The 273,751-nt window shown below is 44.8% G+C and overlaps 3 protein-coding genes across 5 annotated transcripts in view; 2 read left to right on the plus strand and 1 right to left on the minus strand.

Moving 5' to 3' along the window:
- The first annotated feature begins 23,948 nt into the window (after positions 1-23,948).
- Positions 23,949-242,635, plus strand: CADPS (calcium dependent secretion activator). Of its 3 annotated transcripts, XM_054387508.1 has the most exons (30): positions 23,949-24,353; positions 68,493-68,606; positions 72,936-73,268; positions 104,057-104,137; positions 108,401-108,637; positions 110,878-110,999; positions 128,121-128,232; positions 132,468-132,607; positions 134,556-134,622; positions 142,996-143,104; positions 144,208-144,420; positions 155,506-155,642; positions 160,838-161,025; positions 171,334-171,435; positions 172,398-172,461; positions 173,237-173,360; positions 176,731-176,748; positions 186,026-186,132; positions 187,371-187,379; positions 191,863-192,019; positions 192,966-193,107; positions 200,173-200,319; positions 203,488-203,643; positions 206,507-206,654; positions 212,359-212,433; positions 213,500-213,583; positions 218,374-218,406; positions 221,531-221,638; positions 240,580-240,684; positions 242,456-242,635. In XM_054387508.1, exons 1-30 carry the CDS (start codon positions 23,949-23,951, stop codon positions 242,633-242,635), a joined length of 4,017 nt encoding a protein of 1,338 aa, XP_054243483.1. The 3 variants fall into 3 exon arrangements, with proteins under 3 accessions (XP_054243483.1, XP_054243484.1, XP_054243485.1); XM_054387509.1 differs by lacking the exons at positions 176,731-176,748; positions 187,371-187,379; positions 200,173-200,319 and adding an exon at positions 175,789-175,857; XM_054387510.1 differs by lacking the exons at positions 176,731-176,748; positions 187,371-187,379; positions 200,173-200,319 and having other exon boundaries at positions 155,506-155,591.
- A 12,507-nt stretch (positions 242,636-255,142) lies between these two features.
- FEZF2 (FEZ family zinc finger 2) lies at positions 255,143-257,141 on the plus strand. Its single transcript, XM_054387451.1, has 4 exons — positions 255,143-255,952; positions 256,045-256,179; positions 256,280-256,412; positions 256,873-257,141. Exons 1-4 carry the CDS (start codon positions 255,143-255,145, stop codon positions 257,139-257,141), a joined length of 1,347 nt encoding a protein of 448 aa, XP_054243426.1.
- An 11,362-nt stretch (positions 257,142-268,503) lies between these two features.
- Positions 268,504-273,751, minus strand: part of C15H3orf14 (chromosome 15 C3orf14 homolog) — an 8,426-nt gene continuing 3,178 nt past the window's right edge. Inside the window, exons 3-4 of the mRNA XM_054387629.1 lie at positions 271,218-271,292; positions 268,504-268,647 (exon numbers count right to left, since the gene is read on the minus strand). Coding sequence (XP_054243604.1) covers positions 268,504-268,647; positions 271,218-271,292 — 219 coding nt within the window. The remainder of the gene's footprint in view (positions 268,648-271,217; positions 271,293-273,751) is intronic.

Below are 273,751 nucleotides of genomic sequence, written 5' to 3' on the forward strand. Positions count from 1 at the left end.
GTTATTTTCCTCTCTGCTGTCAGCTATTTTCTCCACATCATTTACTATTTCAAATAACACTTTGAAAAAGGAACTCTGATGTCTGCTTTCAGATGAAAAATTACAATCCCTGGGTAACCTGTTCAAGCACATTGACAGGAAAGCTGTAATTTCAGGATGGCATCTTTCCTTCTTCAGTCATGAGATTTATTGCAGTTGAATGGAACAACTGAGAAGTTATTTTAGTCACAAGTTTCAATAGATATGCAAGGAAATACCCTGGTAGACTATTGAGGAGATACATTAGATGTAATTTGTGCAAGTGCTCTCATAGCAGTGTATCTGCCTTCCTCCTAGCATCACAAGATACCTTCATCAGTGTATTTCTCCAGGCAATCTCAAAGAGTTGTTTGGGTTTGTAAGATTTGATTGTTTCACTACTTTTTCAGTTAAACCACTGTGTATAGAAAGAGGCTGTCTGTGTCTACATGCCTTTAGGTTACTGCAGACACCCCTGGGAAAGGAGAAGATGTAATTCCTGCTGTATTTCTGCAGCAGCATGTTCAGGGGAACCAGAGGACTAGAAATAAAGCCTAAACAGGTCATGAGGCAAGAAAAGGTGTGAAGCTGTCTTGAGGACTCATGTGCACATGAGGGTTGTCGTGCAGCAAATCCAACCAAAAGCAAGCGTGGCGGCAAATTTCAATCTCACCTTGAGGGTTTTCCTACTTTTTGAGCCAGGCCTAAGTCCCCTCAAATAAGTGGTAACAAGCCTTTGACCAAAAGAAAAAAAAAATAGTGCCTAATGCATTCATAGCTCTTTGGCTGCTTGAAAATACAGGTTCTCTCTTAAGAGGCCATAATCAACCAGGTGACTGGTTGATTGTTTTAGAGAGAAAACTCTGTGGCACACAGGGCACCACAGGAGTGTTGGCAGCCTGTGAGCACGGTGCCATTTATGCCACAGTTACGATAAACACTTTGAAAAGCACTTCCAGTTATTTTAAATTACTTTATTCTCTGCATCCCCGAACTCTGATCACTTGCAAATTGAAGTGCTCTTAAAAACTTTAAGTACTCCATTAATTTCAAATTGCTCTAAACTGTACAAGCCCAGAAACCCAAAGCACTCTTGAAATCTGAAGCGCTACATTTATGTTCAACCACAGAAAAAAAAAAATGTGGGTTCAAAATCCATTTTATGTGTTTATATATTTTTTTCCCCACATTCATATTTTCCCTTGCCGTGAAACAAACAGAGTAGAGGCATAACATCTTCAGCCCACTAGGAAACTCTCAGCATTCTGAGAACAAGTCTTCATCCCAATTGCTAAAATAAAAAAGAAACAACTTTGGAAAAAATCAATAATACACAACAATCACCAGAAAAGGTGTGTGCCACCACACTCCTATCTACCCAAATCTTAGGTGCAGGCAGACATACTATGTTTTTTCCCTGTTACTGATGACTATAAAATTCTTGAAGAGGCTGGTGCTGCTTCCCTGTGCCCACCAGCAACAGACACCCTAGGCTGCTCTCCTAATGCAGTATCTGTTAGCTGCTGCCTGTGAGCACAGAAAGCTTCCTGATTTCCATCTGGATTGATGATAAGCCTCATTCCTGAAAAACAGCACTGAGATTCTGATAAATATTTTATTAAATCCCATGTGAAAAGAAAGGCAGGGTTGATAAGGGCCTGAAGTTATTGGCAGGATGTATCCACAGAGTATTAATGTTCCTATCCTTGGCTATTGCTGGCACAGCCTCATGCTGTGGCTGAGATACCTGATCTCCATTGCCATCACATCTCTGATGAGTGAACTCAGTCATCTAGAGGCCCACAGAACAGCTGCCTGTCCCACAGACACCAGAGCTAGTTGTGGCCATGCAGCTGTCTGGAGGTGTGCACACCAGTGGGGATGTTCAACAACTTTAGAGCTGATGGAGACTTTCAAATTTCACAGGTTTTGATGCTATAATGTCACTACTTTTGGTGTTTCTCCCATCCTGCCAGTGCTCCATCACACCCTGATGAACCCAAGGTCAGGTCTGACTCACCTGGGTATATCAGATATTTGGATAAAGTTTCTCCTGCAAAGCGTGTCCCCCACTTCCATGGTCACGACACTAGGGCATGGGACGAGAAGAACAGAGGTGTCTCTAGACCAGCTCAAGGACATAGTGGTTTTGGTTTGCTTCTTTGGAGAAAGAGGAGGGGTAGAAGGTGCTCTCCCATGACACTTCTTTCATATTAAAAATAACCTAGAGTTAACTGAGATAGTGGAGATGTCAAGCTCAAAAACACCTTGCACTCCTGTGTTTCCAGCTCATATCATCCTTACTTGTCTGCTCAGCAGCAGGAGGTGGCTGTGCTAGCCTCCTCAGAGGACATGTAGTAGACTCATCCTTGGAAATATCCAAGATCATGTTGGACAGAGCTCTGAGGAACTTCATCTTGTTGAAAATGTCCTTGTTCACTGCAGGGTGGTTGGACTAGATGACCTTTAAAGCTCCTTTCCAGCCCCAAACAATCTAGGATTCTTTGGTGTTGCTGGAGAGTTCTGAGCCCTGCCTTCCTCTTGGCCCTAGGAATTGAGACTGCCTCACTTGTCTTCGAGATGATGCAAGATGAAGTAACTCTTGTTCATGTACAAGTGCTCAGCAGCATAAAGCTTTCCACAAGAAAGAACAGCAGTAAAAATAAGTTGAGACTAGCACCCCAAGTTGGCTGCTGGGCTGGCTGGGAACTGTGTATATTTCTTACTGCCTGTGTATCAGATCAGATCATCCCTGGGAGCTGGGACTCCACTGAGACTCTTTGCTGTACACATCAGGTCCCTGGGCTGGTTTGGCAGAGCAGAGCTGGATGCTGGGTGACAATCAGGAGGCTCCTGCAGCCAAGCTGCTCTCTGCTAATATCAAAAGGAAATACCCTTTAGGCAAGGTGTGGGAGGAGCTGCATGGTGCTGTGCTTCACCAGGGACAAGTCACGCTGTGATCTTCAGCTGCTGGAGGAGATTTAGGGATGACTAATATGTAATAAAGCAGCACAACAGGTTTGGCCCCCTGGTAAAGCCTTTGATTTCAGTGGCAGCCTTTGACAGATGAAAGAAAGAAATGCTTCACATGCTCAGATAAAGCTCTCTGAATACTATCATAAACAGAAACTTTAAACAGACTTTTCCTAGCAAAAAAGAGGATGAGACATAATAGGAATGCAGGAAAGCTTTTGGGGATCTCTGTTATTGGTTTTACATTTGTTTTCCCAGAATTTCTTAAAGTCATATTTATCACAAAATAAATATATATATATAAAAATATAATTTTTAATATATTTTATAATATATATATTTTGTATATATTTTATATATAAAATATATAAAAAATATATATATATAAAATGCAATCATACTTCCAAGAAACAGTATCAAATATTTAGATTTTCCCCTTTCTAAAGTTACTGTTTCCATCAGAGGGTTGTGGCCTCCTGTGTGGCTGAGCAGTGCAACACTTTCATCTTCGGTCAAAACAACCATCAAATACTTCTGCAACCTTCTGTGCCATCGGGAAATCTGCTGTTTAAAAGCTCTCTCTACTTTTGGGCTCTGATCTCTCTCTGCTGCGTTCAGCTCAGGGAAAAAAAAAAAAAAAGGAGGAAAAGCATTTTTTCAACTCTTTGGGGAGAGTTTCACTTTGGGAGCTTGGCATCTTCAGTTGCCTTTGGCACAGCCCTAATTCCATGAGTACATCAAAGTCAGACTTTGAGCCCGTGTGCCCTGCAGTGTCCCCATAACTGCATTCAGGGAAAGATGTGCCATCAGAGGACTTGTCCTGGGGGCACCATGCATGGGATGGCTGGTACGTCCCCACACACCTCATAGCCAGCAGGGTTGTTTGGAAGGACTAATGGCTGTTCCAGCTGGCTCTGCCATGCAGGGGCTTAGCTCATGGGATCATGGGGGCCAGCACAGCCAGGATCCCCTCACCAGCACCATGGCTGTACCAGGGGACAGGATGAGGGCAGTTGTCTCTGTGCCCCACAGAGCACCCCATCCCTGCCAGCTCCTTGCTGCACAGGGAGCACAGCACATCCCCAGTAAGGTAAGAGGAAAGACAGTCAGGTTGTTGCAATGATTTTCATCACTACTCCCTCCTTATTAATGCCATGTAATCAGTCAGTCCACAAGTGATTAATAATGGCTCTAATTGCCTTTCTTCTCCTCAGCCCTCCCACTGGCAGGTGCAATCTGCACAGGCTGCCTTTGCTGAAATCCACACGTATGCTCTAAGACAGTGAGTGTGCTACTTCTGCATGGGTTTCATCTTGCTTCCTGGTTCTGTACTGGCACCTAGCATCTGATCAGGAACGGAGATGAGCACCCTATTTGCATTCAGACCTCTGTGTTGGTGCCAAGGACTGATTTGGTTTATTTGTCAGTGATGGTATGGGTTAATTTATGCTTCATTTCAATTTTAATTATCAGGTCCTCACCCCAAAAGGTTCTTTGCTGGTATGAGGGCTGTGTATATGCTTTAGAGATGTAATAAACATCTGCACTTGAGCATTTTTGTTCCCAGAAGAAGCAAGCAAGTGAAATTGAGTTGGCTTCCTGCATGGCACTTGTCAGCACAAGTGGCCATAAAGCACAAGCAATGCAGCCATGGTGTGAAGCCACAGTGAGCTGGCCTCACATCTTGGCCAGGGATTGAGATTCAGCAGCTCCAGAGATGCTCATTGGCAACAGGAAGGACCAGAACTGCTGCTTTTCTTACTGAATCTGGTTGGTTCAACAGACATTACAGCGTGGTTTCATCTGCCACAGCTCAAATGCTCCCTCAGCCCACTCCAGCAAATCAGGTTAAAAATGGTGATCTCAGTGCTGTAGCCTGACACAGGAACACAGCAGATCACCTCAGATATTTCGGTGTGGCTTTTTCTGAAGAGCAGCAAAAAGACAGGGAAGAAAAGGACTGGGAAAAACTCTTAAACTATGATTAACAGGTTTGATCCAAAAACCTGTTTGCCAACATCACCTCAGTTATACGAGTGGCTTCAGGATAGGTCTGTGGCATCCAGACCTTTGTGAGGACTGAACTCCAGATACTTGATATTTACCAAGGCTTCATGGCTCTCAATAGCTTAAGAGAAATGATTTGGAGAAATATCTGGATATGCCATTTCAGAAGGTACTTAATAAATATCTTTTGTCCCCAAAGGAATGATGTGGCAAGCTGATGTAGAGAGCAGGCTCTTCACCTGGTTTGTACCAGAAGTGCATCACACAGGTGAACTTCAGCAAAGATTTTGGTGCTGGGGTGCCTGGACCCCCCAGCAACAACCTGTAGTTAGTGATCCAAAGGCTGCACAACATGAGCTGCTTGGATGTAAGTACATCCTAAAGCACTTTAACTGTGATCAGCTGCTAGAAAGAAAAACAGCTGAAAATCCATCATTATTGTATGGAAGCCAAATGGCTGAAAAATCATTACCTCTGCCAGCTATTAAATGATGGAGGGGGTTCAGCAGTTGATCATGGAAGAGGCAAAACTACTCTATGAAACAGAAGGGAAGGGAAAACCAGAAGAATCTGCTTACACCAAAAAGAACCCTCTCCCAGAGATGAGACACTGGTTTGTTGCACTGAAGTAACTGCTAAAAGAGAAAACCATTGAACTTGTTGAAAAAATGGAGATCTTGGTTCGATAGGTAGAGTCCTGACAGCAGTGGCTGCAGTCTCCAGCTGTGTCTTTGCTCTAATAAAAGATCCTGGGTTTTACTGTAAAGCCTGATGAAAATATTTCCACTATGAGAGGATCCACCTCAGCACTTCCAAGCATGCTGCTGTGGCCAGCAGCCCTCCTAGCACACAGTGGTTCAGAAATAATTGACTCAGGATGCCCTCGTATTTGCCCTTCAGCCACTTTATACCTAATTACCCATCCTCAAACCTAAATCTCTCTCTCAGAAGTTGATTTCCTCAGCACAGCTCGACCATGTCCCCATGCTTGCCAAGTGCAAGTGCCACAATCTCTTTCAGTGCATGGCCTTACCTATGACTTGAAGAAAATGTGCATGGTTTCATCATATTCAACTAAGCAGGACACCTGCCTCTGCATCAGAGACCTCTCCTCTTCACCACTCACCCCAGCACAGGTCAGCAACAAGCCACATCTGATGGGACTTCATGTGATTTTTCCAGGTAACCACTGAAACACTGCTTGCCTGGAGGTCAAGGGGCGATTTCTGTGGAGATCCCACTTGAATGAAACATGCCCACATCAACTGGTCTTTGAGAGGTAATTCTTTCAGCTCCTATTTAATTCACTTGGTGTGCTGTGTTGATTTTTCACTGAACTGGCTTCTTGAATGTTACATTGCAGAGTATAAAGTCAAATATTTTACAGAAGCTTATATCAACACTATTTCCTTTATTAAGAAAAATTGTAATCTCATTATTGGAAAAAAAAGTCTGGTTAGTTTTAGAAGCTCTATTCCTCATCAGCCCCTCCTGATGGGCATTAAAGATATTATCCTTCCCTAGTTTTTAATTTCTGTAATTGTTTCTCATTGTCTTGGATCCATTATCTCCCCAGGATCAAAGCTCAGCAGGTGTATTAATATCGAAATCATCCAAACTTCCCTTAAAAAGCAACTTTTCTTCTATTGCTATAATTTTGCATGTACTCCATGATCTCCGCAAAACCAGTGTTAGTGGTCCAGATAAACACAGTAAGGTCTCTTCAAAACATTTTTATGCAAATTATTTAGACTGCTGCTTTGAAGGTGCTTAGCTGCTGTAACTAGAGCTTGCTACCCCCTGAACTTCTGCTGTTATGCAAATTGTTGTATCATCATCATCTGATGGGAATGCATCATTTGTGGTTGTTTTTCTCCCCTGATGCAGAACCCAGGAATATTTCATTAAAAACATTTGCCTTTCTGCATAATTATTACCATTTCCATAATTTCCATTTGGTAACAGTCCAAAGACATAGTTTGGCTTCTCTTCATCCCTAATATATTTTAAAGATTTTGTTTTCTTACTGCTCTTTTCTCAGTAGCCGTAGCCAGTCTCTTGTATTCTTTTCCTTCCCTTATCTAATTTATCCAGTTTCTAATTTCCATATTACACTAATTGCAAGTTTCCTTTTTTTTTCTTTCTTCCCTGTTTTTTTTTTTGTTTTCTGTTTGAATGCAAACATTTCTCCTTTCATTTGATTTCTGTAAACATCTCATGGCTTCTCTGCCAGAGGAGGGCCTGGGGCTTTCAGGGACTTTTTCTGCAGTGGTCTACAAAGGTATTTCTGTATTTTCTCAGTTCTCTTTCACAGTTTCCCTGGACCACAGTTGTTTTGTGTTGTTAAACTAGCTTTTTCAAGGTACCAAATGGATGTGTAGCTAGCTGAGATTTTTTTTCTCTAACTTTTCATGAGCTATGATCAACACTTGGTCTGGTGCCCCTAGATGAAAGGCTACATCTTTGTTCTAGTGTTAGTTCCTCTCTGCCTGAGAGCAAATATTGTCATGTTGGGTGCCATTTTGTTGTTGCATTGATTGGAATAAATTCTAAACCTTCAGTGGGTGTTGAGAATGCCTGTTTCTGACCAGCCTTCCCTAGGAATTTTCTTACTTTTTCATCCCTAAAGTCCACCTCCATCAGAAGAGCATCCTGAGCTGTACACATTTGCTGGTCTGGGAGAAGAAGTGCACTCAGTTAGCAACTGATCACTGCTAGGATAAACAGGACAGGGCTTTCTGACTTTTCTGCTTGGGCTTAATTTCTCAACTGATGAGCATTTTCTCCTGGACATTTTCACAATTATTTCTGTTTCTGTCTTTAGGTAACAGACATAGGTTATCAGAGGTTATCCTATGGGCATTTTTAAGGATGTGAGTCTGAGCCAGTTTTTGCTGCCAGTGCCATGCAATGTTCTCAGTGGCAGGGTTTTACAAGAGGAAGAAAGGTTGTCAGGAAGGTCTTGACACAAGTAATGATATAGTGGTGTGCTGCCTTCCTTCTGCAGAAGTGTTCACTTCCATTGCAGCACTATCAAAACATGAGTGACACGAGCAAAGAAACCTGGCAGCCCATCCAGCACCCAGATGGGTGCCCTGGAGCTGCTGCTTTCCTAGGGCCACCTAGGCTTGCAAATCTGGGGCTGGATTCACAACGGCTGACATCTGTAATCCTGAACATCTCCTCTCTGGGATGCCACCTCTTCTCTTGCATCTTGTCTAGTTTCTGGGGGTTTAACACACAGTGCCAGCCTTGAGGGAACTGCCTTTTTCACCCCCTCCCTAAATACAAGCATTCCAGATTTTATGAGCGCTTCTCAAATAAGGAGCTCCCAATGCAAAATTCAGCACATCCAGATAGTATGTGAGTTGGAAGTTCACCCTGCTGGCGATTTCAGCAGGAGAGGAAGGCCAGCAAACCATGAAGACAACACTCTCTGATGGAGATGCCTTTCTTTGTATTTTGCACAGATTGTTTAAAACAAAATACATCCATTTCCTTCTCACTGCACAGTCTGAATCTTTGAAAATAACACTTGGGTTATGAAAAAAATGGACAATAGCATGTCATACTCTTGGGAAATTTGAGTCTTTGGGGATATGGCTACCCTCTTTTGTAAGTGCTGGTTCCATGTAGGAGCCAAATAAGTAGTTCTTCACTAATTTATGTCATTAGGTTGTAATTGTTTTCTAGTAATACTCTAGTGCAAGGCTTGATATAAATACAGAATATAAAAAATTCTCATGTGCTAGGAACTTGCAGTTTAAGTGCCATATTAACAAACATAGGATTACAGTGGGCCTTATCTACCCATAGTTAACCATCAGATCAGGCTGATAGCAGAAAAAACACAATTATGTCACAAGCATCAACTCTGCTCAGATTAAAATTCTTATAGAAAGCCACATACATATTTAAGCCAAAAAAACCCACCAACCCCAGAGTCTGAGTTTACTTCAGTGATAAATAGAAAAAAAAAAAAACAACATTCTATTAAAGCAAAGCCTTGCTAACATCTTTCTCATCTTGCACACCAGTCCATGCGTTTCCCAGCTCAGCTCCTCTATTTACTTCAAAACCTTCCATATGGCCAACCATAGCTTGCTCTGCAGCCAGCAGTGCAGAGTGAGGTCTCTGCAGTGACCATTTGCCAGGTGAAGGGTTGTGTGTGCAGGGAAGGAACCACATTTCCAAAGATCATGGCATGTGGGTACCTACAGCATTAAGGTTGTTCCAAACAGACTCTTATATGAAGGTATTTGTTGGGCATTTTTCATTCTCAAGATGATATCAGAATTCAAAGCTGTCTTCTCTGCAGAGAAGATCTTCTTGAATTCTCCTCTACGGAGAAGAAGTAACTGAGCAGCATCTCAAGGAGCCCACTCATAACGATGACCTCTACATACACAGTAAAACTGATTAAATGTACACTTACTTCCCTGCAGCTTCAGCAAGGCCAGCAGGTCAATCACATTAATATCAGATACTCTCTTTTACTGGCAATTTCTTGCGGAAACAAATGTCAGCATGGCCACAGTCCACAAATTTAAAGATTCACTGGGATCATATCTTGTGGTTTGACAAAGCTTTTTCCATTGATATTTCTCCCCAGGCACTTCCAGCTATGGATGCAATACAGGATGTGCTCCATGATTAGGAGAAATGTTTTGTCAGTTGAAGTGTCTTAGCACAACAGAGAAGCAAGTAAAATGCAATGGCTTTGGGGATGTGATACATCTCCCCTGACACTGGAGACATTATTAGAAATATCTCCATCTCCATTAGTGGCATGGGCTCCTTTTATAGCTAAGAAGACAAATCAAGACTGCTAAGGCAGGAGCTATCAGACACATTTAAGGTACCTATCATAAAAGGAGATTGACCATAGCCTGGAAGCACCTGCTGTGGTCTCTGCAAAAGATGGTCCCTGTTTACAAGGGGCCAGCAGTTTTGGTGACAGATGGCTCAGAGATTGCTTGCAGCAGAGCTAAAGAAACAGCCATGGCCCCATCAGCCCTTCCACTCCTTCTCCTTTTGCAGATTCCTCTCTGCAGTTCAGTCTCCCGCTTCCTCCATCACTTTCCTGCCCTGAAACAGCTCCTGTGCTGGGAGCAGTGTCACTGTTGTTTTACCATTGTGGCTACATGGGCTGGAGACCTGGAAGCAGCAGAGCTTGGGGATTTCTTCTGCCTTGCTTCACTACCCCAACACAGACTTGAGACTTCCATACCACCTGCAAAACCCAAAACCTCCAGGGGACTATAAAGTCTACAGTGCAATATATTAGCAACACATGCATTCAAATGTGTATCTTCAAGTATTGTAGAACAAGGTGTAAATTAAAGGTAAAGGAAAAGGCGAGTGCTTCAGTGGTCCTGTTCTCTCCTGCCCCAGCTTTGCACTAGCAATGTGACACTGAGTCTGTCCAAACTACCCAGAAAAGCTTCAGCACCTGTTGAAACCAGTGAAGTGACTAAGACAGGACTAAGACAGTGACTAGCACAGGGGTGTTTGCATGACTGGCAACTGCTTGCTAAATTTCATGTTTTGTTTACTCATCTTCATCCTTGTCAGATCAAATTAGGCTTCAAAATGCTTTAAAAATATGGGACAAATTCAGTATATCATTAAGGGAAGATTCATTATCTGTGTAGCATTATTAAATGTATATCTTATACCCTTTTTATCAGCAGTTCTTTGTAAGTTAATTACCCAAAGCTTTTCTGCACCAAGATCACTAAGATCACTAATGAAAGCTCCAATGGGTTGTAATCAAGCAAGTTTTTGCTACTACAGTAAAATGCTTGGATTTATTTTTAAAGGAAAAAAAAAAAAAAGAAGAAGAAGAGTAGTTCCAGGTCTTTGAAGAATGGATGTTGTGTTTGCATGTCTAGAGGCTGGCTCATTTCCCTGATCACTGTGTCCCGTCACTACTCTTACAGACAGGGTAAATTTGGCTGTATGAAGACAAGGGCTCACCAAAGCCCTCATGGTACCTGTAAATCACAGGCAGCAGCAATAGTTTGTGGTCTCAGCTGTTTCCATGACTGGTTAAGAGCCAAGCTGCCATTTCAGACATCGTCCTACATCCACTCCTGAGCAGCTGAGCCGGCTCGTGAGGCACAGCCAAGCAAGGCATGGCCAGCTGCACACGGGGGGAATTTTGGACCAGCAGAGAATATTTTTTTAAATGCAGGCAAAAATAGAGAAATGACAAGAAAAATGTTCCAGTGCTGTTCTTTGACCAAAACAAAGCAGAAAGTGGAGAAGCTTTCAGAATACAAGAAGATACACATTTTGGAAAGAAAATAAACCAACAAAACCTGAAAATAGCAGCAGTATGGGGAACGTATTGCAATTCCCTGTAAGGGAAATTGTGGTTCCCATCTTTGTTGTGTCCACCTGCAGAACGTCAGCACTGAAATGCTCACCCCATCCCCCCATGCAGGCTGCACACCCCAGAGAGCATCAATCCTTTGTGCACCACCCCAAAAGGGGAGTGCATGAGCATATGAAAGAGTACATCTCAATAAATACTGGGGATGGTGAAGTTTTGGAGCCTCCCATGCATCCATGTGGCAGTGACATTGGGAAGGGCTGCCCAGAAACCCTGCTGTTCCCTGCTCTCTCTGGCTGAAGGGACAATGCTCTGCTGAGAGGAGCAGTAACAGGAGTTCCTCAGTCATGGGAAATTAGATAGCAAGAGACAGTCCACTTATGGATGCTGTGGCGTGCTCCGAGGGCTTGATAAACTGCAACAATATTTACCTAGTCATCCACTTTCTGTTTCAGAGGGGGAAAAGGCAGCAAATATTAAGGAAAGTGGCCTTGTAAGACCTTTCTTTCCCTCACTCATCTACTACTCTAACACTTTTAAGCAGTGAAGGACAGGTGGTAGTCTAGAAATAACCATAGCACCTTTATTGGTTTATATATATTTTAGGCAGCAAAACATGCTATCTCATATGTAGGATATATGACATAAAATAAAATAGTCTTTGCAGTGCTGTAGAGCTTTACACAAAAGACTGCAAGGAAGCTAGGCAAGCATTCAATGACCCATCCTGAGCTTAGCATTTTTGGTACTCTGGTATAATTTATTGCCTCATAAGAGGTAACTTGACCAGAGCCTACACATATCTATGCAGGAGGATCATATGCTGTCACCTAGCAGAAAATGGCACAATGAAATGGGAACTGCACCCAGTCAAAAGGCTGAAAAGACCACACAAAAGTTTTAATAAAGACACTATTCAATAAGCTCTGTAGGCATTCCAGCTTCACCTGCATTGAGATTGGGGATCATGAGCCAAGGCACTGTAAAAGTGCAGGCCTGTTCAGTCAGGAATTACTGGGTGAAATTCAGGTTTGGAAGTTGCAGTCAGTATTGGAAATCCATTCTCATCACTTGTGACAAAAACCGTTTGATTGTATCCTTCGATTTCATCTCAAGCAGTGTCATCATAGGGCAGGGAAGGTTGGCATCTTCCTCTCTCTCTGCAGGGAGGTGTCCCAGCACAGCTGAGGATCACGTTATCTTGTTTGTCCTTACAGTCGAACCATAAAGATGTGGGGCTGACTGAAGCTGTTTTCTTCTACCACATAGCCTGCAGAGCTGCAGAGGAGGCATACAGACCTGGTCCCTCTGCTCTACACACAGTAAAACAGCTGCAGTAAATAAGCTTGCTGGAGATTAGGCCAGTGAGGCCAATAAAGCACCAAAGTGTTCAGACAGTGCTTCAGCCCTGTTCTTCAAAATCCCATGTTTAGAAGAACTCTGTCTTGATCAGCACAATCCTATTGGAGAAATGAAGCCTGGCTCTCCAAAACTGCCAAAGTTTAGGACTCGTGCTTAAGATGTGTGACTGACTGGTGCAGAGAGGGTGAAGAGGGTCCAGGTGGAGGAGCTCCCACCAAAACTAATGGGGAGCTGATGGGTGTTCTGGAAACCCAGCACCCATGTGGCTACAAGCTGGGCTATGCAGAACATATGCAGCCCTTGAAGCAACACTAGATGGGAAGAGCTGCATCAGCCCTGGGAGACTGGAACGGCTGTCCCTGTTCAGTACCAGGACTTTGCTAGTGTCACAGACCAGCTGCTGCAAACCACCTGCTGAAATAGGATTTTTCTATAGTAAGAGCCATGCTCTAATTGAGAGTGGTGGTAGAAGAAACTCAGCAAGTTCAGAATCTGAAAAATTATGTCCTATGACACTGACTACCTGTCACAGCTTGGTTTGCTGTTAAACAGGATCTTTTCTGTTTCTGTGTAACATCTCTGCAAATGGTACTCAGTTCAGAGTGCTGCCCAAAACCAAGGCAGTAAGATGTTCCTGTGAATCCCAGAAACCATGATACAGGAGAATTATTTCTGTTAAGCAATCTGACCATTCTTATAATTTATTTATAATTAGTGGTGTTCTAGGATCATTACAAAAGACATTATCTTTGAAAGTTATAGGCTGAGGCTGTTCTATAACAATTTTGCTGCCATTATTATCATCTTAACCACCACTTACATATGGAAATATTAATTTGTTTGTGTATCTGTGTACATATATACAGTGCTTGATATCAGCCCAGGATCAGGTTTCTTAGTGAAGGAGAAAATTTTGCATCTAACCTGAAAGATGCTGCTTGCAACAAAAAATATATGGGGAGTGGTGGGAAATGCAAATGCTGAACAAATGTTTGAAAGAGATCCAAAATGATGCTTTTAAAACCTACATCAAACCTTCCTGTTCTATTGCTGCTGCTGTGTGATATCATGTACAGAGATGTCAAATTACTTAGAAGTCTGAAGTCTGTGCTACTCAGCAGCTTTCCTATCAGTAAATTAGAGAATCAAAGTGTAATCAAACTATTAGAAGAGGTTTCCATGGTGTAAAGAGGCATATTTCCCTGCATTAATATGCTTTTAAGGGACAAATTCACCCAGCAGTTGCTTTAACAGCTTGTGCAAAGTGCAGCATGAGCCCAGCCAACACAGCCAGCAGAACAGACCCAGACTTCTTGCTGCTCAGGAAATTTGCTTTCTCTGTGCAAACTTCAGGAGCTTTATCAGTCTATAATTTTACCAGGGCTGTATTTGAGCTGCATTTCTCTGTGAGCCTGGATGAGCTCTGTCTCACTCGAGTGAGCACATCCCTGAGGGTAGATGGTTACAAAGGGGTGCATCTTTCTCATTTGCCTTGCCAGGGAAGTCGGAGTCCATTGAAGGAGGGGTGAGGTGACAGCAGGGCTTATGTCTGTGGGCACTCTTCACTGACTTTCCAAAGCTGCTCCAAGCCTCCTGGACACAGCAGCCTCCACCAGCAAGATCACAGCCATGGGCTTCTTTAGAAGCATGGTGTTGCATTCCTGACTTGTCCATAAAAATGTGTGTGTAGCAGAGACACTGAAATATTTGTGTGATTCAAAGTGAAAGGCATAGAGCTGAGTTTCTTTTTGTTGTTCCTTTGTATTGTCAAACTTGGCAAAGGATTGGTTAAAAGCAGCTTTCAACCTCTTTGAATTGGTGAGAGCCTAAATGTTTCCCGGGGGATCTCTCCAGGAGAGGAATTCCTTTGAGAAACCTTAATCACATCCAGCAGTTGCTGAACAACTCTCTCCTTCCAACGGGCCTTGGTGTGTCAAGATGCTCATCATCTTTTCCAAAATAACCATAGGATAAACAACCCTTTCCTAGGTGTGTGAGCTTTCAGTTTGAGGAAATCCCCCACTCTCTACCTCTGCAAACTCTTTTGCTCTTGTCAGCCATGGCCAAGCTCCTGGGTGGGATAGTCAACAGGCTGGGTGTTATTTGCATCCTGTCTGATGGCAACAACAAAGTCCTTACGAGCAGCATCGAATCTGCTTGCAAAATATGAGCCCACCCTTTGCTGAATTAATAGCAGAGACATTTCAAACTGCTGCGAGCCACAGCCCGGCCACCAGCAAGGATGCTCCACAGCACCCGAGAGGTAGCTCTGGGAAGCAAGCAGGCAGCCGGCTGGTATTTGTGTCAAATTGTTGATATGTAAGCAGGGAGCAGGCTGTGCATTTAAATCACTTTCACACTAAATTTGGAACAGAAATCATTAAATATTTATTCTGTGCCTAAAATACTGCTCAAGAGTCCTACTTACTGATATTACATATTAATTCACATAGATTTTGCAGTACTGATAATGTGTTCATTTTAAAATGGTGACTCTGAGGCATTCATGATGATTGGGCTGTTTAATAAAAAGTGAGATTCATGGCCCCAGAGGAATCCCATCTAGTCACTTCTGTAAACCTGAGGAAGTGGCTCGTGTGAAGGGAAATTCAAAGCTTTATAATTACCATGAAAAAAACACTAGCTGGAAGTTTTTAGTGATCTGTTAAAGACCAGTAAAATCATCCCTTTCAGCATAAAGATACTTCAAAGCATAATAGAAATTAGGAGGTATTTTCTTAGCAATGAGAGTACAGTACATTCAGAGAAGTAGTCACTCAGCCAGAACATAATTGCTACAAATTGACTGCTGTCTTCCCCAGGTACTTTCCTGAAATGTGAAGACCAGCTAAAAACTTTTGAAAATTAGAAATAAGTAAATAGATGCACTTTGACTTGCAGTGACCCCAGGGATGGCAATCAGGCACTAAACAGCAGCAGCAATCCAGCCCAGGTTTTATATGAGCCCTGTGCGTGCTGGAATAGATCAGCTGCAATTATTTCCAGGCTGTGGGCTATCAGAGTAGGGTGCATTTAATAAATCTGCCGTGGTCCTCCTATCTTCAATAAGCCACAGTCATTTTTAATTATAGACACCTCAAAAGCTGGAAGCCAGTGCTGATTGTGCAGCAAAATATTGCTACAATCCTCTCAGCAATGTTTGGAAAAGGATTTTGGTGCTGAACCTGACACGGATGTGATGCTGCCAGTCTGGCCAAAAAATGGAGATAAGCAGCTCGCTTGTGGATTTTGCTGAGTAGCTGCAGGCACCGAGGCTGCCCTCTTTCAGGGCCTGCTGGGTCAGGCTAACTTGGTGTTAATTGTTTGAACACCTGGTGTAGTAAACCCTGGGAAGAGGCTTCAAAGACCAGAGCCAGTGTCGGAGCCAAGCACATCCTCGATGGTGAGCAGCTTGTACCCAAGCCCAGAGGAGGAGAGTAGCAGGGCAGGAGGGGCAGGGTATGTAGTATGTTTCCTACCATGGTTACATTTCCATGTCCCCTGCCCTGTGTTATTAAAGAAGACAATTCAACCTTTCCTCCTCCGCCCCTGCCCTGATATGCCTCCCTGATTCATCACCCAATCTCTCCCTGCAGTGTTTGCTCTCCCAATGCCTTGGAGCAATAGCAGGCACCTGGGAGAAACACGAGGGGGATCATCACAAGCATTGGCCTCAAGGCACGGGCTGATGGTGCAGACGGTCTGCAGAAGTTAGAGGCCTGGGGAGCAACAGCATTTCCTTGGGAGGCCAGGGATGCTTCAGGCCCAGCCGCCAGCACCCCACACACAGCCACAGCTGCCATGTGTCTAAATTCAGTGACAGGGTGGAATAAGCATTCCTACCTCAGCACAGACAGCTATTTTTGACTCTGGAGCCTGGCTGCTGTGTGAGCTCTCATTTCCCTGCTGGTGCTAATCAGGTCTGGAGAGCAGCATCCAGCACCTGCAAAGGAAGGAGAGGCGAGAGAAAATGATGGCTCAACAGACTGTTTTGAAGGACTGAAATGCTTTCCCAAAGCATCTTCAAACAAACTGCTCAGAAATAGATTAGGAGGTGACCCCATTGCAAGCCCCAGTTTCCTGGTGGCTCTGGCAGCATGGGGCACTCCATCCCAGTCCCCAGCAAGCAGCTGCCACCAAGCAGGATACACATAACTGGTCTCATCATGGCAAGAGTTTGACCCTCAACTGACTGGAAGCTGCCCTCTGTGATGGCAGTTTGCTAAAGAAAAGAATCTTTCTTGCCCAGGTTGTGATTCAGGGAGCCCTGTGCTGTAAATATCCTGTGTGCTCAGGGCAAGGAGAAGGCTAAGCAAATGCTAGAGCACTATTAAGAGAAAATCCAAACTGCAGCAGTGGCATCCAAGCTCTTGAACTGTCCACAGCTGCACTGGCTGGGTCTCCTGCAGTGCCTTCCTTCTGTATCCCATAATTCCTGTGGTGGTTTGAAACTGTCTTTTTAATTTTTCCTTGCAAAATTCAGAACAGAGAAAGTGAAAGAGTGTAAATAAGTCACTATTGGGTGTAAGAAAGCAAAATAACGATTGTTCTAAACACTTCCATTGGATAGATAGAAATGTTTAAGAACTATTACCCAAAACAAAGTAGGCACTCTGCACATTCTGCGTTCTGCAGTGGGGGCAGTTGCTGGGCTGTCTGGCTGCTGTTTCTTCTTCTCTTCTGGCCGAAGATAACACGTACTGACCCTGGCAGCTAAGTTAACAACTTTCTGCTTAACTAACTCTGCTTCTCTGTCCAGGGGGGTCTGGGGGGAAGCTCCTGGGAGAGGGAGGCCCCTTTGGGAGGGTCCCCTTGGGGGGAAGCAAAGGGAGATCGATTGTGCTTTTCTGTTGATTGTATATATTTGTAAATGTTGTGAATTTTGTATATTTGTACATATTCATTGCATTTCATTGTAGATTGTAGACTCTGCTTGTAAATACAGCTTTTCATTTGCTTCCAGACTGAGCTAGCCTGGTGGGGGGGGGGGAATTTCAGCTCACACCGACACAATTCCTCAATGCTGAGAGGTTAAGTAAGGCCAGCAGCCCTCACTGGCCCCTGATTTGCTCCTAGCCAGCCCTGATGCAGCCAGGATCCCAATGTAAATATTAGCTGAACATGCATGAACAGGTGAAAAGAGCTCCAGTTTAAGCCATTCTGTTTGGAAAACACAGCAATCTATATAACACTGTTACCAAGAAACAAGGATTAGTTTTCTGTGCTATTTAAGAAGATAGTGAAACAAATGGAGCCTAGGACACACCAGGATTTCTATTTCCCCTCTGAAATTAGTGTAATAACAAGCAGCAGTGTTTCACAGTGGCACTCAGCAGACAGACTCTATTCATGCCTAAAAGAAAGGATGTGTTGCTTGAACCTGCCCACTCACACAACTCCCATTATCCAGTGTCCTAACTGCTGTTCTTTAATCTGCCCAGCTGTAAGGTGCAAACTGTCCATCCCATCACAGCATGTGTCCAAGGACATCACAGTCAGTCCTCTGGAGAAGATACTGGTTACTACTTGTTTTACACCCTAAGTCAGGCTGACCCTCTGCAGCATTTCTGCTTCCTTTTTCAGCTGCTGCTGAAATTTCTAATTTTTATGATCTGGAAAATATTTGAAGTAGACTCTTTGCTACTTACTTTGTCTGTTCTTTTTCCCTTCCATTGTTGCCTGTTACTGTACAAAATTCAGACTTGTTTTGTAAAATTGCTTTTCCAAAACAAGAGGTATGACTGAGCAAATACTTCCTGTCAAAGAGCTGGGGTTGTGGTGAGTAACAGCCAGAAGAACAAATGATCACAGATACTGGACTCCTATATGCACTGTGAGCAGCAGCCAGCAGGCAGTGTGGGATTCCTGAGTGACTGGCAATGGCATCCAAAATCAGGAACTGGTCTGCAGTTGGTCTCAAAGTGAGGGTGAACCCCCGCTGAGATCCCTGAACAGCCCTCCAGCATTTTCAGATCCATACACAGCAATACTACAGGCAAATCATCCCTGGCTCATTTACCCCACACCATCTGCGCTGGGTGAGGGACAGAAGGTAGCAGATGTGGCGGGTGACTGGTGGGGAGAAGCAGTGAGCACCCCAGCACCAGCAGTTTACCAGGCTCTCTCACTTTCCAAGCCTCATGTTTAGTGCAAGTGATACTCTGTGGCCATGAGGGATCTCAGAAGAGGCTGAACAGCACAAGAGATGCACTTTACTCTCTCTTTCCCCTTCTAGACCATCCCTGCAACTCACCGCCTTTGGTGCACAGAGATTTTACAAAGAAGATAATTGCTTCCAGCCTTCATAAATATTCTGTTTTAGGCCTATAACCAGGATTAATAAAAAGAGTGCAAGTTTGTTTGTTTTTCATGCACATGAGCCTCCCTGTGGGAGCTCTTCAGTTAAGCTCTCCCAAATGGCTGCTTTAAATGGAGTTTACTCTTTCTGAGGGTTTCTTCCAAACCATCGGATCCTGCCAGCCTGCCTTCAAAGGCAGTGCCACAGCATGTGGTGCCACATACACAGGCATTCTTTTTCCAATACAAGGACCTCCAGCTCTGCTTTTCTTTATAACCATTTCCGCAAATCATTATCTACACCGATTTTCCCCTTCGAGTGGGAATAAATGGAGAGAGGGGCAGGAATGCTACAGCAGTGATTTTTTCTAATATCAGCAGGTTCTTCCCTATGACACTGTACCAAATAGAAACAAATTTGAAACGTTTCACAAGATACCTCTAATACCCTTTAACTGAGGCTGCTTCCAATCTCTGAGGCCACCTGAGACCTACTTTACACTGCCACAATGGTTGCAGTCAAGAGAGGTGAGAAGTGTTATGTTATCTGCAGGGATGGTGCAGGCACTGCGGGGTGGGTGAGTATTTGCTGCTCCTTGTTTGTTGTATAAACAGGAGGAGCAGGCACAGAGGTGGAGTATTCCCACATGGTGTGCTCTGCCTGTTGCTGGAGCCCACAACAGAGCTGGCAATGCAGGTGCTTCAAATCTTATTAAGTAATTGTTACGGAAAGCGCTTTAGAAGAAGAAATTAATTTGTGATACTTGGAACAAACAGGTAGGGGCAGATTTTTTGAAACTCCTGGAGCCTGCTCCAATGTGATAAGCTAGAAAGGATCATGGGTTTTGCAGCTATGTTGCATCTGGAAAACGAACTGCTCAACATTCTGCGTCCTTTTAACCCAAACAGCCTCTGTTTTAGTATCCTCAGCAAACAGCGACATACATCAATACAATATAAAAAATGACTTAGCTAATGCTCTCATTTGTCTACATTTGCCCAGTCATAATGGGTAATTACACAATTACCCACCTTAGAATATAACCAAGTGGAAGTTACGCACACATCATCTTCATGATCGCTTCACTTGTGTTGCTTCTCTTCCTGCACCATGCTGGTTGTTGTGCAGGTGATTTGCTGGCTCACCTAGCCCTGTTTCAGGTCATCTTTCTTGATGGAAAATTCAGGGATCACATGCTGTTCATATTTTCAACAGGGCAATGTTATTTGCGAAGTTTCAACACCATGTCAGCCCTTAGCTCATGCAAAAATACCACAAGGATGGGTACAGGCAGGCTGTCACTGAATGTTATTGAGACTCCTATTCCTCTTGTTGTCATCAGGGGGGATCTTTTTTGCAGCTGGAGGTGCTCTAATAATACTGCATTGCAGTAGGACGCAAACAGATGCAGGAGGGAGATGTTTCAGGGGAATCTAGATACACCTCTCTAGAGAAAAATGTGATTTGGAAACAGTAAGCAAGAGGCCTGAGAATTTTTGACCCTTGTTCTTTCCTTTACTCAGGAAAAAGCATTAATGTTGTAACCATACATTCAGACATAACCATTGGGAAAACATGGCTGTGTGAACTAAGGAAAAAGAGATTGTAGATCATTCTGACGGCAGTGTGTCCCTCTTCCTTTGGACCACCAAAACTCCCAGATGAACCTTGACTAATCTACACCTGGATGTCTAGTCAGGCCCGTTCAAGCATATACAATTTCAAAGTTCTACAAGATCAATATAATTCTGAAAGCTCCTAAAGGAAAACACATCTTTTGGGGTGGTTGCCTGTATCTATTTTGCAACAATTACTTTAAGAAATCATTTCTGACAATGTCAGAAAAGTCAATATATCTCTATAGATAATTATTCAATGTTTATGATGTTCCTACCAGAAGAAGTGGCTTCCTTCATCCTCAGCTGCTTTCCTCTAGTGATCCACCTCTGCAGAGTTACCTAAACAGTCCACAGCAATCACCAATGAAAGAAAGCCTTCCATAAAAAATGGCCCAAGTTTCCTCTGATCATCTAAGAGAGTTTTGTTGCTGTCACATCTGGGACAGGAAAGACGGACAGCCACAGCTTTTGAACACCTCCCTTCTCAACTATGAGAGAGAGCACCTGCAGCCTGAGGTTGCAAAAAGCAATTTCCCCATTCTTCAAAGAGTAAACAGCATTTCTTTCTTGAAAATCCCAAAGAAAAATGCTTCTCTGTGGTGGAATTACCTACAGATAATATCACTACAGGCACTGATGTAATCAATTCTGGTTTTTTCTGGCTCCACAATTGGCACAACTGGACTCCAGACAATGAGTTTTTCTAAGGAGTAAGAGGAAAATGTAATGAAATAAATAAATAAATAAATAAATAAATAAATACTTAAGGAAAATGAAAGAACTTTGTTAAGGAAGAGATCTTTGAGATGTTCCCATCATCTTTGTGGTAGTCCTCCTTGCGTTAGTCATGTTAGGGGCCATGTGCCAGGCAAAATGGCAGTAGGAGGTGCTATACAACCTGCCCCCATTGAAAGGTCTATCACACGACTACATTACATACCCCTTGGGTGAGTAGGATATCATCACAGCAATGATATCATGGTACTTTTATCTATTTGTTTGGGGAGATAGGGAAATAGGGAGTCATGAAGTGAAATGATACTGAGGAAGGCTGTGAGAGTCTAAAATATCTTTTCTAACCCCAGCTTGGAACAGCCTCTGTATCCCAACACCACACCATCCTTTCCTTTCCCAGACTGAAGGGAATATGCAAACATAGGAAAGTGTCCCATTCTGCCAGCCATCCTCATTGTCTTCCCTGCAGCCAGCACTGCAACTCACCCAGCAAACTGCCCACCATCACCATGGCTCAGTTCACATTGTTTATCTCCGAGTGCCAGCCAGGCTGCAGGTTGTCCTGATACAATGCAGGGGTGGCTTATACCAGGTTTTGCCAGCCCATAAGTTGGATCAACAGTATTGGCAGCACCTCCAGAGAAACTGGGTCATAAAGGACCATCTCTGGAAGTGGTCTCAGATGAAAACAGTAGCTGGGCAGAGCTACTGTATGGCTGTCCCAGCTTTCGACTGGTGTGCAGTATTTATTTGGCTTGCTGACTGCTGTTGCACAAAATGCAGCATTGCTTTCCAAGAGTTAACAATGAGTGATGGAAACAAGAAGAACTTGAAGGAGAGACAGAACTGGAGCTGTATCTGCCTGGTATGTTGATGCATGTCAGCACCTGGCACTTGTAGGAGCCCATCCACACCCCATGGGGTGCAGGGCTTGCCTGAGGCAGGCATCCTTGCAGAAGGAGAGGGCTTGAGACTGAACAATAGGCAAAGATTGTACCTTGGAGAGCTCACCCAGACATCCTAGACAGGACACCCTTCAGAGTGCTGGTCTCAACAAGACTGAGCCGTGGATGTTGCCATGCAATGTCAAGGATGCAAGGTATCAAATCCCACTCTTTCAAAACAGGATTCCCAATAAGGAGCACAGGGAAAACTTTGCAGAGCTCTGGCAGGTAAGGCTGACACAAATGGGGAAAGTTGTTTTTAACCCTGTGCCAATTTTTCAGCCACTTCTTGTGGCTTTCAGAAAACAGGGCCCTGAAGTTTTTCCAAACTCATCTGCTACACTGAGTTTTTAATTAGAAGAAGGCAAGAAGCTCAGAGAGCCCAGCTGATGTGACAATCCTGAAGCACGTGGTCTGAAGCAGCACCCGGCTCCTCTCCCGTGAGCTAATCTCACAGCCTCATCACTAGGAATCAATGTTTACCTATTCTCCCCAAAAGTGAAACAAACATTTATTAACATGTATAACAGGTGACAGGTATTTTGACATTTACAAAATAAGCCCTTGCTAATTGAGCAGAAAAACACAAACCTTGAAAACACCCACCCACCACAAATACACGTGCACACACAAATGAAGTCTCAATCAGACCTGAAAAATCACTGAAAAGTAAAATATTGAAAACACACACACACACACATACACATACAATGTCTTCATTGATTCATCCCTTGGAGCTACTCCTTCAGCTCGCTCCAGGAAATCTTCAAAGCAGAACACCACGCTATCATTACATGTGTAATAATTAGTGACTTGTGTGAAATATTTATTAGCAGTATTGCTTTTCAATTAAGATTTTTTAGCTGCGTTGAGGTGCAAGAAGAGCTGCTTTGGCAGAGAGCTAACTTAATGAGAGCCTCAAGTCTGCAGGGATTTGTGTGGCTCACGAGGCTGTGGGGACACTGAGGGCACAATGTCTGTGTGGGGCTGTGGTGACACCGAGGATGCAACAGCATCTGAGGGGACACCATGAACACAGTGATGTCTGTGTGGGATGGTGGGGGCACCGTGGGCACAGTGGTATCTGTGTGGGGCTGTGGGGACACCAAGGACATAGCGGTGTCTGTCTGGAGTTGCAAGAACTCTGAAAAACAGCGGTGTCTGAGGAACACACAATGGGCACTGTGCTAGCAGCGTGTGGCTGTGGTGACACGGAGGACACAGCAGTGCTTGGGTGGTGACATGGAGAAGACAGCGGTGTCTGCGTGTGGACAACCAAGGCACACTGGTGCCCCGGCGGAAGCACAGCCGGACGACTGTGCAAAGCCCTCTGCTGCCACTGGCCCTCCTCAGGCTACGGCCATGCCAGCGCCCCCAGCAGCGGCCGCGCCCCGCCGGCCCCCAGCGGACATGCGCGGAAGGGCAGCTCGCTCGCGCTAGCTCTCCGCCTCTGCCCCCTCCGCCGTGCAGCACCGTGGCCAGCGCCCGCGCGCTCGGGGCGGGGCGAGGGCGGGGTGGGGCGGGGCAGAGCGGGGGCGCGCGCGGGCGCGGCGGCGAGCGGAGCCGGAGCGGGGCAGAGCAGCGCCGAGCCGAGCGGAACCCGCGCAGCCCCAGAGCCGGCCCGGCCCCGGCCGAGCCTAACCGCGACCGCCGCGATGCTGGACCCGTCGTCCAGCGAGGAGGAGTCGGAGGAGTTGGTGGAGGAGGAGAGCGGGAAGGAGTCGCTGGCGCCCGCCGCGGCACGGCTCTCGCCCAGTCGCCCCGGCGAGGGCCCGGGAGGCGGTGGCGGCGGTGGTGGTGGCGGCGGTGGCAGTGGCGGCGGCGGCGGCGGCGGCGGCAGCGCGGGGCTGCAGCCGGGCGGGCGCGGCAGCAGCGCAGCGCGGCCCGCCAGTCCCAGCCCCTCGGTGGCCAGCGAGAAGGAGAAGGACGAGCTGGAGCGGCTGCAGCGGGAGGAGGAGGAGAGGAAGAGGAAACTGCAGCTCTACGTCTTCGTCATGCGCTGCATCGCCTACCCCTTCAATGCCAAGCAGCCCACCGATATGGCCCGCCGGCAGCAGAAGGTACCGCCGTGCTGGCTGCCCTGCCCTGCCCTGCCCTGCCCTGCCTGCACGGCCAGGCCCGGCCTCCACTGCCCGCGCCCTGTCCCGACAGCTCCTCTGCCTGCAACTCATCACCCACCCCTGCCTGCAACTCATAACCTATCCCCGGCCGCTCGCAGGCTGACCCTGTCTCCCTACCTCCTAGCAGCAACATCCCTCCCTGCCTAACCCCAGCCCACTCTCCTAACTGCCCTAGTACCCCTCTGCACGGTCCCTCAAATACCTTGCTGCTCGCATCCCTGCCTACCCCGCTCCCTCTGTCCAGCTCTGCAGTAGCCCCATGGAGGCACTCTCCAGGCCTGCAGCCACCCGGGCATCCCAAGGGCAATCCTGGCACAGGGCACCTTGGGCCCGCACAGGTGCAGTTTGTTGGCAGCAGCCCTGTCCTGGGGTGCAGGGAAGCCCCTTGCCATCCGTCTGTGCTGCTCCCTGCTGTGGTCTCCTTCATGGAGCCGGAGCACTGACATATGGCATTGCTCCTAGTTACGCAACATCAGGATTCGGGAAGTTTGGGTCATTGGCCATTTAAAGGTTGTCGAAAGGAGAGAAGTGGTTTGTGTTGTTGGGAAACACCAAGTGGGTGTCCTTGCCTCTGCAAAGGGACTCTGCAACTCCATGCTCGCTGCAAACTTTGCTTAACTGAGAGTGTCAGCACTGACTTGGGGAGTTACCGAGTCTCATTTCAACTTCTTGCAAGTGTTTATGTTATGGTGAGCTCCCTGGTGCTGGTTTCCTGGTAAAATGTGGCATCAGAGCTTTGTGGTTAAGTCACTGCTACAATCCTGACTCTTCCTCCCTCAGGGTGTCACCGCGGCAGGGCTGTGTGCTGCTCCAGGCAGAGCAGGACAGGAGCCATTCACGTAGGCTCTCCATCCTAAGGAGCCTTCTTGGAGCTCATCTCTGCTGAGGCATAAGCTCACAGGCCATGGCAGAAATTAAGTTTCTCTAGCATGTGAAATTGGGTGCCTTTCAGTCAAATGCAGCCAACTTTTTCCCCTCTGGCAGCCAGAGTTAGGTCTGTGATGGGATGTAGCTCTCTGGAACAGCTGGCTGATACTTTTTTGTTTGTTTGTTTTCAGTTAAGTTTGTTAGACTGCAGTTTTAGGCTTGATGCTGTTCTGTGTTCACAAATGACCTTTCCAGATCAGGCAGACTCCTGGCTGTATTGATGCAAATGACATTCAGTTCTGCTACACCCCAGGACTATTATTAGTCATTGCAACATACGGAGGTAGGAAAGTGTATCCGTACTGTGTGTAGTTTAAAGGCAATATAGGACAATCTGGTGTTGCTGGAAGGTTGAACGATCTGCTTTTGTTTGCTGAGCAAAGTGCATAGCTGAAAATACAGCTAGGTTTGAAAATGATTTTTTTTTTATCTGTATATATTTTTTTTGCCTACAACCCTTTCCAATAGATTATAGATTTTCAGAATCATCCTGGCTTTTCTTTTTTTCCTGTGCATCTTCTTTGTAGTAGAAAAATATGATGGAATTTAAGTAATTGCTAGTTTTGTAGAAATTAAACAAGCTCTGCAACTGTTTCTTACATAAAAGTGAACTGAGATTGAAAAAGGAGTTTTTCCAAAGGACCAAGCAGCATCTCAGCAGTCTGCAAAAGAATGGCTGGGAAGAAGGCTGGATTCATAGTCCTTGAAATCAAAATACTGTGCTACGAAGAGACAGAAAGAAGAGAGGGAAAGAGAAAAGGAGGGAATGAAGTGCAGGTGAAACAAAGTAATGAAGAAAATGATAAACAGGCATCAATACTCAGGGGAATGGGGAAGTTACATATAATCTTGGTAGGATGTAATCTATGCTCTGTGAAATGAACATAAGGAAATGCATCTGACTTATTTATACAAATAGCTAAAATAGGTGTGTTTCTGACACTTACCATCTCCCCTCAAACTTAGCAGTGAGGTGGAACTGGGAAAACTAAATTTAACTTGACAACAAATTAAATTCACCCTTTAAAGGTGAATTAATTCTGGGGTTTGGCCTTCTGTATATCCTTGTTCAGTTTTCATGCGAGTTCCTGGGAGTAAATCCTTGCTCTTTTTCCTTAGCCCATATTTCTATTAAAGTCAATTGAAGGAGTGGAGTTTGTTCCTGGGCTCCATGTGCTTCTCTGCTTTTCTCACACTTCTCTCTGGGAAAGCTCACTCTTGCTTCCTCTGACGTCAGGAGGGAAACCAAAGAATGAAGGTGTGAGAATCATTTCCTCTTGGGCTTCAACTTCTGACATGGTGGTCTGCCACACTGAATGGTCTCTGTGGAGACTTTTGAGTATTGGTGGGCCTTTGGTAATGATGGAAATACCAGGTGCTCCAAGACTCAAGGGTGAAGCAAATGCATTGTGCTTCTCAGAAGAAAGGTGGGAGGAAATCAGGTATCGGTCCTGCTCTGATGAGATCTGTTGCCTCAGTTTCCTTATCAGCGTAAGAGGGATAAATGCACTGCAGAGGTGTTTTGGCAGAGCCGTGCAGTGGTGAGGACTGTCCTCAGCCCTGCTCAGCAGGTCCTGCCTGGTATTGGGAGAGAGAGGTCTGGCTTCACCTGGCACAGCTCTCTGTAGCATGGGAGATGCTGCCACCTCTGAGCACAGCCTGAGTAGAGTGACCATGGCTTTGCAGGTGCAGCTGTCACCCTGCACAGCAGCTGCCTGGTACAATTCAGTCTCTCTGGGTTACCTGATAAGAGCCAGCCCACTTCCCTAGGGCCTGAGATGGGCTGCATTGCTTGCAGCCCTCACCAAGTTCCTGGAGTTTGAGATGCTTCTGTAGCTTCGTCTGTTTTGTAGTTTTCTCTGAGAAGCAAGCAATTGATTTTGTTGCAGTCACAGCACTGAAGTTCTTGCCTGGACTGATGATCACCGTGGTGCCTCCCCTGAGGTGTGTAATCCTTCCTCCTTGATCCTGCAGTGCTGCAGTATCAAAGCTGGCCACTACCCTGAGCCCCAGGGGGGCTGCACATTACAGTGGTGTAAAGCACAGGCACCGCGGGTACCGGGTATGTAGCAGCATGCCTGTGTGTAGTGCTCGGGAGCTGGAACGTGCAGCCTGGTGTTTTACAGCACTCATGAACCACCTTGGAATAAAAGGAAGCACGTACTTAAGGTAGTGGTTGCAAAAGAACGATAATTACATGCTGTTTGATAAAATATAGCATATAGGAGAGCAAAGAGAGCAGAAGAAATGTGTGAATGGACATTGTAGCTGGGTATACACCACACGTGGGCATGACAGCGTTGTTTGTTTACACCCCTAGCAGACTCTGTTTCAGGTTTCAAGATGAATTCAAGCCAATGCCACTCTGAGCTGGTATTTTTCTGATTCTGACACCCCAGAAATTTCAGCAGCAGAGCAAAAATTGGTTTTTAGATCAGTGCATTCAAGGCTACACTTCTGCTTCAGGTTTATCTTGGTATTTATGTGGTAAGGCTTCAGTTGAGTAACTACACATCTGTGATGCCTGCCTGTAAGTCTTTTGTTTACATCTCACTAGTGCTGTTTCCTAAGGGAAATACAAAAAAAGGACTTACTAGATACCTGCCTGTGCTGCCTTCCTCCTTAGATTTGAAGCCAGTACTGAATTCCAGATACATTTGACAAGCAGACAGTGGTCTGCAAGATACTCAGCCCTAAAAAGCTTGGTGCAAATAGAGAGATCCATTTTTATCTCCTACCCAAGGTGGGAGAAAGGTGGCAGTGTGCAGGCAGCTCTTACTGGACACTTGAGAATCTGAGCAAGAGATCTACTGAACATGTGGCCCAGGAGGAAAAGCTCCCATCAGAGCTTACATCTTGGCGGGCACTGAAGGCTCCAGCCTTGCGATGCAGCTAAGGAGGAAGGTGGCTTTGCCAGCTCTGTTGCCCTCAGAACAACATGTTTTAGTACTGCAGATGGCACTTAGCTTGGTAATTGCCTGCCCAGGATGTATTTAGTGTTTTCTCTCACTCATGCTGACTTGTTGGAAGTAGAGTTGAGATGACTGGCCGGGCTCTGTGCCTCTTCCTGCTTGATCCCAACTGTCTAAAGCGTTTGAGAGGAAAGCTGGGCAAGTCAGGCAATGTGTGTATCTGTAGTGATGCAGAACAAGCACCCATTGATGTGGGGTTTACCTCTTGCTGAATACCTCCAAAGCACAGCAACCAAAAAGCATAACACAACCCAGGAATCAATTTTGCTCATTTAAAATAGAGTAAACTTAGAGATCTCCTCCAGAATTTCACTAGCCCTTTGAAAACACTCATTGTGAAAGAGGTAGCAGTAACTTGGTAGGAGATAAAACATGGAGAGCACCTTAGGTCAGGCATCACTGCAGTCGTGATTGCCGTTACCTGTTTTGCTCCCTGCAGAATGAGGGAGCAGGCAGGCAGCATGTGGGAGAATAAATCAGTTCCCAGTGGGATAAATGTGGGATGAAAAAAGTTCCAGCTTAGTTGCAGATTACTGGAGCTACTCCTGGGAGAAGTGGCTTGTGATTTGGGTCCTTGTGTAAGCCTGTGGGATGACGTTGAGTGCATTAGCAAAATTCTCAGTGCTTAAGCTTGTGCTTTGCTGAATAGTGATTGATTGAAGCCTGGTGCTTAATGCAGAACAGGTCTGAGGGATCAGAAACTGATAAATCAGTTACGATGCATCTTAAAATATCAGATTTCAACCATTTTGACATGTAGCCAGATGCTGTGGCAGTTAGGAAGATAGTAAAGGTAGTGCAGCCTTCCAAATAACCACGTACTTCTTCCTTGTCATAGGTTTGGGTTGTTAGTCTCACGCCATAGTTACACAAGTTCTTTCTTAAAATCACTGTCATGTTATTCTGGGATGGACTGTGACTGAGGTAGTGTTAGGACTTGTTTTAGCATCTTTCTTCTGGAGGAACTGCAGGTTTTATGATCAGATTCTGGTCCCCAAGGAACCCTTGAAGGTGTGGTTTCCTCTTCTCTGCAGGAGAGGACAGGTAAAGATGTTGCTCTGCTTGTTTTCTGTCTGTTCCTTGATTGCTCTTTAGTGCTGTTTAAGAAGGAGGTCCAGGCAGATCTCAAGCATGAGCTGGACCCCATTCACAGCTCTGTAATTGCAGCAAAGTTTGCAAGACAATTATTAGTGCTATGCCCAGTGCTATACCTGGAAAGAGTAGTTAGGGGATGCCTTTGCTGCTTAGCTGGCTCGCTGTGGGCATAGGTGTGTGCCACCACCAAATGAGAGCTCTGTGTGTGGCTGGGCTCTCAGCTAGGGCTGCCCCCAGGCTAGCTCTGTGCTAACCCTGAAGTGAAGATGAGCCCACCAGCATTTTACTCTGGCTTGGAAGAGCACTGTCATGAGGAAGGAGGTCTGACAAAACTGAGATGTGGTATTCCCTAGCAGCATGGAGTGCAGAATGTGGCTCACATTGTCTGGAATCTGCAGTAAATGGTTATTTTCAGTTAAAATGCTTATAATTTCTTTTTCTAGTGCCTTATCTTGATTTAATTCTAGCAGATGTTAAATATTTTCATACTTTGGCTGTTTATATACTTGTAATTTATTGGGTTGGGAAGCAGGTAATTAAACAGACTGTGAGCTTGTGCTTTGGCTGTTGTAAAACTTTGCAGCCCTTGATTCAGTTTTTGTGGGTGGCAATTTCTTGGGCCAGAGATGTGTACTGAGAGTAGAGAAGACTCATCAGATTGTGCAGCTCCAGCCCCAGCTAAACGTTGTTGTTTCCATAAGTTATTATTTATGGCCTTGCTTTGCATAGTCTAGACGCTGTCCCTGAAGCACTTTGCCTTTTGAACAACTTTTAATTCCTTCTGATGAATATGAGTCACTTGTTCTGTGTTCACCTAAGTGGGAAGCGGTCAGCAAGTCATTTCTCTACTTAATTTTTTGTTAGCTGGAGAAGTATATAATTTGTTTTTACTGTGGGTTAGCAGCAGGAACCCAGCCATCCTAACACTGCTACTAGCAGTGTATGTACACAAACCCATTACAGCTACTGTCAATGCTTTAGTCCAGGGGGGTACAAGGTAAACATCTTATTTCTATTTAATTATGTAAACCTGATTAGTATGTTAAGACCAATCAATACAGTATAATCAATAAAGCTGTTGCTTAGTTGGTATCGATGTGAATTCAGCTAGGGGCAGCGCCAAAGTTTCACCCACACAGTGATCTCTAGCAACTGCTTATATGTTAGTGTGTCTTAGAAAACTAAAATAGTGGGGTTCCCTTAAAACAGCAGATCAGGGACCTTCCCTGGTGGTGAATTGGTCCTCTTTGTTTGTCACCCAGGATGATGGGTGGTTCCTCAGAGGTGAGATTTCATGGGTGGCCCCTCAAAGGTCTTCCCTTCCTGGAAAAGGATCAGGGTGAGGTACAACAGGAGGTGACACCTTTCTTCCCAGCTCCCGGAGAGCATGATGCAGGTGCAGGAGAACAATCAGAGTTTATCTCCTTGTCTTGGCACCTCTGCACAGCAGGTGGCATCACCAGCTCCCAGTGGGTCAGAATTGGGCCATCCTTCCTGTAGGACATGGTTTGAGGTCCAGAAGCAGCATCTAGCTGTGCCTTCTTGAGGGTGGAAGAGGGAAATGCAAGAGATGACAGGTTCCTGGGGATTTTCCCTGTATTGTTACCTTGTAGGTACTGAAAAAAATACCTGGAGCATCCTAACCTGGTGCTTGCTTTGGGAGGAGTTATTTGTAGGCACAGGATATTGGTGGTGGATATCTTGTGGATTGGGTGGGTATCATTCTTAAACTGTATGCAAGTGCAGTGCCTGAATGTTTGATGTGAATGTGTGAAATTGTTGTTTGAAAAGGTGCTTGTAGCGATAATATTTGGTATTGTTTGTCCATGTTTCAGACTCAAAGTCAAACATTTTCTAGAATTTAAATGCCATGTTTGTCATTGTTCAAAACCTGTCTTTCTATGTCACAATAAGGTTGGTTGCTTGGACTTGTAGTAGCATGAGGTATATAGTGACCCTTGTGAAGAAACATTAGTACAGGCCAGCTCCAGCCTGGAGGGGTTGGAAAACTGCCCTGACACACAACTCAATGACTTGACCCATGTACTTCAGGAAAGTTGTATGGTCATGATCACTTAAGTGCTGAACATCTGCCCCTACTCAAATAATAGTGTTTGATGAAGAAAATTAATGAAATCTAGATGTGCCCATGTTTTATCCTAGCCCAAAGGGTGAGATTTTTCAGAATGACAGTGCTGCAGTGTTCATCTTCTGAGACTGGGGATTTAGTGTGCAGAGCTTGAAGGAACCACACTGACTTTGGTAGGGCTTAAGGCTGAAGCAAGAATACATTGGTGTAAATAACCTGGCAAGAAAGGCTTGTCTGGTAGGGGTCCAGCAGTGGCCTTTTGTGATCTCAATGTGCTAAATTCTGTCTTCAGAATATGATGAGATCAAGCTTTGTGTATAGACTGTTTTCACCTCCTGCTCCCTTCTCAGGTGGGATTTATATCCACACTTGATGATTTAGGATGCGCACCAGGTGTGAATTTGATCTGGTTCTGTAGAAGCATAGAGCAGAGTGACCCATCACCTGCTGTTTGTCTTCAACCAGAAGAAAGATCTTGGGGAGGTGGAAGAACCTTTTGGCAGTGGAAAAGAAACACTTGTTCTGGAAGTTGTCATTGCCTGACTTATTTCTGCAGGAGAAAGAAGCCTTGCATCCAAAGTGGCTGCTGTGCTGTGGTGCACACAGGCTCAGCTCAGTCCCTCAGAGTGGGGCCTGAAGAGGATCATTTGGGTCCCAATTGCTTGTCTGGTGCAGAGGAGGAAAGGCTGGTTTCCAGGCTCACACCATGAGGAACTACTGAGGCTTTTCTGTGAAGAAATGTCTTATTGAAGCAGTCTCACATGTTGCCTTGCGAAGGACCATCAGCAGTGTCTGCTCTAGCATCTGAATTTGATCCCAAGCACCTGCTGAGCTGGAGAGGATGGCACTGGGAGTTTGCAGATCCTGTAAGTTTGCAGTAACCACTGATGTCTGTTAGTGGCAATGTGTGTTTACAATCGATGAGGCATGCAGGGCACGCCAACTCCTGTAGGAAGCAATTCTCCCTTCCCTGGGGAATTTATCATGTTACCAGTCCAGTTGCTGCTAAGTTGGTGTTGCCCTGAGATTCAGGAGAATGTGTGTGGGAGTGCAGGATTTTTCCATTTGAAACACAACATGTGGCCACAGCTGCATTTTGGGGTCCTTAAGATGGTCTTGCAGCCCAACACACAGACTTCCCCACCTCTGTTTCACAGTCCCTTGCTTTCCTTAGAGCCATTTGGAGAGGGGCAGTGATTTGCCTGTTTTGGGAGGGATGCAGGTGTGTGTGCACGGGAGTTGTTTGGGAGCCCAGGGAGTCACAGACAATGTACAGACTTAGCCTGGGAACAGGAGGGGACAAGCTTCCTGGTTAGTGGCACCCTGGTGAGATAAATGGACTTGGGTTTGATGTTTGGCTGTCCTTGGGAACATAAACTGATGCTCCTAAATACAGCATGGTGCTCACTGGAATGGGATATGATTGTTAGTTCAAGAAGGTGGTGGATTTGGGGTCAAAACCTTATGTTTTTCCATCCTTTGTGAAGAATGTATTTTTCTGTATTGTGACCTCATTGTCCCTTCTACAACCCATCTCATTTCCAATGGGTGCTTTGCTTGGAAACAAACTCTTATCCCAAGGAGAGATTCAGGGGAGCCTTGTCCAGCCAGTTGGCCAAATACTGCAGGGAAGAGGTTTCTGGGCTTGCTTTGGCCAGCCTTGGCACATAGCTGGTGCAGTTGGCTGTGGAAGGGAGAATATCCTTCATAAGCAGCCAGCCGGTGTGCTATTCCCTGCTGCCCTCAGATTTCCGTGTCTGATGGGTGGGGACCAGGAAGGAGAAGGGCTTCAGGCATTATATATTAGGCTCAGTGACTATTGAATGATTTAGGAATAGTTAAGTGAAGCTGTTCAGAAGTTCTGTTAAGACTTCTGTTGATGCTGACAGTGGTTAGCTTTTGCAAGAAAGGGGTTTCACTTTTGTGTGCTGTGGGGAGGGTCAGCTGCTCTCACACCTCAGCAGCAGAGGATTTGGACAGTTGGGAGGTGATGCAGGCATCACACAAGCAGAACATCAAGCAAAAGACAAATTTTCCTCTAAGATGCCAAATATCCCTTCCTGATTCATCAAGAGAGCAGGAATGCTTTGCATATTGCACATGCCGAGTTTGCTTTTGTTGCCTACGCCCCTAGATTCCCCCTCCCTCCTAGCAGACGGCTCCCACCCTTCTTGCAACCAGAGACGACAGACTCATCACTGCCTCGGAAGGAAGCTAATGGGGTGACGCAGCAGGAGCCAGCTGCTTTGCTACCTGCTCGGTGACAATGCAAGGATGAAGGAAGGACACAGCCAGCACTTCAGCCACAGGAGAGGCTACGTGACCCGCCAGCAGCGCACACTGCAAAAACCAGTGCTGGGCCTCCCACCGCCAGCACCGCAGACCACCCTCTGCCAGTGAGACCTCTAGGCAGAAGCCATCTGCTGCTGTTATCTGGGGATGTGCAGCTGTCTGAGCTGCACGGGGTTGTTTCTTGGTGCATAGCCAAGAGCTAGCTGGAGTTAGGACTGCAGAGACTTTGTGTGTGCTCAGTCATTTGAGAGGGCAGAGCAGCTCCCTAGCGTGAATCGATGCTGATGTTCTGTGGTGGGAAGGAGCAGGGAGCTAGAAGAGGCACCAGGCCTGGCTGAGGGAACTTGGAACGGGAAGTGATGGCTTGCTCCTTCCCTCTCTCAAGCCTTTAGTGCTTCTGTCTGTAAATTTTCCCTCTTCAAAAAGGTATCTGTGTAGGAGCCAGGGCAGGGTGCTGCTCACAGCTCCAAGATGCAGCTGCTTTTTCCTTTTCCATCTCTCATTTGCTTTGCAGCAGGCATGGCCTGAGGCCTTGCAGAAATGATGGGGAATAGTACTGTTCTAACCTCTAGATGCCTCAAGAGAGAACTTAGGTCCTCAAAAAACTCAGGTTGGTCACACAGTGGTGATTTATGTTGGCCAGGGATCTGATTGGTACAATTTCAGCTCATTGTTGGGTTCCCTGGACTTGAGTGGTACCTTCTATCCTTAAAGATGTCGGTCATGGTGCTGCAAAGACCCTGTCCATATCTTCAGCTAGGATCCCGTGTGGTTTATCTGTTCTGAGGGCTCCTTCTTCTCCAGGACTTCTTGTGGCCTATTCCTCCATAGCCTGAGCTGTGTGTTTGTCAGGGAGAACATCTTACAGCATTGAGTGCATTTGCTTCAGCCTGGCTGGCATAGGGAGGGAAGGTTGGGCAGGGAATGGCATCAGAGAGCTTGTTCTTTAAATGATAAGCTAGCTGCATGCACTGGCTTCCATGAGCCTGTAAAACCAAGACATGGGCATCCCCCAAGGATTACACCACCGTGGGAGGGGTTTACATGTCTGCAGAGCAGTTGCGTTCCTCGCTTTGAACAGAGCAAGCATGCCTGAGGCACAGGTAGGGGACAGAAGGACCATGCTGGTGGCAGTCTGAAGAGCACATTGGAGGATGGGGGAGAGGTAGTTTTGACATTTGAATTCCACTTTCAAACCTCTCTTTTTGCTTGCTGTTAAATGCTGTTACAAATGTGTGTGTGTGGTTATGCAAGGGTTATAAGCTGAGCAGGGCAGGATCTCCATGGGTGCCAGAGAGTAACGTGGTGTTAGGGGGTTTCTCAGTCAGTAGTGGCAGCCACTGAACTGCCTGGATTCCGGTGCCATATGTGTTGCTGGTTGGTGTAAAATGGATGTTTCTTTCTAAGGCTATTTAGTGCCTCTGCTGCTGAACTTTTATTTGGACCTTCAGAGGCTCAGACCTCTGAAGCCTCCGTTGCAAAGTTCCTGCTTGGTGCATATTTCATACAGAAGGATGTGTGTGAGAGAAATTCTTCCTGTAACCTCATCTCTCTGTAAGCTCTCCTCTCTCAGTTTGTCTCACATCAGAATATTCTTCTCTGCACAGAAGTCACCCCAAAAGTGAATCAGATCCTGCTGAGCAGGGCAGTCTTCCCACCACCTATTTATAGTGCATGCAATTACCCTCCATGCATCTCAAAACTCTAATTGCCTTTTTATTGCTGTTTAGCAGTGTGTTAAAGGTTTTTGAATGCTCATGCCTTGTGTTCTCATTAGTTCTATTTATTTCCCTTTTGGCTCCCTTCCTCAAACTCGTCAAATTTACTCTCCTTGCCTTCAGGGCCTTGAGCAGTTCTGCCACTTCTTACTTCTAATCCCATGTCCTTTCTGGTCTTTCTGCTCCAGATGCTTTCTGTTCCCCAGTCTTGCACTGACCTGCTCTCAGGGCCCATCTCCTGGACAGGGCTCTGTGCCCACTGTGATGCCACTAATCCCTGTGCTGAGTAGGGATGGCTCAGACAAGATGCCTTGGTGTCTCCTAAGCTGGTGCTGGGCTGGTTAGCGTGGGAAGGCTGCCCAGGCAATTACACGATCTGGGAATGGGGAGCAATGGTCAGGAGTATGGAAAGGAGCTGGTAATAGGGACTAGGAGTTGGTAAGCAAGGTGGGAGGCAGGCACTGTTGCCTGAGGTGTCTTGTGTGGATTCCTTTTTGTCAGGGTGGCCCAGGAGCTGCTGCAGCACTAGTAGTCCCCACATGACACGGTCCCTCTCTAAAGCCACAGTGTGTTGAGCTGGGGACACTTACAACTGGTATTGGATTTGTGATGCCTTTGTGTATCCTGTACCTGTTTTCATCTGTCTGCTGTCTCTGATGGCCACGACAATGTTTGTGCTCGTACAGCATTTGGCACCCTGCATAGATAACTGGGAGCAAGCAGTTGCCTGGGTTTGTTTCATATAGTCTGTGAGGGCAAAGTCCTTTTCAGTGTTATTTGCTTTATGTTGTAGCCTTGTTGTGTGGCATTTCCATAGTTTGAATTAATTATCCCCCGAGGTGCTTGCTTGCTCACAGTTGTCCAGGACTTTATTGCCCTTCTTTTGTGTGTTGAGGAGCCCACACAACTCTGAATCATCAATAAATGTAATCATGCTGCTTGATGTTTGTTCTTACAAGTCCATGATATATACAATAAAGGAAGCTGGTCTCAATATCCATCTGTGCCTCCCCTTTCAGCACCTGCCGTGATCCAAAACGCTTCCTCGCTGTGCACGGCCTCGCCACTCGATCCTAACAGCATTTGTATTGACCCGAGAAATGAATATTTTATGTAAAATTGTATCAAAAGCTTTTTGCACCCTATAGGTAATTTACGGCCAGAGCTTGCCTGCAACAACCTTAGCACATCTGCTAAGCGTGGCATCAGCTCAGCAAGGACCTGGTGACCAAGCTAAGCAGCCTGTGGCACTCTGCAGCTTGCAGGCTGGAAGCCTGGAGTCCCCAGTGCTGCCAGCCAGTGACCCTGCCTATGGCTAGCATTAGCCTGTGACCTGCTGGTACCTGTGACGTGGGCTGTGCAGAGCTGCCCTAGGCTGGCATCCTCACCAGCAGGCTCTAGCCAAGTGCTAGAGTCTCTTAGTCAAAGTTACTCAACTGAAACAGAACTCCCTGATCTTGGAGGGGTTTGCTGCTTCGAGTTCCTTATGCTCCTGGGTGAAAGAAGAGGCAGAGCTTGTCAGTTCGGATACTACTGGGAACTTGACTTTGGGCTAGGTTGCAGGCTCAGCTCCCTGCTTGCTCCTTTACAACCTCTTGCAATTCACCAGATCTTTCTTAAGCTGCCATCCACAAAAAGGTGATAAGGATTTCTTTTTCCCCTGTGGAATGCTGGGAGACAGAGCTTATGAGATGCTGAGTTAATTGCTTAGCACAGGATGTGCACATCCCTGGGAGCACCAGAACTGGGCCTGGTGACAGTGGCTGTGCTCTAGCTCAGACACACACAGACACTGAGCAACCACAGGCTGCACCTTCTATCCTCTCAGCAGCCTTTACAGCTGCTCCCTCTTATAATAAGACAATTAATAGTCTTGCATAATTCATGCTTACAAATTGTATGCACTTGATGATAAAAGGAGCTGGCATTTAATTTACACACGTGGGACTTCATATAGATCTTAACAACTCTATGCACAATAGCTGTGCACCCTTTCTTTCTCTCTGCATTTGGGAGGGTGGGCAGCAGGCTGCCCAGTGATTCTATCAACAGGGAAGTGCATGGCTTGCCTACAGCTTGCACCTCTGTTGTCTTCTGAGCTTGTCATGGGTGCCACCATCCTTCAGGACAGTGCAGCAGGGAAAATTTCACTGTAACATAGAAGCAGGGCAGGAAAAATCATCAGACATACTGTTCCACTTCTCTCATTGCTTTTAATGCTCTCCAACTCAACTGCTTTATGAAAGTAAGGTAGCCTGGAGCACTGAGCCTGGTTTTTGCATTGCTGGGAGTGTGTGAAGCGAGGCTGTGCTCCAGCCAGGTGCTCTCAGGATGTGCATGCATGTGCTCCCACTGCCCTTGCTTAGGGCACTCTAGCTGCAAACCATGGCCTCCAGATGTTTGTCCTATGGGGATTGCTAAGGCTCACAAGGACAACCAAAATGGGACTAACAAGAGGTAAGGATTTAAATAAGTGTAACAGTTCAGCTGTCCCCCATTTAAGGCCATAATAGCAGGAGAAGAGCAGGGCCCCTGCTTCTTTCTTATCAGCCAAATGCATAAATTTAGTGGTCAGCAAGAGGCAGATGGCTTGCTATTTCTGTGCCCTTGTGTTTGATTGCTGCAGGTCTGGGAGGGAGCTACAGCTGCTCCAGTAGTGTGGTAAATCATCTCCATTTATCTTCTGGTGTTACGCCTCGATGATGTCAGATGGTCTCTTTGCATTGCATATATATTCAGACTAAGCAAATCACAGTGTTTTTTCCATTAAAATTTAATGATGAAAGATGACACTGTAAGTGATTTTTTTTTTCTTTTCTTTTTCTTTCCTTGAACCAATTGTTTCATTTGCTGTATAACCCTCATGCTAATGATGATAATCTTTCCTTGCTATGGCTCAGGAGAACAGATGTGCTTTCTGAATTTATGTTCTTTTACCTAGACAGAATTTTTTTTTTTTTTTTTTTTACCTCTCTGGTCACTTGCTTTCCTTTTTTAAGGTGAAACTTGTGATAAATGTTTGCTTTGGGGAGAGAGGCAAAATCACCTTTTTGAGAAGATTAAGGCCTGTTAGGCAGCAACCCTCATTTCAATTAGACATCAAAATGTAAATCATCTAGTCTTCAGCGTGTGTCAAGGTGAGAGTAGAAAGGACTTTAATCCATTCTAAGACTTGAGTTGAAATCCTCCTGCCATTTAATTGTTCTTGGTCAGTTATGATGACTAGGAATGAGGTGGGGTTAAATCAAAATTATGTGAAGAGGAACCCTTCAGTGACATTTTTTGTCATGTGTTAAAAGGCTTGCTGGCTACATGTGGTGCTTGCTCAAAGGCTTGCTTGTGTCATCCCTCTAATGATACAAAAATTACTCTGAAAGTTGTAAATTGTAAAATTGGAGAGCTCCTCCAGTTTTAACAGCTTGATTGTTATTCATTTTTGCATGAGGTGGTAAGTGGTGAGTGAGTTGGGCTGCAGTGTGTCTGACACAGGGGTACAGGCTGTGCTTTTGGGGTTAGCATCCCTACCTTATATCTGGGAGACATGTGAGGGGGCACAATCTCCCCTCTCCCTGGAAAGCCTCAGTCACTGGGCTGGGTGAGTGCCCGGAGTACACAGTGCGAAGCCATGGGGATGGTGCAGAGGATGTCTCATGTTTTGTGTTCCCATCTGTCTGGTGATGCCATTAATTTTGTGCATTTTGACCAGAACAACAACAAAGCCTAGGAGGTTTTCAAGGCTGACATCACTGCAGTGCATCCTGGTTTGGCATCCAAGCCAGCAGGGCTTTTCAACGTTACCTCTTGGTGCTTTTTCTTAAATCATCTTATTTCATGGGAAGGATCTTGAAAAGCAGGCACATTTTTAAAGAAGAAAAAAAAATCCAGCAAAGGCAAGTGGAACATGGGTGCTGTGGCCATACCTCCCCAGGTGGCCCATAGGACCCTGGTCCCAAGTGCTGGGGTTGACATGAAAAGGAGGGGGAACTTGTTACAGGACAACAGGTCACAGGAGCAGCCCCCCCGAGGCCAGCGACAGCTCCATGACTTGGATGGGGCAGTGATGCTGTGAGGGAGCCAGAAGTTGCTGAGCATCAGCATCTAGGCAAGCAGTTGGACTTTATGATCTCAAAGGTCTTTTCCAACCTCAACAGTGCTATGGTTCTTTCACTAAATAACAGGACAAGGAGTTTTCGCCATGGTGCTGGTGCCTTTGGGAGATGGGGTGCATGGAGCTGAGAAAACGGTTTGCTAAAGCAGAAAGGAACTGATTAGCCCCAAGACTTTGTGGGCTGAAGAGAGGAATCGGTCACATGGATACTTGGTATAGAGCAGGTAGGTGCTTGGGAGGCTTTTCTTCCCTTTGCTGACTTTGAAAGGGTAAATGGGAAGGCTCTGAAATATTTTCATTCTCTCTGCTTGAAGAGCTAAGCTACAGTTTTACAAGAAGTAATGTAAATGAAAGATCTTGTTTCTATTCTCCAGTCTCTCCTTTTCATGTATCTGCTTCTCCGTCTGGCTTCTCAGCACACATTAATGAAAAATTATGGGTGAGAACCAGCAAAAACCAACTTGGCCCTGTTGAAACCCTGTGTACAAGGTCGTAGCTGTTTATGTAGCAAATCTCACAGGACTTGAAAAACGTCCTTGGTGTCATCTTGTGCAATTCATCAGGGGTGTTTATGGAGTCACAGCACTGCTTTGCACCAGATCATACGCTATGGTTGTACATCCTGCCTCTTTGTACTGAGCTTGGATGACTCAAGTTTGTATATACAAGGCTCATAAGCTCAATGGAAAAAAAATAACAAAAATGGGGATTGTGCAGCTATTTTCATAGCAAAACAATGAATTATGGTTGCACATAGACCTTGCATTAGACAACTGCTCTAGACAGAGAAGCTCTATGAATGACCGTGTTCTTGGGAGCTGGAACTTGCCTGAAGGTTATTTGCAGGCATTCCATATCACCCACTTCCTGAGGGTGCTGAGCAGCTGGTGAGGCCCTATGGCTGGCAGGTCTCCCCCAGCCCTATGAAGTTTTTGCAAGGCAAATCTGGGCATTGTTCTTGGCAGCTGCTGGGAGCTGGGGACTGAGCTGAGGTGGGAAGGGCTGGAAACTGGGAGGAAGAGGCAAGGGAACAGCCTCCTGCATCACGAGGGCTGCTGCTGAATCACTGTTTACACTGTTTCTGTACCTGCTGACTTGATGCATGGAAATAGAGTAGGTCTATTTTTAGTTGTTACCTTGTGCATTCATGCACATGCACACTGAAATGAGACTTTTTGTGTTGGAAGCAGTTTCTTGCCTAGACAAGGAAAGTATTTCAGAGTTGTGGCATAGTAACTATTTCTTTCCCTTTTAACGTCATCTGCACGAGAAAAGAGTTGGGGAGAGCTGCTTGCTCAATGTAGTAGTAAAGTGGCAGGGGATGGACCTGAGTGCCTCAGAGCTGCATCTTGTCCTTGGTGCTGTCCAGATGCAGTCCTGCCCCACTGCCTTTCTGGCACCTGAATTGCAGCTGCCAAATTTGATTCCATATCCTGCTGGCTTACTTTTCCCTCTCCTTCAGAGCCAATTTGGTACCTAAATATGATCTATTAACTACTGCATGTGTTTTGGTTTGCTGCTGTCAGTTTTTACTCCTCTGATATGCTTTGCCCATCTCATTGCTCATTAATGCTAGTGGAGCAATATTGAGCTCTATCAGCAGAGAAGTAGGTCCCAAGATAAATCCAGCACATATGCGTTGGCAGGAGCTGTGTGTTGGCTCTTACCTGCTGCTGCAGTTAATTGTGTTGTGAAAATAGGTGCTGTTTTTGCATATGAGCTGGGATGTTGAGGTGAGGTGAGCTGTCAGTGGCCAAAAATCACAGTTTTCATTGGAATCTGGTTTACTTCGTTAGTGCTATAGGAGTGCTAAGGCAGCTGCCGGTGGAATGTTCCAGTGACAACAAGCCCTTCTTATCCTAGTCTTACTGGGATTGACAATGGCACTTTGGAAAGAGAAGAAATGAAAAGTGCTTTTAAATGCCTCTGACATCCATGTGGCAGCAGCTCTGTGACACTGTCTGTCCTCAGCTGCTGTGGCTTCAAAACCTGGATGGGATTTTCCAGAGCTGATGAGATTATTTGATGTACTGGTATTATTTAGGAGATGCATTATTCCCTCATCAGTGTCCTCCTGGTGTGCAGGGTGCTAGTCCCTGTCACCAGAAAGCCTAGGAGCTGATGCTATTGCTCAGATGAGTGAAAGGATGCATGCAGCAATAGCAAACTGGTGTGAGTGCTATGTCTAGTGCGTACAAGGAAGTGTGACAAAAGGTTCATCAGGATTCCTGCCTTAAAACCCCTGTGCCCAAACCCATAATGTGGTATTTTCATCTGTAATGCTCTTCCAACTTCCTTCTGGGGTTTGCTGTCAGAAGAAAGTGGCAGGGGAGACCCTGCTGCTCTCAAGTGCCGGGCAAGGTTTAGCAACAGCTGGTGGGAATCACAGCTTTGCCCCCAAGATCTCTGTAACTTCTGTTTCTGGAAAGTCTAGTTTCTAAATTGCCATCCCCCAGCAGCAGGTCCTGCAGCAGTCTTGCTTTCCTTACCCAGCTTGTTCAGAGAGTCAATATCCACAAACTGTTATTGCCTCCAAGTTCAGATCCATTTCTCAAACAACAGTTAACCATGCTGTGAGAGTTTGTGATGGCCAGAGGAAATGACATAGTCGTTCTGGTACTCAGTCTGGCCCAGCAATGCCTGATGGCTTTTGGCTCCTTGTGCGCCCTCCATCGTTACTGTGCCTTGGCATCTGCACTCAGCAGAGCGCAGCGTCCTTGTGAAACCCTTGTGGGATGGGTTCCTCCTCTTGTCTCGGGGATTTCAGGCATGAAGCAGTCACTTGCTTTGCTGCAGGACAGCTTTCTGCCTCTGGAGCTGCACATGGAACTGCTGCACTGACTTCTCCCAGTATGAAAAGGCTTGTGGAATTATTTTGAAACTTCACAGCAGGACAGAGCTTTGTTTCTCTTGCTTTTTGTGTTTGCCAGCCCAACTTGTGAGCTGTCTGCCAGAAGTACACGTGTGGGTGTAAGTGCATTGGCTTCACGTGGACTGTTTTTCCATTTCCATTTGTGGCTGTCCTGTGGAGGGGCATCACCAGTCTGTCTTGGAAACCTCTGGGGCAAAAGGCAGGCAGAAAGGGAAGAAGGGGACTGAGGAGAGATGAGAGGAAGGTACTTGTTTTGAAGGAGAAATACTGTTAGCTTTTGCTTCACCTGCCTGCAAAGCACTAAGGAGGATCTTTTGTCTGTGCCAGGATATTTCCACTAGCAGCTAGGAATAAGGTAGAGCAAGAGATCAGAACATCCCAAGGATGGGACAGTGATATAGTAGGTACTGAGAGGGAATCCACCGAAATCCCTGTCCCAGGCACTGGATTGTGGTGTCTTGTGCCTGATGCTCTTGGTGCTGTGATGCTGGCATGGAGGGAGATGTTCCTCCTTCGTGGTTATCTCCTTTCTTAGAGAGCACTGGCAATCTTATTAATGTCTTCTTAGAGGAGCAGGCGTAGAGGGTTATTACTAAGTTTGTATTGGAAAGCCTATTTGTTAGGTAGGTTTTCCTAAGATTTTTAGACATGGATCCACACTACTACTCTGTTTTGGGGAAAGAAACACTGAAGGTTTGGGCACTTATGTCCTTTTCTTCTGGACCCCGCGCTACATTGTGAATCTCTTCTCTACAAAGATGTTTAAAGCCAAGCATCACGAGGGTGAAACTATGTGAAAAGAGCCCGAGCTGTCCCCAAGGATTCTGTCTCCAGGATTATTCAGAGACTTGCAAATTAGAAGAGTGCTGAAACCAGTTGCCTTGATGTTCAGTAGAACAGTATTTGATGATATGTGATAGCTTACAGATAAGGCACTATCCTACATTTGTGGTACTTTTCCATTAGCAGTGGTGTCAGTGGCTAGAGCTCTCTGCTTGGCTTATAGCTATGCTCTTGTTTAAGGCACAGAGAAACCAAGGCAAGGGGAAGAAAGGCTGAGCACAGTCCGTGTGGGGAGGATGCTCTTGAATCAGTACTGGGCTCTAGTTCTTTCCCCACCATGCCTGGGAAGATGTCAGCAGTTGTCCTGAGGATGCTCTGGTGCTTGGCACGGGGTACGTGACATCTTGTCAGACACCTGCACAGAGGGCTGGTGGGTCAATACTTCGTTACAGCAAATCCATGTGTCTGGCTTGCCTTTTTGCTCTCTAATTGCTGCCTTCTTGCTTCCTATCTGCATCCAGTAAGCAAGCTACTGTGATAGTTAATTACTCTTCTGGGTCGAGTGCTGTATTATAGTCCGGTCTGTCAATACTAATTGTTTTATAGAAATATGAAGTACCACTTTCTTTTCCCTCCAAGGACTTTGAGATACAATGTGGGCTGTAATGACACCACTTGCCCTTCTGTCCACTATGAGCAGGAGAACACTCGGTGCTCTCTGCTCTGCTTTTTGAGGTCCGTTTGTCTTTCCCGTAAAGCTCTTTCCCTGCCCTGGTTTCTGGACAGTGGTGTGTTTATAACCAATCAACCACAACCCAAGACTTTTTTGTACTGATGACTCCAGACAACCCTTCTTTATGCTATTCCCTTCTTGGGTGGATGTGGTAGTTTCAGGCTATGCTTTGAAAATTTTCCACAGATCTTGACCAGAAAGTGGTAGAATGTAAATCAATCACAATTGCATGTAAAAAGGAAAATAATGATAAGCTCTAAACAATCCCATTGGGTTAGACATAAAATTTAGATCTGGAAGCTGCTTTCTCTCTTTTTGGCTTCCTCGCTCTGACTGGTGCTTCTGCTGGCTCTTTGCTAATCTTGGCTTTGTTTTGGCTAAGGCTAACAAACAATTCTCTGCTCTTTCTCTTGTCCCTTTATGTCCAGGGGGGAGAGGGAAGGGGGCAGGGAAGGGGAAGCTATTAGTAGCTCCCCTGGTTTTTGGCCAGGGGGGTTCTTGTGCTGTTTATAAATTGTAAATACCTGTGTGTGTGTATATATATATATATATATATATATATATATATATATATATATGAGAATAGTGTATATTTTGTATATATTCATTGCATTTCACACAGAATCACAGAATCAGCCAGGTTGGAAAAGACCTCAGAGATCATCAAGTCCAACCTATTACCTAATACCATGGCTAAACCATGGCTCCAAGTGCCACATCCAGTCTTGTCTTGAGCACCTCCAGGGATGGTGACTTTCATTGTAGACTGCAATTTTGTAAGCCTGTAAATACAGCTTCATTTGCTTTCCAACTGAGCTGGTCTGGTAGTTTAACATTGAGGGGAATTTTCAACCCACCACAGTGGATTTCCTTCCTTCTTGCTTTCCAGCCTTTGGCTTAATAAATAGATTGTCCGAAAGAGTGATGAAAATACAAGTCAGTAAGAAGAGGTTGTTATGTGGCCATCTCCTGAGAGTGCACACAGTAGCATTGAAAGGTAACACACAAGGAAAACTTCCTGTTACAGTGTGAGAGCTGCAATCCCCCTCTCACACCAACAATAACCAGGCTAGCTCAGTCTGGAAGCAAATGAAAGCTGTATTTACAGACAAAACTACAATCTATGATAAAATGCAATGAATATGTACAAATATACTCTATTCACAACAGTTACAAATATGGACAATCAACAGAAAAACACAACCAAGCCCCCTGGGTTCCCCCTAGGGGGCTGTGCTTCCTTTCCTTCCTCCCCCTCCCACCCCCGCTGGCTGAAGGCAGAGAGTCAAGAAGCAGAGAGGCTGTTAGACTTAGCTTGTCAAGGTCAGTATGTGTGTTATCTTCAGCCAGAAAAGAAGAAGCAGGCAGACTGAGAAAAGATGGACTGTGAGACTGCCCAACTGCCTGACCTTGTTTTGAGTAGTGATTCCTAAACATTTCTATCTCTGCAATGGAAGTGTTTAGAATAATAATTGCTTTCTTACACCCAATAGTGATTTATCTACATTCTTTCACTTTCTCTGCTCGAACTTTGTGAGCAGAAAAATTCAAGACAGTCTTAAATCATCACACTTCCTTTCTCATGCATGGAAAAAAAAAAAAAGCCAGCTCTTGGTGTTCAATTCTATCTCCACTTGCTTGTGCAGGCTCCAGCGGTCAGCCACTGGTGATGGTTCTTTGCAGGAGGCTTTGTAGTTTCAGTTGCATTTTTATTGCTCTGGAGTAAACCCACATTCATTCATAATTAAGGTAAATTAGAATGTGCCCCATGTGTGTTCAGCTTCAGTTTACGTGGTGTGTTTGTAGTGACGAATGTTGTGGCACTGTGCTCTGGTTCTCTTTGCCTGGCTGGAGGTTTTGCTGTTAGCTTCTGTCATTATCATAACTGCGCAGAGCAGGACGAACTCCCAGGTGAGCAGGAGAGATCTATGCTAAATGTTGTGCAGAGATGAAATAGGAGAGCAGGGAGGGCTTGGTACCTGGTTGTGGGAAAGGCCCTGCTACTGGGGTGCTGCAGACCTCGTCCTGACCCCTTTGCAACTGTTGCTTTGTACAACTTCCTGCAGAAGCCTCAACAATGAGGTATGAGTGTATCAGGGGTGCCAGTGTGTTGGCAGAAGATGGTTGGCAGCCATGTTACCTTGTGAGACAAGGAGGATGAGAGGTGTCTTAGCCCTTCCTGGTGTAGCACCTACTGCTTGGCACATGCCTCTGTGTTGCTCGACACTGCTGCAGGAGCACATCTTGGCACTTAGATCAGGGCTTCATCTGCTCTCAGCTGGTTGAACCAGGCAAATGGAGACAGGCTGTGCAGAAAGAGGGCTGGATGCAAGGGTTGATTCCTCTGTCTTCCCAGGGGATTCATGGAACAGAGCAAGGGTATTCCTCTGTCTTCCCAGGGGATTCATGGAACAGAGCCATACTTAATTGGACTTGCTTTCAGGAAATAGTTGAACTTCTGTTGCTATCAACAGTTTTCAACAGCAAGCATGGCATGGCAAGCAAAGTGGAGATATGTTGACCCACAGGGCCAGAAATACTCAGAAAATGAGAACTGGGAGGCAGGAGTGGTGATCTGTGAGTTGAGGGGTGCTGCCAAATGACTGCTGGCTACTCCCACTGGCATGCCATGGTGCTGGGACTGCCGGACATCCTCAGTGCGTCCTTGTCAGTCTGAGCAATCTTTGTTGAAAGTCTGAAAGTGCTGCATGTAGGGTGAGATTATGTGGCTGCCAATGCAGGTCACAGCCTTTTCTCTGGAGGAGGTGGAGGAGAATGTGCATATCATATAGGATTTATAAACAAAACTTACTTCAGTATGGGCTGAACCTTTCCTTTATTCCATTAAAATATAAGGTTGAGTGGAAATTAGCTTTTAGACTTGGACTTTTCTTCTTGGCCTTCCTCCTGTTGAGGGCAGGGTGTTTTTGTAGCCAGAGATTTGTTGTTTGGTTTGGAGTTTGTGTACAAGGACTTCCTATCCCAGCTGAGTACTCTCAGTGACTTCTCAGCTGTTTTTCTCTGCAACCTTTCAGCAAAGTTTGATGTTCTGCTGCTGTCACATACGGAAAGTCCTGTCTGTGACCTTAAAATACATCCCACCTTCAAACCTGCTCTGTCTGGGGCTTGAGAAAACCTGTGCCCATGTCCTTGCTGCCCTATCACCCAGGCTTGTTGAAGACTGCGTGTAGACTGGTCTCTGAAAACAGTTTTCTGATCCTGGCCACAAATCTGATTATGGTTACATTAGGGAATGTAAGTATGAGAAGCCGAGTCAGTACTTCACGTTTTAGCATTAAAGGTCAAGTTCAGTTGATTTTTAATCCTTTGACAGCAGCAGCCTCCTATCTCATACACCTGCAGCTTCATGTGTGTCTACCAAGGCGTGGGCAGGAGTGCAGAGATCAGGCACCAGCAAGGCCAGGCTTTGCTTCTAGGACTTTTCTGGGGAAAAGAGATGGGAATGTCTTGGCCTTCAGTTTGTCTTGAGATGAGAGCCTGGAGCCACCATCACTCAGTGGGACTTGATGCTGTTGCTTTGTGCCCACTGTCAGTGGGATGCTGGGGATTCAGCCCTGTACTGGGTGTGAGTGATGACACCTTGCTCTTTGGCACCAGCTCTTGGAGATTCATGGCAAAACACACATGGGTTCAGTGGGAGTGGGGCTGGCTTCCAGGCCCTGTGGCACAAGGACCTGTCTTTTGGGAGGGTGTGGGTAGTGTTCTTCAAAGGGGAGTGAGGCTCCCACACATGGACTCAGGGCTGTGCAGCAGCTCAGGATGCCACCAACAATACTGTTGGCTTAATATTAATCTTCTGTGTCTGCAGATCTTGGAGTGAGCTGCAGATTCTTCTGTTAGTATTTTGAGGCTGTTTCCTTCAGTTCCTTATTGGAATGCATGTGGTTTTCCTCACTTAAAAAGATTGTGTGTATCAAAAAGCTGATGATCACAATACCTGCCTTCCTTTTCCCCAACAAATACGACAGCAGTGATATGAATCATTATGTTGCTGATTGTAAAATTGCTACCTTCAGGCACATCTTTATTTTAGGGCTGGATTTTTTGGCTGCCACAATTTATTAGAGAAAGACAGTTGGAAATTTTCTCCTTTGGTATGTAGTTTCCACACCTCTGAAGTTTCTTTATCAAGTCAAGCTGCTTTGGCTGCCAGGCTGGAAGGTGCAGAAGATTAAAGTGCCTTTCTTTTCCCCCCTTTAATATGCAGCTGTGCATATAAGTATATTGTGGCTTTCCTGAGGTAAAATAAAATCATAAAGATTTCCTGGTGGGCTTTTGCCTTGCTCAGCTATTGTGCTACTTCCTGCAGTAGACAATGAATACCCTTTCCTCAAGACATTTTGCTCATCTGTTTTAAGCAGTCACCTTCCTGCAGTTTGTGGCATGGTCACTGTGGGACTAAGGACCTTCCTAGCACTGAGCTGCAGCAGCTCCAATAGGGCTTGCACATACAGGGTTCTGAGAATCTGGATTTAGATTGCTAGTTTTTGGAGTGAAAGCTCAGTGGGATTTTAGTGAAGCGTCATACAGAAATACAAAGAATTTTTTGGTTTGGTTTCTTTTTTGCTTCGTTGGGGTTTGGGTTTTGGTTTTTTTTTTCCATTTTTAGCCTTTTATTTTTTTTTTCCCTCTCACCTCTGTGGGGAGACTTAAATGCCTGTCTAGGAAAATCAGGAGCTGCAGAGAGTATCAGAAATGCCACCACCATCTGCCCACCTCCCAAACAGCTGAGGTCTGTGTGCTTGGTGAATGACGACAGTGAGCCCTATCAAGGGTATGGCTTGTATTTAATTCTGTGTAACAATCCCTTTAATCTAGGATTATATCCAGTTGTTTTCTTCATGCAGGCTGTATGCTGTCAGATAAAAGCAATAGCAGCTGGGAGGAGAAAAACAGCTCCAAAAGGTGGCTGAAAACCTTGAGTATCTGCAAATGCTTTTATCAGAGGCATGAACCTGTCTCACAAAAAAACAGTCCAGGCAGGTGCAGGGGCTGACAGGACCCTCCAGCTCTGACAGATGAAGACCCTGCAAAGGCAACTGGTTGCAAGTGAAATGGTAATTGCTTTCCCCTCAGTGAATGAAATCTTCTCTGAGGCGATTACACAGATTAAAGCTTCCCACTGCAATGTACCAGAATAAATATAGCCTGTGCCTCTTGCGGGGGCTGTTGCGCAGCAGCGTGGGGCTGCGAGGTGCCTTCTGCAAGGTATGGCAGGATAGCTGGAGTCAAGACTAGAAATCTTGTAAAAACAGGGCTGGAAGGACCTCAGCCTATCTAATTGTCTTTATCCCTTGAAGCAGGATTGAGTGTGCCCAGCTCATTCTTGGTGGAGTTTGTCCAGCTGATCCTTCCAGGGATGCAGGGACACAGGCTTCTGGATATCTGCATCCTTACCAGGACAGGGCTTTTTCCTCAGTATCCAGCCTAGCTTCCTTGCTGTAACACATACCTTTAGTTTCTTGTCATGGACACAGAGAATCAATTATTTTCTTCTTTGCAGCATATTTTTCCATGTTTTGAAGGCTCTAGTCATCTCTCAGAAAATGTTCTGTGGTTCCCTTCCCCAGGCTCATGTTTCTTGCCTTGCTCACCTTCTAGGGGGCTCCCCAAGTAGCTGGTGGCATTAGGGTGGATCTGCATTGCTCCAGAAAAAGGAGGATGCTCCCCCTGCCTCTTCCCTTGCCTACCTATCACTTTGTGATGCTTTGGCTTTTTTTTTTTTTTTTTTTTTTTTTACAGTGCAATACAGCTGCCTTTACTTGTGCTCAGCCCATAGCTCTCTCCACTGAGTGCTGAATAGCATCGTGCAAATGACTTAATGCACCTCCAGCCAAGCACTTTACATTTTAAGTTAAGCTATTGCCCTCAATAATGGAAACGTTTTGCCAACTTGATAATTGGTAGTAGATGCCACTTTGACCAAGGTGCAAGGGAGACTTTGCTATGCCTACACAAAATCGTTTTCCTTGCTTATCACAGCATGATTTAACTACCTGGTGTTGTTAGTGTTGCTTGATTAAGTTATGTGCTATGTAATTCCAAGTACAATTTGTGCATGGTAGTCACATAACACAAATTAAACATCTCTGAAGTGTACAGGAGTCACACATGTGAGCATCATAGAAATCCTTTTCCACTCTAATTAGCTCCTTTCCAGAAGAAAAGAAAAAGGCTTTTAAAAATGCAGCTCACTTCAGCGTGTAGCAGAAGATAATGTGTTGTGTGGGCTTGGACAGTGCCACATGATGGAGCATCATGCTGGGTGGTACAAAGCTGTGTCTCCTCCCTGCAGCAGTTTACTTCCACAAAGTCTGACATTTCTAAGGTGGCTGGTGAACCTAATGTGGGCAAGGATGGGTACAGCAGGAGGGGAATATCCTCTGCTGCACCCAGCTTCTCCAGACACCATCAGCTTCAGCTTGGACTCCCTTCCCAAAGCTTGGTATTAATACATGCCCAAGGGATGCAAAATTATGCCCTTTAAACACCACTGTAAAAGGCACTGCTCTTGACTTTTATGGATTATTATGTGAAATCATTTGAGTTACAAGCACCTTGGGGCACAGACAAATCAGGTTTCTTGTTACTTCTATTCTGCACTGAGTGGTACAGGGAGATCATGAGAGTTTGGTTATCACCAGCTAAAAAGAAGCCCTGGAGCTCACCAGGGTGCAAATGGGACAAGGCAGTTCCCAGGGAAGTGCAGGCTGCTGCAGAGACGTTTTTAGCCTAAGAGATTGGAGTGAGCTGTAGGGGAGCACTCAGTAGTGCTTTGGATTGTGAAGGTGATCTCAGCACCTTCACCCCCTAATGACTCAGTAGGGAAAAAAAAGGTTTCTCCAGCTCAGGGCTAGTTAGGGTAATTAAAGGTCTGTTGCTTTGCCAGAAGTTTAGGCAGAATTTGATGTAGTCAGCTAAGTTGTTTGCTTAAGTGATGTAATATCATGCCTGTTTTCCTCGAGCCCAAATTTCTGTGGCATGGAAAACAGGATGAAATGATCTGTGGCTGTCTGTGGAGAGCTGATGAGAAATGAGTGGTGGGGATGGCGGGGAGGCTCTTCAAACTGGCAGGGGATCTGCTGTGAGACCTGATGGTTTTGCTGCAAAAAGGGCCAGGGATGTGCCTACAACCTGCCTCGTGTGGCACGCTCGATAAACGGCCACCGCAGGCTCAGCACCTGCTTATTAAATTGTGCTGAAGAAAATAACCTTGACATCTAGTTTACCTGCTCTCAAAGGACTGTGGTTTGTATCTGGCTTTTTCTCTAAAGAACAAAAATCTTTATTTATATCTTAGGGATGAATTTTCTCTAGGCTTTTACATAACCAAAAAGCCTCAATGACTTGAAGTGTTTGTTCTGTTGATGGACATTTCCTTCAGTCTGAACTGCTGGACCATAATGGGGGAGGTAAAGTAGTAAGTTTAAGGTGGGATTTGTTTCTGTAAAGGTACAATGATTGTATAACTGCAGTCTGCTAAAAAACAATGAAAATATAAGCAGCTGTATTTCCCATGGTATAATGAATTTACAAGGCAAAAGTAACACTGAAGTATCACTCTGAAACAGAGGTAGGCACAGCTGAACCCACCAGAGCATGTGGTGCTGGTCTTGAGCAAGGGCAAGCAGAATCTCTGTCTCTGAGATCTTGAACTTCAAGGTATCTGAAAACCTCAGGAGTGTCTGTAAGAAGCAGAAGCCTGAGTGAGTAGGTTGCACAACAAGGACTTTACAGGCTTCTTCCAAGAAGATGTTATGTACATTTAGCTAGGAAGCAATAATACTTCTTTCTAGTTGCTTGCTCCAGAGCTGTCCAAGTGAAGCTAGGTATTTCCAAAGAAACTTCAAAAGAACACCTTCTGATTTTAAGCCCTTGTTCTTCCATCCCTGTAGAATTTAGCATGCACCATTTCCTTTTTCTTGTTATGCTGAGTCTAAGCCCTTGCTCTTCCATACCTGTACTTTTCTTGTGAACTATCCTACATTTGCACTAGGGATAGAAATGCAGCCTTAGTGCCCCATGCCAAGGGCCTTAGTGGTGTTGGCAACAGCTGTTCATGCAATAGCTGCAAGAAACTCTTTGGTAGCCACTTGGTTCCTTCCAGCTTGTTCCCAAAGTCTGTACCCAACCACCACATAGATACTGGTCCAAGGGTAGGCTAGTGCCATTGCTAACACCTCACTGGCTGTTTGCACCACTCCAGCTCTGACTCCCCATCCCACAGGAGATCCAGCCCTTCTTTGGAGCCTGTTGAACTTGGATCCTGGCTGTTCTCTCATGCACGCAGTCACTATGATTTGTGTGGTGCAGATGCTGGGACTGTCTTAATGCAGTTCTGTACCTATCAAAGGCAATCAACAGCATGGGAGGCTTTTTGGCTTCTTGGCTGCTGCTTCTGTCAGTAGTTCCTATTAACACTAATGGAAATCATACTCTGGCACCAGCAGCACAACACCCCCTGCTCTGCTGGTGCTCTGCTGTCTGACAGCGTGATGCCGCAGGATTCACAAGAATAGGATTGTGGAGGTAATTCCTTCTGTGTCACACAGAGATTTTACTGTGAGGGGTCTTGCTATCACTTCATGCATACTGTGCCAGCTTAATTTTCTGTTATTTTCTTTCTTGAGGAGAGCCCATAAAGCTGAAGAGCATAATGCCTGTTAATGCTGGTTCTGCAGGCACCAAGAATAAGGGAAGTAAAGTCTTACTTCTTTTGAACTCCAGCCTTTGGCACGGTGCTTTGGAAGGTTTCTCTGTGGCTCTGTGTAGCTACAGGGAATTTTGATCTCTCTTCAGCAGCACAGCAGCAGCCCCTGAGCAGGAAAAGCAGCCTGCGTCACCCATTCAAATATCAGCCCATAGGCAAGAGGATTTGTGCAGAGCCTTAGCAGCTAATTTGTATACAGGCTTAGCAGCTACCAAACCAATTCAGAAGTCTCCTTGGTCTGCCAAACAGGCTGGTGGGTGCCTTGCTCTTACTGACTCACGTTGGCTAGACATGAGTCTGGATTGCTCAAGATAAGCACCTTCATTCTGTCATACCCTTAATGCATACATCTCTCTGCTGTTAGCCTTTCTGTGCTGGTTTTATATTTTTCTGATGCTATCTTAAAGTTTGTTACTTGTTTGTTGTAGCTGGATGAATTTGGATTAATTTTTGCTTGCTTAAATCTCATTTCTGTGAAAATTGTCTAAAGGAGTTAATCACATGGCTCAAGAAAAGTAGTGCATGGTTTGAAAAGAAGTGATGGAGAAGATTAAAGGAACAAAAAGTTATTTTTGGCCCCTGAACTTAAGAGGAGCTTAGGTGTGCCCCAGGAGAAATGGGAGAAAGAAGTGAAATTGGAAGAAAGACAGTAACCTGAAAGAGTGACCTGAGCCCAGTACTTCTGCTTTTGGACTTGGGGAGCTTTGTCTACTCCTGAGGAAGACTTTGACTTTTGAGTCAGTGAGGGGAAAATATCTTCTCCAGTACTGGAGCTGGCCCTTTGCTTCCCAACAGGCAGTGATGCTGAAGTTCTCAGGTGACTTTATTTCCAGCTTCTCTGTCTTTTCTTTCCAAGATTTCTTGTGGGGGAAATTTGTTGCTAATTTTTGTTTGCCACAGCATGAATAATCTCTGGCTTTGCGAGCCTGCAGCCAGGGTTGTGGCTGGAACCTGGCAGCTTTCTCTGCTGTGTGGGTCAAGCCAAGTGCTGAAGCCTGGCTGGAAACAAATTTGAGATAGCACAAAGTTTCACACTGCTTTGTCCTTGTCTTCTCAGTGTGGGCAGGATACTTGCCCACTCAAGTAACTGAAGAATCTGAAGTTTGGAAACTGTGGGACAGGAGTGGCTGAACAGCAAACCAGCACTGGCATCACTGAAAACACTCTGCCAGTGGGAAACCACAGCTGTGCTGTGGGTATGGGCTTGGACATGTGTCTTCGCTGGAGCTTTCCTTTCATGCACACCCTAGCCTTGCCCAGCTTTCTGGAAAAAACCTTCTTGGTCACAGCTCAGCTTGGTTCCTTCTTTTTTTTATGGGGTTTGGAGGCCATACCAGATGAGCTGCATGAGCTGATCAAGCTACTGTGGTGATTCTTGCAGTGCCTGCCTTTACTTGTGCCCCCCAAGGACTCCCCCTCGCTCGCCATGCGGCAGCATGCCTCCTCACTCCCCCAGCTGCTAGGGAAGCTTATCCTGAGGGGTGTGAAGGCATTTGTGGTGGAGACAGCCATCGCTCAGGGCCACCTCCTCCTGAGCAGGCTGTGTGGGCCACTTTGGCAACACGTCACAGGGCCGTGTGCCAAGGGAGAGGCAATGGCTGGCAGTGCTGGTGCCTGCCCATCGCTTAGCACCAGCAGCCAAACTCCCAGTTCCTCTCATTCAAATATTTTTTGGGCACTTTCAGGTAAAAGACTAGATTCCTAGATCCTCAATTCTGCAGCTTTTATTTAAGCAGTATTTCAGATCAGTATTTTTCTGTACAATTTCCACAGGTACAGTTATCTCTAATTCTTTGGCGTAGGCTGAGTCTTCTAATAGGGATGTTTAAGTTTAAAAAAAAAAAAGAGTTAAGGAAGCAATCTATGCTGTAGGCTGAGGTGAGCTGGAGTTGCTGGAACTGTGTGTTCATGTACAGTACAGCGTGGGATCTATTTTGTGGTATTAAAGCACACGGGGTCATCCGCTCCAGCTGCCACTGAGCTTTGGGATCTGCCACCAGTGCAGACCTGCTTCCAGGACACAGCCTGTTCCTCATGCTTGCCTGAAGGAGGAAAATGAGAGCAGTGATTCAATGCATTGTGCTCACTTTGGGAGCTTATTTTTCCACTTTTTGTTGTTTTGACTCTTAAGGTTTCAGTGACCTCTTCTAGGGCTTCTGAGAGCAAGAAGTGAAGCTGCAGTATGGAGAATGCTGTAGGCAAGTTCTATCACAGCTGCCTTTTACAAAGAACAATTTGATTTTGTCTTTTCCTCTTTCTGTATGCCCACGTGTTTTCTGCTCCCACAGAAACTCCTCTGAAATTATATGCTTCAGATCTGCAGTAGCTGTGTTGCTTTTTGTGGGGGTTTCAATTTGTACTCTCGATGTGCAGACAAACTCATTACCAGATACAGTCACAGGCAGTTCTTCCCTCCTGCCCTTTAGGATTGTGCTCCACTACTTGTGCACATCTTGCTTTTCCTCCTTGGGCTTCTCCAGCCAGCGATAACGAGGACACAGAACTGTTGGAGTGAGTCCGGAGGAGAGCCACGAAGATGATCAAAGGGCTGGAACACCTCTGCTATGAGGACAGACTGAGGGAGCTGGGGTTGCTCAGCCCAGAGAAGACTCCAGAGGGACCTTATAGCTGCCTTCCAATACCTGAAGATACCCTACAGGAAGGCTGGAGAGGGACTTCTCATAAGGGTGTCTAGCAATAGGACAAGGGGGAATGGTTTGAAGCGGAGGGAGAGCACGGTTAGACTGAATCTTAGGAAGAATCTTAGGAAGGGTGGTGAGACTCTGCAATAGGCTGCCCAGGGAGGCTGTGGATGCCTCCTATCTGATGGGTGTTCAAGGCCAGGTTGGATAAGCAGCCTTGAGCTGCCAAGTCTAGTTGAGAGTTGTCCCAACCCATGGCTGGAGCAGATGATCTGTGAGGTCCCTTCCAACCTAAGCCAGTCTATGATCCTCTGTTGCAGGGATATCGGACTACTCAAGGGAAAAACAAAAAAAAAAAAAAGCAGGAGAAAAGGTACCAGTGTACACAGCAGATGAAACTGGCACCTCCAAATGCAAACTGAAACTGCAGCAACAGGGATGAACCCCAGCCCAGAAACTGGGGAAGAAACAAAAAACCTGGAACAGGAAACTTTACAAGCTCTAGAGTATATTACAAGTCCCATAAACCCCAGGCAACCCCTTTCCTGTCATACAGTGAGCTTGCTGCTAGTGTCTCTGTCTCCAGGCTGACTTGCAGATGTGTGCTGGGGAGGCATGTTGAACTGGGCCAGGTCTGACTGCATTTGCTCTCTGTGCCAGGGAGCCAGCAGAAGATGTTTTTATAATTGGATCCTGCTGCATGGGGCTGGATGACTGGTTCTGGGTCACAGTGAGCAGCTTTGGGGGATGTTGTTTAGCTCTAATTAAACTTGGCAGGACGGGAAAGGCAAAAGACATTGAGTATTCCAGCTGGAGGCACCAAGGGCAGAGGAGTAGTCACTCAGGAAGCTAGGATGTCCCTCTTGCTCCTGCCAGATGCCCCCAGGGGTGGTTTCAAGCACATGTTGGGGATGCCATCGTTTATTTCACTCTGTCAGTGAGTTTTACTGTGGGGAAGGCCCAAGTGCCATGTGTTGCTTAGACTCCTCACCCTGGAGGTCCCTGTCCTTCCAGTGATTCCTCAGCAGATCTCTCTGCATTGCAAGGCTCAGACTGATCACTGCAGCCTCCACAGCCATCAGCCAGCAAATGGCCTTTCTCTTGAAAATCATGCAAGCAGCTAATTGTCCTCTTTGCAGATGCCAGCATGGGGCCTGCACACACTCCATGTGCACCATAGTGAACATGATTTCCCTAGCTACATTTCATTTATATTTACAGACAAAACAGAGAAAGGGCCACTGCTTCCTCCAGCCTCCCCTGCTGAGTGAAAATCCTCTGGACCTGGAAATCTGAGCACTTGCTTGAACTAAACTAACCTTGGTTGGTATGTCCCTGTGAGGCTCACACCCTGTCTTGTTGCTGCAAGATTTGCCTCGTTCATTTTCAGCCTCCTGACATAAACTGGGTCCAAAGACTAAGGCTGTGGAAAGAAATTCGATAATTTTAACAGTGCCTTTGCTTAAAATAAATAATAACAAATTGCCTCAGTGGAACAATGTTATTGTAAATAGTGTTCCCTAATGTGTGTGGTGGATAGCCATTCATTCTCAGCAATTTCAGGTACATTACCATGCAGAGGTCTATTCCCTTGTCTCTGCCTGGCAGTGGGGATGGAAAGTTGTTGAAATGTTCTGTTTTCTTGTAGTAGTTTACTGCCTCAGAACAAACTACCTTTTACCAAACTTTTTATTCCAGCTCCAAACAACATGCCCCTCTAAAATCTGAGATTACTCACTTTAGCAGGAAATGTGAGGAGGAGGAGGAGGAGGTACACTAGAGTTTCACACCTTTTCCCTCTTGCTTTTCCATCTAGAAACAAGTTCTGTTCTGGCTTGACTGATTGATTGAACCTTTTTCAAGTGCTGTCTGAAGGAGACAGCTTTATCTTTTACTGGATCAGAGAAGCGTTTGGCTGTTAAGCAAATTTTCTTAAAATCTGGGATGTTTTCTTGCTTTTTGTTTGTTTGCTGGAGAAATCACAGCACATGCACAGAATAAGGGAAAATTTCAAACCTGACAAGTTGTACTTAGCCAGAACCCTGGTCAGGTCTTTTGATAGGCTCCTTTGAAAATGTGCTTTTTCTTTTTGGAAAAAGAAGTAATGCTCAAACCTGTGTGTGCTTCCCCTTCAAGTCCTGCAGCCCAGTTTCATTTTGTTGTAGACAGCAGCCCTGTGTCTTGGGGGGCCAGTGGTTCTTCCAGCTCCTGAGCAGGGCCAATGGGTGTGTGCAGGATGCCTACAGCAGGGCTCAGTGCTTCATCCATCTCTGACTGGAAACTTCTCTCCATTTATTGATATCTTGTTCACTCTCACCAAAAATATTCCCTCTCCTGGTATCTTTTTCACAGACCCAAACTGACACTTTCACTGAGGCTGAGGCACACTAGGAGCCTTTGAATTTCCATTCATGTCTGTCATTTCTGCTTGGTAATAACTGTTTTTAAAATAGCTTGTGGGGTGGAGGAGAGTCAAGAGTTTAATGATGAAAATGGTACAAAAAATGACTCCAGTGATGGTAGATGTACATTCCATTTTTTGAATATAAGGGACAAGACTGGGTTTTTTGTTTGGAGATCTGAAGAGTCAGTAGGGATTCTTTAGCTCTGGTTGTTTAATGTTTTCAAGTCAGCATGAACCACTGTATACATTAACCAGGAAGGGCAATTAGCTGCTGTGGGATGGAAGCTCTGCCTGGAGTGGGAACATCAGGATGGAAATAGTTCAAAGAGTGATTTAAAAGGGTCTTTCTAAAAGTAGCTTGCTTTTCTTCCTGGATAGCTCACCATCCTAGTCTGAGAGACTCTCAGACTGGTCATACATGTAGCCACTTCTGGAGGGAAGTGAAGTGCTGTTATTCTCCTTTCACAAGCAGGAGATGCAGCACAAAATAGCAGACAACTGGGTTGTTGGAGACCAGGACTTCTCTGGGTCCTGGGACACTGCCCTCCTCTGCTAGAGACTGATCAACACGGACCAGCTCATGTTCCCACCCCATCCCTCAGCCATTTTTAGAATTAATAAGTTTGTGAATATTTAGATGTCCTTACATTGTGTTTGGACCTTGCCTAACCTCTAAAGTAGTCCAAGAATTGAGATGCTTGGGTAGTATTGTCAGCAACGTGGGTTACCAACCTTCTGAGTACTGTATTGTCCAAACAACACTGACCAGGGTGGTGGGAAGAGGTTCTCCACTGTTACTTACTTCGTAGGAAGGGCTGAGAAGGTGTCTCTGGTCAAAGGGATGCTGGCCACATTGATCATCTCAGCAAAACCATTTGTTTTTATACAGTTCTTTCTTTTGGGCACCTGGGCATCGTTTGTGACTGTACCTTTGTAGCACTTGTAGGAGATTTTGCACAAAGCCTTTTTAATGATTAAATAAATAGAGTATCACCAATATCTATTGCAGATGATTGACCTGAGAAATTTTACATGCCTGTCTCTGACTAAGCAGGAGGCTTAGGGTTTTGTGGCCACTGGGTAATAGATGTGCAGCATCTGTACCCCAAACTGACTTTTCTACTTTCCTTGTTGATAAGGCTGTAAAACATCTAAGTTCTGGAAGCTGTCCTCAGAATATTATGAAAGAAATATAAATTCCAGCAGGCCAATGTGTCCCTGACTTCTCCAAGGGCTTCAGCATGGACCATGGAAAGGACCATGTGCACCCTTCCTCTTCCCCATGTGGGAAGTGAGAGGAGTTAATAGTATCTGTTATTTGTAGAGTGGTTAACCCAGCCTTAATCCTTGGATCACCTGTGATGTTCTCCAGCTCCACACCATGCCTTTCCACTATGCAGTATGCCATGGTCTTGAGACACGAAAGTATGGGAGGTAATGTCTTGGAAGCTGTGCTTTGTCAACACTCACAACCTTCAGGAGACCATGTGTTGTTTTCCATCCACAAGAAAAAGAGAAGGAATGAAAATGTTACTTCCAAGACTGCCTGCAGGGCTCAGGAAGAGAAGCCAGATCTCTTGATCATTTTTACTAGTTTAAGGTTTCTTTGAGGTTTCAGAGAAGTAATGGACTGTACCTACCACACATACTGCACTGTTGGAGTAAAAGGGCAGACCAACCCATTTTTATTACATTTCTAGAGGGCTCCTACACCAGTCACAGCAAACATGACTTGACCTGCACCTCTGACCAAGGCCCTTGCTAGCAGAATTTTCTTGAGAAGGCTTTGTAAGTGGTTGTTAATTTTCCCTCAAGACTCGGAGTTAACCAGAGGGGGACTGGAGGGAGCAAAGAAAGTGTTTAAGCTGGAGAGAGGAGGAGGAGAGAAGCCAGCTGCAGCATCTAGCCTGGAGAAGGCTTCAAGGAAATAAAGGAATTTATCTCCTGCCTTTGGGGCACCCAGTGTTGGGCGACTTTACATGTCACCCTGCCTGTCCTAGGCAGCCTCCATTCTATTTGCCTCCTGGTTTTATTTGCTAGCTGTATTTCTGCTAGTATTTTTATGGGTTTGGTTTTTTTCCTGTTTTATTAACAGAGCAGCCACTCTTTTACCACAGGCAGGATGATGCTGTGCTTTCTCCTGAAAGCTGCCAGATCATGATGATGTGTTTTATGCAGCAGAGCTCACCAGGCACAGCTCTTGTCACAGCAGAAGTCACCAGGGAGGTTTCTTAGAGCAGCACTTGCCCCCTCAGCCCATGCTCAATCACTGGCCCAGTATTTCATCATTGCTATTTCTTGCTTATATTTTGTGCTGGCTTCTCCATTCTGAGATCAAAGTGCTATCTTTATTGATTAATAAAAAAGTAGGGGTGTGTATCTGTTTGATCATATAGAGAAAAATACCCAGCAGGGCTAGATTGGTCTGTGGCCTCTATTGCAAACTCACTCTCCTAATAGCTTGTTTGGGTAAAATAAGATCCAAGGTGGGAGAAGTTCCAATTTTTCTGTGCTTTTGTCGGGTGGCTCCATCTTGGGGTTATTTGCTTGCACACCAGCTGCAGAGGAGGAACCAGCCAGGAGAAAAGAGAGACAATCAGGAGATGGAAACTTGCAGAGAGGAGCAGAAGTTCCTGCAGCTGCCAGAGCTGCTTTTTTCAGTAAGTGTGCTTGATCTTAGTAGAAAAGGGACCCTTTGCAGGGGGAGGTGCAGGATTGACATATATGCACTGAAAGGTAGGAAGTGAAGCAGACAGGGGCAAGGTATCTTTTGATGTGCCTACATCTAGGCTTGCCTTGTGGTGGCAGGTTGCAGAAGGAAGGTGTAGCTTGGAAAGCACACAGGAGAAGGTTGTCATGGCAAAGGCCCAGTCCCAAATCCCGTTTTTACCTTCCTCTTTTACCATTGTGCATCACTGTTTCAGAAAATAGGAGCATCTGTAACATTTTAGGTCTTTTATGTATGTCAGAGAACTGCGCCTAGCTGGCAGAGAGAATCATAGAAAAGAGATGCACTTGGGGATCGAGAGGACAAAAAGAGCATCCATGTATTTCAAAGAGAGCATCTTTGAGCCTGTGCTTTGTCTTTTCTGATAAACCTTCTACTGGATGTACTCTGGAGCAGTGGAAAGGAGAGATCTGTTCTGCTTGATCTAGGGACTCTCTGACTGCAGCTGGTCTAACCAAAGGGTTTGATGTTTTTACCTTCCCATTTCTTATCCAGCACTTGAACCTCTTTAAAGAAGAAATGTTCCATCAAGTGCCAAAATCATTCAGCACTCACTGTTCATGCTGCAAAGCTGCTGGAGTTTGCTTGTAATAACAGAGATATTAGAAGTCCCAGCAAGGATTGGAGTTGATGTTGTGGTAGTGCACTGCTTGGGTGGTAGCTGTGCAGCTGGGCAGAGGAGAGGGTTTCCTTTCCCATGCAGGCAGCTCTGGTGGGTTTTCTCACCCCAGTGGTTGTGTTGTTGAAGCAGATAATTACTGTTAGGTTGGGAAATACTATTCTTGGATTGTTGGGTTGCTTGGGTGAGAGGTTGGTTCAGTCTTTGAGCTGCAAATTGGTGCGGGGCTGCGGTGTAAGCTCCCAGGGGCTGTTTGTGTTGCTTGTGCCTGAACCCAGTCTGGCTCAGGCAAGTATTGTTCCTTGGAGGGTCCCTCTTGCTCTGACCCATCCCCATCATTGCAGGTGGACTGAGCAGGCAGAGCATGAGCTGCTGCCTGCAGAAAGGGTTGCGTGTGACTTTCTCTGTCCCATATGTGTAAACCCAGGCACAGTGATAGCACAGTTGGGTTTTTTGTTGTTGTTGTTTTTTGTTTCGTTTTTTTTTTCCCTGCAGCAAATCATCTGGGGACCTCTTCTGAGGGAGGAGAAGGGGTCAGCAGGGGTGGTGGCTGGTGCTGTACAAAAAGGATAAAGCATGGCTGAAGAGAGTGCGGGAAGTGTGGATGCACCAGGGCCTGTAAATCATGGGCAGAGCCAGGAGGCAACAAATCAAGTGCCCATGAAGAAGGAATTGTACAGACAGTGGTGGATCAGTGGGTGTGAGCACAGTGATCCACGTGTGGGCAGACCGTGAGAGCTGGCTCGGTATTCCTGAAAGATATATTGTGGCTATCAGAAACCAAAGCACAAGGAGCTCTCTATAGCAGCAAATCTTAAACCTCTCTGAAACAACAAGAAAATACACTGCTGGGTAGCTGGGAAAGGTTCCTTGAGACTGGCAGTTAATACTGCTCACTTATGTTAGCAGTGCAAAGCCAGCAGTGCTCAGCTGTCTGCAACACAGCCACCTCTGCCCAGGAGAGATTGCAATGAAGCCCCCAAATGTCACCCCCAGTGTGGTCCTCTCTCCCACTGAGGGGAAAACAGCATCAGTGCAAGGAGAATCTGATGTGTTTTCCCAGTGCAAAATAACCTGAAGTTGTTTGTTTTGTTTTTTTCCTAGTCTCATGCCTGTTGCTGGGGCTTCTGGCCTCTCCCTGGAGGCCAGCACTCAGCTGCTCTGATACCTCTGTCTCCTTCCCACATTATTCTTGTCATGGCTGGTTTTCAGACTGTGGAAGCAGTGATGATGAGGGATGCTTGTTAGGCTGGTTTAGCTTCTTCCTAAATCACTCGATGCTGAGGAATAATAAAGTATTTATTACGTGTTACAAAACCAAACCTGGAAGAACAGCAGAGTGAGCAGTTAAATGCTGCTCCTTGGTGGTGGTTTCTGCACAGCAGGTGCCCTAAGGAGGAAGAGCTCTGTGCTGCTCTTGGTCATGTGCTGCAAGCTGGTCTCTCTAGACAAAAGACAGAGGTGCTTCCCCTGGGAATTACCTGGAGGCCCCAGCTGAGCCAATTCCTTTGAGACGTGGGTGACACTCATGGGCTGAACCATCAGGCACTGGTGTGTAGCACTTTGGTGCATCCTCATATCCTGGCTGCAAGGCAGACCCTTCCAGTGGGATGCATGGATGCAAGAGCATCAGTGCACCAGAACACCTAGTCCTCAATCAGAGGTGTTGAAGCATGGCAGTAAAAGGGATCACCTCTCCACCACAGGGGTGCTTTTGCTTGAAAACCTCCTTCTACAGAGTTCAAATCTGACTGCTATTCCAGCAGCTGTCACATTGATGGATATGGCTTTGTTAGCTGGTTTGAGTGTATGTGTGCACAGCTGTGGATGAATTATTCTGTAGCTTGTCACTGACAAATCAATGGTTAGCCCTCAAACATTTGGCAGCCTGCAACCTAGGATGGCCTCTCCTTGTAAGTCTTCTGTTGGGTATGGTATTACCATAGCGTATTGCAGGTAATTCTGGGGGTCTCTGGCCCTGCTTTTAAAGCAGAGCTCCCTCCAAAACCAGCTTATGTCATGCAATCAGGCTGTGAAAACTTGCAAGGCTGGAGTTGCTACAGCCACTCTGGGCCCCTGTCACAGTGCTGGACCACCCTCACTGCAATATTATGCAAAAATTCTTACAAATTCTTATGAAACTCTCCTATCTACTGGCTTTCAAGGCATGTAATCTGCAGCTCTAGGACACTGCATGCTGTTGATGTGCATCATACAAAGCTTGGAAAGACAACATTCCTGCGAATGCAAGTCATCTTGTTTTCTTCACACATTCAGATTTGAAAGTTTGCTTGAAAAGAGTGAAAATCTGCAGAAGTTGTTCTAGTTCTTGGAAGTTCAACATGTGTAAATCTGGGAGCCTGCTTTGAGGCCATCCACGCTACAGCGTGGCGTAGATAACTCAAATCCAGCTAGCATTGTGTTGTGTGATGTAGGCCCTAAGCTATGAGCTGTGCAGCTGTGCTTACTCCAGTGTGCTCAGACACAGCAAAGCATTCTGGAGAGAGGATGGGTTAGTGAGGCACATTGCCATGTGTAACCTTTTTCAGGGAACATTTCTGTGGCAAGCAGCTGCTCTTTGCAATGCTCACGTTCCCCTGATGCAGGCAAAGTAGAGTGGAGACAACATGCAGAGCTGGTGCCAGGTGTTTGCTGGCTGGAACAGCTCTGGAGAGAATGTGCCAGGGCTCTGTGTGCTCAGGTTTGCATTTGGCTCTGGGTCAGATGGAATATGTGCAAAAATAACACATAAAAAGAAAGCTGCTGGTGAGCATTTGTCCCGAGGAGGTTGGTGATTGTGTGATTCTGTGGTGTGACATTTGCTGAGATTTGCCTCAAGCAACTTCAAGAAATTGACTCCACGCTTTGCTTGTGACTGTGGTGGAGACGTGGCACATGCCAGAGATTGTTCCAGCCTGTTTCTGAGGTTGCTACATTGTGCTGGGCATGCAGGTTCTTTTCTTTTTTTTTTTTTTTTTTAGTTTTTAAGACCAAGAAGTTAGGAAGCTTTTGGATGCCCAGCTCTAGTTGCTGTAGACTAGTGGCTCTTCCCCATAATTTAGTCTATTTATGGCAATGAACACTTACCAACAAGCTTCTTATAGAAAGCTGTGCAGTCCACTGGTGATACCAGCCCAAAACTCTGTGGGTGCCCTGCCTAATACCTGTGCCAGGAGTTTGCTGTCAGTGATTCCATTACATTTTTAATTTGCTTGTGTGTATCTGGTGCAACTTAAGTATTTGCATGCCTCAGACAGAGGCTGTGAAATACTCTGCTGCACAAACACACCACAATATTAATTTGTGAGAGTTCACTTGCGTCCAGAGCCACTGTATGGAGCAGGTCCAGAGGAGGCCACAAAAATGATGAGAAGGCTGGAGCACCTCTGCTGTGAAGAAAAGCTGAGAATTGGAGTTGTTCAGCCTGGAGCAGGGAAGGCTCCAGGGAGACCTTATTGCAGCATTTCAGTACTTAATGGGGCTTATAAGAGAGATGGGGACAGACTTTTAGCAGGGGCTGTTGTGGCAAGACAGGATGCCATGTTTTTAAATTAAAAGGTGGTAGGTTTAGGATAGGGATAAGGACTAAGTTTTTTTGCATTTGGAGCACTGACACACTGGCACAGGTTGCCCAGAGAGGTGGCAGATGCCTCATCCCTGGAAACATTCAAGGTCAGGTTAGATGGAGCTTTGAGCAGCCTGATCTAGTTGAAGATGTCCCTGCTTACTGCAGGGTAGGTTGGCATAGATGATCCTTAAAAATCCCTTCCAACCCAAAGCATTCTGTGATTCTCTGCAAGCAGGGTGTTCTGCAGCCTCTGTCGAGTGCTGTTGTTTCTTTAACAGCTGCCATGCACTGAAAGTAGTTGTAGGCAAAAGCAGCAAGGATTGGGAAAGCAAGGGAAGGTAAATAAAGTAAACTTCTTCCATTCACCACAGTCCTCCTGCTTACTCCCATGTCTCTACTTGTCTCCTGTGCAATGACTGCTGGAATTTGTATTTGTATCGGGGCAGGGAGTCTCTGCCTCACCATTCTTACATGCAAGGAGCCTGCAGCCCAGCAGGTTTCACCTCCTGCCACAGCTAGTGAAAGGCTGTGGTGTTGTACTGATGCATTCTGAAGGGGAAGTAGTTCTGGTTTTGTAAGCACGTTACTGAAGGTAACTGAGAAGTGGGTTGTCTTGGCTCCTTAGTGGCCTTTCTGGACCTGCAGAAGCTGCTGGTTTGCTTTATGTGGATTTCTAGTTGATCACTGGTGCCTCTAATAGCAGGAGATAAAATAACACTCCTGCCTTTAAAGCCCTGAAGTTCTCAGGTGAGCATTCAGGGTCTGTGCTCTTCTAAGCCCATGCATGGGTTGATGATGCTTGGCCCTGCTTTGAAGTAGGGCATTGGGGCTGAGGCTGCTCCCCTGCCTCTGCCAGAGAGGTGCTGCCTGATGGGTTCTTCTGGGGTTTGGCAGCAAAGCCCTTGGCACCTGACGGGGAGGGATGAGACATAAAACAGGAGGTGGAATGTGCTGGACAGATTTCATTGACTGGTGGGTCTGACCACCCTCTGCTTCCCAGCTGGTGCTGACTTTCTGCCGCTGTGCTGCAGAAGCTAAATTTGAAATGAATGCAGTTTAATTTCAGCTCAGATTGACTGCTTTCTTGCTAATGTCCATAGCAGTGGCACAGGCACAGATCAATACACCAGCGCTCTTTCACGGTCTGGTGGCCATGGAAGACAAAGGCTTCCGTTAGCCAGAGCCTGGGCTGTGCTGCAGCCTGGTGTGATCAGAGGGGATCGCCTTTTTCCTGGATGGGGAAAACACACAGAGCCTGGGGGCGAGGAGAAGGCAGCTGACACTCTGGTAGAGACAGATCTGATGATTCATTTCCACAGTGCCCAGGAGCTCCTCTGTGAGCTGCGTATTGGGAGCTTCTAGGAATTTCAAGACGCACCTCTCGTTTTGAAGGTGGCCCATTTGGTTCTGAGGAAGAAACAGAAAATAGTGCTGCCAGATGGCATTATGGGAATTGAACAAGCAAGGGAGATTGTCCTAAGAGAGAACCTGGAAAGAAATATAATGAAAAATACCACACACGTTTTAAAAACCCTAAATTAAAAGCCTCTTAGCTCAGATTATCAGTGCTCTTAGCGTGTCTTTTCTTGTGCTGATTTCAGTGTTACCTGCAGTTTTCCTGTTCCTTTTCTTGGTTTCTTACAGCCTCTATTACCCTGTCGTTTCACAATGATTACTAATGCAAAATCCTTAATACTTTTAATTAACATCCTGCTTTTCTCTCCTTCCACATAATTAAATGCTTAATAAAAACAGACCTAGCACCTTCCCACAGGTGTCTCCAACCTGATCCCTACATTGTCTTTGGCTTCTCTTATTGCTGACCCAGTTTTCGATTCCGTCAGGACCTTCCATGGGCTTAGATAGGTTTGGAGCCTAATTTACGTCTGGTGCTGGGTGTATTGCCTAAGGGATCATGATATTTAGGGTGTTACTGGCAAATACCACAAAGGGGGTTAGGTGCCTGACATGGCAGATGGATTCTTAGAGCCAAAATTTAGATCCTGCCAGCCTTAAAGCCAGGAGGTTTTGGCAGTGTTTTTTCCACAGGATTCTGTGCAGATGGTGCCCAGGACTGAGGTGGGCCTGATTAGAGGGACAGTCCTTGCTCCAGCCCTGTGATGCTGAGCCTTGTTGTACACGTCAGACTCTGAAGTGTGTTATGCTGTTTTGGGGGTGGGAATGACCCATTTTTCCACAATCTGCAGGGATGGCAAAAGCTGTTCCATGTTTTCTGAAGTCTTTTCTTTATGTCACTTTGATGAACACCTCTCCATAAGCATGAGGATAAAGTAATCTCAGATTATCACATCAAATTGGCATTGCTCACTAACCCTCCTCAGCGTGGTGCTGTAGAATTAATTACCGGTATTCATGACGTTCGTTACTGCAGTCCCTGAACACCCCACATGGAGCATCATCCAGATCCAATAATATTTATTGTTGCAGTTTTCAAGTGGTCCCTCTCCTGCTTTTTATCACAAGCTGTGTTTACCAGGCTTCATCATGCTTTAGTCATTTAGATATCTGTAGTTTTCAGTACTTTATTCAAAGCTATTTAGACAGAACCGTTAATTTTAGCTTTCTTTTCCATTTTAATGGAGGTTTTCTTCTACTGGCATGTAAGTGAGGAGAAGCCACTCTTCTTTAGACCTTTTGGTCATTAGTAGATAGTTGTCCTAATTCTTACTGCTTTCTTTTCCCTTTAAGTTTGAAGCTGTCATATATACATCCTGTTTGTGTCTTTCTCTCCTGTCTAAATTAATTCTTATCCTCAAACCAGAAGTAACCCTGTGGTAAACCAAGCACAACTACATTTAAATCCCTGCAGCCCTTCAACATGAGTGTTATCTGCATTCTAAGATGTTATGCTGGCAGTGCTGGTACATGAGTTATGTGCCTGCTGTGACAATGCACTACAAGCTGAAGAAGTGGGGGTTTTTAGCTATATCTGTTTTTAAATTGACAGTTAAATTGGCAAACTAAAGGCATGTTGTCTTAAAAGGCTGGAATAAACCCTTATAAACTTTATACTGATGTCATCATGCCAAAATTAGAACTGTCTTGCAGGTTATACCAGCTGTATGCTGGACAGAAACTGTTTTGAGCAGCAGAGACAGCAGAGAAAGTCCTTACTGGAATAAAGAGAACAGATTTGCCCTTGTGTGATTTCTTTGGCATTAAATTCTTTCACCACTGTTCCTGACTGGTGCTTTGTATGTGACAAGCAAGGAAATAAAGTCCCAAGGACCTGGAGTGCTGATGGGTGTCATCCTCAACAGCCAGCTCTCAAGGCTTTCAGTCTGGTGATAAAACCTCATCTTCTGAAGGGGAGATGCTAAGTGAGGAAGAGATTGCACTGAAACAGTTTTTTCCAGGCATGCAAACAGCAGCTTGCTTTTGGCTTAGGTATATCTGAAGCAGTAAAAGTTGTGGGCATTTTGTGGTGTCAGATATGTTTAGAAATTAAGTTCAGGGTGGTTTTAGGTGCACTCTGGGCAGCCTGATCTAATGGAGAATGTCCCGGCTCACTACAGGGGGGTTGAACTAGGTGACCTTTGGAGCTCCCTTCCAACCCAACCCATTCTGTGATTTTATGATTCATGATGCTTCAATGAACTTGCCAGGGTGCATGTACCCACAGGTGGCTTATTCCTCATCTGCTGCTGCTGTCCCCAAAGGAAAGCAGAAGGCACATTATAAGTACCCCAATCAGGTATCACAGAGGAATGAGTGGGGGCTTTTTCCTCATGCATAAATCTTTCTTGACTAATTTCCTCCATTTGGCTTGTTTTGCAGATAAGTAAGCAGCAGCTCCAGACAATCAAAGATCGTTTCCAGGCCTTTCTCAATGGAGAAACTCAAATTGTGGCAGATGAAGCATTTATAAACGCCGTCCAGAGCTACTACGAGGTAAGGAGAGAGAGTACAATATCCATTTGAGTCCCTATTCTCACCCCTATTCACAGATGGAGTCTAACTCTAAACAAATAGGTTGCCCTTTATGAAATGGCACAAAGCAAAGGCAAGTGCAAGGCCTCTTCTGTCTGGTGTCTGATACACCACAAGGTCTGTGAGGTTTAGGGTTTCAGCACACAACCATGCAGCAACCCCTACACCATGGTGTATTCTATAGATTGATTGTGGAGCAGATTGTCCTTCTTTTAAGCTGAAAAATATCTTCCTGACAGGTTTAAGCAGCGTGTTCTACAAAAGGGAAGAGGGTACAATTTAAAATAAATGTCACATATTGTATGTATGAAAAATTCTCAAGAGAAAACTGGGCAGCACATTCAGTTCTTGCTGAAGCTTTTCCATTGTGTCTAATTGACTGTGGGATTTTCAACGAGAGCCTTGTCTTTTCTGTTTAGAATGACAAGTCCTGTAAAGCATAGAGGGAAGGAGGAGGATGTGTGTCTAGAAAAACAGAAGAAACCAAGGAACATGGAGCATCATTCGTAATTGATCAAAAGAATAACAATGCAAATGTGTCTGTTTGTACCCCTTTGTATGCAGCCCATAATGCTGCTTTTCATGTCATTTCTCAGAAGGAAGGAACTTCTGGTTTTTGAAGGAGATCAGTGTTTGTGATCTGTATGAGAAGTGTTGCTTACTTTTTTTGCTAGCCCTTCTGTGAGACATTGGTCTTGCTCCCTAGAGCTGTTCTGTCATAAAAGATGAGCATTTTGAATTTCCTACATGAAATATTTCTCTGACAGTGGAATCTAAGGGGGTCCAAAATCACATACTAAAACTGAAGAGAATTTAAACTCTCTAGAAAATGGGGGCAGCTGCTTCTGTGTAAGGAAAGCACAAATTTTCTCTGGATTAACTGCAGTAAACCAGTCTAATAATTACTACTTCATCATTCTCTGTACAGAAAGGAAGGTGAGAGTAATTTATATCTCTTATCAGAAAAGAAATTGCAGTTTATCATAGCTTCACCAAACAGATGTTCTTAGAATAAGTTTTCAGAATGGCATGAGCTGCATTTTAGAATGTCTGTCCCAATAAGATTATTGGGCAGGAAAATTAAACTTCTTAAAAACAGGCAGAATATGTCCTTGTTTCACTGGTGGGTCTGGCTGAAAGTGTGTCCTGACCAGTTCCAGTATGCTGTATTTTTACCCCAAGTGATCAAACTTACACAGAGCAGTTGATCAGGACTAGATCAGTGCTAGATGTCCATAAAGCCTGTGTCTTCGGTTCAACTGAACACTTCACTTGCTCTGTCCCACTTAAAACAGGCCACAAAAGGCATAATGCATTGCTCTGAGTCCTTTAGCACAACTTTCTTTTTCTTCTGTTTAACTGTTGGTCTCCTTTAATTTACAGCCATATACTTTCATCTTCTGTGCAGCTGTAGCATGAGTGCATGAGTCCTCCTCAGCACCATCTGCAGTGGCTCAAGGTAGAGCCTCACTGCAGAAAGCTTCTGCCCCCTCACAATGCCTCAGCAGCATTCCCTCTGTCCTCTCTTCTCTGCAGAGTGGTGCCCACCCAGGCTGTGTGATGGCTTGGAAAATGCTAAAACTTGGCTTTTTGCTCAGCAGAAACTGGCCTTCTCTGTGCAGGACATGACTGGTGTTTCTAAGGGGTCTGCTTAGGAACATTGCAGAATAGGTTCATAACCTGGAGAATGATGGAGAAAGAAGGAGGTAAAGGTGGTAGTGTGGGTCAGGAATGTGTTTGGTCCTGCCCTGAATGTGCTCACACACACTCTGCTGTTAATGTTGCTGTCAAGGGATAAGCTTGTTGTTGTCAGTTTTAGACTAGTTCATAGGCTGCTATCAAATGAAAAGATTGAGTGATCTGAGCAGACTGTGCTGCTGATCTGCAAAGCATCACTGTGCCTGCAGGAATGCTGCAGAACCATGTGTGTGAGACAGGCACAACACATTCCAATAGACACTCCAGGAGAACTTGTCTCTTGTCCTTTTGCTTCTAATGGGTAAAGCTTCATCTCTCAGCTAGCACTCTGTGCAGCAGTCCCTTCAGTGAGTATTATGGAAATGCTTTGTTAGACCCATTTCCACTCTGCTGTTGGCAGATAGAGTAGGGGCCACTCATGATATTGAGGGCTATGTGGCAAGAGATACGAGACTCAGTTAATAGAAACCAGTTCTCTTCTGCATGGGCTGGTGTAAGATTTTGCTTCAGCAGCTTTTGACTCCTGGCAGTCCTTCTAGGCAGTCTTGCAGCTGGACAAGTCACTTATCTTCTAAATAAAGGAGCTCACTCTACAGGACAAAACACCTCTTTTATCTTTTTTTATCATCCTATTTCATGGTCTTTTTCTTCTGCCTTGTGTCAGACTGATGTTCCGCCACACCTGCCTCCTCTGCCAATCGCAGCCCTCCTTTGTTGGCTGCTGCCCTGCACCCAGGGTGGGTAAATTGGGGCTGAGGGAAGCTGGGGAACCAGGTCCCTCTGCTCACAGTGGCATCATTCCAGCCACAGGCATGAGGACCACAGCTAATTGCAGCTGCTGGTGCTGGCAGGTGTGGGAAGTCATTAGTGCTGTCACACAGAGTCAGGCCAAAGGAGCCTGAAGGATGATAAAGAGGGAAGGTGAGAGCTGAGGATGCTGCAGTGGGGCCGTTCATCATGACCTCCCACCCTGTCCAGCCACCAATGTGCTGAGGCCTTCCTGGGCTGTGCTGCCAGCTTGGCTTTTGATAGTTCTCACCTGTTACCTAAAAGCACCTCTGTGCACCCAGTTGCCATCACTCATAGTTAAGCTCTACAAGGAAAGAAAACGTGTGCTGGTATCATTTCAGTGTGGACCTTAGATGCTGCTGGTGGCATCCTGCTTATTTCATCTGCCCTGCAGATTGCCCTCATCAGCACAGTGATGTTGGAAGAAAACAGCCCAGCTCTTCCTCAGCACCATTTCTGGGCTGGTCTTGGAGCAAAATCCACTACTACTCCTGACAGATGCCTGTGCCATCAAGCATCTGGGAACATGGAGTGCCATGTTGCTGAGTGTTATAAAAAAAAAAATCTATGCTGTCCTTAGGTCATCCTCAAACTCTTTAATTATTGAGAGCTGACAGATACACCCTGGTGCTGGCACAGCTTCTTCCCAGCCTTCTGTATTCATCTGTTCTCAGCATCATTAATAAAACAGCAGTTCTTGCTGGGCAGTGATTGCTCTCTTGTGTTCAAGGCCTGGGAAAGGAGAGCCAACACAATATTCTCCTGTCCTTCTCTCACCCTTCAGTTCTATGTTGCTCCTATGGCATTTTCTGGTGCGCAGGGGTCTGTTTTATGTTTTGACCCTTCTGGTGTTGTTGCAGTGGGAAAAAACATCTTCAGCAAATGCCTTCTCCCTCCCTTCTGCTCTCAGGGTCCTGCACCTGGCAAGATGCTTCCTCTGCAAAGCCCTTCCCAGGCAGCCTCAACCCATACTGAATCATTCTGTGCTGCTTCAGCAGAGCCAGAGCAGGAAAGGATTTGACCTCATCCTTCTGTGGCTATTCCACCTTTTAGTGACCCTCAGATGACCAGTTACCTTGGTGTTTATCCAGCAGATTGCAAAGTTCAGGCCATTCCTCCTTGTTCTTTCTTGGGGTGTTTTAATGGTGCTCTTGCAGTACTGGTTGCCCAGGTCAGAAAGACTTGGATATGGGAGAAGTGGGGACAGAGACAAGATTTAACTGAAGGTCACATTAAATTAATTAATACAACACCTTTCCTGTCATGTGGCAGCAGGGCAGCCTGCAAAGATCTCTGGTGTAGTAGCTTAATATAAACCTGGTCCTTGCACTGGTCAGAGGTTTCCCAGGGGCCTGGCTACCAGGTTAAATGCAGTGCAATGCTGTTGACTTCAGTAGGATGACTGTGCTGCTTCTATCAGGGCAGAACTTGGCTAGGTGAATGCAATTGTGCAAGAACTTCCTTATTAAAATATTTGGTAGAGCAAAATATAATCCTGCTTTCCCAAAGGGCATTAATGCATCCAGTGAGGTGCAACCACTATATCAAATGAAGTCCTAATGGCATCAAAATGTTTTCTTTTGTTTTAGTGGACACAATGCAGAAGCTTCTCCTGATTTCATTATGCTTCACAAGGTACAGGTGAAGCCTCTCTCCACCTGGCAACATGTGGTTGTTGAGTGAGCAGTTGGGAAGTGTTCTGGCAGTCAGTTAGCAGATTTTGTGGTACTTATGGGGAAGTTTCTCTTCTTTTTTTTTTTTTTTTTTTAACTGACACCATTTGAAGTTACCCATTTTTTGCAGGTGTTCCTGAAAAGTGACCGTGTTGCCAGGATGGTGCAGAGTGGAGGGTGCTCAGCGAATGACTCCCGGGAGGTCTTCAAGAAACACATTGAGAAGAGAGTGCGTAGCCTGCCAGAAATCGATGGCCTCAGCAAGGAGACAGTCCTGAGCTCCTGGATGGCAAAGTTTGATGCTATTTACCGTGGGGAAGAGGACCCCCGTAAGCAGCAGGCCAGGATGACAGCAAGTGCTGCCTCAGAGCTCATTCTCAGCAAGGAACAGCTCTACGAGATGTTCCAGAACATTCTGGGGATCAAGAAATTTGAGCATCAGCTTCTGTACAACGCATGTCAGGTAAGATCTTTCTCCCAGGCTGGGTGGTAATGGAAGGGCAAGGACTTGCCAAGGGGAAAATACTGCTGTTATGAATTGGAAACTTTGTGTCTGACCAGACCATTTTTCAGAGAGCTTCCCCTAGGGAAGGGGATTTTGGTTTGTGGTGGGACTTCTGCACTATCAGTTATGTTCTGGCAGTTCAAGTGAGCCTTCACTTGCTCATGCTTGTTTTTTCTCTTGGTTGGTTGCTTAGGGTTTTCTGCAGATGTTTTAGAAGGTCTTTATATAAAGTTTTCTTTCCCGAAATCCCATAGGATTACTGAGATGGGAAAATTTTATTCCTTCATCTCTGTGTCTGGAAAATTTTATTCCTCCATCTCTCCAGATGGAGGTCTGGATGAGCAGGTCTTTGATGGTGCCTAAGTGGGCTGTTTTGCTGTGACTTTCTTGTCTTTCCTCTTTCACATCACCAATCTAAATGAGAGAAGAGCATTCTGGCAGCCTGCGATAACCTGATTTGTACTTGAAGCTCAGATGCCTCTGGGGTGTATGCCTTATGCAAACTCACTTATTGAGGTTGTATGGGTTCTCCTTAAGTAGAGGGAGCCTCTGGGATGCCTGTATGCCTGTGGTGGAAGGAGAGAGCATCCCAAACCCCCATGACCTCAGGGGTGGCTCTGCTTGCACTATGACTTCCCAGACTGATTAAAACTCTTCCCATTCCTCTTTTTTGCTCCTCCAGTAAGAACCAGTTCCCCAGATATTTGGAGCTGGGACTCTGCAGTGCTGGTTGTATTCCTAGCAGCCTTTGCTGAGGGCTGTGTGTGGCTGTCCAGGCTGTTGGTGACCCAGATTATGGTCCCCTGCTATTGGATATAAATATCCCAGGCAGGATAAAGCATGTCAGAGTCATGGGGAGGGTAAGGTAATGCTGTGGAAAGTTTTCAGAGGAGCAGCAGACCTCAATCTCTTCCCTGTAATTCAGGGCTTCTACTTCTTATTGAAATTAATACATTTGAGACCAATTCTGTCTGTCTTCTGTCTAGACATTTCCAATTCTTGTCAAGACATAGAAAATTATGTTTGATCTGTTTTTCTCCTGTAAAGAGTTTAATTATCTTACATTTGATCTTCTTCAGCTCAGACCTTAGTGGCAGAGTGGGAAGAGGATAATAAATGTCCCTGAGTAAGGTGTCTTCATAGCAAAAAGCCAACAGCAAGGATTACATCAGTCCTCACAAATTGTGTTTACAAACCAGATTTTGTGTCTCCATCCTCTGCTGGAGGAATTTTTTTAAATCAAGCCCACAGTGCTTTCAGTGATGTGCTGAGAGCTGAGTCAGTTCTGCAGTGGTTTTTAACTTAAACCAACTCAAGCCCCATGTCTCTCATTTTTCCTTGCCCTTTGCTTGGCACCACTTGGGTGGTTTTGAGTGAGTGTGTGATCTTCCTTTCTGGTTCCCAGTGATACAGAAACAATACTTAATTATAGCTGCCCTGATGTCTGCTTATGAGAGCCTTTCTGGCTGACACCACAAGCCCAGCGGCTGCTCCCCATGAACTGCCCTGTTGCATCAAGCAACCTGTTTCCTGGTTTTACTCTGAAAGTGAATGATTTAATTGTGGGTCTTTTCTAATACTCAGAGGGAGCAAACCTATAATTTAAGCTTTTAGAGAAAGACATAATTTCTGTTGAAAGCAAGTATTATTAGCACGGGAGCTACTCTGTGTTTAATACCTGGATACTGAGAATTGCCTATGCAGAAAGGAGAGCCCTTTATAGAAGGCACAGCTCAGAAAGCTGCAAGGCCAGCAGTCATTCAACTGATATTTTCCTGGGGTACAGTGTGAGTGGCTACAGTGCTGTGCTGCTTGTGTGGTGTGGTGGAAGCCTGCCCTGTGGAGACATGAGGCAGAAGCAGGTTGCTGCTGCTCCTGCTACCATTAGGTGCTGCAGGGAAGGCAGCAGCAAGCACCTAGGGAAAGTGCATGCTTTGCTGCTACCTGTGCTTCAGTGCTGCCTGTGGTCGTGCCATCTGGGCTATACCAGAGGGATCTTTGTAGTGCTCTGGCTATTCTCAGTCCTTAGAAGAGCAGCAGCAGCAGCTGCTCTGCGCTTCTGGTCTTGCAGTGAATCACTGAAATTCCTGTTGACCACTACTCCTTCCCACAGGGTCTCAGCCATCGCTTGGAGCCAGCCTGCTGTAGGGATAAGTAAAACCTATTAACCTAAAAATGTTTTCATTTGCTGAGCTTGTATGGGCAGTTCCTGGCAAAAGTCAATGGTGCATGACACTTGACTAGCATGTTTTCTACAGCAGAGCTGCAAGGGAGAGCAGAAAATGGTATGCAATGAGCAGTGTTTCAGTAACCAGCCCCTTTACCCCCATGAAAGCTTTCTCCTGATCTCTCATGATGAAGCATTGGCATCAGCCCTGAAACAGGGGTTTTTTTTTCCCCTTTTCCTTTCTAAACATTAGTAGCAAATTATTTCCTACTCCGAAAGTTCTTGATGTTTGCACAGGGCAAATTTCAAAGCCATTAGAGCAGCTGGGTGCCTGATTACTGCAGGCTCGAGATGCAAGCCAAGCCCAGGGCATTGCCCTTCACGGCTTGGAAACTCTTTTGTGCCATAACCCCTTGGACTGTGCTGCGCTGCGCTCACCAACAGCATCTCTGATCTGGGAAGTCTGGCAGCAATTAGGGAGCCAGAGGCACCTGCCAAAACCACAGCACTAAACCCAGATACATCTGGAGGGAGGAGAATTGGGTATACAGCATTGCAGTAGCCCAGATGGACTCTGGGCAGGGGAGGACTCAGAGCAGCCACAGGCAGGATCAGTTGCCTTGCTTTCCATGTACCTGTGTGCTATGGCCATGGCAGGTCCAGAACTTGCCTCTGCAGGACTTCTTCCAGATGCTCACTCTCTCCCTAAACACAACCACTTTGCATTTTCATAAATTTTCATTTGCAGCATCTGTCTCTCCCTGTTCAACAAGCCATCTTTAAACAACTCTGCTCTGCCAGGCTGTCCTGAAATGAGCAATGAGCTCCCTTCCCAGGTGGGTTTGCAAACAGCTCTCAGCTTATGCCTGCAGCCATAGTTGAGCACAGATTACACCCATTGGCCTTGGGACACTGACCCCATAACCCCTAAAAATGGTTATTGATTGCCATTGTGCTGTTGTGTTTCAGTCCAGATCACGTTTTGGTCAGCCAGCATATAAGCAGTACTCATTTGTCTCCCTGTGAAGACACACTGCCTCTGTTGGTCCGACTCTTGTCTCATCAGAGTTTGTTGGAAGTGCAATTTAAATCTTTTCATTAGTAATTTGATTGAAGCTTCTGTAGCCTGTTTCACAAAAACAAAATACTTTGTATATTCTGATTATAAACAAGCTTTAAGTAAAAGAAGACACTGTCTGGCATTTTTCTGGACGTGCTGAAATTGCAGTATTCCTTAGAAACACCATGCAGGCTCCAGTTGTGCACGTGGGTGATTTATATGTTTGCTTTCTTCAGGCAGTCCAGAGGCAGGTCCTGCCTAAGCCCACCACAGACCCTGGCTTGGCAGCCTGTCCTGGTGCCAGCCACAGGCTTCATGCTGAGACTGAGCAACCCTCTCAAACAAATCTGGGGCCAGTCACAAGCTTCCCGCAGGGGGTTTGGCATGATATGGGCAATGCTCATTTTTGACCTAAACTTGTCTGCTATGCAAGGAAGGAATTGGAAAAAGGAGCCTTTTCCCTGGCAGGCTGTCTGAATGCCATTACTCTGGAGAACAGCAGCACAGTGCTGATACTGCAGTTTGTCAGTCACTCACCTGTGCTTAGAAAATCAGAGCCTGTCAGCTTCTCCCATTGCTGCCATTTGCTGGGAATGGGAATGGAGGGGCTGGCTAGTCTGACATTCTCTCTTTTGCTTTAGTGGGCAGGGTGAAACTGCCTCAGAGGCTGGGCAAAGAGGCAAGGGGTGAGAAAGCTTTGCTTAGTTATTGTCCCCCTAAAGCATGAGCAGAAATGGTGCTGAGAGGCCCCAAACACTTCCTTGAACTCTTGCAGTCAGGAAGAAGATGCTTTTCTCTATTTGTCCTCCAGTTACATCATACTCACTAAATGCATGATGATTACATCACTAGGATGGCATTCCCATTCACTTCTGAAAAAATATTTTGTTTGTGCAGAAGGAAGATGATTTCTAAAAGGATTTTTTTTTTTAATGCAATATCCCCACCTGGTATGAGATAAGTGTATTCTTAATGTGATAATGGTGATATATTAGAACTTGAGATAGCAACAGAGCAAAAGGGATTGATGCAGTTGGAAAGGCTTTTAGGAAACAGAGATGGGAAGTGTTGTAGCAGAGTGACTGTGGAGATAATGGTGTTATTAAGTACAGCCTCTGAGTAGAACATTTTAAATAATACACAGAGGCTTAAGTTTTTTGCATAACACACTGTGTGGCTTGGTATTTCTGCTCCACTGGAGTCAACGTGGGAATTGAGTATCTGCTCCAGCAGTGAGCCACTCTGCTGCATGAGAGGCACTGTGAAGGAAGAAGTGTGTTCCAGCCTTTGGTTTCTGCTCCATTGTAATTTGTAGCAGTAGAAGAATCATACAGGAGCTGTTTTCTGTAAGTGCCAGGCAATTCCAAACCTGAGTCTTTTCTGCAGTTGCCATTTCCTGAAGCACAAGCCATGCACTTCCCACTGACCTTCATAACAGCTGAATTGCAGAACCATCACCAAAATTCAGGCTGTGGTGTTCTCCTGATCTTGTTCTTCCCCAGCCATAGGGCAGTGATTTACTTTTCTAGCTCAAGCTGTGTTTGAAAGTTGTTTTTAGCTACAGTGAGAAGAGAAGGAGCTAGTAATATGCTTTCAGCTAATCCAGCACCAACAGCTGATGTCCAGACCACATCTATGATGAGCTGCATACTTCCATCCTCCTGCTTCAGAGGAAGCACAGGACTCTGGGCTGTCTGTGCAGGTCTGTTTGAATTCACAGGCTTCACAATCAGACTTTCTCTTTTTTTCCTTCCACTGTGGCATTCTTGTTAAATGTGCACAAAACCTGTGCAAAGCTTTCAATTTCAACTAATTCCATTAGACATTAGATTTGAAGGTAAATAGCTATCTGTATGCATGTCAAACTTGCTGAGTGATGCATAGTAGTACACAGTCATGTCATATCTTTTCAACGTCTCTTCCTGTCCATCCAGGTAAAGGTAAAACCTCAGAGAACTGTGCATGTGTGGCTGGACTACAGAATAGATCAGCTCCTGTTCTGTTTGGTGGCTATTTCACACAAAGAAATGAAAGCCTCTAACCAGTGCATTTGCAATTGTTTCATAAGTTTTGGGTGCCTGGGATTTTGGTTGGGAAACATTTCAACCCAAATTTTGTTGACCAGTGCTGTCTTAAAACTAGAATTCACTGTTTTGACATTTATTTTTGCAGCTGAATTAGGACACTGTGTCCAAAGGCTGACATTTCTCACAAAGCAGAAAGTTCCCCTGCCAAAGAAATTGGTCCCAGAAGTGTGAGCAGAAAAGATATTTATGATTTCTGTCCTGAATCAAATGTTTGATTTTAGCTCAAGTCAGTATTAAGGATGCTTTGTTGAGGTGGTGTCTCATCTTCTGCCTCTCTTTCATCTCTGCAGTTTAGATGGTTTTCCTGAACTTTTCTTGACTCACTCTGTTGTGTTGAGCCCATTGCAGAGATGCTGCAGTGGCACTTGGAAGATGTAGCCTGTCAGTGCAGAAACGAGTAAGGACAGAAGCTCCTGTGAGGTACTGTAACAACTCAGACAGTTACCTCAGTATAAACATTTGGTTTGTGTGTATCCTCTCCAAACCAAGTATTCCTAGCCGTGCCTTGCAATGAGAATTGAGCCCAGGGTTTGTGTGACCCTTCAGTTCAGAGCTACAGGGGTTTATGTCAGATCACTCCCTTCTCCTCCTTGTTCATCACTTTTAAAGAATGCAAAGCAATTCCTTTATATTCAAGCATCATTTTGAAGCTGCATGCCTATGAAATGGCCATCTGCAGTTCTTAGCATTTAAGTACTAAGGCTGACTGTAATGATCACCCCAAGACAGTGGGAGGTTTGCTTCAACCCCAGCAAACACAATGTCCCAAGGGTGGGGGTGGCAAGCCAGGGCAGCTACAGGGCTGCAGGCAAGGACCAGCAACCCTTCATGAGCTCCTTTCTCCAGAGCTGGATACCTGGACAACTGGCAGCTTTGGCCAGCACTGCTGTCCCCCTCACAAATCCCCAGGGCATCAGCCAGAACCCTTGGCTTCTTTTATACCCCTCTTTCAGTCCTACAAAACACCTTTCAGTAGCTCTGCCAGTTTCCACACTGTGAACATTTCCCACCCCCCCACCCCCCCCCCCCAAAACAAAGCTGCCACCAGTAAAAACAGGTTTTGAGATGATCAAACCCCTCAAAATCCATAAAGCATCATAGTCTGTTTTCAGTAATTCAGTGTTTATTTCCATGGAAACGAAAATGGCAGCTTGGAGCCTTCTGCAGGGTTGTAATTATTCCTGTAGCAGCCAGTGGCAGCCGCAGCATGTGCCTGTCAGGGCTGAGCATCTCCCACTGACAGCGGTGATTTAGCACCCCATGGGGAATTGTAAAAGGGAACAGCGCTGGGAAGTGAAGAAGTTCTCCCCTTCAGAATAATGAGGTGGAGATGAATGTGGTCCTCTGGGAAGGAGGGGGAATTGCCCTTCTTCATCAGCTTGGGGTGTGGTATTTTGAAGAATGGTGTTGGCAATGGAAGGGCAGAGGATGTGAGAGGGACAGTGCAATGTCAGAGATGGGGCAAGTGTGATGTCTGCCTCTGCTGGACCCTCAGCTACTAGCCACCCTGTTTGGGACAAGTTTTCTGGAGGTCATCCAGGAAGGACAGAACTGTCCTCTGTCCCTGTTCTGTCTCATGTAGTGCAGAAGCAGTGATTCTACATGTGATGCATTGCTTAGTGTCTTTATAATTAGGAGCAGGAGAAGTGGTTGAGATGGGATGTCTATCTACTTCAGCATCCAGAACCGAGTCTTCTCCAGAGTCCAGTGGAGAGCTGCAGGGAAGAGCTCAGCCTGTTGGAATGGGACATGGTGGACCTGGCAGCAGGGTGGTGTGGTGCTACTGGCCTTTGGGGGTGGGATGGGAAATGCTGCAATCACTCTCTGTCAGGGTGGGACTTGCTCTCCTGAGCTATTGTCACCAAGTGTCTGACTTGCACAGAGGTGTGGACCTACATGTGCATCCGTTAGCTGTGGGATCAGCTTACGTTCTGTGCTGTTACGGAGTTAGAGAGCAATCTTGGCCCCTGTAATTAAATTTAAAGCAAATTAGCTCTTCTATTAAACAAAATAAATCTGATGTAGCCTAATGCTGTATTCTCCAGCTATGGCTGATCAATCGCTCCCACAAAGAGCAGGCAAATGCTGCTGAGCAGATGGTCTTGGCTGAGGCATGGTCAATTAAACTAATTAAAGATGCTTTCATTTAATCAGAGAGTGTTTTAACCCTGTTAGCTGCCAGTTGGGGATGTATGTTTTTGTGTGCTAGGAACTTCCAGTTCTGGCCCTGCTATGGACATCTTCTGGGTTTACAGCCCCTTTACAGAAACCAGGCTAGAGTGTGCCTCTGAAGAGCAGATGTTTAGCAGAGAAACTATAACGTCACGCAACAATAGTGAAGACTTGCAGAGGAGAAGTCAGTCGTTTTCTTCTAACACTAACCAGAGATGTTTATTAGGCTGAAGAAGCCTTCTGCACTGAATCCTTCCCACGCTATCTCCTGCCAGCTTTCCCTCTGGGTTTAGGGGTGTGGATGCCTCTCTGCAGCCTAACCAAACGCCACTTTGTTCCACCAAAACAAGCGGTGGCTTGTTGTGGCATATTATTTAAAAGACAGAAGATGGTTTCAGCATCCAGGCAGATTCTGAAGTGGAGAAGCAGCTTCTTATTTCTGCTTTCTGCTGCCCTGCAAGATGTTTTAATACATTATTTGCTGCAGAAGTCCACAGGGACTCCCCTGAGCCTAAGCCCTGTTTTGGTTTGCTTAAGGGAGCACTTAGTTGTTACTTGTCACAACCAGGCACCCTCACCATTTCCTGTCCCAGCTTTCTAATCTGCTGTGCTACTCCTCTGCCCTCACTGTTTGGAATGATGCCACTTGTCAGCAAGTTGAGACCAAGAGAGCTCTTGGTCTAATGGAAAAGCATGCAGAATTATCTCAAGAAGCATCAATAGGGAAAACTAATTCATGTCAACCATTACTGACACCCTCACTAGGAGCACCAGGGGGCTGCAGCATGCTGGGACCAGCACTCCTCTGCACCTCCAGCTGCTTGCACAAATTCAATTAGAAACAATTGGGCTTTATCCAGGGGCCACATGGGCAACTTCATGCATCAGACTAGATCTGTCCTGCTCCAGCAGTATTGATCCCTGCAGGTACATTAGGGCAAAGTCAGGGTGATTTTCAAGATGTTCATCCTTTGTGAAATGGTTTTTTATTCATGTGTTTAGTGAGGGGATTTTGTGGTGCGGTATCAGCCGAATGCTCTTGGTTGTCTGTGTGGACTGATTAATTTTTGCAATTTAAGGTTTAAATTACCATCAAGATATCTCTTCAGTTTTATTTTTGTTTCAATTGGCCCATGAATACTTTTCATCATCTGCATTGCTGCTGCAAAGGAATGCATAAAAAAATAACCATGGTTACCTTATAAAATATCAATGACTTGACATTTTCAATCTACCTTAACCCCTCTATTTAGAGACTACTAATTGTCTGCTTTCACTTAAAATCTAGTTGTTGGCTGATTTTCATGCTGTTTAGCCAGATTTTTTTTCCTATGAGATCAGAAGGCTCATTTCAAATTGATATTTATTAACATGATTCCATTTCCCCGCCACCACCTTGCATTTTGGAAATTACTGGCTGTAGATAAGAGCAACTGCAGAAGAGTATGAAGGACTGAAGTAGCTGATGATGTGCTGATCTGCTGATGCTGCCATTTGCAGACTAGCAGAGGTCTCTGGGAAGGAAGAAACTTTGGCCCTGAGATTATTAACTGGATGTCTGCTGCTTTTACAAATGCCTGACTGCTTTTATCTCTGAGCTTTATTTTAGAAACAGAGCAGAGGGCAGGGTCAGGAAGATGGACCACTCCTAGCTCAGCTGTGCAGAGGGAGATGCTGAAGCAGTGGGAAGGGTTTTGCAGAAGCTAGAAAATTAGGAAAAGTTCTTAGGCCATTTTATGACATTTGGGAAGTATAAGTTGAAACTCCTTCAGTGGAGAGGAGATTTGGGATAGCACAAAATATAAGCACCAGAGATGTTGTTGGCAGGGAGGAGACAACTAAAAGAAATGGGGGAGCAAGTGGAGAAGTTGTTGAATTCAGGGAAACCATTGAAATGAAAAAGCCAATGATCTCATGGGGCATGATGGCACTTTGCAGAGTTGGCCCAGCCTAAAAATACCTGAATGCTCTGCCCAAGGAGAAACAAAACTGAATGCTGTCCAGCAGGGAGGGTGGTAGGCAAAGGCAACACACAGGATCAGAATTTTATTGTTCATCTCCCCCCAAAATAACCTAAAATGTAACTGATGCAGGTTGGAGTGTGGGTTTTGAGTTGGGCTTCCATGTTGTCTGGTTCCCAGAGGTGGGACTTGAGTCTCAAAATGTGTGTTTTGAGCAACCTCTTTTGCTTCAGTGTAAGCCACATATGTAAAAAAGCAATTCCTCAGCATGTCCTGTGTTTTATTAGGAAAGGAAAATGTCACTCCTCCTCTTTGTCTTGTCCTCAACCAGAGATGGTGAGCAGAAGACGTGACAAAGAAATGACCCCATTGGCTCCCTTTGGAGAATGTAATCTTGTTTTTCCTTTGAGCAGCATTTGTTCCCAGCAGTACATGTTCCTGTCAATCATCTCAGGAGGCCTCGGGAGACAGAAGGGGTGTTATCCAGACCTCTCCCTCTTTAAGCAAGGAACTGCTAGCTGCAAAAGAACCCATATGTGATGCTTATCTTAAGGAAGGCTGGAATACTTAATAAGACATAACTGGTGCATGACCCTGCTCTATGTTAATGCCTCTCTTTCCCTTCCTTCTAACTGGAAATACAATGCAGCCGCTAGCATTTAATTTTGTATGTAGGTCTTTAAATCTAATTTGAATTCCACATGAAAACCTCAGTGCTTTGCAGCACTTCAACCCTCCCTCACGTATTTTATCACTGAAATCCTGTTGCTTTCTTGGGGAACTTGCAATGCCTATCTCATGAGCAAAACTGGGAAGGTACCACTGCAGCTGCACACAGCAGGGTTTATAGCTGCTCGTGCTGGAGGCTTGTGCAGGAGCTCCAGGGTCTTCATTTCAACCAGTATTGCCTGCCTGGGGAACCGGGACCAGTTTTCACTGAGCTGTGCTAGCCTAACATTACACACTACTCTTCCAGCTTTCTTTTTATCATCTTAGAGAGCTCATTCTCGTGGCATACATCATCCACTAAGCGAATGTTTTGAAAGTTCTGTATTAATATTTTAATGAGTTTTCTCTCATCTCGTTTCTGAAAGATGTGGTTTCTCTAAGGCTGCTTTTTACCCCTTTGCAATCCATATTATGTTCAGTATTCCAGAAAAGAAAATTATTTTTTCAAAAGAGATGTGTTATTCACCAGTCCTTTCCTCCACTCCCTACATTTCATTCTTCAGCCTACCACTGGGTTTTTTTTCTGTTACTTGACAAATGCTTCATGCCACAGCTTGGGATGTGATAGACAGTGTCATTTTAATTCAGAAGGAACTTTAAGAGTCAGATGGATCAGGCCATAGAAGTACTGCATGAGTATAAAATACAGCTGAGTTAATCTTCCAGTCTGCATCTAAAATAGTAGCAAAATAAAAAGAAAATAGGTGTATTTCTTAAGAGAAATGAGGTGCCAAGAATTTTATTCCAAAGGCTATCAAAGTGGGTGCATATTTGTTCCCACTGAGCTGACTATAAATTGGGAAATGATAAACAAACTAGATTTCATGCATTTCAAAGGCTCAGTCTCAATATCCCAAACTACAGGGAATGCAACTTATGTAAGCTGTTCCTTACCCCTATTTCAGTGTTGACTTTTCATATTCAATATACTATGTTTTTTCTGGAACATCTGATTCTACTCATGTTTCATGAGAAATTAGAGTGCGAGCTCAAAAGGGAATTAGATTCAAGACAGCTTTCAAATACAGCTTCTCATGTATTTAAAAGGCAGCTATAATACCTTAAAGTCATATAAAAATTAGGCTGGCCTCCATTGCACAGACTTTGTTGTATAATGCAAGGTAGCAGTGATGTTTCCCGGCAGGAGAGATCTGTGCGTGTGCTTTTCATGTGTCACAGCCTTTGGTCCAGTTCTTCTGTCTCTGAAATAGAGGGCAGTGAGAAGATAGGGAGGTAGTGGCACACCATTCTTTGTCATTTGGTGTGAAGTCTTTGTGGAAACGTCACTGCAACAAAAGAGAGAAAATTATTGCATCCCTCATTTAACAAAGAGTGGGATGGTGTGACAACCATTCCTTCCAAAGAGTATTTTGAGATTGAAGGCTACTGTGGTGGGTTGAAAATTCCCCCCCACCCCCCCAACATTAAACGTGCCAGACCAGCTCAGCTGGAAGCAAAGGAAAGCTGTATTTACAAGCAAAACTACAATCTAAAATGGAATGCAATGGATATGTACAAAATATACAGGATGTACAATATTTACAGATAATTACAATTAATGAAATGCACAAGGACCCCCCTGGCCAAAGACCGGGAGAGTTGCAACAGCTTCTTCCCCCTGCCTCCCCATTAATCCCCTTTACAAAAGGGACAAGAAAAAGAAGCAGAGAGATATTTTGTTAGACTTGGCCAAAACAATGCAGCCAAGGTCAAGCAGAAGCAAGTTAGTCTCTCCCAGAGTGAAGAAGCAAGAAAGAGAGATTGTTTTGGGAACCGAATCTTATGGTAGATATCTCTCCAATGGGATTGTTTAGAATTATCATTATTTTCCTTTTTACACCCAATAGTGATTTATTTACATTCTTACCACTTTCTGTTCAAGATCTGTGAAAAAAAGTTTAAAGGCATAGCCAGAAACTACCACAGCTACATTGAGCAATATGGGAAGACCTAGAAAACAACAGAGAGCTATAGGTCTCTCTGGGGCCTGTGCAGCCAGCTCAGAGCCAGGCTTCAGGGGCATGTGTTTTGCTGTAGGTGTTACTAAAATCTGAGACTGTTAATGTTAAATGTCGATAGCTATGGTAGGGAAGTGAGCAGTTTCCCAGCGTGGCTGTATGTAAGCTCCAAGTGCAGGTGGCCTAGGAGAGCACAATGTGGAATAGAGGTTGGAGTCTGGACCCCATGGTGCCCCTGTGGCACTGGGCACAGATTTTGTGAAGACCTGGACACACAGACTTTGCCTGATGCCCTGCTGAGGTTTGGTTAAATGTACCTACTCATTGTTGCGGCTGCTGGGACGTGCCCCATGCTCATTTCTGCATCTTGACCTGTGTTTACAACTATACTGGCAAGAGCAGCAATATTCCAGGTCTATCCAGTCACCATCAGTCAACAGGAAGGGAAACTGGCCAGGATCTGTACTGAGGGTATTTTGCTCCAGGTATCACCATAAAAAGGTAAAACATAGATCACAAACCAAGTGTCAGGTCACCAACAAAGCTGGGAGGTCTTGGCAGGTAGCACTACAGTTCCTACTGGAGATGCTGGAGGGAGGCATCAAGTGTAAGCTTTTACTCCTTGGCTATTCCTTTGCAGAAGGAGCATCGTCAGTGAAGAGTTTCCTTGTTCCCAGCTTGAGGATCATTAGCTGCTGGCTGTTGTGGAGGGGTTCACTAACACACAGCTAGGTCACAGAAGAAGCTAGTAAAGTCCAGAGATGACAGCATGAAAGTTCTTTGAGTGGTTTCAATTATCAAATTCTTAATAGTAGAGTAATTAAATGGTCTCTTGTTTATTCTCAGCACCAGTCATTTGTCCTGCTGATATTTCTTCCAGTTTGCTGGCGAGCTCATGTTGTACAACATTGGTGAAATAAGCTTGTCTTTGGCTGCCATTACGAGGAGTCTTGTACATCTGCATGCAGAGCTGAGACCAGGACTGACAAAATAGCTGCAAAACACAGATGTGGTGTCATGAAGAAGCTATTGACCCAGTGATTTTTATTAATCAGGTGATGCCTGTTGCATTTGATGAAATGTCCTTTGCCAAATGCAGCACTTTATTTTCTGTTTTAAAATCACATTAAAACCCATTGTTCTTTAATATCAGCAGCAGTTCCTCATTGCTGTATCCACCATCTTCTGGCTTGAAGTCCAGTTTCTGGCTTTCCATCCCTGTGCATATCCAAATCCTCAAAAATGTAAAATATCGAGCAGCCAATCTCAGTCACCTTCTATCTCTGTTCTTCATTCCCCCTTTCTGCTTGTGGATTTTCTCTTTACTTGACCTTTTTTCTCCCTAATCCAGCAGATTTTGTCTGGGAACTGTTGTGCTCAGATGGTTAAGTAGCAACTGAGTATAAATTAGCTGTGGCTGCCACTGTCAAAATGATTCCAAAATAACTTTGTGGAGGAGAATGACTGTTGGGTCAGACAAGAGCAGCATGTTTTGGATCTGCTTGGAGGGAACAGAAAGAGGAGAGTACAGATTAGATTAATAGAAGAGGATTGCACTCTAAATATTGGTTTATATGCTATCACAGATCTGTAATAAAAATTGTGGTGACCACTTGTGAGTTTGCAGCAGCAGTATGCAACAAACTCTGTGCTTCCCATGAACTTCTGCGGTATTCATGATGAGGAATGCCTGGTTTCTTCAAGGCTGGTACAATGGCTTTCCTCTGGGAAGTCCCTGCTGACTGCATGGTCCTTATCAAAGTGAGCCAAGAAAACTGGTCACCATTTTTGCTAGTGGTCTGGCTAACTGATGTGCTGCTCTTCTCCCTGGGTGACAGTGGCTGCAGCCCTGCTGCTCCCCCAGCGCTGCCTAGTCAGTGGCAGGAGGTGACTCTGCTCCTTTCCCCTGCATTTCTTTTGCCAGCCATGTAACTCCTGATCTTCTTTATTACACTTAACATAGGCAATTGTTCAGGGTCATTGCCTGGTCAATCTGTTCTGCCTTTATGTATGGTGATTGCAAAACAGCTGGGGATGTCTGGCAGCCAGTAGAAGTCTTATTTCTGCTGAAAATAGCCAAAGATATGTTCAAGGAGGTAATTGGGATCATTAAACTTTCCTATCGTAATGCCAGGGCAGTTTCATCCATTGTGTGGCTAAAAACATGGGCAGCATCAATGAACAAAAAAGATAATCTATTTCTATCCCAAATACACCATCAGAAACTCCCATTGCAAGGTCAGAGTACAGGCCCAGTCTGAGCATCATTGTTAGTCATCTTGGGCTTCAAAATAAGGGTGATTGTCGGGATGACGACAATCAAAGTACATTTTGTTTGGTCCAGATCAGTGATTACCAGTCTCACATGGAGCACCATGTGAGCCACTGCAAGCCAGTAGCTCTCCCTGATACCTGGGAGGGTTGGTGACTCAATGCCTGAAATGTTGTTTCCTGGTGGCAATAGATGCACAAGATGATTTAGGGAAGGGCAGTGCAGATGCAAGGACAGGAGAGCAAGCACATGTGCCTCACTGAGGCTTCATGCCATACCCCATGCTACAGCAGAAGAGAATTTCTCCACTGTTGCATGAAATTACTGAATACCAGGTATCAATCAAAAGTGCTCCTGTTCAAAGACGCAGGGTTCATTAGAATCATTAGCAACAAAACTGCTTCTGTGTGGAGGCTGCTGGAGCAGGGGGTGTCCGATGGCTAGTGAGGGGTGCCACTGAGCATAGGAAGAGAAAAACAAGTCAAAGTACTGCTGGAAAAGAAGTACATGTCCATTGATAGTATTAAATCAGGTGTACCTGGAAATGAACAGCAACACACTCTGCTGGACATGAATTGGCCTATGCCAATGTGATTCCTGCAGAAGGGAAGAGTGGTGTGGTACCAGCAGCTAACAGCAAATAACAGCAAGGGGTGGGTGCAGGAAAATTCATCCAGCAAACCAGAGTTCAGCATGAGAAGGGAACATTGTCCTTTAAAAGTGACATTATCTGTCTGCTGTAAAGCCATCTTCAGGCTGTAATGACATCTGCCTTAAAATTGAGCAAAATCCCATCCCTCTGACCTGACAGTAGCAATCTGTGTGAGAGCTTTTCCAGCTGCCCTGGAATGTCTTGATGTGAAACCTTCCCTGCTGCCTCTCTTGGGGAGGACTTGTGGACACAGTTGAACTGGAAATGGGGCCAGTCCTGTGTTGTTATAGCTGTTTACCTACTCTCTTTTCCAGCATCCAAAACAACTGTGCCACCCCTGCTTTTCTCAGGATGCAAGCCAGTAACCTCCAAGATAACTTCCAGCAAACTTTAGAGGAAGTCCAGCTCCTTTTTTTTTTTTTTTTAATCCTTGCCTCCTTCTCCCTTTTTGTTTTGTTTTTCTTTCTTTCTGCTTCAAAAGGGACTCTGGACTGGATTGCCAGGGAAAGCAAGCAAGGAGGAAGTATGAACTGTCATAAGTGTTAAAGCAGGTTAACAAGGTGCCCGGGAAGGTGGTGACTGAGTCGTGAAGGGTTTTCAGAATACTTGTGTATGATCAGTGCCTTGGGGGCATCAGCTGAGCTCCGGAGGTTGGTGTAAGGAAAGAGTATAGAATACAGCCACAGCCTCAGTGGGTGTGTTGAGGTTGTCAGCCACAGTCACAAGCCTTTGGCATGCTTGAAGATTTGGTTCTTGCAAGAAAGCATGAAAGAAGAGCCAGGCTTTGAACTCAGTGTGCATGAAGTGGGCAGCACCAAAGAGGGAATGAAGACTGAAAGCCTGAACGGCACAGTTGGATGAGCACATATCTTCAAAGACAGAGTGAAGAGGAAGAGTGCTGAAGAATGATGAGGATGAGGAGGATGTTTTGGGATCTGAGCAGTATAAATTAGGGACTGTCTACCCTTGGGGGATGCTGAACAGACTGCAGAATGTTTAACTTTCAGAGCACCCTCTGAAAAGGCTGGGGACAATTGTGCATGAATGAGTCTGAACTCAATGGGAATGCTGCAGCTAGAGTGGCTACTCAGGTCTTAGCTAAATAGGCAGAGGAACCTCAAGAAACATTGGGGGATACCACTATCCTTGTATAGGGCAGCAGAAATACCTATACTGTGTCCAGATCTGGGACTTGTGCTATAAAAATGCCTTGGAAAGGCCTTGAGGGTCATGTAGAGAGATAAGGAAGAAGAGTTCCCTTACCTGGGAAATGGTCCCAAGTAAGTTGATCTGTTTACAGTGGTACTGGAGTAGTCTTTATAACTGTCCCTGCATGAGTGCAGTAAAACTGTGGGATCAAAGCAGATGCTCTTGGCTGTGCTTCTGATAGGGCTGGAAGAAATGGGCAAAAGTTGTGACGGCCTTTGTCTCTCCTGAAGGATACACTGAATATTTTCCTATCAGGTAAACTTGAGCTTGAATGGAAGAGTTGGCCTTAACACAGCAACTGTAGGCTGGATTGTACTAGGGGTATACAGGGGATTGCACAGGAAGGGGCTAGTAGTTCCTTTTGGCCTGGGAGCCTGTCATCCTCACATGGCTGGGCAGGTTTTGGATACCATGAAAGTATCAGTGTTACTGGTGAATACAGACTCAAACTAGTTCAGTTATTTAACTGAACTTTTCTAGGCTGGTTATTTTATTACAGTCTGCAGAAAAAAATTGGTGGGCCCTGGTAAGGAGCCCTGCAACCCAGGAGAGTTGGAGCTGTTCCCTGGTCACAGGCAGACAAAAGCCAGTGCTGTGGAAACACCTGGGTGAGGAAGCAGGAGCACTCAGTACTGTGTGGTGATGCAGATAAGGTGATGGCAGATGAAGGGACACTGCTTTGCCAGATGAAGCTTGTTACAAATTCCCATCTGCTTGGAAGCAGAAACTATAAGGTTTGTGCTGTGCAAGTAATTATTTGTTATACATTTTTAAACATGAAATCTAGTCCAAACGGCAAATATTTTTAGTGTGCGTCGTTGTGCAGTTAAGAGAGCTGCCAGCAACATAAACCTGAGTAACTCTGCCTGATGATTGGGGTGGGGATGGGAGGTGATTACCCTTCAGTGCCAGCCTTGCAAACCAGCTCTTGCATGAGGCGTCTCCTGCGCTGATTTTGGAGGGTGCCTGCAGAGAATATAGCTCACAAAGAGCAGTGGCAGTTTTGTGAGAGGTTTCTTTGTCCTGCTGATGGTAGCAGTGAGCATGGTGGGGTGTGCTAACACAGGAAAAGTAAATAAATGGAAAGAGAAGGATTTTCTGCTTTGCCTATTTTCCCCGACCCCCTTCCCCCACCCATTTAGGTACTCTTCAGCTGATCTCCTACTTGCATGAGGTAGCATCTTGCAGCGCTGGCTGCTTTCTCACCTGCTCCATTCATTTTACCTGTGACAGAAAGCACATATTGGCACAGCTGGGAGATGTTTGACTGGGTTGGAAAGTGGCTTCAGAGAAGATGGAGAGGGTTGCTGGTTTCCTTTCAGTGAAATACGGAAGAGGTAATCTCATGTCTCTTAATTTTCAGCAAACGCATCCCATGGAGCAAGCCTGCACACGATTTGTAACATAGGCAGATTTGGGATGGGTGAAGCATTTTTCAGATTTTCAAGGAACTGGTTGAGTCATTCCAGCAATATTTTACCCTCTACTCTAAAATTCTCTCAAAAAAAAAGAGCGAGAGAATGGATTTGAAATGGATCTGAGCATTTTTGAAACAGAACGGCTTAGGTTTTTTTAAATTGCAGAAAATGTAGTGAGGAAAACTGTCTGGAAATGAATGCGTTTTGGGGGTAGGGATCTGTTGTTGATTTTGTTCAGCCTGTGAACTAAATGATTGAGTTATTCCGTCAGCTTTCATCCAAGGTCACAGTGTGATCCTCAGTTGATTTCTTTGCATCTGTGAAGCAGCACAGGCAGGTATCAGAGCGTTCCCCAGCTGTGCCAGTTCCCAGCAAGAGCACTCTCACTCTCCTCCACCTTTCTTAACAGCTCATAGCATTTGGGTCACCAGTCCTGTCAGAAGCTGCTTTTTGCTGTTGTTTTTCATTATAACTCCAGCTGGAAGGAGAGGGGAATGCAGAGAGAGATGATTTTTTTGCACAGGTATGCAGCCAGGGCAGCAGTTGTTGTTGCACACATTTTTTTCCAGTGCCCTGAGCACAGCTTTCCTCCGCTTGCTTTCCACAGATCTGCTTGATTTATAATAAGGAAAAGAGGGGAAGTTTTCAGCTGTAGGTTCCACGCATGTGTATTCTTGTGATTTTATAGGCAGTAAGAGGGTGGCTCCAGCAGTGCAGTTTTGACCTGGTTACAAAGAAGAATGCAAAAGAAGCTGAATCCCTTGAGGAAGTTTTGAGCATTGCTTTTCTCTTTAATCTCTTCATTGGTGTGTTTTCTTAATTTCTAAAATGAACCTCAGCAGCTGAGATGGGCAGTGCTGTGGACTTGCAGTCACATTTGCATTCTGGGTCACATGTGGATTCCAGCTGTATATTCTGCACTACTCTCTTGCATGTCCTTTCTGCTTATGAAGTGTGTTACCCTCAAAAGCTTAAAGGGAAGACTAAGGGTAGAATACAGATGAAATGGAATCAGAGAACAGCTTATCACTTTATTTTTGCAACGCGCTGCCATTCGGAAAGCCCCAAAAGACCTCAACAATAGCAGCAACTATAATGCTGTACTCTCAGAGTGTCCAATATTTTTTCACTAACTCTGTAAGCAAAAGCCTCCTGCCCTGGTAACAATTTCAAAGGAAAAGAGGTCATGCCTTGCTGAATGTAGTTTGAAATAAACTACATTTCCTCAGAAAGCAGGAGATGAGAGTGGTCCTTGCAGAGGATCTGTCTGAAAGAGTCCCTGGGAGGCCTGACCCACCACCCAGCCCATGTCCCATCCTTAAATCAATCTTCTTTTGTTCATGGGACTCTGCTGAGGAGGACTGTGCCATCTCCTCCAGCTGTGTCCTTGCCTGTGCTCTCTTGGCATGCTGCTCCTTCCAGAGTTCATGGGTGGTAGGTGCTTATCCTTCTCCAGCTGTGTTGCATCCTGGCATGTGCCAAAGCTCAGGTAGTCCAGCCTGCGTTGGGATGAAGTTGTTGGCTTTAAACACAAAGAATAATTAGTAAACCACTGTGAAACACAGCTCTCTACTGATGGGATGGTAAAGCTCTGCCTGGAAGCTCCATCTGTACAGAGCTCTAGGAAAGGATGATGAGGAGCAGTGGGTAAAGCCTGGGGTGGGGACTGGGAGAAAGCCAGTGGTAGGTTCTTAAACACAGTGCAAGATCTTCAGGGCAGCACTGGACTCTCTTCTGCCTTGGTCCCCCCATAGGCAAAATGTTGGGGTCCACATCACGCAGTGCCTGCAAAGAGGCTGGGAGCAGGCTGTGTGAGGCTGCAGACAGTGCTTTGGAATCCTCGGCAGCAGGCTGACTCCAGCCGCCATCTCGTGGTGATCACTGTCTGGGGCTGAGGTCTGCAGGGTGGCTTGTGCAGCCTGAGCCGTGTGGTGTTGGACAGACAGACGGACACCTCAGCCCTCTGCTCTGCAGGCAAGCGCCTCTCCTGCACCTGCCGGGACAGCAGAGCAGCTCAAAAGCTTCATGTAATAATATTCCACGTGGAGAAGGATGTTAATGACAGGGAATGTGACTGACTGCCTTTTTCTGGGGCTGCTCCATTTAAATCAGCTCACATTAGCTGCAGTTATATTTAAAGCTGTCTGTCTGCATGGCTGAGTTTTTAGATTGTTAATTTTCCATTGCAAATCACTTAATTATGTCTGGCTTTTTATAAATATTTGCAATGTGAGTTAATATTTTCTATTACGTGCGAAACACATTCTGGAGGAAAAAAACAATAATTGTTCTTGCTGCTGTGCAGCAGGTCTGGCAGAAGCCTCCAGAGCCTTGGTGCTCTCTTATCTGAAGGCTGTTGCCTTTTACAGCTCATGTGTCAAAAACTGTTATGGTCAGGAAAGCCATTAGGATTTATTTGGCTCCCCGACAAAAAGAAAATGTTTATTGTCTGCAGCGTGATAAGACTCAATACTCATGACACTGCGTAGATGTACTATTGCTGTGCACCTGGAGCCTGCTCCATACATCAGTGTGAGCTGTGGAAGGTGATGGCTCTTAGGAAGAATTTTAAACTGTGCCATTCTCAGGGACTTTGAACCCCAGGACCCTGAAAGCCCTTCCCTGTTCTCATAGGAGGATGCCAGCTGCTCATCCTCCCATGCCTGAGCGGGGCTGTGTGTGGTTCATGCCTAGCAGATGTGGTTATTTGCCTTGATGAGTCTTTTGCAGGATTTATGTAGGCAAGGGTAAAAGACCAAACATCTCAGCTTTTTATCTGCCCAGTCCCCATCTGTGGCTTCTCTATTCATGGATGTGCTGAGTGAGGGTCTCTGGGGCAGGGAGGTGAATGGGTACCTCTCCCAGCAGCTCCAAGGACAGCTCCCCAGCTGCATCCACCATTACACTGATCTTTACAGTTACCTGGGAGCCTTGACTAGTCCAGAGATCCTCAGTGCTTAAAAACCCTGTGAGATGGCCAGCCTACAACAGCAGCCTCCAGCTGGGACAGCAGGAAAGGAAGGAAGCACAAAGCACAATCAGGACCTTGGTGGGTAATTGATATGGGGTGCATCTCTCCCTGGAGCAGTGCCCTGTCCTTCGGGGTGCACCCACAGCGCCCGTCAGTGCCTGTGCTGCCATGGGCAGTGTGACTGCACCAGGTCTAGCTGGAGCTGGTAAGCATTGGCACAGGCAGGTGTCAAGGGTGAACCAGACATGCACCAAGTGCAGATTCATGGTGGGATAGCACAATATCCACAACTGCTGCAGTTCAAGCTGGTTGGAGTAAAGCACCAGCACTGTGCTCCCCAGACTGCTGTGCAGAGGGAGGTGGAGTGTCATGCCACATTGTAGGAGCTGCTGCTTCCAGGCTGAAGCATTTTCTTCTGTAGTTATTATAGCATCTGCAGGCATACATTATTCATCTTACATATGAGATGAACACGTAATAGCATTTTCCATACTGTGTAGATGGCTTTCTAGGCTGACCATCCTCACCTACCTCCCAAGGTAACCCCATGGGAGGACTTGCCCCATCTGTTAAAATCTCACCTTGCAAGGTGCTTTGTGCTAAACTCCTCTTCCTCTCACCTTATGGACTAGCTGCTTTTAAAAGCTTCGCTTTCTTGCTCCCCATGTTTGTTTCTTCATAGCTATGCCTCTTGCTGCTTTTCTCTGTCTGTTTCAATTCTTCTCACATCCTTGATCTTAATACAGGTGCCAGAGCATCTTGCAAGGGTATTGTGCAGGGTTAAATCCTGTACGACAGCTTGTGGCTCCACATGGCCCTTCGCAGAGGTGTACCATACATTCATTTTGTGCCTCTGTTTCTTCAGAGGCAGAATAGATCCTGTTGGAGGATGTCAAGCAGTAAAAGAGGTTGTGGATGTTACCAGCTAGCAAAGTTAGGATCCACTCCCTATTCTTTGTGGGGGTTTTTTCATGTTTTGAATGCTAATTATATAAAAAAGAAGTGGCTTTTCTGAAGTGCAATGATAAATTAGATAGGATTGGTGTGGCCAAGGGTGTTGCTTCTGTTTAAAACTAGGAAATTGCCCTCAAGGAAAATTTCTCTGAAACCTTTGAATGACTCTGAGCACAACTGTCAGGGCGCTGTTCTAAGAAAGGTATTCACCTTTTAATTGGCATAATATTATAATTAGTATAATAATAATGCTGATTACTTATTAAAAATTAAAAATTCTTGTTCTGTATTGGCCAAGAGGATTTACAGATGTGATGTTTCAGCTCTGGATTTTAATAAATTGTTATCAATTAGTGGAATGTTGGAAGCAACCTAGAGGGCCTGAAAATAGCTGGGTCTGCTGTGGAGGGCAATTCCCTTCCAGTTCTCCATTGCTGTAGGAAGGGATTTAATCTCAACATAATACTGAGCTTCCTGGAGGAGTTTGGTCCTAGTCACAGATAGGATCAGCATCTTCAGCTCCCTTAGGATGCTGTTCTCTGAGAAAATGTAGCAACCTCTTCACATGCTGAAGATTTGCTGCCTAGAGGCATAATTCTCCTAACTGCTTTCTCCCTGACCTCACAAGAAAGTTTGTGGCGTCAAACCAGTGTGAAACACATTAGCCCATTCAGGAGAACAATCTCTGTAGGTCTCTGACTGTGATAATCTAAATTTCACAAATACCAAAATGAACTATAATGGACACTACTGCAATTTTCTCTGTCATGGTCCTTGAAAAAGTGGGATCCATAACCTTCCCTCTACGTTCCTTCTCCTCCTTTTCTGCTGATAGCTGGTTGTTTAGCACAAAAGGGAAGCACAGTCTTGCACTTCATGGCCAAAGTCCCTGCTTTGCTAGTTTTCAACTCAGAGCTTCTGCAGAAAAGCATCTGTTGCCATGCTACTGTGAGAACCAGCACTGCAATTCGAACTCCAAGGGATGCCCCAACATATCACAAGTATTTGTTTTGGAGAGCAGCTGTGCAATTTCAAGCTACATCTCTGTGGCAGGCTAATTTCTTTCTGAATATGATTTTCTTAATGAATAGAAGTGATTATCATCATTCACAGGATTATCTGTAGCTTCTCTTATCTCTATGTTCACCTGTGTCATCATCATCCCTACTGAGCATGGTGCTGGTCTTTGTTTCACCACCTGGTCTCAACCCATGGCAAGTATCTGATTTTGTGTCAACAGGGAAGCCAGCTAGGAAATTTTTAATTCATGGCTCCAGGAATTATATACCTATATTATATGCAAATTATATGCAAGTTGCTTTGGCTTCAATGGCTAAAGCCCATTTTGAATTATGAGATAATTGTATCTACCATTAAGCTTTTAATCAAAAGATGAGAATTCAAGACTATGTAGACCTTTTTTCCATGATGACTAGGATGAGTTAATTGCAACTAATTCTAGCTGTTTGGAACTGAACAGGAGTTTATTGCTGTGCATAGGAAATTCAGGTGATTCTTTTCCTGTTAACTGGTGTGAACTTCAGCACATGATTAGCTGTAAGGAAACACAAGCAAGCTAAAAGCACTGATCTGCCTTGGGCTGTACTAACCAGCCAGAGTTCCAGTTTCTTCTGTGGTGCTGTAGCTCAGCATATACTGCACACATGCCTTCGAGCATCCTTATGCAATGACATAAGAAGAGGGTATTAAGGCACGCTCAGAGGTCAGAGCTTAGTTTTTAAGCCCTTTTAGTGTCGTACACCTCTCATGGATGATCTTGCAGAGGGATTTGAAGGGTTCAGAAGTTCTCTGGCCACAGATGGAAAGGATGTGTCTCTCGAGTGGAAGTGCTTTACCATCCCTTTTCTTAACAGCTTGCAAAACATTTGCAAAGGCAGGCAGAGCTTTTTTCCTTCCCTGTTTTGCTGAATCTGGTTTTTCATTTTCTTTGATTTATCATTACACATAAATCTGGAGGTATCTTTGCACAACCTGCTAGAAATCTGCATGCTGTGTTTGCTTGTCTCAGCTTTCCTCAGTCCCGTGGCACAGCCTTGCAAAGCTGCTGTATGGTGGTAGGCAGGTTGATAACTGAGATGGAATGAGGGTTGGCCTCCTCTGCTACGCAAGATCTGTGCTGATCACCTGCCTGTCCTTGCCATGCCACCAGCCCATGCTGGGTGATTTGTCAGCATTCTGCAGAGGAGCAGCATGTACCCATGGGTGCTGCTGCTGGCAGCAAGAAGGGCAAGAGAAACCTCTGCCCACAAGTGCCACCAGTGCTCCCCTGAAACATGTTGGAAACCAGCACAGCTTGTGGGATAAGCAATCGTCCACAAGGCAGCACAGAGACTGGAGTGGTTCTTCTGAGCTCACCTGGTGAAGCAGGCACAGTCCCAGCGTTTATGTTGGATGCAGTAGATGATAGCCTGCACAGCCCAGGTGGCTGGTGAAGCAGAGATCGATTGCAGCGTTGTAAGACTCAGTGCTTGGCTGAGGAAGAGCTGCTCTACATCCTGGGGAATATTTTCACCTATGAGTCTAGCTCAGCCCTGAAGTTTGTGAACCGTGAAATAAGATTTCTCTTACAGAGGGAAGCGTAAGCCCTTACTGAATTATCCAACTCCTCTCTGCTATTCTAAATCACACACTCCAGGACCCCCTGACTGCTCTCTCATGGCAGCAGTGGTTCATTAGATAACCCAGAATAACAGGAGTGGGCACCCATCCGTGGCAAACAACCAACAATGTGCAGCCACAGTTGGAAGCAACTGAATTTTTACAGCAGGGGTGATTTTACCTACACAGGAGCAAAAGAGTGGTCAGCTTTTGGGGTGCTGGGGTCCCATGCTGTGCCAGAAGCTGTGACTGATAGGAGGGAAAACAAAAATTTTGGTGGAGCAATAGGAGTGGATTGTAATTCCTTGAATGTAAAGGAATGCTACATTGTCTGGAGATACTCTGCATGACTCCGAGCCTAAAAACTGATTTAGGGAAGTCTGGTGAGGAGAGGTGGCCTTGAGCATCCCTGTCACACAGTGGCATTAGGAGAATGATCTTTCTAGGATGCATGGGGATAGCACAGTATTACAATCTCAAGAGCTGGTGGAGAGTACATGTCCTGCTGGTTGCCTCCAACTCTTCCAAAATGCTCTCTCGAACCACATGAGTGATGACTGCTGAAGCCATGGTCACACTGTGCTGGTGCTGCCAGTTTTGCCGACATGAAGAAATGTGTAACACAAGGAAGCTGTCTTAGTTTCCTCTTTGCTCCCATTTCAGACCCCAAAGCAGCTGCTGGTCCATGTGTTGTGATTTGCTGCTCAGGAGATTACAATATTGCCCAGTTACCCAACTGAAGCAGCTTAGCATCCAAACAGATCCTCTTCTGCTTTCAACTTCAGACACTGGCAGAGGTCAGGACCTCAAGCACTGAGCTGCCTCCCTTACTCTGCCATTTGTTGATAGTGGAGAAGAATGTTTACTGTTGGTGGGAAAATGATGCTACAGAGCAATTTGTGACAGTGCCATGGAGTGTGTCTCAGGAAGCTGTGTGTGGTTCATGGTGCCACTCTGTCCTATCTCTTGTCACTTTATCTCCTACAACAGTAGCTTTCCTGTAATGAGTCACAAGGAGAGCTTCCATGCAATGAGTCACTTTGGGGACCATGTATTTGTTTCAGCTGGAGCACCCCACTATGCTTATGCTATAGGTTGTAAGTACACATAGACTGATAGATTAATTATTAATTGATGGGGGCTTATGAATTTTTCCGTTTTTCCTCTCAAGCATAACAAAGTGAAGCCACCTTTTATGAGACAAAGATATCTCCTAAAGCCTTACATCAAAGCTGCAAAATTGTCACCCATGGTGTGATCTTGTTCAGCCTTCATGTTTGCTTTGAAATACTTAATCAACCATTTGCTGAGCTACAAGGCTCCCAGTATGCCAAAGGATGAGCTCCTTGAAACTTACTCTTTGAGGCTTTTGGTACCTCTAACCAAATACATGACACAGGTGTCTGACTTTGTTAATTATTTTGGGTGGACTTAAACAGGGCTTAGAAAGGATATGAGTGGGTCACAGCTTTAGTCTTTGCCTTTCACCCATGGAAAATAATTCACAAAGTGAGATTTTCAGACCCTGCAGCTGCACAGTGGTGTGCTGGACACAGGGACAGGATAGATTGATGTTGGACACTTCTAACCACGCCCCCAGCCAGGGCAGTCCCTGCTTGGTAGCAGCCTGTCTGCTCCTGCCTTCAGCTATACAGGAGGGATTGTCTGTCCCCAGGTGCCAGTGCTGTCACAGGGGGAAAGCAGCACAGATGGTGGCTGCGGATTTCATGGAGACCTGGACTAAAGGCATTTATTTGCCGAAGGTGAAGAGCTGGGTTTGTTTCTGTTCCCAGTGCAGTACAGAGCTGGTTGCTGCAGCTCAGCGTTCACATTACCAGAGCATTTAAAATGTGGTTTTCCAGAACCACACTGCAAATGGTTTGTCCTCTGCAGGAGCATGTGGCACAGGAGGACATCTGGATTCACCACCTCATTGTAACCTTTCTCAGATTGAAGGGAAATACCTTCAGACATGCTCTAGTTATGCTTCAGGAATGCAGATGTAACAATTGCTGCCCTTGCTGGAAAGCAGGGATCAGCATTAGCAGTGACTGGCAGGAAGAATTCAACTCTCAAATGATCCCGGTGGTTGCTGGCTGGGGCTGATGGCAATTACACCAGCAGCACCTGTCAGGTCCATGGCACATGGCATAAATGCCAGGCTGATTGTTGAAAGTTGTATCTCTGTGTTGCCTCCTATCATTATAAAGCCTTGTAGCTTACAAAGTTTTATTTCATTATAAACCTTCAAGATATTCAACAACAGGAACATGATTTCCAGCAGTGCAGAGCTCAGAGCATGGGTATAGACAGATCCCACAGCATATAAAGCTCACTTCTGTTTGTTGGAGTATCACCATCAACGTATTTGGTAGCATGGCCAGATCTACTCTTCTCTCACTGACTAGCTGAGTGCTGTGCACAGTGTATGTCACTAGTGCAACTAACATTGTCCCCAGGCTGTGCTGGTCAGCCCTGGCTGCAGCTCTCTTGCTGTGGCTGATGGCACGAGGGTTGTACTCTACATGGTCCCCTGGGAAGTTGTCAATCTTAGGTGTTGACTAAAACTGCTTTGGGCAGAGCAAAAAAGAGAAGAGGAGGGCAGCCTTTGCTGCCCCAGCATCACATTTCAAGCCAGGGCTGTGATTATAAATGGTTTGGCTTTAGGCTGTGATAAACTGAAGTTGGAGCATTAAATATATAACACTTTGGCTCCAAAACCAGAGGAATTTAGTCTCCCTTAACACTGCTCATGTCCTTGAACTGCCTTCAGCATTTCCTGGGGTGGATGGAGGGGAGCCTGGGCTCCTGGTTTTAGATACAACAAGACTTAGGGTGGTGATATGTGGAAGGTCTCTGACACAGCAAACAAATAGTTTAGGCGTGCGTTTGGAAGGTGCTGATGTGTCTTATTGCAGATAGTATGACTTACTTAGGTTGGTTTGTTTTCATCTCCTTCTGCCTTTCAAAAGTGTAAAGAGATTGTCTTCCATCCCTCTGGGATAACAGGAGTAACAGTCTCACAGTGAATTTGTTTCGGGGTCTTGGAAGCAAAAGGTCTGCTTTTGCAGACCATCAGCTGATTCTTACTGGATATTAAAACTGTCGAACTTGCATGATGAACACTTTTAACCTCTTTCTTTCCTTTCCTAGTGCCCACTAAAAAATATTCCCTATTAAGAGTTTATATGTTAAAAAAAAAAAATCATCTTCTGCAAGATCTTTTCCTTGCAGTTGATGAATCACCAGGGGTTAAAGTAGGCACATACCCCACAGTGCCTTCAGCCATGGGCTGGTAGCGCTGCTGGTCAGTTCTGAATTCCCACTGAGAATCTGATTTAGGCATATTTTTAAGTTTTTATTCTTTTACTTGAGCAACTGTTACACTAATGTCGATAATCTCTGCAGGGCAAGCAGAGAGAACTAATGTCGTATGCCGGTGGAAGTATGAAAACATCTAATTTACCAGCAGGCAGTTGGGTAATGATCAGTTGAGAATTGCAAATTATGTACGTCACATAGTCGTGGCTGAAGAAAAGCCCACTGTGTGTGACAAATCATATATATACTGAAATTTATAATACTGTTCAGATTCAATTGACTGGGGCAACCTTATGATTTATATCTTTGCTCTATTCATAGCAAACCCATAACATAGTCATAATGCAGAACAAAACTAATTCAGCTTCTCTTTGACTTTGTAAATCATTTATGTATTTGGCTGTCATGTATTTGAATATAAAGTGGGCATGCATATGGCAGAAAGTAAATAGTTTGTTCTCTAGTTAAGAAATTGAGTTTTAATGATATTAAGATCTGTGTTGCTGTACTTGGATGTTCAGTCTTGCTTCAATAGCACGTTTTACGTTTGCCTCTTGCCTTACTTCACAGAGTATATTTTATGGGCACCAGCCTTACTCTCTTAATGGCCTTACGTAGCGTTATGACTGCGTGAAACACACTCAACTTGGTTTGATGGCAGCAGGAGCCCTTCCTAGGCTCAGGAGCAGTAAGTGGCTGAGCTGCTGGGCTGTTAGGCTTAGTCACAAGAGTCTTAGTCTGCTTGTATGTGCCAGGGGCTGCACCAGTACGCTTTCCACAGATAAGAAGAAAATGTCCTGTTGGCCACAGAAGTGACTGCTTTTCCAAAGGTCAGGTTTTGCCACAGAGCTCTCATACAGAGTCTTTGAAAATGTAGCCTGGAAAGATTTTTTTAATTATTATTATTATTTCCTTTAAATACCAGGTTACCTGGCTTGGCCTCACTAATTAACCTTGGGAAGCACAGCAGAATATAGCCTTGAAAGGAGCACCTTCCCCACTCAACCACAACCAAGGAGGCTGCCAAGGGTGATTGTTGCCTCCTAAGAAAAATAATTTTCTGCAGTCAGAATTTCCCCTGACATTGCTTTTGACACCTGTAACATCACTGAGAACATCTGCTAAATCAAGATAGTGCAGAAAGCGTGAGGCAGTTTGCTGGCTCATTATCACTCCACAAAACCAGCTCTCCTCTACAGCAGCACCCTTGATTGCTAAATTTAGGGCAAGAGTTATTTTGGGTAGCATGTGATTAACCTCAATTACTGTAGCTCAGATAGAATTCAAATAATGCCCCCTCTTTCAGAGTTGCAAAGAAATGGAAATCTGGGTCTGTACATTTCCTACGCTTGGTGAAGCAGCTCTGAGAGATGTTTGCATGTTGGTGGAGGTTACTCCATGAGCAAATGGGGACATCTGATCTCAAAAGGTGCCAGTGCTCCATGGTTCTGCATTGGCTTTGGGATCAGGATTATAAAGATGAAGGCAGCAGGTTATGTGGTACAGCTGCTGTGAATGAAACCTGTGCGGCTACTGCAGGGATCACTGAAGCTTGGGTTTGGGTCGTGGTCAGGACACACTGTAGTTTTCCTTCCTGATTTAAATCAGTAATGGAGGCTAATCAAAACTTAAACTTTCCTTCAGTCTTCACTCTAATGGATGTCAACTCTCTGAAAAATCATCAGTGGTAAAGCAATGTGCAAGTGCAGTTGTGCATGTGTGCAGACCTACACAAGTGTGTGCAAGAGAGGGGGAGATGCAGAATGCTTAGACAGACACCCAAGAAGATGCTGTGGAAAGAGGCAGTGCTGGGGAAAAGTGGTTTGTTTCAGCCCATCCAGGGAGTGCTAATGAATGAGATCATCATTCATCAGGCTGAGAATTGAAACTTTGGTTGTTGCTGTAGCTGTAACTTTCCAGTCTGCACTGCACCAGCCAAGCCTTACTTCTGTCAAGCAGTTTGTCTCCAGAGGAGCATAAAACTCAGGAAGGTGGTTAGCACAACCCCAAGCCAGCCAATATGGCTCATTTCTGTGTAGCAGTCGGTGGGACAGCTGACTGACAGCAGGTTGTGGCAATTGCTTTTCCTAATAGGCAGAAGGGACCAATATTTTGCAAATGAAGGTGGTGTTTGTATTGAGGAACAAGCCCTGAAGTCATACTTGCTCAAAGAGGTGAACCAAAACTGTGAGGTTCTGCACCAGACTGGGCTTAGTTTGGTGCCTTATGGCAGTACTTTGACCACCCAACTGCTGCACATTTCTAGCCTTTTGCTGTGGCCACTAAAGAGTGTCTAGTCTGGAAAGCAGCTATAAAATTGCCACCTCATTACAGCAGCCATCAACTTTTTCGGGGACTAGTTGATTTTGTGCTTTTTGTTGATCAGTAATTTGTGTCTGTGTATTCCCACTAAAAATAACAGATCTGCTCCAAGCCCTACCAATGGGAAACTGTTTGCAGCAGTTACTGTGCCCCTTCCATGTGTTCTGTAATTACTTGCTTAACTAGTAGAAACAACATTTTACCCTCAGAAGATATTTCAGGGCCAGCCAGACACTGAATGCTGAACCATGGGGCTGTGGGCAATGTGGTAAAAAAAAAAAAAAAAAAAAAGGAAGAAAATCTGCTGAAGGCTGCAGGAAAAGCAGTTGCACAAGTTGGGTGGTAGCACAGGGATGCAGCAATATGGGGGAAAGAAAATAAGCAAATATTATTGCTATGCAGATCTGCTGAGCTGCCTTCTGTCATTTCCTAGATAGCAAGCAGAACATGGTGATCTTTGACTTGGTGGCCTGGAACTGCTGTGTGTCCTGCCCTGCCACAGTGGTGCTGTGGCTTCCTAAGCATCAGAGGGCACCCTGCTTTTCAGGGCTTTAGGTGGTCACCAGTGTAGGCTTACTGGCTCACAGGGCAAAGTGGGTGTGAGACCTCGAGATGAAGATGACAGCCCCAGGAGACAGCTGGGCAGGCATCAAACCAGGGTCCCACACACTCCCCTGGTTGTACCTCTCTTGGGATAGGGAACACTGTATGTGTCCTTTGTTGGGGACTGTGTCCCAGAGCAGAGTCCATCGCCACTCCATCTGTGCTGTACTTAGTTGAGGGTGTAATATCTCCATCCTGAAGAACTGAACTGCTTGTAAAGGTGCTGCATTGGTTGATTTCTCACCTTGATTTGCCTTTTGTTTTTATACAGCTGGACAACCCAGATGAGCAAGCCGCACAGATCAGACGTGAGTTAGATGGACGTCTTCAAATGGCAGAGCAAATTGCCAAGGTAAAAAAAAAAAAGTCTTCCATATTAATAAGCTCTTAATATAGAATCACATAAGGAGTTTGATGCAACCCCCAGGTCCTGTCCTTCTCTCACAAGTTTCTTCTCCCAGTTAAAAAATATGGGATGTTTAATTTTAAAAATTAGCAGATTTTTAACTACAAATGGAACAATAGTTGCAGATGAAGCTGTTGTGATGTGCATTTCTTGGGATGCCCTGATGAGCTGGGAGAGCTTAGGCTCCTGCAAAATCCCTTATGAATCCTCAGTGGTGGGGGAAGATATTGTTCTGAAGTGCTCCAGCTAGATCTGCAAGTGCATGCCTGAGCACCCTTTGTCAAACCTCTATGTTAGGCAATAAGGCAGGTGGTGGCATGTAAACAGGATCCAGGAATTGCCCTGATGGGATTTGTGCCATTCGCTGGAAGCCACAATTCTCTGCCCTTACGAAGATGCTTCCTCAGTAAAGGTGCTCCAGATGTGCTGTCCCAAACAAGTCCACACTTTACATGAGAGCAGTCAGGCTGCCACTGCACCATACAGACATCACTGCCATTTGGAGCAGCAGGCATGGGACATCTAAACAGTTTTCATGAGGCACACAGCTAAACTCTGCTGTAAGGAGACAGCTCTCTAGGAAGAAATCACACCCTCTCACAGAACAGATTCATGTGGCCTCTGATGGATCATAAACGGACAGAAACCATGAATCCTGTTGACATCAATACAGCTGAATTTTTTCCTTGCTTCTAATCAAGTGCTTTAAGTCACCACTCAAACCCTGATGGGTCTGAAGTCTTTGGTAATGATCTATCTGGCTGTTCTTGTTAATCAAGAAACCATTATAAGAAGGAAAAGAAATAGGTCTAATCAGAGAGACATAGCTGAGGCTAGAGACCTGCCTTTCTGCAGCTGTCCTCCCAGCACTGAGCTGTGTCCAAATTGTTTAGTGTTTTTTTTGTTTTTTTTTTTTCTTTTTCTGAGGAAGGTAATATCAGAGCTGTTTTCAACCATCCTGCTATCCTTGAGTGTTAAAAGCAGAGCGATTGCATTTATGGTCAGGTGTTAGCAAGGAGGCTGGCAGCGCCTGCGCAGTTACTGCTCACTAAATGCTTCCGTTAAGCAGCTACAGGCATTGCATCTTTGGGGAGGCAGGTTCTGGTTTTCCCCACTTCAGAGACAAAAATGACCAAGGACCACGTGGCCAAATGATGGTGCAGTGAAGCAGCAAACCAACTGCAGCTCCTTTGTTCAGCAGCTGGCCCTTTGCCATTTGACTGTTAAGAAAACTTAAAGTATTTTTTCATTTGTGGTAAAATGAAAATCGCTGCACAGAGTGCTGCTGCTCTGCTTCTGAGAAGGGCAGCCAGGCACTAGGTGCCAGGATGAGATTGCCTGGTTTCATTGTTTTGTTTTCTCTTTATGGCATGTGGGACAACAGTATGCATAGTTCAGTAGCAGCCAGCAGCATCTCCATGAATTATTTTCTGCAGACAAGAATTTACTATTTCAAATCCTTCCTCAAGGATGCTGAAAACAAACCATGCCACTGCTGGCCCTGCAAGAAACAGTCCAGGGAAAGTCCTCAACACAACCTGACATTTTCCTTTGCAGAATTCATCTCTCAAAATACAGCTGTGCAGCTTGGAGGGTGGTATGGAGTAAAATTGACTTACCTGTGATCCACTTGGCAGGTATTGATATTTAATCTCTTTCACAGTGCTGCTGCAGGCTTTCTCTTCAGAATGTCAGATACCTTTAGCACCTGCCTAGAAGAAACCTTGTTCTTTCAGACCCATGAATGCCATCTTTTGAAGGCATCCAAATGACCTTTTGAGTCCTTCTCTGTATCCTCCTTTCTCGACAAGGCTGCTTTTCCTCTTGCATAGAGCAGGCTCACAATTCAGCTCAGGGAAAGGATAGTGTTTCCAATTTTATCTCCAGTTTGCAGCTTTTAATGCAGATTTGCTGCCCAGGGAGACTTAACAGTGCTCATGAAACCAGCCCTGAGGTGGCCTTCTTGGAGATCCCATGCTAAAGGCAAATTAATGCCTCGTTAATAAATTAAGAAATTCACAATAGGACATTTGCACTTCAGAGACAACAAAGGCTGTGGAGTCTTGTGACCTTGAGCAGGTCACTGTGCACACCAGCTTTCTTGCCTCTGGATACTGGGGCACGGCTCTGGGTCTTTTTACCTCATGTGTCCAAGAGAGAGCAGCTCAGCACAGTGCCAGTGCAGCATTAGACAGGGTTCCCCACTGAGCCTGACTCCATCAAAGCACATAAGCACAGCCGTGGAGCCAGACAGCTTGAAGATCATGCTGGAAGTCAAGCAGATGTTTCAGAGCTGAATCTAGACAGGCTTTTCACTCTGCACTCTGTTGTGCTTTTACATCAGCTCAATGAGAGCAGCATTACAGCTGAAAGCGATGCCAAGGCATCACTATTTTTCTCTGCAGTACCAAGTGCTCTGATCTCCTCTTGGTGTCTTTTCACCCATCCAGTCACCTGGCCTCAAGGGCGAAGAGGAGCATGTGCAGGGGTAACTAAACGAGACTATGTGCTTGTACCAGAGCAATATGTCCATTTGGGGCTGGACCCACTCACTCTGCTCCAGCCTACTGTACTGGTCATTCCTCCGAGTCTCTTAACTCAGCTTCCTCTCCATACCTGTCCCCATTTCTGGTCCTTTTCATGCTCCAAGTACATATGGAAATGACTAATACCCTTTCTTGATTGTTCCTTCCTTCAAATTTCCCCCAGCTCTATCTCCAGTCTGATGGGTGACTTGGGATCACACCTGCATCTCTGCATTCCTGTCATTAGACCCAGTCCTGGTTAAATTATGTGTCACTGCAGACTCCTTGGCCTTATCCTTAGTATGGGAAGTTGCTGGTGGCACCCAGTGAAATGCCTCAGTCCTTGCTGTGCTTCTGAAGAGGTTCGTGGGGCTAGTACCAAAATTGCATTCCCTGGAGAGATGAACAGCAGCAGAGTCAAAAAGCAATAATGTTTGAACATAATTTCTTCAGCAGTAGTTCTCAAAATTTACAATTGTGGGCTTTTTTTCTTAGGGTTGGCTTGTAACTGATATAATACACAGACAATAAACCAGGCTGATTAGGTAGTTTATCTTATGAGAGGTCTAATTTACATGAAGGAATTGCCTCCTGAGATTGAGACTGGAACCAGAAGACTATATTTTAACTGCTTAGTTAAGCAGCATGGGCTGCTGTGACCTGTGCCTGTAAAGGGTAAGCTATTGAGGACTGATGCAAAAGCCAGTGTGGTACTTTCTCAGCATCCTGATGACAGTCTTCTGGAAGAAACATGACCTTGTTTTCTTTTCTCGCATACACTCTATGAACTGTTTTTTACAATATTATGAATTGCCACTAAGATACATCAGCCTCAAGTTCCCTGGCTGCAGACACTGCTTCTCAGTCATACGCCTTGCACAGTCTCTTATGACCCCCTGAGAGACGTTCAAACCCTGAGCAGAGTTAGGCAGAGTTGTCAGAGGGTGTGGGGCTCAAACCAGTAATGCTAAATAAGCTGGAGCATATGCAGCAGTTCAAAGCTGAGAACACACATAAGAAACATCACATCTTGCTCTCAATGTCACCTTTGGTTTTAATGTTTAAAGATCTTGTTAACAACAAGCAGCACTGGAAGGTCTCACAGTGAAAGGCTGTCTTGCTAGAGGGAGACATGGGCACTAGCAAGTAGTGAAAAGGGTGGTTTACCCCTTCGTCCTGCTAGAAGAAAGGCCACCCGTTTTTGCCCACATGTTGCTGATTTTTCCTTCCTTGGGTTTCTTTCACACCTAGAAAAGTGATGGAGCTCCAAAGCATTTTAAAAAGAGCTGGCACACAGGAGAGACTGGTAAACAAGTGCCTAACTGTGAGCATGCTTTGGATCATTAGTAAATTGCTGTCAGTCACAAAGTTCAGCTCAGGTCTGGCCTGGATTGTTTGTAATTGTGAATACATATATATGAAGGCCATTAGCAGGTAGAAAAATCAATGATATGCAAGTGCAAGAAACGATAGAGTTGGATAAGTACCAAGCAGTTATTCTATGGGAAGCTAACAATAATGTTTCTACATTACCCAGGGGGAAGCTGTAATTTGTCCTCTGGTTTGTGGGAGTTCCTTGCTCTCAGACCTCTCTGCAGGTGTTCCTGGGGGATTCTCCCAGTGCAGCAAGTGGTTGCTGATTGTCACAGCCATTCAATCTGTTGTTTTTGTTTTCAAACCCAAGGAGCGCAAGTTTCCCAAGTTTGTGTCCAAAGAAATGGAGAACATGTACATTGAGGAGCTGAAGTCATCTGTCAATCTCCTGATGGCAAACTTGGAGAGCATGCCTGTGTCTAAAGGAGGCTCCGAGTTCAAGCTACAGAAACTAAAACGTAGTCACAACACCTCAATAATCGACATGGGAGAGGAAAATGAGAACCAGCTGTCCAAGTCAGACGTCGTGCTGTCATTCTCCTTGGAGGTAAGCTTCACACACGTGGCAGTGTGCAGAGTTCATGGGAGTGAAAATCACAGCAGCCAACTTCTCCTCAGTTCAAACTCACATTAGGTGGAGAGAGGTCAGTAAAAATCTCTTTTTTATCTCCATAGGAACGGCTCCTGTCTGAGTTACCAGGAGCTTTGCCTGTGGTCAAATACTGTGTCTTTTCTGGTGTCTCACCATCTTGTTGGAACAAACTGTGTGAGATAAACTGTCTGACACTTCCTGCTGACTGTATCAAATGGCTCAAAACTCTGCATCATTAACTGACTTCATGCAGCTTGTTGCTGAGCGTACCCCAGTAACCTGGAGCCTGCATTGTCCCCAAAACCAGCAATAAATGTCAGTATGTTTAATGATTGCCAGTTAGGGATGTCACTGCATTTCCCTGCATGCCTTGCTGCCACTTTGGAGAACTGTTAAAACTTGCTGGGGTTTGAGTGCACCCAACAGATTGGCTTGCAGTTTGTGTGGAAATGCTGTGCTTTGCTGGCTTGCTCTTTGCTTTGTGTTGAGCATTGACTTTCTGCTCAGCACTCTGTTGAGCAGTTTGTACAGCCCAGGGGAAGGCAGGGTGCTGCAGGGGCTTGCCCTTACCTCTGACAGGGGCTGTCTCAGTCCTGGAAGAAGCGTTGCTGCTGTAGCTGTTTTCAGCCAACTCAATCATTCTGTGCAAACGTATTTGTGGTCTAGGCAAGACATTTACTCCAAGGAGTCATCAGCACACCCATACAGAATTGTTGTTGTCTGTCAGTGAGTGGGTTTACGTTACGTTGTCAAAACAGCTATCAGGATGGGGTCAAAAATGTAGGATGCAGGAAAATAGAAGTATTCTATTTTTGTTTGGTTTCCTGTTTATTTCTTTTCCTAAGGCATCTCTTGTTATGTATATCATGCCAATGCAAAACTTAATGCTAGCTGTTCAGTCTGAGTTTAACTCATTAGATATCTGAAACCATCTTTGTGATATTCAGCTCAGTCTTATTTTAAAATAGGGCTGTGAACCCAGAAAGGAGGCCTTCAGCAGCAGCATCAAATAAAGCCTGAATTCTAAGCATTCCCATATGGAGGAGCAGGGAGCTATCACAAAGCAGTAGACCTGTCTGTTGCAAAAGCCTGTGCAGCATGTATAGCTGTGCATAAAGGGACTTGCCCTCACAATGGGATGTGTCAAACATTTTGCTCCAGCTGAACCCCATCTGGTAGGAAGCAGACGCTCAGTGAAGCAGTGACTTCAGGAGCTGGCAGGTCTGTGCACTCCTCTGTGCACAAAACTCTTTCTGCAAGAGATCTTCCACTGAAAATGCATGCTCAGAGGGCTTGTGGAGCTCTGTGTGCCAGGGAAGAATTCCTCAGTGCAAGGACAAATCAGAAGACCTGAGGAGAGGAATTTTAAACCTCTGTGTATATACTTCATAGACAGCTATAATGAAACATGAACAGAAACTCCCACAGTGTTTCTTGTAGAAATATTTAAGGGGATAACAGGATTAATCACCTTTTTTAAAAATAGTAACTATCTGCAAGGAACTTTGATGGTGATATCTTAGTAAAAAATATTTCTTAGAAGAAAGCTGGAAAGGGCCTGTAGTGACAGGACAAAGAACAATGGTTTTGAACTCGAAGAGTGTAAATTTAACTTCAATGTAAGGAAGAAAATCTTTATGATGAGGGTGATGAGACTGGAACAGGTTGCCCAGAGAAGCTGTGGATGCCCCATCCCTGGAATTGTTCAAGGTCAGGTTGAATGGGGGTCTGAGAAACCTGATCTAGCAAAAGAGGTCCCTGACAATGGCATGGGGATTGGACTAGATGATCTTCAAAGGTCAAATCCCAAAACTCTTCTGTGATTAATCTTGAAAATAGGCATTTGTCACAAGCTGAGTAGCTGTGTAGTTTTTTTTCTGGATTTCATATATTAAGGCACCTTTGGGTGGGTCTGTGAGATACATCTCCTGAAGCTTGGTACAGTCCTGAGCATTCAAGTGTTTCAACAAGTCCATATACAATCAGAGGGAAACCTGTTGGTCTCTGTACAGATCTCACTGGCTGCCATGGTCCCTCCTGAGCCTGAGAGGTGGCACTGCCTGTGCCCATCTCCTACCATGGACATCCAGCAGCATATAGAGGATTCCAACACTGGATAACCCTGTGGGGTCAGCATACAGAGCAAAATCTGAAGGAGGCTGCTCCTTTTACACTCCTTTTTCTTTGCCCTGCAGGTTGTCATCATGGAGGTGCAAGGTCTGAAGTCACTGGCTCCCAACCGTATTGTGTACTGCACCATGGAAGTCGAAGGTGGGGAGAAACTGCAGACTGACCAGGCTGAAGCCTCAAAGCCAACGTAAGTCTTACTTTACCTTTTGCTCTCTCTACCTTCTCTCTGCAAGGCTGAGTCGCTGTGGAGAGCTCTGGCACCTGCATAGGGAGGCAAGAGGGAACTCTGAGAATCAGAAGAGAAATGTGGCTTCAGAGTGTTGTCCTGTGACTAAGAATGGCACATAAACTCTGACTGAGAAAAAAAAAAGTGTTAATGACAGGCTTATGTCTCTTGTAGCCTCTTGTAGAGACATAAATGTGTGCCTAAACATAAGTACTTTGCTAAGTAGGGATGGAATTAAGCATGTGCTTAGATAAATGCTTGACTGAGTGTCATTCTGAACTGGTGCCATCAAGTGTAGGTACATAATCTTATCCTCACTGTCAGGGTTTCGGTGGTCCTGTGAGAAATGGAAACAGCTCGTGGAGACACACTCTAACAGACACAGCTAGAGGTGGGAGAGAAGAGCTGGGGAAAGCCTCAAGTCACCTAGTTAAAGTTTATCTGAGGTCACTCTACCCTGGTCCAGTTCAAAGACAGAAACTCGTTCTGTCCTCTTTGACCTGGTTGTGAAATCCCCAGCGTTGGCACCATGCATGGCTTTTTCATCTTCCCTAGATATTGTTATAATCCTATTAGTAGTGTTTGATCTTTCTTAATTTGGAAGGAGAAAATGTTGAATTGGTTATTTCCTTTCCAAGTTGTGGGATTAGTTAATTTGAAACACTATCTGTATGGATTTGAGGCAGTTTTTCTCTGGTTCACTGCAGAGATTTCACACTTAAATTCTCATTGTGCGTCCTCACAGTGGAGAATTGCCAAGATGAGATGAAGCTTCCTCCAGTGGTTGGGAGCAGTGCAGTAAGGGCTGTTGTTTCTCTTTGTTCCCATATTCCATTCCCCCTGAGTGACTAGTCCCCAACAGCATTTCACCAGGAGCTGCTTCTGTGTTGCATGTGTGTGCACAAGTGCTGCAACCAGGCAGTTGAAGCCCAGCTGATGTGGGCAGGAGAGCAGACCCACAGGCAGGCTGCCTTCCTTCCATGCTGTCCTCCAGAGGAGGCACAGAATCTGCTGATGCCTTGTGCCCTGCACTGTACCAGCGGAGCAGAAATCTGCAGTAAGTGGTTTAAAAACAATATTCCCAATCAGGGAAAGTGCTGCAGCCTGGCTCACTTTTCAAAACACTTAAAAATCTGCTTCAGAGGAGGAAGTAGGAAGGCTGTGCTTGGAAGAAAATTTCCATAAGAACCTGCAGTTGTCACTATTTTAGGTATTTTTATTGCTTCATTGGGGAAAGTTGAGCTCTATTTAGGGGAAATCACTACTAGCCATATTGAAAAGCACACTTCTGTGCTTGTTTAGCTTGGTCTGTTCATCCCACTTTTGCTGAAAGGGTCTGCCCTTCCTTATGCAAGCTTTCTTGCTGTCAGCCACAGAACCACTTACACAAGCATTGTTTTGAAAATAAGGGCTACAGGAGTGAGCTCTTTAATTGAGTGGGGCTTTTTATCATAATGAAATGTACAGTGTCTGGGCATGAAGCCATCAGCCCTCAGGAAAATGCAGCCAGTGCTGAATGCTGCAGTGTGGTACGAGTTATGCAAGTCCATCACACTCATCCTTCTCTGTGCACTGGCTGCCCATAGAGGTGTAAGTCAGGCTTGAAGTCTTCAGGATTGCTCCATCCAGCCTTGGGATAATACTTATGGAAATGCATTGGAAGAATAGATTTGACAGTTGCATTCCTTGAGGGTCCTGGGACTTTTTACTTGCAAACCCAAAACCCACCCAAGTTTGGGCTCTAGAATAACCTTCCACAGAAACCAGAGAGCAGCACAGAAAGCTTGTCCTTTTTTCCTTTTTGCATTAGAAGTGCTTCTTTCACCTTGCATCCCCTTTGAGACACAACAGCACAGACACTGAATACCAAGGCCCTGTGAAACCAATTTGCTGCACTTACACTCTCCTCTTGAGGAGAGAAGGCAAAAGAGAATGAACCAGATGTGACATGTTTGTCGTGTTGCTTAATACGAGACTTGAAGACCCTCAGGTACTCCAGTGATGAAGGCAGTGATGGAAACAGCTCGGAAAAGTATTTGGTGCATTTTTGTGCTATGTTGCCTTGCAGACATAAGATTTGGATTCAGCCAAAACAGCCTTCTGAAGTGTCTCTTTAGATGCTAACATCACTCTTACTGAGGTCCTTGTGCTCCCTTCCAACCCTGACTGATTCTATGATTCTGTGTTTGTTTGTGTACTTTTTATCCTAAGCAAAACACTCATTGATAAAGAAACTAGCTCAGCAAAACCATACTGGACTGCTCTCCAGGGGAGCTCACTCCTCACGTGTCCCAGGTTTTGTGTGCTTTAGCAAGGGATGCTGCCTGGCCTAGGGTTGAGGAGCATTCTGCAGCGATTTGGAGCCTCAGCACTAATGAAGGCATAAATAATAAAGCAGTTTACCCCTGTATATCTTAAAAGTTCTGTATCTCAGAGGCTTAAAAGCCAGGAGTGCAGGTTAAGTGCCTGTACTCATAAGATGCAGTGAATGCAGTTCTGGAAACAGGCAGTATTTGTTCAGTTTAAACTGTAAGACTTCAAGCTGTTTGAAATTCAGTTTTGCCATTATCTGGTGGCTCTACAATCTATAAAAGACTAAGTTGCTTATAAACATCAGGGGAGAGAAAAGTATATTTGAATAGTAAAATTCACTGGAAGACTTCTCTTTTTTTACAACAACCCTGTGTCCTGGGGGGAAAGGAGAGCATCACAATGCCACACGAGCCTGTATGACAGCTTTTTACTGAAGAATATTCTCACATGCCTTTGACATGGCAGCTCTCAGCTAAAGTACCCAAGTCACAGCACCAGTGGCGCAGCAGCTGCTCTTCAGCTCGATGCTGTGCCAAGGGCTCCTCACCCCTAAGGCAAAAAGTCAGGTTCCCAGCCAGGGAAGCATTGGTCTAGGTCTGTGAGAGGTTTGCCTTTCATCTTCCCTGGTGCAGAACCAGTAGTTTTTGACAATAAGGTGTTTGAAAGCCTCTTTGTAGATCCTGAAAGAGGTAAGGTAGCAGCAGGGTTAGCAGCCACACATACCAAGGGATCGGATGAGTCGCGTATGAGGAGCGTGCCTCTTGGGACAGAGGTAAATTCTGGTCTCCTGTTTCTTCTCAGGCTCCGTGTTGGATTCCTGAGATTTTAAGACAAATCCTTTTGTATGAGGATTATCTGCCTCAGCACGGGTACAGGGGATGGCACAGTTCTAGAGAAAGCCAGACCTGAAATAGCAAGGGTGACTGCAGATCAGCCTTGCAGTGTATTATTAGTAGTGCTTTTAATAAGTTGTGTAAGAAAAAGGTTTTGTATTATGCCCTAACCCACAGATGCCTCTACCAAACATCCCAAATCTCAATGTGAGCAGGATTTTACTGCTTTTTGTGCTAGAACTGTATTCTTGCAGATCACTGAGGGGTTTTATATTGCCCTGCTTCCCCATGTGTTGGCCTCATATCTGCCCTCTGCAAAGCACAGGGGGGAGCTTGCTCCACACGTCTTCAGCCCTGCCCTTCCAGGAGCTGTGTTAGTAATGCTGCTGCTTGCACAGCCTGAGAACAGCACAAAAGGTCCAACCACAACACCCCTGTCCTATGAACTCTAAAGATGTATTTAAACAGTGAGCTGTGCTTGTAGCAGTGCTCATGGTCCGTACCAGTGGTTCATCTTCTTATCATTTCACCTTTCTGTGACATAAGCAGAACCAAAGGAAACAAACAACAGCAAAGTCCTGGGTGCCTTGTGACTAAATGCTGTATATCCATCTGGACATATTTCAGCATGCAGATCTCTCTCATGCTTCCCTGGCTCACAGTGAGGATCAGGTGTACCTGCTTTGAGGTCAGCTGAACCACTTGTGTTAAAAGCAGTAACTAACTGGTGGGGAAAGAATCTGACCAACCTGTCTGGACATTTTGGCTTGCCCAAGAAGAGATGGAGGTGTGGGCTGCTCCTCTGACTCTGGAAGTGGCTTCATTTTGAGGTTATGTATTCCCCCTTGCATAGAGGCCTCTTCAGTCCTAGTGCAGTATCTCAGAGTAAGAGAAGAGAGGATGGAACTTGTTAATTTTGAAGGAGGAGAGAACACTCTTTATTGCCTGGGCTTTTTTTCTTTTCATGCAGTTGTCTTGAGCATGTACTGTAGGGCAGTGCTGGAGAGAGCATGCTCAGCAGGTCTCATCTGACTCCATTTTTATGTTGTTTGTCATGACCAAGAGCTTGGTCCTTGCACCCTCTCCAGAAATTCATTCTTGGTAATGTCTTTGGTAAAGTTCTAAATCTCTCCACCTCCATGTCCTTAGCCACCACACTATGACAGAGAGGTGTCCTGTTTTATTTTTGCGCTCACTCCTGATGCTGCTCCCTCATTTGCTTTAAAGGTACTCTGACAGCTCAGCTGCTTATCTCTGCTGCAACAGGCTGCCTTTCTTTGGATCCCTACAACAAACCTCCAAGCTTTATCACTTAGCTAGGGTCTTCATTTCAGACTGGTGTGTTGCATCCATCAGAGCCCCCTACCTGACTGTGATGAGCAATGAGAACTTCATAGCATCCTTCACCAGTACCATTCAATCATGTCTCCTTCTGGGAGATGAGCACTGAGCAGCAAAGGGAGAAGTCCTGCAGGAGGAGAGGCTAGTGAGCAGGGATTTTCTTTCTGTCTTTGTAGAAGAGGGAAATCTGGTCTTTTCACTCAGGAATCCTCTGCCTCAGGCCCTAGAATTTGAAGTGATGGGTGAGTGCTTTGTTGCAGTCAGTGTTTTGCTGTCATGGTTAGTTGGAACATGCTGTGAACGCTTGCCTATGATAAAATCAGAAAGGTCCTTTTGAGATTTACAAAATGCAAATAAGTACTCCACATGCTTTAGAACTAATTTAACTCCATTAAACCAAGAGGATTTATACTGATGTGAATGAGAACAGAGTTTAGTCCATAATTCATGTTGTGCATCCCTTGATACAGCTATTGGTGCCATGCCTCACGGATCTCTTCCAGACATGTGGATCTGCAGTCCTAGAGGTTGCCCACCACTCTCAGCAGTGCTGTCCTGACTGCTGTGACAGCCCAGTGGGCTCTGCAGACAGGCAGGAGAATTAGTTGCCCTAGGCTTACCATCATCACCTGAGTGCTCTCAGCCCATGATACAGCCAGAGCTGTTTCTGTGTTGCAGAGTTGTCACACCACAGCAAAACTGAGGCAGAAGACTTGTGTGGCTACAGGATTTTAAGCATTCATTCATATTTTATTTTTGTGCCTAGCTAAGCCCTGTGTAAGCAAAATTCATGATGCTGGGTTAAAAAAAAAGGAATCAAAAGGTAATTTTAGGAAATAGCTTTTCCTTAATTGTAGCTTGCCTTTCCAGTGGCATGGCTTCATTTCACAGCTGTGCAGATGTTTACAGCTCTTCTCCTCAGGAGACCTCCAGGAGCATCATGCATGTGTCTAAGTACAAGACTGAGCTGACATCAGACACTGTCACTTCTGAGATACAGTCCTCATCCCTGGGGTGAGGGTGTAAGCAGGGGGGTTGGTCTGCCCCAAGACATCTGTTGGGGGAATGTCTTCCAGGAGAGTTCTTTGGCTTTGCTCTCTTGTGAGCACAGGGCAGGTGCTCTGAGGCCTTAATGTTGCTGAGCCAAGAGCTGGCAGTGACAGGAACTTGAGGGGAGTTGCTTTCAGCCTCTCTGTCTGAGGCTGAAGGGTACAAAGTGGTGTCCAAATCCCCTACACAGTATTTCTTCATTTACAGCTGTTTAGTGTCTTTGGGAGTGTCTGACCTGCACTTCAAAACCCCTTTTGTGCCTGTCATAGTATTTCCATAATGGTCCTGAGATTTATGTTATGACATACCCATTTCTGAAAGTGGAGGCTGTGGACAAGTCATTAAGCACAGCAAAAAAATGCACTAAAAAGTTATTACCCAGGTGCAAGCATGTGATCTGTTATGGGAAGTCTTCACACAAGTGATTTACTGGCCTTTTTAATTAGAAATTCTGAACTTCTGTGGCTTCCTCATAGCTGCTCTGCAGGAGTGGTTCTTACACAGTTCAGCTCTTGGGGACCATGGAGGGACAAAACATATGCTTTAGATTTTTTTCCAGGTATAAAGGCAAGGCCCCATGGGGATTCCTGCACCTTCAGTGGCACTCAGATGGCTGCATCACCAGGGTGCAGCCTCCTGGACAGAAGTGCAGTAGCCTGCTGGGACTGCAAATGGTGATCCCAAGGATGGTCCTACTCCCAAAGGTCTTAGCACAGTCTCTCCTCTGTCCGGTACTATAAGTGTTACACTAGAAACTGTGTTGAAGAACAATGAAGCTTTGTTTCTGTAGACTTTCCTCTTGTAGCCGCATCCTCTGGTAACAACTGCAAGCTCTGGCTGTGTTTTCCCTGACCTTTAGAGCATGCACAGCACTGCTTTCACATGGATTCTCTGGTGTCTAGTAAAGGGTTGAGCCTCATGCACCTTCTCTTTCACAGATGAGTGTCTCTTCTTTTCTCACCAGCTGTCTGATTTCTGGAGTGTTCCTATGCACTTGGGAATTATGTGTTCCCGTGATAGCACGTACATTCAAATTTAAGTATTCCAGAAGGTGTGATGATGCTCAAGGCGATTTTCATCGACACCCGTCTGCTTCGTCACTCCTATGCATGCGACCTTAAGATGGGATGGTAAAGACCAAAAGGACATTGAAAAGAGACAGATTCAGTGATCTGAAATAGTACTAAATTAAGAGGAGGACTGCAAAACAGTCTTGTTTAACGCTCGTGTTTGGTGTTTTTAAACACAAAAAATAAGCCATGCCTTAGTGCAAGTTGTGCACATCACTTGCCAAGGGAAAGGCGGGGGGTGAGACATGTGAAAAGAGCCCAGTTGTTGGTTTATTTATTAGGTGCTGTGTACAAGTAGTGCACATCATTATTTAATGAGGAGTACTGCTATTGCTGCTTGCAAAGCAACATAGGGAGGTAGAGGGCATGCTTTGAAGTATTGCTACTGTGTCTACTCGCACCTGGACAGAGCATTGGGAGAGGGAATGGTTTAATGGGAATGTTGGCTTTGGCAGTGATTTCTCAACATTGTCATTGTCCTTTCTGTGAAGGTAGAGAGGCCTGTTGCCTTTGTGAATGTGCTAGGTCTCCCAATGAACAGCAGCACTCTGTTGGGAAAGCACTTAAAGGGAGCTATGTACTGTTGTTGCTGCATGGGCAAAGGGGACAAGACACACGGAGAAGGGAGCTTGTGAGCATGGCTGGAGTGCAGAGGTATGTGGCAGCATTTTCTTGAACCCATTCCAGAGCAACTCCGAAGTGTTTCAGGTTGAAAAATCCATGAAAGGCAGGATGCAGCATACAAGAATGTATTGCCCAGCTCACCAGCCCTTCTCATCTTTGCCGAAAGACTTTGTAGGCAAATGAAGTCAAGAGCATCTGCAGCAGCTCCCACTTCAGGGCTTAGAGGTGAGGAGGATCCCAGCAGCTGCACACAGCCATTGCAGCTGCAGGATCCCTTGAGTTCTGGGAATAGGGCTTACCAGCCCCTGATGATGATTGCTGAAGGAAAAATTAAATCAGAGTTGCTGAGCACTGCCACCATTGTCAGACCAGAGACACAAAATGCATGCACAGGGGAGGAAACGAAGGACATGGGATTAGTATATTCGCTCTAGCTCTGTTTAGTGTCTGGGTATCCCTGGGCCAGTATCTGGCCCAGTCCTTGCTTTGAATTTCATACCCGTGAAATTAGGGCAATGCTTCTGTTTCACAGCAGAGAAAATGCTTTCATCTGCTAGAAGTGCCCACTCATCCCTGCTGACCCAGGAAGATGCCAGGATGACTTTGCTTCTAGACTTCAAAAATTAGGTAAAACAAACTTCATCCCAAGTGTCTGACTGGATCTGGGCTTCCTGTTCTGGGTCCTGTCTTAGAGGAATATAGGATGGCAAAAAATGTGAGTGGTGACACAACAAGGAGAGATGGTCTCACATCTCTTGTTCCTCCCTGTAGCTGGTTTTGGAAGGCTGCCTTGTGCCATTTTCTGCTCTGTTTACATTTAGGAAATATTTCACTGCTCTCTTTTACTGAGTTTTATAAACCAGGGTCTAGACTATGCTGACACAAAACTAACATCCTGTACTTTGACACAGAGGATTTCTCTCTGCTTTCCCATGGTCTGTGCTTGTGAGAGTTTCTGTAAAGCTGGACTGCACAGCCTCAGTAAGTTTAAATCACAACCAGCCCTTAAATGGCTTCAGTTCTTTGCATCTTCCAGGGTGATAAGATTTGATAGAGGTGATTAACCACATCTGGATTAAATAATCATTTTCTGAAACGAGCATCTCTGTGGCTGGTTCAGTGGAGCATCTTTGGCCAAAGGAGACTTTGGGTTAACATGCGTGTGGTCATCTCCTACAAGAAGTGGGAACAGCCTCAGATGGTAAATGCATACAGACCCACTTCATGAATAAATGCCTAACTGGTGCTGTATCCAAAGCAGATAGACTGATGAAACACATACAGTAGGAAGTCCTTGTAAAAGAAATTATGCTTTCAGTTCAGACTTCCCAGTAAAAGGTTTCTGGGCTTACATTTCCATTTCCTCCTGCTGAGCTTTTCTCCTCCAGTTGTAATATCAAGGTATTAAGTAAGAGCACAGGGCACTTGAGCAATGATCATCATTCAGATCACCCTAAGTAATCGTGCTGCTTACTTGCCCTGTTTCTAACCCCAAGATTGCAGTGAGCAGCATTGCCATCGATTCTCATCCCAACAGCCACGGGACCGCTGCAGTAAAGCACAGCCCAGGGTGAAGCAGCCTGAGAGGAGTGTGATCCTGGGCGCAGGAGGTGAGCCTGGGCTGGGTGAGGTATGGCAAAGGGACATCTCTGGGGCAGGAATGCCATCTCGTGGCCGTAAATAGCTATTATGTGATTAAATCCACCTCCCATCCCTTCTTACAGCTTCCCCATAACACTTCCCCTGCACATCAGCTATGCTTAGGAAACACATCACACTGAAGTCAAGCTCTGTATTTTCTGTGTAGCAAAGATCATCCTTTTCTGGATTCCTAAAGCTGTGCCGTCAGCCTCAGCAGCTCCTCTTGGCTGCGGTGCCCTGACAGCCGAGTGACACGATGCTGGCACAGGAGTGGGGTCTGCAGGGACTGTGTGTGAACCACAAGTAGATCAAGAGCAGACCTCCACAGGCTTTGCTTTGCTGCAGTCTCTGTCAGCTTTACCCTATTCCTTCTGCACCTTGCACACTCAGACGCAGATGTGATGCTCTCCTAGACATATTTCTCTCTCAGCCGGCAGCCGTAGTGTTGCCATAGCCAGTTTGAGGATGTGGGAGTTGCAGCTCCTGGAGGGAGAGATGGTTCCTTTTATCAGCTGTCTGGTACTGCCGACTGCATGATGTTAAGCAAGATGGTGTCTGCATACATGACACACTGTTTCTCAGAGCCTTGGGAACAAAAAATGGACAGTCCATGGCATGCTGGAGATCGGAAGACATCCTTAGCCGCTGCTAGGAGGAGCTCAGTCCCTAGGGCTGTGCTGTCTCTGCTCACCTTTTGGATAACACCACAGTGTTTTCTGAAGTGTTGTTTTGGGGCAGAATAACACTCTTTTTTTTTTTTAAGCAAAGTAATTACTTCTGGTGGTTTTTTTTTAGCAGAGGGAGCATTATATGCTCAGCAGGGATTAGGGTGTTAAGAGAAATGGTGGATTCACTCAGACAGCCCCTGGGTTATCTCATCAGACCAGATGTCAGTGCTTTGTGTGGAGACTTGGCCTCACTTGGTGTAACATAGCTCCAGGAAAGGCAGGTAACAACCAGTGCTTGCAGGGATGGATGACTTTTTGGTCACCTGCACAGTAGCTACATTGGTGAAACCAGGTTTTACCATCCTTACAAAGTCTGCTTGGGAAAGTCTAAGAGGAATCAAAGCTGTTTGTGCTGTCACTCCCACTTCAGCTCAGCTTCTTCCGAGCGGATGGGACTGAAAGGCTGTTCTGTTAGCAGAAAGGGAGGAGAGGAGACAGTTTGAACAAAAATAGTCCCCGTTGTCAATCTGTGTCTGATCACTTTAGTTATCCTGATCTGAAGATTAGTAAACACATCGAACCTTCACTGTGGGAGGAATCCCAGAGGAGGCTGAGCAGTTCTTAGGAACCAAGCTGTGTGACAGATGCAAACTGTTCTCAATCCGTTTCCACAGGCAGAGTGTAAAGGAGCCTTCCTTAGCACCTGAATGTATTTCCTAGCCAAAAACATTTTCACATGAGCAGAAATCCAAAAGGTTGTCTCTGTCTATATATAATCTTTGAGATTTTTGGTTTGGGTCTTTTTTGTGCCCCTGCACACCTGCAGCACCTCTCTGTAGCAGTGGAAAGACAGGAGTTCTCTTAGGGATGCTTCATTTCATCTGCTTGCTGCCTCTAAATTGGAATGAGGCAAATTAAGGTCTAACTCCACTGAGTATTAATTAGGTCTCTCCTTATTACAGTACCAGGAGTCCAAGGCAGGTGACATGGGCACATGTACAATATATTACAGTCCTCTAAGTTTGTGGGTTTCCACACTTGTGATCAGTCTCATGTCTCAGCATCCTCTCCTGACAGCTAAAGATCAAATCCTTTCCTCAAAGCCGTAGTTCCATTTGAGGGCCTCTGCAGCATGTGAAATCCAAACTCAGTCCCACAAAACCCACCAAAAGGATTAAATGACTTGCTGTTTTGCCAATGAATGGCTGCTGCTGCTGGGGAAAACCAGCACATCCTGTACTTCATCCATGATGTGATGCACTCAACGAACACTGCAGAGCAGGCAGCACTTCCTTGTTTGGTGTTTTTACTCAGCATCTTATTTTGTTTCTGACTGAATAATTTTTTATCTTTCAATAACAATATCTCTTCAGATGGTGTATTGCCCACTGGGTTAAGTTTTTTAGAAGAACTCAGCTGACCTCATCTGAGGTTTGTATTAGGTCACAAACCAGTCTGTAACTGTCACCAACCCAAGATCCCCAAACTGGCTGTAGTTCATGGCATTCTACCACTGAAACAGAGTTGTGTGTGGACCTATATGCCATGGGTCTCCAGCTGTGTGACCCATCTGTGGGTTTTCTTGGAGAGCCAAGAAATGGCCTGAAATTCTGCTGTTTCCTTCAGGTTTTTTTCATATCCCAAAGGCACAAAACAAACCCGTTACTTGTTGCCACTCTCCATGAGAGCTGCAAAATAGACACATTTCCCTGAAGGCTGTGGGATGCTCTGTTTCTTTTTACTATGACTTTGTGATCCAGCTGGTGCAGATGTGAGCACCTGCCTCTACCACACATTGTGGACACATCTGTGCTGTCACATTGCCTGTTCAGTGCCTCACCAACACTGCTCTCAAAGAGGAACAAGCTGCCTGCTCTAGGTGACTTTGCTTTATCAGGAGGGTAGGACTAGATGTTTTCCAGAGATCCCTCCCAACCCTTGCCATTCTGTGATACTCTCTGTGCAGCCACCTGGCTGCTGCAGGAAGACAGATGCACTGGATGCTGGTGGAGGTGGCTGTGCCCCTGGAGGGATGCAGCCAGCTGCATGCCATGTTTGCATTTCAAGGACATGCTCCTGGTGTGGGAGGGGACAGCCAGTGCTGCTGATTCTGTTACATTTGGAAAATGATACCAAGCAGATGGCTTGATGAATTACTGCAAATCTGACCAACACACAGAAATGCTACTTTTCAGGACTATTTTACTTAAGCTGTAAACTTGGGGGGACAAGAAGGGCAGCATCTCCCACAGAGAGGTATTATGTCCCAGGGTACTGCTGTGTGTGTTGACCATAATGCATACCTGGAGTGAACCCACTGAGGGAAGGGCATAGCTTTCCTTTAATTCACATTTTTGCTTTCATTTTCTGTTTGTTTTCACGTTTATCCTATGCAAGCTGGCAAGCAAATCCATTTCAATAAATCTGTCTGGAGAGGGAGAAAAGGTGTCCTCTGACAGTTTTGAAGCAAATGAGAACTGGTCATAGATCATGTTTAAATGTCAACTCTGTCTGAAGCACATCACTCTCCAGCTGCTCCCATGTTAGCCTACTGACAGGCCGAGCAGGTTAGCAGGGCTGATTCATGGCCCAGCAGTATAATTCATTTGCACTTGTTCATTATTTATAAAAATCACAGACATTGATGTTCTGGCTTGATCAAGTTACAGGAGCAATGATGGAAGAAGGGCTACTGCTTCAAATTAGTGAGGGGTCAAGGAGACTTGCTGGAGACCACAGCACATGAGTTAGTTTAGTGCTTTCTCCTGGGTATTAACTTGTATGTTCACTTGTAGGAAGGTCATGCATGCTAACATTTCCTTTAGAGGAATGTATAGACTAGAGGTGAATAGAAATTAAGTCAATGTCTCTCAAGAACAGCAGAGAAAATCATAGATCAGGCCACATAAGTGGAATATCATGGAGAAAAGCCACTGGAGTCAGAGACCTGGTGCCTTTGGAGGTTTTTTGGGTTGGCTTTTTTTTTTTTTTTTCAGTATGAGTGCAGTCAGGATGAGGATGCTTGTGCAGAGTTTTGCTCAAGCCTTTTTCATATCCTAAATAGTTGTTTAGTCATACGCTGTGACATAGCAGTGCTGTGATGTTCGAATGATTTTTGTCTTTTTGGCTGTGTAGTAATTTAACTTTTTAACTGCTGTGTCTGCATTTTGGTAGCACTCTGAGGCTACAGCCAAAGATCAGGATGTAAAGCACTACACATCCATAGGATGAAGACGGTTGCTTCTGCAGTGACCTTATGGCAGGAAAAGGTCACTTTTCCCACAGCAGCAAGCTGAAAGCCTAGGTGGTTTTCTTGTTTTGTCCATAAATTTGGAAGGACTGAGTAGCATCAACCTGAAGGTTTGCCAGATAATCACCAAGATGTTTGAAACAGATGACGGCAGCTTGGTCTGAGCAGCCTACTACCAATGGTGTCACTTGCCCTCCTTGTGAGAGCTCCCAAATGCTCCTGAAATCAGACAGGTAATCCCATTCTTCAAGTGCTCCATGTTAGATGAGCCCAAGGAGGTAGTGAAAGACGGGGCTGACCTTTGTTCGATGTTGTCTACTCATGCCCTCTGGACATGTGTCATTGCATGTTCACGGACAAAAAAATCTCAGTGCTGCAGGCTGTTTGGTTAGTAACTGTTGGCATCTCTAGATGAATGTGTAGACACAAAGTCCGCAGTCATGTTCTACTTATTTAGCTTGCAAAAGGAAAAACAAGGGTCAGCATTTGTTGCTAGCACCTGGGATGTATCTCATCCTCTGGCTCTTTGCAGCCAGAAGATTCATCTGAAGTTTGATGCCTAACTTAGAAACTCTGGAGTTGCAAGTAGATCCTAGGGATATCACCGGAACAGCAGAGATGACAAAATTCTAGCAAAATCCTGAGGCATGGCAGCCTTCTTGGTCAGCTGCAGGCTTTGGGATGCACTGGGCAATAAGCAGGGTTGGGCTGACGGTTTCACATGGGATTCACATAGTTAATATGGTCCTAACTGAGAAAGTGCTATCAGGATTTTTCTGCTGGTGTACTTCTCTATGACCTGTTAGTATGTATGTATGTATGTATGTATGTATGTATGTATGTATGTATGTATCTCCTTTGGCCAGAACGATACTGTTTGTCCTTGTTTGCAGATGTGTGACTGCTGTAAAGTGTCAGTGAGAGGTCTGTAATATGGGGACAAGACAGCATGGCTATTTCATGAGAAGATTTTGTCCAGAATGGGTTCCAAGGCACTTTCCAACAAATAAACTCCTGCAGTGATAACTTACTTAATTATTACATGTGGAAATGAAAGCTTTGCATTGTTAGTCTTCCAGAAGATCCCAATACCTAACTACTGTCCAGAGCTAATTTTCTGAACTATAATTTAATACACAGCACAGATAAACTGAGTACTTAGATTGAATACAAATGATGTCTCAGTGCCATGAATTATGGCTTTATGCTGAGCATCACTATGGCAACAAATGACATCACTGCAGGCTTCAACCTGCACAAAACCCAACTTCTGAAGGTTGCGTTTGTTGGCATGGATCTTTTCAGGGCTTTTGGGGGTATGGATACATAAGCATCACAGTGTTGTCAAGGGTTTGCTATGTATTCTTACTGCCATTTGAAACATTTATTCCCTTTGTGGTTAATGTTGTTCTCATGAAGGAAACCTAATGAAAATTACTGTTTGTATTTGGTTAGTAACATTTGTTGATAACATATGGTCTGGGAATGCTTCGGCAAATAAGAGCTTTTTAATAGTAAACAGAGATATGAGTTCTATAAAGCAGATGCTGTCAAAATACACAGTGTAAAGTTGGATATTTTCTTACTTTTGCCTCTTACCCAAAGCAAGATTATCTTCCTAATTTCCCTCCTTGTGACAATGCATCTTTTTTCAAGAGAGAAAACATAACCTGTGACTTGAAGCTACAATTAGAAAATAAGGTTGTTCCTTGGTTCTTATGCTTAAAATATTTCTTAGGTAGCCAACAGTTTACAAATGAAAAAGGTACAATATTGAGGATCTGACTGTACCTGTAGTTCTGTAGATAATTTATGACAAACCTCTGCTGCCTGGTACTGGTGGCAGCATCATCACAAAAGATGAAACACATGGAACAGCAACATCAAGAGTGAAAACTTCAGAGCAAAGATGACAAAGAAACTAAATTTGTTAATCAGCTCTGTGTTGAACATGCTCATCTGCTAAGCTCAGTTGGACAAGATACACTTAGTGGAGAGCAAAGCATAATCCCATAGTCCTTTTGCACAGGAAGGAGTAATTTTTTTTTTCCTAATAACTTTCCAAATGCAAACATCTGCTGTTTGATATTTGTTTGAAGACCACCCAGTCACTGGACTACATGTTATCTGAGCCTTTTCCCAGTCATTTGAAGGGAACTGCCTTTCTTCAGCAGAGGATCTAGTTTGAGGACAGTATAAAATGAGAAAGTGTCATTAGTAGCATGAGGTTGAACAGAAGTGTTGAGTGAAGTATGGCATAACCTCTCCTCTGACTTGCAGTATTCTAGGATGTGTTAGGATGTGTTCCATTGTGTCACTCAGAGGTGTTGCTCATGGCATGCTCTTGGTTTCTTCTAGCTTACAAATAAAGTAACTTGCTTGTGATTATTCTTCAACCTTGCTTGTACCCTCTGCATGAGTTTTGAAGCTTGATGAATTTTCATCTGTTAGGAACATCATAGAAACATAGCTCACAGTGAATTATATATAAAAATAATACAAAGAAAGAAAAAAAAAGAGGAGCATGTTTTATCTGTTAGTTTCATGCTGGTCCTCTGCAGGATCGGATGTTTGGGAGCATCCTCTGTGCAGCAGAGCGCTTCCCAAGTCTTCCCTTTGCCCTTCATCTTTGGCTGAGCTGTTCTCTGCTAACAAGAGCAAGTGCATATTAGGAATGTTTTGCTTAGTTCTGTCTAGAAGTTTGTCTGGCTTTATTTTAATAAGTTTCTAATTTTCTAAGTTGTAGAAATAAAGCTTGAAACACAGCTGTGAAGTCTCACTCATGAAATCATCAAGGCTTTTTACCCCTTAGTGCGGATGCTACTTTCAAAATTGTTTAAAGCTTACATATAGGCATTGGTTCAAGTTCCACTTAATTTTTGTTCCATGAGTCTCTTCAGTCAGTGTCTGTTTGCCAGAGGAGAATGATTTCCTGTATCTCAAAAGCCTTAGCACAGGCAATTTGACAGGTTGGTATGAGTGGCACCACTTGGGAAGCTCTTCCTGAGCCTGTTTGAAAAGCCATGGCCCTTAGGGTAATGAACAGATTTGATGTTTCATGGGTTTATTTTCTCTAGGATCTCTCTAAATCAAAGAGAGACCTTACACCTGCTGTGTAAGGTTCAGGTGTCTTTAAGAGAACCCCAGGAGCATGCTCAGCAGTGCAGCTTGGATGAGCCCTCAAGAATGTAACAGGGCAGCAGGTCCAGCTGTAGCATGCTGCTTTCTGGGATGTGAAAAGAGCTCAGAAGGAGTCTCTGAAACAGTGCAGTAAGCTGTGGCTAGTCTGATGCTATGTCCCCAAAGCTTCCCCACGTGTCAGAGATGAGAGAAGAAAGTTCTAGCATGACATGGTCAGGCTCATCACCAGAGCTCCCTCCAGCAGCCTACAGTGCTGCTGCAGTTCCCACATTCTTGTGGGGAAGGTCCTCTGTGGGATGGGCTCTCCTAAGTAGGACTTAAAAATGCAAGTTTGGCCATAGGTGTTGGCAGGCTCTGGGTGGGACCATGTGCCTGCAAGGTCTCATATGGAATGAATTCATGTTCTCTGCACACTCAAGCAGCTTGCTCTTGCAGGTGCTTGAAGATGTCCTTTAGAAACAGGCAAGTCAGAGGGAGTCATTTGGCTTCCTTAGTGCTCCTTTCCAAGCCATAAGACCAGCCAGGGAATGACTCATGAGTACAAATAGTGGTCCTGGTTCATTGTGCAGATGGAGAGGTGGCCACTTCTGGTCTACTACTGTCCCATCCTCATGGAGCTGATCTGCTTTGCAGTCCCAACTAGGATTACCCCAGATGTAATGTCTTGAACTTAAACCTCCAATGGACTGGAGGGCTGGGCTAGGACTCGGAAGAGGACCCAGGTTAAGTTGGGGCTTCTTCAGAGAAAGCACTATGTACCTGGAAAGAAGAGTTTATAGCCAAGACAAAAGCATAGGCATGGCCAATTACAGATGTCCTATGCACAGATGTCCTCGATCCTCAACTTCTGTTGTGACTGCACAGGCTACTGCTGCAGGAGACACATTGTTCTTTCTAAAACAATAAAGTTGTCTGAAATTTGGTTTCATGCTGCTCCCAAACATGCTCTTTTTTCCCCTGAAGACCCATTATGGGTTCTCCAAACATCTGTCCCGCATTTGCCAAGTTAATTAATGCCCTTGTCACTCAGACAGCCCAGCCACTTTGGCTTGTGCCAGACAGGACATTTTCAGTTAACCATTGCATGCCCAGGCAGTAGCCCTGCTGCCCAGCCCAGCACACTGAGCATCTCTCTGTCCTTGTTTTCACAGCTGGGGCACCCAAGGAGACTTCACAACAACACATGCGCTCCCTGCAGTGAAGGTGAAGCTGTTCACAGAGAGCACAGGAGTGCTGGCCCTGGAGGACAAAGAGCTTGGGAGGGTAAGGAGGCTTCGAGTTTAGTAACGTTTCCTTCTGGCCCTGCTTTTCGAGAGAAATCTCTCCTGTACGGAAATATCTTTGGAGCACAACGTGCTCTGCTTTTTTGCCAAGCTTCAGGAGGGGGAAGAAAAGCAAGCTCCCCACTGCTGGAGAGGAGTGCATCTCGCATGCTGTCTTTGTTGTGAGTTTCTAATGGCAGCATTTCAGCTGGCTGTGCCTGCACTCGGCAAAGGCAGAGGATCTTGTGTGCCGTATTGGCAGGCCGGAAAGCCTTAGAAGTTGCTTACGGAAATGGACGTTCCTGAGGCAGAAAAGGGGATTATGCTGAAGCAAAAAGAGGGGATTTAAGTTTGGCGAGAGAGTGTTAAGCTGCTCTCCTCTCTGCTGAGCAGCCGGTGCATGGTTTGAGCATTTGAAAGCACTGACTGTGGTACTGACTGCAAAGGGCTTGAAATCCTGGCTTCCCCTGGGGATTGTGGCTGAACTGGTGGCTTCAGTGCGGCTGGACTGGGAATGAAACACCAGGGTTCATTACCCCCATCATGGTGTAATAGCAAAGAGCTCAGATTCTTGGGGTACTGGCCACAGAACCAACCTTCCCACTGTATCTCTGCCCCTCACCTGTGGTCCCTAAACCGGCACCCTGGAACTGGTGGCCCTCCATCACTGCAGCCCACAACTCCACGATGTCTGTGGGCAGCACTTTCCTGTGGCTTTGGAACACTTCAGCTAGTCTCCATGGATTTTTTTTGCAGCTGTATCATTCATATTTCCTCAAGTGTAAGCAGCAGCAAACTTCCTGCCATGCCTTCCTCAGGTCATCAGAGGGGTGAGATCAGCATGGTGAAGACCCTATGAAACTCAGTTCAGGGTGAGAAAGGCTACACCTTAACATAGAGGCTTGGCACCTCCCAGGCCACAGCTCAGTGTGGCCTGAGTGATGTCCAGGAGCAGCATGGGCTCTGTCTGCAGCACACCTTGCTCTTCAACCTGTCTTCATGGCTGTGGCCAAGGAAGCCACTGATCCTGTGGCAAGCCCAAGCACAGAATTTCCAATTATGGACTAACCTGTTGCTATGTTTCTTGCTGACTCCATGGTACCTTGTGCCTTTGCACAGAAGAGTCTGTGTCTGCACAGTTAAGTTTTTACTAATAAACGTGGGTTTGTGTTTACCTTGTTCACACAGGTGCCAAATGTTCTTTCAGGTCCTAGTGATTTAATTGATGCCTTTATTGTGGAGAGCACTGCATGTGATTTTGATTCATATAATTTATGTTTGTGTTTTCATGTTCTTGTAGCACCCTATGTTCTTGTACTTGAGAGAGAAAAATGCAAAGTTACCCCTTCTTTTCTCCTCTCCACCTTCCAAAAGAGTCAAAGCCCCTCTGGATTTTCCTTCATTCTTCTTTTCTTCCTATCCTGCTCCTATTTTGATGGAGGGGATGACCCCACTAGGCTCCAGTACTCCAGCTGAAGCCCTACAATTGCTTTGCTGCACAGCATCAAAGTTGACCCTTCAGTGCTGGGTTGAAGGGGGTTGGACTAGGTGATCTTTAAGGTATCTTCCAACTGGATGTATTCTGTGATTCAGTGATCAGAAATATTTTCAAGATTATTTTTAAAACCTCCCCCTTCAAACAGCCTGGCACTCCTGCCTTTATCCATTGAGGCATGCTCAACAGAGCTTTTCACCCAGCCAGCTGCGATGCCGTCCAAAGGGTTTTTTCCCCCTGAGTGGTTACACTTGGTGTAGACCCATTTATTTTGCAAGTCTTGTTTCCATGGACAGCCATGAGCAGTGCTGACTTTGCTGGTCTCGGGAAGCAATTAGCTGTGCAGGTTGTTCTGAGAAAGATGTCAGGCCCCAAAGCAGCTCCTCTTGCCCTGAAATGCTGATGAGCCAGCCCCACCAATGCGCTTTCATTCCCAGTCCAGTGGGAAGCTGTCCCTTGGCTCTGAGCTTCTGCAGGCCAAAGGACATGGGCCAGCAGTGGTGAGCACAGGAGCTGGGCAGTGATGTCCCCTGGCCTGTGGCCACCAGTCCTTTCAGTCAGCCACACTTCAAAGGGCTGCTTGGTGTGCCCACAGCGGCCGAGAGATGCCGCATGTGTGCTCGGGCTGCATCAGGATTTCTTCTTTAATGGAGTAATGAAACCAGGATTGTGTTAAGCTCCTGGTTTAGCTGTTGGAGTGGGCAGGAACCTGTGTGCACAGAGTGAGGAGAGAAGCAGGTTTTGTACACAAAAAGAGCCATGCCCAGCTACCCTGTGAGAAGTGGCTTTGTGCTCTGCCAGGCATGCACAATGCCCAATTTCTGTTGCAAGTGTTAGACTGGCAGCTGGCCAGCACTCCTCCTTTTGCCGCTTTTATTGAAGGGAGAGCTGGAAAATGCTTCCAAGACTTGAACTTGTGGATGGGCAGCTGAAGGCATGGGAATACATCCTGGCCCTATTGAAGCCCGTGGCAAGGCTCCCACGGACTTCATCTGCTGAAAGCAAGGAGGGGAAGAGCCATGAATTACAACAACACTGAACAAAGTTTGTGCAGCTTTTGATGAAAAAGAGTTAGAAATCAAAGTAGAGAGCATCCCAAACCCCCTGAGTGGTTGCTGCCTTGCCAAGAGATGCAGTTCACTGCAAGTGTATGTGCTTGCATGGTCTGCCTTGCAGTGGGGGCCCTTGGATATTGGTCAGAGTTTGAGTCCATCCATGTTTTCAACAATGCCCCATGTAGGATTTTTTTACCAAGAGTGATCCAGTAGAGACTGGTGTTGCTCAGTTATCTATGTAACTAGTAATGGCATCAGATTCCTGGCAGATAAGGTATTAGTCTTATTCAATAAATGTTGTAATAAATAATGTTGATGAGTAAGAGTGAAGTCAAGAATCCACTGATGTTAACCTCAGGCTTTGGAGGAAGCAATAAAATAATTTCTAAAATCATTTATCAAAGGATAATAACAAAAAGGATACTTCAGTGGAAAACAGCCCTTAGGTTGTTGACTCAGCAGTAAAGTTGAAGAGCAGAGAAATACAAGATTGTAGTCTGGGATGGAGTTTGACAGGAGCATACACCACACCTGAGCGACAAATGAGTGACAGCAGCACATCAAATAACTGCTGCCATTGAACTGGGTGGATGCTGCCATTTGTGAAATAGTTTGTTTGCTAGAGGTTAATGGATTTAAAGGAGAGTCATCTCACTACAGGACAGTGCAATCACAAATGAATTCATGCCAGACAAAGTCACCTCTGAGAGTGCATCAGAAGAGGAAGGGGTTAGGAAAGAGAGGGTTAAACCACTTCAGAGGACACATGAATGGATGTGATGTCGTTCTGGGAGAATATTTTATGGCTTGCTGTCTGAGAGAGCAAATCTGCTTTGTATGGGTAATATGTGAGTGGAAAAAGCACAGCTCTGATCAGGAAAGACTACTCACCTCTTGGAGCCTTTCAGATTCTTTGATGAGCCAAGCCAACAACATTGATGTTCATCTTCACAGCTCCACCACAGTCACTGGTGGTGTGCTGATTTACCCCACCTAGAGATTGTCCTATCGCTTGCCTACTGCATGTAAATCAAGGCAGAGAGTCCTGCAGCCACTGATGTTGTGACATGGGATGAAGATTCTATTTGCTGTCATAGTGCAGCCAGACACATCAGCTCCATAGAATGTTGTTTACTGCATCCAGTCTTACCAGTACACAAATATTGAGCCAGCTTCCCCGCAACATGATAGTAGCAATAAATAAACCACTTTAGGCAGGGCTTCCTGAGCCCTCACTACACCTTACATGGGGAATGTCAGGAAGGTTGGAGGCTGACCAAGTTCTATGAGTCTGAAAGTGGTCGATTAGAGTGGGCAACCTCAGCAAAAGCTTGTTGCTGATTTGCTAATAACATTAGTCCACCATTATTTCTGGACTGTTTTATCTGAACAATCTGTTCACCATGATCTTTCCTTAAACAATGGGAACTGATAATGCAGTTCTGTGCCACACGGCCCCCTGAACAATGGCACACTAGGTAGAAGGTTCACAGAATATATGAACGAATCTTAAAATAACAAGCTGTACTTTTAAAAACCCATAAAAATCCATCCACACTGATGTGAGTAGAAATTTCCAGACTGACTTTTAGAGCAAAAACCAGCTCATCTGATGTTGCTTTTCCCCATCAAAGCCCATTTTGTGAATCATTCTCCCTTTAACTTTTTTGGTTTTGATGTTTGCAGGTTGTTCTCCACCCTACTCCAAATAGCCCAAAGCAATCAGAGTGGCACAAAATGACCGTTTCCAAAAACTGCCCAGATCAAGACCTGAAGATCAAGCTTGCTGTGCGGATGGATAAGCCTCAAAACATGAAGCACTCTGGGTAAACACTTGTCTCAATCTTAACTCTTGAGCTCTTCATCTTCCCTTTTGAATATACATAAGAAAACGTCTCTTTTTTAAGGTGCCAGAAGAGAAACTCTTTTCTCAAGTTTACAGGTGGTCAAAAGAAAGATAAATATAAAAATGGTATTAGTTCAGTCGTTCATAAGGCACTTTCCATATCCTTAACATAGACTTTTTAACACACATCAGCCAAGCAGTTTAAATTTTAAACAGTATTCCTCAGGAAATTACTAGGTTGATTTTTTTTCCTGTAAGGAAATAATAGGTGAGCTGCTTGACTGTTCTTGAGAATGGTGTAATTTCCTGAGTTATTCTGTATTTCCTTGAATTGACTTCTCAGAAGTAAAAGTACAGTGCACCTTCCACTTGAAATAAACTCCAGTGTGATTATAATTATTGATATAAACACCACATTTAAATATTAGTTGCCTGGTCTAAGCAGTTGCCAGGAGTAGGACTGAAGATCTGGAAGGTGAAACAATAAACCTCTCCTCTCCAAAAATGAGGGTCAGAGGCTTCCACCTTCGTTTATAAATTAGATCATCCTTGGAAAGATCTAGCTAACACCATTGGCAAGCTTCTGTCTGTTAGCTCTTCAGAGCTGAGGATGTCAAAAAAATAGAAACTATAAAAGTGACTTTGTTTCATTCTTATTTTCGCTCTGTTTTGTTAGATTCAATCTATTAATAGATGGCTTGGATCAGTCATTCTTTTTTATTGATTCCTCCTCCTCCTGTTGTCTTTGCTAGTGAGATCAGAGCCAATAACAGCCACGTGTGAAGTTTATTCTTCCACCACAATCACAAACATCAAAAGCAAGAAAGGACAGTTTTTTGTTTCCTTGACCACAACTGGCAGCACCAGACCTGAGCAGCCCTAGATTTTCTTCAGCTTTCTACAATTAAAATTTGATTTACGAGATGCTGCTTAAAACCCTGTGGTTTATGATGCTAGCTTGCTATCAGAACTGAGGTTGTCATTCTGTTCACGTTAGCAGCAGTAGCAAAAAGGACAGTTATTACCCTGTCCTTGATGTAGCCAGGAGCTCAGTGCCCACTTGGGAGCATGACTTGGGAGTTTTGTGGCTTAAGCATTCACCTAGATTATCCTTCTGGCCTAAGGAACCACTAACGTAACCAAAAAGGATTTTTTTTCTATTTATTGAGCCAGAACCAAAGTAATTACAATGATACATAAAACACAGTGATGCTGAACAATGTCCTTGTGTTTGTTTTCAGTCTAGTGCTTCCACTATTTTTGCCTGTGTTTCTATTACAGTGTCACAGTGGCTGCTGCATCACAGAGATTAAATGCTAATTTTGACTTTACTTTTTAAAGTTAATTCTTCTGTTGTATAAAACAGTAAATTCACTTCTCCTTAGAATTTTCAATTTGCTTCAGTATCTGTAGCAAAGCAAATTTCTAGGAATTAATCTTAAGCTGTTCAGTGAAGTGTCCTGTTTAGTCAGTCCAGTGGATACTGGGAACCTGGGTACTGGTTTTGATGTAGTAAGTGCCCCTGTGTTTGACAGCTCACCTCAGGCAAATGGTTTTGTAAAGGCTTAAAGCAGTGTTTGGGGTTTCTCTCCCTTAATTCTTCCTTTGTAAATGTATTTTTCACCTATCTGTTGTAGCTGTTACCTGGCATTAAAGCACTTCTAAATTCTGAGCAAGTTATGAAAGACAAAGAGGACACTTAGTGTATAACATTAAGTCTCTGGGAGCTTTTCCTGTCATTTTCTTCGCAGGTTATTTGTTCAGGCTAGAAATAAACATATTCATGGATGCTTCTTAGCTTAAGAGTCTTGCCATTCTTACTGCTTATGCATTAACTTGACTTCCTAGGTGTAAAGAAAGCATACTGAAAAGCAAGAGGACAACATATGGTCACTTGTGTACTGAATTCACCTGTTCTGTTCTCCTAGGTATTTATGGGCCATTGGTAAAAATGTTTGGAAGAGATGGAAAAAACGATTCTTTGTCCTGGTCCAGGTAACAGATTTAACTAGAAGTGATCCTAAATCACAACATGAAATATTTAAGTCTTTACTCTGGCCATGTTTAGTACTGTGTAATTGATGCTGAGCTGTGATTCTGGGTAGGGTGTCTGTTTAGTCATGGATCTTTTTCTAAATGTCTGTGTCTTCTCAAGGATATCCCAGTTGCAGGTCTCTAGCCATGAGTGCTTGGTGAAATGGAGAACTGATTTTAGTGAGGAATTGATGAGATGAGGAGGAAGCTTGGTCTGTCTTGGCTAGAGGTACTTAAGTGCAAATGCTCCCTTATGAGCCTCCAGGTAACATCTGAAGTCTGTTGAGACCTACAGAAGTCTCATCACTGTCTACATCAGAGTCAGTGTATTGTTCTTGACGTTTATCCTGCCTTCACTTGCATTACTGCCTCTCGTTTTCTACAGCTCTCGTTGATCTTTTGCAATGTCTCTCCTCCTCTCCTCCTTTCTTCTTTCCTTTTTTTTTTGAGCTTTCTACCCTCCCAGTTTAGGTAGATCTATGTGCTTGACCATGGTTAAGAATTTCAAAGAAATAGGCAGAAGATGTCCTTTGTGATCTAAAAAGATCTAGTCATTACTTGGTGTTTTAGAGTTTGCCTCACCTTCCAAAGACCAGTTGAAACCACTTCATTAACTACAGAAATGCAGGACCCCAGTCTGAGCAGCTCTGTGTTCACACTAACCTGAAGAAGCCAGAGAGTCCTCCTGGGTCACACTCTCTCTCCCTCCTTGCTGGCTTCCTCAGGGTATGTTGTCTCCAAGTATGAGAAACACAGGCTTTGTGCAGGGTCCTGTGGTGAAAGCAACACAGATGTGCTCTGATGGAATAACATGGGATCCAGCTGGGATCTTGTGCCAGCATGGATCCAAAGTGATCAGGTCAGAGGGTGAAATCCTGCTGTCAGTGAAGCAGATGTTAGGTCTGCCACAGAACAGCCAGCGTTTCACCTGTGTGCAAGAACAGAGATGGTATAAACCAGGTACACCAAGCTCCACAGCTGGAAGGGGGCAAGCTTGTGTTCTGGCTTTAGTGTGCCAGTGTGGACAGGAGTTGATGCAGCCCTTCTTCCACCTTCCCTTCCCTCTCTGGAGATATTCAACACCCACCTGGATGCATTCCTGTGTGATCTGGTATAGGATATCCTGCTCTGACAGGGGGATTGCACTGGATGATCTTTTGAGGTCCTTTCTAGCCCCTAACATTCTGAGATTCTAGAATTACACAGATGGTTTCTCTGGTCCTAAATCACCTGGTGTAAACTGGTTAGTTTGTTTTGAGTTAATCATTATGCCAAAGTCAACTGTCACAATAGAAAGCTTAGTTGCATTCCCTGTTTGTCTGTCACTGCCAGCTGACCTATGTGGCATATAAGAAAATCCATCCTGGAGAGGTAAAAGGGATTTATAACGTGCATGACACATATACTAGGAGAGACCAGTTCAGTATCTAGTCAAATAACTAAGTATGATCAGGAACAACAGTTTAATTGCTTGTTTTGTACTCCAAATGAGATCAAATTTGCCACAGAAATGGGGAGTTTGTGTAGAGCAGCCACAAGAGATGCCTCTATCTGCCCAAGTGGTATTTTAGATTTATGTAACAGTGATGGATTTAGGATCCGTGTAATCCGTTCCTAGAGGCATCTGGTTTGCAAATGCACAATGCAGAGACTGGCAGGGCCCTGGTGAGGTAGGGTGCTTTGCATGTCACAGGGGAACCCAGCATCTTGCAGAGATAGACCACTGGAGGTAAATTCCAAGTTGTCTTCTAGGTAAGAAGCAGCAGAGACCACAACGAAGGAAGCATTATGCAGTGACCCTGGTCTTGGGCAGGGATTGAGGGGTTGCTTTTTTCTGTGTGTTTCCTTTATTATCTTCTGAAATAAAGTTAGAAGTCTGTATTGCTTTTCCCTGAGAGATGATTCATTCCTGTTTGACCAAGTTCTCAACCTCTTTTTCCTTGTGAACAGGGATTCTTCAGAGCAGAGAATCCTCTTTTGTAACATAATTTGTCCCATAAATAAATCTATTGATACTCCTCTGTGCATAGGTTTGCTGGTTTAGACAAGGGCTCCTGTGTGTCCTTCAAGGAGCCTTTCTTCTGGCCATTCCATGTGATTGCAGTTACTTCTCTAGTTTTCATTCCCATCTATTTTGTCAGCTTGCTGTGGAACTGAAGCTCTCGGAGTTATTCCATGTTTTCTCGTGTTACTAGGTCTGTATTCGTCAGTTGGCATGTAAGAGCAGGATTTGGCCAGAAAAGCAATTCATTTGAATAAGATGAGCAGACTTTTGCCCTCAGAGAGTCTCTGTAGCCCACCTCAGAAATTCCAGCTGCCACTGCAGCTTCTCTGTTATGTTACCGTTTGCTCAACATTTGGTGCAATGTAAAGTGTTCTGCCGTACATCAAATATAAACAAGAAACACTCTCTATGCAGTCCCTCAGATGTAGTTTGAGCATATTGAACATGTCAGCAGGCAATAAAGATGGAATAAAAATACTTTGCTGTCCGTATGTTTGTCATTTGCTTTTCATGCAATGCAAAGGATGGGTGCTGATATGAACAGGGATTGGCAGGAAAGGTGTTGATGTCCAGGATGCTCTGAACTCTACAAAACCAGAGGCAGAAAATAACCCCCACAGGAAGGTGAACTGACTCCATTACATAAAGAATGGACAGGGAGCAGCCCCTGTTTCAGGAGCTTGCTCATCTGCACCAGGCTCCAGCTTGCACCAGAGATGAGAGATGGAGTCCAAAGTATAAAGTCTGTTTGGGATATAGCGGTCTGGTCAGACTGTGATGCTTCCAAGAGAGCAATGCAGTGTGTTTGAATGAATAGCTAAACATTTCCTTTCTGATCCCTTGACCCTGTCCCTTACCTGTAGCATCTTCTATTGCATCTCTGTCTCCTCTGCCATCCCTGACTGTGTAACTTCTCCCTCCTGGTCCCATGCCCTCTCCTGATCCTCTTTCCCCATTTCAGATGGACGCTGTCTCAGTTCCTTCAGTGCTATTGGACGGTACCGCTCTGCTTTCTGGTACCAGAGGTTGAGAAGTTCATAATAATAACTACTCAGACTCTTCATAACCATCTAAACAAGGCAACAAATGTGCCAAACTGCATGGGCGGCACCAGGGAGGAAGGTGTTGATGGCAGTTTATCTCTTTGGTGTCAGTGATGCCTCACCGGTATGAACGGAGGGTTAGGGTGCATATGTAGAAAAAGGATGCTCTGCAGGGAGCATTTCCTATTGGATTTTGCTACTTGGCTTGTGTTAGTCCTGGAGAGAAGGGGAAAGGAGCAATAACTGCCTTGTAATTTGGGTGGAATAATCCCTCGCACCTTCTGTGTCTGTGTAGCTGGGAGGGTTGTGCAGAAGTGGAGATGGTTTGTTTGGGTGTAGCGGATGAGAGCGGTTCCTTTGTGCCATTTTTAGGACTCAGCCTCACCTCTACAGTGCATGCATTGGTGGGTGGACTTGGTTCAAACCCTCAGGGAAGGTTTGCAGCATGGCACAGCTGGCAGAGCTGGTGCATACACTCCTTCAGCATGGACTCCTGCATTAAGAGGGGATAGTTTTCTCTTCAGAATGAATCGCAGTCCTCTCTGCACGCTGCCCACCCTTCTCGTAGACACCCTTTGAGATGAGCAGCAGAAGAGCAGAATACTGATTAGATGTAAATTACATGGCAGAGACTCGTTACTTGCCTAATTTTAAATCCTGAGATATGCAGTGTGAAAGTGATGGCAGAATATGGCCCTGAGCTTGGATGGAAATGGTCCGCAGCATCACAAGTGAGGAAAATGCTTCGTAAAGGCAACAGTGAGGCCAGTGGCAGTGGTAAGTGAAAGCAGTGGAGCAATTTAGGGCAAAGTTCTCTGTGACTGGTTAAGAGAGAAAATGTACATCCATCACAGATGTTTCAAGTATTTCCTAAGTTGCTATGTCAGCTGCCTGTGCACAGCATATAAATCTCAGCCAGTTTGCCAATTAGACCCTTGGTTGTGCAAAAGCTGGAATATTTGATAGCTGACAGAGCCTGTATTAGTTCTTTGCAAGGTCTGATGTGCTGTACTGGCATTAACACAACTGTTGGTTCTGGTGGGTTTGCTGGCTTTGTGATAGGAAATGTCATATAATGATTCTTAAGGGCAAGTGAATTAATTACATCGAGATTTCAGACTGAATCTGTTCTTCCCTTGTCATAACCCCATTTCTGTGCTCTGGCAGCATATGGGAAGTAACACTCCATGGTACCTGGATGACATGTCTACAGAGTAGCTTGAAGCAGTTTTCAGCTGATTGTGTCTGATGGTGTTTGCAGAATGTTGTTGGAACCAGATCAACTCTCTGCAGATTAAAACCAGTTGCAGTGTCTATGCCTGGATCTATTGTTCCAGTGACAGACTCCCTGAACTCATTATAATTTAGACTAACAGTGACAGTTCCTGCTTTTAGCAAAACTCAGCTGACTCGAGAGCAAATGAAATTAAGTAAGTGCTCAGTAACTCCAAATAACCAATGGAATTTGAAAATAATTCAGCAAAATTGCAGTGTACTACACCAGTGGTCATAGAGTGTGGTCCTCAAGTCAAAGCAAATGACCCGTAGCTGGTCCCCATAATCATATTAAATCATGTTTTCAGTCAAACCCTTGCTGAGAACTGAGCATAGGTGGCAATTCTTGAGAAACCTTGAGTGTTGATGATAAATGCAAAGTGTTGGAAACTGCAGGGTAAGCAGGTGCCACATCTTGCTACACCTGGCAATGGGAGGTGCTGCATTCTGATCTGTGCTCAAGGGATGGCTTCCCATCACACAGCTCTGCCCAAGGAGAATTTGTGCACACCTCCTGCTTGAGGGAAGAAGTTAGGACAACTGCTATGTGCAATTGCTTAGGGCTGAATGGATGTGCTGAGATGGGAAAACTGTTGTTTTCACCTTTTTTTTCTTTAAGCTAGATTATTTCCTCTGCTCATTTGTGTCAGGAAAGGGCTCGGGAGGCGACATATAGCTGCAACCAGAGGACAAGAGTCTCCCATCAAAGAGGAAAGCTGTATTACAAATGGCAGTATCTTAGCACAGTTTCTCTCCCTTGGGACAAAATGCATGCTGTTAATCTAGGAAAGGTCCATTTAAGAATTTAACCCAAGTGGGGCGGTGTTATGTCAACAGTGGGAAAGGGGGAGGCAAATGACTGAGCTCAGAGTCTGAAGCACAACAATTAACAGGTTTTAGCAGGATCCCAGGGAAAGTGGTGCACGCTAGAGCAGGAGTCTCTGGTGGAAAAACAAGGACAAAGTCAGGACTGGTTAATACATATCTACTGTATTTATTAATCAGTCGGATTATATAGCTGGTGACAGAATATGGTCAAGCGCCAAGAAAGTCAGATCTAATTTAGCAGCCTGAGAATATTGAACTTTGGCGTTTGTCTCCCGCTGTCTGCTTCCGCTTTCCTGAATTTCTTTGTCTTTTTCTCTTTTTTGCATTTTCTTTTCCTTCTATTCTTTTGTCTTAAATTATTTTTCAAACCATTTTTTTTAACGAACCAGCCAGGGCAGCCTTGGATTATTTTCCTTCTTTTAGTTTTTCTTAGTTCATCCTCCTTCAATGCTCCTTTCCTGGCCTTCATCAAGTCCCTGGATGAAGTCCCAGCTGCTTTGAGAGTTAGTCCCTCACTGGGCAGAGATTTCTCCTCTATCTTCCTTCAGTTTCCTCTCTGTATCTGTGTTTTTTCCAATTACTCAAACCATTCATCTTGCCCATCCCATCTGCTCACTCACTCTCATACTCAGCTATGGTTCGGTGTGAACTTAGCAGGCTGTAAGATTAATTTCTGTTATTAACTGTTTCACTTGTCTGGCCATTTCTAAACTTCTGTAGAAAGTAGGCTCTGCAAAGCACAGTATTTTAGAGGGCTGATGAAAGGCAAACTGCAATCTCCACTTGACCCTACAGTGCTGTTCAGCAGTGAAGCATGACCTTGGTGCACTGAGCTTTCTAAAATCTTGTTTTGTCTGGTCTTGCTTTACCATCACTTGTAGATGGAAGGAACCATGTTGCACTGGTAGCCAGGGCTTCAGCATCATTCTGAGCCCAGGCAGTTAATACTCTAGGCAGCAGGACAGGACAGACAGGTTGGTATGCAAGTGCTTGAGGTCAGTAGCCGGAGTTGTTTAGGTTCAGGCACTCTTCATGGCACAGTTGGCAGCTTTTCCAGATGTCATCAATAGCTGACTCCTCCCTCCAAGCTGATCCTGGCATGCCTCTTGCCAGCAGGTACCTGAGTGGTCCTGAGCTTGAGCTTCACAGAGCTGTATGAGTAGAGGAAAAGCAGGACATGAACTCAGATGATCTTATCATACATTGCAAACCTACCTGTAGATTTCTCTTAAAGGTGTTTTCTAATAATGGTGTAGAGCAGCCTCTCCTAAGGAAGTCATGTGAGTGCTAACAGGAGAGACTGACTTGCTTTGCCTCTGTCCTAGGATGGTTGCACCAAAGCGTACTGTCTACATCTGTCTTTTATAACTTTTAACATGAGAAGAATAAGCTCTCAAATGCCTGGGTATGTTTCTGTGCCTTACTGTTGTGTTGCTATCAGTGGCTTATTGATAGGGATAAAGAATATTTTCTAAGTCCAAAGATAAGAGAAATTATTTTTACATGAAGAGCCTGAAATTCAGACCTCAAGTTCGGGATCAGTAAAGAAGAAACAGAACTATTGGATGAATTTTACCTGTTGCTATGGAGCATACAGGAGAAGAAAAAAAAATATTAACTGTGTTAAAGTTTTCACTCACAGTTCAGGAATTAAATTTATCACGCAGTCGCTGCAGCTCAGGCTGTCTAACAGAGAAATCAAATCCTCACCACTCAGCTGCAATCTCCAGGATTTTACCATAAATAAAGCACATTCAAGGGTTTCTCCAGCAGATGGCAGCAATATACTGCAAGTGCGACTGAATGAACACTGCGGGAGTCGTCTGAATGTTGTGCTGTGGGGCACTAGGTTATTTTTAGATTTCTTCGTGTTAATCTTTTGGATTTCTGTGTTGCCGGTACGATGGTGTGCATTCAAAGTTCAGAGCATAGAATATACACTGGGGTGCTCCTGCTATTGGTCTGTTACTTGTCAATCTTTCGTCAGTGCTGGTAGTTTTAAGGAGGATGCAAGATGCTTAAAGCATCACTTTTAGTCTTACTCCCACAAATGTGTTAATGATAGGGTTTATTCTTAGGTGGCTTTTGGAGCTGTTCCTGGAGGAAGGCACGGTGCAGGCAGGGCTGCTGAGAGCAGGCTGGCAGCTAGCAGAAGCCCATAGAGGGCAGCAATAAACCGAGCGCTGGCTGGGAGACGCTGTGCCAATAGACGGGTCCCCTGACTTAAATAAATGACATTTTATTAGTGATCGATGCCACCAAAGTAGGTGCTGCATGTATATTTATAGCCAAGTGATTTGTCTAGAGTTTGAAGGCAAAATTCCCCAGCCCAGCCCCTCTCCCATCTTCCAGAATCTCTCTCAACTCCTGAAAAACAATGAGCACGCTCCACTGCCACCAACCAGAGTTTTAAAGTTTCCTCCAGAGGTCAAGAAAACGTCCAGACACATAAAATTACGTCAGGCGGTCCAGGATGTGACACAACCTTAACAAAGTCATTTGAAATCATTTGACAGTAAATTTCCCCGTGAGTTCCTAGCCTGGGGCATGGAGAATCCTCTCCTCTCGTCCCTGGCCGAGCTTCTGGCCGACCATCCAGATCGCGGCACGCCGAGTACGCACAGGGTCTTGATGCGGCCTGATGGCCTCCTAAAGGCGATTCGGGAGCCTGGCAGAGCCCCCGCAGCTGAGTCGGCTTCCGTCAAGAGCTTGACATTGAATGTATCGTGTCATGCAGATGGTACCTCAGAGGAGTGAGAGCTGCCATTTACAGCACTGATGACAACAACTGCCGAGATCAGTGGGATCTTAAGATTGCTTTAATATGACTGGCACCTAGCAATTTAGCTCACATTGTTTGTGACAGGGTGTCACTCTTGCACTTGTCTGGGGATGAATGATAGAGGGTTTTAAAGCGCGGAGCTTCCTCTTATGGAGGAAATTAAACCGCTGTATGTGCTGATACAGAGAATTAGATGCCTGCTGCAGCAGGGTGTGTTAACAGAGAGCATTGCAAAAGCCTGGTTAAAAGTTTATTCTGTCTGGTATGGGCAGTGACCATCAAAATTACCCTCCACCCCCTGGGTGCCTGTAAACGTGCCGTCAGTGTGTGGCATTTGTAAGCACTTTGGATTTGCCTTGTTGTGACCACCCGGTGCCATCTTAGCTTTGTGTTTTCTTCAGGTTAGTCAATATACATTTGCTATGTGCAGCTACCGGGAGAAAAAAGCTGAACCTCAAGAGCTGCTGCAGCTTGACGGATACACTGTGGACTACACTGACCCGCAGCCAGGTATGGGGGTACTTGTGGCCAGGCACAGGGATACCCATGGTTTGCTGCTGCACCCACAGGTGCTCATGCTCCCCACGCTGCCTACAGCTCCCAAACAGGAGTCCTCTGCCTCTCTCCCTGCTTGCAGCTGAACCACGATCAGCATTATTATAAATATGTTTGTGTTTATGCTCAGCATTAACTGTGCATGACTTTACTATAAATAGATCTAAGGAACTCTGCTAGGAGTTGCACCAGAGAGGGGAAACACTCATCTCTTTTAGGGAGCCTCAGTGAGTTAGACACTTAAATCACAATGCAATTTGATTGTTAACTGGATGCTCAAATCAAGTAATGATCCTAACCTGTGCCTTCAAATTATATTCCCTAAATAAAAAGTTAGCAGTTATGTTTGTCTTTATTGTAGAAAATATTTGTGGGACCAAACCAACATTTTTGCCTACCCTGTTTTCTCTCTGATGGATGAGTGAGTGAAAGGGGCAGGCGCAGGAAGCCCTCTGGTACCTGGAGGTACCTGTTGAGTGGTGAGACCCTTTTTCAAGTGGAGGAGTGCCACATTTATTTCAGTGAGGTGATGTGTTGAGCACGGTGATCCTCAGCATGCCCTTGATAATGGTATTCCCAGAGGAGATGAAGAAAGACACAGTAGGCTGGTTGTCAAGACATGATTCCAGGTTAATTTTCATGTTAGGGAGACAGAAAGATGGGTGCTGGATCAGGGCCAAGAGAGAAATAAGCACATCACCCAAGCACCTTTTGTGCAATCTGAGCACTGATGCACTCGGTCTAATGAGAAACTTCCTGCCACATGCCCTAAAACCCCATTTTTAATGGGGCTCCAGCACTGCAATTCACATGGGACCTGCACAGATGGGGCTGTAGGTGAGAGAAGCAATTAATGGGGCATATTTTGGTAATTGCAACACAGCGTCCTACCTGGGGACCTGGTGGGCTGTCTTGTAGATGAGTTTGGTTCAGGGGAAGGGACTGAGCTTGGCCACGAGCTGGGGACGCTTGGGGTGGTGATGGGGTGGGTGGCTGGGGAGATCCTTTTGTTGGCCTCAAAGTCTGTGAAACTCCGTTGTCACTTCCTCTTCTGCCAGGTTTGGAGGGTGGCAGAGCATTCTTCAACGCAGTGAAGGAAGGAGACACAGTGATTTTTGCCAGTGACGATGAGCAGGACCGTATCCTGTGGGTCCAAGCCATGTACCGAGCCACCGGCCAGTCCCACAAACCTGTGCCGCCTACTCAAGTGCAAAAGCTAAATGCTAAAGGAGGAAATGTACCCCAGCTAGATGCCCCAATCTCTCAATTTTGTAAGTAAATAAGTTCTCTTACAGAGCAGAAGTCTTTGATGGAAAGATTTTCTGCACTGATGTAAATCAATATTTGCTTACACGTTTCTGACTCCAAAATAATTTTTTTTTTCATTATCATTGAGCTGCTTTTTTACATCAGTGGATCCAAAAGCAGTTAACCTGTGTGTTTAGCACAACCAGACCTGAGAAACAAAATTCCTTGGGGAACTTGTCCATGAGTGTTTTAAAGTGCAATACTTGATGAAGGAGAGACTGGGATCTGAGAGCCTGAAACCCAGCTTGCTTTCTGCAGACACGTGTTTTACCCCCCACACAATAAACTGCACACTCAGATCAGAGCGATTCATTAGTGCCATTAGCTGTCTATCAAAGGCATCACGTGCTCAGAACTACAGGTGCAAATCTTGCAAGTACGAAATGCACACACAAAAAGAGGTCTCCTGTTGAATATTCAACTGTAGGAAAACATATGGTATTTTTAACAGGTTGCTTTGCAGGCCAGTTAGATGTGAATTTAAAGCAATCATCTTTTAAGTCATAGTGGTGCTGCATGTCCTGTGCAGTTATACCCAGTTTGCTTAATTTGAAATTTAGAACAATTTCTTTTGTCTTGCAAATGTAATTTGATTATAAACTAGACAAATGCCTCCTCCCTCATTTTTCCTGAAGGTCTTGATCACACGTCTGGAGCCCCTTTGTTATGTAACACATTAGCAGTTCATGCTAGTTTCAGCAAAATTTAAGAATTAGTATCATTAAATATAAGCAGAATGAGGGAAAGTGGTAAATATTAGCAAATTCTTCTAATTAAATCAGATTTTAACATTTAAAATAGTCTCTGTAAAGCTGTTCCGGAGTATTTTGTTGTAAAGAACTCAGAAAATCTGTCCCTTGCTTATCAATATCATTTCTCTTTTATGTTGGTTTAACTTCTTCATGCCAGTATTTATAGAAAATAGCAATGCAAGACACAGAGCTGTATGATCCATGTTACAGTTATCTCTGCTTGCTGCTTTGGGGTTTTTGTGTCCTCTTACCTCCTGCATCATTTGGACTCCCTTCTGCCTTGCACTGCTACTGCCGTTGTGGAGGATGTAGCGTGATGCAGTGTGCTAAACCACTCCTCATCTCAGCTAGATCACTGCCTTTGGGGCTGCAAGGTGCAAAGGACTGGGGTCAGGAAGGAAGGACATCTCTCAGAAAGCTGAAATGGGATGTAGGAATTGGGCTCTTACAAGTGGAGAGTTTACTGGCTGTGAGCCCCCAGACCTGGCTGAGTCATGCTGACCAGGCAGCAGTCCCAGGGCTGATAAATCTCTCTGCCCAGGTTCTCAGATGTAGCAAGCACAGGTCTTTCTACAACTGCTTTTTTACATGCTAAAAGCCTTTAAAGTGTAGCGAGGGAGAGCAGCAGAGAGGTGCTACTTATGCCTTCCTTTCCAAACATGCAATGCTGAAGGATGCTCTTAGTGTGCCATTGGTACAAAGAGGATGCACTCTTCCCAGCATAATCCCTGTGGACTAGGATGAGGGCAGCAAGAGAATATCAAAAGCACTTTTCTTTGCAGTCTTCCATCCCTGCAGACATCAGGCCTGGAGAATTTTTCTACTGGGTAAATTCCTTCTGTTTATGGACTTTGCTAGAGTAATATGTGGGATCAGGGGAAGGTCCCTTTCCCAAACACATAATAATTGCTTGGCAGCAGCGGTAGGAAAGTCTTCCAGGAATTTGGGCAGAGGGGGTGCCCATGGACCTTGGAGTCGTCACAACCAAGGGTTCTGTGTGTAGGGTGAACTGAACCCCCTGCTTAGACTACCTAGCAGAGGAGAAGAGGTGGCTGGCCAGGGGTCAGTAAGTTTGTGACTGAGACCAGGAGTCTTCTCTGCATCTCACCACAGCCCAGCACATCCACAAGAGACTTGCGCTGCTCATGGTCCTGCAGACCTGTATCAGCCTGACTGTGCTCAGAGCGAGAGAAATGTCACAGGTTGGACTGTGGCTTTTCCATCTCACTTCCCTGCCAGGACATGGGAATCCCTCATTCTCAGTTCTGGTGAAAACAGCTGAGACTTCACTCCCTGGTCCCTCCAGGGCATCTGAAGGGGTCAGGATCTGAACCCAAGTTTCTTTCACTTATTCTATTGCCAGTGCTAGCTCCAGATCTGGATCATTCAGCTTCTTTTATGCCACCACCCTCTTAACATCCACAATATGTTTTTCCCATAAGCTAAGCAGCTTTAGGCTCCCCTTTTTGCTCCAAGCAGTGGGAAAGCCTCTTGGTAGGGTTGTGCCAAAGCCTGGAAGGGGAAAAGCAGTTGGCTCATCAGTCTGATCATGATTTGCTACTTCAGCATCCTTTGGGCTAGGATGTTTTGCCCTCAGTCTTCCTACTTCTCTCTTAGATTTAGATCCCTCTGGCAGCTTTTTGTGCACGGGACCTTCATCCTGCAAGAGGAGGAGGGTGGAATGCCATAGTACACCTGCATCTCACCAGCAAAGGCTGCTTGCTTTTCATATTTCAACATTTGTGCATGGCAATGCTCGCTGCAAAAGTCATTGGACTCAGCAGTTAATAATTAGAAGAAGTGAGTCACGCATGTCACATGTGATGGCTTGTTGGGAGTCTTAATGCGCAAATACATATCTCAGTTCCTTCAGTCTTGAAATTCAAACACATCAAGTATTGCATTTTTTAAAGGGTCTTGGTTTGGTTTTGGGTTTTTTTGGCTTAGTTTGGTTTTGGGGTTTGTTGGTTTGGGGTTTTTTTGGTGGGTTTTGTTTGGAGTTGTTTGTTTGTTTGTTTGGGGGGTTTTTTGCCTGCAGAAAGGTAAGGATCTTTGTGAGATATTTTATTCTTGTACATTTATCTTTATACCTGTCATAATTTTTGTGCTTGTTAGAGGCTATGGTGAATGAGGATGTGCAGAGAAGTAAATGTTAAGCCATTTGACAAGTAACTGTTGTTCTAGCTTTCATGTTGTAGCAGTCCAAGATGGCACATGCGCATGCATGCACATGCAGCGAAATCCAGCCCTCCACTCCTGGGATGGAGCTGTCTGTTAAACAGAAACTTGACAAGAATGGATTTCACTGTTGGGGAAATTTGGGAGGAATAGTTAATTCATGTGATTCCCACCTCTTCTGACGTTGTAAATACAAGCTTTGAGCAGTACTCAAATTCCCATCTGCAGTTGGTAGCAGCCCTTGACTTAGAAGTAAACAGACAGCTCCGAACCAGGATGGAGTTTGTTTTATTTGCAATTTAAGTACTGGGGAAAAAAAAAAAAAAAGATCCTACTATTTGTTAATTTTCATATGACTCTACAGCTCCTTTCATGTGGGTGAACAATACCTGTTAGAGTGAATAGTTTTGCTTTTTTTTTTTTGTTTTGCTACAATTGAAAAGAAAACCTCCATTGACGCAAAGCTGTGCTTTTCTCCAGTGTTCGCATTATAAAAGAAAAAAACCCAAAACTCCTCTTGTTTGCTGTTGCAATCATGCACAGTTTTATGGTCAACAATGCTGTCAATGCATATTACACCTTTTGGCAATATTTAAGCTTCATAAAAGTGGTCACTTGTCTGAAAGCACCAATCTTTGTTCGTTCTGTATTAGTGACGCATCAAACAAAATTCCCAAACATGCTCAATGTTCTGGTTTGGTTGTTTGGTTCTTTTGAAACCCATTTTCTTTTTAACGTGAAAGATTGGTCTGTACTTGTTTTATGTATCACTTGTGGTTATATTTCATTTTTTAATGTCTGTTTATAATTAATGACTGTTAATCACATCATTTACTAAGAGTTGGTTGTTTTGAGAACTTGTAATGATTTGTTCCCCCATAATAAGTAGAGAGGTTTCCTGAGCTGCTTAAGAAATTTTCAGCTGTGGTGGTGTTTTATTTTTTTGGTTGTTTTGATTTCTTTAAGTTTCTTTTTCATTCTTTGCTTGAACCCAAATATTTAGCTGCTAGGTTAGGGCTCCTGTCTGCTTTCCTGAGCCTTGTTGCTAGTCTTTATGTTATTCTGGTTTGTTCCTTCTTACCCTGCTAACTTCTAGCTGGACTCAAGGGTAAGTGCTTCCCTGTAGCTAGCACAGCTCAGATAATCAGACTAGATTATCTGACATATGCAATGTGCTTTTTTTTTTTTTCTCTTAAATCTTTCTCATGTTTAGATTTTGTAGTACAAACTTTCCATGTTATTTTCCTGAATTGAGATTTGAAATGTAAGCTTCCATACTGAAATTAGGATGCATGTGATGTTTGCATAATTGCCTTCTCTCCCTGGCTTTCACATTGGCATCAAGTGATCCTCTTAGTAAAGCCAATCATTAACATTTCTATTTTTCATTCCAAGATGTAAATATTAGTTAACATCACAATAAAACTGTAAATAATACCTTCTTTTGTTTCATGGAATTTACATCTAGTTGACTGCTTCCTGCCTGAAAACAGATCATTTTGCACTCTGACAATATCCTTTCTCTCCGTGCCGATGAGTAGCTTGGTGCAGCGCACCAGTGTATGGGGCTAACCATGGACACCTCAAAGTGTAGAAAGGCAGGGCAGGAGGCCTTCAGAGACCTAGCAAAGTGTAGGGCTCCACAGCAGCCCCCAGAAAACTCCTCATGAAAACAAACTTGAGCCGTCGAGGTTTGGGAGTTCCTCCTCCCATAAACTCAGTAGGGAATGATTTTGGCAGCAGCTCGCAGCTCTCTGGGTCACACTGGGTTTGGAGATGCTGACCCACTCTGACTTAAATACATTAGTCATAGAAGGGTGCTGCCATTCCCCCAAATTATTATAAATTAGTATTTTAGTGTGGGTCTCAATCACCAATCAAAACAATACTTCCCACAGAATAAGCCAGAGGAATTATTATTTTATCTTCTCTCATTGTAATACCTACTTTGGGAAAGATAAAAGCCCAAACTCGTGCTGTAAAAGAGCTTCTCCTTAGTCCTTGTTCAGTCTTAAATCTACCCAGCACAAATCCTTTATTGGTGTTTAAAGCTGCTTCCCTAATACCTGGTGAGTGCCTGCTTTCCTTTAGGAGGGAATAGCATCAGTGGGTCATGAGAGCTGGCAAATATGTATCTAGAGTATCTGAATGCAATTATGAGAAGGAACAGGCGGTGTCATCCCTCCTGGCCATCAAACAAGACTCCTTTTATTTTTCCTTCTTCCTCCTTTTGTTTCTTTTCTCTTCTTTTTTTTTGTTTTGTTTTGTTTTGTTTTGTTTTGTTTCCCTGTGTGTGAGTATGTGCGTGTGTGTATAAATATACCCCTGGGTAGCAGGCAGAATTCCTTCTCAGCAGACACTTTCTTTTTTCTTTCTTTTTTATTTTGTTTTCTAAATGTTTGGATTTCCAAAGAGGATTTTTATTATAATGTACTGAAAGAAAAAAAAGAGAAAAAAAAAAAACAACAAACGTTTAATTTGATGGAAATACAGATTTTTGCCACTTTGAAAGAAAGAAAGAAAGAGTGAATGAATGAATGAACTTGGGTCTGGCAACATTACGTGTATTTGCACTACAATGCATTGCTATCCTATTAGATTATTAGTTTTGTGCTTTAATTGCTGTATTTATTTATTTTTAGATAGATAGAGATCTCATGAGAACGCTGCTGTGTCTTCTGTATTGTCAACTTGCAGATGCTTCATTGCAGGAATGCAGAATTAAAATGTTAATTCAATTCTTACATAACTTGCATGGATTTACATCTAGCCTGTAAATCACTTTTACATGATCTAAGAAGCATGGGACTCTAACTTCTGAAATACAAATTCACAGATTTCCACAGTCGTACATTTCAAAAAATATTTTTAAATAGCTATAAAAATGCTGTGAGACAATGTTGTATATTATAAATAGCTGCTCTAAAACTGTGTTTTTGACTTGTTGCACAAAGAATGATGCAATTTGCTTACCACAAATTCTTTTTCCTTGAAGTACCAAGTATTAGATAACTTAGATTTCATTTCAGTGCCTCGTGTGTCTGGTGATTTACAGGAACATTCATAATCGTTTGTTAAATTGTAACTTGAGCAGAAAAGAATTTGTTTGCAGCAGGGGAAGAGCCATAAAACACAGGAATAAACAGCCAATTAAATATAAAGCTATCTCCTAATATGGGATAATATGGAGAAGAAAAAAAATAAAGAGCTCTTAGATATCCAGCTGAGAGGCAAGTTCAGCCGGCTGCAGCGGCTGCAGCTCAGAGTGGGGAGGAGGTTCACAGAGCCCCAGACACACACATGCACATCACATCACTTTTCAGAGGTGGCAATGCTGTAGTGCACAGCAAGGAGGTGACTTGGTAAGTCACCAGTCAGCACTACCAGCAGCTTGCTCACCAGCAACAGCCTGGCATTTTAAGTCCTAGTACAGAATTATTCTCCTGCTCCAGAACACCAATATTTGCTGATAATGCCCCTGGCTCCACACAGCCGAACAAAATGAGGTTTCTAGGCACTCCCCTGGGTATTTGTTTCCTGAGTCACAGCCCAAGCATGTCCTATAGCTCTGAATAAGTGGCCAGAGCAGGAGGAGACCTGCACAGGCAGCAGGTCGTGGCGGGCACTCCATCTCTCCCCTGCCACGCTGCATTGCCAGCGAGCACCATGCAGGCTGGAAAACTTCTCCTGCTTCACCCGGCCAGGCCAGTGAAGAGTTTTCTAGAAATATCTGTAAATGAATAGCTGCCATCAATCATTGTCATTCCTTTATTTCATGTCTCCTGATGAGGTTGACTAGTGTCATTGTTTGTTACTGTCCAAACCACATCTTCATTCTTGTAATGTCAAGCAGATATGACAAGCACACATTTTCCAGATGAGTAAGATACAAAGTCACCTTTTAATTTACAGTTGTTTAGGGTTTTTTTGTTTGTTGGGGTTTTTTGATAAGCAAACATGTTGTAAAATTTACTGTTCAGTTGCCTTTGGTACTGAAACAAAGTCACTCATTAATGAAAATAAATTAATCTGGAGTAAGAAATTCTTACAATAAAATGGCTACCTAAAGCATTTTATAACAAGAATTCTTTCATGGAGCTTGCCCTCTGCTAATATCTTCACTGCTTTCAGAGCAAAATCTGCCAAAATTATTGCTGGAGCAAAGGAAATGCAGAGGGTAGGGAAATACATTATTAAAAAAAAATAAAGAAAGAGATTTGACTGTTTTGGCTCTTCCTTTTAAAATAACAGTTAGATGAAGAGAAATGCAGCTCTCAGAGGACTGACTGGTGGAGCAATCCTTTGGTTTTCGTTGTGGTGGTTGTAACCTTTGTGTTCCTGAAACTGGCAGATTTTAAAGACTGATTTCAGACACTTGCAGGGAGGGGCTAGTTAATGAAGTCAGTATAAAATGCAAACAGGATAAAAATGAACAAGATAAACCTGGCAATATTAGAAAACATCTCCATAATGTCAGGGACCAAGTGTTACATAAAAGGCCAGAGTCAGCAGTTTTCCAGAAGAAAGGTTCGTGGAGTTTGTGTTGCCCATTTCCCTCTGCTGGCAGCCTCCCATCCGAGACCACCATCAAACACCTTTCAGCTGTAGTTGTGTGCAGCTTGTCTAAATATCTAAGATAACTTTTGTATGCCTGCAGCAGCATTTTGGCTGGGACCCCAAACAAAGAAGCACCAGCAAGCTTGGCACAGCACGTTGGGAAGGAATTGTAAATTACTGGAGCATCATATAACTTACTTTCTTTGGTTTCTCCCTTCTTTTTAGTTAGAATAACAGAGCAGGGTCGAAAAAGCAACTGTGTTTGACTGGAACAATTGAAAGTACTTGCAAATTAGCTGTACAGTTTGGATGTCAATATTAGTCATTCTCATTTTGAACTTTGTTTATAATCTTGTTCAAACTGAACAAGCTCTTTTCAAAGAGGGTAGATTGTATGTAGAAGTTATTTCATTTACAGATGTTGGTATTATTTTAAATCACAGATCAGCTGTCTAGCTGGAATAATGATATATTTAGAGCTAGCCTTTTTGTTTGTTTGTTTTTGGAAGGTGGTGGTTTCTTGTGTTACCTAGGAAGGTTAATGCCTTTGATGTCACTTGAATCCTAAGCTTCATTTACAAAAGCAAGTCCTTTGGAAAAATCAAATGCAGAAATAAATTGCATGTTGCATGGGGTGTTTGTTTAGTAAGGGAAGGTGAGTTTAGTGTAAGATTGTCCTTTGTAACCTGCTCCTAGTTATTATTCAGAATTTTAAATATCTGACCTAGGGCAAATATTTCATTTAAGAGAAACATACATGTGTATTACCATTCTCCAAAGACATCTCCTGTTCACATTGTGCCAGCTTTATCCCCTGGGTGGGCACCCACCCAGCCACTCAAGCTCTGCCAACGCAATGTGGGTTGACCATGGCAGAGCTACAGGGCTGCTCATCTTCCTTCCCATGGCAGAAAACCACATTTTAAACCACCAACTGAACAGGAGTCATACAGCTCATACTTTTTTGGTCACTTGAGCTCATGCAATGTCATGTCTGATGCCTGTTTCTTCAGGTAGCTCTTCTCAGGTGGGGAGATTTGGGGCAATGGGCTTTTGAGCAGGCACCGAAGAGGATGCTCAGTAAGGTGTGACTTCAAAGTGATTAGTGAAAGTAGAATTGCTCCTGGTTATGGATAGTTGGGAAGGCTGTTTAATCATTGTGTCTGGTGACCCACTTGGTGGGGAACTGTCTGTGCCCCTGCCTCTTAAAAACCAGAGGACAGACCCTCAGCTCCATGGAAGCCAGGAGGGATTGACCTGGTTTACACCAACCAAAATTCCACTCTGTGCCCACCTTGCTCAGAAAACATAAAGTGGGAAAAAGCTTATTAGCCTAGAATAAAAAATAATCATTTAAAGCATGCTTTCTAGCACATATGCTCAAAAAAGTTCACCAGCTAAAGGGCTAGAGGACTCCAAATTTCCAGCTGATTTACTCAGCTCTCAGAGCCTCGTTGGCTGAGCAGGAGGATTGACAGTGTATCAGGGCTTCTAATTGAAAAATAATAAAATCTCTGAGCGAAGCTGGCAAATGAAGGCCTCCAGCCAATTTGTCAGCTTGCAGTCAACTCTGAGGAGCCAGGCAGAGCAGCAAGCCATTAAAAATAGTCTAATATCTGTTAAAACGTTTTGTGGACACTAAGGATGGAATCCGAAACAGCATAGACAAACTCTTTGGGAGCAAATGCGGTCAGATTGATCTTGGCCCAGAGGGACAGAGACAATGGGGCAGAAGGCTGTCAAAACAGACAGGAGCCAGCCTGTTCCATGAGCCCCAGGGCTGGGTGGGCTTCACATCCCATGCCCAAGGATGCTGGAGAGGTGCTGTGGAGGTGATGCACTCATTAGAGAGGTTGTCCCCATCCCCCAAGCCAGCCCTTGTGCTGCCACATCACTTGGCACCTTCAGCAGCTTCTTCTGTCCCCATGTTGAATGCACAGAGCTGCCAGTGGAGGGGGGATTGGAGACCAGGGATGGAGGCAGCAGGACCTGGCACATGGAGCAAAACTGGGTAGCAGACCCTCAAAAATTAACCAGCTGTAGGAAAAAAATGAGTGTTTATTCAGCAGGGTTTTAATGAGGAAAATTGCCAGCTACAACTGAATTAAGTATTGCTAGCAGCTAATTGAAATGTTACATGTTTTAATTTGTCTGATTTCTTTCCAGTGGGTGATGTTATTTATGTAGTTTGTATATAGCTAACGACAGACTATACAGAAAATGTAAAGATTGCTTCCAATGATCAATAATATCTGAGAGCACAGACATGAACGAGGCATTTAGGAAGACATACCATCCTTCACAGTTTAATGTTAAATAGTAAAGCATATATCAAAGAACACTGTCTCATTATCATTTAAGAGCTTTTAATTTTTTATTTTATTTTTTTAATGAAGGATTTCTGTTTTTTCTGGTAAAGAGGGATTTTGTTTTAAAACAAATACAGTTACCATATACTACCGTTGCGGAAAACTGCATTTTTATGTCCTTTCAGCCACATTGTTTCAAGGCCACCCAGTTCCCTTAGGAGTCTATAAACAGGGAAAGGATTTAAATCTTGTTTTCTTTGTCAAGGATTTGGCAAGAACCCATATAGTAGGAAGCTGAGCATAGACAAAACCGAGTGAAAGGTGTCCTTTAATTCCCCGGCCGCTGGAAGAACAAAGCCTGCTCCCAGCGGGGTCCCGGCTGGCCGCACCCAGGCCAGCTTGGCGGCTTCATTTCAACTGCTGAATTCGGTGTATTTTTAGTTAACCATGTTGAGATTAATTAATTAGCCCCTAGGAGTTAGTGCCCATAAACGTCACCCAAAGCAGAGAAGTGTGAATATGTTGAGGCTGTTAATTCACCCAAAAATGGCAGCTCGTAATCCAGGGAGAAGGAATTCAGTCTCTCCGTCGATGTGAGTGGCAGCTCTGCCACACTATCAGGTTACTGCCTCAGTGACAGCAGACTACATATCAATTTAACTTCCTAGCCATGCTTAAAAGAGCATCTTTTTATTTCAGTGAGGTAGCATTTAAAGTTGCCATTAGGGAAAGAATTGCCTTGGGGAGACAAACGTTGGCATTTGGTTAAAGAGCAACCGGTCTGATACCTAGGAAAAAAACTTAGTAAATATTAAGTGCTGTAGCTGTAACTTCCTCAGCATGGCAGAATCTATTATAATTAACCACAACTATCTAAATAGGAGCTAATTTACTTACGTGAGCCAAAATTCTGTTAACTCATAATGTATTGCAAGATACAGAGTAACTACTTGGGTTTGTGTTCTGGTTTTAAGTACAGAATAATGCACTCTAATGAGCAGTTGACAAGATGTTAAGTCTCCAATCTTTTGCCTAAATGCAATATGACAGTCCACAACTGATGCAAGTTGACAATGGGAGGTGAAAAATGTACTGTGTAGCCTGCAAAGAGAAAAGTTAATGGCAATGTAAGAAAGAGGAGATATTTAGCTTTCATGCTTCGTACTGTATATTTTTTTTCTGTTGTATTTGTCAACTAAAATGTCTTATATCTCTCTAAATGGTGTCTTTCTCTATATGTATAAATGAACAGATGCAGATAGAGCTCAAAAGCATGGCATGGATGAATTTATCTCTTCCAATCCCTGTAACTTTGACCACGCTTCACTCTTTGAGATGGTTCAGCGCCTCACTTTGGACCACAGACTTAATGATTCCTATTCTTGTCTGGCAAGTATATTCTTTGGTCTCTAGTGATATAAACAACAAGCAGCAAAGTCAAAGCTAGTGCGAGTGGGGGCTAAACGCCCTTTTGCTGGAAGATTGACTTCTGTTTACACCAGGTTTCAATTTGGCCCAGAGGTATTTTCTTTTGAGAGGCTACCTGCAGTGAACTGGCTGCTGTTATTCTCCAGTTGCACTGTCTTTATCATTTCTGTTTGCAATGCTTAAAATGTTTCTTCCTTGCAAGACAAACTTCAGTGTGTGGATGTGAAGTGGAGAGCAGTGTTTTGCAGCCTCCCACACTGCCTTCCAGAGTCTTCTGGAGGAAAGAACAGGGGGAAAATGATGATCTGGCACCACCTCCCATGTCAGTGGAGTCCCACCAGGAATAACAGTGGCCCAGCTTTGTGTTTCTTTTATGGGCAGGGAACCCAAGCAGGCAACAGATGGGACTAGGTGGATAACTGCAGTGCTGCTGCAGTCCATCCATGCTCATGTCGTTGCATGTCTGTCTTGATTCTTCTTACTAGCACAGTTTGCAGCTCTCAGCCCACTGTTCTGTAACATGGTCTATAACACAGTGCCACTGAGATGCTCCAGGAAAGCTTGTAGTGCCTGGGGACTCTTAGGTACTGTGAGGGTTTAAATACAACTTGAATAATTAATTTTTAGCAGTTTCAGTGAGGAGGATGAAGAGGCTCTTAGATTGAGGAGAAGGCAATAGGATGAAGCCTTTCTAGAAGGGCCTGAAATAGAGCTCCTATCCTGAATATGGACAAATCCTGACCTGCCACCCTCTTAGTGTTGCACAGAAACCTCCACACTGGGATGTCATTGTGGGCTTCTTCAGCAGGGGGACTGCGCAGTGCCAATAGCCTTCATCTTTTGCCAGCTGTGCAGTCTGTGGATCTGGGGCTCTTCAGTGGCTTGCTGTTAAAAGCAGCAACCTGGGAACACAACTGAGCAGTTAACAGGGAGGCTGTCAATCTCAAATCTTGTCCTCCATGTCCCTCTCCACCATGGTGCTCCTCTCACCTGCTGTGCTCCTTGCACCACATGCAAGAGCTGATCACTCAGAAACGCTAAGATCCAGTAAATGCCATTAGTGGTAGTGAGTTGTCACTACCTGACAAAAGGTAGGGCTAGGAGGAATGGTTGTGGATGTCCCCTGAGGTAAGGTTGGGGTGGGTGAAGGCTGAAGTGTGCACTCTACTTGCAGATACCCCAGTGGTGCAAGTAGGCTTGGTGGGAGCATTGTCAGACCTGCAGCAGGTTTCTCACCAGTTCCATTGAGGTCTTTGCTCCAGCAGGCAGTGAATTTGGCATGCAGCTTCTGCTCTCCGTGCATGGCTGATCCTAGGAAGACCATCCCCATCCATGCATGTCTGACAGGTTGGCTTGCAGCTGGTTTGTCTCTGTGCAGTTTCGGGCCTGGTGAGAGAGCCATTGAATTAAATTCGTGGAGAGGTTCAAGGCTGTTGCTGAAAATGATTAACAATGTTTCTCTTCAAGAAACCCACCAGCCACACTTCTTGTTACTGAGATGTTTAGGCCCTTGCTAGAAGCTACTGAAGCGGTGGATCTCCCCTCAGCACCAAGACTTGTGCCTCACCAGAGCAGAGCATCACCAATTAACCATCTTCTTTCAAATCACCTATTGCAGAGTGTTATAAAGAAGAGAATAATCATCTGTGTTCAGCTATGCTTGGATTTCACATGCTTCTTTACTTATTTTAATATGGTTTTGTCCTGATTATGGCATAAAAAAACCCAGACTGACCTCAAAATCTGGGTTCAACTACAAAGAGCTCCCATTGCTCTTGATATGTGTGGGACATTGGTGATACCACTGCACTGACTTGCCTGGAGGAATGGTGACCCCATGGTAAGCCTGCTCTGTCCACTCTGTGCTGCTGGGCAATTGTTATTCTCCCTACAGGACATTCCCATGCCAGGTCCTGCAGAGTTTTGCATCATCACACTTCTTTTTGTTCTCAAATGTGGACGTCGAGGTGCCAAAGAAGACTTGCCCAGACACAGTGGTTTACCCTGACATAGAGGATACCTCAGCATCACCTTCTTGCGGTGGAACCAGGTTAAACAACATTGTTGCAAGCCCACTGGCTGGCGGATCCAGGCATCCCTGTGAAAACAAGCAGGCTGGCTGAGTAATCTCGGCTGTGCAGAAGTGATGTTTGCTGGCAGAGAGCACCGTGCTGGGAAAGGGAAGAGCATTTTCTGCAGAGCTTGCTTGAGGGCTCCTGCACATTGTCCACAAACTGGTAGCACAGCTGCATTCACAGCTCTTCCCGGGCTTTTGGGAAGGGTGTGCAGCTCTTCCAGATCAGTATGGATCCCACACAAACATAGTCCTTCATTCCTTTTACCTGGATGTGTGCATTGTTTCTGAGACTGCCCTTCATCTCTTCCCAAGAATTCCCAACCCACTGCTGGCATTCAGCTCATGCAGCCAGGTCCCTGCTGGAGCTGTGTTTCCCATGATGAGTCAATATTCATGGGATTCACATAATGCAGCACAGCATGTACTGAGGAAAGGTGATCCTCCAGCATTCCCAGCCTAGCCGAGATGATGTGAAGGAGTCAGGTTAAAAGTTCCATGCAGCAGGCCACCAAAATTAAATTCTTTCAGTTTTCCTATGGTAAATGGGAAAATGCAGCTACTGAAAAGTGAAATTTTTCCCTTAAAAATTCTGATTTTCACAAAAGTTACATTTGCCATCTGAAAAATTGCCAGTGTTTCACAAACTCTGACCAAGCCTTGCTTTACCCAGCTTCAAAGCTCCCATTGCACACCATGCTGCTGCCTGGGACATGTGTCCCTATCTCTGTGCAGTTCAGCTTGTTGAACACAGTCGAACTCCCTGTGCTCTGTAGCCTTCCTCCATTGTCCCCTTCAGGTTTCCTCATGCTATTGAAGACCATCTGGAAGACCACACTGAGCTACACCTAGCTGCTCTGAGGAGAGACACCCGGTGTGTCATCACTATCAGCTGCGTTTGCCAGACTGGCTGGTTGTCAGCTGGTTGTGCCAGGCAAATCTTAATCAAGAGCCAAGATCTGCCTGAAGATATGGGAGAGTTATCTGAGTACCACCTTTCAACAAACCTTAGATTTTTTTTCTGGCACCGTGGGTAGCAGCATTTACTGCTCCTTTGGAACCCCATTCAGCAGCAGGTTTCTTATTTCCTACCTCTGCCATGCAAAAGAAGACCACCTGGTCCCTGTGGGCTCTGGATCTCTCTACCCATAGTCTGCTTGCTTGTGCTCTCATGAGGTATGAGGCTCATCACTGAACCTCTGAGCTTCTGCTCATACTTCGCCTCATTGAGCCGTGGCAGCAATCTTGAGTGTTTGCCCCCATCCCTTCTGTCTGCCTGAGGACCAGCGCTTCTCAGACTGCAATGCAGGAGAGCAATATGTGGTGCTCCAGATCACTGGGTCCAGCCTCCTGCTTCCTTTGCCCCAGATTCTGAGTTTGATACTTGGCTCCACTGAAATTAGTGCTAGCCTTCCTACTGATCCCAGTAGGGCCAAGATTTCTCCCCATAGGGAAGACTAAGTCTTTTGTCAGCATTAGGTGAATGCTGCATTTCTCCCCCAGTAACCAAATGCAGACTGCTTCTTATTGCAGAGCAATCACAGCACTTCTGTATTTTTTCTGTGCCAAAGACTTCTGTGAAGAGAGGCAAGGTGAAGAGACAGTCCAAGGGTACAGCAAACAAGCAACATAAATTCAGAATTGGGCATAATGCCACCAACCAAAAAGCAAACAAAAATACCTTTAAAAGTGGTGAAGGCAAATATACCCCTCCCCAAAAAACAGCCTTCCAGAGTGCCATCCCATCTGCATTGTTCTGTGTCTTCATTTTGAAATGTGCACTTCTAGTGATCCCAGCTCTGTAGCTACTCCCTATATCTATCATTTTCCCCTCATTATTTTAATTCTTTTCTCAATCTGTTTTGGAGTTGGCCCAATAAGGATGAGCAAATTCTTCTCTATGTCTTTGAGCTCTTAATTGATATTTCTTCAACTCTTTTCAAAGCAGCTATTTTGGCATCTAGAAAAGATTTGGTGTCATCTGAGTGGTAGAAAATATATTTTAATCTTTCACAGCAGTGTTGTTTCTAAGATGTAGCATTTGGGGTAACAGATGGGGTGGCAAAGAAGTTGCCTATAGGGGCAGTGCTCTGCCTCAACTACTCTCCCGCCCGCTGCAGGAACTTTTCAATTAAACGATGAAAGATTTTGCAGCTTGATGCATTCCAGAGCTGCGTCTTAGCAATTGTTTAGCACCCAAATTTCCATGTAAATATTGACGGTTTTGCAGCATTTTGCAAAGCAGTCTACAAGAATATTCTTGTTCTTGCTAGCGCCTTTCCCCAAGGCAGAGACGTGCTTCTCTTCGACCGTCCCAGGACATTCACCACAGCCATCCCCTTGCAGGCACGGATGTCCCCCTCAGGAGCCTGGGCATTGCACTACAAGCCGTGTGTCACTAGGCTCTCAGGACTGACAGACAGAAATAATCTGAGGTTTCTGGACAGATAAAGACACACTGCTTGTGAGCAAAGATTCCCCTTGCCTCAGTGCTGAGGAGGTGGGCAATGGCAGAGCATGTCACCAGCAGTATGCAACAAGGACAATGGGAAACATCCCCTTCTGATACTGCAGAGCTACCTTCCTCTGTCTACAGGACGTTCCTACCTGCCAGATGCAGGAGAAGTCATTATTCAGTGTAATCCTCCATGCTCTCCCCCAGAGCAGTCTTCTTGCTCCTGGCCAAATGCACAATCCCATCCCCGAAATGAGATTACTGTTCCATGCTGTTTAAATAACCAAACCTTTGTCATCTCTTAAATCTCTTAAAGGTGTACTTTTTTTTCCCTTTTTTTCACTAGGCACTGAAATGAACTGGCTTAACTTTCGAGCATTTTAAGTGACATTTCCCTTTAATGGTAGCATAATATGTTGTTGTTAACAGTTGCACTGAGTATATGCTATGTTTAGGTGATGATATATAGATTGTATTGTTTAAAGAGTGACCTCTCTCTTTCTTCCTTAATGTAGCCTTAGGTTTGTATTTCTTTTATTAGAACAGTTGACCACTGCACCTCCAAATCTGATAGCTTTCTCATTTAATAACTCATATTTAAAATCAAGTCTCTTTATTTCTAAACAGGGCTGGTTTAGTCCTGGCCAGGTCTTTGTGCTAGATGAGTATTGTGCACGTAATGGAGTGAGAGGCTGTCACAGACATCTCTGCTACCTCAGAGATTTGCTAGAGCGCGCAGAAAACGGAGCTATGATTGACCCCACCTTACTTCACTACAGCTTTGCCTTTTGTGCATCACATGTTCATGGCAACAGGTAAGGAATTCTTCTTGACTAGCAGCTCCCTGCCAGCAAGGGATGACTTTGTCAAATATAGGTTTCCTTGGATAATGCACAACAGTCCCCAATTTGTTTTCACAGTGGATGTTTGGCAGCAGCGCTTCTAGTGGCATAGTCTGTTTGTTTGTTTGTTTCATTGCTTGTTTAATGTAAGCAATAAAAATGCACATAGAGGATCCAGAAATGAGGGGTTTTAACTTTCTTACCCAAGAACCCGCTAGATGCAGTTCTGGACAAGATAGAGTCGAAGTACCTGTGGCTGTCACAGGTTGAATAAACAGAAGCAAATGATACACTGTACTGATTTAATTGCTGTGCAAGAGGATCTGACAAGTTGCAGCAGTGAAATTTTCATCAGTATCAAACTTCAGTGTTCAGAAGGGCTTTAAGCCCTCAGGCACCCATGTCTCATTTAAAGTCTGTGTGACGTCAGTTTGGAAATTGCTTACACATAGCTGAAAATTTTATCTTGCTGCTGTTGCAAAGCAATTTCAGTTTCAGAAGGCTCCATTCCTTTCTCTCAAATGTAGCAAACCTTTGATGGGATAAACCAGAGCTGTGCTTTTTCCTTTTCTGTTTATTTTGTTGACAGCTCTAGCATCTATTACAGCTTCTTTTCCTGCTGTTTTCTGTTAAGTTTCATTATATACTTTGAGATACCACTCTCTATCTTGCATATGCTGCTGAAGGAAGGAATGTTATAAAATAATTGTTTTCATAAACCCTCTGGTAAATACCATCCTGAGTTATGACACACATTGCCCAGGTTTCACGATGCAAGGCTGCCGCTTGCTTTTGCAGTTACTTTCATACATCTTGTCATGGAAACCGAGTTTTTGCTTCCTTAGTTTCTTTTTTAGTTCTGAGTTTCTTTTGCTTGTTCGTTCTTTCTTTGCCAATTGTTACTTGATTTCAGTTGTTTCCTTTCAGTTTAATTTCCTTTTGTTTTATTTTGAGTTTTTTCATGCTTTCTTCTTATTTCTTTCACTTTTGCTGCTGGCCTTGCACCCCCACACGTTTCAATCACTCCCCAAAGCCAACTCATGGCAGAGTTACTTGGTGGGTCACAGCCAAGTGCAGAAGGCGAGGGGGGAAAAGTGTCTCATGCCCCTGCCGCTGAAGCAGAGACAAAAAAGGATTCCAAAAAGGAGTCCAAAAAAAGGAAAGATTCCAAAGCCCAGCCGAATCCAGAGCCGAAAAGGTAAGCAAAAGCGCGTAGTGCACAGAAATGTGTTGTAGAGGGCACAGGGCTCCTCAGTCACTGAGCACACTGGGCAGTTTGCATCATCCCCATGGCATGAGGAGACCTATGGCAGCACCAGCATTTGAGTCTGGCACTCTCCTGGGAGCTGGATGGCGTTTGGGCACCCAAGTCTTGTAGAGGGTCAGGACACTGCGTTTTGTAGGTGTATGTTTAGGAGATATCTCACACAGCATGTAGGCAATGTGACTGGGTAGGTGAAATAGGCTGTCCCTATCACTCCTCTTCCAAAGGCAGGGCTTGTACCAGCAGGAGGCTGTTGTGAGGACAGGACCGGGACAAGTCCATTTGGCCCATAACAGAGAGGAGGTCAAATGCCAGTCATGTCTACCCCATGTACACCTTCACAGGGTCTATTGTTGCCAGAGCTGGAACCTTCTTTTGGATTGGTGGCAAGAGGTATCTGAAGGCACTGGCAAAAGGAACACCCTGTCATTGCCTCTCCATGGGGCTGAAGAGCTTTGGATTCAGGAAAATGTCTTGCTTTAAAACCTGTATGGTGTCTCCCGTGCCTGCTCAGCTGCCCAGAGCTTTGTGTAGCTGCTCCGCCATGCTGGGACACTACTGGGCACTCTTTAAAGGGGCAGCTCGAGCATGGATGGGCTATTTGAGTATTAATTTAACAGATTCCAAGAAAGAAATAAGATGTTTTGTGATGACTTAGCTGTCTTTAGCTGCTGGTTGACTTCTCGTCAAAAGGCAGAAGGTTCATATTCCTTCTTGGTCACTGCCATCTCTGTGTTGCCTGGGGGTCGTGGGAGGCTCTGTGCTGGAGCTTCATGGCTGTGACATTGCACTTTGCCCCCAAGGGCAGGCTCTGAGCAATGCCTGAGAGTTTGGTGTGAAGTCTGTGGGGTGTGGATTCTGGCTTCTCCTATCATAAGGTCACAAAAAGGGACCACAGGGGGTCTGAGGGAAAAGACAGCTCCATTTCTACCCTCAGAAAGATGAATATCAGAGCAGAGGAGTCATGATTTCTTCTCAGAAAGCAGTTAAGGACTCATGCATCGTGCGTTTGTGAGCTGGCTGGCAGAGAGCGAGGAAAAGCCAATATTTACTCATGCAGTCCTTAGTGGCAGTTGTGACGTGTGTAAAACTGGGGTCTCTTTAGCTAACCCTTTTAGCTCCCACCTGCTGCGTCCATACATTGCTCATTGTTGTAGGGTTGGCCATGCTCTCCCCAGGAGACCTGTAGCTCATGGGGGAGCTGAAAACTTGCCGTGTAAAATTTGTAGAGGCAGGAGCACACCTGCCCCTGGACCTGGCTCAGCATCCAACAGAACATCCTGGAGCAGCTGTGCATTGTGTTGTTGTTAGCATGCACGATGATCTGGGAAGAATTAAGTTACAAGAGTTTTTTCCATTCAACAAAGGCTTCTTCTGTCCAAGCAGAGAAAGTGTCGATTTTCCTTACAAAAGGAAGTGCCTTTGCTTTTAGACAGTAAAAAAACCCGAACGGGTGGTTTAGCTTTCCGCAGAATGAGGTTGGCTGTCAGTCAGAATATGCCACCCGGTAATGAAGGTTGAACAGGGAGATAATTTCATGTGGCTATCAATCTCCTGTATTAGCAGCAGACAGTGATGGAGCTGAGGTGGGCTGTCTGTTTGTATCGTGTTTGCGTAAGGTCAGGCAGCGAGACAACAGTCGCTTGCAGTCAGTGAGGAAGTGCAGGCAGGCTGTGGTGCGGATGCTGAGGACAGCCTGAAGGTCGAGGCTGACAGGATGACAGGCATCAGCGTGGGGACGATGCCTCCTCGCCTGTCCAGCTCCCGCCTCAGTGGCACGGCCACCGCACTGCAGCCAGGATGGGAGCAGGACGGCTGCTGGTGGAAATGCACCTCCAGCTTGGAGCTGACCCTGCAGCCGCAGCAGGTGAAATGGTCAAAACGGGATCTGGGGGCATGTTTTGGAGCCCTCTTGCTTTCTGTGTCAGGGTTTGGTCTCCCCCCCCTCCTTTGGGCTCCAGTAGCTTATTCAGACTCCTGAAAGCCTGACATAATCTCTCTAAACTAAGGCTGTAAATCACTGCTATTTGCATGACAGTCCCCTTAATTTTTCTGTTATGTTCATCCAACTAAAAATAGAGGTAAATATAAATTCCTTGTCCTAAGTTTCACCTCCTGCAGATACCTGAATATGTTACATGCAGGCTGTCAGGAAGGCAGGGACCAGCCAAAACTGCTTGCTGAATATCTACATGGTTTCCTTCTACCCAGGTATTGGCTCTTCATTAAGACAGGAATTGGAGGCTTTTTCACTATTGTGGTCACTAGGGAGTTGATAACTGGATTTTGTCCACAAGGTATCACTGGATGCCTTTTGTAAAGTCCTGCCATTATGAAAGCTGTGGGGATTTTTGATGCATTTGCCTACGTGACAGGTAAGAAAGGCATAGAGTTACTGAGGCATCCAGCAACACACACACCATGAGTTTATTGATGTGTGTTTACATTTGGTACAACCACCATAGTAATGAGACCGTCGCTTTCCTCTATGGATAATCCTCCAAACACCAGTGAAGGCAGGAAGCTGGAATGGGTTTAAGACCACATACTTATTTGGGGTAAAATTCTAGAAGATTTTACATGATCACCCCAGTCTTTCCCTGCCTTCTGTTTCCATGTTTATTGGTATACTCACATTGGAGGACTGTGACAGTACTGCTGGTGGCTGGTGTCGTTTGGCACACAGAGAGGTGATGTGTTGGAAGAGCCTCACTGCTCCCGTGTCTGTTTACAGGAGAAGCATCGGGCAGCAGAAAATTGATCTCACCTTTCCCAGGCCCAAAATCAGCACCCAAAACCTTGAGTAGGGTTCCTGTGCCTTTTGAAGGAGTAGCTTTCAGGAGTGACCTTGGTCTGGCATGTGCCTTTTTTGGATTTAGACATATAGTAACTTCATTTTTAAATTTTAAAACAAAAAAAAAGACTCTTTTTTTACTTGCTAATCCCAAACATGTGAAAATAAGACTAAAATACTGATTGTGTCCATGCTAACTATTAGCAATCATTGAGCTTATCAAAATCAAGATGCTAGACTGAATCTATTCCAGTGTAAAAGCATCTGAACAATGTCATTTTGTGTGAGTGGTTAGATGACAATTTACCCAATGTCCAAGTAGTTACAAATCTATTAATTTGGTGTATCAGTGGCTTGACTTTTCCTCTATAAGCTGTATTTTACAGCATCAAACTTGTTTCCAAGAAGTAGCATTTTCAGTAGCTAACATGAGCATTAGCTTTCATTAGTTTCTAACAACTGGAAGCTAGCAGAAATGTTGTTATTGTCATAGACCTTGAGGAATTGAAAAGCCTGAATAGCATAATTGCAATTTTTTCTGTGCTATTCTAATACATATCTGGCTGTTTCACATAAATGCAAGGTTTCCTTACACCTAGTTAAAAAAAAACAAAAAGGACATTATTGGTCCCTCAAAAGAAGTAGTAGGTATGTGAATACTTTATCACAGTATCTTTATGTGCTTTCCATAGTATTTTGTGCGTAGTTTCCACATCCCATTCGGGTTTACCACCCTGGCTGCAGTAGAGCAGGTTAAAGCCCAGCAGGGTATAATACCCATAACCTTTTGTTAGGTGCTGTCTCTGTGTGCCAGGCAGCTTCATGCTAAGTCCCTGGTGACACAGTGTGTTTTAGGGCTGTCTGTCGGGTAGGATCTGGTGTCTGTGCTGAAGGGTGGTGGGTTGCCAGCCACCAGCAGATCACCATCTCCGTGCGGACACTGACGTGATTCATTACAATGGGTGTAGGATGGCAGTGCTCAGAAACCATCCGGTTCAGTTGCGGTGCGTCAGGGGTGCGGATCGCACATGAGAAGCGATGAGCCGTGACTTGGCTCAGCACTGCGGTGTGGAGGGGAGCCCAAGCCAAAGGAAGGCAGGAGTTGGGAGGACGAAATGGCTCCCGTGCTCTGCAGCATCTGGGGCAGGCTGCTGGGGTGCACCCAGGAGAGCGAGCAGAGGGTTGGACTGAACAAAGGGCTTTCAACCAGCTTTTCCTGCAGGGTGTGAATTCCCAGAAGAAAGGGGAGTTGGGGAAAATCAATGTTTGCTGAATAAGCTTTTTTTCAAGGGGTCTGAACAGGTGGGCTCTTTCAGGTCAGATTTGCTGGGGGGAGATGTAGGAGGCAGCAGGCAGGCAGCTGTGGTCCTGCCCACCTCCCCAGAGCCTGTCCCCATGCAACCGGTGGGACTTCGCACAGGCAAGTCTTCCTGCAAGGGATCCTTTGAAAGCCTCTCCTGACACATGCCGTCCAAGGCACTAATCATCGATGTTTACTGTATAGCTCATATGTGCTGCACCTGGCAACCAGCAAGGGAGCTGAAGGCAGCACGTGTTTTATATTTGAGTTGTTACTTAAAAAATCAAATTATTTGCATCAGTTTTTGACATTGTTTTTTTTCTCCTTGGCTCTGCATGCCAGGGCTCACAGTGCGTGCAAAGATCTGTTTGCTACGTGTAAGCAATATTTTCCCCAGTTAAAAAAAAAAAAAAAAAAAAAAAAGAAAGTGTAGACAAGTTAAACATAAAAGGTGTAAAAGATGATATGTCTTTTCATTTAGAAGCCGCCTTGGTATTTCATACAGACTTATGTCAAAGAGATTAACCCACTGGAGCTATAGTGTATATTTATAATTGCATACAAATGCATGCTATTGCTTCATATATTAGTCTTTGTTAAAAAAATCATTTTGATATATTTGTTTTAGCAGCATAACTAGCCCTGGGGGCACTGGGTATAATTAGAAAAGGGCATGGGGGGAGGCAGGATTCATAGAATAAAGCAGTGGCCTTAGGATCCCAGGTCCTAATTATAATTTATAATTAGCCCTGGAATTTGCAGAAACCATCTAAGCTAAACAAGGGCTATCATTTTTTGCTGTTTAAGTTGCAACCATTATTTTTTTTTTTTTGTATTTCACCACCTGTTTTGTTGATGTTGTTTTCTTGGCTTAAAACTTAAAAACAAGGGGGATTAGGAAAGTGGCATTTAAAACTTTCCATATGAAATATTTACAGTGGGAATTTACTCATTTAGAGCCAACACAGTGAATCTGCAGCAGAAGGAGTCATCTGAAACTTGTTTACTTATAATTAAAATTTTCCTTATTTATTTTTCTTGCCTTTTTTGCCCTTCTGCTTCCCTCTGTGCCCACAACTTCTGCCATACACCTCAAGTGTCCCTGAGCAGGAGCTATAGAGAATCAGATGAAATTATGTCTCCAGAAAGATGGAGATGTTTGTGTGGTTTGTTGACCCAAGTTCATAGACTCAAACCCACTGTGTCCCTCTTGCATCTGTATATACCATGTACATACAGGACTTTTTTTGCCCCTGTTGCTCTCCTCTCATCACTGCTTTGGTGCACTAATGATTGCATGTGCAAACATCCATTTCCTCCAGCTGCATTTTAGCCAGCCTTGCTGCAGCACTGCTGCTTGCTGGAGGATTCAGTGCTTCTGCCCATGAGATCAAAGAGCAAATATCAAAGTTGGTCTGGAGACCTTTGCTGAAAACAAAATTGCCAATAATTATCAGAATGAGCTGGTGTGACTTGAGCTTCTCCTGGGGATTTTTTTCAGCCCCATCAGCCATGTACTGGAATTGTCTAGAGCACAGAAGTGAATCTTAAATTGCAGCGATGCTGAGCTATATACCCTTTGTGTTCTTGCAAAAGGGAAAATAAATATGTTCTCTCAAAAAGATTACATTTTAAAAGTGTATTTGACTTGAATATTTAATCAGGTTTCAAAATTATCAAGCTAATAAATTAAGTGCGGGGCTTTGGGTAATGTTTTTTTCCAGTTCTATGTATATCCTGCATTTGTCACTAATTAATGAGTTCCTAATGCTTCAGCTTCTGGGAAGATGAGCAACAAAGATTAACATAACTACTAAGTCTGAAGATGTGCAGCTGGGTTATAGTATTTGAAATTTGACAAAAACAGTGGAAGTATTATTATTTGTGACATGGCTCAAGATGGGGGATTGTGAGGAAAGCAAAGATGACAGAACTGGTGCTAACCACTGTGACAACAACTTGAAAAGCAGCCGACATGACATCTTTCCTATCATGCTGCCGAAAATGTCAACTTTGTGAAGGACAGTGAGAAAATGGTTTGCCGAAAATTTGAAAGGTAGATTCAAGAGATGCTCATCATGTCAGATGCAATATAGTCCACAGCTGGGTGAGAAAGGGAGTCCTTGCCGTGGTGATGACTCTCAGTTGGCAGGCCCTTCCAGACATCCGCGCTGCTCCAAAAATGGCTACAGCTGACCTGTAGATTGTCTCAAGTTTGCTGCAGCACGATATGTGAGAGCAGAGCACATTTACACCATGCAGTGGGCCCTGTGTGGAGGGAGTGGTGGCCAGAGCCACTGGGTTTGATGTCCTCCTGGCTCACAAAGACCTCGGGAAAGGCCAAGACCAGGGGATTAAGCCTATATGGTCTATGCAATCCTTGGTGGTTGGGTTGGCATCCCTTGGGACATTATGACTTGGATGAGAGCTGAACTGGCCAGAGGTTCCCTCTCTGGTGCTCAGCATTCATCTTTCTTTGAGTCAATGTTTTCAAAGTGATGCTGCTAGAGCTTCCACTGTCCAACCAGGAGGTGACTGATTCTGGTAATGTCAGCCTGTTTCAGGTGCCTACTACAAGTCATTATGTGGTGAATGCTAAATAATGAGTCCTGGCAAAACCAAAGCCCTTTGGATACAGTGAGAAACTGTGATTCATGTGAGAGGGCTGCAACCCAACCCAAGCTGTCATATCCCACCATTAAATCTAGCCAGTTGAGGTTATTGACCCAGCAAAGGGTAACATAACTTTCAGACCATTTCCAGTCCAACAGCAAATCACAACCAAAGCAGGCAGCTTTTCCTACCTCGTTTGTCAGCGCTGATACAATTAACCTAGTGACACTCTCTGAGCTGTTAGGAGTGCAAGGGAAGAACCAAATGCCAGAAGTCAAATGAGGTCTTCAACCCTGCCCCTTCATGTACAGCATTTATTGCGGTCTCATTTGAGGTATCTGCTCCTCTGCTTGGGAGCAGACCAGCACTGTGAGGTGCACAGCATTACAGAAGGCATGAAGAGCTCTGTCTGAATATTAGATATTTTATGGAACTTTGGAATAAAAATGCATTAAGCGTGTTCAGACATTAATTTTTGCTCAATATCTAATTTAGTGTTTTTTTTTTTCCTGTGGCTTGCTCATTTCTTCAAAATAACTAGTCCTAATTAGGTACTAATGAGACCAGATCCATACTTCCAAACTTGTTTATGAAATGTGTTCCCCAGCTGAGACATTTTATCAAAGTTTCAGCCTAAATCTTTTTTTCCTTTTCCTTTTTTTTTTTTTTCATTCCTTAATACACAAATGAATTTGGCAAATACTCAAGTAAAGATTTCTGATTAAATGCTGTTTAAATTTAAAAGCATGCCCTGGTATTCAAGTCTTTTTCTGTGTCCATGTTGCAAGTTTTATTAAATGTATATTTAGCTGTAAAATTTTGCACTAAATACCATGTACAGTTTGCAAGTTCCTCTTCCAAAATGTTTTAATGGTTTATTCACCTGTGTTGGAATATCAGAGTTCATGTTTATGATATTAAGAGCTTACTAAATGCAGGGTCAAGGAGAAGTGGTTGCACAGATTTTATAACTTTTAATTTTTTATAGGTTGTGGGTTGGTTTGAAGTTTGTTTTGTTTTTTTTTTAAGTTTAGGGCCTTTGATTCTTTAAGAGGAAAATAAAGCCAACCAATTAACCCCTGACAGGAGGTTCATTAGAAGCTTTGTAATCCCTTGCCAAGTCTTTTGTACAGCCAAACCAGTCTAGTACTGTGGATTTATGCAGCTTAGGCTGAACACTGGAGGAGGCCTTTAAGTAAGCACATTTGTTCGATTTTAAGACGTCTTACATTACCTAAAGAGTGCCTGTGCTGGCAGAGTTGCCCAGGAGTACACAAATCCGTGGACTTTGCTTGCCGGCAGTGGGAAGCGGTGCGGTTGATTGTCTGCCTGGCCGATTCCTTTGGTGGATGGATTAGAGTCACTCTCTCCTCTCACATGGGATTCTGCTGCATGGCAGAGTCTTGCTGTGTAGGTGTGGGGAGAAGGAGGGGATTGCTGCTTTTGGCTCTCAGATGGGTTGGCACCAGCAGAGATATGGGGTGGAAGAGCACAGAGACCACCGCATCATCCAGCCCCAGGAGAGCTTCATCAGTGTTTGCCTGCACACTGTGCTCTGTGAAAGATGAGCAATACCCCCAAGCAGCAGGACCTGGGTGTCTCACAACGCACTCCTGTGCACTCCTGAAATACCAGAGCGCCCTGAATTGTCAGCAAATCTCTGATAAAATGTACCAAACTGTTACTTTTTACAAATTAAAATTAAATGACCAGAAAGGCATTGCATTTTCAAGTACAAAATGCATGTCACTCTGGAGGCATATCTCGGCAGAATATATTGAAGATGGTTCACTTCAAGAAATCTCAGTAATGGGGTGATTCAGTGGTTACGAAGGAGTGCAGAATTTTATGTTCTATTTGCATATACGCCTGTTGTCGATACGCTTTTCTGCTGTGAATTGTGTTAAAGTAGCAGCTGAATTTTCCTACAGAAATTAACTCCCTGGTTTGTCAGCAGTGGGCCCCATCCTTCAGTGAGAGCTGGCACTGTGCTCCCTCTCATATACCCATATGGAAAAGGACATTCTGCTTGTTCCAACTTCTCTATCTCAGAAAAAAAATAAAGGGGAGTGGGGCCCACATCCAGAATATCCCTCTAGGACAAGATATATGTTTGTTTGTTTGTTTGTTTGTGATCCTTTGGCAGTTGTCCTGCTGTGACCACCTGTGTCTCAGTGCGGCACATCCTCTGTCCCAGGTCTCATAGTTGGTGACATCTCTTCCCAAAAGGGCAGTGTGGTGTGTACTATGGGGATGAGTTATCAGGGTAGTGAGGTGGAGTCTGAGTCATTCATGGCATTTCTCCTCCAGGCCTGACGGGATAGGAACTGTGACCGTAGACGAGAAAGAGCGATTTGAAGAGATCAAGGAGCGACTTCGTTTGCTTCTGGAGAACCAGATCACACATTTTAGGTAAAGGCAGAGGACCCAGGCTGAATGTGAGAGGACTTGTTTCCTCCCAGCTCCCTCCTATAACCAGCAAAAGCAAAAGGCAGGTTTTGAATGCACACAGAAATTTTGTGTAAGCGGCACAGACCTACACAGGGCAGTGATGCTTCCACTGTTGCATTTCTGTAACTGGAGAGTGATTTTAAATATATAACTTTAAAGGATCTTTCAAACCATTTTCTTCTCATAGGCATGGTAATACTTTTAATAAAATATATAAACAATAAAAATCCCTCACCCTCTTATTTCTCTGTTCTCTTCTGCTCAGTTATTACCCATTTATTTTCCCTTCTCTCTATTATACATCACTTACAACCCAAAGCATTCTGTGATTCTATGATAGCGTCAGGAAGGGCTTTCTGCAAGGATGTCTTAGTCATAGAAAGGGTGGATGCTGCCCTCTCCAAAAGGGATGCATTGCCCCCAGCACACCAGCAGGGTCCTGAGCAGGTTGTACACATCTGCATGCAGTGAGGTGATGAGCAAATCCACATACCCAAGCATCTACACACACAGCTCCTGTGGGAGCCCTGAGTTGCTGCCCCTTGGCAGGGGTGGCAGATTGGTCACCTGCTCACCTACAGCCTGCTGCATTGCCAGGACTGTGACTGGAAGTAAATGTCCCTTCCAGATGGGCTTTTTAAATCCATTTTTTACAAGAAGATGGTATTTAACTCTCCCCTGGGGGATCTAAAAACTCTCTAGGTGACACCCAGACATAGTAAACTACTAAAACTTATTACTACCCCATACTCTTTTGTGCTGCCTTAGTGTGCACTCCACCAAATCCTTTTGGCAAGTTACCCTGTAGAAACTGCTCATTCTGGGCAGAGGGACTAGAGAATTACTTGGGCATATTTAGGAAAGCACCTTTACAGCACTGGGAAGGCACCTGATCTGATGTTAACGTGATGTGATTTTTCTAGGTACTGCTTTCCATTTGGCCGTCCAGAAGGTGCACTAAAAGCTACTCTGTCGCTGCTGGAAAGGGTAAGTGTGAGAACAACAGAGAGCAGTTAAAACTACCTGTATTCATGTATCTTTCTATCCAGAAGAGGCTGAGGAACTATTGGGATGCATAGGACGTATAATTAATGATAGTAAATACCGGAATGTGGGGGTTTAGGTGGAGCTGTTACCTCTCCTGCTTCAGCTCAGAGGCCAGTGTGTAGCCTGGCCGCTAAAGGCAGCACAGCCTGTGTCTGTGCTGGTGGTTAAGGGTGGAGGATATTGCTGACAAGCATCTATACTGTAGATCCTTGTAAATGATGCCTCGTTGATGTCTGCTGAAATTCCCATCTTAAGGCAGTCTCCTTCCCCTTAACCACAGGAAACCTGCTCACCACCATCTTCCCCATCCCTATTTCAGCCTTCCTGCTGCTGCAGCTTCCTTCTCACCTCTGGTAACCTGCAATATGGCCAAGCCTAGACTTAAGCCCAAGTCATTCAGCAAAGCCTGGGGAGGGCATAACATTGCCTGACACTAAGCGAGTTGTGAGAGATCTTAATGTCATGTACTGAAAAATCAAAAGCGCAGATTTTGGAGCATGCCTTAGGATATAGATACAGAAGTGGAACACTACAGCAGTGGGGTAGGTCCCACATCTCAAGCTGGCTAAGGTGACCTTGTAGTGGATCCTGCATATTGTACGCATACTCCAAGAGCCACACAGCACTAGTGTAGGAATGGATGCCTGTGCTAGGCTTGGAGAAAAGCAGTCCTGTGTGCCTGATGCCACAACAAATCAGATTTTCTTGTGTCAAGGTTCTGATGAAAGACATAGTTACTCCGGTCCCTCAAGAAGAGGTAAAAACAGTCATCCGTAAATGCTTGGAGCAAGCAGCTCTGGTCAATTACACTCGACTGTCAGAGTATGCCAAAATTGAAGGTAAGGCTCTTTCTTTGTGCAATTAAAATTTTGTTATGTTTCTAGGTGGCAACTGTGGCTGGGAGCTATTTAAAAGAAGCTCATTTGTTATTTGTTCACTTGTCAATAAAACTGATGCGATTCTGAATCATTTTTGTGGTGTTGGCTTTGGAAGCACATAAGAATGGGAGCTGTGCAAAACGTTTCTTTTTCTGGAAAAGAGACATGAAACAGTTAAAAGGAGCTGTGGCTTTTTTTGTTGTTGTTTGATCTTTAGTGCATTTGGCCAGTGGTGTAGTATTCAGACTCATGTCGTGGTTTTAAAAACAAATTGAGAAATACTTGGGATGTCATCTTACAAGATGAAGGTATAGTGTAGCTAATTGCTTGTGACAGTGGAGTTCAGGAAACAAAAAATAAGAAGCTGGAAAACTGTTTAATCTATGTTTAATTGTTTGTAGCCAATTTAAAATGTCTTTTTTCTGGGAGTGTTTCATTGTCCTTGCAGTAGATATATAGTAGTCATCGATCAGTGATCCCATACTTGCATTAGATTTCTTTCTTGTCACTCTAAATCTGGCATAGCTGATATTATTGACCTTTTAAATTATGGGAGAATAATAACCAGTGACCAGAGACACATGTAGCCATCAAAAAGACATTTTAAAGCTTGCTGGAGGATATGTGTTAGCTGAAGCTCTACAATTCAGTCATTCTTTATATGTTAATCAGTTTATGTTGGTACATTGTTGGCTGCTGTTCCCAACTTGAAACTCCTACCCAACTTTATCCGAGTTCCCAAATGCTTAAACCTGTATGTTCCAGATGAATGGTATGTTCTGCTCTAGACTTTGAGTTTCTGTTGTGTGTGATGTGAAGCTTTCCCACAGCTGAGATTATTGTTGTATGCCTCTAGGACAATATTGAGAGGAGAGAAAAAAAAAAGCCCAAACAAACAAAAACAGAAAACCAAACAACAACCACCCCAAACTTCCTCTGATTTGTTCTTTGCTTGTTTACATGAAAAATTGGGTTATTATATGACAAATTGTCCAGGTTCTGTACATGACATGTCCTCTCTTTTTCCATTTTTTTTCTGTCTAACGATGCAAATTGTGTACCAGTGGTAATGAATTCATTGTTATGCATCCAGTGAGAAACACTTAAGAATTGGGCACTAAAAGGATGTTTATCAACTCTTGACTTGGTAATGAGTGACAAAAATAGAGAAGGAACGAAGGTTTCATAAGCACTGTATTATCAGGCAATTTATCGAAGTACTCAACTTCACAGGATATTTTAATTGGTGTATTCTGTAAAATGCAATGTTTAAATATACTTGACAAGGTTGGAGAAGGACTGAGAATCAAAAGCAGCTTTTCTGTTGATGGATGCTTCTACCCAGGGCTGGCTCCCTTAGGTTCTCTGTGTAAATATCACTAACTCCTTGGTAAGATTTGCTCTCTTCTTTCAGATAAATCTATGCAAAAACAAACTTTATGATCTGTAAGTAAAAATGCATTCATTTCCAAAGTAGAACAGTTAGTGTGTACTTTTCCTTTTGTGCCTCAATTCTTCTTGGTTGTGTGAATTATCTGCCCTCCTTTTTGCACTGTGACTTTAGGTCTGGGAATACTTTGAAGCAACAAACCTATTTTTTTCCAGCTACCTTTTCAGAGAAATAGTTCATTCCACACTACCTGCTCTCTTCTGCTTTTCTCCTCTTTTATCTGTGATTGGCCACAGCCACTTTTTTGATGCTATCTCTATAAAAGTGGTTGTCACACCAAGCATGCTGGGATTGTTAATTTGAACAACCCAACATCCGCCAGCTGCATGCATCAGGTTTTCTCTCATGAGCATAGACCACGACTTGTTCAGAGACTTCCTTAGAAGAGCAAATAACAAATTCACCTCGGTGAGATGCGATTCTGCGCCATACGGGGCTTTGAAATCTTGCATTTGAAAGCTGACATTTGAATAGCCACACGTTTGAGGGAGTTTTGTCAGACATGCAGAAGCAAATCAGTGGCAGCAGTGCTTGAGGCTATGCTTATGAAGAAATACCTGCGAAAGCCTTAGATACTGAAGGCTGAAATCCTTAGTATCTTGGAGCCTTAAACCAATGATACTCTATTTCCCTCTATTCATGACGTTTTGATCATTATATTCTTGCAAACAGTTCAGAGCAAACCTCTAGAGTCATGGTCACAGCTTCTCTTGTGACTCATGGGCATGCTGAATGGTTAATCCAGTAGATCTCCAATTTTAACCCTCCTTTTTTTTTCTTTTTGTTTTTTTTTTTCTTTTTGTTTCTTCCTTTTATTCTGTGTGTATCCCAAAATACTCTACGGCTACTTTCCTTTTAACCTAATAAAAAGTTTTCCTCTGACCTATAACCTCTTACCTTTGACCTAAGCCTCTTGCATGCCCAAATCCTCTTTTATAGGGAAAAAGAGAGAAATGTATGAGCATCCTGTCTTCTGCTTGGCCTCTCAAGTGATGGATTTAACCATTCGTGAGTACCTACCACCCTCCTCTCCATGCTGTCCTCACTCTTTCTGTTTTCATTACCTCAAGAAAGTCCAGATCCAAACCAACTCACTCTCCTTGCTTCAAGTCCTTTAGCATTGGCTTGTCTGTTGCTTCTGTCTGTGAAACCCAGTGTGAGAAGTCCAGTCACTTTTTATCAGCCTAAACCAGGTTAGGCAATGAACCCATCTGTTTGTGATAAACTCAGATCCGTCTGTAAGTTTTTTCAGTTCTTCTTTATGTCCGTGACCTGAATGCATTTTTACTTTGCTTCTGTGTAACCCCAATTTGTAAAGTGCTTGTCACTGGTACACAATCAAAAGGTAGCAGCTTCATCGGGGAGAAGTGAGCTAGAGGTCAGATAAAGGACACTTGGAAAAAGCCGTCCCTTTGCCTGCGTATAAGCTCTTTACCCAATCCTGTGTACAAGATCGTATGAGGCTGTCCTTTTTCTGTACATCAGATCTTACATGTCTCCTGTCTGTTAGCTCTCAAGCAGAAGGATGTGCTTTATACTCACTCTCCTCCTTGACATTTTTTACTGAGTCCTTAGCACCGAGCTCTGGAGGGGACACCCCAGTCCCGCTGTCACTTGGAGATCCCCTCTGTGTCCTCAGAGCTCGCCCTCTCTGGTTTTCTCTTTGTGCAGCGTTTTCTTTCACCTCCGTGAAAGGAGCTTCTTTTGGTAACCCCATGCTTTGGGGGGTGGGGGGGGTGAGATGGGGGCGACTTCTCTTCTTTTCAAATGTCATATATCACGCATAACTGGGGGGCTGTGCGGTCCACTTGCTCATTAATCCTGCATATCTGTTCTTGTTTCTCTCTTTTCTCTCCTTGTTGCTTTCTCTCTTTCATATAGAGAATCAAAAGGATGCAGGTGAACAATTGTATATGCATTATAAATTGCTAGGACTGTTGAGTTATATTTATTTTGTTTTCTTTTATCATAGCTCCTTAAGATATGTACTCCTTCAGGCTGAAAATGGAGATGCATTGATACTTAAGGAGTTAATTTGTGCTGTCTACGTAATCTCCTTTTCCTCCTTCCTTAGAATAGAGCATAGATTAGAAATACCTTATAGAAATGTAGTGTCTTCTTAGGAGACAGTTTCAGAGAATCTAGCCTTTGTAAAGAGAAAGTTTCTTGTTCTCTAAAAGCACTGCAGCTCGTTTTGGGTGAAAAGATGTTGGTAATTTGGCCATTTAATTTAACACACCTAACAAGCACATTTATAGCTAAACTAACGTTCATTTTTGGTTTTCATATCTTCTGTTTTATGACCTGATGGGAGGACTGGGTTTTTAATTATTTTCCTTTCTTTTTTCTTTTTCTGTTGTTGTTAATGTGTACCAAACTAACCAGTGGGACAGAAGTTGTGTTTGTCTCTCGTTTATAACTTGTGGTGACATGTAACAAGGCAAAGGCTCAGCTCAAGTGCCCTTCACTTCAGAAGTGATGGTGGAGCTCTGCAGCCCCTGTTTGCGTTTCTGTTGTATCTCAGAGTCCTAGTTGGAAAGTCCTTGAAGCCTGAACTGTTCATATCTTTTTGTGAGTAGATTGTTCTGTTTTGTGGAAAAAAAAAAAAAAAAAGAAGAAAGGGTTGGTTTCAGCTCTGTTTTGTAAAGGGAAACGGCTTTTCAAAAGCAGCACAGAGTCTGAGCCAGGTTCTGCCCTGGCTTCCCCAGGGCTCCTCAGCTTAAATCTGGCCCATGATCTATAGCTATTGCCTAACAATAAAGTTAATTTTTAATACAGAAAAAATATTTATAAAATAGAGAATAATTTTTCCTTACGGCTACGAGAGGTGCAAGTAACCCACCAGCAAATAGAACAATCCCAGCTGTGACCATTAAGCGAGTACAGGCTGTTATGCATTGAGCTGTTGTGCACTGAGCTGTTGTGCAGTGACTGGCAGCAGCACCTCGTCATGTGCTCACAGTTCAGAAATTCAGAAGACCGTTTCTATGGCCCAGCTCGTTTTAAAATAAAACTGCTTCTTCTCGGTGCTTGGAGCGAGTGAAAGGACACAGGGAGTTGTGACTCCGCTGCTTCGTGCCCACAGATCTCCCATTGTCTAAAATGAAAAATTTTCAGGCAAGGTCAGCAGGACTCAACTTGAAACCACTTCCTCAGTTTAAGTGAAGTCAGAAGTGACTGGGTTTTGGCCTGACTTTTTATTTATTTTGCTAGAAGCGAGAATAAAAATGAGATACTGAAAAAGCTTCTTAAACACACAAATGTCACCCTTTGATGTCCTTTCTCTTGAAAAGTATGTAGTCTCTTGCCTTGCTTTAAAAATATTGATTTGAAATAGGACACTAAACAGAACACTACACTAAAACAATTAAAGATGAATGACTTGTTTTAATTATTAATCAGACAAACCTACTAACACTCAGATTAATAAATGCAACCTTTTAGTAAGTGTTCATCTGCTTATTTATATAAGTCAAGAATCCATCATTCCTTTAAAAATTAATAATTTCTCCATCCCTTAAGCACAGACCTTGTGAAATGTGCTGCACTGTGCCATGGTACTGGGGGATCCCAGGAACGCAAGTGCCACTTTCACTGCAGGAGTTGGATACAGGCAGCTCTGGAGATGATGTCAGCTAAGGTGATAGCTGTTAGCTTGACAATTTATTGTGTTTAGTGTAAGAGGTGTATTAAGTTTTCAGAACAAGTATCTCTAATATTGTGATTTGGTTTTGGTCTCTCTAAAAAGAGGCTTCTTATGGTGCTGCTGAGTTAATGCATAGAGATGAGAAGTGAAGAAGATGTAGGGATGGAGGCAGCTTACTTTGCTGCTTGGTGCCAGGGCAGCAGAGCAACAGGGCACAGACTGCAAATGGAAAGTAACTGGGGGGGGCAGATAGACCCACTGAAGTCCTACTGCTGTGTTACCAAGGAAATCTGCTACTCTTGGGCTATCCAAAAGTGCCAGGTCTTTGCTTGTCCCACAGACTCTCCAGCCCGTGTGCTTCAGGGAAGCAGAGCTCTGGATGGGCAGCATCATGCCAGGCTGTGTGTCTGGCATGCACCATCCTCCCTGGATCTGTCTGTCCTTCCTTGCCAGGCTGGTGGGGAAGTCTGACTTCCCTCCAAACCTCACCCAGTGATGCAAAACCAAAACCAGGTTAGTGCAGGGATCAGTGCTGCCGATGGAGCAGTGAGGGACAGCCACAATGCTTATGCAGAGGCAGCCACCTCTCGGATGCCTGCATCAGGCTGGCATGCACCTACCAGAGAGGGACTGAGAACAGCAGCTTCAACTGCATCAGCCTTGGCTGGCACTGGCCACAGAGCATCTTGCATCTAGCACTCAACTCAGCAGGCATGGAAAATGTCTTCAGCCAAGCAAGCATGTGCAGAGTGGTTGGGTTTTGACTGGAGCAACGCATCAGGTATTTTTCTAGACATTCATCCTGGCCCAGGCTCACTTTGTGTCACACCCCTTCCTTATTTCTGGTTCTCAGCCTGGGAAGTTCTGTGCACGTATTTGTAACTCCATCAAGTGCACTGAGGAATTAGGGCTAAGGCACCTGGGGATTAACCTGGTTGCAGTCAAGGAGAGGTCCTGTGTGATTTGTCAGCCCAGCCATCCCTGAGCAGTCACTCCCAGCATTTGTGATAAACCGCAAAGCTTAAAAAGAAAATAGAATTACATTGTCCAAATAAATAATGGATGCAAACTGTATGAAAACATCAGCCTTTGTATGTGGGAATGAAGGCTGAAGTAATTAATTGATCATGCACTTTAAGTGAGGTGTAGCTACAATCTGTATTTGAATTGCTGCTTTGTTTTTTCCATCTCTGAAGTGGTATTCAGTTGCATTTAACAAAGAATCACTTTCAAGATTGCATGCGGCAGCATGAAAGTTATTACAAGAGCTTCAGAAACCACAGAGATCTGCAGAGCAACTTGCTGCCTGAGGCATGAGATAGAATTCAGAAACACAAAAATCCCTCACTAGGCTGAATAATGATCAGAAAGTCAGGAGATCAGTTTTTCAGTATTCTGAGTTTTGAGAGCTGAATTAGAATCTTTCTGAGTTGGGAAAAGAACAATTCTATGATTTTTTTATTACTTTCAAGGCAAAACATTTTTTTTTAAAGAAAAAATGGTATCATCCCTGAAATCCCTTTCAGAAACAAAAATTCATACCATGTTTGTAATAAAAGGCTGCTTTGCCTCATCCTTAGGCTAAGTCTGTTATTCTGTATAGTTGTCTTGAGAGCAGAAGCTCTTTTTTTTATCATTTTCATGAGTGGCTTACCAAATGAACACATGCATAACACTTGCATGCCAAAGCCTTTGGCAGGGGTCATATATTTTTAATTATCATGATTATTTTAAAAAATACCAAAAGTCAACAATACTTCTCTCCTATTGCAAGTGTAATTCTCACTGTTGCTGATATGTTCATAGCCCATCTAGCAATCATGATGCTGAGCGAGAAATATATAAGTTGGGAGGGGTGGGGAAGATAAAAAACCCATATTCAGTCACACACAATGAATTGTATGCAATAGGGATGCCCAGAGTAGCACAGATTTTCTGATGTACCTGTTAGACTCACTGCAGGCTGAAGCTTATTGCAAGCATGACCCCAGAATTTGACAAGTAATTTGGGTTTCTGCGAGTGTTTTCTTTGCAAGTATTGTGCAGAAGCATAATGACCTTTGGCAGAAGTTGGTCCAGGAAAGCCCTTTTTCAGGTTGGTAGTAAGGAAGAAACTGCTCCTGCCTCTGATTTCAGTGCTGGAGGTGTTTAGATCCTATCCGTGTGGCACATGAGCAACAAACACAAGAGTATTTCTGATGCTGAGTGGCTGTGGGAAGGGACTAGAGAGTAAAAGGACAGGGAAGAAAGAAAAGCCAAAGTGAAAGAAAACCTGCCACACACACTGCAGCAAATGTAAAACCCATCCAGCCTTATGCATCTCTCTTGCTTCAAGCAGGAGCTGAGACACCCAGTGAAAGGAACCTCTCATGTCATCTCTAAGGCCTGGATCCAGACAAGCTTGTCAACTCCTGTGCCTTACAGGGCATTGCAGGCACAACCCCGTTTCTATTTAAATTTACAGAGGAAATGAATCATTTTCCTTAGCTAATCTTTTAAATTTTCTTCCAATAAAGAGGCAACAAAGCCAAGTGTGGGATGGGGCTCACAAGACATTCAATACCCCTAGGAAGAGCAAGAACTCTTCCTCTCCTCTTGTTCAGCTCCAGGTTGTTTTGCAGCCATCACGCAGCACTGGATTTGAGTCTGAAAAACTTAAATGAACAAAAGATCTGTATATTTGTGCAGATTGGGCCAGGTCAGAGTTACATCAGGAGTTTGTTGCTTAACCTGCTGTCATCCTTTGTGGAGGCTTGTTTTCAAGAGCCAGTGATGGCAGGGAGATGCCAGGAGCAGGGCTGAGGTGCTGGGGGAATCTCTTGCAAACTCCCAGAGAAGTGAAAGCCACCCTGGGGCACTCTGCTGACAACTGCTCAGCAGGAGCCTCCTCCAAGCTGCTTTGTACACGCTGCAGTAGCGATTCATGACGTCCCAGTGCTGCTGCATCTCTTGGCTTTTCCTCCTCTTCCTTTGCCATTAACAACTTCTCCCTAATACAGAAAACACTTGGATAGGTCAGGCCCATCCTGTACCATGTGGGTCTGGAAGTCTATGAAGTCTGAGATCTACTTTTCAATGGGAATGCAGGAGCTGGATTCATATTTAAAGGGTACTTGGGGTGCAGCAGGATGCAATTCTGGGATGCATTTTTCTTCTTGCTTTGATGCTCCTAGAAGGAACTCTTTCTCTTTGTCACACCCAACTTCGGAGCCCAACAGACCTGCAGACCTGGGTGGGAAGGGGTTCCCACCATGCAGTTGCCAGATGCATATGGGAGATGTGTGGTCCCCCCTCCCCATGGTTCCTTCCTGTCTAGGGATGTTCACAAACTGCTCTCCAGAGTGATGGGCAATAAAATATTCTTCCTACATCCACATGTTGAGCTCAGGAGCCATCAGTGACTAGCCAAATTAATTTCTTGCTTATGTTTTAAATTACAGTAAAAGTCATTAGGCCAATGCCCAAAAAACAGTTATTTTTGTCACCTCAGGCTGAGAGGTTTGTTTCTGGGGACAAAGCCACCCATGGTAAACATTGAACAAGGATCAGGATGACTCTCGAAATTAACAAATAGATTTGTTTTTCCGGTTATCAGAAAACAACAATAACAAAAAAGCCAGAAATCAGTAGCTTGAAATAAATCATTACAAAGCTTAAAAGACTAAAAATATGTGTGTGTGTGTGTGTGTGTGTGTGTGCACGTGAGCATTGTATGTGTGTTTATGTATGTATGTGTATCTATCTCGGTGTATGGAGAGGGGAACCAACCTAACTCATACTCTTTAACTAACAGTTTACTTGAATATTCTTTATTATACTTTGATAAGTGTTATAATTCTCTGAGAACTAAAAGCAATCAGAAATCTACTTTGCATAAGCCAAATGATTTTTTTTATCCCCCCCACCCCCCCCAGAAAATGCAATCAAAATGGCAAGGACTTTTGGCAATAGAATGTCCAGATAAATATGCCAGATTCCTTGCAAATGCCATTATTAAAAATAGTCACAATGCTGCTAAAAACCGTTATTAAAAGGAATAGAAACTATTGTGTTAATATATTCACAGTATATAATTTATTCTCTTGAGTATATGTAAAAGGAAAGGCTATTTTCTTTGAATTTTTCCTATGCTGATATTGTAAACTATATGACAGATGGGTCAAGTCCTGATTGCAGTATTCTAACATTTGGAATAGCAAGTAACATATTTGATAGAGCTGGCAAGTTTTTATATATGATTCAACCCAGAATATAAAAGCCACTAGAATTCCAAGTTGAAAATAATTAAATGAGCTGGAAACGATCAGGAACCACACATTTTTAAGTGACAGATTTTTTTACATGTTTAAATTGCACAAGAATATTTTATAGCTCCCTTTAACCAACAGTGACGTTTAATTCTAAAATGTGTAATTGATATTTGCAAAGCAATTAATTCCTGAGGCTCATTATTCTATTGCTAAATGTACCTAAGCGTTGGGGCACTGACTTCAAGTCATCTTTTTCACCTTTTCTGAATTCCAGAGTTTTAACTGAATTAACCAATTTCAGTTTCCTCACGTGGCTGCGTGAATTGCAGGTTCCTACTTCCATTGAACTTTTAGCTTTCTGATTGCACAGTGCCGTAGGATGTTCGAATCTGCTGGCTTCTAGAGTACGTGTTGTCAAGTGGTGTCATTACCGTGTAATACTTCAAGTACCGATAAGCAAAAACCCAGCAGCTTATTCCATTTGTATTTAATCATTTCTGCTTATGTTCCTTTTGAAGTTTCCATCTTTTTTTTGTCACTGTTTATGAAGTCATTTGTCTCTTTACTTTTGGCGTCTCTCCCTGTCATGCACAAGCAGCCCGTCCGTCCAAGCCTAAGCCACCGGCTGGGCCACCATCATCTCCTCAAACGCAGCCTAACATGATAGATCATATGCTCAAAGGCATGGCCAAACAGCCACCAAGTACTGTAATAGTCTTCCTTCCTTCTATTCAGTGGTTTGCTAGTCTAGCAGTTGCTTGTGTAGCAGTAGAAAGCTAGTCCTCATGTGCAGCTTTATACAAAATACCTAGCGTGACGTGGTAGGTTTTAGAGATTTAGAGGTAGCATTGATTTCAAAATGTCCACATTTTTTTTTGTCTAGCAATGTCTGACATATGCAACATTTTCAAATATCAACGTCAGCACAAAATAACATTGTTGTTGCATAACATTTTGCATGAAAACTATAAATATGTATGAGCTTTACATGATGTTGGATGAAATGTTTGATAAGTATATCGTATACGTTTCATGTAACTGTCAGTGCTCCAGCTATCTTAGCAGAATATTCTGATGTATAGTAACTTAACCAGGGAAATATTTAAAATAAGAAGAAAAAAAAATTAAGATTGACATCTGCTGGCTGCCAAAGTTGTATAAGCATCAATATTTTCTTTAAAGACAGCATCTCTGAGCAGTTGTTCTTATTAACACTTTTGTCTTTTAGTTGTATTTGAGAGCAGATCAGTGTTGCAAATGAGAATGGGCCTGATGCTGCTCTGATCAATGGAAAAGCTTCCCCTTGTCTGCGGAGGTGCAGAAACAACCAGAGCTTACTAAGGGGCATGTCTGTGGGTTCCTTTTGCAAAAGAAAGATATTTCCACTTCTTCTAGCTGAACTGAACAGGAGAAAGAGTGAGGAGTTAACCAGTAGTTCTCCAATTTCAGTATCTGCCCAAAAAATTATTGTGAGGGAAACGTGGACTTTTTTTTTTGTTTGTTTCCATTAAAAGAAGAAACAAAAGGAAAAGTGGAGAAGAAGCTCCCAATGCCCCTATCTGTGGCATAAATCAGCAAAACTGTTCATTTGCATGGTGCTTTACCACATTGCATGTGTTAGCCAAACTGAGCACCTGCAATGCCAGGCTTCAGGTGCCCAGGTTGCTGAGCTCCTCTGAAAGCCAGCTTTCCTTTGTATGGGAAATTGGTTACCTGTAAAGAAATAGTCAGGGAAAACTAGGAGCAGGCAAGGGTTTTTTTTTGGGGGGTTAATTAAGTTCTCAAAGCTCACTAAGCCTTCAGCAAGGCAAAGACTTCTCCCTAGGTGACCCAGTAGAGTAGCACAGTGCCACCTGTGTCCAACTACATGTTTCTGTCCCATCAGTACAGAAGACCTAAACACTAGCAAAAAACTCATGCATGCAGAAGGCAGAAGTGAGATGCCCAGCTAGCACCTTGCATGCTGGCTTAGCCAGGCACCTTTGTAAATCCCAGGGTAGTTGCTGGTAACCATGCTTCAGTGCATGCACTGCTAGCATTTTGCTGTGTTGGGGACGCAGGAGTCTCTTGTACACTGTGAATTGCAGATTCATTTGGCTGTTTGATTTTGATTTATATTTCACACTGCACCCACTTTTAATATCATGGAGAGACCAAACTGTACAGCAGTGCAAAGGTATGGTGTAGCTACCAAAGTGCAGTGCTGTCCTTCCCTCTGGCTTCACTGGAGAGCCAGGACTGTCACCGGGTTGTTAACCAGAGGGATGCACCTGTAGTTAATATGGTGATGTGCTGCAGTGTAGGTAAATTCCCAGGTCTCCTGCTTCACTTCTCCTCAGGGCAACCATCACAGGGAGATTTTACACGTCAGGGAAGTGATCCATGAGTCAGCTCTCTTTCAATGAAAAGTTTCTTTTGTCTCTAAATTATTTCTAGTAAAATACTCCAAATGTTCCAGATTGTTAGTGCCTCAGGTATTTAATATGTTATGAATAACATAAATTACCTGGAAGTATATCATTTCATTATTTTTTTAAGTTTTCAGAAAACACTGCAAAATAGCTCAACACAGCTAAACACCAAGCTCCAGGATTTAAACTCTTTGGTTTGTTTGCAGGGTTTTTGCTGTAAAGTTGCACCTGTTTTCCCATATAAACCTTACCTACGAACACCTAGTGTGGGATTTACCACTTACCACTCCCTCCAGCATGCGTAACTCCTTGATCTTTGTGGAGTTAAATCCTGGAGCGAAGGCAGACCTGCAGGTTTTTTTCCTTTCAGTAGCAGGTGACATTTAAATTGCTCGAGTCTGACGATTTATTAAAAGTACAGACAGATTTGTTTGAACTGATCTTCAATTGATCTTCAGATTTTTAAATAATATGGAAGTGATTTCTATAATGGCATCATCTACATTGGAGGATACATATTGTTCATATATTAGCAGCCAGATGCTGTCTTTAGGGAATGCAATGTTCTTATTTGAGCTAATAAAGTGGCACCATCTCACCATAAAGCAAAACAACTCTTGACAGTATTGTGAAATTTGGAGCTGGAGCACTGTATTTTCATAGTATAATAACGAATGTGGCTTTCTGGTTTGCTCAGTACTAATTATATAAGCATTTAACATATGCATGAAAAGATCTTTAAAGCTGTAGAATATTATGGGAATTTGAATTTTTTTTTCTTCAAATTTCTATTTAAACCTCTAAAATAACTTACTGTACATCTAGCTTTTCATTCTGCCTGCCTTTTAACTGAAGTTCTTGTACTACAGAAAATGTAGGCCGGTTAGTCACACCAGCTAAAAAGTTAGAAGATACAATACGTCTGGCAGAGTTGGTAATTGAAGTCCTACAGCAAAACGAAGAACACCATGCGGAGGTGAGCAGCGGTGCCCTGCGAGGTCGTGTCCCCCAGGTCTTCCACAGGCTCTGGTGGCTTGCTGGGAGCTTTGTATATTTGCGTGATGTCTTCCCACTTGATGCTGGGTTATCTTCTTCAAAAGCCAAAAATATTCTGAAATAATGGTGTGTGAGCGTGTTGAAGGCAAGTCCAGTCCAGGAAGATTGCTTTCGCAAAGGGGAGGGAGGGCTAAAGGAGGGATTAATTCAGTTCTGCTCTCCTCTACATCAGTCTGCAGCCTTTCGTACAGTGCCAGCAGGAGCCGAATCTGGCCAAATATCTTCACCACCAACTAGATACAAGAGCAAGGCTGTCCACTTTTCAAAAAGGTTGTATTTCCAAATAACATCCTGTGTTTGTGCCTCCAGACAGCATTAGGAGGGTCCCTGCAGCAGCTCACTGCTCCTGCTGTCCAAAGCTGGAGCAAGGAAAACCACCACAACCCAAAATCTTTCTTTTTTTATCCCTTTCTTAGTGTTCAGGTTGTTTCCAGGGGTTTCCATGGGCCCCTGCAGTACATGATTAACTCACCTGGTTTCCTGTTGGCCTCTTCTGCTTTGGCTTATTGGAAATACCTCAGTTACTGGTCACAGAGGTTAGGATGAACTATTCTCTGTTACTCATTATTTGGGTTATCTAAGGCCAATGCAACTACTTTTAACTCTTGAAAGCACTTTAACCAAAAGATTCATGGTTTATATCCACTGAAACCATATCATAGTCAAATACAAACCACAAAATGATGAGTCTTGATCCTGGAAACACTTGACCCCACAGCTGACATTGCTGGCTGTAGTCCTGCTCTCAGCGCAAGCGACTCTATCCCTGTGTAAGTATTTGCAGGATTGAGCCCTCTGTTCTCCTTAAATCTGGTGCTCTTGGATGCACATTGGAAAGTTGATCAGTTTGAAATTCAGAGTGACCAGTTATTGTTTGTGCCTATAGGTAATGTAACACTCATTCACTATTTTCTCTTTTCCTTCCCATTTAGATATATTTATATATATTATCCTCACTATATTTTGCATTAAGAGCATTTGATAAATAACTTCACAGTGACCTAAAAATCACTCCAGTGTATATTAAATTTGCAGTCTAATTTAACTTATTGATAATACACAACAATCCACAACACCCAACTAATGCCTGATTGCATATTTAAATTTCCTCCCTGTTTTTCTACTGTTCATTCATTCAATCTTGGATGATCCTGGCAGGGGAAAGAGGTATGTGACTAAACCGAACGAAACGAGTCACTCCTGTCATATTCCGTGCATGCCCTCTCAGTGCCATGTTTCCTACTGGGATTTTACCCGGGTTGCCCTCGCTTCCGTAACTTTGACCGAGGAATGTAACAGCAACTTGGAGTCGGCTGCTTGCAGAGCTGGTAGCCTGACACAGGAGGGTAAATGTGGCATAACAGTCTGGTTGGTCCATGCATGTAGCAATGGGTATATTTTACAAGCGCTGCAGTTACATCCCGACACAACCCTACCTGCCTGGACTCTCTCCTCAGCCTGTTGTTACCTCTGTTGTTTTGCATTCACCCGACCTCTAGTACACTGTGGTGGAGGTGGACTAAGTATTACACCAGTGCCTAGAATGGTAGTGGTCTTCCTCTGGTTTTGTCTGTATGTGCCTTGTAGTGGATATACAGTATTTATATGTAGAGAGAGAATATACAAGGTGAAGAGTGAAATAAAGTGTATTTCTACAACAGCCAGGGGTGCTCGAGAGCGCTGCACTTGTGCACCACCTACTGCAACCTCTCCAAGGATAGTGAAAGTTTTATTCCACTCATCACCAGCACAGGCTCAGTGTGCAACCAGCCAGGAAGGAGCTGTTGTTAAAACAAAGATGATACTGACAATGGCAGACTTCTGAAAGAAGCTGTTACAAGGCTGGTCGCGTTCAGCCAGCCACGCTACAGAGATCCTCACCAGGAGGAAGACTCAAAACTGTTCTCCAGCATCTTTTGTGTCACAAGCTTTTGATTAGAGACAGAAGGTTAATGCCATCATAGATAGGAGACATCTCAGTCTCTTATTCCGAATGGTGACCTGGAATGGTGAAACTAATCTGTCTCCAGTAGCCCAGCACACTGATGGTACATTACTGAATCCCTGTCCTAAGGGTGGCTGTGGCATTTCAGCAGTGTACAAGCAGCTGGCCAGCTATCTGAACACTTGGAATTGCACCCAGAAGAGAGAGAAGAGGCTGGGTAGTTTATCACTGATTTTTATTATGCAGTTACACGAACATGTTATATTCTCACTGTGCAATGAAAATTGCTGAGGTATTGCACTTTTTTTCTCAAATCATTCCAGGTGAGGGGTTTTTGGCATGTTGTCCATTCACCTGGAGAAGGTTTGACCTGTGAGGTGCCATTTTTTGGTCTGCTTTGGATGTTCAGCAAAAAATTGAACTGCACCACTTACTGAAGAAATGCCCTCATTTACTGAAAGCCACCAAGTTTTGCAGTTGAAACACATCTCTCTTTTCCCCACATGGACATCCAGGCAGAAAGGAGATGGTTCCTAACAAGAACCCAGGATAATAATACTCAGAGCATGGAAAATATTCAGACCCCATTACAACAGAGGAACCATGTGTAGTCAGTTGGGTTTGTCTTACCCAAAAGAGAGAAGTAAACCAGCACAGGCAGAAATACATCAGAAACCGTGTGCCTACCTCTGTGGTCTGTGAGAGCAGCAGGTCTCTGGCATTCTGTCATCTCTCCCATCAGATGTCTTCTAGCTGCCTTTCCGTTCCTCTGGATGACTGATGACAAATGCCAGAGCCGATGGCATTCACCTATTTTTAAACTGGTGTTTTCTCTCTCTATGTATACATATGTGTATATGTATATATGTATTTTAACTCCTTGAGGTCATACATATATACATGTGTATCCATGTGTAAAATATACAATAATAGGTGTGTTTGGCTAGAAAGCACACTTTCCCTTCCCCCCTCCCCCTTTACATTGTGTTTTGAGCAGTACAGGTAAGTAGATGGTAAATAAATGGTATGTTACCATCTTGAAGGACATTTTCAAAGTATGATGTTACTGCTGCCACTGCAGGAAGGTCCTGCTCACCAAGGCTAGGGAGGAGGAGGTTTGAGGATCCTGCTGTAAGTTGGAGACTTATGGAACTAAAATATGACTTTTTCAGTCTGTGTTTGGGAGTATTATTTTTTTCCACAAATGATCACCGTTTTTCTTCTTGATTTCTCTTAAAGTGAGCTTTTTTTATCTCCTTTTTTTCACAGAAGTAGATTTTTATTGCAGGATTGAAATATTTGTGTTGGAATTTGTTGCAGAAGATGTTCTTTGGCCTCCCCTCTTTTCCCTCCCCACAAAATGCCAGTTGCCATTGGTCTTTCCTAGCAATTGCTCTTTGCCTGCAGACCTGTGGGCAGTATCTGATGGGGACACAGTATGGCAGGCTCTTGGCAGTCAGAGGCACAGCCATTGAAAACATATCTGTGCAAGGACAGCCCTGGCATCCTCCTTGAAAACCTCAGATGAGTACTACTCATTTTAAGAGGATCCTTAACAGCCCTGTGGCTCAGCATCCATTTGTTTCCCAGATACGGTTTGGGGAGAAAGCTTGACCAGGCATCAAGAGCAGACATGAGTCTTGATGGTTTTGGTTCCTGGGCATTTTGCAGTGTTTCAACACCTCCTGATGCTGCACTACCAAGCGTTCAGCCATGCACTCAGTTGAACACCAGATGTGCGAAGAACTGAAGAGCATTGCCACATGTGCTCAGACTTCCAGGCTCCCTCACCTCAGTCTCAGCTTTTCCAGAGTAACTACTCTGCAAAGAGCCAGGGCTGTCATGACCACTGCTCCTGAGCTTTCCAAGCACCCCAGGGCAGGTCTTGCTGCAGTGGTGGCTGATAACTTTCTCCCCATTTGGGAGGCTGGGGGCAGTTTGCAGATGAAGGAGCCCGGTGTAGCCGCATTGTCGTCATGCCATGGCCACAGGGACGCCGTAACCTGGCGTGGCTGCTCCAGGTGTTGCATTTGCTCAGCCTGCCCCTAGATCCACTGAAGCCATGCCTTCATGACATAGCCCACCTCATCCACATCTTCACCTCCATGACAGGGCAGGCCCACTACTAAGCTTAATTAGGGTGTTAATTGGTTATTTTGGTTATTTTATATCTTGGATATGTTCTGGATGCATAACACCCAGCACCATGTCCAGTCTATCCATGTCTTCACAATAGTTTTACATCAACTCATGCAATAATTGCAAGGCAATGCTCTGTGTTTTTGGGGAGCAATAGAGTGGGAAATAATCCCCCCAAAACCCCTGCCAATATCAGTGGCAACTGAGAATTCCAGCCAAAATAGGAAAAATTAAAGAGGTCCATGGTACTAATCTGGTTTGGGGGCACTGCACCCTCTCCATGGCCAAGTGAACCAGCAGCTGGAGCTGTGCTCTGCACATCAATGTAGCTCCTCATCAGTGAATCAAAACTGAACCCTGAGAAATTCCATTCTTCTTATTTATGTCTACTAAAATCTACAAAAAATACCCCTCCCTGACTGGCAGTTCCTCTTCAAATGAATTTATCTATTCCCAGTCTTACCCCTTTCATCTTCGGTCTTGTGCCTATGCTACAAGTTTCCTTTTCTTGCAAAGTGCCAGAAAGCTGTTTCTTAGATCCTTCTAAGTCCCTGAGTAATTTCCTATCACTTCAAAATGACAGCACATGGTCCTAGCGACAGCACTTCTCATATTGCATGTTCCCAGCCAGAAGTGATTACTAAACACGCATGCATGCGTTCGCAGCATTCACATCTGAGCCATGTACGATGTGAATGTCACGTCAGAGAGCCCGCACAGGCAATTTTAAGGACCCATGTGCATGAGAATGAGTTACTTCACTGGCATTTTTTGGTTTTCAAGTTTAGATATGTTGGTTTGGGTTTTGTTTTGGTTTTTTTTTTTTTTTCCCCTGCCTCTGTAAAAATCTAGGCTTGCTGTAGATATTTTTTTTTTCGATCTTGGCATGTTGATAATAGAGCTTTGGAATCGGTTTCCTAACCAGCAGCATTACGAAGGTAGTAGTGTGTTTCTATGGGTGTGTATAACTAACCATGTAAAATGAACAGTGCTGTTTACTGGTGATGTTTGAAGTATCCCTAAAGGAGAGTGTGAGTGATTTAGGAAAGTCATTAATGTCATAGGCTTCTCGTTTTTCAAGACAAGTAGAAGCAGTGAATCCAAGTAAAATTTAAACTGTTGGAAAACACAGAAGTCCATAAGCACAGTGAGAAAACTCCCAAATTTCTGTACTTTAGAATAAGAATGAGTTGGGGTTTTTTTCTTTTCCTGATAATTAGCATAATTAAAGATGAATAAAGTCATTTATTGTAAATTGAACAGATGAAGCCTTCTCTGTCATGTTACAGCTGTGTGCCTTTTACGGTGGAGCTCTGAATAGATCCTCTGCAACAAACCTTTGTATTAAAGTAGCAGTCCCTAACTCCTGTGATGAGCACTCTGTGCAGGCTAGCACTTGAAAGCACTGTTCTCTTTACAATAAAGGTAGTTTCCATGGGATGCACCTTTTTTTTAAACTTTGGTTTGGTTTGGTTTGGTTTCTTTAGATATGGGACCTAACATCTTTCCCTTTGCTTTATTAGAACTAATATACTTCTTTGTTATCTCTTTCTACCAACTCTGAAGGCCTTTGCTTGGTGGTCAGACTTAATGGTTGAGCACGCGGAGACCTTCCTGTCACTGTTTGCTGTGGATATGGATGCTGCATTAGAGGTGCAACCCCCAGACACCTGGGACAGCTTTCCACTCTTTCAGCTTCTAAACGATTCCCTCCGTAGTGACTGTATGTATTGTATTTTGATCATTTCTTTCTCAGTGGGCAGCTCAGGTTACTGATAATACTTTCAGCTTCTCCGTACTGCACAGCGAACTGAGATGGGTAGAGATTTACAGTACATTCTCTTTTAGCATCAGCTTGATTTTGTTCTATTTCCACTAGAAAAAGCCACACAGACACCCTTTAAATCAAATGTCTCAGTCAAAGATGAGAAGTTGAGCTTTTATTTTGCTTCATCTTCTCAAGACTCTTGGTAATGGCTCCCTGATAAGCAGGGAATTAGGTACTCTATCTCGCTGTCATTAAATGTGTGTCATTAAATTGTTTTATGTGCGTGCACTGCATTTATTAACATGGCATAAACCAGTCCCTGCTTTAAAAGATTTTATTGAAAGGAGGAAAATACTACAGTAAATGGAAGCAGGGATAGTTCAGAAGAATAGTGCTTTGGATGATAAGGCTCTGCTTCAAAGCACATGGGCCTATGCCTTCAAAACCTGTGAGGATTTGTCACTCTCCTGGGTGGTCCGACTGCTTCCTGGGGAGCTGGTGGCAGAACTGGTATTGCCTCCAGTGAGGTCCTAGACCAGGGTGCCAGGGAATCATCCTCAGAGAGCACTGTGGTAGATTAAATGATTCTCCTACCTGCTACAGCCATAGTGTTTGCCATGCTGTATTTCTTACGTCCATTTTATTCACAGGAAGTAATAATGTATTTGTAAGTTTGACATGAATGGAAAAGAAGATTCATTGTCTGTTTATTTGTTTGGAGTAAGAAGCCATTCCTGCTGTCTTTGTTGTGAACTGGTGCCTGATGCCAGCTCCTGTTATGTTCTTGAACTTCTTCCTGTTCTCTGACAAATTCATTGTGTAATGAAGTGCCACGCTGTGGTTTGTTACAGAGGTTTTAGTAACAGTAGTGTCTTACTATACTTTTATTTATCTATTCTAGATAATTTGTTGAATGGAAAATTCCACAAACACCTCCAAGACCTGTTTGCTCCACTTGTTGTTAGATATGTCGATCTGATGGAGTCCTCAATTGCACAGTCAATTCACAGGGGCTTTGAGCGGGAGTCATGGGAGCCAGTAAAGTAAGGAAACCTCCTTTGATACAATCGCAATTTGAGAGCAAATGGATGGAGATTCGTAGAGATGAATTAGCAAACATTAGACTGGACATGCAGAGAGTGATTTAGATTTTCTAGTTTAATGCTGAAAATAGAAGGCCTTATGTCTTCAGGGTTTTCAAGTTAATGAGGGAAGTGGTATTTGCTTTTTGAAATGCTTTGCTACCTCAGTTTGAACCGTGTGCCTTTGTACATGGAAGCATGAAAATGTGAAAACCTTCTTAGCTGGCATGGCTTTTTGGATCCCATTCTAAAAGGCCTTTTCCACTACTGCTTTTGAACTTGAATAGCTCCTTTTCAAAACAAAAAAACCTTCTTTCACTGTGTTCAGTCCAGCCCTATAACCTGTGTGAATCATTGTGATACTTATTCTTCCCAAAACTCATTTTTATCACCCATCCCATGGAGGGACAGTATAGTATTGTGCTTCTCATGCCAGCCCTACAGCTGATGGCTGCACCTGTTCCAGGGCAGCTCTGATGGATCTCAGCTCCCTTGGTGTAAGATTAGGTGTGTAGAAACCACAGTGAAACATGGTTTCACAAGCAGAATCGTTTATTACATTTGGAGAACTAGGAATTTACCAGTGTGAAATGAGTAGTCTGAGATAACTCAAAGTGAACTCAAGAGCTGGTGACTGATAAAAATCTGATGTGTGCTTTGAATTATTCTTGGTATTTCACAGGTTTGGAAGAATTGCTGAACCCTGTCATGCTTTCTCTAAAATGCCATGTCAAATCCAAAGGAAACTTGTAGAGTTTTCCTTCTAACAAAGGCATTAAAAGAGGAGGACTGACCCTTTGCAAACAGCATGACTCTGACAGTGCCTCAGACAGGGGACTGGGAGGAAGTGACCTCTGGAGAGACTATTTTCCCTTCTTGTTTGTGATTCTATAAGCAAAGTTCAGTGGTGCTGTGCTCTTGGAGGTTGCTGTATAAAGGAACGTGTGGTCTTTCAGGACTTTTCACACCAAATATGTTCCATTTACAGGGAAAAGATTTTGTTCAGCAGCCAGCCTCCCATATGCAACCTGGAGTCTGAGTACCCAGGTTTTTTCTTTTCTTTCTTGTACATCTTCAGCATCCATAAGGGTTCTGCCTGCCAAATCTCAGGCCTTTTCTTGACACCTGATCATCCCCTCTGTTTTGAGTGGGGTTAAGTGGCTGGCATTCAGGAGCCTCTCTCACTTTCCATTTGCTGTCTTTGGTCTGCAGGCTAACAGGATTAAAAATCCTAAAAAATCTTGTTTCAAATAAGCAGATGTGACCCAGAAAACATACAAGAAATAGATCTTTCGAGTAGGAGAATGCCATTTTTACAGCCAGTCCTTCAAGCAGAATTGCACTTTGAAGTTAGCATTAACTTTCATTTCAGAGCTCTGCTTCAGTGACAAATATGTTGTTTGTATTTCCTGGTCTGCTATAAAATGGAAGCAGTTAATTCTCTGGACCTGTCCACCTCAGTCAAGAAGTCACTAAGCAATTAATTCTGTTTTTTGTTTTGTCAGAAGCTGACATCATTTTGGCTTTTAATGATCTTAGTGGCTTTAACCTATAGATGTCCATAAGTACTTGACTGTGGTACTTGCCTGTCAGAATCCTTTGTCCCTGGGTATGCTATTACCTACCATGTTCAAGTTCTCTTTGATAGTTATAAAAGACCTTAGTTTTCCTGTAATGGTTATTCCCTTCTGGAATGGCCTCAAGTAGCTCCGGGGGAGGTTTAGATTGGATATTAAGAAAAATTTCTTTACTGAAAGAGTGGTCAGGCTTTGGAACAGGCTGCCCAGGTAGGTGGTGGAGTCACCGACCCTGGAGGTGTTCAAAAAAACATGTAGACATGGCACTTCAGGACGTGGTTTAATAGCCATGGTGGTGTCAGGTCAACAATTGTACTCTGCGAGCCAGTTCTACAATTCCGTGATTACAGCGTGCTTTGAGCGTTGCTGTTCCAAATGAAAGCCCAGGATGGACTTGGGTATTTCAAAGATTTCCAGGAGGAAAGTGGCTGCTTTTCACAAGAAGCTCGTGTCCATCTGGTGAAAAGATGCACCAAAATGATTATTTTTTTCACTAGTTAGCATTTTCTTCTTGTGTCTCACACACAAAAGTGCAAGTTGCAAATGCTGATTTAATGCAATGAGACCTGGTGACAAAGGGCACCAGCAGATGCACAGAGGGTGGCATGTACCGTGTAAGGGAAAAGAGGGCTGTCATTCCTAGCATCTTACGACACTTTCAATGTGCTGGTCAGAGCTGAATGTTAAAGCATCTTCATCTTTTGCCTCCTGAGCAGAATACCTTCTCCGCTTTGTCTGATATACAGTGATCGTGCAGAAAAACTCAGATCAGAGACTTTGATTTGTCCTTCTGGATCTACTGCCTTCTCCCTTCACCTGTCCATACTGCAGCATGGTTGAACTTTTGGCCGTTGATTCTCAAATACTTTGGACCAGCCAAATCCCATCCAAGACATCACCTTCCAGCAGAGGGTTGTTTTTTTTGTTTTGGTTTTGGGTTTGGTTTTGGGTTTTTAACTGGCAACACTGCAGTATGTTTTTTCATGGCATTCCTCTGCTTTGAAGAAAGGCCTTGAGATTGGCCAGAAAAGGCAGATAATCGTGGCTGTCCATTCCACTGAGCTTACAGTTGTCCTCCTTTGGATCTCTACAGCAAATTGTGAGAAAGAAATCTCATTATCTCCTGTTAACCAAGAAATTATTCCACAATATACAATATAGTCTTTTGCAAGGGTTTCTCTGTGCTCATGCTTGCAGTCAAGGCTGAAATATGTAGCCCTCCGTAACCTGACCAGATGGCAGTTTGCAAGCATGTATTTCTTCTATTTTCATTGCTGAATACTCTGCACCTTATGCTATGAGGAGTTAGGTATAGAAATCACAAATAGGGAGAGAGATACTGTTAAGTATTGAAAGCATTGGGGGGGGAAAGCATCGATGTAATGTGCTCATGAGGGCTATGTAATCTGCCTCTGCAGAGCTGCTGAATTTGCAGGGGGTCCGTGCCCTATAGCTAGAGCAGCTGGTGTGCTTGTATGAATCCACGCAGAGAAATGTGGAACACTTGTCCTTCGCACAGTCATCCAAATACGGAGGATACAGAGTAGGTCTGTTCTCTGGTGAGTTGAGAGGTCTTGGAAAAGTAGGGTTTGCAATGGGTTTTTTTTTTTCCTGCTAGCTTCTCGGAGAACGTTGATTTATCTTGCAGCCAGCAGACACGTACGTGTGTGTGTGTGTGTCTCTCTGTGTGTGTCTGTGTTGAAAGATCTCTTTAAGCAAATGCTAAAGCCGGTGCAATGACAACCAGTTTCAATTGCTTGACTAGGATGTTACTGACCGACCTATGGCTGTCTCTGCTGCACTGTACTCCTGGCTTTAGCATCTATTAATTACTCAGTAACCCTCTGCAAATTATTTATAAATGTATCATTAATATAAATGTAAGAACTGAAATAGTGTGATCATACTAATTGTATGCTGAGGTTGTGCTACTACAAGATGCTAGTGAAAAATGTTTCCCCTTAAAAGGCACACCGTTGTAGTGAAAATGAGTATCTTGGTTACTATTCTGGGTGTCAGTCAGAGGAAGAGCACAGATTTGACTGCCTACTTTGCTATCAAGCTCTTTGCTTCACATCAAGGGTTTTGCAAAAGAAAAATTTGCTCTTGAGCATTTGCTCAGCCTAGGCAGTAAGGTTGTGTTTATAGTGATGGAAGAGGCAGGAGTTTGCCTCTTCCATCACTAAATCATCTCAGGCATCCTGTAGGAGCTGAGCATTTAAGTATGGACAAGAATCTTGTTTAGCTCTGTTCTGAAGCCAGGAAGCAACTCAGTAAAACTGCTGTGATTTTTCTGCCCTCCTTTTAATACCCGGGCAGCTCTACAGGGGCAGCCTCTGTGCAATTGGGCTTGTGTCCTGTGATCGGTGCTACAGTGCACTGTGAGTGTTGGGATGTTGTCCAGGGTTATGTTGCCAGTATGTTTGTACTGAGAATTCCCCATCAGACAGTACAGGTGAAAACCATTTACACAGCTATCAGACACAAATAGGAGTGAATCAGAAGAAGCCAAGAAAACAAGCAGTACAGCTCCAGAGTGTGTCTTTTATCAAACATATCAGGATCCAGTCCTGAAGCTGAGTCGTCTTAAATCAGACAGCCCTCATCTTGTTCATGCAAATGCCCACATTCCCTGCCTGATGGCTGAGGTTATATTTAGCCATCTATATTAAATAGGCATGGCTGGCTTCTAGAAACAGTTTCCCATCTTGGACCTCTAGTTTTATGGTCTGAGCAACTGCAGGCTGGAACATTTGTTGGTAATATTAATCATTTTTTACAGGTCTCACTGCAACTGTTAGTCAGATAATTAGATTGGTTGAACCTGCAAAACTGTGCATGTCAATTCAGGGGAATATTTTTAAAATTAGTTACTGTATGTTAACATAATATACTCCATTATTTTGCTGTTTTGTTTCTTTTATTTTAAGAGTACTAACTTATTCTTGCAACATATCCTTGCATCAGCAAAATAATGTGTTGTATAAAAGAAATATGTTTCCATGTGAATATAGTATACTGTTTACTCTAGAAGTCATATTTTATTAATACAGTGTTTTTATTAATATAACACTGTCAGTTCTTGAATTTTAATATTAAAACCAAAGGTCCTCGGATTTATGTATTTACCATCTGGCTAAGCTATTTAAGTTGCTTTTCCTTATACATTTATATGTTGTCCACCTCTTGCTATTTCTTTATTTATTCCATATCAGTATCTAACCACATGCACTGCCATTTCTGAAGATTTAACATTCTCTCAATCACTATGGAGTCTGTGTCTCATTCAATAATCACATCTTCTTAATAGCAGATACAGTATGAATGGAAACAATGGACAGCTTTTTCATGTTAGTAAATTCTCATGTCTGCTTACTGCTTAACAAAGATAACAAGCAGATAGCATGAAGCCAGATCTGCTAAGAAACTAGAAACAAAAGAAAGCAAGAACATACTTCTGTCTTTCCCACACACACACACTGGAAAAAGCCTTTTATTCACAAAGGGAGGATGAGGATAAAACCTGTTCCCTAAGACTTGCCACCAACAACAAACAGTTCTGGAAAGGTGAGGTTCAAATCTTCTGTTGCATTAGGAAACATTTATTCAGTGTAGCCAGCTCAATTCCATTACTTTGGGGTTTTGGTACATAAAACTTGCAGTAAGAAATGGAGTTCAAGATATGACTGAAGGAATTTGCTAAAATTTTAATATTCCTTGAAGGACATAATGTATAATTTGATAATTTTCCAAGAATCCAGATAATGCTGTCTGTACAGTAACTAATGTAATCCAGGGGAATGGAAGAGGCCTCCTAAGGTGGCACATCCTGGTCACTGAGAGCAGGGACACTGAAGCTCTGTCCCTGCACATCAATAGAAAACCTTTCAGTAGTTTCAGCAGCACAGGGTGAAGCTGAAATTCTGAAGTCCTGAAGTCCTGATTCCATTTTCACTGAGCTTCAGTGAAATGGCATCAAAACACCTGGCTTTGTTCCTGAAATGGGACTGGAAAGCCATCTGTGGGTTGTGTCCCAGTGTACCATATAGTATTACTAGAATAAGGCAGAAACAAGACATACTTCTGAAAACAGCTTCTAATTCCCAAATCCTGTGACAATTTTATTTTGCATAAAATCTAACTGTGATGACATAGCCATTAAAACAGAATTAGAGCAATTACAACATCTAGAGACTTAGCATACTAAAATATGTCAGATATTTTTGCAGACTTTGGGCATGATGTGCTGCTACACTCCAATTGTTTCAGGAGAGTATGTTGCATTAAATTAGTACACTACACCCCATTTTAAAGATCTCTGTTTGCTGAGTAGCTGCATGCCTAAAGGCATGATGCCCAAGTGGACATGCTTCCTAAATTAACTTTTAAACATCTTAATCACCCCATGGCTGATTTCCACCCAAGAAAAATATTGATTTATCACTCCTAGATTTCATAGAGCCACATAGGGGTGTAAATTGAAAGTAACCTTAAAGATCATCTAGTCCCAATGCCCTGCCATAGGCAGGGACACTTTCCAGTAGACCAGGTTGCTCAAAGCCCCATCCAACCTGGCCTTGAATACTTCCAGGGATGGAGCATCCCTAACCTCTCTGGGCAACCCATTCAAGTGTCTCACTACTCTCATAGTGAAGGACTTCTTCCTTACGCCTAATCTAACTCTACCTTCTCTCAGTTTAAAGCCATTACTCCTTGTCCTGCTTATAAAGTGCAATTCATTCAAGTGCATATGTAGAGCTGAGCAACCTGTGAGACCCATTTTCTCCAGACCCAGGAATGCAAGAGGAGGATCAGGGCATGGGTCTTCACTGAGGAAGAACCTTCTGCTTCACTATTTTATTGCTCCAGATGCTACATTTTTAGATTACAAAATAAACACATTTTGGTGTGAAATCACAACTTTTGTATTTGGTGGCAAGAAAAAATCTTCAGGACTTCTGCAGGGCTGAAATCTCAAATTCTGTGTTTATCATGTTGAATCCCAGTTCTCTAGCAGATCTCTAGTTTAGTTCTTTCATCCAACCTAACTAGTGTAAGAACTCTACACGCTAGTGTTAAGAGATGAGGCTCACTTCCTTATGAGAGAGATTTTTCTGAGGAAAGGCTGCTGTCTGCCATCTGAAATGGTGTCAGGACATGAAGGTTGAGTTATTTCCCGTGGGTGTTTTGAGTATACTCTGTTAATTTGCTACTTTGTGATTCTTCTTTTCATTTTTTTTTTCTTTTCAGTAACTTCATTTATTGCAGACTGCAAACCCAGTACACTTAAGCTTCCATACTCATGCTTCTTTCTGAAATGTTTTGCTTTAGTTTTTAACTGTCCTCGTGCTGTGAACTTTGCAGATTTGTTTATGAGTGTCATGTGCTTCTGCTACATCTGCATTGTCACTGTTATGGTATTTTTTCTTTCTGTCTGTTTCTTCCACAGGAGTTTAACAAGTAATCTGCCCAATGTGAATCTACCAAATGTGAATCTCCCTAAAGTACCAAATCTACCAGTTAACATCCCACTAGGCATCCCACAAATGCCTAGCTTTTCTGCACCGTCATGGATGGCTGCTATTTATGATTCTGAGTGTGTATTCAGTTCAAATTAGATCTCATTTAAATTTAAAGTAATCTTGGCATGGATATGTATTGTTTGTTTCTCTGCATTATATAAAACTTTAAAGAGTGATACAGTTAATTAGATGTTTTCTGAATGAGACATGAGTGAATTTCTGGCATGTGTATTTTGAGGGATTTTTTTTTTTTTGGTATAAATCTTGAAAATTTGTCTTACTCCCACTGAGAGTTTGAGCAAGTATCTGGCTTTACAAAATAGCTGTCAACAATGGGACATGGTCTGAACAACATACGAACCACAGAACTTACAATGCAACATTATATGTCTCAGCAAAGAGTTTTGTCCAAAAGAGAAGATGAAACAATTTCAATGCCAGTCATCCAATTTCTGTGGACCAGATGTAGATCTAAAAGTGAATTTTGTATAATTCAAGCTCCATATTTTCCAGATAATGCCTTTTTTTTTCTTTTTTTTTTCTTTTTTTTTTTTTGTCTTGATTTTGATTAAATGGTTTAACAAAGACAAATGCCCTGCAACAGTTTTTATTCATTCTGGTGGAGGCCCCAGAGAGCAAATAAAGTTCCACAGACATACTTACAGCCTGAATAATGCTGATACCAACCAATGAAAGACATTTTCAGTGTGGACTTTAGATTATGGCCTGGAAAATCAAGCTGGTGTCAAAGCAGTTGATCCATAGGAGCCTTGTGCTCCGTGCTCCCAGCTCCATGTTCAGGCATCCCAGGGTGCATGAGTGGAGCTCATGGCGGGGGCATACCACAAATCCAGGCAGATCAGGCAAGTTCTCTTCTTAGAGCAGATGTCCCTTAAGTGTCCCAGCCACCAAGCAGTGTGAAGAGGGGGCCTAACCCAAATCTCATCATTTGAGATAGATCATCTCCCAAGATATCCTAGCAGAGGAAGTAAGATCTTGCCAGCTCTCTTTCTGAATTCCTAGAGGGTTATTTAGGGTTGGCATAGGGTGGTCTCAGCCAGCACTGCACAGATGTGTTGCTTTTTCCTTACCTCCTTCTCACTTAAAAGATAAAACTTCCCCTTTGACTGTTACTGAAATACCTTCAATTACATCTACACCTGGAGTCCACCAAAATGCCTCTGCTGTTAGCCTCATGCAGGCTGTGTTGCAGAGCAGTAGTAATGAACCAAAGCAAAGTAAACACTAATGGTTGAGTTTTTTTTAATAGATTTTTAAAACTTTTTAAATACTAGCATGGTCATTTATGTTTCAAAGCTATACAACTCATATTCATGCTAAGATAGCTATATTAAAGGCTAGCTTAGGCAGTTGTCTGTAAAGAGTACTTGAAAGTTTTAGTCTTTCTCTGTGCATGCTTTGTGGTATTGCCTGTGAAAAGATAAGAATCATGTCATGTCAGAAAATTACATAATCCTTCTGAAAATGCTTGAGCATCAATGGTACGTTGCAAGCTGCTCGTGTGATTAGAGTAATTGTGGTGCTCACAAGCAAAACATTAACAGCGCATCTTGGAAATGAATGTACTGTATTGTTTCCTAGCACAGAGCCTAATCAAAAAAATGAGAAAAAGACCAAGAATAATACTTCTAAAATTTTGCAACCAAATGAATGTCATAATGTTGCTGTCCTTAAATACCAATTATTGTTATTTGTGCATATTTAATTATGTACAACATAAATTTGTGCATTTCCAAAACTGGGTTTCAACTGTTAAAGCTTATTTATACCCAAGCACAGGTCTGAAACAGGCACAGCTAAAAACTGACAGAAGATAAACGATTGAGACTGTTATTCAAACTGGTCCCCTGGTTAAAGGAAATGCCTGATTCTTTATCTTTTCATAAACCTGGTTTCCTTTTACTCACCTTCCCCTCCATCAAGGACATGTTACCTGTTGCCTAGTGTCAGATACGTTTTTCCTACAACCAAGATGATTCATTCTTTATCTCATTAACTCTGTTAGCACAGGAGCCCAACAGGACCCCTCTAGCATGTTGGGACCAGGGTTCTCACCTGGTAGTAGCCGTGTGTGCATTAGCTCTGACCTCCTCTAGCATTAACTCAATGCAGCTGGCATCTGTCACAATAGAAACACCCTCCCTCACCTGTTTCTATAGATGATGTCAGCACAAGTGGTAATGCATGGTGTGTTAAATAGCTTCTAAATTACTGTGTTAGCATTAGTGGTATGCGAGGAGGGGGTTGAAACTCTTGAAGCTCCCTTGGTAATTCTTCTGGAAAAAAAAAATGAGGGAGAAGGAGAGAGGGAGAGAAAAGAGTTATGGATGCATCAATTTCTTTGCACAGAGTGCAATCCAGTTCTGTATTTTTATTCTGTAAGTGGTGGTTTGAGATATAATTATACTGTGAAAAGAGCCGGTGTAGATACACACTGCAGGACCAAAGACTTCCATCTGGGCAGGGGTGTAGGAACAAGAATATATGCTTGGGAGAGAAATTCAGTTTTGTGACAGACCAAAGATGTTGCAAAATGATTCTTTTTAAAAATGGAAATTTGTTGTCCTATAGATGCCTTTGCAAGAGGCAGATCTCTCAAAAAAGGTACAGTGGTCAGTCCTGCCAAATCTCCTGGACATGTCTAGTGCCCTTAGTTCAATTGATTTACCCCAATTTTTTTTCATCTGTTCAAGAGATAAAGTGTGCCCTCGCTCACCACTTGTTAGCACTGACCCTTACCTGGAAATGGGGCCTCACTGGGGGGGATGGGGGGGGAACATGGCAAACTCAAGGTACAATTCAGAGGTGGGGAGAATTGCATGAAACCCTAAATCTTAATAACTGCATACAGTCTGGTATGGCAGTTATTACTGACTGAGGATTTTCTACCACAGTTTCAAGCCTTAATTCTTAATAATCACCCAGTTTAATGTGGTTATTAACTAAGGCTGATTTTTACCATACACACATTCTTCCTTTTAATATGTGTAACTCATAATGTTGTCTTACTCATCTGGTCTGGAAAGTTTTGTGGGTTATGACAGCAAGGTAGATTAGGCAAATGTATGGTAAAACTCAAAATCCTGATGGTGGAGATTGCCAGCATTGTCCTGTGTATGAAACTACTGTCTGCTCTACACTTGTCGCAGGAATGGTCTCCACATCAGGTTACAAAGAGCCTGATGCCACTTGTGACTTTTATTCTCATTTTGCCCTGCCAGCAATGGATCAGGCACTTCAGAAGATATGTTCTGGAAACTTGATGCCCTACAGACTTTCATTCGGGATTTGCACTGGCCTGAGGAGGAGTTTGGAAAACACTTAGAGCAACGCTTGAAGCTTATGGCAAGTGACATGATCGAGTCCTGCGTTAAAAGGTGTGTGCCCAAGAGCAAACTAGATGCTCACTGGATGCAAAGGGGGGGCGGGGGGGGGCTAATGTCTTATTATCAATTAGGCTAAATTTCACTCATCATTTATTAGTGACCCCAGCTCACCTCTGCCCAGCACAGAGGTGAATTGTGGACTCTCCCAAGCAAGCATTTCTCTGTTGAGACTCTGGAGAGTGCATATTCACAGTAAGGCAATAAATCAGCCATTCTTCCAAGTTTTATAGGCCATTACTTCTTTTTTGGTGCTGCACATGAGGCCATATCATTGTAAATGCAGTTTGGTGTCAGTGGGATTGAGTGCTGAAGGCATAGCCCTAAGTAAGATCCCAGCACCCACCTAAAACACACAGATCCATTAAAAAACAATCAAAAAAGTGATCCCAGAAATGGGGTAGAGCATAGCTTGGCACACAGGTTTCACATCTGCTGCTGCCACTTGAGAAAAGCTGTTGTATCAGCAGCCACATTATAGCACATTCACCTGCAGATCTTCCAAAGCAGAGATTTCTTTAAAATACTTTTTAACATACAGGCAGCTGTCATTTTGAAAGCAAAATGGTAAGGTTAAATTTCCAATCTTTCCACAGTAATTTATGTCCCTTTGGCATCAGAAGTGATGAGGCAGGAGGAAGAAATGAACTTTGCATTCCCATTTTGCAGAAATTAATAGACAAAAAGACAAACCAAAGGAAAAATGGATGCCAAATGCAGCTGGTACATGCTAATATTAGCTGCAATGTGTGATGTTGCTGTTCTGTACCACAATTGCCTGGCCACTGTGCAAGTGTGAGCATGGCATTTCTTGTTCACATGTTCCTCACAGTCTGGATGTGCAACGTCACCGCAGGAGAAGGCACATTCAGTCCCTGAGATGTGGGCAGGAGACTCACCCGCTGGAAGCCAGGCAGCTCAAGTCTTGCTCTTACCATTCTGGAATCAACCCCAGTGCATTCTGAGTGCACCAAGGTGGTTGTGATGTCTTTGGCTTCGAGCAAATCCTCTTTTACTGCAGCAGCTCGTTATTGGTTCTTTGGCTGACATGAACGCTGAACTTCAGTTGTCTTCCAGTTGTCAGACTGTCTCTTCAGAGCAAACCTGGTGCTGGAGCTCTGCTCTCTGCTCTGCTTCCAGCACCACCAGCAAAACACTTAATTTTTGTTTGTTTATTTTAAATCGGAACCAAGGCACCTTTGTTGCACCTGCAGTGCAGTTATAGCTGCGATGATCTGCAGAAATCAGACCAAGTTAGCTCAGCTGAGATGACAGGGAAGAATAAACAAGTTTCCAGGTACCTCTGAAGAAGGGCTTATGTGCTTGGAAGCCAGGGCTTTTTTCCCAACTGCTTCAACCTTTCTTCAAATATGTTGTCCCTCTGTAAAAACCTGGCCCAGCTTGTAATGGTATGACTATATATAATGGTTCTGAGCATAAGTAAGTAGGAACATGCTCATCTCTGCAAGGAGATGGAAAATCCCAGTCACTTTGGGTCCTTTCAGTAATTATCAAGATTCTAGTCCCCGAGTCCAGGCTAAATCTGGCACTGGTAATTAAATCAGTTCAAATGCCACTGCTGATGTAAACCAATATGCTGCCTTCCCTATTTATATCACCTGCAAACAGGGCCTGGCTAAGGTTTCTTTAGCAATTTCAGTTTGACACAACATTTTTCTTCGCGTCTGTCTCTGAACTGTTGAATACCATGGAGGAGCCACACCGCCTTCCACACTGGGTTGTGTTTCAGTGCTGTCAGGAAAGCAGCCCTTCCAAGGAAGACCTGTTCCACTAGTAAATTTGGGCAGGAGGACCTTTGTACCAGCTCAGATCAGATCCCAAGAACAGGAGTTTCACATTTGTAAATGAGTTTTCATTTGCATAACCCTTGGGGGATCGTTCATGATCAGTTATTCCTGAGCTGCAGCTGATATTATTTGTTATTTCTAAATTGAAGCTCCTATGTTAATTTGTTGGCAGATTCTGTCTGATGTGATAATTGTTCTGTTAGGTTGGATTAGTGAAGCACCTCTAGAATCTGCAGAAGGGCTCCAAAGAAAGGCAAGGCAGTGCCCATCATACCATAGAGTTTGTTAGAGTCACAAATGCCTTGGTGTTTTAAAATATGACGTGGGATCAAATTCTATAGTCCTTGGCCTAACAAAACTCTTGGTGTAACATGGTTTGTAACTGCTGGAGATGTGAAATCTGAGCTCAGTGAAACCTCAGGGGAGCAGTGAGGTGCAGGCTGGTGCAAAGTGTGTGTTCATACCAGCACAACAACTTGTGCAGATGGATTCCAGTGAATAGATGTTCTGCACGGAAGCCCTGTCTATGAACTTAGGAGATAATTAGAAACTCTCAGCAAGCAAATGCAATCATGTAGACCTAAAAATGCTATGGTCTGGCAATGTCCTTAAAGTCAAGTGATGAACCAACTATCTGTTGGTTGTAGTTGACACCGTGGAGCAATAGGAGCCTCCTTTAATTTTCAGGCTTGCTATTTGTCTGTGCTTATAAATCAGCTAATGCTCCCAAATTATAGGTGTACATTGATGCTGCTATTTGTAACATCATCACACTGTTTATCAAGCACGAGAAAGCCATGGTTTCCTTGAAACCATTGCACACTTTATAAATAGTGCATATTCAGGAAAGTGGGTTGCTTTTTAAACTGGGAAACCAGTCTTGGTAAAAGCACGTTTGTAACAATTGCGCTAGAGCATTCCCAGCAGCATTTGACTTTCTGATTTCTTGCCCTCTTATCAGTCTTGTTTCACCTTATGATTTTTTTATCATTCCTGACTTCAGTGTGTTTAAAAGCAACTGAAACATCTCTTTCTACTTTCCCTAACAGAACCAGGATTGCGTTTGAAGTCAAGCTGCAGAAAACCAGCCGATCAACAGATTTCCGAGTCCCTCAATCAATATGCACCATGTTTAATGTCATGGTGGATGCCAAAGCTCAGTCGACAAAGCTTTGCAGTATGGAAATGGGCCAAGAGGTAAAAATGCAGGTTCTTCCTCTCACAGCTTTTAAAGGCAATGTCATGAAATTTCCTATCTCCTGTTGTGTTAGTTTCAGAGACATTCTATCAGTTGTGGATTTAGCCTTCCATATAGCTTGTGCAGATGAATATGCAGGGAGTTGATATCAAATAAGTCTAATGAATATAAACTTTTGGAATCCCTGTCACTTAGGAGTGGCTTTTCACAAGGACTGTGGTATGCATAAGGTATTTCTTAAGCTTGGTTGATGCATGATGACCATATGTATTGAGTCATTAACTGCACCTTGGAGCCAGGTGTTGGCAATGCACTTTCTGTATATGACTATTTTCTGTAGACAAGCATAAGGAAGACAGAAGTGCCAAGTTGTTGCTGTGATGCTTGTAAGGAGAAAAAAAACAAACAAACCACAAAACAAAAACAAAAAAACAAAACCCCATCAAAATGGATAACTTGCAAAAGTAGATTGAAATTCCAGCTGCTGTGACTTCATTAAGCATTGGCTGTAATCAGCACACTTGAAGATCCTAGATATCCAGGTTCTTAATGGCACAAACCTGCTTTAATGAATTGCTGATACTTTTTTTCTTCTGAAGCCATAGCTGCAGGTTGAAGTTCATTGATCTATGAATTAAAAAGACATGGTAAATTTGACTATATTAAATGCATTGAAATGATTGTTTTGCTACGGTGGCTTCAAGCCAAATTAAATATTCATATACCAGTCTAGAATAAATTCACAAATGCTTTTTGACTCTCCTATCCTGCTGCTTGTCAGCATTTCCTAGATAAGCCCTTTTGCTACAACTTTCCATGGTCAGATGTTGCACTGAATCATTGCAAGTTGTTTGGGTTTTGTTGGGTTTTTTTTAGTTGTTTACCTCACTCTCTTCCTCTGAGAGGACTTGCTCCAAAGGCCACTGGATGCATCAGGGATCCATGCCCTGATATCAGTGGGGTTTGGATGAGATCCAGCTGTTCTTTTTGTTTTTATTATACATGTTTCAGTTAAGATATTTTATTTGGGGCAGTCACTTGGCAAGAGAGGTTTCATACTGCTCATCATCAGGTTCTTCCCTTGTGCTCCAGGTCACCAGAGGCAGATCTTGAGTGGGCTTTTGCTGTCCAAGCCTGGACATGACCTTCTCTACCGTTTTCTGTTCTTTATTCATACCCATTTAACTCCTCAAATCTCTCAGCCTGCAGCTGCTGCAGCATCAGCCCTGACAATGCCCTGTCAGTTGGGAAGGGCCATGATCGTGGTGCTCCCCAATGCAAACCAGGATCAAACCCCATTGTACTAGCTGTCCCTGGGGATGGGGATGTTTTGGAGATCAAGCAGATTCCAATATCATGACAGAGAAAGCTCATTGCATTCATAAAGCTATCAGGTTAAGTATTCAGATGGCACAACGCTGATAACATCAACAGTGTCTGAATATGGTGTGACCAGGTGCACACTGCATCTTTCCATGCTGACTTGTGATGCTCTGTGCTTGCCACAGTTTCCTCCAAATCTTGAGCATCAATCACAACACACATTCAGCCCAAGTCAAAGTGCAAGTGAGAAGGGAGCAGGCGGCAGCGTGGTCGTTTCTCTGCCAGTCTCAGCTGCAGTGGGGGTTAGCTCTGCAGATCTGCCTGTGCCACTTCAAGAAGGTGTTTGGTACGGCAGCTTGGAGACAGCCTGGCTCCTGTGGCAAGCAGCCGTTGCCAGGGCATGAGGTTTTAACAGATAGCTGAACGAGTAGACCTGTAATGCAGATGTAAATTATCAGTGCATAAGTTACTGTTTAGGGCTGCAGAATTTTATACACCCTCCCTTTTTCTTTTCTTCCTTTTAATGAGTGCTCCTGCCTCCCCCTCCATTCACTCATGCCACTCCATATTTCATCTACCTTCATCTTCTCCTCTTGAAGCTGTCTAAACCTGTGTGCTGAGATGATCCCGCTGGAAGGGAAATCTTCAGATATAGATCTGTTGCTACAGCCCATGAGGGGATGACAAAACCACCCTACCTCTTGCAGTCCCTGGAGGAAATGATGAGACAGTCATATTGCAGAGGAATAAGAAGACAAGTTTCAAGCTTGTATCTTCCTCCATAATTCTGGGAGCTGGGTCTGTGCATTGCTTGAGTCCCTGTCCCCCTGCCCGTGTGTGTAGCAGCCACGTGGGTCTGCCAGGGCCACCTGCAGTCCCGCTGGGGAGGGATAGACAGGGAGGAAGGGACAGACAGAACTCACTGATGGGACCTTCCATCAGTGCCACAGCTGCCATGCGTCTCCTGAAATACGTGGTGCCTTTGCAGACAGTTCAAAGGGCTCACATTGCCCACCACAGTGTTCAGGTAGGGGTGTTTGCCCAGACCTAGCTGAAGACATTTTTATTGGAACCAAACCACTGATTTTTTTGCTGGTGCAAGCTGTATGTAGGCAGAGACTCAACACGTTATTTGACCTCACTGCCACAGTTTCCCTCCCACCCTAAAGGTCTTCCCTTTAAGACTACCTTCAGTTACACTCACTTTAACAGACACTTGAATGCATTTTGCAAGCATTCCCCAGTGAAACAAACACCCATCATTTCATTTCCATTTCCTTGTCTCTAAAGGCAGCTGTTAAAACATTTGGTAAACATACTTTACCATCTTAAATATTTATTTTTCCTCTGAATTTTTAATACATCTAAGGGGATAAATGTATGTATTAAATGTTTCTCAGTTGGTCTAGTATGTTTCTATTTAATATCTAAGGTCAGATGGTCCTTAGAGAAATACAACGTACACACAATCTGTTCCATGACAAGGCAAGAGACTCATCACATAAAGTCAAGTTGAATCATTGTAGTGCACTGATTATGGATTGTAATAATTGAGCTAATAGAAAGCTGCGACAAACCCCATGGAAAGCAGGGGCTATGCTGGCTAAAGCAAACCAGCTATGTGATCTTTAACCTCGGGCATTTCCATAGGGAATCTGGAAGGAGCTGTTGGAAAGGCTGGCTTCGGTGCCAGGTGGCTGTGAAAGCAGCACCCAGCATCTGTTTTCCCAACCGCCACCTTCTCTGACCCCGTTCTGGCCAAGGCTGATCTTCCTGAGGTGGAGCTGGGGCTGTGGCACAGGCAGTGCAGGGTGCACATTGCTCTGGCTGCCTGCAGCAGGACCCACAGCCTCACAGGCCCGGTTCTACATGGTCACTGGCCCTGGCTCCAAGTCTGCCCCAGGGATTGCAGCTGCTATGGGAATGAGGCACCAGAGTCCTGCGACACCGCCTTGGTGTGTGCACAGGGTCCTCTCCTGCTCTCCAAGCTGCAGTTTTATTCCATCAGGGCTCTTAATTTGCTTTTCAAACAAGCTTTTAAGTGAAAAGGCACCACTCAGTGCATTCCAGTGTGTTGTTTTGCATGTAGCCAGCCATTTTTGAGTTAAAACTCATGACTTAATGAAAGCAGTTAGCTAAATTCTTGGTTGTGAGGTCTTACACACATGCAGAAAATGCAATTGCAGAGGGAAAATGTAGTGGAGAAGACACCCCCAGTATATGCTTCTTCATCTCCCTTAGGAAGTCCTGGCTGTGTGTGCCAAGGACATCAGCAGCTCCTACCCATACCCAGCTGTTACAGGTCTCCATCACCCTGCAGCTACATCTACAGCTGTGCTGGGAACTGTCAGTTCCATCCTGGGAGCTTACAAAGGTTAACTCTGCATTAAAAAGATTAATCATAACTAGATCCCATAAGGCACTCCTATATGTTTTGACCTGCAAGGCAGGACATGGAAGTGGGAACTGCAAATGCAAATACCTCTTTTCAGTGTGTGTTTGTTCCTCTGGGTGGGCCAGCAGATCACAGCCTGTGGCATGGTGGTGCCAGCCTGTCCTCCAGCCTGGGTGAGGCTCTGAGTGGCTCCATCCAGGACTTCGGCTGCGACGTGCTGCACCATGTACCCTGCCCTGCCTGTCCTGTCCTGCCCTGCAGCCAGGCTCACCCTGCCAGTGTGTCCGTCCCTGGTGAAGGGTGTGCCCCAGTGCTGAACCCAGCCTCTCACCAACCACCTGCCTTCCTCTGCAGAGTGACATAAAGCCATGAGACTGGCAGCAGTTAAGAGCAATCCAGTTCCTTCCCCCCTTTTTACTGCAGGTTCTACAGGTAGCAATCTCTGATATTTCAGTGAAAGGAGGTTTTGATCACATTTCATTTTCCATCGCTTATTGTTTCTGTGCATGCCGCTGCTGTTCTCATATGTCCCTTTTTTTAAAAGATTTTGGTTTATTTATTGTTTATCTTCATATGTTCTTTTTCCTGTCTTTTGCACTTTCCTCTTTATTTCTGTCCCAAATCATCTGAAAAGTTTGCTAAAGAGTGGGTAAGTGTGTCCTACTTTTATTTTCTTTTTCCCAAATTTCTGTATTAATATGTTACTGCCATAGAAAAAAAAAATCCCCAGTGTAGAGCAGTTCAGAGACCACCGATCAGACACTGAAACCAACATCTAGCATTTGTAAAGCCCTCGCAGTCTTCCTTCCCAAAGTCTGATTAGTATTTAAAGCAGATTTGTCTCTTTCAATGTGATTTGATGTTAACATTTTAAAACAATATTAATGCCAAGTGGTAATGAATATAGTGACTAGCACCAGTGCTTGAAATGTTTGACTGAAAAATCACATGTTTTGTGTTGGAAAGCAGTCATAATCAGTATTTTCTCAGTCCATTGAAAATAAGAATATACTGTATGTTTTCACTAATTAAATCTTGTATTGGAAACAGGTCTTTTCTAAATTAGTAGAAGACTGTATTTTAGTACCTATTCTAGCCATATTGCAGCTGAATGCATCAGAGCTCCCAAGCTAAGCAAGGTTTGGCATGTGCAGAAATTGGGTGGAAGACTCAGAAACGCTGATGCTGCAGGCACTGGCATTGGTCAGCCGGTTCTGAGCTCGTGCCACAGAATCTGCTAACACCCAGGGCTTGGGGATGCCCTGCTGCTGGCTTTTGCATGGGACATAAAAGACTCCTCTTGGTTTGTTGGGTGTTTTTAAAATCTATCTTAGAGTCACTGAGCAAAGCATTTAATGAATGCTTAAATTGAACCATGTGCCTGCTGAACCCCATGTGTAGCACAGGTTCAAGTGCTTTGCTGTGGTAGATGGGAAGGGTGCAATGTCATTCCTGGTGATTCCACCCACTGCAAGATCCCCTGGAGCAGCAAATCCTCCCCAGTCCCCTTTCCAAGGCTGGGTGGTTTGCAGTGCCCTAGGCAAGGACTGCCCGTTTCCCTCTGGCAGCAGGTGTATCGCATTGTCACGTGTGATCCATGTGCCAGATGACCAGGATAATGCCCAGGGAACTGAAGCAAAAGGACTTCGGGGTCTCGAGGAGCAGTGGGTGCTGGTGCTCACAGGGATGGCAAAGCCTCCCCTCTGACATCTGCTTGTGGCTCCTGGAGGTGTGGGCACACAGAAGAGGGCAGGGTTTGCCCACGCTTCACAAACTGATATAAGAACCTGCTGAATTCAGGGTCTCCCCTATGACTTTAAGCAATCACTGCCCACTATAGTGGAGCACAGGGCAATAAGCTACATAATTCTTTGGTTTACTACAGCATATTGTGGTTTACCAAGGGAAGAGGCTGACAACTGCAGAGCTCCTGCCTGTGATCAATGCTAATATTTTCCTTCCCTTCTCCTTTTATTTTTCTTCAGCACCAGTACCATTCAAAAATAGATGAACTAATTGAGGAAACCGTCAAAGAAATGATAACACTCCTAGTGGCAAAGGTAACCTTCGGCTTCAGGTGAAGTGATTCACTGTTAACATTGCATTTCTAATATGTGTGTTTCCATTAAAATGTAACACATTAAGATGTTGAATTGGCTTCTTGTTTCTCACAGGCAAGATCATACATCTCCCAGTCCTTTCATGGTGACTCTTTGATGATTAGGAATTGCGTGAGATGTAATACTCTGCTAGCAGGATTGCCATACTGGGCCAGAAGTGGTTTTAAGGAATGGGTGTTATGTTAATGGGGTAACACCCCATGGTCAGCACCATTCCATGACACTCAGGGTAGCTGCAGTCAGGGGGTGGCACTGCTAAATGCTGCTGTGTAGATCTTGGGGTGGCAGGCAGAGGTGGTCACCACTCCTACACAGAAGGTTGTGGGGACAAACTCACTCGTTGTGTGCAAGATCACCATATGCTCTTCTAAGAAATTAATTTAGAGGTGACAGTAGTGGGAAATACATTCCAAACTGTCAGGTTTAATTGTTTAGAAATTGTTTTTCATCAGAGTGAGGTCCTGTAGCTCAGCTGTCAGCATTTCCCTTGGGTTGTTGTGTAGGTCTGGTGTGCTGTGCTAACACAGAGGGAAACTGGTACGTAGGGAGAAAGATGGTGGGGTTTGTTTTCCTCTAGTTTCAAACTTTCTGAGAACAAGTCATCCCTATTATACAGTGAAGACCTTTAAACATAATCCACCAACATATGCCAGTTTGATTCTTCTGCAAGAATACCCAGCTAGCTGCATGCTTGACACTGCATACTGGGAGCAAGAGCCACCAGCTTCCCTGCCTGGAGAGGCTGTGCTGGCTTCCCTGCGTTCTGCACCCACTGCCTGTCCACAGCATCGCCCTTGACACCCAGGGGTGATTCCCACACCACATAGCACCCAAAAGGCAATGCTCCTTCCCCCTTATCCCCACTCCCCAGCTCACTCTGCTCAGGGAGAGGTTGTCTGTTCCTTGGGCAACACTGAGAGCTCCACTGGCTGCTTTGAGGCTGATACTGATTTCTATACTCTTGCTCAGTTATTAAAAATAATCACAGTATTTTTTGTCTTCCTAGTTTGTCACCATTTTGGAAGGAGTCTTGGCCAAACTGTCTAGATATGATGAAGGAACTTTGTTTTCTTCGTTCCTGTCATTTACAGTAAGTAGAGATAATATTTTCCTTTCTTTTTTTTTTTCTTTTTTTCTCCTGAGTTGTTATCTCCAGTTCCCCCAGAACTAGAACAGCTACATAATAATTCTTCCATTCTGTAATGGTCGAATACTGTAACCCCCTCAAGATTCATAGGTGTGGTAGCACAGAGTAAAGCCATCTCCAGTCATCATTCAAGTTGTTGGAGTTTATTCTGTTGAGGATGTGTGTGAAGATGTAAAAAAAGAAAAAAAATCGTTGCACTATGTATGCAGTTTCCCTAGCTGAAGAAGTTGCTTCGTTGCCACCTTGTATGATGGGGCGTTCCTCTCGGTATTCCGGCCATAGCAGTGACCATCTTTAATACTGAAAATAAAATAAGGTGGACCTAGGAGTGCCTTTGTGATTGTAAAAGACAACAAGGTGGGGGAAATGCCATTATGCAGCACAAGGTGCCTCCAATGCCACATTTCTCCCTAATGTTACAGAAGCCATCCAAAGCTTGTTCCATTATGTATTTCCTAGAAAGGCACAGGACAAGAAAAACGGCTGTGCAAAACTGGCCTCAGCATCCATCAAGGGTTTAGCAGTCTGAGCTTATTCTTAGGACAAACATAGAGCAGCTGATTTCCAAAGGTTGTCTGAAAATGCATGCCAGGAAGTTCACAAGAATCTCTCTTTGCAAGCATGGCTTCTCTTAGCTCATAGAGGGCTGTACACCTGAATGCATGTGTCTGGGGTTGCTTGAAAAGTTGCATTAACATCTTCACCCACCATCCCTGCTGCCTGCATGTACAGCTTGTCCTGCACTCATCTGTTCACAGAGACAGGGCAGGAGGCAGAAGGTCTCTCCAAACAGGAAAGGCTTTCCAAAATCTCCGTCAGAACCTGTTTTAGCTACTTGCAGTTTTCTGTTGTTTGCTACTCATGGGCCGTTTTTGTTGAGTCTGAGGCAGTCTTGTAGGATCTGTTTGGTAGTAGGCATTGATGTAGGAAGGCTTCCCAACAGCAGCAAGAAACTGCTCAAGGCAGCTGTGTGCATAGCAAGTCTGGCAGCTCATCTGAACCACCCTGAGGTTCAAAGTAAGCATACTGACTTTCATGTGTGCTGGAGGCACTTTGTTCTTCAGAAAAAGGAGGGGAATGGAGGGTGTCCCTACCACTGCCCCGCAGTGCAGCTCTTCTGCCAGAATAACCCCTGGATTGTTACATCCCTGACTGTGCCCATCCTAACTCAAGTTGGTGCACGGTGTGGATTGGGCTGGGTGCCTTTCCACATTTCAGTGCTGTGGAGGGTTAGGAGATGCTCGCGTGCCAGCAGCAGAGGATGTGGAGGCGGCAGCTTTCCAGGCATCGGAAGTACCAGCATCAGCTTGTGTAGACAGTATAATGTGCAGCCCTTTCTTCTCTGTGAATCCAAGCTGTTCCTCAGCTGATGCTGCGCCGTCCTCCCTGCATCTTACTGATGGGTGCTGCTCCCTTCAATTGCTGAGCAAACCCCTTGGCCATGCCTGGGCTCTGAGGATGTGGCATACTAGGTACACCAGTTTCAGGCATTCTCACTCTGCTGCTCTTCAGAGAGTCAACCAGACCACTGGCAGCAAAACAGCCTGCCCTGCAGGCTTTGAACCTGCCCCTACAGGTTCAGTTTCCTGAGTTTCCATCTGGAAAGGGATGGACATCCGAATAGTTAAGTGTGCATGGTGTGTGTCTGTCCCCAGAAACGTGCTGGGCCCTTGCTCCCATCAAGGAGTCTAGGTACACTTCAGGGGAGCAAGATTGCTCCTTTTTGAGCAAGGGACATCTCTCTCTTGGGCCTGCTTGTTTGCTGGGAGCCACTGCCCAGCACCATCCACAAGAGGAGGCTGAGGAATAGCCCTGACCCCTTTTGCACAGGGCTTAGAAAGTCTCCCTTGCCTGCAGTAGTAATGTGGTTTGCTGTGTTTAGTCTTTGGAATGATAAATAGAGAAACTCTCTCTCGTTACAGCATGCTTGCACCACCTCCCACGTTTTCTCTGTCTGAACAAATACAACAAAGTGTGATGGTCCAAGCCGCTGAGCTCTAGAAAGCATTAGTCTCCCACCCCCTTCCGCCGGCGTCTTTCAGTGCGCATTTTCTAGGCGCTCAGCAAGTGACATGTAATTGGGGGTCTTGTGACAGACAGTTTTATCACCTAGTGGGATATCCTCATTTCCAATTCTTGCCTCGAAATTCAAGATAAAATTAATGCATCTGTTGTCCTAATAAATTCTCACTAGCCACTTCTCCTTGCAGAGGACTTTGAGAGGAAAACACTCTTCTAAATTTGGCCAGACTGTATTTTGTTTTCTGTTTGCTGCCACATTTAAGTGCATCGCGGCGGCAGCAGCCCAGGCCTTGGCTGGACATCTGCATGTGCAGATCCAGTGAGTCACAGAGTGACAGCTGCTAAAATTCCTTTTAATCTGGATGGCCTCCATAGGTGGAGAGTTACACCTACAGTAATTAAAACTGAAGACCTCTGTGTTACCTGAGGGAGGCAGAATTAAAAGATCTTATTTTTGTTCTGTGCACAATTTGTATGGTAAACTGAGACATTTCATGGCAAAGCCACATACTTTGTGAAAAACGGCAGCCTAGCAAAAATCACACAACATCCGGCAGTTTGGAAATTTCTCTAAATGTAGCCAAATCTGAGTTCAAAGAAAAACAAGTAATTATTCTGGTGAAAGGGGAGTGGGCAGGAGAAGCAGCTCATTTTTTTGTGGGTGTAGGGGGGTGATCACCGGAAGCCAACTGAGTTATTCTTGTCGCCTCTTGGCTTTGAGAAGAAGGTAGTTTGAGATGGTGATGCTAAGCCAGACCTAAAAGAACTAAATCCACGCTCAGCTCACAGGTTTCCTGAGGTGCCACTGCAGTACTTCATGCCCTGTGGGTATTTGAAGGTGCGTGGCATGTTGCAGCCCTGAGTGTTGACCCCAGCTTGAATTCTGTGGGCTGCCAAGCTGCAGCGTTTTCCAAGCTTTCCTCTGGTTGCTTAGCTAGCTGCTCAGAAAAGGAGGTGGTTTGGAGCTAGCTTGGGCAGCCCTGCCTGCGGCTGCTCCACACCGGCATGGGTGTGCCGTGACTGCCTGCTCCTCCGGAGCCGCAGCCATTGGCTGGCCTCCAGCTGCCTTCACGCATGGAGGCTGGGGCTCCTCCACTCCCGTTCAGCAGGAGCAGGGGATAGCACTTTGATACCTCCCAAGAAAGTTGTGAGGATAAATGCAGTGAAAGGGCAAGGTGTCCAGACGGATGGAAACATGGATACCTGCAGAAGAGAGGAGCATTTGCTCTTTCCTGGGAGAAAGGGCTCGGCACTGATTTTGCCACCTCCTTCCTAAAGTCATGTGCTGGGACATGCCCTGTCCCCTCCGTCCCTTCCAACAGCCAGACCCTGGGTCGAATGGCAGTGGCAGGCGCTCGGTGCCCTATTCCTGCCCTTCCCTCTGTTCTTGCCCCCCAGCTTGGCAGCCGGGGCGCTGCCAACACTTGCAGCGTTCACCTCGGCAATTACCACCAGTCTGGTCTTTTGTATCGCCTCATTGTGCTTAATTATGCACCCCCCACACACACCATATGAGTGCTTCCACCCACTCTCACATTCTGTCTCACACATACATTCATTCTCTCATTCGGGACACATAATTTATTCATCCCAAGATGCAACTGTGTGCGTGTTATATTTAGGCTGTTTTAATGGTAGCTTTAGAAATATTTAAAAGCAGGTGAGCTTTTACACCCAAACAAAGATGGCCGGCAACACTTACCCTAATTAAAAGCAGAAGTGTTGTAGAAAATCCCAGCCATGCTCTTTCTAGACACAGTACCTTATGCTACAGTGGGAAAAAAGGTCTCTCTGGCCAGCTGGGCACTGCTCAGTTGGAAAAGTTGGCCCTGACATTTGGGGCCACCCCACCTTCTGTGCCAGGCAATGTGCACCCTACTGCATGGCAAACAGGAGACAAGTTGGGGTCTTTTAGCCCCCACTGGCTCGTGAGGACATTGCAGAGTGCAGGGTCTACCCTCTGATACCCTCCCCCAGATAACATATTTTTAAAAGGGTGGAGAATCACAGGAAACTAATGTTGCTCTTCAGAGCCTAGGAAGCAGAAAAGCTTTGGGGTGCTTCTCTGTTGTATGGTTTAGGTACACTGCCCCAACACAGTCTGAGAGTTCCTGCCAGCATCAAGGCCAGCAAAAATGGGGAAAATGATGTCCCAGGCAAAGTCAGGGGAAGCACCCTGCATGTGGAACTATGGGCAGGGGACAAAAGTAGGGTCCTCAAAGCACTTTCCAGTGGCCACTCTGGTGCCATCCCTGCTGTACCATTGTGCCCATGCTGCCAGGGAAGCTCCCATGATCCCCAGGATGCAAGTCCCAACAGGAGATATGCATGTTGCCTTCAGAGACACGTGGCATCAGGTGGGAAATGAGGCCTCCAAAGAAAATAATGATGTCTACTTATGAACCCCGTCTTCCCCCGCTCGCTGAAGTAGAAGAGGGAGAAGCACAACTCCCACACTATCATCTGTTGCTATTAGAGCTTTAGCAGCAGTAAAGTTACCTCTCATAAAAAGAAAACAATAACAACAACAAAAATACCTCCCTTGTCTATTCTTTTAGACAGGAAACATAGTTTTTATCACCCTTTTCCCCCACAGTCATCATTATGTCATTCCTAGTCTCTGCTAGAGAAGCTCTTACATGTGTTTAAAGAAAAAGCAAAGACCTGAAAACATGCTGATGGTGTAAACTCAACTCTTGTTCCTTTTACAGGTGAAGGCTGCTTCCAAATACGTGGATGTACCCGTAAGCACAATTTACACAACTTCTGTCATAGTAATTTGCATCGTGCTTTGGTTCATGGCGTGTGTAGCAACCCACATAGTGCATTAACAGCCAAGACTGAGCCATGGGCCTTCACACTTCTAACATTTGAACTGGAAGGAATATCTCCATGATGTTAATAATGAGCAGTTACCCTCTTAAGGAGACCTACAAGGCTGTTTAGGCAATAATTTGCAGATGGTGTCAAAAAGGTACCATATTTATGCAATTGGCTTGAATCACATTAAAAAAAAAAAAAAAAAAAAAAGCAGTGCATTCTGTTAATTCTCATTTGGACTTGTACAAATAGAGTATAATTTCCAAACAAAAAGGTCCAGACATGTTAGAACTGAGCCAACACACATCTAACACATTAACTAATCTATTTTATTTTTGTTCTTCTAATTGTTGGTTTATTTTACTCTTTCAGAAAATGACTTTTTTATTACTTTGAGGAAATGGTGATAAGCTAGCAACATGTGTTTGCAAAATTTGTTAATGAAAATAATTTTTTCCCCATTTTTCTGTAATTGGTATAGGAAAACTGTACATCGTCTCCTCTAATTAGACCTTGATTCATAAGGAAAAGAGCCCTTAACATTCTCAGACAGAGCACTTAACTTGCCAGAAATTTACATTTAAATCGAGTTGAAGTGTAGTATATGAGTGTTGGCTGGAATAAGGGGTTACTGTAGCATTTACAGGCAGAGAGATCCTGAGCAATTACAAATGAAAGGAAAAAAAAAAAGTAGATCTTAATGTACCACACCAAATCCTGCATTGAGTTAGATTGGGCACTGTAAATCCAGAATAACTCCACTGAGTTTGGTGGGCTGTGTCTATAATGGATGTATGTGCATTTAACACGGGTGCGATTGCTCTTCATGCTCTCACTTGAGAATGTGATAAATTCAACAGGCATCGTGGACCTCATCATCCGTGCTCAGGGTTTCCATCTCTTTGGCCTAAAAGAAATGTTTCCTTCCAAAGTGCTATATCTTTAGCCCAGCACGGGGAAGACAAACTCTTGAACACTTGCTTGGTTTAAAATGTCCCAGTGCAGAGATTGGCATTCTGTTGTCTTGGAGTAATAGAAAAAAAAAGAAAAAAAAAAGATAATGAAAGCCTTAGAAAGAGGGGCTCAAAATTCATTTCTAGCCCTAGAAAATGTGGAGATCCTTCAGCTGAAATTCCTAGTTATTTGAGTGCATCTTAAATATTTAGTCATCAGGAATTTGAGCACAGAACAGTTATTTTAAGTAGCTTTAGGGCAAAGTGTGGCTTTTTCTGAGGCCTCTACATTCTTGGAAAGTAACATATCCCCAGGGAAGCAGCCTCAGTAAAATAGTCAAATTCTGTATAACCATTTGAAGCTTTTCCAAAAGCATTGCACTCAAGATCCTCCTGGGAGGTCCACAGTATTGTGGCCATCCAGGAGGAGCAAGACTTTGCTCCCATGCTTGGAGCCAGTTGGACACTCCAATTCTTTGTATGAATCAGAGCACAGATAATTCATCTACATTATTTATTGATTGTTTCTCCACCTTCCCCTGGAGGTAAGGCCACATTGCAACAGTTCCCTTGACAGCCCCAAATTTTTTTATGAAATCAACCACCAGCGCCACACAACTCCCAGAAGCGTGCAGGACGATTCCCCATGATCCCTGAGTCACTGCCCTTTCTGAAAGAAGGAAGAAAAACCTTCTTGACCAGAGGGCAGAGGGGAAATTCTGATTTTGAACAGAAACCTCTCAGTTAAATCTAATTCTGCAAACGCTGTTGCAATTGTCTGGGTACAAACCAATCCATTTCATGCCACCTTGAAATGGGCACAATCGGCGTGCTGAAAATTGCTTGAAAGTGTAACACTTGACTACTGCCACATTTGTGTTGTCCTCATTGTTTTTCAAATTAATACCTTGTCATTGTTACAGTAGGTGTTAAGAAATGTTACTGGCTTCCCAAGGGCCAAGCACTGGCCCTTTGCTTGATAATTGTTTGCTTTGTATTAAAAAACTCCCTTCCTACTGCTTTCCAAACTGTCCTCATTTTCACCCTGGAAATTACACAGATGTGTTAACTAACTTCAATTTGCAGTGGCTGACAATCGTATCTTGCAGAGAAATGATACTCTGTGATCTGAGGTAAATCACAGTAATGGAAACTAATGACACTAGTTATTAACAAACTTACAGCGTGCAATGGAAATTTAAGATTTTGTGGCAGGTCTTGTAATGACTCTTGTTACAGTATTTTAATGGCTTTCCTTTGAGGTAAGTTTGATTCCAACATATCAAGCAATGTGAACTCAAACAGGATTTTTTTATTTTTTAAGTATTTTTTTGTCTATCTGTTTCAGTTCCCATTTTCTTTAAAGAAATGCTGTTGCCCCCAGATTCTTGCACAATTCTAAGTTATGTTCTGCAGAGGGCCATAGAGATGTGAGAGCACAGGAGAGATTCCTGCTGTTTACAGCAGCTTAAACATACACATAGACATAAATTCCCAGACTTACCATTTACCCAATTTATTCTTAAGAGCAGAAATAAATTTGACCTGAAGTCAGGGGTCTAAATAGAAAAAGAAAGGTGATTTTGAGATGCCTCCTACAACAACAGCTGCTTGCTACACACCTCTCACGCTAGAAGAACCAAGAGCCCAGTTTGAGGGTTCTGAAGGTGTCTGCCTTCGGAAAGGTTTCTACCTTCAGAAAGAAGAGGGCTTGCATAGAGAAGATGACCCAAGAAAACAACAAATCCCCATCCCAGCTTGACTTATTAGGTCAACAGCACCAAAGGCAGCAAGACAGCTTCTCAGCATTGGTATGTTCAGGAATGGCTTTATTCCTCTGACCAACTGCTCTAGCTGAAAGAAGAGAAAGAACAAGTGTCTTTGCATGGTCTTGCACTGCAGGCAGTACTTTTCTGGGCATGGGACACAAAACAGCAGGACTTGGTATCCATCAGGTAAGAAAAGGGCAAACTGCAGGAGGACAGCAGGAGGTGTGGAGGAAAAGTAAAAGCAGGAGCCAGGCTACACAGAGGAGCTGCTCCCTGTGCCGCCACTCATGTTTCTCTCTCTCTCTCTTCTTCTCTCCCCCATGCAGAAGCCAGGGATGGATGTTGCTGATGCCTATGTGACATTTGTCCGCCACTCTCAGGATGTCCTGCGTGATAAGGTCAATGAGGAGATGTATATAGAAAGGTTATTTGATGTAAGTAAATGCCTTCTCCTCCTTGGACACCAAGCAGGAGAGATCCAAAATGTGACAAAATAAGACAGGAGGATAAGTCACATTTTGAGAAAATTTATCGGTTCTAGCCTTAAAAAATAAATAAATTCTTTCCTTTCTTTCTGACTAAGGCTCGTATCTGCTCTCTGCCTGCTTTAAATCTCTAGTCTACTGTCTTGGTCTGTCTGTGAGTGGATTTGAAGGGAACAGCATCTTCTAAGACAGCCCTTTACTGTGTTTAAGCTTGCAGAAAATCTCTCTGTAACAGAACATCTTGGTCATTGTTCTCACTGCTAAAATTTGATTTTGGCAGATGCGTTTGCTGAGGGCCATCTCTTCTGCACATTTTGCAGCATGCTTCTTTGACAGGCACTCCAAAACTGACAGCAATTAAAGCGTACTAAATTTTAATTTCAAAAGCTGACCAAAACAGAGGTGATTAGGAATGAACTCTCCTATTTCAAGAGGAGCATCTTTTGGTGTTTGACACCAAAGGTAAAGTTGAGATGGGGTCTTCTTGGTGAAGATGGCATGGTAGGAACTGGCCTAGATGCCCAGAGCTATTTTTCTGTTGCATAAGACAAATTCATCGGACTGGAAGAGAACAGTGACCTGTGATGCCTGTTTGTTTTGGATTTTGATGCATGTTAACTGATATCTCTGTTTCTGTTGCTCTTGTTGCATTATAGCCTTTCTGTTCTTGTAGCTGTTCTATAGCAAAGGTTTTCTGTTGATGGCCAGCCAATAGCATTAGTGTTTCAGTCTCCTTTAGGATATTTGTCTATATATCGATTTCTGTTTGAAGCAGCTTCTGTTCCTACTTTCCTTCCTTTCATCTCTCAGCAGTGCCATTTCTCAGTCTCTCAGCTCTGGAACTGTAACAACCTTCCTTGCTTCCTTTACTCACTCTTTTGCTTCCTCGGTGTGCAAGGAAAGCTGCTTCTCTTCCCAACCAGCCTCTTCCTCCTCCACTCAATAGCTCTCTTTCTGCGCATTACCTGTCCCTCAGAAACCTCTTCCTCCTTTACAATTCCCACTCTTTCTTTCCTCCGTTCCTTATCGGATTAAAATGGAACTTATCTCTCATGTCAAATGTTTTATCACATTATATCAAGTGGCATGAATTAGAGTCAAATAATCTTACTGTGTACATCTACTAGCATGACCCATATCCACTGAGAATGCCTCATTCATGCACGGAGCACGGCCGTGCCTCCTCTGGGCGCTATGCGTGCTCGCTCTGGGGAGAGTTTGCAGCGCAGAGCACCAGGCACAAATCACCCATCAAGCAGGCACGAGGAGAAAAAACAAAACATAAAACAAAAGACTGTCGCTTCCATCTGCAGCCGGCCTGCGAGTGCATTGCTCGTTTGTGTTGAAATTTATTCCATGAGCAGTTAAATTTCCAGAGCTCATCTGGACTGTTCTTTTCAATGCCCACACTGCCTTTTCCCTCATCCTTTCCCTATGATTCACAGTTGGTGTGTTTGTACCCTTTGGGCCATTATTTCCTATTTTTCAAAAGGCTGTAATTAGCACAAATATTGATTTCAGTTTGATCTGCTCATATTTAGTTTTACCAAGCCATATTTTAAACAAATTAACAGTTGACATGGAAAAAAAAAAAAAGAGAGCAGCTACCTTGGTGGGAAGCAAAAAGTGCAAAACCTTTCTTTCCCTCCCTGCTTTCCTCATGTCTCCCTGGTGCATGCAGAATAAGATAATCAAGAGGGGGGTTTTCACATGGCTCTGCCTGTCCTGCACACCAGCTGCAAATGGGTGCTGCAGTGCATGGGAACTATTCCCATTCCCCACACCTGCTGGGCAATGGTGGAACCTGATGCCACTGCCAATATGTGAGTGTGTACCTGCGAGAGAGGTGAGCTGTGGGGCCCTTGGTTCTCAAGGAAGGAGGGGGAGGGGATGTGCCAAGCCCTAGTCACCCAAGAAGTAGGATGTTTTGAGCAGTTGTGTGTTGTCTTTGCCAGACTGCAGCTGAAGTGAATTGCTGCTGAGGTCAGATCTCAGCACATCTGAGGTGCTGCTGGTGGGTCAGTAGCAGCAAGGTTTAGGAGTATGTGAGGGTTACCTGGACCCAGACCCCATTTAAGCTGGTGCTGTGTGTTCACCTACATTGTGGTAAGGACAGAAGCAAATGTTTAACTCTCTTGTCCTGAGCTCAGCCACAGCCCTGCAGCCCTTTGTCCCACTCACCTCATGCAGTGAAGCACCATGGCCACAGGGTCTTCAAGCTCCTTTGGTCTTTGCACTGATGGTTGTATTTTCAAGGACATTTTAGGTGCTAGTGGCCTTATTAATAAGAAACAGAAGAGGAATAATCAAAAATGGTATTTATGATGATGAATTAGGGTTGGGCCTGATTTTGTTTTCGCTTCCACCAGCACGGCAGAGGAGCAATCCTCTTAGCTGCAGAGTTTCTCCAGGCAATGAGATTATTAACACTTTCGAGGCCAGCTCCTTGACTGGCTTAGAGCAGTGATGCTGGGCTTAGCCAAACCAAAAGCTTTGTCCAGTTGTAGGATGTATATGGTACTACATGCAACAGTGGCAGGTAAACAGCTTAAATCTGCCTGCAGGTAGTTCCTGTGCTCTCAGTGGGGATCACATTAGAGACACTTGAAAGACAGGGACACATCCCCTTTCTATGCAGCCATCAGGAGTGCCAGCACAGAGGTGCATGGTGGAAGGTTGCCTCTTGAATGTTCAGTGAGATTTGCAGCTCCCAGGGCACTCCTAATCCCCAAATTTCTCTGCAGTCCTGCCCAGTGTTTCCATTTATTTCCCCTTTGTTTCCTCCCAGGAACAGAGCCTGCACAGTGTGTTAGGCCATCTCCCAGCAGAAGCTGGGTTAATGCATCTCTGTTAGCATTGGCCATGATTTCTTAGCTCAGAGACCATCTCTCTTCCCTTTCATTGTGTGCCCTGCTTGCACTTCAGAATAGGGCTGTGTTGGTGTTTGTGGAAGATTATTGTAATATTTCTGTGTGGCCTCTGTGGTAATCCTCTTAATTTTCCAAATTAGTCAGGGGGGTTCCCCCTCCCCACCAAAATCAGATTCATCTTAATTTCAAAAATCTATGTTCTTGGGATCATTGAATGAACAGATTGATCATGGAGTTCTGCTGGTAATCAAAACCTAACTAGCTTTTTGGCAGTGCTGTTTACTGCAGAGTAACATGACTTATTTACTTGGCCTGGCTTACTAATTTGATAACATTTAAAGCTAAAACAGTGTAATAAGGCCCGTTGGTAGAGAGCAGTGGTAGCGGAGGAGTTTCAGAAGAGGACTGTAGCACCCACTCCCTGCCATCCTGTGCATGGCTGTGGGTGCTACTTTACACACGATGCAGAATGGTCACAAACTATGAGTAGTGCCTAATAGATAGTAATTTCTTTGTAGTACCTGACAGAAAGTAAAATTTTCTCACTTTTTCCCCAGGAAGGGGGCAGACTTGACTTGTAGAATGTGACTCTTTATAGGAGCAATGAGACAAAGGCAGGCTGTATCTTAAACAAAGTATATCTTTAAACAAGGGAAAATGTCTTCAGAGTGATCTCGAGTCCTCAGACCACTCCTGCAACCTTCAGGTCCCTGGTGGCTTGGGACACAGAATTTTATGGGGTCAGAGTTTATACATCTGCAATTTCACCTGAAGCCAGTGAGAGTTTTACTGGTAAGGGCTCTGCCCTTTAGTGGAAGTTATTTATAGTTGTGTATATCTTTACACACACCCTTAGATACTCACAGTATAGGTTTCAACCCATCACAACATATGTGATCCAGAAAGTCTGTGATTGACTAGTAGTTAGTGTGAATGCCAACCTTTCTTCCTCATAAATTGGTAAACACTGATGTGAAACATAGTGAGAATATCTCCTCCCCAGCCACAGGCGAGTAGCACATACACAAAAGGCTACTCAACATGGAGTGAGCTCCCTGAGATCCTGCGAATTCCAGCATCCTGATGCAGTCCCTAAATAGCGCAGATGGCATTTTTCTCTCTGATGATTAATTCAATATCTTACCAAAAACAAAAACCAAAAACATGCTTTTGATATGAGAGATCAAAACACCAAGAGAAGCTCCTAAGATTGCGAGGACCTAAAAAAAAAGTAATTTATTTTTTTTCCTCCTTGTACTTCTTGAAGACACCAGCCTGAGTAGAAGATAAGGATTAAAACAGATGTGCTTAGTGCTAGTTCATCTGCTTAAATCTAGCAGTCTCTGAGATCAGTGATTAAAAAGCCATCTCTAACTTTGATGAAATCCACTGCAATGGTAATACTGTCTCTGATCGCTTTCTTATGGGCCTCATGTCTGCCTAAACCGGACATAGAAAACATTTCACTGGAGATGATACATGGATTATATGGGTCAATTATACACTTAATCTGCCTTCTGGGGATTAAACGTGCATAGATTGACCCTGCGTATTTGGCTTGTCCTTGGCAGTTATCAGATCAGGAAGGTTGCCTTTACCAAAAAGTCTGGTAAGAACTTAATCACGCAGTGATACAGCCCGCTGAGGTGGCAGCAGTCACCGTGCTTTTGCAGAAGGCAATTTTACCACTTCACTGTCACTGTGTATGTTCGGCTTCCTCGAAGGTCTGTGTCACAGCCGGGATACCAGACGGAGTATTTTCTTCTGAAACAAGAAAGCGAGCAAGCCCGTTCGGCTCTGCAAGACAGGGGCGGTTGTTTCTTTTTGTCTTGACAGCAGGGTGGGATCAATGGGGTCCAGGCAGGCATAGCAGGAGAGCAATGGGGGACATTGGGAGTTTGCTCTGCCCTGCACCGTTCTCAGTGCAGAGGGACAGCATTCCAGGTCCTCTCCGAGCAGCAAAGGAAAAGCCATGGTTCGAGTATTAGAGGAACCAGCACAAGCCAGCTTGTCCTCGGGGAGGCACAAGTCCTTGGCTGGAGTTCTAAGTGCTGGGTCCCGTCCCTCAGGCTCAGCTCAGCTCGGCTGGGTTTTTAGGAAGCCTCAGAGATACATCCCAAGGCTGATGTTGCAGCTGGTGGATTTTTGTTTCCTTTTCCCAGCTGAGAGCCCAGCACGAGTGCTGGGCCTGAGGTCACAGCTCAGGACTGTCCTGGTATTTCCAAAGGTGGCTGTCCTTGCTGGTAACTGGCTCGTGAATATCAGGATACTGAGTAACAAGGATGCAGGGCACTGTACAGGCTCCTGCTTCAGCAAAATGTTTATATAAACTTTCAGGAACCTGACTGAGAACTTCTCACTGGTTTACTGCGGGATCCACAGGCATGTCCTTCAGTGCCTACTGGTTTGGAGCCTCATACCACACCAGAGTAGATGGAAAAAATTTTAAAAAGCAGATGGACAGCTAGGTCAGTTAATTCAGCAAGTCCTCTGCAGGCACTTGGGCATTAGCTTATTCTTAAAATCAAAGCTTTTGCCTTCATTTACCCACTTGAATTTTGGCAGCTCCTTCATGCGTGCTTACAAGATCATGGCATTTCTTCTTAGAGTGTAAGCCTTGCATGGCACAATCAAATGCCAAAAGAAAGCCCTTCTCACCCTCCCTTCTCCTTCCCCTCCTTGAACCCAAAAGCCTGGTCGTGAGTCAGTGGAGCTACTCACTGTGAGTTAGAATTACTCACAGGAGGACGGGTTGCAGGATCAGGGGAAGAACGGATATCAGACTGTGCGCCGGGCTCCCTTCTAATATCTGCTTGGAGCCGCACTCACCGCTTTCACTTAGACAGACAACAACCTGTTTCCCCTCCTACGCAGCTAGACTGCTCATTAGGGCACTAACTCTCTCCCACTCCCATCTTGATGTGGCCTCCACTGAGCTATTTCTTCTGCCTTGTTTTTTGCCTTTTTTTTTTCTTCTTCTTTCCCTTCTCTCCCCCTTCCTGGGTGAGTTGTGAAATGAAGACAATTAGGCAGATTGATCCCAAGGATGTACAGCTTGCTTTTTTTCTCTCCATGCATCTTTGGAGGAGCCAGACCAGTGCAGCTTTTGCTGCAGAGGCTGCTGCAATCCTTGGTTGGCTCAGAAGAGTTCAGACCTGTGTCCCGATCCCACTGCAGGGACCTTTGCAGGCAGGAAAATTAAATTGCAGTGGCAATTGTTCATATATCTTCTAGGAAGGGACAAATTCTCTTGTTCTGATGGAGCACATTGTGCATTCTCCTTCTGCAGCCTCTTTTCCTCCCCACATGCCCCCTCTGAGCCACACAGGAGTTGGAGAGAGGAGCTCAGCACCGACACCCCTCTTCAGAGCCAGACCTCATCCTTTTATATTCCCATACATGAGCTTCCTGTGGCATCAAGCATGGACTCACATGTGGCCTCCTGCCTCTCCTGTATTCCCCTTAGCAAGGCTTCTTTCCTGAAGTGCTCATTTAAGTAGGCTCCATTTAATTTATCTTAGGGAGAGTCTTAATAAAATAAGTCCTAGATCTGTCACTGGATTTTACATGCTCATAAGGGGTTTTTTTCCCCTCCTAAATGTCTTTATCAGAACAGCTTTTCATGTTCCAGTAGACATTTGGTTGAAGACAGTTAATTTGATTTCTTTTCCAGAGGAGATTTTCCATTAATCATCCTAAGAAGGCAGACTGATTGCTCTGTTACGTTAAGGTCAGCATAGGCTTGCTACAATCATCCACACAGTGCTTTTGAGCATCAGAGATCTTTGTTTTAGAGCCAGCACTGAGTGAAAGATCATTCATTTACCAAAAGGTGTGAGTAGCCAAGCTAGGCTTCGGGGAAGGGGTACCATCATGCTGTATTGCAGGCAGGAAGGCGTCCTTGACCCAGAGAGAGCCTTTTTCTGAGAAGCCTCTCTGCTCCCTGATGGGGAGCTGCCCATACACATTTATGACTGCGTACAAGATGCAGAGCATGCTTTGAGCTGAAGCTGCCTTCCAGCTTCATTTAAGAGGCCTTAGCTAATTGAAGCTCCAGCCTTGTGGGTTGTGAGGAAGGAGACACTGAAGGTACTGGCATTCGCTGTGAGCCCTGACCCAGGCAGGTGCCAGCTGAGCCTGGGGGTGTGAGGAGCGTGGGAAGGGCCGGGCTGTGCTGGTGCACACAGATGTGCGGGGCCGAGCCCCTCGCTGCTGGCAGCTTTGCTCCCTCCCTCCGGGCCTTTGCCCAAAGAAACTCACGGTGCACACAGGGGTGACCAACGGCCCCTGCACGGACAATGAGGAATTGTCTGATTTCCAGCAGCGCCTCCAATCCCCCTTTTCCTTTTCTTCCCCTGCAACCCAACCCCACACAATCACTGCCATTGCCTGCGCCAGCCAGCGGTGCATGCCAGATTAGCCGTCCCAGGTCACTTCGTTTCTCTTGATCTGCAGCTCTTTCCTTTCCTGGTGCTCCTTTAAACCTAACCCTGGATGTATGATATCAGCATTCAAATATGCTTAGCTGGACTCAGGCAGGGAGCGTGTTTTCTCCAGTGTGTAACCCCAGCAATGATACCAGGGATACTGCTCCCTCCTCCACTCACAAAACTCTCAGGACTGAGATAGCTGGCAGCCTCTTACTATTTTATTTTAATTTCTAGGCTATAGAAGAGCAAGCTATAGTTTACCAAGTCCCATTTTGTGACAGCTTTCAATTAATCCCCATAACAAGTATGATGCAAGTATTCCATAGCATGCATTACTGTATAGCATCTTCTTGAGCAACTTAACATCCAGTTGAATCATCATTGCTTTGCTCTAACAGGGTACTGGAACTGGGACAGAAAAAAGCAGCATTGTGTGTGGATGTTGTATTTTACTAACCTGCTTTATATAGAAACTCGGATTTTAACATGTCAGCTTCTTTTCTTTTTTTGAAAAACAGAAATAAGCAGAGAATATTTTATAGGTTAAAAAAAGTATCTGAGAACTAACATCCATACAGAAGTGGGTTTGTGTGTGTGTACCTTTGTATTTTTTCATGCAGAAGCTCTTTCATTTACAAAAACTAAGGTCTGCAAAATCCTGCAAAGCAGCAGGTTTTGGGGAGTTTATTTGACAGTTCCCAACAAGTACTGTGTGAGTGGAGAGAAGGCCCAGCACCCAGAGCCAACCAGACAGTGTGCCCAGGGCTCTCTTCAGAGCTCAGTCCCCTTCATGCAGGTACGTGGGAGGCTGAGTGCCAGTGCACCACAAAATGGCAAGGTGTTCCAACTCAGGGAGGCAGGTAGCCAGGACAGATTGCCTGAAAGGCAGCATCTTCTGCAGATGTATAATGCAGTGCCCAAGGGCTGGGGCTGTCTTGTTTCAGAGAGGAAAGGAGAAAGACACTGAGGCTCCGAGCCTGCAAACCTGCAATGCCTGCCTTTGCTTAGGCATGGAGTGCACCTGTTTTGAGGACTTAGTGTGTAAGATTAGAGGTGCTGTCAAGACCAGTGTCACTGAACTTTCTTCCTAGATCATTCTGAAGACTGGTCACCACATCCAACCATTGAGCCAGCATTGCAGTAGCTTTTCTAGTGAGATCCACCCCGGGTGAGAAAGCTCAGGATATCAATGTCCTGGCCTGTGGCTCTGTGCCCTCCCCTCTGCCAGGGATGAGAGTGTGTGGCTGTAGCCTAGGCAGAGATGTTGGTGTCTGGCAAGCAGGATAGGCCACCCTTGTGGCCTACATACTGCTTGTGAATGCCCACATAGGTACAAGCTGCTACATCCACAGCAGCAGAGCTGTTTCTCCTCTGGTCAAGGTGCAGTACCACCTGCAGGTCCCTTTCTGGCTCTGGCTGGCTGTGTACCTGCCCTGGGAAAGCTTTACTCATGTGATGAGAGTGCACAGATTGCCTGCAAAGCCACTGATGAGTGGAGTAAACAAACCTGCACCCACCGTGGTGCATGCAGTCACAGCTGCACAAAACACGTGTAGGTGTTACCTGGTTTTGTGCAGCACTGAAAGCAGGGACCGTTAGAGATGATCTTCTTTAGGCACATTTATTTGCTCAAGACATTGATCCTCCTTTGCCTGCACAAAGAGGAATAAAATTATTTTGGATTGAGAGTGGAGATAAATTTGCAGCGAGGAGCACGCAGGATGAGTTGTGACCCTTTGGCAAGCAGGAAATTTGTGCAATCCCACCATCACAGGCAGAAAACGTCCCCATAAGGAGTCCCACGCCTCCTTCCCATTAACACCCGTGGCACCGACCCGCCGAGCCCCGGTGGGGCCAACTTCAAGCCAATTAAGGGTGAGGCAGCAGGCTGAGCGCGCCCCGCTGCCGAGCTCCCCAAGCAGTGGGTGATCTCAGGTGCCATATGTACTGCAAAAACCACACGGTGCTGCACCGCACCCGGCTCTGCGCCTCGCCTTTCATTCGGAATTCTCTTCCCTGTCTGAAGCCAGAGCTCTTAGGCAACTCAAAGTTTTTTATTTGTGGATAATTTTTGTGAAGGCAAGTAGCGGAAGGGGGAGGAAAAAAAAAAAGATAATGTAATTCGGTGCTGCCATTTGCATCCTAGACAGATGATGAGTTGCTCTGGCTAGCGGCTTAACCCCATTATGCAATGCTGGGACTGTGACTTTATTAAATAATAATACAAATTATTTTAATATCGAGCCCCTTTGACTTTGTCACTTCCCTGTATAGCTACGTTGTCGATGTGAATGAAATTTTGTGTTAAGGAATATAAAGTAGAACAAAAGGCATCCAGAAATCACAGTACTGGGGTGGATGTTGAATACACCATGTGTACTTGCAGTGAGAGAATTACAGTAATACAAAAAAATCCCAGGGTAAAAACAGTACAGCCACTTATGTCAGTAGTAGCTCAGTGCGAGTGTGACCTGGGAGACTCCAAACAGATACACAAGGCTTTGATAGAATGAAGTAATAAAATTTAAGGGGAAAAAAATGAAGAGAAAAAAAAAATCACAACCCTGAGATTTCAGGGGATTTTTGTTCAATTTTTAGCACTTTACTGAATCGCTAGACTTTAATGTGGACTTCCATGGAGAGGTTTCGGTCAGAAAATGAGGGTCATGTTACTTCTTGTGAGGACTGCTAGCCCAGGTGTAGGCAGAGCCCTGCCAGGCAGGACTGGTGGAAGGTTTATTCGTGCAAGTGTAGAGTCCAGGATTTGACAAAGGGTTGATGTACCCCAAACACTTTTGCTTTGTGTGTTCTGTTTCGAACGTACCAAGGCAAAGACCCTATGGAAAAGTTAAATTAGCACCATGCAATCTGTTACCCAAACTTAGATTTCTTTTCTGCAAAAGAAGATACTTTTCCTAAGTGTGTGAGTCTGGGGTAAATCACCATTCTCATCGCAAACCAAAGGCTGCCTGCAGCCCTCACAGTGCTTTGCTGGTGTGTGCTCCTTAGTGCTGCACCAAAAGACCCACTTTGATGTCTACTTTTGCATACCTAACGAGAGTCTCTGTAGTTAAAAAGAATTATGTGCAGCAGAAAAGCTACCTAATGCTCGGGCGGTGTCATTATCTGGCGTGCAGCGGTGTAGCAGGACGGTAACTATTTATTTACTCTTTGCAGATAATGTTCTGTTATTTTCTAGTCTTTGGCAATAGCAAGAGAGCATCTGATATATACAATATTGGTGTGTATCCAATTGTTTGTGAACATCCCAAGTTTTGAAACATGGTTGTGAGAGAGGAATATAAGCTTAAGCTTGAAAGGCTAAAAAGCAGAAAGCCCCACACGTAAATGCTATTATGCACTTAATGAGGCAGGGTTTAAAAAAAAAAAAAAAAAAGGGGGGGGAAAAATCAGCCACACAAGTTGGTTTTATCAAAGAAAATGTATAAATAACAACCAGTGATTCAAACTGCTTCACAAAGGGAAAAGCAGGGACGGGAAGCTAGCACTTCACTTGTGGCATTCAGATAATAGTATTTACTACACTAATCTTTTGGGCTTAGCAATTGACAATCAATATATTATTATCAACAAGCGCAAAGGCAAACAAAAAGCTTCCATTTCTATTTTAAATGTGTTCTCCTAAGTCCCTTAAATTTAATTAAAGCCGGACAGCTCTCTCTCTCTAGTACAAATTAGAGTTAAATTCATATTAAATATTTGTTCTACCAGAAAACAAAAGTGTCAGCTTGTGCTACTGGGTTTGGCTGCCTTTTTTTTTTTTCCCCCTGCCTTTTTTTTTTTTTTTTTTTACACACAGAGGGGAAAAAAAAAATACCAGCTACTCAAAGTTAAAATAAAGTCTCTCTCCCTCCCTCCCTGTCTCCCAAGACTACTGTCTATAACATGTTGTTCCTTATAGAAAGTGGGATATGGTGGCATTTGCTTGATTAACTTGCTCGACAAAAGTGACAGCTGCTGTGGGTGCATGTAGCTAAGCTGCACAGCGCAGTTCCGCCTTTGTACATCTGTCAGCAAAAAAGGAGGAATAAAGAGTGAAAAGAGACAAATTGGTCCCAAAAGGCAATCCATTCAACTCAGGAGGTTTGCTCTATTCAAGCACTCGCTGGGAATCTCAAGTGCTAGGTAGCTTATTCAATTTCATTCATTCTTTAGAATGAGCCCACAAGTGTTTAATTTCTTATTCTGTCGAATAAAAAGGGGGAGCTCTTTTTTTTTATTGGAAGCATTAATTGTAAGACTAGCTGATCAATGCCTGTGATATTAACTCATTGCTTATTTTCTGGTTAACTGTGTGCTCCTAGATACACAACCACTAAACTTCATTTTTGTAACGTGGGCAGTGTCACAGCAATTTCACTGCTTCCAGGCGCAATACTCACTTCCCTGAGCCCTGGCCTCTGCCAGGCTTGGGCGAATGGACCAAATCCTCGGCAGGTGTAAATCGAGAGTCGCTGGGTTATTATTGATGCCACCCGTGGCCACAGCCGGGATGCAACCGAGCCAGATGCTCTTTGCCTGGGGGGCTGAGCCACTGACCTCACTGCAGGTTTAGCCCTCTGCAGCAGAGGGGAAGGGTTTGTAGCCCAAAATGCTGATTTGCCTTTGGATGGCTCTTCTGGACCCATGGCAAATGGCAGGGGAAGTATGACTGTGTAGTCATACTTCTAGCAGTACTCAGCACAGAAGATGGATTTTGTTGAGTAGTGGGAAAAAAAATTGATCAATGCATGGTATGGAGATTGCTGCATGGGCAGGTCTCTCTTTGCCATCCACAAAATGTACACTTGCGTGGGAAAGATGTGCCTCCTTCTTCAGTGTGTGGCAGACGGTCCATCCCCACTTCCTCATCAACACTGAGGACTGGAGCTACATGTGCACCTGAGGGACCATGGCTCTTCGCCCACTTTGGCTATGCTATATTCTCCTTAGGGGCCAGTGCTATGTATCTCAAGAGTTGTGGACACTTTGGTGTCACCAAGGCCCTGTCCCTACTTTTCTCCCACTTTCGTGGCTGGGAGGCATCACATCTTCTGCAGCAACCCTAAAAGGCAGCCTGAGGAATAGCCAGGGCTCAGGTCTGGCAGCCCAGCCAAGACCTTAGTAGCACTGACTGGAATCAGGGCAAGAGGCATGCTTCATCTCACTCTCATCCATATCAGTGTGCCAGCTAGGCTGGCCTTCAGAGGAGGCTCTCAAATTGGGATCATGGATGCTGCCATGTGTGTTCAGGCTTGCTGGGAACATCTTTTTTTAAAGAAAAGAGTAGGAACCTGCATTGACTGTGAGGCTCTGTGCTTCTTTACTGAACACTTTGTGTGTCTTTACTGAGTTTTTGTGATTGCAATGACTGCTTGGGATCAACAGCAAGAGAAACATTGAGGGAAGGTGGAGAGGAACGCTTTTGTGGCCACAGAAGATTGGAGGGACAAGAATGGGCCCTCCATGACTGCCATCCAGCAGCCTGGGCTTTAGGCTGGAGGCCTACAGCCAACTTCATGTGTACAGGGTGTGTCACGAGCAAACACTTGAGCATGGTCCCTTGGACAAGCAGACTTCACCAGAGGAGCTCCTGCCCCCAATCACTGAGCAAGGCTTCACGCAACACCGGCAGCTGTGTGCGCAGAGCTGGTGCCCACAAAGCATGGTCCTGAGGTGCTGTAGCTGCATCCCTACCTTCCCTGTGGAGATGACACCTGCCAAGGGGAGGTGGCTGCTGTGAACGCATGTGACAACGCCGAATACCCAATTTGGTCTTGGAGCTGCCCAGGATGGTGATGGACATGGCCCTGTCAGCTGTCACGTACTGTCAGCAGTTGTAAATCAGCACAGCCCCACTATGCTTTCCACCAGCTGAGCTTCTGGTCCATTGGATGGGGACACAAACACTGGATACAAAGAGTCGGTAATTTTTTAATTTTTCTTTTTTCCTGGCTGATTGAGTTGCTCTAAGAGAGGGCTGATACCTGACAGCAGGTTCAGTTTCCTTCAGCAACTAAGACTCACAGTCAGCCCATTCCCCTCTCCCTTCCCACCTCTATGGTCCCCTCACTCCATGCTGGCTGGCTCAGCCGTGCTGCAGAGACAGCCGCCCAGCATCCAGTCCCCACCTTTGAAACACCTTGAATTCAAGGGTTCATTTCAAAGCTGCCTTTCAGCTTTTCAAAACAAGTCCGTGTCCCGGACAAAGAGAGGGAGCCAGCCGGCGTTCGGAGCCTCCTTCTGCAGTGTGTGTCACAGTTTTAAATAGATTTGCCCTGCTTGGATTGGTTCTGCTTGGAAAGCGAGTACTGAAATGAGAGGTCATAGGGGAGAGTTACTATGGTAATTGAGTAGTATCACCAGTAGTTTTGCTCTTATGAGCATTAAAGCACATAATAATAGACAAACAACAGTGGTTAAAGCAAGCAGGTAGGATTACTATGTTCTTTTGTCAGAAGTATATAATGTCTTGTAGTCAGTTTTAAAGACTTCTCAACCCCCAAATCCACCCAGCAGTCACCTGCTGAGTAATTTTGTATGCCTAATCTCTAGCCCTTAACTACAAGCTTTCTGCTAATTTGAGGCAAATGGGTATTTTTGACACTAAATAGGGCAGTAAAGAATCCCTGACCTAGAAAAACTCCATTCCAAGGCACTGAGAGCAGAAAAATATTCTTTCAGCATCCTTGTGAGACCTTTGGAATGACATAAAATAGCTTTGACTAAACTGTGCTGCAGCCTTCGATTAATGGTTTGCTGAAACTTGCTGAACATCCCTACTACAACTTCCCCCATAAAACTTGTCACTTCAGATTGCCATCAGCCACCACAACAATAATCATTTCATGCCTATTGCTAATTGCAAGCACAGCTGAGGCTCAGCGGGGTGCTCTTGCACAGTCCCAGGCCTTTATACCAGCCTCAATCTGTTGTATGGCACTTGTTCACACACAAAAAAACTACCAGTAAAGGCAGAAAGAGGCAGAGTCACAGGTTCCTTGTAATCCCTCTGCTACCCTGCTGACAACCCAGCCCTATAAGCATTCCTGGTTTTGTCCCACTCTTTACAAAAGCTGAAGTGACCTTAAGCTACTAGGATGTAAGCTTTTGAATGAAGAATACAGCTCCTTCAGGTGCCTTAAGAAGCAGTGTTGCATCTGGCTTACGAGATTCTGTTTGCAGCACCCCTGGGGTGAGCTGTGGCTTCCTGTAACATGTAAAATATGAGTGTGAACTCAAGGTTCATGTCAAGGAACAGGAGGTCATGCTTCCATTCAGCTCACACCAAAGAAGATGGGGGTTTGCAGATGTTCCTGGGTATGTGTAATGACACCACCTCCCAGAAAGCACAGGAGCCCAGCACAGGGCTTTTTTTCTTGGTAAAAATGTGCCACACTCAGTGTGTTACTTGCAGATTTATTCATATCAATTTATGTATTCAGAGACAAACTTGCTATTTCAGCAACTTATTGACCATGCTTTTACATTAAAAAAAAAAAGGTGTGGGTGTGGGTGTGGTTCTGGGAACAAGGAAACTTATTGGTCAGACTGGTTGGGGTGTTGGATGGGCAACTATGGAAGCCCATACCTTGGTGTGGTTCACCTCCTCTAATGCCCATCCAGGAGCATCTCAGCCAGCCCATGGCCCATCTCATCTACCCAGGCTAGCAGCCAGCAATGAGGGTCACTGTGAAAGACAGAAGGGGAACAGGAAAACTAACCTGAGAATGTGATTAAATTCCTGGCCCTGCAAATAACAGCAAGTACCTACTTGCTGTTACTGCCCTCTGATAGCATCCAAAGAGTGTCTGCTTGCATTTCCTCTGCTGTTAGCCAGGTCACACCACACAGCAGGAAGTGGGGCCTGTGGCATGCCTCTGCAGGAGCCCTGGTTCCTCCCCTACTGACATCCCAGTGGATATGTGGCATCCACCAGGATGCAGCCTCCACAGCCATTCCTCACCTTGTGTCAGCAGACTGGGTGTAATTTGTCCTCTGAGTGATGGGCAGGGATACCAGCTAGCATCAGTGATAGGTATGCAGCAGTGAGATATATGTGGAGTTGAGGACAATGTGAGCATCAATGAGGTCTACTGATTCTTTACCACCAGGTGTGAGGAGTTATCAGAAAACATACTAGTTACTTTAGTATATCTCCTTCTGTGGACATATTCAAAAGCCACCTGGATGTGATCCTGTGCAACCTGCTCTAGATGAACCTGCTTTAGCAGAGGGGTCAGACTAGATGATCTCCAGAGGTCCCTTCCAACCCCCACCATTCTGTGATTCTGTGTGCCCACGCCACAGCTTAGCCGGTGCTGGGACTCCAGAAATATGCCTAAAATGTATTGCAGCTCATGGCAAGTCCACAAAGTTTGGTATTTGGGTTGTATGCTCTGTGCCTCATGTGTGGGACAAGCCACAGGGCTGGAACTGTAGCCCTGAGGAGCCCTGCACTCCCCAGCCATGCACCCCGCTGCCCTTTGAGGAATGGCAGAGCCACCCAGAAGGAGCAAGGCGTCCTGTGTCCTGACAGGACCACACTTTGCTCTTTTGTCTGAAACCATCACGTTTCTGTTTCAGAGCATTTGGCTTTGTTGTTGTGTTTTTTAATAATATAATGATATGCAAATGTTTTCTTCTTTGGTAGGTTAGTCATGAATCAGAGGGCTTGTGCGTCTTATAGCACATCAACACTAGTGATAGCTAAAGGGAACATTTAATTTATGGGCTAACTTATTTTTATGAATATGCAGGGCTTTAAATTCAGCAGTTGGTGTGTGCTCTATGAAGTGACGTGACGGTTTTGTGTATCAAGATCAATGAATTAGACTTTGTCTTTTTCTCATAAAGCAGAAAGTCTTTGGAGTAACTTAGCTCTGAGAGAGAGAGAGAGAGAGCTCCTTTCATGCAGCCGAGCAGTATGCCTGGCTGAGCCCTTGTCAGCTGGTGCTCAAGAGGAGAGAGGGACAATTCAGATTTGGCTCAGAGGAGTTTGTGTCTACCCAGCATCCAGAGTGTTGGAGTGCCCAGCAGAAACACAGAAAAACATTTGATGTTGCTTAATCTGAAGGTCTCAGAGCAGCAGAGTCACCTTGCCAATAACCTGCCTGCAGAGGCTGTATTTCTCTCTCAGATCCATGTAGGTGTGGACAGCATGGGGCAAACAGGAATGGCAGGATCTGCCCCCGCCAGGGACTTCTCATCTTGTCTAGAGGTGCCATAAACACGCAGCAGATCGTTCTGAGGAACGCGAGAGGCAGCAGTGGAAGGGAGAGGGCGTGTGTATGTACCATACGGTTGCTTCATTCCTCTGTGGGTTCTGATTTAAAGAGATGATGGAAGGGAGGTGGTTGGGTGATCTGGGCATCCATGTGCCAACGCAGCCCTGGGTCACAGCTAATGTCACCCAAGAGCATGACTCATGTAAGCATGCAGAAAAGTGACATTATAAACATTAACTATTTCACTGTTTTGCCCACATGGGCCCCCAGCATTACAAGGGAACCCAGGCAGATCCCCCAGTGACAAGCAGTCACTCTGTGTCACCCCACCCAGCTGGGACTGTCCCAGCACCCACAGGCACCTGGGGCTCTCTGGGGATCTCCCAGGATGCTCTGATCTCTCAGACTAGTCCGAGGGATTGGAAGGTGTGAAGATCCAGCAGACCTTCATTTCCGCTGTTCTGGTCAGTCCTACACCAGCTAATCAGGGTTCTTCAACTCACAATTCAACCCCAATCTGATGCCAGGACCTCAAGTGACAGCTAACAGTATCTGATCTTGATTTCTGTTATGGAGAGAACTGCTGCTTGCCTGTCTCAATTAGTTTCATTCACGCTCTTGGCTCTTGCCAGGCCTCTGTCCTGGAGATGAAGGGCCAGCAGGAATCTCTGCTACAAGTTGCAAAGGATCAAACAAAAGATCACCATGTGCCATTTGATGACATCTCTTTATTTCCTCCATTTTATTAAGAGGTGGTATAGAAATAGGACAGGAACATGTTAATTGAACTGGGGGTAAAACCCCTCCCTGTGAAGCATGACTAACCTCTGCTGTCTGCTTCTGGTGGAGGGCAGCAGCTCCCAGGTGTGGTACTGTCCTGTTCAGTCATGTGTGTTGAGCCCACGTGCTTATGATGCTGGGCTGGTTTAGCTTGAGCTTATTTGTTTTGGTGAGCCTGTGCTATCTTGTGGGTGCCCCAGGACAGGAGTGTCTGTGGGCCCCAATGCTGCCAGCTAAACCCTGTTGGAGCCACACGTCCAGCAGTGCCATCTACCTTCTGCTCACAGGCAGGCGCTGGCTTCTCAGCTGATGTTGAACAGTGAAGGGTAACAAGTCACCAGCCTCAGTACTGAAATTACAGTATATTCAGTTGTGTCCGTTCACCTGCTGCACCAGTAGCTTCAGCAGCTAGAGGGAAGAGGGCATTTCTGCTCAAAGACCTCCACCTGCAGCTGCAGGGTGGGAGGGAGGCCACAGTACCTATCTTAAACGGTTTTAAGCTAGTTGGGAGGTAGCCGCATTTCAGATCAACCTGGGTAGTGCTTGCTCAGGATTTTCATATACTGGTCCAGTAGTTTCTTGTAATTTTTAACGGGTTCTAGATTAATTGCAGCTGGTCTGCAGTACAGGTTGTGAGCTCTGGGCAGGGGGGAGACTGGAAAGGAAGGGTGTGACTGTACACAAAGGCATGATGGTTTCTGTATGCAGACCACTTTGTAACCAGCCGTTGTGCCCACTGCCTTCAGGGGGTGGTTGTGATCCCCCTGCCTCCACAGCCCCTGCTTTCCTTCTCTCAAGGGCTCGCTGCTCGTCTGTGTGGTGTCAGATGTGCCACGCCAGCCCTGCGTGAGACAGTCCATCGGAGACATCCTGCACTGCGGGGCTGGCAGGCTGCTGCCACACAGCTGCAAGCCTTTTTTCACAGGCAGCAAAATTTCAGCCATGGGAACGGCCCTGTGAGTTCAGCAGCTTGAGGCGAGCTCATTTTGTTGCTGCCCTTCCATTTTTCATAACCGTGAGGGTGAAACCAAAGCACTGCCTGCACAGGCTGGGCAGGTGCCTACAGGTGCTTGCACCACCATCCTCACCCACAGCCAAACCTTGCCGCGCACCAGCCTCCCCTCTGCTCACCATCACAGAACCAGACTAGCTCCATGGCTGGTTCTCTTTGAATTTCAAGACGGTAAGTAGCTTGAGTGTGGGTCTGACACACTTAAAGGCAGGCCTGTGCTCTCACTGTGGGGGGTGAATGGGTTAAAAAATGGATTGGGCCAAACACACACCACTGCTGGCAAGTCCCATAAATGGCAAAATCAAATTACAAAACCCTTGTGGCATTGCTGGTGGCCATTGCCCCTCCTATTACATTTGTCGTTGTTATTATTAAAATTAAAAAGCTGTTGCATGGAAATTCTGTGTCTAAGGGGGTGCCTGTCCCCCCCTCTAAGTCTGTTATAGCCCATGAACTGGCTGGCTAAGTGGGAAAGGATGGTGGTGACTGTCTGCTGGGTGCAGCCCTGGTTACTCAGGGCGCAGCACACAGCCCTAACGTGGTTGCTGGAGAAGTCCTGTCTCTCTTGCAGCAATGGTACACCAGCTCGATGAATGTTGTCTGCACCTGGCTGACAGACCGCATGGACCTGCAGCTTCACATTTACCAACTGAAAACTCTCATTAGGATAGTAAAGGTAATCGTCTGCTGTGTTTTCAACACCGGCTTGCTGTCGGAAGGAGCTTGTGTGCGTGTGTCTGCCTGCATGTGTGTGGTGTGTTCTCTCAGGCGAACTGTCACTGGCAAAGAAATGAAGCCATTCATTAAAATTCTTTAAAATTAAGACATTTGTGTATACAGTGTATAGCAAGGGATTAATAGAACCTTGAAGTGCATAGAGATAGAAAATGCAGGTGTGCAAATCAGAACGAAGTAACTGCTTTCACGGAAAAGGGAAAATCTCTTGCTGTTTGACCCTACCTGTACAGTAAGTGCACTAAAATTAGCCTTTTTGTGGCAAGCCATGTTGATCACACCAATAAACTCCAGCGTTAAAATGGGTTAAAAAAAGCGAAAGTTTTTAACACTCTTTTAGGAGAAACATTTAAGCCTAGCTATGGCTTATCATCAGAATGCAAATGAGGATTGTTCTCATAGTTAATTGAAGTCGTTTCTTTTACAATGGGTGTACATAATCAACTCTAAGAGATCACAAAGGTGAGATAACATACCCTGAAAGTAACATTTTTTTCCTTGAATGCACGTGTATGTGTGTGCATGCGTGCCTTGGACTAATGATAATTATTTCAGTGTGAAATCACAGTGGTTTACATGAAATAATAAGATCACAGAAGGGGGTAAATATATTTTTGATCATTTTAGGTTCTATCTAATGCTTTTGGGTCTAGCATTTTATAATGTTTATGGTCTTGTGTGCAGTGAACACATTGAAGGCATGAATAAATTAAAACTGAAATGTATTAAATGTGCTTTTCATAACTGAACACAACAGGCAGAGACAAATTATTTCTACTTGTCAGCTAGCTGAGGAAAGATTTCTTCCTTGTGCTTTATTTATACCAATATTACATTCAGAAGCAGCTACAACAAATCCAAGGACTTTCTGAAACAGCAGAACAGTAAATAGTTTCTACACAGAGCACAGATCAGAAATAAATGAACTAGGAGGCCAAAGTCTTATCTTACAAAGCTGAGAAGTTTTTAAACACAAATTCAAATGAGAGATATTAATTGTAATAACAAGGGAAATAGAGCTAACCATGAAAATACAATTCCAGTCTCAGAACTAGGTGAAGAAAGAGAGGTTTAAGAAACACATGCTGTGTGCTTATGTTTATACATCAACAATTTTTTTCCGGTATCCTGGAGTTAGTTTATTTAATCCCAATACCGTAAATAGGATTGTTTAATATGGAGCATTCCGGGAACGTGTAATCATGTTTGTGGTTATGGGCAGTAAGTGTTCTGCTGTGTGAAGAGAAGTAACTGGCACTAAGAGCAGGATGAATGCATCCAGACACAAGGGAAGATAGTTGGGGCAGAGCCCTTATCTAATGTTTCGGTTTAGACCACAATCTACCATGAGCAGAGCTTCCCTAAGCAGCCCCCAGTACAGCCCTGCTTTGAAGCCTGAGCTCAGCCACACAGCCTGGCTACCCCTGAAGTCACAGAGATGTGATTTGTTGCCCAAGGCACCCTAAAGGTACCTCTGCCATGCCAAAGCAGTGGCCAGTGGAGAAGCCCCCACTACAGCCTCTGTGCTGCCCCTGATGACACAAAAAGTCCCTGGGGCCAGGATTTACCCTGGCTTCCCAGCGTCTTCCATTAGTGGCCCCAAACCCTGGGCGCAGGGGCACGGTCTGACCCCCGCCATGAAGCAGGGAGGGCAGTGTGAGCCCTGACCTCTGTGCTGTCTCCTCCTTCCTCCGTGCCTCTCCCCGCTTCAGAAAACGTACCGGGATTTCCGATTGCAAGGCGTGCTGGACTCCACCTTAAACAGCAAAACCTACGAGACCATCCGGAACCGGCTGACGGTAGAGGAGGCCACGGCGTCGGTCAGCGAAGGCGGAGGGCTCCAGGGGATCACCATGAAGGACAGTGATGAGGAAGATGAAGAGGACGACTAGGGAAGCTGGCCCAGAGGACCAGCTGGGGGTTGCCTGGTATCCGTGCATGTACCTCGTCTGTAACTCAGTTAGCCACATTAGGAATTTTTCTGTCAGCTCTAAACGCCCATGAGAAGTTTACCAATACAATGCCATGTTAGCTGTGTGGTAATAAGATTAGCACCTCTCTTTGATTCATTGGTTTCCTGATTTCATATCTATATGTTCATAAGCAATATGGAGCACCATTGTTTAATACTGTTAATGGAAAAACTACATAGAGAACATGCTAGGTGTGTCCCTGTTATAATTAAAGTTTAAAACAATGCTTCATTAATGTACTGTATATACATTGATGGTAAATTGTCGTGAAGATGAGTGAATCGAGTCCTTTCATTTCTTTGTTTCTCTTCTGTGGATGCCAACTGCTTAAAATTAATAATAATAATATAAAAAAAAACAGCTTTGTTTTTAAAAGAAGAATGAGACAATTACAAATTATTTCTTTTTTTTTTTTTGTTCTCTCTGTTCATTTAAAAACCAGAAAACAAACAAACCCAGACAGCCGTTTGAATCATTCTGCATCCTTGTTAATGTACCAGGCTCTTCCCTTCAATATGCAGTTAACTCCATAGAGGCTACGTCCCAAAGGATTAGTCATTCTAATTGCCACACCAGATTAATCCTATCATTATGGATCTATCATGCCACATTACAAGTCCAAAGCAGTTGTTTTATGTTGACGTTTGCTCCTCTAAATGTTACATTTTTGTTTAACTTTCGAATAACTGCGTATGTACAAAGTACTTTAATTACGATCTTAGACTATACAAATGTGTTTATAATAATATATTGAATATTTATTTCAGTAGATTGTACCCATGATTTACAAGTCCTCTGTTTCACAATGGGTTTTATATGTCATGTACATTGCATTTTGACCAGTAACTGCATGTCCATCAGTCCCTCCTCCAGAGCTTTTACTTTCTGTGTAAAATAGTGATCCATCTTGCTTTTTTTGCCTTATACAAGCCGACAGTTGTAAAAGTGTGAGAACTGTGGCTTCTCAATAAATAACTATTCAGATGTCCTAAGAATAAATTATGGAGTCTTTTTATGTCTGCCTTAGGAAAAAAAAATAATAAAATTACAAGCTGAGATGTAAGAGCCCCCACCTCTCAGAATAAAGGCATTTTCTTTTCTCATGGGTGTTTTTACAGTTTATTAATTAAGAAGATGGTCTCCTGGTTTGCTCCCCAAGGTCAGGGTGGGACCAGACTGTCTATTCCTCAGGTACAAGGGCATTTCTGCATTCACTTCTGCAATTGTTTCCACCATTACCTGTACTGTTGTGTCCTATGATTTGTCACTGCACATCTAATTGATGGTTTGTTCTGATACAACCCTCCTTGTTGGGGCAGCCTTGCCCAACACTTACCTTCCACCAAAAGGCCTCAGTTTGTATTTTATCTTCTCCCAAAGCAGCCAGCTGCAGCAGCATGCAGGCCACTTAAAGCGTGCAGCATGGGACAAATCCCCAGGTGAAATTAAAAAGCAGGTTGGTTTGATGGAAAGCTTGATACCTTGGGAGTTTTCTGAGAAGTTTTGCAGTCACTCCCTTCCAACAGTCCTTTCAAACTGAAAATTACTCCTGCTAGCTTGTGTTTCAGTCATGTGAGGGAGAAGCAGAAGAGCTGCTGTCCTTTGCCCCAAAGACAGCAAACTGTTGCCACCCCAAGGAACAAGGACACCACCACTAACAAAAGACAGGTAAGTGTTGGAAAAATACCCACCCTGGATGAACCTTCCTGTGTAATGGACCACTAAACTAAACCATCTTCTAGTGCCCAAGAGCTTGGATATATAGGAAGAGGAGGGGACCTCTGGGAAGAACCTGTGAAAGGGCTGTTGAGTTCCAAATGGGGCTGGGATAGTTATGGAGCCTGGAGCATGTTTACCTGCAGTGCTGGATTTTTGGGTCCCTTGCCTCTGTGGCAGAGTTTAGCACCTGTCTCTAGAGGTGCTCTGCAGCCCCATCTGGATGGTCATACCCTACACAGTCAACACCTACCCGTGACCTAGGTATGCCACCCCTCTTGGAACTGGGACATTAGCAGGGTACTCACTTTAGGAGTGGGTGGTAGGCATGTTTAACACCACATAGGTGTTGGTAAGCCATCTGAAGCACTAGGCTAGGTGAGTTTTGAACCCTGGCTGTAGCCCAGCAGACCAGTTCTTGGGTTTTTTTTTCTCTTGCTCCATGATGCTGGTAGACTGAAGTAGTGCCAGGAAAAGTCACCTCTGAGGACTCAGGCAGGAATGTCGCCTTTTGGCTATTGACACTGGAAGCTCTTCCCCCTTCTAACCCATAGTCCAGCTGTGCACTAACTGCCAAGGGAAACTGAGTCAGTAGTTGAGTGCTCAAGTCATGCTAATTCTACTAAAACGCGTTCAGGTCCCTCTGCAAATCTGTCACTGGGAAGCATACAGAAATTGTCTGTATCTTGATATTGTTATGCTTGGAGCCTTAAGTTGCCCCCTTGAGCCCTCACAGGACTTGCCTGACATAAAGGCTCACATGTCACAAGGCAACAACCAAGCTGCAAGCATCATCCAGTCCCTTCTTTCTGGGTGGTGGAGATTCACTTGAGACATACACATATTGTGCTCGTGCCCTCTTCATCCTCTCCTTCAGCTGTCCCCAAGGGCAACGGCTCCAAGAGAAGTTAGTGAGAAAGCCTTACCTGGGGTGGTCATCAGGCAGGCAGAAAAGAGCACTGGGGGAATCTTGAATTGGTAGTTCTACTCTCAGTCAAGCAGAGCAGAGCTGGAGAAACAGCTTGATTCTGCTCTGGAAATGGCTCCATACTTTTTTTTTTTTTTTTTTAACATGAAATATTTATTGGGTAAAAACACAGCCCACTTCCACCTGCCACCTTTCAAAACAGTGAGCCCTGCTCAGTTTTTTGAATGAAAGAGTGTGGGCGCAGCCTTCAGGAGATGATCCTTGGCTCTGCATCACTAACACACATAGGTGCCTCCCTGAAACGGCAGTGATGGACACCCTCGTCTGAGTTTCTGTCATCAGCAGTGCCCCTGTAACCTGTGACTGCAGCATTTTGCATGTCCTCAAACCCCAGTAAAGCACCTCAGAGACTCCATAACAAACCTGAGGATATGTCAGGCTTGACCACACTTTCAAAACAAGGAAGCAGTTGCCAGCTTACTGCTTTTAAAGGAGTTTGGATCCAAATGATGAGCTTCAAGTTACATACTTAAGTGTGAGGGGGGAGAAGAGCTCATCTACAAGCAGCGCTGCAAAGCAGGAATTAACCTCCCACTCCAGAGCCTGCAGCCTGTGTCTGAGCAAAGGAGCATATTGTACCCTGATCCCCACTGCCTTTAACCTTGAAAAAGGTTATGTGAGTGCTGGTAGCCTGACCCTGTCCTGTGTGGGAGCTGCATTATGGTACCAGGAGTGGGAAGTGCCACCTTGGCTTAATGCTGCAAAAATGCTTAATCCAAAATGGTTTAGTTTTGTCTGAAAAATACAGCGTCACTTTTAAAGCCATCCTGGCCACAGACTGGGCTTTAGACAGGACTCAGGCTCCCACAGAGCAAAGCTACAGCATCTAAGAAGGCTTGATGATGAACAGGAGCACTCTGGCAAACCCAGACGAGGAATGCAAAGGTCTGCTGCTGATTTTGCTTCAACCCATTGCTGCGATGGAACAAGCTCCAACAGTCAAAGGACTTTCTGCCAGTACAACTGCACCTAGATGAAGAATCTGCCAGTACAGTTATGTCAATCAGTTTTGGGGAAAGAGGAAAATTTCATTCTTCTGCCAGCAAAATTTTAAATGATAGATCAGGCCAAAACTTCTCTCATATTTACAGGGAAGTCCAGCGAAAATATCCTTTTTTTGACAGACTTACTTAAAGCATGTGGCATGGAGACTGAAAATGCTATCAACTATTTGACTGACAAGTGTCAGCAGCTGTTCATCCAATTTGTTTTATATTTCAGCAACTAACAGATTCTTTCCCCTCTGCTGTAATGCATGTCTCCTGGCCCATAGGCATCTTAGAAATTGCTTTTCTGTCTTTCTAGTGACCAAAATGTCAAAAATATTAGAAGACAATTTGTGTTCAGAAGCATAAACAGGCACACAGCAAAGCAAAGATGATTTCGGCAGTGCTCAGGCTGTGTTCTTTTTAAAAAAGTCGCAGCAAACCTAAGGCAAAAATTACTTCCGTAAAAGGGAAAGCTAAACACAAACAAAGCACCCAATAAATCTGCACAGGTTAAACCACCAACTACCAAGGGAAAAAACAGTCTCTTGATCTCTTGAGGTCCCTTCCAACCTCTGATATACTGTGATACTGTGAAAGCAGTCATCTAACGGCCAACCGAAAGACAGCTGAGCCACATTTCAACCACTGCACTTTGCCTGGGAAGTTCACCTTTCTGCACTGCCACCACCACCACCAATGATTGTTCAAGAACCTGCTCTGTCACATTGTGACTTCACAGAGCCACTGCTGTATCAAGCTGAGTCCAGCTAGGAGAGTCCCTTAAGCCATTCTCAAAACCCAGCCTTCTTCATCTTAGGTCTAGCAGTGCTTTCAGAAACTCTTTGATTCGTGACTGCATATAATATGTTACAATTATTGATGTTGCCACCTATTCAGACCTTGCTGGACTAACAGGCCTGCATGACACCTCCCTCCAGTGAGCTTTGTTTAGTGGCATTTCCTTTATCCAAGCACATTTAGGCTTTTAAGCCAAACCTAAAGTGATATTTTCCTCAGCCTTTCTAAATGATAAATATTCCTTTTCAAGTTGTAAATCTGCATTTGTTGTAACTATGCAAAATATGGGAGGAAAAAAAGTGCAGAGATTATATGCAATCTGCCAGCAGAGTTGTGTGCCATGAGGAAAATGCCTCACAGGTCAAAACAAAGAAAAACACTGAGCAACAAATTAGTTGCAGGCAGTAGCTAATATGGAGATCAAAAGATTAAAATCAACATGCAACGATGAAATCACTGGAATAATAGGAGCACTTAAGAAGATTAAGTCAATAACAGAGTCCAGTAGTACAAAAATAAGATTTTGATTATATTGTAAAATTTGATATTGGGAGAGCAAAAGCAATTACAACCACAACATGCTTCGCTCTTCCCGCCTTAGACCATCTTGGCTCATTTCCTATGCAAGGAATACAGTTGTTGAAATAAACAGAAATGTTATGACTCAAGTGCTCGATTCAAAAACAAACCAGGTGGTCAGATCAGATTGGGGACTGACAAGACAGGGTCTGTAAAAGGAGGACTTGTTGCGGATCCCGGAGGATACGACAGCTGGGGGGAACAAAGGCCACACCGTTTAGGACTGCTTTCGGCAGAGAGCTCTCCACAAGCAGTTGATCTTGGGGGGCTGTCCCAGACTGTCAGCTGGAGAGGAGAAGCACACACTGGAAGGGAGGAAGAAGGAAATAGCTCAAAGGCTTGAACCGAACGAGGTAGTGAACTCTGATACCAGGGAAGGTTTTTTTCTATCCAGCTAAAAGAGCAAAGAGTGTAGGTTTTGATTTACAATGTACATCAGAGGCAGAGAACAATGCAGCCTCCAAGCTCATCTAGACACTCACACAAAGGACAAGAACATGACCCCATAGCCATATTCATTGCTCCTCGGGGGTCACCCAGTAGCACAGCCTAGTGATGACTGGAGTAATGACCTGCACCAAGGGGCAGCTACTGCTCACCATGACAGTTCCACCCTTGGTCAATCCAGGTGTGTAAGCAAGAAGAGATGAGCGAGTCCCTCCAACACAAACTGGCCACAGCCATGGGACATGAGCCTCATCCATGGACTACAAGGCCAAAGGACTAGAGCTCCCCAGGGAGAAATGTTCATCCTAGTCAGGTCCTCCTCACTCAAAAAGCCTCAGAACCCTCTGTGAGTTCTGCAATGTTCTGCATTTCATGAGGAAGAGCCTAAGCAGCTCCCCTCTTCCCCAGAGCTGATGGCTTGTCTGGGATTTTCTCTAAATCAGTTTTTCAGCATCACTAACTCCAGCCCGACTTCAAAATCACAAGCTGGGCTCATAACTAAATCAAATAAATAATCAGCTATTTTTACAGAATTTGTGGGTGTTCTTGAACACTCAGGGAATACTTGGGTCGCGCATTGAAGTTTTTTCTGGATTTCTAGTTTGGGCTCTGATTATTGGGGAGATTTTTAGTAGGTCTTCTGGATTGTATTTTCTGGGATGAAAACCACACTTTTCTTGTGCCCACGTGGCACAGAAGCATTTTCATTAGTCAATCTGGAGGGCTTGCCAGGCTCTCTTTGACTTGGCCATCCTGACCAGGGATGGGATGCTGAAGCCCAAACAATCCTCCATACCCTGCAGGAAGGAGGTAACATGCTGCTATCCACTGTCACCTCAGTACCTGACAGCTCATGGAGTCCTGCTCTGCAGCAGATGGGGACATCTGTGACAGCAGATCAAACCAGAGCAAATAAAAATCTCACACATGTAACACATGACATTTCCAGAAAGACTGGTCAGCACCAAGTGGAGAGTTAGCTGCAAAAAGAAGATGGAAAGATCGGCTTTGGAAAGATTCTTACTCTGAGTTTTTTCATTGAAAAAGCAAGTGTTTTTGAAAATGAGATGTTTTCTCTATCTCATTAAGGAGAGAATAATTCAAAACACGTGGGGTTTGTCCCACTTTTTTTTTTTTTTTTTGGCCATCCTTCTTTCAAGCAAAAAAGGGAAGGAATAGGAACACAAAATTGAAGTGGGCTTCTACCCGCTTTCACTGCTTTTTCCTCCTTTTTCTGAAATGTTTTCAGTAGGAAAGTGAGAACAAGGCCATCCCCCCATTATATTCTCCTTCTCTACTTCCTCCCACCTTTTCTCCTAAATAGAAAATAAGGGGTGAAAAAAACCCAAACCAACCAAAAACACAAACCCAGAAAAATTTATAGGCTCCCACTCTTTCAAAACAAAAAAGTACATTTCAAAACACTAGGAAGGGACATCGCTCAGCTTCAGCATACAGAAATTCAATACAGCACTGCTCCATTGCTGCAATGTAAAGAACTACTATTTCCAACAATAAGGATGGAGAACAGCAGCTCACCCCTCCAACAGTTTCTTGTTTGCCTTACTGGACCAGTTGACTTCAGACATGATATGGACTCCGTCAATGCCTTGATTGCCTCCTGGGCCAGACCAGTCTCACATCAGGAGCTAGACTTCACCCATGATGTCTCTCTCCACTCCTCACAGGCAGGCAGCGTTTTGGGGGCACAAAGCCTGGCTGGGATCAAGCCTTTAGTTACCATTCCTGTTGACAGGCAAACTAGAATAGGCTCTGGCTCACTTTCTCCAAGCTGCGGAAGGAGGAATGAGCTGAGAAAAGAGTTCATTCAATTGCTTCTGTTTGGCAGCTCTGCAGGACTCTCCGCATAGACAGAAAGAGATGTGGCAAGTAAGGAGTTGCCATTTTTAGACTTACATAAGCCAGTTTGATTGCCATTGAGGAACTCTGTGCAGCTCCTACCACAGTGCCCTGCAGTTGCTCTGCAGTGAGGCTAGATTTCAAACAGCTTTAGGAGCAGGTCCTATACCAACTCTTAAAATTAGACTCAGGTTAAAAATGTCGATCATCTGCCATTACTAACGAAGTCAGTCAACACAGCCAAGCAAGGATTCTGGGACAGTGTGCTTCAAAAATCCCACTAACCACATTCGTTCTGGGATCTGTACAGTGCTCCAAATCCTACCTCTCCACAGTGTTTCATTATTAAAAAAAAAAAATTCCAAAAGCATAAAATGAATTAAAATTCACTGCGTTCATATATACAATAATGTATGTGTAATTCAGTGACTGGGGTGAAAGAGTACTCTGGAGAGACTCAGCACCTCTGCTCCAGCCAAGGTGGCCTTGCCAAGCACTGCCCCTGCCCCATGTGTCGTCTAGTCTCCATGGGTCTCTAAGAGTCCTGCAGGATGAGAGCAACTGCCCATGGGGGCTGCATTGCTAGTACTTCTCCTATTACATGAGGTACCATGGTTTCAAAGGGCTAACAACTCCAAACTTTGCAATGCTGATTTCCTAATTCATTGCTGGCTAATTTGTCCAAAACATTTCTGTCTCTGACCACTGCAAACCAAACTCCAGACAAACACCTTGGGGTCATCCTTGGGGGGCACTCAGAGGATGTAATCACTGCTTTACACCAAGCCAGACCCAAACCCAGTTTGGTTGTACCACAGCCCGGACAGCACTGCAGCCCAACTCACCTCCCAGGCTGACCCCGGACCCTGCCACTGCACCTTGCACCAGCCACAAAACTACAAAAACTACATCAGAAGCTGCCTCCCTCCCCGGCTCACAAAGGCATCCTAATTGGCTGGGCTAGTGCCTCACCTGGTTATCCACAATCTTCTGCTACTAAGAGAATAAACCAACAACAAGTATTTACAAAAATACATGTAAAAAGCAAAGCAGTAACGAAATCAAAGCCACCATTTCAGAGAGATTGAAGCATAACGCTAATAACTTTCGGCAGCTTCCACTGTGGAGTTTAAGCAGCTGCCAAGTTAAATAACCAGGAGGATCCTAAGTTATCATCCAGTGGACCATAAATGCTCAGTGTTGGGTACCCAGGCAGGGGCGGCCCGACGGGTGCGGGGAGCCTGGCCAAGCCTGCGGCACCCAGTGCTCCCCAGCCGGCCGGGACGGGCCCCCATAGAGCCCCTCGTAGAGTGGGTCTGGTTATGTGGGGGTGAAAGGGAAACCTCTTCCAGTTTTCGATGTCATCGGCCGGGGAGCGTTTGGGGCTGGGGAGGCCGAGCGCGTATGGGACAAAGTGATGAGAACAGGCATCGGACGAGCCCCAGGGCGAGCCCGGAGAGTTTCGTGCAGGGGCCGCGGCCGTCCCAGACAGGAGAGCACTGCAGTCGTTTTTCTGGGGAGGGAACCGCGTAAAAATAACCGTAAGAGCGATCGCGTCTGAACCACGACAGGCTTTGCGATGTAAGCTTTTAAGGGGAAAATCCGCAAAACATTTCTCCCCTCCAGACGTTGGGGGTGAAGTATTAAAACCCTACGGGAGGGGCAGAAAGCGCCGCCGAGCCGGGATCCCGCAACCCGCCCGACGTGCAACCGCTCCTGCCTCCCGAAGCCGGGCTGGGCCACCTCTAACCCTCTAAGAACCCGCCAGCCTCTGTCAGCGAAGGCACGGCGGAGGGCCGGGCGGCGTGGCCGGGGCAGCTGTCTCAAAGTCAGTCACTTCTGATATGCTTGCCGAACAGCAGAAGTCGAATCGATAGAGACAGCCTCCAGCTGTGCCTAAACCTGTGATTTCAATTAAAATACTGAGCTCCGATGCCTGGCTCCTAGGTGGGATCCCAAAGCACGGATGCACAGGGCGAGCTTCGCCGGCCAGGAGGCAACGGCACAGTAAGGCACAACTCGGACCGGAAGCCGCTGCCCGGCCTCGGGCTCCGCAGGGGCTGGTGCAAAGGGTCCCCGCCACCGCTCCTCGCCCCCGGGTGCCCCGAGGCCTGCGGGACCTGCACCCCCGAGCAGGACAGTGGGAATGGGAACCGCGGGCCGACAGCTGTCCCCTCGGTTTGGGAGGCAATCGGGGAGAGATCCGGCACAGAAAACAGCCCGGCAAGGGAAGAGGGCGGCGCGGGGAAGCTGGCAGCAAGCTCTCGGCCCCGGCTCTGCAGCCCTCTTTTATCCTGTTCGAAATCATCTCGTTTACAGAAAATATTTGTTTGCACTATTAGTTTGTACTGGAGTTAATTACTCAACGTGTGAGCGGGGAGTAATATGGATAAAAGCAGCCCCAGTGTTTATTGTGTGGGTGAGCTGTTGAGCAGTGCTTGAATAAACTGCAATTAGGGTTAGATAGAGATTAATTAACATGTGAGTGGCAAGGTGTAAAATAGTTCCCAACCCTCCACTCAGTATAATCTGCAGGCGAGGAAAAAGAAGTTTGTGGAGGCTAATTAAATACTTTGCTAAAGCCGGCGAGCCCCGGGAACGAGCGGAGCCCCGTCGCCGCCTCCTGCCCACTGCTTGCTGCCCGGCTCGGCTCGGCTCGGCTCCCCGGGTCTCGGCCGGGTTTTCTCGCAGCCTAACTACCGAACGCGTCTTGTGCCTCTGCATGTGGCTTTCTGCAGTCCCGTCCCACCCTCTTTCCCCCAAAAAGCGGGATGCTTTCCTCTCTCCCTTGCACGCTGACCTATCCGACACAGGCGGGAAAGAGGGAGCGAACAGGGCTGCGGGGATGCCAACACCTGGAGCTGCAGGCAGAGGGACCCCCCCTGTGTGTCCCCCTACCGGAGGCGGGGTGTCCCCTGGCCCCGAGCGCGGCCCAGGCAGCCTCGGGGCAAACTCTCCCCTCCACCCGCCAGTAGCCCGCGGCGGTCGCCGCTTTCAAAGTTTGTTTCTGGAGCGTGTTGTGGTTCGCAGGTGAAAGAGCCTGTCTGCAAACAGCCGGCAGTGAGCTGCCCCGGCGGGGAGAGGAGGCGCGGCTTTGTCAGCGCCGCACAAAAAACCCGAATTCCTCTAAACTTTCTTAGGCGTGCTAGGGAGGAGGACAAAAAAAAAAATATATATATATGTATATGGGCCTTTTCATTGCTTGCTTTACCTCTGACCAGGCTCAATCTAAACCCTTTCTCTCCCCCCCACCCCCCTCCCACCTCCCCCGGATAATCCTCCCCTTTATTTTAGAAACACACAAAACCAGGTTCCACGCAGCGCTATAGTGGCTACAAGTGAAAGAGAATTGAGCGCACTGAATCGCCGGGGGAAAATTGGTTCGGCTGAATAGCCCGGGAGAGGGACGGGGCGGCTAATCGGGGCCAGGGGAGGTGCTGCCGCTGCAGCCGGGCCCCCCAAAACAGGTGGACACGGGGCTTCCTCAATTACCGCCTCCTCGCTTCTGAGGTTTCTGCAAATCCTCCCCTCCCGCATCAAGTCGTTGTAATTGGAAAGAGCAAGGGAAGAACCCCTGGCATCCAGGCGCTATAATGTAGCGTCGCCTATTTCTTGTCCTTTCCTTTTCTTAATCTTTTTTTTTTTTCGGGGTGGGGGGAAGGGGGGGCTGGAGATGGGGCTGTCACGACCAGGGCTAAAAGAGAAAGGGGGAGCCGCCCGCCTGGCCCCCTGGGACGTGGGCACCTTCCGGAGGTTACAATTTGCAGAACTCCTGTTCGCAGCGCACGGCTTCTTTTCTATTATTTTTTTTTTTTTTAACCAGCGAAACCCCGGCGCTGGACTCGACACCCTCCGCGTTTATTTAAGGCTAATCATCAGCTAGCCTGGAAGGGGAGAGGGGTGGAATTAAACTTAGTTTAATTAACATTAATACACTGTCCTAATTAATGGGTTGGCTATTAATTTATACATGCTGGGGAGGCTCGCAGATAAGTGACAATTTATTAATTATCTTCCAGCTCGGTTGCAACGGAGCTGATTGCAGATGGGTTGCCAAAATAACTCGAGCATGGTTGCGTGGTAGTTGCTTTAGGAAAAAAAAATCATTCTCCTCTTCTTGAAAAGGAAAAAAAAAAAAAAGGAGAAGAAGAAAAAAAAATCCTCACGCTCACTCGGAATGGCTCTTCTAACCCCAGCAAGAACTGGAGCACTCTTTTCCACCCAACTTGTGAATCGCACTTGCCTTCTAATTTGCCACATGCAAAACGATTCCTCTGCTTTGCAAGTTGCTTTTTAAGAAGGGAGAGAGAGAGAGGAAAAAACCCAGATCGCACACGAGCGATTTGTGCTCTTAAACTGGAAGGAAATTGTGCGTGGAAGGTGGGGGGGGGAGGCTCCTCTTCCTCTCTGCCCCAACCCACCACACTCCAGCCCGACGCCTCGGCTAGGGGAAGATCCATGGTGGCATCCCCATGTCATTCTGCTCGAAGTGACTTCATGTGATGTCAGCTTTAAATGTAAGAGACCGTGATCTGACGCTCAGGAAGATGTTTGCTATCAAAATGTGACTGTGGCCACACTGCGCTGCTTGGATGAGTCTCGCCGGCTCTGGGCAAAGGTAAGTGGTCCCAAGGCGAGCCCCGCCGCCCCTCGCCGTGCCCCCCCGCCCCTGCCCCCGCATCTACCACACCGCGGCCATCGGAGGGGCTGGGCTGGGTGGCACTGAGCTGGAGAAGGCTTTTCTTTTTCTTTTTTTTTTTTTCCCCTCTTCTTTTTAATACTAACAAGGTCTAGCTTGCATGTTACTTTAGCGTGTTACGCTTAATGAGCAGTAATCTGGTACCCTACGTGCCATTGTTCTTGGATATGTTCATTTGAATGTAAATAGGGAGGGGGTGCTGGGGAGGAGGGGGGGGGGAGACGACAAGGGGGTGTGGGGGGAGAACAAGGTGCTTATTAAATTGATTTGTCTCCTGGCTTTTCTGGAATGCAGAGCCGAGAGCGGGAGCAAGTCGCTGCTCACACCAAGTTCCCGCACGGAGGAGCGACATGGCGAGCTCGGGGTCGCTGGAGACGGTCATGCCTTCCTCCTGCCCCCGGCACGATGGCAGGGCCGCCGCCGCTAACCCCTCCAAGACCCTGGCCTTCTCCATCGAGAGGATCATGGCCAAGACGTCGGAGCCCAAACCAGCCTTCGAGCAGAGGCACGGCGGGCCGGGGCTGGAGCCCGGACAGGAGCCGGAGCCGGGCAAGAAGCCTCTGAGCCTGTGTTCGCCCCTGCCCTGCGTGATCCCTATCCCGCCGCTGGGCTACGAGGTGCCCTCCAAGACTCTCCTCAACTACTCGGAGCTGTGGAAGAGCAGTCTGCGGGGCGGTGCGGGGCTCTGCAAAGCCAACTGCGGCGTCTGCTGTAAGGCAGAGCTCGCCCTGGGCCAGCCCAGCGGCCGGCTTATCAAGCCACAGGTCATCCACCAAGCCGGGGCCGTACCGGCAGCTCCTCGTTCCCTCTACTACTTCAACTACCTGGACGCCGCGTACCACCCGGCTGACATCCTGCACGGACAGCTCTTCCCTGCCGGCCTGCTGGGTGCCCCGCCACCGGGGGGGCTCTCGGCCCATCAGAAGCTTTTCCTGCTGGAGAACGCCAAACTGGCGGGGCTGGCGGCCGAAAAGCTGCCGCCGCCGCCGCCCTTCTCCCATAAAGAACGGCTGCCGGGACACCTGGATCAGGTGATGAAGGAGGCGGCGGCGGCAGAGCGCGGCGGCCCCCCTAAGGGCCACGCCAAGCTGGGAGGCGGCGGCGGCGGCGGGGCGGCGGAGGGCAAGCCCAAAAACTTCACCTGCGAGGTCTGCGGCAAGGTAAGGGAGGTGCCGGCAAAGGGGCGTGAGTGGGGGTGGGAGGCCAGGGGCCCTGCCGTGCCTGACCTCGCCTTCCCGGCGCTTTCCCGCAGGTGTTCAACGCGCACTACAACCTCACCCGCCACATGCCGGTGCACACGGGGGCCAGGCCGTTCGTGTGCAAGGTCTGCGGGAAGGGCTTCCGCCAGGCCAGCACCCTGTGCCGGCACAAAATCATCCACACCCAGGTAGGTGGGGCACAGCCGGGGTGCGGGAGGTGGCGGGCTTCCCCCCCACCCCGCTCTCCTCGCAGCATCCCCTTGACGGGCCTCTCGCCCCCCGGTGCAGGAGAAACCCCACAAGTGCAACCAGTGCGGGAAGGCGTTCAACAGGAGCTCCACGCTCAACACCCACATCCGCATCCACGCCGGCTACAAGCCCTTCGTCTGCGAGTTCTGCGGCAAGGGCTTCCACCAGAAAGGTGAGCCGAGCCGGGCCGGACCAGGGGGCCCCCGTGGGGCCCCTACCCATCATTAGCGGGGATTAAACGCTACGAGCCCTACGCGGCTGGGGGAAGAGACGGGCGCGGGCAAAGCCGCCGCCGCCGCTCCCAATTACTTTCCCTCTAAACCGGGCCGCATCGCCGGGCACTGCTGACGGTTCTCCCTAAATGCTTTTTAAATGAGAGGTGCCGGGGCTTGGTCCTAATCCAGCGCCCTCCATTTGTCGCGGGTCACCGGGCTGACCCTGCCTCTCATTTGTGCCGTGCCAGTTGTGCGCTGCTCCGCCGTGACGCGGACAGAGTTTGACAAGTCGGACGAGGGTGCGGGGGGAGACCCTTCCTAACGCCCACCATCCTGTCCTGCCCTGCCTTACCTGTGCACTGTGCGACCCGGGCACCCTCGGATAACCCCCTTTTCCACCTTTTTCCTCTCTCGCAGGTAACTACAAGAACCACAAGCTGACCCACAGTGGAGAGAAGCAGTACAAATGCACCATTTGCAACAAAGCCTTCCACCAGATCTATAACTTGACTTTCCACATGCACACCCACAACGACAAGAAGCCCTTTACGTGCGTCACTTGCGGGAAAGGATTTTGCAGAAACTTTGATTTAAAGAAGCACGTCCGAAAGTTGCACGACAGCGTCTCCAGCGCTGCTCCGCCACCGCCGCCGCCGCGGGACCCCGGGCGCAGCGGGCAGAGCTAAGGACCTGCCACACCGCCCCACTCGGACCTGCTCCACCAGGCCAGCACTATTTATCTAAACCAGCCTTCGTTTCTCTGTCTTTTCCCTTGCGAGCTCAGCCGCCGGTAGCAAGCGATCCCGAGCCGCAGTTGTATATAAGAGGAATCTTATTTAAGGGCGAGTTCGCCGCCGAAGCGGGCCAGGAGGGGCCGGGCGGGCCGCCCCCCGCCAGGACAGCGCTCTTTACACGTGTCTGTAAATCTTCATTTTAAATGTACACTCGAATAAGTGAGGAATATATATATATCTATCTATCTATATATATCTATCATGGGACAATAAACCGGCCCTTCGCAGGTGTCTCATTTCCCAGCTCGGCCGCAGTCCGAGCGGGGACCGACCTGAACGGCGCTAAATTCCCTGTGTAAACGTGGTTTGCAGGAGCTCCGGGAGCAGGGGCTGGCGGCAGGGAGCCGGGTCCTGCCGTTCTGGAGCCTGCGGGGGGCTCCGGCGGAAACAGAACGAGGGCGGGAGGGAACCGGGCAGCTTCAGAGGGCTACTGCGCTCCGGGAGAGGGGCAGTGGCGGTGGCGGGACCCCAGCCGGCAGCGCAAAGGGCGGCTCGGAGTTTCCCAGCGCCGCTCTCCGGGGTCGGTTCATTACGGCGTGGTTAAGCCGTTTCTGAAGGACTATCTTTTCCTGCATGCAGATGAAATGATCTCACGCTTGCTTTGCGAGTAATGACCCAAATTAAGAGAGAAAACACAGACCCTTCAAACCGCATTACATTAATTTAATCACTCCCAGCAGGCCTCAGAAACTCTTTTTGATCAGAATATGGATAATCAAGCAGTTGGATTACACTAAATATTCCCTTCTCCTCTCCTCCCCTCCCTCACTTTTAATATGCAAGTGTCTATTCTGGCCACGTCGTTAGGAACAATATTATGCTATCGGAGAGAGGAGATGGAGCTGGCCGTGCGTGTGCGTGCTGTTCGGGCCGGGTTTGCCAATGAAGAGGGGAACGAGCGAGGCACCCAAATGCCTGGGGACGGCGTAATGGGCAATTCACCTTTCTCCGCTTAATTGAGTGGTTAAATGGTGGGAGGCGAGGACGAGCACAGCTCGCCGCCGAGTGCAGGACCGGGAGCCGACCCCTCGCTCCGGCTTTCTGGATTCATTATCGAGCTGCGATACTCCACGTCCCCGAGGAGTAGGGTGGGGCCGAGGAGCTGGCGAGCCCCGTCCACCCGCTGCGATTTAAGAGTTTCTCGGCGTTTGTATTTTCAAGTGCTACAAGTAACGTTCTGGTGGTTTGGGCCGGGTGAGGAGCGGGAAAGGATGCCCAGCGATCCCGATAGCGGTAAAGGATCGTGCCAGAATTTGTTAAAAGATTTGGAAAGAGTTTCAGGATAAAAGGAAATATAATAATAATAATAATAAAAAAAATATATTAAAAAAGCAACCCCCGTTACCCTAAGTCACCGATCTGGGAAGCCTTGATGGGGGAAAGGACCATCCCCCAGGCGCAGTGACCATAGCTAGATCCCTCGCAGGCGGGCCGCGGCCTGAATACAGCCAGTAGAGACCAGTTCCCCCGCCGTCGCCACAGACGGGGCGAGAGAGCCCACGGGCTGGGGGCAGCGGGATGGGACCTCTTCCCATCTCCGTGAGGGGGAAGCTACGGCAGGACGAGGTCCCGGAGGAGGTGAGCTAGGAGCGGCGGGGGGGCCTGCGCAGCCCTCGGAGCCGGTCCCGCTGCCAGGTCCGGGGGAAGCCGCACTTCCTCCGCACCTCGGGCGCTGGGAAGAGGTCTGGGCTGCCAGCCGGGAGCTGAAAGCGGGAGCCAGGCACGGCTGCGGGCCCCGCAGACAGTGCGCAGGCTGCTTACCCAGCCCTCCTGACGGGCGAGAGCAGTGTGAAACCTGCTCCTGGGAAGGGAACTAGGGAAGCGCGTTCCTTTCTCATTTTTATAAAAAGCGACGTTGTTTACAGAGCCGTCTGTGAGAGGGGGAGCGGCATCCTCGTCACAGCTGAGGGCATCCTCAGGGCACCCCGAAGGGCCGCAACGGCCGCCGTGGGGTGGGTTTGGTCCACTCGCTCCTCCTAGGGAACAGTGGGCAGCCCAGCCCGGGTCGGGTGTCCCTCCGGCTTTCCTCGGACCCCGGACGCACTGGGAAAGGGCCACCGCAGCGCTCTCGCCACCGGCCGGCCCCAGCCCACCCCCTACCTCACCCCCCCAGGGAATTTCACCCGGATCCCGGCACACACAAGCCGCAGATCGCGGGGGAGGGGCGGGTCTGTCAGACACACACGCCAGAGACTCCAATTATCTTCTCCCTCACAAGATGTTTCTGCTGTCCACGACTGCTCACACTTCGGCACTCTTGCCAGCAAGCCTCAATAATAACACAAAACCCGCGCACACACACACACACAACCCCCCCCCCCCAAAAAAAAAAAAAAAACAACAAAAAACCCCCACAACCAAAAAACACACACACAAAAAAAAAACCCAACACCAACCAAACAACTCTCCCGGCGCCGCAGCCGCGCACACAACAGATTGAGCGGTGCCGGTGCCTCGGGGGGGTTAGAGGTGCCTCCGCGCAGAGAGAGACGTGCCAGCATCGCCGGGCTTCCCCTCTCGGCCCGCCCGGCCCGGCTTGGCGGTTCCCGGAGCAAGCGGTACCCAGGTGCGTCCCGCCGGGCCCCGGCAGCGCGCCGGGCACCGGGAAGCGAACAACCTTAAAGGCAGCTGCGTTGCCCTTTTCCCTGCACTCCGCTCTCCAAACGTCTGAGCAACCAGTTTGCTGCTAGAAACATGTTAATTGCCAACGGAGCTCATTAAGGCATGCACATGCAAAACACAGCGAGGGAGATTAAATGGACAAAAGCGCAATAATGAACTGTCAACAATCGGACCCATCTACACGACCAGGAGCACTCAAGAATGAGGCATTTAGAGGCAACAAAGGATTGTCTGGGACAGGAAGAAAGGACGACCTAGACTTTTGTTTAGTCAACACAATTGATTACAAATGAGAGATTAACAGGATAGCTTCAGAGTTTTTTTGAAGGAGGCAGAAGAGAAAAGTCCAATTAAGTGCACCGAATGTTAACTACATTGATTTCCACGGCCAGCCCTAGAGAAATTCTCATTAAACCATCCCTGGCGATCCCTTTTGGAAAGTAATTTGTCTCCCTGATGGAGCAGAGAAAGGGAGCCGTGTAAAGAGAAAGAAGCGCTAGTTCTTGGCACAATGAGCTTAGGAGACACACTGGAAAGAGCCAAAGGGGGAGTTAATGAGCATCTGACAAGCCGCTTGGACCCGGGCCTGGAGAGCAGCGATGAAAAGATGGAATTGGCCAACAACTATTCTTTATATCAAACATAAAAAGGCCAATCTGAAACAGGGCTGCTCAAAGCTGGTGGGGAAGAAAAGAAAGGCCCCCACTGGGGGGTGGAGTGGAGCGCTCAACTGCCCCATTGGGACGGGGAAAAAAAACCCTCGCTGGCATGTCCCTCTCCCAAGTGAGTGGAGCTGCCAGACCTCAGCACCACCCCCGGGCTGGGCACGGCCGAGGGGGCCCAGCAGCCTCCCTGCAGCCACCCCCGGCCCGGAGACGTTTGCACAGCCCTATTTCATCCCACTCCCTCGGGAAAGAGCACCCTACGCCAGACGAGCTGGGTACAGTTTAAGACGTTATCCCGCAGAGGCAGATCACCGGCCAGCCCAAATCACAGTGGCACGGTTCTCCCCACGAGGCAGGGCCCTGAAATCCGCCTTCTCCCCCAGTCCCGGGGCTGCAGTCACCCACCTGCGCCGACCCTTTCCGCTGCCCCGTCGCGTAGACGTGGCTCGCCCGGAGGCTCTTAAATCAGATTAGAGCTCGTTAATAACAATTTTGGCTTAAGTCTGTATTGACTTGGGTTTAGGAATGGCTTAGCACTTTCGCTTAAGTCAACAGTACGACTAAATTGACACATGCCTTCCCCAACCCGTCCGGTCTCTGCGGATGCCCAGGTGCCCGCAGGACAAATGGCCTTCTCCCGCTTTGACCCGTTTTACGGAAGTATTTGCATTACTTCTAAGCGAGCCCGCCGAGCCTCGAGTGTGCCAGCCCGCCCCCGCGTGTCACCCACGAGGGTCCCTCCACGGAGGCGTTTCGCGGGCACAGGGTCGGGATGGGGGCATTGCTGTCCTTCAGGCCCTCACCCTTTCCACCTCCCAGCTCCTCTAGCCTTTCTCAAGTGCCTGACGGCGTGGCCCATGCCCACTCCCTAACACCTATTTCCTTCTCCACCTCTTTTCTCAGACCCCGTCTACCCCTTCAAATTTGGATCTCGGACACCCTCTGGAGTCCCGGGGCTGCACTTCTGCCGGAGCTCCGCGGAGAGCAGCTGTTCCCGCAGCCGAGGGGAAGGCGACACAGCGGGTCCCACTACCAGCATTGCCCTTCAGTCATCGGCCACGACGAGGCTACCAGCTTCCCGGCCGCGTTTGATTCAGGAGCAGCCTCATGCGAACGGGACAGCGATGGGGTAGGTAGGCCCTGGGGGTGGGGCAGAGGGGGCAAGCGGCATGCCACGGCGGCGGGGACGAGCACTCACCCTCCTAGCTGGGAGGGGGCTTCAGTGCTGGTGAGGGGCTGCTTGGTGACACGCTCATCCCAGGCTCTTCTCCCAAGGGTTCCAGGGGGTGGACCCCACACCATGGTTTGCCCTAAACCATTTGCCTCCTATCGCTCCCTTTGCTGACACCCTCACCCCTTGCTCCAGGGCCATTAGCCCTCTCGCTGTCCCGGACAGACCTGGTGGGGCCGGTCCTGCCTTCCCGCTGGCAAGGTGAGCTCAGAACACGCCCTCCCCTCCCGCTGGCAGGTGAGCTCAGCACATGCCCTTAGCTTACAATAGGAAAAATAAAAAGCCTAAAAAAAACAGGGGGTGTGGGTGTGGAGTGGTGGGGGTGTATGTGTAGAGCGCTCCATTTTGGGGCAGGCTTCCCTTCCCTGGCTGGTGTTGAGGCTGCGGCCGGGCCGTGCAGCTCAGCTAGCGAGAAGCCCCGGGCCGGGCCACCGGGCAGCAGGGCACTAAGAGCTGCGGCGATCTGGCTCACTCCGCCCCTCAGCTGAGGGAGCACTAACAGGCCTCCCAGTGCAGGTGCTGAAAAACAACGGTGCTCTCAAAATTTGTAAAACACTGCTTTAAATCCAGTAAAATCATGGTTAGTCACGGAAACGCCTTGTTGTCCCTAGCGGGGATGGGAACAAAATGCTGTCAGACACGGAGCACAGCCATAGATAGTCTACTCCTGAAGTTCTGAGTTTGTAAAGTCAAAAAAACCCACAAAATTTGAATTTTCCTACAAATATTTACATCTTTGCCGTCTTCTGCGTTTGCAGAAGACGCAAAGCTGATGAGGAGCTTTAAGAACGGTCTGGCCCAGTGTAGCACATCCAGCTGATAGAGCAAGGACGGGCACCTGCCGGATCTGCTTCTCGGACCCGGCTTCGCCTTTTCTGGCTGCTCACAGAGCTTTCGGAGCATCCTCCGGCCCTCAGCCAAATAATATATCCCCAAAGAATCGCTGCTGTCTCACTGTAGTAGACAAGATCGTCATTTGAAGGGCTCAAGCATTGAAATCGTCCAGGGAGCACCCGAGATCTCCTGCAATCGCGTTCCCAAAGTCCCGCTAACTGTCTGATACTCCTGCTACTGTCTTCGTCGCTGATGCCAGTTGCCAAGACATTTCACATAAATAGAAGCTTTCTGATTTATAATCAGCCTCTCCCTTCTGATTCATTATGTTAATGAATTGAGATATTACCAACATTGGATTATCACACCACTGAATGAGTCCAGCAAAAGGAAGCTGATTGTAGAGGAAAAAGCCAACTGTAGCCGTGTACTTAATAAAAAGCAAAGTCCGAGAAGCAGTGTAAAGCGCTGCAGCACTCACTCTAAACACCGTTCACAGATAACGGGGGATAAGACGGTTTCCTTCACACACAAACCTTTCCCCTATGGATTTATGGACACATTTTCCACCGTTACGGTTATTATAACCAACGTTTCCACAGAACCAAACCCGCTGACCAGAACTTCCCTGGGAATCCCGGCACCGTTAAGCAGGAGAGGACACACACAAGATGCTCCCCGTCCCTTCCTCAGCCACCGTTCCCAAGGATGCGCAGTCCCAGCGCCCTGACACGTCCCGGAGCCCGTCCGCCCACCCGGACCTGCCCCGCGCTCTCCTTCACACTGAGAAACAACAGAAAAATGCTCTTTCCCCCGCCCTCCTGTCTCTCTTTCCTAGAACTGCGTGGCTTAGGCTTTACCCCCGCCGGGAGCAGCCCTAGCCTCGGGCAGGCTCGGCAAAGCCCTGGAGCGGAGGCGAGCCGCCGGGGAAGCGCGGTTAAGTCGCGCCTGCCAGAGCTGCGGATCCCTCAGCGAATTGTCCTGCGGGAGCTGTGGCTGAGCAACAGCTAGAGCCCCGCCAGTGACGCCACTGGGACCACGTACAAAATAAACCGATAAAGAAACGCGAGTTTGAAACCGAGCTACCTTTTCTACCACCGCTGCGAGGCAGGTACTCATTTACTGCGGCTTCAAGCTATGTCATTAGTCAAGGCGACTGTAATTTACCTAAAGGACGGCAACATTTCCCTTTCATTAATCTGCAATATAGTTGTAAAATAATCTTATAGCAGCTGGCTCTGCTCGAATCTGTTTCAAAAGTGTGATGTAAATACCGTCTCACACTACTTTGTTGCCTATTAGGGCTCTCTAGTAGGTGATGTGATGGAGAGTAAGGAGAAAGAACACATTTATTTTTAAGATTATCATCCCTAGTGGTAAGATTTAGGGGAAAAGAGAATGTACTTGTACCTGTTTGCATTAAAACCAAACATATGCAAAATAACTGGAAGGTTAGGTATAGAGCAAATATAATTTAGGGCATTTTCAAGAGCTATCTCAGCTGTGATTAAAAGGAGTAGCAAATCCCCAAATTTAATCACCCTATTTATGGCAAAGACAAAGAGCTTCACACAGCAGGAGGATGTACTAAAGAACTGGGTGGGTTTTTTTCCCCACCTGTTTCCTTTGCATGAGTTTAAGCATCTCTATCCATATCTTGCTAGTAACCATGTATCTGAAGTAATTTAGCTCACAGTTCTTGTGAAACAATAGGAAGAATACAAATAATCAATCCGGGATTCATTGCATTTGGATTTTTCAGCAGCAAACTTTTGACATTCTAATCTTGACTCAGCAGATTAATATCTCAAATCACCATCAGATGAAAATAAGCACCATTCCCTATCACCAGCCTAGCTACTCTCCACACTTGGCTACAGCAGGCACTAGGTTATATCCAACTCCTACACATATGCAACACTGATCCCCAAGAGGCCATGACTATAGGATCAAAGCTTTATTTCACCTGTAACACAGTACATCCATGGGTTATAATCCCTGAGCAAACAGAGTATTACAGTGATGAAGACCTTCCATTACAAATATGTTAAAACAGCTTGCATTTGGGGTGCCAGCGAAGGTCAAGTTATATCTGAACACAACTATTAAAATACTACGAAAATTACCATAATGTAGTAAATAATGTTTCCTTTCAGATATAACCTCTTAAAGTACATCCATTTTCCAACTTGGTTTTATTTTTCAGTACCAACAAACTCAAACCTGAGCATCGACATCTCTGATCTGCTCTATGTGAATGAGAAAGACAGAAATTAAGAACTATGAGCTCAGCCTACAGCCTAGCTCCCAGCTTCTGTGAAAACATGACCCTGAATAAATACAATCAAGAGGATACCAGAGTAAGTGTCAAATATCACGCATCTAAACCCTGTTATTATTTAATGTGTACTCTCAAATTAAATTGGTAGGCTTGAGAAAGATTCTGCAGAGTAAGAAGTTTCTTATCCTAGGGAAAACTAACATGCCTTCTGCTACTGCCCCCACAGCCAGAATAACTGAGAAAGCAAAAAGCTTGAGAACGTGATGGTAGAGGTGACAAGATGGGTGAACAGGCTGTGCTCCTGGGTTAGTACTGTGGTTACTCATCTGTGCATAAACCTAAAAAAGGATGATTAATTATTTCGTCCTGTAAGATACTCAAAAATTAACTCAAGAAGAGGCAAAACCTTTGGTTTTCCTCACTGTTCTCTCAATTGCTTCTTCCCACCCACCATGAAAGCAAAAAAGCAACAGGCTCTTAGGACCACCACTGTTGGTGCACTGTTTTAACAAAAAAGGGCAAGCAGCAAGTCAAGAACGCAAAGTAACAGGTTACATTCTAAGGGGGAAAAAACATTTATCTAAGACAGTAAGAAATTATGTTTTGTATTTTATATATATATACACATACACATATATATAAATGTTATGTATGTATATTTTTTTATATATGTGTATATATATGAAAGCTTGATATAAGATGGGGTATAACTACATAGAATCAATACGTTTAAAGCAACAGCCTTGACTTGAAGACTACTCATTCAAGATCATATTTAAAGCCAACATGAAACCGTATCAGTATCAATCAGGAGCATGCTTTTTTTTACATACCTTTCAGTATAACATTTGCTTTCTCATATTTCTATCTATCAATAGGCAAGTGGCAAACTAGCAGAGGCATAGTAAATTAAACCGAATGCTCAACAAATCCCAGTATAACAGGAGACACCATATAATTATGTTCCCTGCCACTGCTTGCCCCAAGCTCTATGCCAAATCTGGAAGCACAGGCTCCTGCACCTCACAGCCCTGCTGTGTTCCTCCCTGCCCCAACTGCTGGGCTGTTCTGCATCAGATATGATTAATTTATTTATATCAGACTACTGACCAAGGTGAAGGGCCCAATCTCTGAAAGCAGTCACCTACACACATACCTGCTTGAAATGTTTCTCTTGATTTTTCCCTCTTCTGGACAGGCTCCTCTATAGTTATTTATGTAGTACTTGTACTATTGTTTCTAAAACTATTCTGCAGTGGGGGGGAAGTGATTTCCTTCTTTGAAAAACGATAATTTCATTTTAATCTTAATCTCTTTGCCCAAACCCAAAACAATCAGAAACACTATCTGAGCAGTTCACTGTAGCACAGAAAGTACACTAATGGTGCTTGCAGGTGCCTTTTCCAGCAGCTACAGAATCCTCACCCATGCAGCTGCCGTGCCTTCACGATCTACACACTTTGCTTTCCTTCCACAGGAAATGAAAAAGGGCAAGAAGACAGCATCTGCATTGTGTCCCAGTGTTTAGGCGGAGTAGAAAGAGATAAAGACCCAGATTATTCACATGTATAAAGTACTTAGGGGCCCAGATTTTGGTTTAAGTGATTCCCCTTTGGATGGCACAGACCAGGATGAATCCTAGCCTTTGTTAGCAACTAACTGCTCACCCATCCCTTAATTTTGGCCATCATGTGTAATAGCTTTTCTCTTGTCTGCTCAACTGCTTCCAATTATTTCCTTTTTAAATGTGAGCTCTCCAGTTCTAAGATCCGTACACATTCCCACTAAGTCAGACTGAGAACCAAATTGTGATCTTACAGAAGAAAATATTACCAGGTTGTCTTTGTGACAGAACACTGAGTAGGTATAATTTTGCAATGGTCTCTATGCCAGTTTTTTGTGGTTGGTTTTTTTTTTTTTTTAAGGCCTCTGCTTGGAAGATGAAAGCCTAATTTGATATTTTTGTAGTTATATAACAGTTCTAATATTTTGTGACATTTTGTATTGTGACACTATAGATGAAATTGTCATCGGACTGACACCCTTTACTGTTTATTCCTTAATTACAACTGTTAACAACACTGCAGAGAAGCGTGCTAATCTGCCATCACATATTATGAAAACAACATTATTGTTACAAACACCAACACCCACTCAACAGGATATTTCTAAGATGGCAGCTTCTGTAAAAACTTATCAGTTTAATGGACACCTCAATAGAAAAAGTTTAACATGAACTCTCAGTATTCCTGTTGAAAACATACCATTTCATATCACAGCTGAAATTCTGATTTTATTGTGTCAGTGATTCTTCATGCTCCAGATATATATATTTTTTTTAATAGCAGGGTATATCTCCTCAATGTAGCATGGAGATGCATACATCAGTTCACTAGCAGCCTAGCAAAATTTTTAATCATGACATTTTTACACTGGCAGTGGTAAAACCTTTTTTTCCTACATGCAGGTCAGGGGTGAAAGTAGTTTGCTGCATATGAGATAAAATTAACAATATATTGACTCTTATGCAGGTTCTTAACTAAAAAAAAAAAAAAAAAAAAAAAAAATTCTAGGCTTCCTTTGCTATGGAAAGGATTAAATTTCTGCAGGCCAAGTCACACACCTGGAAGGATCTTCCACTGAAATGACACAAGATACTTTAAAAAATACTGTATTATAGCAGTGATATTTTCATACTGAGTTAGTCCAATGTACAATCAAAACTCACTGATACTGCATCTCTGTAGGAGGAAGCTGAGGAGCTCTTTGGTGGCTGAAAATGAAAATATCATCTCCTCAACTTCTATATGCTTGGTTATTGGACAACCACTACCAGGTACCTTTCAGTTTGCTTTTTTTCAAACTTTTCATGCCCAAGTAAAAGTTTTCACTCGTAGATTATATCAAAAGAAAGAAAATAGCATTAAAAGCAGTCCAGAAGTAGCAAAATATCCTAGGGATTTGTTTCCTTTTTCTTGTCTTTACCCATCCATTGGACAGGAAATACAGAGTAGGCAGCAGGAGGTTAGGAAATGTAGCAGTAGTTACTGGAATGAGGTGTAGAAGCAATAGAAGTAGCAATGACAAAAATCAGGGAAAACAAGACATGGAAATTCAAAGTGTTTTTTCTACAACTGCTATCCCAAAGGTTTTCACACAGACTCCCTGTGCTAAATCAAGGTTACTCAGTCAGAGGCAAACAGCCTGTGTATCCTGTGAACAACAAATTCCTCCTTTCTCCCTCATCCACTAAGAGTCATACAGCACAGATAACTGCAGTGAAGAAAGACAATGCATGAATCTGTCTTTACTTATCGCACCTATAAGTAAAAGTGGAGGATTAACAATAACCTAAAACTCTTCTCATGCTGAAAAGGCTATTGCCTTTTTTAGTTTCTATACACCTGTGTTTCTCACTTTTGATCCTAAAAACCCTTTTGAGGATTCTCTCTAATACAGAACAAAAATAAGGAATTGCACACAGCTCAACAAACAAACAATCCAACACAGTTCATTTTCATTTGAATAATTTACATCACAATGCATGATACTCTGTTGCCTGATCTGGGTGATCTTGTCTGTTTAAGCCATACATTACAAAACAAAATGAAACTAGAATGTTTATTTTTGTGACTCTTCTTCTGGGTAGCTTATGTTCTGCTTTGTAGTTTTCGTTTTCTTATAACCAATAGGAACTTCTGCTCTTCCTAAAAGAAACTGTTCCCACTTGGGAAGAGATTCTTTTATTGATGCCCAATAGAGAGTCTGAGAAAGATATAAGAGAAAAACAAACTTAATTTCAAAATCTGTGTCAGCCTGTTCAAAAACAACGTAGATATTCGATACAATATTAAATCTTGCCTTCTGAGTGAAGCAATTCAGAAAAGAACAACATACTTACACATGAAATTTCAAATCACTTGTATGATATAAAATACCAGCCTGGAAAGATTTCGTTCTGCAGCATGAACTGTGAAGTGACTGAATGTGCCCTCTTGTGGTAAGCAACAGATTAGTTTAGACCCTCACGGTACCTTTAATAAAGTATTTCCCATGATTACAAACTTTTCCATAAGCAGCTTCTATATCGAAGTACATATGTTAGTGGAATTTATTTCTGAAGTGGAAAAAAACCAAAACTGTTTAATGTTATAAAGGAAAAGTGATATGTAAATTGGTTATCCTAGAACAGCTTGCTGTAATGTCGTTCAAAATATTTGAGTAAAATTTTAGATGTGATAAATCACTGATGAAGTAATCGGCTCCAGCATTTGGATCACAAATAAAAAATAAATTTGAAAAAAGCTGTATACTTATCCTGTGGTCTAGGAAACCCACTGGGGATTATCTAGCCTTTTCTCTGCACTACCCCATGCCTCTGAGTAATAACTTTAACTTCTTTTTATCTGTGCAATGGACATACCATTCATCAGTTTTGTGTTGGTATCCTAAGGATAACTCTGTTTAAAGAAAATTTTAAGTCCTGTATCTAATTTCTTCCTCCTCAAATTAATGTGATCAAAGAGCTGTATTAAGTCAACACTTCAACCTATCTACCAATCTAGTATTTTCAAACACTGATATCCATTCAGAAAAAAAGCTAATTCTGTATTAGATTCCTGGCTAATCATTTTGATCCTTACATGTAACTCAGATATAACTATGGCTCCTGAGGATTTACAAAAATATTTTCTTCAACAGATTTACTCCAAGAATCTTTTTTGACAAGCATATGTGCTGTCACACAAAACTACTCCGACTTAGCAAGCTGGGGATCCATTATAGCCATAACTTTCAAAGTATATTAATACAGACACATATATGCCTGAGTGAAATATGCTCAGAAGTGCTTTGGAACAAAGCACGTACAAGAATTTTGAACCATGAAAGAAAGTTTTCTTTCTCCACTATTTATAGCACTCTCCTCTAGAAGTATAAAAAAGGCTGAACTAGGATCTTCTCCTTCAAATAGTAACTCTGTTCTCTCTAAAATTCAACTGCTGCTGCCGTGTAGACTTCTCTGCAGCCAGAAGCAACTGCTTTGCCTTCTCCAATTGTGCGGACTTGAGTCTACATGCTGCAAGCAGCTTAACACCTAGCACAGGAGAGAGGGAGAAGGAGTCCAAAACTGATCCAAACAACTCTTTTAAAGAGGTGCCTTGAAAGTTCTCCAAGAGTCTAAAGCTGCTTCTGAACACAGTTGAAATATGTTCAGCATTAGTAGCTTGGCATCTTTCTTCGCATCATTCAAGATACAGAGGTATCTAGGGAAAAAATACACTCTTTTGCCTAAAATTTCTAAAGTAATTAGAAAACCCCACTGAACAGGCGTGATCAGTGTGTCCCCATCACAGGGATAGGAGTAGGCTGTTTACAACATGCAACTGCAGACCAAACATTTTAACAGTAACCAGGATAAGAAGTGATGCCTCTCATTTAAGTAATAGCCTAAGCATTACAACACTTGCCCAGCAGTGCTTCAGATCTACACCTTTCCCTTCCTTGGACAGTGCCATTTCACACACCTTAGAGCGGGACACTCTTGCTACTGTGCCTGTGGAAACTAAGCCACCATACAATGAGGAACCCACAGACTACTGGTGCAAGAAACACAAGTGGGAACCTGACTCCGTGGCCTGTGGTTAAGATGCTTAGTTCGCATCAAGAAGAGCTGTGCTCCAGTTCCTGTTCCCAGGACTGTTCCTGTCATCATTCATTCAACACTGCATAATTCTGATAAAACTGAACTGATAGAACTGAACGTGTTATGTTGTATCAGGGTAATATCTAGTTCTCAGAGTAACTGGCTGCTCTAACATTTTTACCTTTAAATAATGTTTTAGGGACTACAGGTTGAGAAGTAAAAAACCAGAGTGTTCCTGATGTAGTGGTACTTTTCCTAAGCTCTCATACGCCATAAAACAACTGAGAAGTGGCAATTTCTCTGTTCATGCTGATAAACTGTTGACCCTGAAATGTAAAGATGGCAATCTGTGGCAGACTGAAAACAGGATGACCATATAAAACAGACTAAGAAGACACAATAAACGCAGTTATCTTCTGATATTCATAATATTCATTTTCATATTTGACTTCTTTTTTAAACACAAATTTGTATAAAGCTGCTAAATATTTCCACCAGAATGCTCCAGAATCTAGGGATTTTGCCCCAGAATTTAGGTTCAGCTTGCTACACAGTACACAGGCCTTCGGCTATACCAGTCACTGGATTTTAAAATCAATTATTTTCACTTAAAGAACACGCTTCAGGGAGGTGAAAAAAAAGGCAAATATTTGGTAAACAGTGAATGAAAAGACAGAATTCTAGGACTTACTTCTAACTTAACAGTATCGGGATGTGGAAGTAAACACACTCTCTCTTGCAGCCTTTTTTCTGCTGCTTTTATATCCTAAAACACAGGCAAAGTACATTTTAAACACTGATAATTTTAAAAGGAAAATGCACATTCACATAAAGACATTTAATTAACTAAATAAACCCACTACAGCTAAACCACCTTCAGATAATAGCACTAAAGTTAAATCCTTTCTGTTGAGTTATTCTGAAGTTCAACTAGTAACCAGTACGGCTGACATCCTACAGTTTCTAAATATATTTGCTCTACCTTTTTGATACAAGAAGAGATTTCACGACCACATAAGACTGTTGCTGTAAACCACTGTTATTCTCTTTGGACACTAGGGTAGATAGAGTTAAATTCTATTCTGTAAAACTTCAGAAAACAGAGGGAAACAGAATGCTTTTCTCTGTGCTGCAGGAAAACTAAAGGATGTATTCTAGCTACTGTAACTGTAAAGTAACTAGGCAAATTATGTGCAAGATACTACTCAAGACAAAGATGACTTGCTAATATGCATGCATAACATGTGCACAAAAATGTAGAGCTGCAGCAAGCTGTTCACCAGACAAACTTGGATGACAATGCACCTCACAGAGCTTTCTTATAAAAACCCCAGTATTTGGGTTTCTGCATGTCCAGTGATTGTGTCCTGGATTCACAAAGGTCTAAATGACTGTGTTTTGTTGTGGTTTCTTCCTTCTTTTTCTTTCTTTTTTTTTTTTTTTAAAGAAACAACCCAAAACCAACAGCAACAAACAAATCAAAACATTCCCCCAAACTAGCCACCCTCCCCCCTTTAAAGTTCTGACCCATTCTTGTGGGCTTAGTTCCATACCCAAACATTGAAGAGATTGAGCGGTGGGCAGATGAAGAGAGACAGAAAGGGACGTGGGAGTGGGGTGTGAAGAAGCCAAAGCTGAACAGAGTGGAGGGGGAAAGAAAGTATAGCAGATGGCAGAGTTGGGAGCAGAGAGCGGGTGTGAAGAGTACAACAGAAAAACTAAATGAGAGAGGAAATTCCCCAAAGGGACTTCCCAAATATTCACCACCACTGCCGCTGAAAAGAAGAGTGAGATTCTGGAAAAGCATATCCACAAGAGAGACCAAACATGATTACTCGTATTGAATAACAGCCAACCTGAATACATCAATAAGTAAAGGGTAATCAACTCAAGTTTAGCTTAAAAAAACATGACTCAAATTCAGTAGAGTATGATTAATAAAAGCAAAAGCCAGCCTCACTGTTAGTTGAAGTTTAACTTAGTGAGACATACACTCACTTCATTTACAGTGTTCATCTCATTTCATTAATTCCTTTTACAGCATGACTGCATCCTCTTGTACATAATTACAGACCTAATCCAAGCAAAACTGTTCTCCCTTTTCTACAGCAAAGTGCACACCCTCATAAGCTAAAGGCTGTCCAGGAAAGAGCAAACTAAATTTCAGACTTATCTAAATCCTCAGAAACAGCAAGTGACTGCCTCTTTTCAGGTGAGGAAAAACTAACAGGAAAAATGTGAAGGGGAATAAACATGAGCAAAGATGGAAGCTATTTGAAGTTACAATGTTACAATAACAGAGGACAACACAGATTTAAGTAGCCTAAGCGAGAAATTTCTCTGTTGCATGTACTTTGAACAGACACACCATAATTAGCACCAAAATAAGCTCCTACCAGTATGGTTCAGACCAAGTCTGAAGAAGTTATCACTGCACTGAAAAGGAGGATCAGTCAGCAATGTTCACTTCATAGTCTTTTGTAAGATTTTCCTCCTTTCCAATTCCTTTTTCCTAATTCCTGTAGGAATTTTCACAGGAGGGGATAACACCAGTCAAGATGATTATTTCTTCATACATTCAGCTAAGTCATTGGAATGTTTATGGTGATAGGAAATGAGTGTCTTTCAGGCAATAAAGGAGACAGCAGTTGTGCATATATGTTTAGTAGAGAAGGTCACTTTGGCATAGCCTAGATATTGGATGTGTCTTTTTGTTGCTCACTCTAGTTTGTATGTTGTGCAGTCTATTGTCATTCAGAATACTGATTTAATGACAGACAGTGAAAGAAATTTTTGCTGGAAGGTGTAGCATGCTTTAGAAAATAACTGGAACTACTGAAAGATTAGAGGGCACTCCTTGTGAGTCTGTACAACTGGTAAGGTTTGTATGAAAAAGAAATCCTCATCAATATAAAAATAAATACATCAGTAGTGTAGACTTCTTTGGGAAAATAACAGCAAATCCAATGTGTCACAGTACTGAAAAAAAGAGAGCATCTTCCAGCGCTTCCCCTAAAACCACAAGGACTGGAATAAAAACAATTCAAGACCCTTCCCCAGAGGTAAAATAGAATGCATGACACATGCATCACTTTTGGGGGACAAAATTCAGCTGTCACTTATATTGATATCAGTCTGGCAGAATCCCACTGAAATAATTCCAGAATTACATGCCTGTGAAGGAAAGCAAATTTGGTCTAGATTACCTTCCCAATACTGATTACT

This window comes from Indicator indicator, chromosome 15 (assembly GCF_027791375.1).
Source record: "Indicator indicator isolate 239-I01 chromosome 15, UM_Iind_1.1, whole genome shotgun sequence".
NCBI lineage: Eukaryota > Metazoa > Chordata > Aves > Piciformes > Indicatoridae > Indicator > Indicator indicator.

Bases quoted from the DNA above. Each gene is read 5' to 3' on its own strand.
- CADPS (XM_054387508.1), top strand. From the start codon at position 23,949: ATGCTGGACCCGTCGTCCAGCGAGGAGGAGTCGGAGGAGTTGGTGGAG. The intron at 155,643-160,837 runs GCAAGTATATTC...ATTTCTAAACAG, and splicing joins ATGATTCCTATTCTTGTCTG to GGCTGGTTTAGTCCTGGCCA. The intron at 203,644-206,506 runs GTGTGTGCCCAA...TTTCCCTAACAG, and splicing joins ATCGAGTCCTGCGTTAAAAG to AACCAGGATTGCGTTTGAAG.
- FEZF2 (XM_054387451.1), top strand. From the start codon at position 255,143: ATGGCGAGCTCGGGGTCGCTGGAGACGGTCATGCCTTCCTCCTGCCCC. The intron at 255,953-256,044 runs GTAAGGGAGGTG...GCTTTCCCGCAG, and splicing joins CCTGCGAGGTCTGCGGCAAG to GTGTTCAACGCGCACTACAA. The intron at 256,180-256,279 runs GTAGGTGGGGCA...CCCCCGGTGCAG, and splicing joins ACAAAATCATCCACACCCAG to GAGAAACCCCACAAGTGCAA.